This window comes from Lactuca serriola, chromosome 8 (genome assembly GCF_051521515.1).
Source record: "Lactuca serriola cultivar US96UC23 chromosome 8, Lser_US96UC23_V15, whole genome shotgun sequence".
In the NCBI taxonomy this organism is placed as follows: domain Eukaryota; kingdom Viridiplantae; phylum Streptophyta; class Magnoliopsida; order Asterales; family Asteraceae; genus Lactuca; species Lactuca serriola.
Window position 1 is genome coordinate 218,448,121 of NC_136415.1, and position 288,358 is coordinate 218,736,478.

The 288,358-nt window shown below is 37.5% G+C and overlaps 2 protein-coding genes across 2 annotated transcripts; both read left to right on the forward strand.

Annotated features, from left to right (window-relative positions):
• The first annotated feature begins 153,537 nt into the window (after positions 1–153,537).
• LOC145067874 (uncharacterized) lies at positions 153,538–156,107 on the forward strand. Its single transcript, XM_079014911.1, has 2 exons — positions 153,538–154,696; positions 154,831–156,107. The coding sequence occupies exons 1-2, from the start codon at positions 153,538–153,540 to the stop codon at positions 156,105–156,107; spliced, it is 2,436 nt and encodes an 811-aa protein (XP_078871037.1).
• A 13,730-nt stretch (positions 156,108–169,837) lies between these two features.
• On the forward strand, positions 169,838–174,801 carry LOC145067875 (glutathione S-transferase T2-like). The gene is made up of 2 exons (XM_079014912.1): positions 169,838–169,981; positions 174,031–174,801. The coding sequence occupies exons 1-2, from the start codon at positions 169,838–169,840 to the stop codon at positions 174,799–174,801; spliced, it is 915 nt and encodes a 304-aa protein (XP_078871038.1).
• The last annotated feature ends 113,557 nt before the right edge of the window (positions 174,802–288,358 follow it).

A 288,358-nucleotide genomic window follows, 5' to 3' on the forward strand; every position in this document is an offset into this window, starting at 1 on the left:
TAGTCTGGAGCTCCACAAGATTGGAAATCGCTAAATGTCAACGTGCGTGCCCCCATCATGGCCGCCATCTAGGAACGGAATACACCCAGCCTCTTGTCAAGAATCTCCAAAATGCCCTTGTTGATCGTACCAAATAATACAGGAGTCTGGTCCATAATAGTGCGCATAATCTTAGATGAAATAAACTCTCTGAGCTGTTCATCGAGTTGCCCCAGCTACAGAGCCCGATCCTGATCCCTCGCCAGCGCCAGAACTACCAACTGGTCTAGTGCGTAGCGTCACTATACTAAAAATACATCATAACAAACATCAATCTACTCATCATAACTCGAGGGATCACACACAGTACAAGTTCCCTAGATTCATCTCAGTTTTCCATGAATCAAGCAAGGATCCACTAATTTCAGTAGTACAGGCCCATACTACCTCCAATATCTACTCGTACTTTCCTCAAGAATTTCCTTGACTCCACCAAGTCCCTTCTACTACTACTACTCTTCGCTCTAATCTCTTCCTAGGCTTTCCCTAGGGTAATCTCCGGTCACTCTCTGTAACGCCTGTAGATCCGGGCTAGTCAATTTAGAGACAATAAGCATCAAAAATGACTTTTTGAAGGAAGATTATTTAGAAGGATTAATCTTAACCAAGTTGTAGTATATTTCAAAAGGTTTCCGTGCATATAGAGAAAGCCAAAATCCGAGTTATAACGAACAAGTAATGACCTGTCAAAGTTTCGCAACAGAACCGGCACGACCCAGCGCGATGTAAATAGTAAATTTAAGGTAGATAGATATCTATCCTTAGTGATCTAAACGAGATTTGAAGATGTCTTCGATACTAGTCCAACGATAAAAAGAGAGACGAAAACGGAGTTCAGATGAAGGAGTTATGAATTTCGAACGGAGTTTTCCTGTCTCGGCCTACTAAAGATAATATATAAGTAATATATGTATAATATATTAAAAATAAATTCAAAACTAGCCAATGGAGTCTAAACGAGAGTTGTAGGGCATAATCTCACCTATGCGTTGATATATAGAACGTCGAAAACGGAGTTCGTATGCGAAAGTTATGAATTTCTGAAGTTCAAGATGCGAAACCCCAAAACTGTCAGATACCACGACGTGGCAAGCAGTGCCACAACGTGGCAAGTCTTCTGACACCTCCGGGAGTCCCCCAGATGCAACTTGCGATGACGCATGCAGTGACGACAAGCCCACAACGTGGAAAAAGGGCAGATTTTTCCCTATAAATATATTTGAAGGGCTAGCCAAGTTTGGTTGCTCATTCTCTCATCTGTCACCCATATTACCTCGATTTACGTGCAAAGAAGTACCCCGGAAGCCCTGTCATCATTCCCGATCCCCGAAGAAAGCCCCGAAGATCCCAAGAAGTGTGATTCCCGAGCCGAAGCTCTGCCCGCGAGAAGCCAATTTTTGTGAAGATCTTCCAGATCCACCGAAGAATACTACTTCTACAAGTCGTAGTGTTGTCCGATCATCTTCTGATCAAGTGAGTGTGTGGTCACTTTCTTCTAACACGTAAATATTAAGTATTTGCTATGAAATACGTTCTATGTGTTTATATATTGTTGTTTATTTGAGATGTTGGTGGAATACATGAACTATATAGGTTTTAATGAGTTAAACTGTATATGTATTTTGTAACTACAAATATGTTGGGTAGGACATGGGTAGATGAGATCCGTGAGTATGGATCAGATCAAGAGATTAGTTTAGATCTTTGAGTAGGGATCAGATCAAGAGGCTAGTTTTAGATCCGTGAGTATGGATTAGACCAAGAGGTTAGTTTTAGATCCGGGAGTATGGATCAGGTAAAGAGATAAAGTTTCTATTAGTCCGGGAGTATGGATTAAGACTAAGTTAATTGTCCCTAGTTCGGAGTATGGATTGGGCATAGTTATAGATCCGGGAGTATGGATCAGATATGGATTAGGACTAAGTTAATTGCCCCTAGTCTGGAAGTATGGATTGGGCACACTTATAGATCCGGGAGTATGGATCAGATCAGGATTAGGCTATAGTTAATTGTCCCTATTCTGGGAGTATGGAATGGGTACAATTATTATTCTGGAAGTATGGATCAGATCAGGAGGTTAGTTTTAGATCCGTGAGTATGGATCAGGTAGTTTTAGATCTGTGAGTATGGATCAGGTGAAAAGGTAGTTTTAGATCCGTGAGTATGGATCAGGGGAAAAGGTTAGTTTTAGATCCGTGAGTATGGATCGGGTGAAAAGGATAGTTTTAGATCTGTGAGTAGGGATCAGGTAAAGAGGAAAATTTTAGATACGAGAGTTTAGATCGTGTCGTTGTGAGGATCGATGGGGTGGGATAAGAGTTGCCTTTATATGGTGAAAATTTACAAGTTTGAATGTTCTATATTTATAAATATATAATATAACATTGTGGGATGAAAACCCTATATGCTCACCAGGCTCCCAAGACTGACCCACTCAGTTTTCTTTGTATCACAGGTATCGATACAAAGACATATTTCACAGAGAGATTTAAAGGAGATATAAATCATTAGTGTAATTAAATGTAAGTTTTGTTTATGTTTATATGTTTGTATCGGAACATGACATCCCGATGCTTTATTATTAAATGAAAATACATTCTCTTTGAGAAATGTTTTGATAAGTTATTATCATATCTTGTTTTTGGGAACAAATTCCGCAACCGTTTTCTTTAAAAGATTACTCTGATTTTAAAAAGGAAGCATAAACAAATTGGTCTTTTCTGGCCGTGAAATTGGGGATGTCACACTCTCCCCCATCAACTGCATAAGAAGTCCCTACTATCTCCCCTAACTAGCTCATAAACACCATTACATATTACTAAGAACAGATAATTCTTCGAATGATAGGTTTCTCCCTACAACGGCTAGACTCAAACGAAAGCTACGAAATACGGCTAAACCTAACCTTTTGAAATTATTTAGTCCTCGTAATATGTAACTTATAGTATTCATTTACTAGTTAGCTAAAGATAACTAGAACTCCTAAAAGCACAAAGCGTTGGGTTTTGAGCACTATAACACTCCTATGGTGCACATGCAACCCTAAATGCTTTGTATCTATGTTTTCTCTAATTATACATGCATTTTGTTTTCCAAAGCATTCTCCCTATCTATCATACAATTGAAGCTATATAATATAAAACTTTGGTTTAGATGCTTACCTCTTGAGTAGGGTAGAGTTCTTAACCTTTTAAAGCTTGAGCACCTCAAGTGTGATGCCTCTAATGGTTCACAAACATCAATATGCAAGAGGAGGCTTAGATAGAATAAGTTACTTGACTCGAAAGAGTGTGTAGCTGATTTTGGCTTATGGAGTCTCTATTTATAATGTGGCAAATGTTATGGTTACACTTTCTAAACCCTAATGCTCCATGACTTTTCACATTCTTATGCTCCATGGGTTAACCTCCATGGACTATACATGGATTATCTTATTGGTTTAGCCCAAGTATATAGTCATGGATCATTAGCCCACATTACAAGAATCATTGATTTACATAATCAATCCCCATATATTTAATTAGTCTCTTTTGATCACAAAAGTAATTCCAAATTAATTTTTGATCAATACTAATTAAATAATATTAATATCTTATACGTTTAATATATTAATAAATCACATATAACCTTATTCTCAAAAATACATCCTATCAAATTGCATAGGTGAAGGCAACCCAAAAGGACCATGCTACAATCGGGTCAAGTATATCCCAGTTATAGTTATGGGCTTAGACACCAAATCGAACAGTCTCCCACTTGGATAAGTCTAATAACTATAGCTGCTAGTGTGACTTCAAGATCCGACTTAGCAATTGTAAGCTTGCAAAATCCGTTGTCAACTTTGACCCAGTACGTGACGCATCCTTTAGATAAGGGATCATATAATCCTCTGTTCTCAAGATATCAGCTTGACAAATACATGGAACAATGTCATACTTATTGTCCAATAGTTTGTTTCCTGATTTCCGATTCGTCGGAAAGAGAACATAACTGAACACATCAATTTAGTTCTGACCGGGCCAAACACATAAGTCAAAACACAATCATCGAGGGGCCCAAAATATCGCGTTTAATCCTCTTAGGATAAAAGGGAAAAATATACTTCGACATTATATGCTTGTACTAACTACTCATCAAATCATGCACAACGACACGTTTTATAACATCAAGTTACTGATGCGTTTTTGTACCATCAATGCATTAACTAGCAGTCAAAAACTCATATATATTCGTTTGAAGACTTATATGATATTATCATCTCACGATCACTCGAGATAAATTCCATGAAGTGATTTGAGTGAGCGCGGGTTGATCCAATACTCCAAATCTTATTTCATAAGTACTCATGAATAGTGCAACAAACATGTTGCTATGCCTAACTCCTTAGACAAATCTGCAAGCCAACTCATGACAGTCTTCTTTCATACCTACTTCCAAAGTATGATCCACTATGGATAGTTTGAATAAACCTTATTATTCTGGAAGTCAAAACATGCAAAGTGAAACAATAGTAAATGATTCACACAAGACAATAACTTTAGTTATAAATAAAACCCCTTTTATTCATAATCAAATGTCAATTAAAATTTAGCTATTACACGATTCGGTTTATCTAATCAATAAAACTAATATCGTCCTTTAGCCCAATGCCCCTTGCATGCTACAAGTGCTTAACCCTAGTCAGTCCCTTTGTAAGGGGATCTGTTGGGTTGTCCTCGGACGATATCCTCTTCACCACGGGGTTCCCTTCTTCTACTTGGTGTCTTATGAAGTGGTACTTTCTGTCGATATGTCTGGATCTTCCATGATCTCTCGGTTCCTTGGTTAAGGCAACCGCCCCTTCATTATCATAGAAAATCTCCACCAGGCTCCTTTATGGAAGGAATAACTCCAAGGTCTCCCATGAAGTTTTCAACCATATCATCTCCTTCAATGTTTCGCTTGCTGCTATGTACTCTGATTCGCACATTGAATCAACTACAGTCTCCTGCTTGGAACTTTTCCATGTCACTGCTCCTCCATTAAAGGTAAATATCCAAGCCGAATGATATTGGAAATTATCTTTGTCGGTCTGAAAGCTAGTGTCACTATACCCTGTCACTCTCAATTCATCACTCCCATCGAGGATAAGGACCTAGTCCCTAGTCCTCCGCAGGTACTTAAGAATGTTCTTAACCATAGTCCAATGAGCTTTATCGGGGTTCCCTTAATATCTGTTGACCATGCTCAAAGAAAAGGCCACATCAGGGCGAGTACAATTCATAGCATACATGATTGAACCAACTGCAGAAGCATATGGTATATGACTCATTTCTGCTATCTCAACCTCTGTACTCGGACTATGAGTCTTACTCAGTTATGTATTGCCTTGGATAGGTGAGTCACCTTTCTTGGAGTTCTCCATGCTGAAATGTTTTAACAACTTGTCCAATTTGGTACTTTGAGTAAGTCCTATTAGTCTTTTACTTCTATTTCTCAATATCCTTATCCCTAGGATATAGGTAGCTTCTCCGAGGTCCTTCATAGAGAAACACTTCCCAAGCCAAGAATTAACCTCATGCAAGGTTGGGATTTCATTTCCTATGAGCAGTATGTCATCTACATACAATACCAGAAAGCTGACTATACTCCCACTAGCTTTGACATATACACAAGACTCATCCTCGCTTCTCGAAAATCCGAACTCTTTGACTTTCTCATCAAAACAAAGATTCCATCTGCGAGATGCTTCATTTTAATCCATAAATAGATTTCTCAAGCTTACACACTCTATTAGGGTACTTTGCATTGACAAAACCCTCTGGCTGACTCATGTAAACATCTTCAGTCAACTTTCCATTAAGGAAAGCAGTTTTGACATCCATTTGTCATATTTCATAGTCATGAAATGCGTCAATGGCCAACATAACCCTTATAGATTTGATATGCGCTACTTGCAAGAAGGTCTTATCATAGTCAACTCCTGGAGTTTGAGTAAAGCCCTTCGCAACCAGTCACACTTTATATGTGTGTCCATTCCCATCCATGTCAGTCTTCTTCTTGAAGATTCATTTGCACCTAACTGTCTTTCGACCCGGTACATTGTCAACCAAGTTCCAAACTTGATTGTCATACATGGATTGAATCTCGCATAGCCTCTTTAAATTTAGCAGACTCGGGGCCTGCCATGGCTTCCCTGTAGTTGTTAGGTTCATCTAGATTTACCAGTGTGTTATCACTGATAAATGTGTCACCTTTTGTAGTAATATGGAAACCATAAAACTCAGGTTGAACTCTAACTCAGAGGTATGGACTCATCAATTGGCTCAATCGGAGTTGCCTCCTCGGGTTGAGTGCTTGTGTTTGAGGTTCCTTCACCGCTTGACTCTTGAAGCTCTCAAGGTTAATTTGCCTCCCACTATCACCTTAGCATATGAGTTCTCTCTCATGAAAGACTCCTTTCCTCGCGGCGAAAACAACATTGTCACTCGGTCTGTAGAAGAGATATAAAGGAATTTTGTGGGTAGCTGATGAAAATACATCACTCACTTCGAGGTTCGATCTTGTCATGAGTCTCGCATCTCACGAAAGCCTCTCAACCCTACACCTTGATGTGGTCTAATGTGGGAACCTTCCCAGTCCACGTCTCGTGAGGTGTTTTGGAAACCTTTTTGATAGGGACTAGATTAAGGATATAGGAGGCAGTCTTTAAGGCATACCCCTAAAATGAGATTGGTAACGAAGCTCGACTCAGCATGGAACGAACCATGTCTAGCAAGGTTCTATTCCTCCTCTCAGCCACACCATTAAGCTGTTGTGTCCTAGGTGGCGTCAATTGTGAAACAGTTCCACATTCCTTAAAATAGTCAAGGAACTAGATACTAAGATACTCTCCTCCTCGATCGGATCGCATCATCTTTATCTTCCTGCCCAATTGATTCTCCACTTCTTGCTTAAACTCTTTGAACTTTTAAAAGGTTTCTAACTTATGCTTGATTAAGTAGACATAGCCATATCTACTGTAATCATCAGTGAAAATCACATAGAAGCGATTAGCATCCCTTGTGGCGGTGTTGAATGGTCCACACACATCAGTGTGTATGAGGTCCAATAGACCTTCCCCCCTTTCACAAGAACCAATGAAGGGTGACTTGGTCATCTTTCCAAGTAAACAAGATTCTCAAGTTTCATCCTACTTTAAGTAAAATGACTCCAAAACTCCATCCATTTGGAGTTGGGCTATGTGCTTCTTGTTGACATGTCCATGACGACAATGCCACAAGCATGTTTTATCCAAATCATTGGAAGAATCAATGTGTAACACATTATTTCCTAGGTTATCTACAACATTCACAGTTTCATACACACCATTGCAAGGTAATGCTTCAAAATAAAATACATATTTGTAATAAGCATTAATAGTACCAACTTCAGTATTAAACGAAAAGGTAAAACCTTGTTTATACAAATTATGAAAGGAAATAATATTTCTTGCCATATCGGACCAGTAACAACAATTATTCAAATCTAAATTTAAACTGTTACTATGAAATAAAAAATAAACTCCAATCTTGGTTACAAGCGACATTTTCCTATTTCCCATGATTAAGTTTATCTTCTCGTGCTCCACATCCCTACTTCTTTTCAGTCCTTGCAAATTACAACAAATGTGAAACTGAACATAACAAGGAGGTAAAGAGTGTAGAATAATATTTATGGAAAACTATTCATCAAAATTGACATTCAATTTAAGCAAGCGGTCAACGAATCTCTGCATCTTTTGCAAGTGGGTCGTGATGGGTTCAGGATCCTTCAAATCATGATACATTTCATAGGGATAGTAGTCCTCATAGGACTTATGTAGCTCTGTAGGCATGATTGCAATCATAAGACATTACTCCTTTATCGCATCCCTCTCATGAGTAGTGTGTTCAGCGATTTGTTCAGGAGTAGCAGTGGTTACATCAATCTCCTTAAGCTCCTTATCCAGGACATATTCTTTGTCCTCATAGCGAATAACCATTATGATGTTTTGAATCTAGTCATTAAAGTTTGAGCCATCGAAAATGACCCTCCCACATAGGTTCGTGAGAGAGAAAGAGCTTGAAGGAATTAGTATGGAAGCATTGTTTGGGATAGACATCTGAAAAGGAAGAAGAAAAAAGTTTAGATTAGATGATAATCCTTAATATTACACCCAATATGAAATATTAAGGCTAGGACCCAACACAATATTCTACAATTGCGAAGAGGGATGCCTTAATAAAATTTTAAAATATTTGAAGCTAGGTAAATGACGCTTTACCAATTTCCACAATGAAAAACGAAATAGATTATGAAGTTTTACTTGGTTTGAAATTCCTAGATCTTTGAGATTCATTAAACTTTTCAACGGCATGTTTAAATCTCGGTGTGCCCTTCAAGTTTGTGACTCGGATGCCGAGGATCACAAACAAGGTGTGAATAACCATGCAAATTAGCTTGGTACACCCAATGTTACAGATCACCTAATCAATGTGTCGGTTAACCATACATGCTCCATTGATCTATAATTAACACCAAGTTACCCTTTGCCACACATTGTCAGTTCCGGATTAATGTTACGGTTAACCACACACGCTCCATTAACGACTTAACAAAGGTGCAAAGTGTAATTTCATGGATTAGCACCATTTTCACATTTTTCCTAAAGTAACTAAGAGTAGGAATTTAATAAAAGTGTAGTTACTTTATATTTATCATTATAATTTTAAAGAAGGGAGAATTAATGTCATATCCTACCCCTTCGGCTAACGACCCTCCAACAGTCAAGGAAGCGGTAGGTGAGAGTAGACACCCGTTGAACCACCATTTTATAGGCAGTAACCTTATACACCCCCTTATAGACCGGCTTCGTGAATGAGGCCTACTAACGGTACAACTGACTTGTTCTTATACATACATACATACATACATACATACACACACACATATATATATATATATATATATATATATATAATATTTACCTTATAATACTATAAAGTATAAGGGTTGAATTTTGACTTTTAAAACTCTAGGGTTTGGAATTAAAGTTTCATTTAATGAGACTTTGCAAATTCCAAAACTTGAGGGCAAGTTTTGAAACTTGTCAAAACTCTTCACATTCATAAACTATGAGTTTAATTTGATTTTAATGAAGAGACCTTTCATTTTCGATAACTTGAGGACAAGTTATGGAGGTCATTAAACATCATTTAGATCATTTTTTCTAACAAATAAATTATCAAATATTTCATGATCTAACTAAACTCATAATCAAGACAATTTCAAGTCAACAATTCAAAAGGCAACTTTTTTTATCATATAAAACAACAATTATTTTAAAAACTTTGACAATTATCTTGTGGTTGGAAGAGTACAAGCACTACCATATCATAAAAAACTTTTCTAATGATCCCAAACAGTTTGTGGTAGTGTTCACAATCCAAAGCCGACCAAGAAACTCGAAATTCTGCAAACAGGGCCTTAAACTCGTTGAGTGCATGAACTGACTCGCCGAGTTGCCCTGTTTACTGAGTGGACTCATCGAGTTTGTTCATGTACCGGGCGAGTTCACCATTCAGAGGCAAAATTTTCGACTTTTTTAGCTTTGAAAAACTAGTAAGCATCAAATATAATAGAAAACAATCCTAGACTCTGATACAATTATTGGGTTTTGAGCACTATAACACTCGTATGGTGCACATACAACCCTAAATGCTTTGGATCTATGTTTTCTCTAATTATACATGCATTTTTTTCCAAAGCATTCTCCCTATATAGCATACAATTGAAGCTATATAATATAAAACTTTTGTTTAGATGCTTACCTCTTGAGTAGGGTAGAGTTCTTGAACTTTGAAAGAATGTGTAGCCGATTTTGGCTTATGGGGTCTCTATTTATAATGTGGAAAATGCTAGGGTTACACTTTGTAAACCCTAATGCTCCATGACTTTTCACATTCTTATGCTCCATGAGTTAACCTCCATGGACTATCCATGGATTATCTTATTGGTTTTGCCCAACTATATAGTCATGGATCATTAGACCACATTACAAGAAACATTGATTTATATAATCAATCCACATATATTTAATTAGTCTCTTTGGATCACAAAACTAATTCCATATTAATTATTGATCAATAATAATTAAATAATAATGATATATTATACTTGTAATATATTAATAAATCACAAATAACCTTATTGTCAAAAATCCATCCTATCAAATTGCACTGGTGACCCAAAAGGACCACGCTACTATCGGTTCAAGTACATCCCAGTTATAATTATGGGCTTAGACACCAAATCCAACACAAAGAAAGCAACATTCATGCAGTGAGTAATCAAAACCAAGCATATCCTAATCAGGCCATCGTATTACTAACTAATCAGTACTAGCATGCAGTTCAATAAGCACATACAGTAGGCATACAAGGCATCCTTCCTAGATCCTTAGCCCTAATCTGACATGCAGTTCTCATACACATACATCATGCATACATGGCATCCTTCCTAGATCTTTAGCCCTAATCTAGCATACAATTCTCATAATCATATCATATCATAAAAAACATGTATGGGTAATTTGGGAGAACTTACTTGAGCTCAGATGATTGCATGCACCACACCCTTTTCACTTTTTGGAAATCCCTTTTATAAAAATGATTTTCTTTTGAAAATTTCCATACCAGGTATTAGTTTGAGTCCAGAGAAACCTGAGAGTGTGCCGAAATCCCTCAAACCAAGATGCTGATAGCAACTTATAATATCCTAAAAATCATGACCAAAAATTACTTTTTAATTATTAAATAAAACCATAGTTATCAAAATCATCTCATCAAAACATAAGTAATAGTATCTCATATCAAAACGTCTTTCAAATATATCAGAGTAAACATCCCAGGCTAAAACATCATAGTGTGTGCAATGCAGTCATCCCGAGCTCTTTCCTTTGCTACTGAAGGTACCTGAAATCAAAACTGAAAACTATAAGCACGAAGTTTAGTTAGCTCCCCAAACTACCACATACCATACAAATAATCACATATAAACATATCACGGGCCCCGCCCGACATCGGACAATGTCTGGCATCGGGCCCCGCTCGACATTGAGAAAAAATCGGCGTACATATAAGCATATCCACAAATACACATAACATAAATATATAAACATTCCTCGGGCCCTGCCCGACATCGGATCGAATCCGGAAACATACAATACAGACACGTGCAACAATCACGAAAACATCAAGCATACAAACATTCCTCGGGCATCGGATCGAAATCCGGAAACATATAAACCTACATCGTGCACTACCCGACATCGAATCGTAATCTGGAACATACTAACATACATATATAGTCCGGCATTGGTGCCTTCGACCCGTTCATATAGGTGGAAACTCACCTCGAACGTTGGATGATAGCAGAAATGTCTTTGTCTCGAAATCGGCTCTACTCACTCCCTGAACCTAGTAATCAATCCATTAAAATCTCAAAATACCCAAAATACCCTCAGAAGTGAAACTTGGTCAACCATGGTCACAATCAAGGTCAACAACCCATGTTGACCCAACTCGTTGAGTGCATCTATCAACTCGTCGAGTTCCTTCAGTCTTTAGAAAATTGAGAAAACCTTAGCCAACTCGTCGAGTCATCTCAACAATTTGTCGAGTTTGCTCAGAATCAGAAAGGTCGGGGGACCACAATCCAACTCGCTGATTTGGATAAGCAAATCGTCGAGTTTTCCTCGTCTTAATTCATACAATCATTTCCAAGAGAGTCTAATGCCTCTAAACGATAGATCTGGTCCCCAAGGGTTGAGATACTACATAAAGTCGCTAACTTTACGTCCATGCATGGTATCAAGAGGCTAAAAACACTAAAACTAAGCTTCATAAGAGTCCTAGGGCATGGTGGAGGGCCAATACTTGATAAAGCTGGCATCTTTAAGTCTCAAAAGGCCATGAAATGTCTAGATCTGAAGTCATAACTTCAAGAGATGCGCAAATCCAAGAATGAATCCAAAATAAGCTACTAAAAGCCATAAACTTCTCAATGAAGAGATCTATCAAATATTTATCCATACACTTGTTCAACGACTAAGGCCCATACTCACAATCTAAAAGGCCCAAAAGCCAAATATTTATCCAAGGCCTAATTATGGGCCAATTTTCCAAATTGCGCCCAAATCCCTTACATGGGCCTTATTCTAAAGCCCAACCATCATTCCTAGTCTAGAACACTTATACTCAGATGGCCCATAAATAAATGAAACACCCAAGCCCAAAAGAAAGCTCAAACTTGAAGCCCAAAATGCAAATTCTCCTCTGAGCGAGAATGCCCTGCGTACTTAGTGGATACGCTAAGCGTACGCACAAGAAACTCAATACGCCCTGCGTACGAGGAAGTACGCTCCGCGTACTGACCCAACCCATAACCAACCTAGAAAATGTCTTAATCCCTTAAGCCAATACGTACAATGCTTAGATCTAGACCCAAAACAAGCCTTAATCCATAAAGTTGTTAACTTTGAGCTTTTGCATGGCTCAGTGGGTCCGAAATCTATGTTCTTACTTTCCAACTTTATCAAAAAGGCTAAATCACATGCATGAGTTGATATAAACTATCAATATCACATTTTCATGAATTTCGGAAACCTAAAACATCCAGATCTAGTGTCCAACTCTTGAGGTAAGCTGAAACTCATAAATACAAACCAAAGGGACGAAAAACCACCCCAAACAAGATCTAACCAAAGAGATGCCAACATTAAATCTTTTTACCTTCAATAGATGGCAAAGGATGAGAAACTTTTGGATCTACAAGCCCCACTCCAAAAGATGGTCCTTCAACAACCTTCATCCTCCTCCAATTCTCAAGGATACTCCAAAATCACACACAAAAGCTTGATAACTACAAAATGATGGCTAAAGGTCGAATATTAGGGTTTAGAGGCTTAGAGGTTGATAAGGGTTAAGACTCACAATGATAAGATGCTAAAATAGGGGTAAAACCCTAAAAATGATGGTTTTTAGATGAGCCTGCGTAGTATTAGGTAGTTGGTCAGGTAAAGGCTGACCAAGCCAATGATGCTTAACTGGTCTTTTCGGATGATCAGCCACGCTGGGACTGAAGAAAACACACAGTCATTTATCCCATTACGTTTCGCGTACTTGGTGAGTACGCCCTGCATACTCGACCAAGCTCTAATTCTTGTGACCTTCAAATGGCCATAACTCCTTCATCTTAAGTCTGTTTCCAACGAAATTTATATCCATGAAAAGGTGACGAGAATCCCTACACTTCTATTAACTCACCTTCTTCGAAGAACTTTCCGAACAAAAACCCAAAATTCATAAAGGCACAAATTATCAAATTACTATTATACCTATGGCTCCGAAACTCAAACAAACACTCGGATCACTTAGACTATAATACCCACATCCAAATAAGGCCAAATCCTTTCTTCCACAAGGTCCTAAGCCTTATGATAACTAATGATCGAGCCATGGCCCCGAATAATGAAGCAATTCGAAACTGATTGTTACACTCCCCCAGAAGTAGCACGTGATAGGTTGAGGAGTTAGAGTTCACCGTGGAGAGGAGTAAAAGTTAAATTCGGGACGAAATCCCTTCAATGGGTAGAATGTGACAATCACCAAAATTCACCATCAATCGTTGATCACAAATGTGACACATACAAAATGTAATAGACTGGATTTATGGGTTATATGTGCAACAATCATCCAACTAAGTACCCATTAATTAGAAAGATCCCTAGATTATAACCGTTAATCATGGAAAACAAGAGCATTAGGTATAGATCTATAAGGGTTCACACCCCCACCCACGGTTTCTAGGTACAACCTAGATTGTCGAGTTTAAGCCTGATGATAATTTATACACAACTACGGTGTATGATGAAGCATCAGGAAAATCACATGTACGTCGATATACTGAAAAATGTACTTTTACATCAAACTATGTTTGTTATGAATTCAATATGTACTTTTTGAGACGGAAAGAGTTTGTTTTGTATGTATATAGGTAGTTTCCTAGCCTATATATATAATGTATTTTACGTTTACTATGAGGTCCTATAACCGAGTTATTGAATTCATAACAAACATAAAATAAATGTTGAATTCATAACAAACATACACTAGGGGATATTGAAAAATACATATTGAATTCATAACAAACATAGTTTTTATGTAAAAGTATATTTTGATTTATACATTACAAACTTGTGAACTCACCCACTTTAAAGTTGACACTCTTACAAAATTACATGTATTATCAGGGAACTAAGGAAAGGGAAGAAATAATTTCAGAACAATCATGGGATCACATACTATCTTTCATGTTCTAGTACTTTCTAAGTGGCCTAATGTTAGGGCTTATTTTTGTACTTTCATTGTTTTTGTACCCTAGACTAAGGGATATTTAAATCTACACTTGCAATTAAATAAAAATATCTATTTCCTTTCATATTGTTGTATTGTTCAATGTATGCTTAATACTATGATCCATGATGTTTTCTCACCGTCATCGGTTAGGGGTATGATAGTAGATAAAATCTAATATCGATTGCACTTTATATATATATTAACCATAATTTAAGAGTGTAACCGATTTTAAGTGAAAATACCTTTATTATTCGTTGTTTCCAAATCCAATTTTCCATCTTTATTTTGTTTTAGATTGTTTCTTGTTCTTTGGTCTAGTAATCATATTGTTTTCATTATTTAAAGTTAAACATAAATTCCCCAATTTTAATTAATACTTTTAGTTTAATTAGGAATAGATTTTTTCTAAACTGAATCATAGTTGTTCCCAAAGTTGGACATTCGGTCTTCCCAAAAACTATAGTATAACTGATTATGTACATTTGATTAGTTGTGTAATAATCCCTAACCTTGGTAAAATCCTATTAAAAAAGAAGACTAGATTTTAGCCTTTTACAAGTCACTAGTCCTGATAAAAAGTTTCTAGAAATTGAACAGATTCCAATAATCATTCAAATTATATCTCCAAATAGATGCAATAAAATATCTATTTCATGGTTTAATCAGAAATCACAAACTTGAGTACCAATTAGTTTTCTCTTGCACCTCTAAGCATCTACTACACAAATTCATCATGTTAGTCGTGAGTGACTGTGGATGATGTTAAAATGTCGTTCTTAGATATACATAAGATCTATTAAGCTCACACTTGTCTTTTGTAATAAGATAATTCAATTATTTTCATTGAGTTTGATATCGAAGGTTTATTAAACTCCTACTTGTATCTTATAGAAAGAAAACACAAAACAATTGTTTTTAGGAACTTTGATAAAATAGTCTTTCGACCATGGGCTTTATATTTATAAATTCTCAATCAAGAGATTTTTTAGGTGCAAATCAAAATCCAATCAATTATGGTGTCATTATCATCTTCTTTAGTTAAAATCATTTGATAATATATAATGTAAACTTAAAGGTACTAACCCTAAATGATAACACAAGAGTGGTCAGATTTATCATCAATCTAAAAACATTGAATATATACCAAATCTCTATGTTCAAAAACATTAAAGTTCTAGGTAAAGTGTTAGACACACTGATAACTTGACGTATAATCTAAAAAGCTCTCATCCTTACCACTATGATCAAATCAAAGGGTTTTACAGTCCTATCGAATTAATCATCTACTACCTTTTAAGAATACTTTGAACTATTTAAATGTTCATGTGCATGTCTAAACTAGTTTTATAAACACAAGTGATGAAGTAGTTCTACGTTTCCTTAGACATGGTTCTACATGACTTACATGCATCATATGTATCAATCCTAGAAGAGTGTAGGTAGTCTTCACTAAATAAGTAATATATATACACACAGAGAGACAAAATTATCGTCTTAATTAAATCTTAAAAACCACCATGGGTTATTCCAATTCATAAAATTTGAGCCTCGACATTGCCAATACGTCATGTCCACGTGATTATAAAAATATTTTACTAAATAAAAAAATTCATTTTCTCTTTGCTATAGACGAATGGTGTCCCACCATCTTATTTTAGGGGGTTATTAGTGCATATCATCATTTTGCTGATATTATAATAACACCAAATTTATTAGAGAAATTATTCTTATATTTATTTTTCTTATCCATCTTCCTACACATTTAAAATATATTCCTTCATATTTAATATTGTAATATTGGTCATATTTAATAAAATTAACAAATTTATATTACAATTGTCATCGTATCAAAGTGTAGGAGGATAGATATGAAAAATAAGTGTAAATAAATTTAATATCACAAGTCATTATTATAATATTTCGGTTGGAATAGCTTTTTTACCAATATAATTATTATCATCATTATTAAGGACAATTGGGTTTGTGCTGGTATTGTTGTCAACTATATCCCACGAAAAACCAGTCAATATGCTATCAATCAAATTAAAAAAATTGACCACCAATATATTTGGTAGACAACATTTTTGGTTCGTAATACCGTGTCAATTGAATAATCTTGGTACCTTATCGGTATTTAAATATCATATTATTATATTATCAACCAATTCATTTCTTATATATATATATATATATATATATATATATATATATATATATATACCCTTAAGGGTATAGAAGCTTAGATACCCAAACTCACCGTAATACGTCGTTTTGTTTGATATATTCATTATAATGTCTTAAACTTCAACCCCTAAATTTATTTACTTTCAAGAATTTCAATTTTTCACTTTTATTTTTCTCTTATATCATATGTTTTTGACGAACACCTACTACGCTATATATATTATAGTTGAAAATGAAAATTATGTTAGAGGAAGATAAATGTTAAATTTATAAAAAATTTGGAAGTAAATCAAGTTAAGAGTTGAATTATAAGAACATTTGTCAATTACAATTTATATACGATACAAAACGACGTACTATGATGTGTTTGGGTACCTAAGCTTATATACTCTTAAAGGTATACTCACTTTTCCTATATATATATATATATATATATATATATATATATATATATATATATTGTAAGCCCCAAATCTATTTGTGCATCAATCAGATCCGTTTGATGGTGCAAAATCCCAATCAAACAGATGATGCCAGATCAAAATAGAAGAGAAGGAGAAGAAGAATAAGATGAATCTAATGTATTGATGATATGAATGAAGATCCTTACAAGAGATTCACACACACTATTCTTCTCTCTAGTTTCTCTCTCTACAATGTGCTCTCCTTCTTTAGCCTCTTTCTCTCAAGCACTCCTCACCATATATATATATATATATATATATATATATATATATATATATATATATAGTCGTAAGGTCATACACACACACACAGATATATATATATATATATATATATATATATATATATATATGAGATAGTAAGGTCGTACACACAACCGTAAACACATATATAGCCATAAACACTGAGCTGTTTACGGTCCTAGACATAAAAATACATTTTCCTAGAAAAGCAAAGTATAACTCATAATTTTAGACCCAACAATCACCCCCTTGGTTTATAGCTTTCTTTTCTAATTGAACCAACAAGCTCCCTAAAAACTAGCTGACTTTTCTTTTCATTCTACATTTAATGTTTGGCTTCAGCTTTAATCTTCGATTTCTTCACAGCTTCAAGATGAACTTGATGAATCTTCAATGAATGACTTCATCTTGAGAAGTTGGGCTTTTCTTCAAAATTTGGCTTTGAACGCACATTGGGTGAGGAGGCTTCTTGAAAAGATTCGTGAAAGATGGCGCTTTCAGCTTTAGAATCTTCAGATACAATAATAGAGACAACTAATCTTCTGGATCACTTCAGCAGGTACAAAAATAGCAGCAAATTGATTGAGGAGACTTCAATGCAATCTGTCACATAATCATCAAATTAGCTTTGCCTTGCTTCTGGGTTGAAGGATTGAATGTTGAAAGAATAGTCTTCATTTCTTGCTCATTCGAATGAAAATTCTTCGATGATCACAGACGAAGCCTTGGCTCATAAAATCTAGATACAGTCTCCATGAGTCTCGTCTACATCTGAATTCACTTTTTAAGACAAAGCAAAAACTAAAAGAAAACTTAGCACACAATATATATATATATATATATATATATATATATACATTTCGGATTTTTCATATTTTCTGGAAAAAATAAAAACATAAACAAAAATATTTTTGAATTTTCTGATTTTTCTAAACAAGAAATAACACTATTTTTTGATTTTTTTAATTTTCTGATTTTTGTTTGATTTTTGAATTTTTTTTTAATTCTCCCCCTAAATTCTTGCATAGAGGAAAACTATGAACAAATTTAACAAAAATATTTGGGATCAAAGTTATGAGACAGTCTTAACTTTGTTTATTAGTACCTTCACCGTCATGAATAGATCTGGTCAATTTTCGGTATTGTGGTCCACTTAAACAGGAAGGATATCGACAAACTTTTCTAAATAAACCATTTAGTTGAAGACGACCATGGGTATTGTTGTCCACTTAAATTAAGCACCAAGATCTACAGACAACCTCTAAATGGTTCAAATTTAGTTGCACTAGAACATGTTCCCCACTTCCTGATATACCTTAGTTATCAAGAACTTCCTAAGGACTCCTTATTTTAGGTTAGTAAACATTTATTAAGGAGGAAGTCAGATTTAGAGAAGGATGCATATGTTGTGTCCCAAGTCGGATCTCTTTCAATCATGCAGAGGGGACAACATATGACTAACTAGGATAGAGGGATTAAGAGGTAGAATTTTGCATATGTTGTGTTCTATTTCGGATCATTTTAATCACGCAGAGGAGACAACATATGGCTAACAGATATAAAGAATTGCATAGATAAAGAGGTGCATAGAAATAGAGTTGCATATGTGGCATTCCAAGTCGGATCTCTCCCAATCACGCAGAGGAAGCAACATATGACTGACAGATAGAAAGCAACAAAATAATTTCCTACAGGCCTACTTTATCAGAACCCCCCAGTCGCCCTATCAGAACCAGAACTAAGGACATAAGTCCGTACATCAAGGAAAAGTTAAGCCGTAGTTCTTGATGCGTATTAATTTAGTGTATCTCGTGGGTTCCCATGTTAATCTCAATGCTCAATCTACCCGAGCGTCGTATGGTCAGTCCAAAAAATCCTATCTAAATCCACATTGTCAAATCCTTCGTGCCTACTAGCACATTGAACACAAAGTCTAGACAATTCAGATTCAATCCCTTACACATGTTTAGACTTCCTGTTATTACTTTCTTGATATCACTTCCCAAACAATACCTACTAACGAAAAAATATAAGAAAATAAAATATTGTCTTAAAACGAATCAGTTTAAGATAAACTCTAGAGCATAGAGAAGAAAACTCAAATTATAAGTCACCGATTGAATTTGCATCCAGAAGGTTTGAGAACAGAACACATAATCTTAGAACAGATCCGAAAATTCTGCACATCGTTAATCACAAACCCAATGAGTGACCCCTTCTTTTCCCGCAAAGGACACATTCTCTCAAACAAAGTTCGGAGTGTTGTACAGTTGAGAGATGCCTCCTATCATGTGTCAGGAATAGCCACTACCAACAAACCGAAATATGATGATATGCCTCCATAGCTGTTCCGACACAAAGCAAGATTTGTTGGTTTTTGGAACCCAATCCATTTTGAAATTGGGTTGACCTTTGTCATCCTTACACGATACTCTCTCCCATGACATATCATGTTTATCACAAACAGGAGATGAAGAAATATTATAGTCATTGGGTGATTTGGGAGATTGAACCTTTGGTACCCATCAGTAGTTGGGTTTAACCCATTTCTTGTTCGATCCAATGGGTGCCTTGTCTCTTGCTTTTGAACTTGAAGCTGGCCGTTGAGATGACTTTGATTTTGGCTTCACGGGAGCATCTGTTGGATTTGGCTTCTTGGTCAGCATTCCCTTCTTGCTGTTATGAGTTGATTTCTTGTCCTTGGGAGTTGAACTCTTGCCCTTCATGGCATTCCAGTCACCATTGTCTGAACGTGGGCTTGAGGGGTTTCTTTTGGAAAATCTCCCTCTTGGCGCGTTCTGCCACCCTTGTGCATAGTAGGGAACGTATGCGCGATTTGGACAGTTTCGGGCAATGTGACCAGGTGTTCCACATTGAAAAAAGTCTTTTTCTTCACAGGGGAAATTGTTTCTTCCTGCCTGTAACGCCCGTAGATCCGGGCTAGTCAATTTAGAGGCAATAGGGGTCGAAAACGACTTTTCGACAAAATATTATTTAGAATAAATAATTTGAACCAAGTTTTAGTATATGTCACAAGGTTTCTGTACATATAAAGAATGCCGAAATCCGAGTTATAACGAAGAAGTTATGACCCGTTGAAGTTTCGCGACGGAACCGACACGATACCGGGAAGCGTAAATAGTGAATTTATGATAGAGCGAGATTTAGCCTTAGTGCTCTAAACCAAAGTCGTAGAATATGTTAAACTAAGAGTGTCGATAAAAAGAACGCCCAAATCTGACTTCATATGAAGAAGTTATGATTTTTTGAAGTTTCGAGTTACCAGTGTACAGCCCGAAATTCGAATATTATACCGAGCGGTTTTTAGCTGACACGACCTGAACGAGAATCGAAGATCTCATTAAGAGTAGCATAACGAGAAAAAGATGGGCAAAAACGGACGTCGGATGAAGAAGTTATGAGGATTTAACGGACCAATCATGTCCCAACCTGTTAATAATATAAAATTTAAAATTGAGTCAAAATTAGCCGACATAGTCTAAACAAAAGTTGTAGAGTACGTTCCCACCTTCACGTGGATATAAAGAACGTCGATAACGGAGCTCGTATGTGAAAGTTATGATTTTTAGAAGTTAAGAGTGCAATTTCTGAAATCTGATGCTAGAACGATGACGTGGCAAGACCCAAGCCATCGCTTGCTGATCACGGCTCGCTTCGGATGAAGGACATGTCGCCTCTTGGACGCCTAGCGTTCGCATAGGACGCCCAACGTTCTCCTTACATGCCGCGTGCGAGGTAGGAACGCCTCGCATACTTCAGCCTCCTGCGGTCCAAGATTGAGCCACGTCGCACCATCCGGAGTCTGCCACCTCGCATCTTATCCGACCAACTATGCCTAGCGTAGGTCCGAGGTACGCCCAGCGTACCGAGGCCTCGCAGCCTATAAAAGGGAACCGAGGGAAGCCTCATTTCTTGCACCTTTCCACCTTCTTTCTCTCATTAGTTTCTCTCTCTAGCTCCTCTAAACCCCCCTAAGTCCTAGATAAAACCCCTAGCTCCCGAGGGAAGCCCCGAGGCTCCCAGAGTACCGATAAAAAGAGTCTTTCAGTTTCGAAACGCTGCTCCAAATAAAGTTCTGGTTTTCATTAAAATCCGCTGTAAGTGAGCTACGCTTACGCAATTTTTAATACAGCTTTCAAATAATAATAGGAATGTTATTAGGTCCTTAAAATAATTATTTGGGCTATTATTATGAGTTATATTGAGTGTTATTTAACGCTTATATAATAGTAATAATAGTCAGGCTATTAATTTGTCACGGTTATCGTTAGACTAAACTCTAGGTACTATGTTTTATCGAAGGAAATTGTTTTGAGAGTATCGAAGAGCTGTCCGAGTGCTGAATCACCACCTTTCAGGTGAGTGCATAGTTAATTTCAGCTTACACATAGATATGAAGTATTTTATATAAATTACGTGTTATGTGTGCATATTATCTGAATACTTGCTATCTTTGCTGGATGAACGTTTTATACATGTTTTCAATGATTTAAACTGTATATGTATTTTATATCTACAAAATGTGTTGGGTAAAACATGGGTAGATGTAATAGTTGTTGTGTGACAAAATAAAATAATGAGAGGCCTCGTTATAGATATTATTGATGATCCAGTCATCTAGCGGAGTATAGATGACGACCACGGACTATTCTAGACAGTCCAGTGGAACACTAGCAGGCTCGCAACTTGTAGGTGTTTATTTGAACTGTGTGCTCACCAGATGTACTCCATCCCCCACATGGTTGCCCTAAGGACATTTATTGTTGAGGAATCACCTTAGCAGTAGTGTCCATCCCGATGATAGTCCTTAGACTAGGTCCCTTGTGTTAGATGTTTGATAAAGTTAATAATTATATTATTGTGGGTTGAAAACCCTATGTACTCACCAGGTTTCCCAACTTGACCCACTCAGTTTATTTATATCACAGGTGTCGATATGAAGTGACATTACACTGAGAGATTAAAGAGATGTAGATCACTAGTGTAAATAAATTTAAATTCCGTTTATGCTTATGCTTCTGTATTGACGATGACATCCCAAACGTTTTAAAATGAATAAAATACGTTTCTTCGAAAATGTTTTGATAACGTATTTATCGAGTTTTTCTGGGAACAAATTCCGCAACATTTTTATTAAAAGAAGTACTCTGATTTTTATAAAGCATAAACAAAAATCGGTCTTTTCTGGCCGTGAAAATGGGGATGTCACAGTTGGTATCAGAGCATTAGTTTAAGCGAACTAGGAATAAGGATTTATTTCTAGACTTAAACTTAGAATGTTAAGCAATGATCGTGAGGATTGTGTCTAATTTATTTTAGGAAGTACACCTGAATAGACACAAGCACTAGCTTAATTAGGGAAGATGCCTAAAATGCTTTTATGTGCTAAATGCTTTATGCCTTATATGTTGTTATTTATTCGGATCTATGGTCTATTGCCGACCGAATCTGGAAACTTTATGTGTTCAGGTTTCTAAACGTTTAATTACAGTATTAGAACTGGCATGTAACTTTTCGGAGTAATGGGGAGATTTATACGTCTATCGTAAATAAAACTTTCATATCTTAAATTCTCGCCTCAGTACACCGAACGTCTGATTTGGTGCATAGATCAACATGGTGAGCACTAGAAGCGGATTTGGAAGTAGTAACCCGCGACTCGAACCACCAGTGCTTGAGCATGTTCCAGAGGTAGCAGTTGTACCTGGGCCAATGACGATGGCCGGAGTACAAGCAATGGTGCGGATAATGCTAGATCAACAGATGGAAGAAAAAAGGCGTTTACTTCAACAAAGTAAGGATGAACTTACTGTGCCAGTACGCCAGACACCTACTCTTGGGCGACCATCTGGGTTGCTAAGTCTGTTGATGAAGTGATCAATGGTAGTATCGCCAGCAAGGGTGATGTTGGCAAGAAAAGGAAATTTGAAGGGTCTTCAAGGTCTGACAAGAACAACATGTCCTCAAAGTCTGGAGGAGTAGGTGAAGCAAAATGGTGTGACAAGTATGGAAGGAAACACAACGGTAGATGCCCTAAGGAAGTAACCTGCTTCAAATGCGGGAAGATTGGTCACTATGCCCACGAATGCCCAACCGAGGAAGAAGTTTGCTTTAAGTGTAGTACAGAGGGACACTTCAAGCAAGAATGTCCAATGAGAGCTACAAAGCCAAGTGTACCGTCGAAGCACCATGGGAGAGTAACTTGTTTTAAGTGTGGAAAGCATGGGCATTACGTTGATGAGTGTATATTCAACACCAGGGTGTGTTACGAATGTAATGAGGAAGGGAACCTCAAGTAAGAATGACCAAAAAGAAAACGAGTTAGAAAGCCAAAGGCACCACTGAAGAACTATGGAAGCTGCTACGAATAAGTGACTTGTTTTAAGTGTGGGAAGAACGAGCATTACGCCAATGTCTGTACACCCAGCAAGAGGTTCTGTTACAGATGCAGGAACAAGAGACATATATCAAAGGATTGCCGAAAGAAAAGTGAAGCAGCAAGAGCGAATGAACCTCCAAAGCCAAGAAGCATCCCTAACAAAGCAGCTGACAACGCAATGAAGAGTAAGGATTGATATCCGAAGGTCGAGTTATGAAGTAGCCATAAAATCATATGATGCAGCCTATTAGAGGCATAGTCCATGGTGAACTTGAACACCTATGTAATCGTTTCAAGGAATAATAAAAACCTTTGTTTTGATATTTTATGTGTTAAGTTGTTATGTGATTTTCTTGTATGGTGACTTGGAAAAACTGTGGGACAATACTTGGGACGAGTATGAGTAGGTGTGAAAGGTAGTAGAGGCCTATACTATCGGAAGCACAAGACTCACGCTTGGATCAGGGAAAGTCACAAGGTTACCAAGAAGCTAGTAATTGATTTCGTTTTATTCAAGTATGTCTTTACCATTGTTTCGGTAATGACTAAGAAGATTGTTGTTATCCCGACCGTAGTGGTCATATCACATTGAGTCCGACTACGATGAGTAGGTTACGTGGTTTAGAGAACCAAGTTTGATGTAGCGTCCGACTTAAACCAAACAATTGAAATCAAAGCGATCAATAGAAGTATCGCGCTCGTTGTTAAAGAAGTTGGTAGCTAGAAATGCTACATGTTAAAGTGTGATTATATCACATTAGAACATGAAGGAAGGTATAGTCTATTTTAGAATTTAACTCTAAGAGACCTGAGTCTAAACGTGCATCACATGATGATAGGTCATAATTTGGAGTCTAACCTGAGGTAGAGTGTAGGTGCGCGATCGAGTACTACTTACAGTCAATGAGTCTAAGAGATAGACTTGAAGGAATATAGAAGTTATATTATTACCTAGGATGAAGAGATGACGAGCCCTGTTTCGTTGATGATTCCGGGACGTAATCATCCTATGGGAGAGATAATTGTAACGCCCGTAGATCCGGGCTAGTCAATTTAGAGGGAATAGGGGTTGAAAATGACTTTTCGACAAAAGCTTATTTAGAATAAATAATTTGAACCAAGTTGTAGTATATGTCACAAGGTTTCCATACATATAAAGAATGCCGAAATCCGAGTTATAACGAAGAAGTTATGACCTGTCGAAGTTTCGCGACGGAACCGACACGATACCTGGAAGCGTAAATAGTGAATTTATGATAGAGCGAGATTTAGCCTTAGTGCTCTAAACGAAAGTCATAGAATATGTTAAACTAAGAGCTTCGGCAAAAAGAACGCCCAAATCTGACTGCGTATGAAGATGTTATGATTTTTCGAAGTTTCGAGTTAGCAGTGTACAGCCCGAAATTCGAATATTAGACCAAGCAGTTTTTAGCTGACACGACCTAAATGAGAATCGGAGATCTCGTTAAGAGTAGCATAACGAGAAAAAGATGGGCGAAAACAGACGTCGGATGAAGAAGTTATGAGGATTTAATGGACCAATCCTGTCCCGGCCTGTTAATAATATAAAATTTAAAATCGAGTCAAAATTAGCCGACGGAGTATAAACGAAAGTTATGATTTTTAGAAGTTATGAGTGCAATTTGCGAAATCTGATGCTCAAACGATGACATGGCAAGACCCCAGTCGTCGCTTGCTGATCACGGCTTGCTTCGGATGAAGGACACGTCGCCTCTCGGACGCCCAGCGTTCGCATCGGACGCCCAACGTTCTCCTTATGCGCCGCGTGCGAGGTCGGAACGCCTCGCGTACTTCAGCCACCTGCGGTCCAAGATTGAGCCACGTCGCACCATCCGGAGTCTGCCACCTCGCATCTTATCCGACCAACTACGCCCATCGTTGGTCCGAGGTACGCCCAGCGTACCGAGGCCTCGCAGCCTATAAAAGGGAACCGAGGGAAGCCTCATTTCTTGCACCTTTCCACCTTCTTTCTCTCATTAGTTTCTCTCTCTAGCTCCTCTAAACCCCCAAGTCCTAGATAAAACCCCTAGCTCCCGAGGGAAGCCCCGAGGCTCCCAGAGTACCAATAAAAAGAGTCTTTCAGTTTCGAAACGCTGCTCCAAATAAAGTTCTGGTTTTCATTAAAATCCGCTGTAAGTGAGCTACGCTTACGCAATTTTTAATATAGCTTTCAAATAATAATAGGAATGTTATTAGGTCCTTAAAATAATTATTTGGGCTATTATTATGAGTTATATTGAGTGTTATTTAACGCTTATATAATAGTAATAATAGTCAGGCTATTAATTTGTCACGGTTATCGTTAGACTAAACTCTAGGTACTATGTTTTATCGAAGGAAATTGTTTTGAGAGTATTGAAGAGCTGTCCGAGTGCTGAATCACCACCTTTCAGGTGAGTGCATAGTTAATTTCAGCTTACACATAGATATGAAGTATTTTATATAAATTACGTGTTATGTGTGCATATTATCTGAATACTTGCTATCTTTGCTGGATGAACGTTTTATACATGTTTTCAATGATTTAAACTGTATATGTATTTTATATCTACAAAATGTGTTGGGTAAAACATGGGTAGATGTAATAGTTGTTGTGTGACAAAATAAAATAATGAGAGGCCTCGTTATAGATATTATTGATGATCCAGTCATCTAGCGGAGTATAGATGACGACCACGGACTATTCTAGACAGTCCAGTGGAACACTAGCAAGCTCGCAACTTGTAGGTGTTTATTTGAACTGTGTACTCACCAGATGTACTCCATCCCCCACATGGTTGCCCTAAGGACATTTATTGTTGAGGAATCACCTTAGCAGTAGTGTCCATCCCGATGATAGTCCTTAGACTAGGTCCCTTGTGTTAGATGTTTTAGGGACGTAAAGTGAGGATAACGGGGCAGGTAATCGGGTTGATTAGTTTGATAAAGTTAATAATTATATTATTGTGGGTTGAAAACCCTATGTACTCACCGAGTTTCCCAACCTGACCCACTCAGTTTATTTATATCACAGGTGTCGATATGAAGTGAGATTACACTGAGAGATTAAAGAGATGTAGATCACTAGTGTAAATAAATGTAAGTTCCATTTATGCTTATGCTTCTGTATTGACGATGACATCCCAAACGTTTTAAAATGAATAAAATACGTTTCTTCGAAAATGTTTTGATAACGTATTTATCGAGTTTTTCTGGGAACAAATTCCACAACATTTTTATTAAAATAAGTACTCTGATTTTTATAAAGCATAAAAAAAAATCGGTCTTTTCTGGCCGTGAAAATGTGGATGTCACACTGCCCCTGGTGGCGCGCCCTTTCCTTGTCTTTGGTTGTTCCCACAAGCACACTTGCAGCAAGTCAGCTGTTTCACTTGATTTGGTGGCCTGTACTTCTCAACAACAGGTTTGTTAAGAGTAACTGAGTTAGAAGCAACAAAGTCAGAGGTCAAGGAGTCATTGGATTGTTTAATAGTTTTCTCCTTATTCTCATCTTCTGCTACTTTACATGTACATGAAGTAGAAGTGTTAGAATCGTTCGGCTCAACACTTTCTGGCACAACCACGACATAATTATCAAAGATATCATCAAATATATCAACAAAATTTGAGTCATCAGACTTTGACACATAATTATTATCAGACTCAATCTTTCCTTCCTCATGCTTTCCTTGGCTTACTAACGAATCTGCAATGGAAGTAGAAACGTTAGTATCTTCAATCTGAGGACCACTTGCCGGCACAAATACAGCAGGTTTACCATATTTGAGATGTGCCTCTCTATCCATTTCTTCTTTGGTCAAAGGGTTATACTGATAGGTGTGATTAAATGGAGGATGCACTTTATCATACCTTAGACCCTTTTGATGGTTATCTTTGAATTTTAAACTACGTTCTATCATGGATGCAACTACTTCACTTGACACATCAAATTTTTTGAAATTAAAATCTGCATTTTCAAACTTATTTTTCAGTGTGTCAAGTTCAACAGTTAACTCAACAAGTTGTTCTGTCACAAATCTATAGTTTACACATTTATTTCTATACTTTTCTTGTGGTTTTCGGAAGTCCTTGGTTTTGGTCTCTAATTGTTCTTTTAGGGGTTTTTGTGCCTTCCTAAGTTGATATCCATTGTACTTTAGGTCCTCATTCTCTCTACGTAATAATTCGATATGCATAAGTAAAATTTTAAAATTATCAATGCATGTTTGAGAACAAGAAATTTCATTGACTTTAGTGTTTGAAGATCTCATTGTTTATCAAAAATTCCCTTTAACTAAAGACTCAAAAGTCAACCTTAAAAGCCAAATTTAAAAAGTCAAACTTAAAAAGTCAAACCGAAAAGCTAAATTTGAAAATTTGAAGGTTAAACGAGAAAGTCAAAGGTCAAACTTGAAAGGCAAAGTCAAAATTTTATGTAAAAAGTTAAAAATAAATGTCAAAAAATAAAAGTTAAAAAAACTTTGGGTAGAAAATGAAAATTAAAAATAAAAGAAATTGATTTTTAGGTTAAATGTGTTGAAAATGCGAAATTATGAACCGAAAATATAATATTTGAATTGAAAAGGGAAGGAAAGAAGCATCTAGGAAGCTAGATCAAGTGGAAAAAGCGTTTGGGTGTTGAAGCGAAGCACACGGGTTCGAATCCTGGCAGCCCCAAAATCGCTTCCTTTTTAATGTACGTTGCTGCAGAGGAAATCTGCGCACACGAGGCTACTTGCGAGGAGTATCAGAAGCCGGACACATGAGTCTAGCCGTGAACCGCTGGCCGTAAACGTGACCGAACACGCCTGACCGTAGACGTGCGAGGCTGTTGAGCCGTACACCGAGGACCGTATACTCCGAGGCCGCACACGGGTCTACGGATGTACACCTTAAGCTGACCGTACACCGTTCAACAGATGCGAAGTAAAACGACGTTTCTCACCCTTTTTGCTCTAAAACTTGTTTTTATGAAAAACGCAAAGAACAAACCCCCTATTTTGCTAAGATCTATCCAAAAACACAAAAATCCTTCAAAAATAAGTTCAAACACGCTCCAAATCTGCAAAAATTGATTGATACAATCTAAGCTCTGATACCACTTGTGAGTCCCAAATCTGCTTGTGTATCAATCTGATTCGTTTGATGGTACATAATCCCAATCAAACGGATGATGTTAGATCAAAATAGAAGAGAAGGAGAAGAAGAATAAGATGAATCTAATGTATTGATGATACGAATGAAGATCTTTACAAGAGATTTACACACACACTATTCTCCTTCTTTAGCCTCTTTCTCTCAAGCACTCCTCACCCTATATATATATATATATATATATATATATATATATATATATATATATATATATATATATATATATATATATATGAGCCAGTTGGTCATACACACAACTGTAAACACATATACAGCCGTAAACACTGAGCTGTTTACGGTCCTAGACATAAAAATACATTTTCCTATAAAAGCAAATTATAGACCATAATTTTAGACCCTATATATATATATATATATATATATATATATATATATATAAAGAGAGAGAGAGAGAGAGAGAGAGATTAAAGTTGTTGGTTTTTAAGCGTTTTCATTTTATTTTTTTTTTACGTAAAATGATATTTTTTTCAATATATATATAAATTTAACAATTGAAATATAAGATTTCGTGTGTATTATATATATATATATATATATATATATATATATATATATATATATATATATATATATATATATATATATATATATATATATATATATATATATATATATATATATATATATATATATATATATACACGAAATCTTATATTTCAATTGTTAAGTGTGTTTAGTGGTAACAAGGTATTTTATCTCATCAAATAGCTAGCGACGGACCCAAAACAAAATTTCAAAAGTAGCATACATGATTTTGAGAGTTATCATGCGGAAAATTTTGTCAAATATTTTCATTATACTAAAAAAGTTTGAGGATAGGTCGGGCCGCTTGAAGGTAGATTGTTTTCTTCTATATCCAAAGCTCATTGAGACTTGATAATTCTTGAAAGATAATAAAATGATGATCATTTGAAGTTAGACCGTTTTTCTCTATGGTTTTTGCATTATATATTTGAAAACACGCTTAAATACACATGACCTATATTTTTCACATATGATGTAGCAATAAGTTACGATTGAAAATTTTACTCTTCATATATAAACACAAATATGTTAATTTCATAATATGAGAAAGGGAGAGGGAAATATGTGCTTGTAGTGCATGCCATACTAATTAGGGAAACGCCAAAGAATGGGCACCACAAAATTTGGCACCATGAGTCTTTATCACCACCAACGCATGGCATTAAAAAAAATAGGCGTTCAAACGGTTTCTTTTCACCCAACCTGGGGCCTACCTCATTATAAGTTTTAACCTATCACGTCTAAATTTAAAGAGTTAAAGATGCAAAATTAGTGACTTATGACTTTGTTAATACATATATGGGTTGGGTGAGTACGAAACTATTCATCCAAATATTGAAAGTATATTTATAAATTATCAAACGTATAAAGTGTCATTATAAAAACTTTATAAAAATAAGAGTTAATTTAAATTATGGGACCAGAGCAAGACCCGAAGAATCGTAAAACTGATAGCCGATTTATTTGGAAAGAAGCACTGAAATCCGGACCAAATGACTTAGTTCCAGTTCGGAATGGATCTACAAGTAAGTGTGTTTTTTAAAGATGTGTTCGACTTCAGATCTGGCTCGAAGCTGACAGAGAACACTGATAACTGACTTAATGGGAAAATGAGAGCCAGGAACCAGACTGAACATCCCGATTCCGGTTCAGTTTTTTTACGGTCGGTTCTGTCCGGTCCGTTCTAATAAGCTTAGGTATCCAAACCAACCATAATTAGTCGTTTTGTTTGATATATTCATTATAATGATATTAAATTTCAACCATAAATTGATTATTTTGAATATTTTCGAAATTACACTATTATCTTCCTCTTATATCAAATCTTTTAGCCGAACACCTACTAGACTATATATATTATAGTTGGAAATGAAAATTAGGTAAGAGGAAGTTAAATGTGAAATTTATAAAAATCTTAGAAGTAAATAAAGTTAAAAGTTGAATTATAAGAACATTGGACTATTACAATGTGTATATATATATATATATATATATATATATATATATATATATACATGTCATTAAGGGTATATAAGCTTAGGTACCCAAACTCACAAAATTACGTTGTTTTTTTATCATATATATATATATATATATATATATATATATATATATATATATATATATATATATATAATCCCACCTATGGAAACAATTTCATATCACCATTTTGAGTATCACTTTTGAACAAGAGTTGCCTCTTTTTAGAATATGTCAATATGGTCATTTCCAAAGTTTACACTATACTTCCAATTGTCCATGAACAACCAATCTTTGGTAAACCTCAAATTGTCCTCAACAATTGTTTAATTATTTTAGTCATATTCAGTTCTATTCCTTTTTCCCTCTTAATGCCCTAGGCATTTGGAAAATTTAGAATGGATGAATATTAGAGCACATGTAATCGATCCTATACATGAAGCATATGAGACATGATTCATGATGTCTCACATAAAGACGTGGTACTTGACCATTCTTTTGCTAAAATATTTTTTATTTGCCATGTTCTCACAATTCGAACTATGAATAGGGATGTCATAATCATAATCGAATTTTGAAAACGCAACATATATAAAATTTCCTTATGTTGAACTATTCCAACATTACATTCATATATATCTTTGACTAAAGTTGATTAAAATCTCAATCTAAGCTTGTAGAATTGGAATGTAGTATAAAATCCTCTCCCTTAATTATAGCAAAACAACTTTTCAAAGCGAGTTGAAACTTTTCTTTTTCTATAATTAACATTGCTAACTTGCAACACGTAACATAATAATCATGCTCCCACTAATCATGATAATTATAATTTAACTAGCATAACACTTTATGCTCCCACTAGCTTTGACATGTACCCAGAAATCAGCTGGCCTTCTAGAAATCAGTACTTTATTCACTTTCTTACCAAAGTTCAGTTTTCTGATACGAGATGCTTTGATAAGACTTTATCAAAATCATACACCTTTCCTTAGATAGCTCACATGTGTGTCTAAATAATTATGAAGAGGGGTTTCGTAATCATAATATTTAGACCTTTTTTCATACTCAGAAGTCCATGTTAGTGTGTCGGTTAACCACATCCGCTCCACTAATGACTTTGAGAATGCAAATATCACAATTGCTATCTACTTAAAATCTACTTAGTGAAAGAGTTTCCTCACCATCATTTTCATGAATCGGAGAGAAACCTTATGACACTTAGATTTTATGGTGTATGTGTTTCTATCCATGTGAATTTGTCATAACCATAATCACAAGACAAGGTTAGTGACAAATCCAAACTCGTATGGACTGAACTTGCCCAATCTCATTTTCTTGCCACCCGGCAGCACAACGGCCTACCATTGCTTCCAGGTTGTTATGCAAACAATTAAGAAGTTATAGAACTCACAAGCATAGTCAACTTAAACTGGAATGGGCACAGAAACAGAAATATGTCAACACAATGGGTTACAAACCTCAAGTTGTGTGTTAGCGATTAAACAATAGCTTTTATTCTTGATTAATTCTTGAAACTTTTCCAATATCTTTAAGACTCTCACTGTCCTCTTGACATATGAGATTCTCTTGTCAAGAACCATTCCTTGAGAAAACAAATATTCAAGAGTTAGTGTGGATTCTTATCAAGATAAACACTTCTCACAAGTGGTCTTAGTTGGTCTCAGTTTTATCCAAAACATCACAACTTGCCGATTTCAAATATACAAGAGTAAGAAATATGTTACTCTACATTTGATAAGTGTTATAAACCCTTTTTTTTTTTAAAATTATGCCACTCAAGTTACAATCTTAGATTATGACTCTAAGACTTGATTTTGGAATATGATTTATCTTTTGATTTAACCATTTCAACAATTTGTGATTCCTTTCCTTAGCCAAACAAATGCATTAAGGTGTCTTTAGAGGATCAGTTGTGATATGGTTTTATAACTGTCACACCCCGGCCGTCAGCGGAAACACCGGGCGGTGTAACATCATTTCTCGTATCATAGTTATCAACTTCCTGAAAACACATGCATTTTAAAATACGTCAACATAAAGTTGGTGAGTTCACAGGTTTTGACTCCATATTAAAATAATACATTTTCCAAGTTTAAAAAGTATAGTTTTGAATGTATCATTTTGACTCTCCAACGTTTAGTATATATATCCTAGGTATAAAATTTTACTTACCAAATAAGTATATACCTATAAGTCTCATATATTATAAATATAAATGTTTGTAACTCCATACGATCTAAATTGCTACGTATAAATCTTATTTCAATTCTATATGAGTAAAACTGCTACGTATAAATCTATTTTAATTCTATACGAGTAAATAGGATAGATATAGTGGTCTACTTAATATATAAGTAATATACCTACTAGATTGTTATACTTAGAGTATAAGTCTTTGGGAAACTTATACTTAACATTCATACTTATATATCGACAAAGTATAATACTTCTACAGTTGTTCTGCCATGAATCTGTAGCTGCGACTGTATGACTTAGTTTTATACCTCTTATTATTATTACAAGGATCACACATTGCGGTAGTACAAGGATTACACATTGAGGTAGTACAAGGATTACACCTTGCGGTAGTACAAGGATTACACCTTGAGGTAGTACAAGGATCACACCTTGCGGTAGTACAAGGATCACACCTTGCGGTAGTACAAGGACCACACCTTGCAGTAGTTTCCACACGTTTCATCGACGCCGGAACAATAACAAATAAAAGGATAGTTCATTACTCGGTTTTGGTTGACTGTAGCTAACATTTACAAGTGGGGTGGTCAACCCGTATACTAATTATACACGACTTCCTCGCTTACACGGGATTAACAAATACAGGTCAGAGGACTTTCACTAAGATCCCCAATCTTAAATGATGAATACAGTAGCTCAGGTAGACTTTGGCGACGTTCTATAGTTCTAACAACAAAAGCATTTTAATGTCTAAAACCCTAAGTTACTAGACTATGCTCTTAAACAGTACCCCTAACTTCATAACATTTAGGCAGTATAACAGTTATAACTTGAAGTAAAACCAGGTTTTATCTTGACATAAAACCAACAATAATAACATATAACACACGAAGTTTTATCTTGACATAAAACCAACAATAATAACATACTTAGAAATCAATATATATAACTCTCGAGTATAGCATCGAGGCTATATCACACATAGTATATATAGAACTCCCGAGTATAACTCAAGGTCTACATTAGTATAATAACATGCTAACAAGTTTACCATAGTTGTATGTTTTAAAAATATCATATATACTTTAGGTATATATGAGGCGAAACAACTATATCACAGTTAATATAACTATATATGTTGATACGAACATACTATCATATAAACATAATATTAACTTTTATACAATATTTAGCATGCGTTTTCCCCCGAAAATATTAGAAAGTGGGGCCGTGAAACTCACCTTAGTAGCGTGATCTATAGAATCTAAACGGTCAGAGGCTCGTTGTAGTCAAGCTCGGGAAGGGAAAACGGCCTTCAAAAATGAGAGAGAGAATGAAAGAAGAAGGTGTAAGGATTAAATGAGCTTTGATCGCTATTTATAGGGTGTTATGGGGCCATTCACATCGTGAACATGATCGGTTCACGTCGTGAACTTCCATGAGTTATCCCATAGCCTTAACGCGTGTTTTCTAGCTCCGATTAGTGTCTGTTGACTCCTCATGTCGTGAATTTTTGATGCTCACGTCGTTAGTCAAATTACGGTTCTGACAGCTGCATCTTCGGAAGGCCATAACTTTTGCATACGAACTCCATTTTTGACGTTATTTATATCCACGCGTAGGTATTTACGAGCACTAAAACTTTATTTTAGAATCAAATAGCTAATTCTAAGTCTATTTTAAATCCCTCTTGTTATAAGGCATTAGATCGTTAGAATTTATCATAAATTCTTCACGCAAAGTCAGATTTAGATGTTCTCTATATTTTTGTAATCGTATAAACATATAATTTGATTTATACCATAAAGTATGTATGAAACTTCATATTTGTATTAGAATTATCATGAAATACATAGTGCGTTTACTACATTACTAGTTTAGCAAAATCACATTACATGATTGGTATAATCACATGTGATTGTTATTGACCTATTTTGACTAGTGTTACATTCTCACCCCGTTGATAAAATTTCGTCCCGAAATTTGTTTTTAACTAGATACCACCGAAGGGTACTAGATAGCTTTCCTGCTTCCTATTACAATTGACCTACCACGACCTAACTTCCTTGACTCCTTAACTTTGGACATTCCTTCGTGATATGTCAAATTTCACCATACATAAAACACGCTCTTCCTCCATCATAGCCGGTTCCAATGTTTGTTCCTTGATTTCCTGTTGTAGTTGTTGTGCTCCTACAGTAACTAGTAGTGTGTCCCTTCTTTTTGCACTTCATGCAAATATAACAGTCACCTGCATGCTGATGGTTGCATTGACTGCACCATGAATAGTTACCTAGGTGATGACGATTACACTGAGTGCACCATGGGAGTTTCCAGCATACTTCCTTGGTTGCATGGGTATTGTTGTTGTGGCTGCATAATTAGTTGCCACATCTTGTCTTTCCTCAGATGATTGTATGAGATTCTTCGCATTAAATTTGCGCTTTTTCGTTCCAGATTCGGGAGACTCAGCTATAAATCCCACTTGGATTTCTGTGCTGGTTAGCTGATGAGCTATATGCTTTGCACTGTCATATGTTGTAGGCTTCGATGCGACCACCATTCCTTTGATTAGACCCCAGATATATCGCTCAATCTTCTTGTATTCTGGGGTTACAAGTGTCGGACACATCACCGCAAGATCATTGAATCTAGCGGTATAAGCATTTATCTCTAAACCCTTCATGGTTAGGGTCCACAATTCTTGTTCCAGCTTATGTATTTCCTCTTTGGGACAATACTCCTTTACTAGCATCCTCTTCAGCTCTTCCCATTGCATGGAATTGGCGGCATCAATACCCATTGTATTCACATGGCTATTCTACCATGTAAGTGTTGCATTAGCGAAGGTACACACAGCAAATCGTACCTTACATTCGTTAGGACAGAAGCTTATTTGAAATACTGATTCTGTCTTTTCAATCCACCGGGTCAAGCTAACCACCCCTTCCGTTCCATGGAAGCTCTTAGGTTTGCAATTCATAAAATCCTTGTAGATACACATTCTGGCGGTCCTTACATTGCCTTCATTTCTAACTCCTCCTCCTGTGACATTAGCAAGAGCTGCAACGATTCTCTGAGCTATGATTTCTTCAAGTTCTGCTGAACTTATTGGAGGGTTTGTTTCTGGTGGTAGTGGTTGTGGTTGTTGTTGTCCTGGTTCTGGTCGTTGGTTCAGGTTTAGACGAGCGCTACTTCTTCTAGGCATTTTGTTTAGTTTCTATACATTTTAGATCACCAAGTGTTTAGTCTATCAAATATTACTCCCAATTTAAATAGTTCATATGATCTGATCATAATAAAATAGAGTTGTACACCTACACCTAGTTGTGATAAGATCTATGCACATATAAACTTTAGTTGGAATATCTGATCTAAATCCTTGATATCAAAAGCATTCCGGGTATTTAGGTGTATTATCATCGCGAGTCTGAGTCTTCATATATGACTCCATATTTATTATTTGTTGTATTCATGCTTTATTAGTTACTGTTTGTTACATGAGGTCTAGCTAGGCACCGGCCAGTGAGGACAGTCGAAGGGCAGGATCATTTTAGCATATAGCTGTTCTGAAATCCAGCAACCCAAATCGACATGTATATCCTGTCACCGCTCCCATAAGTAGTCCTTCAGTAGAATAATTAATAATACTTTTTATTGTTGGCTAAGGGATATACGTAAACCTAACAGAGTAAGCCCTAAACTATAGTCGTGCTTCCCTAAGAAAGTACTAATTCACTATAGTTAATAGCTCTGATACCAATCTGTCACACCCCGACCGTCGGCGGAAACACCGGGTGGTGTAATGTCATTTCTCGTATCATAGTTATCAACTTCCTGAAAACACATGCATTTTAAAATATGTCAACATAAAGTTGGTGAGTTCACAGGTTTTGACTCCATATAAAAATAATATAGTTTCCAAGTTCAAAAAGTATAGTTTTGAAAGTATCATTTTGACTCTCCAACGTTTAGCTTATATATCCTAGGTATAAAAGTTTACTTACCAAATAAGTATATACCTATAAGTCTCATATATTATAAATATAAATGTTTGTAATTCCATACGATCTAAATTGCTACGTATAAATCTTATTTCAATTCTATACGAGTAAAACCGCTACGTATAAATCTATTTCAATTCTATATGAGTAAATAGGATAGATATAGTGGTCTACTTAATATATAAGTAATATACCTACTAGATTCTTATACTTAGAGTATAAGTCTTTGGGAAAATTATACTTAACATTCATACTTATATATCGACAAAGTATAATACTTCTACAGTTGTTCTACCATGAGTCTGTAGCTGCGACTGTATGACTTAGTTTTATACCTCTTATTATTATTACAAGGATCACACATTGCGGTACTACAAGGATTACACCTTGTGGTAGTACAAGGATTGCACCTTGCGGTAGTACCAAGATCACACCTTGCGGTAGTACAAGGACCACACCTTGCGGTAGTTTCCGCACGTTTCATCGACACCGGAACAATAACAAATAAAAGGATAGTTCATCACTCGGTTTTGGTTGACTGTAGCTAACAGTCACAAGTGGGGTGGTCAACCCATATACTAATTATACACGACTTCCTCGCTTACACGGGATTAACGAATACAGGTCACAGGACTTTCACTAAGATCCCCAATCTTAAATGATGAATACAGTAGCTCAGGTAGACTTTGACGACGTTCTATAGTTCTAACAACAAAATCATTTTAATGTCTAAAACCCTAAGTTACTAGACTATGCTCTTAAACAGTACCCCTAACTTCATAACATTTAGGCAGTATAACAGTTATAACTTGAAGTAAAACCAGGTTTTATCTTGACATAAAACCAACAATAATAACATATAACACACCAGGTTTTATCTTGACATAAAACCAACAATAATAACATACTTAGAAATTAATATATATAATTCTCGACTATAGCATCGAGGCTATATCACACATAGTATATATAGAACTCCCGAGTATAACTCAAGGTCTACATTAGTATAATAACATGCTAACAAGTTTATGATAGTTGTATGTTTTAAAAATATCATATATACTTTAGGTATATATGAGGCAAAACAACTATATCACAGTTAGTATATCTATATATGTTGATACAAACATACTTTCATATAAACATAATATTAACTTTTATTCAATATTTAGCATGCGTTTTCCCCCGAAAATATTAGAAAGTGGGGCTGTAAAACTCACCTTAGTAGCGTGATCTATAGAATCTAAATGGTCAGAGGCTCGTCGTAGTCAAGCTCAGAAAGGGAAAACGGCCTTCGGAAATGAGAGAGAATGAAAGAAGAAGTTATAAGGTTTAAATGAGCTTTGATCGCTATTTATAGGGTGTTTTGGGGCCATTCACGTCATGAACATGATAGGGTCACATCGTGAACTTCCATGAGTCATCCCATAGCCTTAATGCGTGTTTTCTAGCTCCGATTAGTGTCTTTTGACTCCTCACATCGTGAGTCAAATTAGGGTTCTGACAACTGCATCTTCGGAAGGCCATAACTTTTGCATACGAACTCCGTTTTTGACATTCTTTATATCCACGCGTAGGTATTTATGAGAACTACGACTTTCTTTTAGACTCAAATAGCTAATTCTAAGTCTATTTTAAATTTCTTCCTTTTATAAGGCATTAGAGCGTTAGAATTTATCATAACTTCTTCACGCAAAGTCAGATTTAGATGTTCTCTATATTTTTGTAATCGTATGAATGTATACTTTGATTTATAGCATAAAGTATGTATGAAAGTTCATATTTGTATTCGAATTATCATGAAATACATAGTGAGTTTACTACATTACTAGTTTAACAAAATCACATTACATGATTGATATAATCACATGTGATTGTTATTGACATATTTTGACTAGTGTTACAATAATCACTAAGATAATCATAAAACAAAATACTCATGTACTCTCCCATCTATTCAGATTGGAGAAACTTTTATCTTTCTGCCTAATTTGATTCGTCTTATTCATTCTGCCAATCATTGAAACCTTTCCAATGTTTCAGAATTACACTTAAACTGGTAAGCATAACCATATTTACTAAACTTTAGTAAATCATAATGAATAACCTTTTTAGCCTTTGTGGTGGACCTGACCAGCGCACAACCTAATGTACCCGATCCTTTAGTCCTTCACTTGACTCACATGTACATGTGAACAAGGAATTAGTCTTAATTTTCAAAAGATGATAATTCTCATTCATCATACAATACAAGTTGCATGATTCCAAGTGTCTATCCAACTGAAACTTGAGTGATGATAATCTTTCCTTATTTGGTAAATTATGACACTACCACAAATGAAAGAATTAAAACCATTTTCCAATATTGCTATCAACGAAATCATATAAACGATGCTTTTTCACAAATGTCATTGTAAGGATGCTTAAAATAAATAAAATCAAAACTTTTCTTTTATTTTAAAACATGCGGAAAAAACTTATCCTTACAATGCAAATACATATGAAAAACATGTTGTTATCTATTCCTAAGCAATCTATCATAACTCTTTAAGCAACAGCTCAAAATTCTGATCACCGAACCATGCGATTGAAATCCATCTCTTCACGATCAGAATCAGCATACTCTTCTTTTAAGCTTCCTTTGATTCTCCAAAACATCAAAATGCAATTACATTACAACACATATTAGGAATCTCTAAATATGAACTTAATAGAGTTAGATAATGGACTTTACCTAAAGCAAAGTCAAACCTTTTGACTTTTACCATCCTTATAAACTTTCAGGTATATTTGGCAGCTTCACAACCAATGCCCCTTGTTTTGGCAGAATAAACATAAGGACTCTTTGGAAATGGTACACTTGATTGTCCAGACTTAGCCTTTCTCTTTACCATTGATTCAAATGACTTGACGATGGTCGATCCCTTTCCATTGGGAAGAGAAAGTTTTTCTAGACTTGCAATGTCACCATTGTCAATGTCCAAATAGGTTTGGGAAGCAGTTCTTTCAATCAGATTTGCTTTAACAGTGCTCCAAATCATTGCTGATTTTAGCAGCAACAAGAAAATAGGTAAGATCATTAAGGGTGAAGTCATGGTCTGTCACATAGTAGTCCTTAAAGAACTCACTATATGACTTGGGAAGTGACTGAAGAACCCAGTCAACAGTCAATTTCCTTAAGGCTTTAACACCCAACTCTCCCGGCTTGCCAATATGTGACTCAGTCTCCAAGATGTAAGCACATATAGACTTTGCTTGCCAAATAAGGATTGAGTGACCTTGAACTCATGGGTCAGGGAGAATTATTGGAGGAGGTGGAGGAAGTGAAGTATGATGTCTTGTCCTATTAATGCACAACAAAGGGATTGATCTATCAGCTTGATTGCCATTTGGGATATCATATTCTTTAGGAAAGCTCTATCCAAAAAGACGAGAAAGACCATAGTTGTATGAACTTGGACATCTATGAGGGAGAAGTTCAAGTTTCAGTTGATTTAAGTCCTTATATAACACCCAATATGAAATATTAAGGCTAGGACCCAACAAACTATTTTATAACTTGGAAGAGGGATGCCGTAATCCAAGCTACAAAATATTTGAAGGTAGGTAAACAACGATTTACCAATTTCCACAATGAAAAACAAAATAAATTATTAAGTTTTAATTGGATTTGAAACTCCTAGATCTTTTAAGATTCATTGAACTTTCAATGACATGTTTAAATATCGATTGTGCCCTCTCAAGTTTGTGACTGGGATGCCGAGGATCACAAACAAGGTGTGAATAACCATTCAAATTGAATTGGTACCCTTAATTTTATCACCCAATCGATGTACCGGTTAACTACACGCACTCCATCGATCTATGATAAAAATTAAGTCACCCTTTGCCACACATTGTCAGTCCCATGTTAGTGTGTAGGTTAACCACACACGCTCCACTAACGACTTAACAAGGGTGCAAAGTGTAATTTTATTGGTTAGCACCAAATTCACATTTTCCTAAGTAACTAAGATTGGGAATTTATAAGTGTTTAGTTACTTAGGGTTTATCATTATACTTTTAATGAAAGGAGAATTAGAGTCCTATCCTACTCGTTCGGCTAACGACCCTCCATCAGTCAAGGAAGCGGCGGGTGAGACTGAACGCCTATTAAAATACCATTTTATGGGCAATAACCTTATACCCCCCTTAGAGACTGGCTTCGTGAATGAGGCCTACTAACGGTAAGATTGACTTTACTCTTATTCACACACACACACACACACACACACACACACATATATATATATATATATATATATATATATATATATATATATATATATAATCGTTAACTTTTAATATTGTAATAGTATAAGGGTTGAATTTTAAACTATTAAAATTCTAGGGTTTGATTTGGAATTAAAGTATACTTGAGGGCGAGTTTTGAAACTTTTCAAAACTCTTAGATTTTCATAACTTATGAGTTTAATTAAGGTTTTTAAAACTCTTTAATGAAGAGATCCTTGAACATCCATAACTTGAGGACAAGTTATGGAGTTCATAAAACTATTTATGACAAAAAGACTCATCGTTTTGTAACCTATGGCAATTTTAAGAGTTTGAAGTGTCATAAATGTGACTTTTCATATAATCTTGAGGACAAGTTACAAAACACATTTTATGAACTACTTTTAGATCAATTTAGATTGAAAACAACTAACACATGATTTTTTTTCATTAATCAATATTAACTCATAAAACAAGGTAACATGAAAACTTTTGGTGTTCCATAACTTGAGGACAAGTTATGGAGTCCATCCAATGTCATTGAGATCAAAATTACACTGACAAATAATTGGCACAAATTCCTATGATCTACCAAAACTCATAAGCATGAACAATCCATATCAACAATTTTCAAGAATCATATAAACATAAATAAAACATGAAACTTTGATAATAACTTTGAAATTGGTTTACCATAATCATTACCACATCAAAAACTGGTTTTATAAGTCCAAAACAGTTTAAGGTAATGATTCTAGACCAATTCCAGTCTTAAAACTCGAAGATATGCTGTCTGGGGTTCCAACTCATCGAGTGCTTGAACCAACTCGACGAGTCCATCAGTGGACTCGACGAGTCCTCTGTCCAAAACAGCAGAAAATCAATTTTTTCAGCATTTTTCAGCAAATTACATCAAGTATAATTGAAAACAAGCCTAGGCTTTGATACCACTATTGCGTTTTGAGCATTCTAACACTCCTAAGGTGTTAATGCAACCCTAAATACCTTGGATCTATGTTTTCACTAATTATACTTGCATTGGTGTTCCCAAGGTATTAAACCTATAACTAACATACAATTGTCATATACCACACAAGAGTCTAGTTAGGATAACATACCTTAAGGGGGAGATTAAAGTATTGATGTATCTAGCCTTAAGAGCTTAGCCCCAATAGTGTGGAAGCCTCAATTGGAATCACAACACATCATGGACAAAGGAGGAAGTTGAGAGAGAATCTCCATGCACCCATAAACCACCATGAACTTCAAGAATACAATAGTCCTGATTTTGGACAATGAAGTATGTATTTATATGTGAGATTTCTAGGGTCATGGATATAACCCAAATTCATACCCATGGGTCTTATGATCCATGGTTCATGTATCCCAAATCCTTATGTATCCATACATAAACTTGGTCCAACATGGATCATATGCCCAACAAACATAAATATAACTAATTAACATAATTAGTCCCCATCGATTTAATTAGTCTCTTTTTGATCACTAAATAAATTCTAAATTAATTATTGGTTAATAATAATTAAAACCATATGATTTCATATTAATATATTAGTACTTAAAATATATTAATAAATCATATATAACCTTCTCTCAAGAGTCCATCCTAACAAATTTTGCTGATGATATGCAACCCAAATGGACCATGCTACTCTCGGGTCAAGTACATACCAGTAATAGTTATGGGCTTAGACATCTAATCCAACATTGTTTACCCAGGAAAGTGAGGCACAACAGTTGGTGCAAGAGTTGTTATATCTCTACCAGACAACTGAGACAGTGGCAGGGATCACTACCAAGTCTTGGGAGTGAGATTACTTGGTACTGCAGTATCCAATAGATGAGGAAACGAAAAAGGTAAGGTATCAGGACATACTCAGAATGATATCAGGGAGATCATGAGTATCTTGGGGTCCTAACCCTTAATGATATGACTTCTAGAGAACGAGCACGATATATTAACTTGGACCACATTGGGAAAAGAGAACCATATCGTTACTTATATTGAAGGGTCTCAGGAGAAGACCCATGATTTCAGATCATCTTTTGAGAGGCCAACATGGCTAGATTCGGTGCAACACTTGCGGGAAACTACACGGTGGAGCTTTTCGTTCCAAGGGTTGAGTAAGTGTAACTCTGGTCTATCCTCTGTTGTGTTTGAATTATATTTTCAAGATATATCATATGCCAATTGCATACCAAGAATTATTAGCAGATAGAGAAAGATCATTTCCCTAATCGTGGGATTGGGAGAGTACATCGTCATCTTGGTTTATTCCAAGACTGAGGAGCAGCACGAGGTGCACCTGAGGGAGGTACTAGAGACTCTGGGGAGGGAGAGGCTTTTTGCAAGGTTCTCTAAATGTGAGTTCTGGTTGCGCGAGGTGCAATTTCATGGGCACCTTGTCAACCAAAAGGGTATACTAATCGATTCAGCCAAGATAGAGGTTGTGATGCAGTGGGAGATTCCAAGGTCTCCATCTGAGATTCAGATTTTCCTAGGTCTAGCGGGTTATCACCAAAGATTTATTCGGAACTTCTCCAAGATTGCAGTTCCTTTGACCCGACTGACCAAGAAGTCGGTGGCCTTTCGTTGGGGGCCTGAGAAGCAGGAAGCCTTCGAGACCCTCAGAAAGCAGTTGTGCAAGGTGCCGATTCTCACCCTGCCAGAGGGTGTAGATGATTTCGTGGTTTATTGTGACGCTTCAATCACGAGCATGGGTGCTGTACTGATGCAGCGGGGTCACATGATAGAAGGCCTTAGGGAATCAGGTTGGGGATTCCAGTCAGGACATGAGTTCAGTTGAGTGTTAGGTCAAGCGCGTGTTCGACCTAGTATGGAAAGTGTTGTAAGACTGTAGGATAGCCGTGCCATTTCCTAGCAGCCAGACAGTGCTAGAGTGTTGTAAGTCTGCGGGTGTAGCCGTAGCATTCATAAGGTTGGCAGATAGTGCTAGAGTGTTCTGAGACTGCGGGTGTAGCCGTAGCATTCACTAGGTTGGTAGATAGCATAGAGTGTTATGAGACTGTTGTTAGATCGCAGAAGGAACAGTGGTACCCACTAGTTCGGGTGCAGCAGTGAGGGCATGGCAAAAGAACAGATTGGTTTACGGTTTTCCCCAGATGAATTATACATGTTTGAGCCAGTGATAAGTGTTGGATTTAGTGTCTAACCTCATAACTATAAATGGTATGTACTTGACCCGAGAGTAGCATGGTCCATTTGGGTTGCATGGCACAAGAACAATTTGTAAGGATGGACTTTTGAGAAAAGGATATTTATGATTTATTAGTATATTATAAGTTCTAATATATTAATATGAAATCATATTATTTAATTAGTATTGATCAAGAATTAATTTGGAATTAATTTTGTTATCAAAAGAGACTAATTAAATATATGGGGATTGATTGTGTAAATCATTCATACTTATAAAGTGGGCTTATGATTCATAGTTCTTTATGTTGGGCTAAACCCATGTGGTGACCCATGGATACTCCATGGAGGTTAAAACCCATGGAGTCTAAGGAATGTGGAAAGTCATGCACATTAGGGTTTTCATGGTGTAACCCTAGTTATGTCACACTATATAAGAAACCTCATGGCTACCAAAATCGGGACATAAGTAAGATACTAGAGGGCTAGCCGATTTTTGTGTGTGCAAGACAATATCTTCTCAGGTCCTCCATTGTTGGTGGTGTTGTGTGTAGCATTTGAGGCATCACACTTGGGGTGCTAGGCTCTTAAAGGCTTAAGGTTTCAAAGCTACAACAAAGGTAAGTCATTTAACTAGATTTTTGTAGTATACATATTCCATAGTGTGCTACTTAGGATGATGCCTTCGAAAATTGAAAGTTTGCATGTATAATAGAGAAACCATAGATCCAAGGCATCTAGGGTTGCATTTACACCATAGGTGTGTTAGAATGCTCATAACCCTTCAGTGGTATCAGAGCCTAGGCTTGTTTTCCATTATACTTGATTCTTCTTGATTTCAAAGCTTGGAAAAATCGATTTTTTGCTTTCTAGACAGTGAACTCACCGAGTCGATTGATAGACTCGCCATGTCCATCCTAAAAACTGACCAACTCGCCAAGTCAGTTCATGCACTCGATGAGTTGGTGCTCCAGAATGTATAATTTCGAGTTTTAAAGCCAGAATTGGACTATAATCATTACCATAAACTGTTTTTGAACAAATAAACTTGTTTTTGATTTGGTAATGTGCAACATCCCAAAAATTTGAGGCAAGAAATTTCGTTTTAATTAAGTTATTACATAAAATGGTTCATGAAAACATTGCCAAAATCATGTAAATACAAAAACCATAATATCATGTCTTAAATCCAAATCATCTAAAATAGCAAAAAATCAGAGTGCAATCCCAAAAAACTCTAAGCAGAAATCATAAGTGTGCGTGTGTGATTCGCGGCTACACCGCCGACTCCTTCCCCTTGCACGAAGAGGTACCTGAAACCAAAAATGAAACTGTAAGCACAAAGCTTACTGAGTTCCCCCATCATACCACATACCATACAATCACATATCATACATAGTACCGGGCAATTCTGGGGCGCCCGTCCTACCTATGTCAAGCCATTCTGGGGTGCTAACCTACCCAAGTCAAGCCATTATGGGGTGCCGACCTACCTATGTCAAGCCATTTCGGGGTGCTGACCTACCCATGACAAGCTATTCTGGGGTGCTGACCTACCCTTCGGTCTATCTCAACCAAACACGTGGACTATTTCACCCCTACTATTATAACATAACATCATATCATAATTATGCTGTCAGACATATCTGGGGTGTCCGACCTACCCATTGGTCCTAACGACCGAATCGGGGACTAGTCTCCTTCCACTAATAGTATCTCATATAACATGGCAATTAGCAAACTAGCATACTCACATATCTAGCAGTCTAGCATACTCACATATCCAATAATCAGGCCAAACAGTTATCACAAAGACAACCATCCCAACTATCAATTACTAGTGGGTCGTCCTTGGTGCTTTAGACCCACTCATACTGGAAGGTAACTCAACTCGATGTCGTATAGTGTCTAAACTGTCCTCGGCGTGAAGGTTGGCTCTCCTCGACTCCTCAATCCCTACACGACAACCCTCAAGTCATCAAACAGAACATACAACCCTAACCAGGGTCAATACCAAAGCCAGGCAAAGTCAACATTGGTCAAAGTCAACACCTAGTTGACCTGACTCGCCGAGTTGGTCTACCAACTCGTCGAGTACATACTCCACTAACCCGATCCAACCCCGACTCCACTCGTCAAGTCTAGCAAGAACTCGTCGAGTTCTCCTTCATTCAAACCATCGAGACCATCTTCATCCAACTCGCCGAGTTCTTCCTTCAACTCGGCGAGTTCATCTCCCTCATAAGAATGTGTCCAGTCTATGACTCGTAGAGTTGTATGAACAACTCGTCGAGTCCATCTTCAAATATTGGGAGACTGCTATGGACTCGTCGAGTCTATTCATACACTCGTCGAGTCTGATGATTCCCATGTCCCTTTTCGCGTCTAAACATCTACGGGACATTCCTCCCAAACAACTGGTCCATCCACAAAAAGGATTTGGTGGTCATTACACCGCGACTCGCCGAGTCCCAAGAACAACTTGGCAAGTCCATCCTTGACCAACACTATACAGTCGATTTAGATGAGCCTTAACATTTCAAAACCATATCTCTAGCCCCCTAGTGTCCATTTCATTCGTAAAGACTCCAAACTTGGTGCACATGCGTGGGGGATTTCTCTCAAAATTCCATACAAGGTGCTCTACTAGTTGCATGGGGTTCTCATGGCCATAAAGTTGGCACCTTTATGCCATGAGACCCTTCCAACGACTTAAAGTCTAAATATGAATAAACACACATAAGACCAAAACAGGGGCATTTTACCTTGATTGTGCTGAAAATGGAACTAGAACTTTGAATCTCTAAGCCCCAACTCGAACTCTCAAGCCTCTTTCTTCTTCTTCAAGCTTCACAAACCACCAAATGCACCAAAATGGTCTTAGAACACTCAAAAATGGCTAGGGTTACGATACACAGCTTTTTGGGAGTGATGAGGGCAATGGAGGCTGAGATAAGGTGTTTAAATAGGGTTCAAACCCTCATATTTAGGGTTTCACTCACCCAACACCTACTCGTCGAGTCAATCCCCTAACTCGTTGACTAGGTCATTTAAACTGTCCGCGGGTCACGCCTCTACTCGACGAGTTGGGCCTCCAACTCGTCGAGTCCCAGAAAAAAACACAAGATACATGAATAATTGGCATACCAGGAATCAGGTGTTACAAATCTCTCCCACTTATCTTAGACTTCATCCTCAAAGTCACTACTCGATCCTGATAAAGCTTGGGGTAATGCTCCCTCATCTCGTCCTCCGACTCCCTGGTCCATTATGAGCCCTTGCAGTGTTGCCACTGCACCTTTACCAGCTCCACCCTCTTGTTCCTCAGATCCCTTGACTTCTTGTCAAAGATTGCCACTGGCCGCTCGATGTAGTTCAGGCTGTCATCCACCTGAATATCCTCTAGAGGCACCACTGTCGAACCGTCCACCAGACATTTCCGCAACTGGGAGACGTGAAAAGTGATATGAATCTGACTGAGTTCTGCTGGCAGATCCAACCTATATGCCACCCTGACCACCCGGGCTATAACCCTGAAGGGTCCAATATACCTGCGGCCCAGCTTGCCCCGTTTTCTGAATCGAATGACGCCCTTCTATGGTGACACCTTCAGGAGTACCATATCCTCGACCTGGAACTTCAAGTCCGACCATTGCTTGTTGGCATAGCTTTTCTGCCGACTCTGAGTAGTCTGAAGCCTGCTCCGAACCTGCTGGATCTTCTCTGTAGTCTTGAGTACCACTTCGGTATTTCGCATGACTCTCTGCCCAATCTCTCCCCAGCATACCGGGGTCCTGCACTTCCTCACATACAACATCTCGAAGGGAGGACAGTCGATACTCGCAGGATAGCTATTATTATAGGAGAACTCAGCCAACGGAAGGTTAGTATCCCAACCACCTATGAAGTCTAAAACACACGCTTGCAGCATATCCTCCAGAGTCTGGATGGTCCACTCGCTCTGACCATCCATCTTCGGGTGAAAGGTTGTGCTAAAATGCAGTCGAGTACCCAGCTTGTCATGAAACTTCTTCCAAAACCTGGAAGTGAACCGCACGTCCCTGTCTGAAATCACTGAAACTGGCACCCCATGTCACGCCACTACCTCTCGGATGTAGATGCCGGCCAACTTTTCGGCCGAAATACTCTCCTGAATCTGAATAAAATGGGGGCTCTTGGTCAATCGATCAACGATGACCCAAATTGAATCCACCCCTCGCACGGTCCTAGGAAGCTTCATAATGAAGTCCATACTAATATCCTACCACTTCCACAATGAGATATCCAATGGCTGGACCTTGCCGTGAGGTCTCTGGTTCTCAGCCTTGACCTTCATGCAGGTCAGGCACCTTTCCATAAACCAAACTAGGTCCCTCTTCATAAAGGGCCAACAATAATCGAGACAAAGATCCTTGTACATCTTCGCCCCGGGATGGATAGAGAACTTGGATTTGTGTGCCTCTGCCATCAATACTTGACGCACACCCCCATGATAAGGGACCCACACCTTACGGTGAAGTGTCAACAATCCCTGACTATCGTAGTCAAAGGAGGAAACCTGACCCACAATTCGATCACTCTTCCGATGTTCCTCCTTTATGGCCTCCTGCTGGGCCTCCCGACTCTGCTCCAACAGCGGAGTCACAACTGTCATCCACAGACAGATGTCCCTGACCTGCACTGCCTTGTGGCTTAGCGCATCGGCCACAACATTAGCCTTCCCCGGGTGGTAGAGGATCTCGCAATCATCATCCTTCAGCATGTCAAGCCATCGACGTTGCCTCATATTCAGATTCGGCTGGTCAATGAGATACCTCAGGCTCTTTTGGTCCGTGTAAATGGTACAACGAACCCCATAGAGGTAATGGCGCCAAATCTCGAGGGCGAAAACAATAGCCCCCAGCTCCAAATCATGCGTCAGATAATTCTCCTCGTGAGGCTTCAACTGTGTAAGCTATAACATGCCCCCTCTACATCAATTTCATGCCCAAAACCGAGATGGATGCATCGTAGTATACCACAAAGTCCTCCATGCCCTTCGGCAGGGCTAAGATTGGTGCCTCGCACAATATCTGTCTCAACGTCTCAAATGCGGCCTGCTACTCAGGCCCCCAGCGAAATACCACGACTTTCCTCGTTAGCCAAGTCAAGGGCACGACTATCTTGGAGATGTCATGAATGAATCTCTGATAGTAGCTTGCCAGTCCCAGGAAGCTCCGAATCTCAGATGGAGACCTCGGAACCTCCCACCTCATAACAACCACCACCTTGGCCGGATCAACCGAAATCCCGTACTGGTTGACAAGGTGCCCAAGAAACTGCACCTCGTGCAACCAGAACTTGCACTTGGAAAACTTAGCATACAAGCTCTCCCTCTTCAAAGTACCCAAAGCCCCTCTCAAGTTCTCCTCATGCTGCTCTCGTGTCTTGGAATAAACCAAGATGTCATCAATGAAAACTATCACAGACCGATCCAACATCGATCTGCACAGTGGTTCATGAGATCCATGAACGCGGCAGGAGCATCGGTGAGCCCGAAAGGCATCACAATGAACACATAATGGCCATAGCGTGTCCGGAACGCGGTCTTCTACACATCCTCCTCTCTGGACCTCATCTAATGATATCCTAAATGCAGATCAATCTTGGAGAACCAAGATGCTCCCTGCAGCTGGTCAAAGATGTCATCAATCCTCAGGAGTGGGTAACAGTTCTTCACCGTTACCTTATTCAACTCCCGATAGTGTATACACATCCGATGCGACCCGTCTGTCTTCTTCACAAACAGAATCGGGGATCCCCAAGGTGAACTGCACGGTCTAATGAATCCCTTGTCTAACGGCTCCTGCAACTGCGTAGACAACTCCTGCATCTCAGGAGGAGCCAGCCGATACGGTGCCTTGGCTATCGGAGTCGCAACAAGGACTAGGTCGATCCTGAACTCTACCTGCCTCTTCGAAGCTATCCCAGGTAACTCCTCAGGGAATACATCTACAAACTCTCGTACCACGGGCATATCACCCACCATCACCTTACCCTCCTCCAGGGTATCCATAACATAGGCGACAAATCCTGCACAAACCTGCTGAAGGTAGCGCCTAGCTCTCACTGCTGAACATAGAGCTGGTCCTCGTTGTGGCCTCTCACCCTGAACCACTAGCTCTCCCCCACTTGGGGTCCTGATCCACACCAACTATTGCGTGCAGTAAATCACTGCCCCATTGGGGCTTAGCTAATCCATACCAATAATAACCTTGTTCCCCCGCAAAGGTATGGGAACCAGATCTACCAGGTTACGCTCCTCGAACAGCCTCAAAACACAATCTCGGTAGACCTCTGATGCTTGCACTAACCGGTCGTCTGCAATCTCGACTTCTAGAGGGCAATCCAGCATGCCCGAAGACTCAGGAAACTTCTTGCTAAGCGCAAGAGAGACTAACGATCGGGTAGCACCCGAATCAAATAATACCTGAACTGGGATACTGTTCGCATGGAACGATCCTAAACAAAGCACATACACAACATATCAAAATCACAACGACATATCATAAAATCGTAAGAAAGAAATCGTACCTGTCACCACATTGGGGGTAGCACGTGCCTCCTCAGCTGTCAACTGAAATGCTCGGCTCTGCACAACTGGATCCTCTACCTTGGCCTTCCGTCCATCCGTAACCCATGCTGACACTAGGGTCGGCACCGCCGCAAGTGCTTTTGTCAATATAGGGCAGTTGGCCTTCTTATGGCCCCTCTGATTGCAATGGAAGCAAATCAGGTCTGACATCTGCACTGAGGGGGTGGAGGCAGTACAATCCCTGCCAAAGTGCCCCGTCTTGCCACACTTGTAGCACCTCCGACTATCCCGCTCTACAAACTCCCTCATGAAGCCTACTGCATTTCCTGTAGCAGCTCGGGCCCGGCTGGCCCTTCGAACTAACGTCGGATCCGTTGGGTTTCTTCCCTAAAACCCCTGTCACCTGCTCAGTCTCTGCTTTCCTCTTTCTAACATGCTCCAAATCAAGTTACCTCTCCCGCGCCCTGGCAATCATGGACTCCAAGGTCGGGCAGGCTGAATAGTTGACGTGCTCCCAAATATTAGCCCTCAACATATCATAGCAGCGAGACTTCCGCATCCCCTCATCCCCCACATATTGGGGTACCAACAGGGCCCTCTCCTTGAACTTGGCGGTGATCTCCGCCATTGTCTCATTTGTCTGCCTCATGTCCAAAAACTCCCTGGCCAGCTGCTGAAGCTCTACAGCCGGCGCAAACTCAGCCTTGAATATGGTCACGAAATCAGACAACGGCATAGCCTCGACGGCTGGGGCTCCCAACGAGTCACCAACCGACTCCCACCAGTCTATAGATCTATCCCTCAGACACCCCGCAGCAAAGCGGACCTTCGACGCTTCCGGGCAGAAGCTTGTCAACTGCGCAGACTCAATGTCTGCGATACATCTCCTGGCACCAATGGGGTCCTTCACCCCATGAAAATCCGGCGCCCCAGTCCCTCTGAAGTCCTTAAAGGACAATGTGCGCGTACCCGACTGGATGGACGCCAAGTCACTCATGAATGCTCGGAGGCGATCCTCCATCAGCTTAACAATCCCTTCCTCGATCGACCCGAAAATAACCGGGGTCGACTCAAGGATACCTCTCTGGATCTCAGATGCGATGAACTCACGTAGCCCGTCATCAACCTGCTCAAATCCTGCTCCCGAGCGTGATCCTAATCCTAAACCTCTCGCTCCATGTCGTGTGATCACCATACTGCGAATAAACACATAAATGTCAGGATCATACATGCTCTCGAGAGGTCTCACACACACTCTCCAAGTTCCCTGGTTCCATCTCGGCCCTCCTTGACTCGAGTACGGATCCTCTGCTTGTAGTAGTATGGGCACATACTACCTTCCACATCTATTCGTACTTTCCTCAAGGATTGCTTCAACTTCACCAAGTCCCTTTATTGATACCCCTTCCCACTAATCTCGTCCTAGGCTTTCCTAGGGCACTCTCCGACCTACTCTCCGCCATCAGCTGCACTAGGAGTCCCTACTTCCTTTCCATAACTAGCTTGTGAATATTGTTACATATCCGCTCACTAGTTATTTAATGTTAGCCATGACGCCCTAAGCACAAAGCAAGCAGCATTCGGGCATTGAGTAGCCACATCAGGCATAACCTAATCAGGATATCCTACTGTTGGCTAAACGGCCCTAGCATACATCTCATACAACATGCGTTCAAAGTATCCTCCTAGATCCTTAGCCCTAATCTAGGATGCAGTTGTCATAATCATATCATATAACATAACAAGTATGGGTATCTTGGGGAAAACTTACTTGAGCTCGGTCGGTCACATGCATCATACAACTCGTTCATTCACAAAACTATTTAATTTAGATTTTATAAAAACTATTTCCTTGTAAAAATCTTTCAAGCCCTCATTTTGAGTTCAAACACCCCCGAGGGTGTGTCCGAATCCCTCAAACCAAGGCTCTGATACCAAATTGTAACATCCCAAAATTCGAGGCCAAAAATTTTGTTTTAATTAAGTTATTACATAAAATGGTTCATCAAACCGTTGCCAAAATTATGTCAATACAAAAACCATAATATCATGTCTTAAAACCAAATCATCTGAAATAACAAAAGATCATAGTACAATCCCATAAAACTCTAAGCGGAAATCATAAGTGTGCGTGTGTAATGCGCTGCTACACCGCTGGCTCCTTCCCCTTGGGCGAAGAGGTACCTGAAACCAGAACTGAAACTGTAAGCACAAAGCTTAGTGAGTTCCTCCATCATACCACATACCATACAATCACATTGCATACATACTACCGGGCAATTCTGGGGCGCTCGTCCTACCCATGTCAAGCCATTCTGGGGTGCTAACCTACCCAAGTCAAGCCATTCTGGGGTGCCGACCTACCTATGTCAAGCAATTCTGGGGTGCTGAGCTACCCATGTCAAGCTATTCTAGGGTGCTGACCCACCCTTCCGTCTATCTCAACCAAACACGTGGACTATTTCACCCCCTACTACTAACACATAACATCATATTATAATCATGCTATCAGACATATATGGGGTGTCCGACCTACGCATTGGTCCTAACGACCGAATCGGGGACTAGTCCCCTGCTACTAATACTATCTCATATAACATGGCAATTAGCAAACTAGCATACTCACATATCTAGCAGTCTAGCATACTCATATATCCAACAATTAGACCAAGCAGTTATCACAAAGACAACCATCCCAACTAACAATTACTAGTGGGTCGGCCATGGTGCCTTAGACCCACTCCTACTGGAAGGTAAGTCACCTCGATGTCGTGTAGTGCCTGAACTATCCTCGGCGTGAAGGTCGGCTCTCCTCGACTTGTAACATCCCAGAATTCAGGTTCAACCATCTAACCCTTCTTCTTTTCCAGGTTTTCATATTAGGTCCCTTTGTGATAAGTGCTAAGCTTGTGAGTACGCTGGGCGTACTAAGGAGTACGTTGCGCGTACTCGTGTGCTTATTTTGTACGCAGATTCATCCGGGTGCGCTGGGCATACCTAAGGTTACGCCGGGCGTAACCGGACCAGATTCAAAACCCTAAATTGAATTGAGGGCTATAAAAGGAATGAGATGGTCTTGTCCCTCAGCCACCATCTTACAGAAAGAAACCCTAAGAGAGTATTCCCTTCATTTTTCGCTTGGGTGTGAGTGTTCTAAGCTTCAAGTGCCATTCCATGGTGGTGAAAGAGAAGAGGAGGCCATTGCGGAAGCTAGAAGTTGGTGGACAAGTGTAGATCTGAGGACTATAAAGGTTGGAGCTTCTTCCTGAGGTAAAAAGTTCTGATCTTGCCTTGTTGTTTGTGTGGTGTGCTTCTTGGACCAATTTCTTGGGTTTTTGGTCCCAAGATGGAGACTTTATGAGCAAATAGTCTCCATTGGCCTAGATCTATCATATTCAAGGACTATATGAGTTGCATGTTAAAAAAAATCCAATCTTGGAAGTGAATGTTGAGCTATGCATGAGATCTAGACTTTTGGAGGAGAAAGGAAAGGTGTTAGAAGCTGTGGGGAACCTTTATAGCCATGCAAAGGCTTAAAGGTTTCGACTTTATGGATTAAGAGGTATTAGAATGGCCAGATCTAGAATGTGGGATTATGTCTTAACTGTTTAAGACATTAAAATGAGGAAGTAAGAAACTGGGATTTACGATGGGTGTAATCCTAGTACGCGTCGCGTAGAGGGTCGCGTTCCCCGTTTCTGGAGTGCAAGGGTACGCCCCGCATACAGGAGCTGGTACGCCTGGCGTACTGCTTGCTGTTGACTTTTGTTGACTTTTAGGGTTTTGGTCAACATATGCACTTTTGAGTCAGGGAGGGGTAAAATGGTCTTTTACCCTTCTGTGGGATTGTAGAAAGGGGTGTAGCATAGACTTGAGAGCCGTTAATGATTTGGAATGGTTATTTGTTGTGATTAGGCAAGGCTAGATCGTCATTTCGAGATTTAGAGATATCGAGCACGAGAGATTCTAGACATCATACGAGGTGAGTCTTCTCACTATACTGTACCTAGAAGGGTACCTATGTGCGACCGAAAGGTCTGGTATGCTATGAGATATATGCATTGTATGCTATGAGTTGCCTGTTTTGTATGCGATATGTATGCGATGCTTGATATGGGACCGAAGGCATTATGATATGGGCAGGAAGGCATTATGATGTGGACCGGATGGTCAGGGAGTTATGGACCGGAAGGTCAACACGGGTAGGACCGAAAAGTTTACCGGGTTAGGACAGAAGTCCCCTGAGACACGTGGACCGGAAGGTCGTGTGGAGTATGGCCTGGAAAGGCGTATGTGTGTAAATGGTATATTGGGGAACTGACTAAGCTTTTTGCTTACAGTGTTTATGTGTAATGTGTTTCAGGTACTAGTGAGGACCGTGGGAAGGCGCCAGCATGACTCGTGCACACACAGGCGGATTTGGATATGTTTGATCTTGGGATTTGATATGTTTTGTATTATGACTATGTTACATTGGATTTTATGGTTGTCTTGAACGAAATTATGTTTTAAAGGAATGAAAATTTGCTTTGAAAATTTACGTTGTTACAAGTTGGTATCAGAGCCTTGGTTTGAGGGATTCGGATGCACCTTCAGGCGTAACTGAACTCAAACTGAGGATTTGACGAGAATTTTCAAACGATAAAACCTAATTTTTCTAAAAACCAAGAGATTTAGAGACAACTAGAGCGGAGTAGTGTGTACAGCCAGGCAGCGCTCGAATGGTGAACCCCCAAACATGCCCTTACTTTATGTGTTATGAGATATGATATATTATATTATACATGCTAGAGCTGGCTAGGTATTCATATTAGGACTAGAGTGGCCTGATTTTGTGATGCCTTAGCCTAGGAAGGATTGTGCTGCTATATGATGCTTGAGAGCGAGTAGGTAGCAATGAGGGGCTGATAAGAGGTCTACCGAAGGGTAGCCTATGCTAGTGAGATATAGAGTACTTGTGATCTGGGATCCAAGGAGGAGGACTTAGGGTGAATACTGATGCGATGTAGGGGGTAGTATAAGGGCCTGTACTACCAAAGACACCGGAGCAGTGCGCACTCTAAGTAAGAATCCTTTGGGTACTAAGGAACAAGTAGGGTCGAGTTATCGAGTGCGAGCATGCTCGAATGAGTCTTTAATATTATTATGTTATATTTCAGAGACATCATGGTTGGGACACGCCACATACCTGAGGCGAGCGGTGTGAGTGACGAGGAGCTTTGTCAGATGATCCACGATGAGGTGGCTGCGGCGATCAGGGCCGAGATTCCAGATATGTTTGGGTCTATCAAGACCACACTGATTAAGAATTTCGATGAGCAGTATGCCGCGGTGACTAAGGCTGTAGCCGCTGTAGCTACAGCAGCTGCTAGGCCTCAGGGAGGTGACTCGTAGTTGTGCCTGGAGTTCAGCAACACGAAGCCACCCAAGTTTGATGGGACGCAGGATCCGATCATTGCGATGAGATGGATTGCTGATATTGAGGGATGCTTCTATACGTTTTCATGTCCGGAGCATCTGAGCGTACGGTTCGCTTTGAACCAACATCGCTTGGGAGCGAAGGATTGGTGGAAGTTCGTGATAGCGAGCTTCACTCTTGCAGAGATTTCAGCGGTGACCTGGGAGAGGTTCACCACCATGTTTAGAGATGAGTATGTTCCCCCGGTGGAGAGGGAACGGTTGGTTCAGGAGTTCTTGACCCTCAAGCAGGGTAATGATTCGGTTACTGTGGTCACCCGGAAGTTTCATGAGAGGGCGATGTTCTGCCCTGAGCAGGTGTCTTCTGAGCAGGCACAGATGAGCCGGTATTTGGGCATTCTGAGGTGGGACATTCGGGAGTTAGTGTTGAACTCGAAGTACCGGACATTTTCTGAGCTCCAGGAAAATGCCCAGAAGAGGGAGATTGAGTTGGAGACTTAGGCCAGGGAGGAGGCCGAGTCTTAGAGGATGGATCGGCGGCCGACTCAGTCTCAGCCGACAGCCAAGCGGACCAAGACCGCTGATTTAAGGACTAGAGGCCAGAAGGGCCGCACTTGCGGGAAATGCGGCAAGGGTCATGAGGGGGCTTGTCGATCGGGTGCTTGCTAGAAATGTGGCAAGGAGGGGCATATCGCCACGGATTGCCCCAAGGGATTTATGGTTTGCTTTCATTGCAACCAGACTCGCCATCGGAAGGTCAAGTGTCCACAGTTGCATCAGGGGTCAGCACAGGGATCTGCACCTGCTGCTAGGGTTACCAAGGTTCGTCCGGTGAAGGCCGAGGCTCCGAAGGCTCGTGGGAGAGCTTTCCAGTTGACTACGGAGGAGGTCCGTGCAGCGCCCGATGTTGTGGCGGTATGTATTCTGTATTTATCTTTTTTTTTGAGATATTGTGCTTATATGATGATATGTGTAGGTACTTTTCTTATGAGTTATGTACCTACTTTGGTGTTATTTGAGTCGGGTGTGAGTTGGTCATTTGTTTCCTTGGCATTTAGTCAGCACATTAGTATCCGTCGAGAGGCGTTGAGTCGACCTCTGCAAGTTTCCATAGCTGATGAGCAAGTAGTGTATGCTACGGATGTGATTCGAGGATGTATCCTTGAGATCTTCGGTGTGGAGTTCCCGATAGATCTGGTCCCGATTACGATGGGGGACGTGTGTGTTATAGTGGGCATGGATTGGTTGAGCCGATTTGGACCTGTTATAGACTGCGAGCGTCAGATGGTGACGATACGAGACCCCAATGGGGGAGTGCTTACGGTGTATGGTGAGGGAACCCGATGTGCGCCAGCGTTTTGCTCGGCTTCCAGGGCGAGACAGAGTTTGCAGCAGGGCTGCAGTGGATTTGTAGCATATGTGATGGACACGCGAATGGCCGCTGGGAGGCCAGGTTCGATTGATGAGGTTCCGATAGTGTGCGAGTTCCCGGATGTCTTTCCCGAGGAGTTGTCGGGTGTGCCTCCCAAGAGGCAAGTGGAGTTCCGTATCGATTTGGTTCAGGGGGCAGCACCTATCTCCAAGGCACCTTATCGTCTCGCGCCACCAGAGATGCAGGAGTTATCCTCGCAGCTTCAGGAACTGCTAGGGAAGGGGTTTATTCGACCGAGTAGCTTGCCTTGGGGAGAACCGATCCTTTTTGTCAAGAAAAAGGACGAGTCACACCGGATGTGCATTGATTACCGGGAGTTGAACAAGTTGATGGTCAAGAACCGTTATCCGTTGCCGAGGATCGATGATCCGTTCGATCAGTTGCACAGGGCGTCTTGGTTCTCCAAGATAGACTTGAGGTCGGGTTATCATCAGATGAGGGTTCGGGATGAAGATATCTAGAAGACAGCGTTCAGAACTTGTTATGGGCATTACGAGTTCGTGGTGATGCCTTTTGGGCTCACCAATGCACCAGCTGCGTTCATGGATCTCATGAACAGGGTGTGCAGGCCGATGCTGGATCGGTCGGTGATCGTATTCATTGATGGTATTTTGGTGTATTCGAGGTCTAGAGAACAACATGAGGAGCATTTGAGGGAGATCCTTGGAGTTCTGAGATCAGAGAGGCTTTATGCCAAATTCTCCAAGTGTGACTTCTGGTTACGAGAGGTTCAGTTCTTGGGACATCTCGTCAACCAGAATGGGATATTGGTCGATCCGGCCAAGATTGAGGCAGTCATGAGGTGGGAGGTGCCGAGATCGCCCACCGAGCTCAGGAGATTTCTAGGATTGGCCAGCTATTATCGGAGATTTATTAAGGATTTCTCCAAGATCGCCGTGCCACTTACCAAGATGACCCGGAACGGTGTCGCTTTTTCCTGGGGTCTGGAGCAGCAGACCTCATTTGAGACACTTCTCCAGAAGTTGTGCGAAGCCCCGGTGCTCGCACTCCCGGAAGGGATGGAGGATTTTGTGGTATACTGTGATGCATCGATATCCGGTTTGGGAGCAGTGCTTATGCAGAGGGGGCATGTGATAGCATATGCATCGAGGCAGCTAAAACCTCATGAGTCGAGGTATCCCACCCACGACGTGGAGCTGGGGGCTGTGGTGTTCGCCCTCACGATCTGGCATCACTATCTGTATAGGGTTCGGTGTACCATATACACGGACCAAAAGAGTCTGAAGTACTTGATGGATCAGCCCAACCTAGATATGCGCCAGAGGAGATGGTTGGATGTGGTAAAGGATTATGATTGTGAGATCCTGTACCACCCGGGCAAGGCTAATGTTGTAGCCGATGCTTTGAGCCGTAGGGCGGAGAGCGCCCTGATACGAGACGTTTGTATGAGGTTGACAGTGATGACTCCGGTGTTGGACACCATTCGAGGGGCCCAGGCGGAGGCCGTGATTCCGGAGAAACGCAAAAGGGAGCGGGCGATCGGGCAGGTATCGGAGTGCGTTACTGATAGTCGAGGACTTATGACTTTTCAGGGCCAGATTTGGGTACCGTTTGTGGGTGGAGCGTGTACCATCTTGATGGAGGAGGCCCAAAGGTCGAGGTTCTCGATCAATCCCGGGGCCACTAAGATGTTTTTGGACCTAAAAAGGGATTATTGGTGGCCGTGTATGAAAAGAGATGTCGCATGGTTTGTGGAGAGGTGCTTGACCTGTCGTAGGGTTAAGGCCGAGCACCAGCATCCACATGGTAAGTTGCAGCCATTGGAGATTCCCGAGTGGAAGTGGGAGTAGTTTACCATGTATTTTATCACCAAATTGCCAAGGACTGCTAGAGGTGTCGATGCAATTTGGGTGATTATGGACAGGTTGACGAAGAGCACCCACTTTCTTGCTATCAGTGAGAGCTCTTCTGCTGAGAGGCTGGCAGAGTTCTATGTGAGGGAGGTGGTATCGCGGCATGGAGTTCCGATCTCGATTGTTTCGGATCGAGATGTGCGATTTACTTCCAGATTTTGGAAGAAGTTTCACGAGGAGTTAGGTACGAGGCTGCATTTCAGTACCGCATACCACCCACAGACGGACGGACAGAGTGAGTGGACGATTCAGACGCTCAAGGATATGCTTCGGGCATGTGTATTGGATTTCGGAGGGAGTTGGGACACGTATTTGCCCTTGGCTGAGTTTTCCTATAACAATAGCCATCACTCGAGCATTAGTATGCCACCCTTTGAGCTGTTGTATGAGAGGAGGTGTCGGACACCCATTTTCTGGGGTGAAGTAGGGCAACGTGTGATGGGTAGTACGGAGATAGTGCTTCGGATGACGGAGCAGATACAGCAGGTCAGACAGAGGTTGTTGACCGCTTAGAGTCGCCAGAAAGGTTATGCAGACAGGCGACGATCCGATCTCGAGTTTCAGATTGGGGATTTTGTACTCCTTAAGGTGTCTCCTTGGAAAGGAGTGATTCGATTTAGGAAAAGGGGCAAGCTAGGGCCCCGGTATATTGGGCCGTTTAGAGTGATTGCGAGGGTAGGCAGAGTAACATATCGATTGGAGCTACCTGCGGAGTTGAGCCAAATTCATAATACCTTCCACATGTCTCAGTTGAGGAAGTGTATAGCCGACGAGTCGGCGGTAGTGCCACTGGAGGATATTCAGGTGGATGCGGGCCTGAATTATGCTGAGAGACCAATTGTGATTCGGGATCGGAAGATCAAGGTTCTGAAGAACAAGGAGGTGCCATTGGTGCAGGTTCAGCGACAGCATTGGAAGGGGTCTGAGCTGACGTGGGAGTCAGTCAGAGATGTGGGAGCAGCATCCGGAGTTGTTCTCGGTATAAGACTTCGAGGACGAAGTCATGTTCTAGTGGGGGAGAATTGTAACATCCCGGAATTCAGGTTCAACCATCTAACCCTTCTTCTTTTCCAATTTGTCATATTAGGTCCCTTTGTGATAAGTGCTAAGCTTGTGAGTACGCTGGGCGTACTAAGGAGTACGCTGCGCGTACTCGCGCGCTTATTTTGTACGTGGATTCATCCGGGTACGCTGGGCGTACCTAAGGTTACGCCGGGCGTAACCGGCCCAGATTCAAAACCCTAATACGACTTGAGGGTTATAAAAAGGAATGAGATGGTCTTGTCCCTCAGCCACCATCTTATAGAAAGAAACCCTAAGAGAGTATTCCCTTCGTTTTTAGCTTAGGTGTGAGTGTTCTAAGCTTCAAGTGCCATTTCAAGGTGGTGAAAGAGAAGAGGAGGGCATTGTGGAAGCTAGAATTTGGTGGACAAGTGGTGATCTAAGGACTATAAAGGTTGGAGCTTCTTCATGAGGTAAAAAGTTCAGATCTTGCCTTTTTGTCTGTGTGGTGTGCTTCTTGGACCAATTTCTAGGGTTTTTGGTCCCAAGATGGAGACTTTAAGAGCAAATAGTCTCCATTGGCCTAGATCTATCATATTCCAGGACTATATGAGTTGTATGTTCATAAAAATGCAATCTTGGACGTGAATGTTGAGCCATGCATGAGATCTAGACTTTTGGAGGAGAAAGGAAAGGTGTTAGAAGGTGTGGCGAACCTTTATAGCCATGCAAAGGCTTAAAGGTTTCGACTTTATGGATTAAGAGGTATTAGAATGGCCAGATCTGGAATGTGGGATTATGTCTTAACTGTTTAAGACATTAAAATGAGGAAGTAAGAAACTGGGATTTACGCTGGGCGTAATCCTAGTACACGTTGCGTAGAGGGTCGCGTTCCCCGTTTCTGGAGTGCAAGGGTATGCCCTGCGTACAAGAGCTGTTACGCCCCGCGTACTGCTTGCTGTTGACTTTTGTTGACTTTTAGGGTTTTGGTCAGCATATGGACTTTTGAGTCAGGGAGGGGTAAAATGGTCTTTTACCCTTCTATGGGATTGTAGAAAGGGGTGTAGCATAGCCTTGAGAGTCGTTAATGATTTGGGATGATTATTTGTTGTGATTAGGCAAAGCTAGGTCATCGTTTCGAGATTCAGAGATATCGAGCACGAGAGATTCTAGACATCATACGAGGTGAGTCTTCTCACTATACTATACCTGGAAGGGTACCTATGTGCGACCGAAAGGTCTGGTATGCGATGAGATATATGCATTGTATGCTATAAGTTTCCTGTTTTGTATGCGATATGTATGCGATGCTTGATATGGGCCGGAAGGCATTATGATATGGGTTGGAAGACATTATGTTGTGGACCGGATGGTCAGGGAGTTTTGGACCGGAAGGTCCACACGGGTAGGACTGGAAGGTTTACCGGGTTGGGACGGAAGTCCCCTGAGACACATGGATCGGAAGGTCGTGTGGAGTATGGCCTGGAAAAGCATATGTGTGTAAGTGGTATATTGGGGAACTCACTAAGCTTCTTTCATATAGTGTTTATGTGTAATGTGTTTCAGGTATTAGTGAGGACCGTGGGAAGGCGCCGACATGACTCGTACACACACAGGCGGATTTGGATATGTTTGATCTTGGGATTTGATATGTTTTGTATTGTGACTATGTTACATTTGATTTTATGGTTGTCTTGAATGAAATTATGTTTTAAAGAAATGAAAAATTGCTTTGATAATTTATGTTGTTACACGACTCCTCAATCCCTACACGACAACCCTCAAGTCATCAAACAGAACACACAACCCTAACCAGGGTCAATACCAAAACCAGTCAAAGTCAAAATTGGTCAAAGTCAACATCGAGTTGACCTGACTCGTAGAGTTGGTCTACCAACTCGTTGAGTCCATACTCCACTAACCCGATCCAACCCCGACTCCACTCGTCGAGTCTTGCAAGAACTCGTCGAGTTCTCCTTCATTCAAACCATCGGGACCATCTTCATCCGACTCGTCGAGTTCTTCCTTCAAATCGGCGAGTTCATCTCCCTCATAAGAACGTGTCCAATCTATAACTCGCGGAGTTGTATCAACAATTCGTCGAGTCCATCTTCAAAGATTGGGAGATTGCCTTGGACTCGCCGTGTCTGTTCATACACTCGTCAAGTCCCATGATTCCCAGGTCCCTTTTGGCATCTAAACATCTACGGGACTTTCCTCCCAAACAACTGGTCCATCCACAGAAAGGATTTTGTGGTCATTACGCTGCGACTCGCAGAGTCCCAAGAACAACTCGGAGAGTCCATCCTTGACCAACACTATACAGTCGATTTAGATGAGACTTAACATTTCAAAACCATATCTTTGGCCCCCTAATGTCCATTTCATACGTAAAAACTCCAAACTGGGTGCACATGCATGGGGTTCTCATGGCCATAAAGTTAGCACCTTTATGCCATGAGACCCTTCCAACGACTCAAATTTAAAGTCAAGACCCCAAATAACACTCCACACATCCGAACATGGCTTAGAAAGCCCAAAATGTGACAAAAAGAACCCAAGTCTAAAGATGAATAAACGCATAGAAGACCAAAACAGGGGCATTTTACCTTGATTGTGCTGAAAATGGAACTAGATCTTTGAATCTCTAAGCCCCAACTCGAACTCTCAAGCCTCTTTCTTCTTCTTCAAGCTTCACAAACCACCAAATGCACGAAAATGGTCTTAGAACACTCAAAAATGGCTAGCGTGACGATACACAACTTTCTGGGAGTGATAAGGGCAATGGAGGCTAAGATATGGTGTTGAAATACGGTGTTAACCCTCAGATTTAGGGTTTCACTCACCCAGCACCTACTCACCGAGTAAGTCCCCCGACTCGTCGAGTAGGTCATTTAAATTGTCCGTGGGTCACGACTTTACTCGATGAGTTGGGCCTCCAACTTGTCGAGTCCCATGAATCAGGTGTTACATAATGATTGTGCTTATCCAATCTCAAAGATAATTTTCAAAGTTTCATGTTTTGTATTATTTTAGATGATTAGGCTAATTTCATGAAATTTGTTTGATATGAATTATCTTGTTTATATGAGTTTAATTGAATCATGTATGAATTATTTGATTACTGTGTGAACTAAAATAATTGGTTAAATGCTTTTAATGGACTCCGTAACTTGTCCTCAAGTTATGAAAAATGAAAGGTTTTTTTAAGAGATCATTAAACTCATATGTTATGTAAATGAAACATTTTGACATGTTTCAAAACTTGCCCTCAAGTTTTGAAATTTGTAAAGTCACTTTAGAATACTTTAATTCGAAACTCTAGAATTTTAAAAGTTTAAAATTCAACCCTTATACTTTATAGTATTATAAGTTATATATATATATATATATATATATATATATATGTATGTATAAGCTCTAGTCAGTCTTACCATTATTAGGCCTCATTCATGAAGCTGGTCTATAAAGGGGTATAAGGTTACTACCTATAAAATGGCAGTTTAATGGCTGTCCACTCTCACCCCTGCTTTCTTGACTGGTGGAGGGTCGTTAGCCGAACAGGTAAGATAGGACTATAATTCTCATTAAAAGTATAATGATAATAATAAATTAACTAAATGTTTTTATTAAATTCCCAATCTTAGTTACTTTAGGAAAATGTGAAATTGATGCTAATCCATGAAAATTGCACTTTTCACCTTACCATGTCGTTGATGGAGCGTGTGTGGTTAATCGGCACATTAACTTGGATTAGTAAGGGTGGCAAAGAGTGGATCGACGTTTATCATAAGATCAATGGAACGTGTGTGGTTAACCGACACATTGATTGGGTGATAAATGACATCGGGAGTACCAAGCACATTTTGCATGGTTATTCACACCTTGTTTGTGATCCTCGATATCCCAGTCAAAAACCTGAAGGGCATAATGGAGATTTAAACATGCCATTCAATTGTTTAATGAATCTCAAAGGATCTAGGAGTTTCAATCCAATTAAAACTTAATAATCAATTTCATTTTTCATGGTGGAAATTGGTAAATCATCATTTACCTACCTTCAAATATTTTTCAAGTTGGATTACGGCATCCTTCTTCCAATTTGTAAAATATTGTGTTGGGTCCTAGCCTTAATATTTCATTTAGGTGTTATATTAAGGACTCTTTGTCTAATCTAAACTTGTATTTCTTTCTTTTCAGATGTCTTCCAACACTGCTTCTGGCTCCACCCCTACTAGCTCCTTCTCTCTCATAAACCTTTGTGGGAGAGTCATCTTTGATGGTTCCAACTTCAATGATTGGATTAGGAACATCAGTATGGTCACTCACTATGAGGACAAGGAATATGTCCTAGACAAGGAGCTAAAGGAAATCGATGAATCTTCTGCTACTCCTGAGGAGATCGTTGAGTTTAAGGCATATGAGAACGATGCCACCAAGGTAGCTTGTATCATGCTTGCCACCATGACAGCTGAACTCCAAAAGTCCTATGAGGACTTCTACCCTTTTGAGATGCACCAGGACCTAATGGAAAGATACCATCAGAGTGCTCGTCAAGAGAGGTATGAAATCATCTCTTTCATAATAACAACTAAGATGAAGGATGGTGAACCCATCACAGGCCACTTGTAGAAAATGCAAAGGTTGTCGACCGGTTGCTAAAGTTGAATGTGAACTTCCCTGAGGAGATGGCTATAGATATCATTCTACATTCCTAACCTCCATGTTATTATCAGTTCCAAATGACCTATCATATGAACAAGGAGGAGGTCACACTTACCAAACCTTAAGGGCTTTTGAGAACTGCTGAAAGTGGTCTCAAAGGTAAATCAGTTGTTACTACTCCTACCACCGCCCCTATTCTGGAAATTGGACAAGGGAAAGGGAAGAAGAGGAAGGCTCCCTCAAAGAGCCACAAAGTAAAGTCTCTTGATGGATCCTCTTGAAGTAGGACCAAGGTTGGTTCTGCTGCTCGCTCTTCCATTCCTAAGGAAGTAGAGTGTTTCTACTGTCACGAGAAAGGGCACTGGAAGTGAAGCTACCCCAAATACTTGCAGGATGTCAAGCATGGGAAGGTTAAACCCACCCATGCAGGTATTTATAATATTCTATCTAAAAGCTCATCACATTCTAACTCTTGGGCTCTTGACACAGGTTGTGGATTTCACATTTGTTCTGATGTGCAGGGCCTAAAAAGAAGTAAGGATGTGGAGCACGGGAAGATAAACTTGATCATGGGGAATATAAAGTTTCACCTGTCTCCAAGATTGGAGTCTACTATTTATTTCTTAGTAGTGGGCTAGAAATAGATTTGAATAATTGTTGCTAATCGTTTGATATGGCGAGAAATATTATTTTCTTTCATGTTTTGTACAAACAAGGATATAGTTTTTCATTTGATAATGAAATTGGTGCTAGAAATACGTATTATAATGGTATTTCTATTTTAAAGAATTAACTTGTAATGGTGTATATGAAATTGTGAATGTTGTAGACAACTTAGGAAATAATGTGTTGCGTATCGATTCCTCTAATGAATTAGATAAAGCATGCTTGTGGAATTGTCCTCTTAGACATGTCAGCAAGAAGTGCATAGGCCAACTCCAAAAGGCTGGAGTTTTGGAGTGTTTCGACTTAAGGTCGGATGACACTTGAGAATCTTGCTTACTTGGAAAGATGACCAAGTCTCCCTTCACTGGTACTTGTGAAATGGGTGAAGGTTTGATGGATCTCGTACACACCGATGTATGTGGGCCCTTCAAAACCACCACAAGGGATGCTAACCACTTCTATGTGACTTTTACTAATGATTACAGTAGATATGGCTATGTCTACTTAATCAAGCATAAGTCAGAAACCTTTGAGAAATTCAAAGAGTTTAAACAAGAAGTAGAGAATTAACTAGGCAGGAAGATAAAGATCCTCCAATCCAATTAGGGTGATGAGTATCTTAGTATCGAGTTCTTTGACTATCTTAAGGAATGTGGAATTGTTTCACAGTTGACGCCACCTAGGACACCACAATTAATGGTGTGGCTGAGGGGTGCGATCAAAAATTATTGGACATGGTTGTTCCATGATGAGTCGAGCTTCATTACCAATCTCATTCTAGGGATATGCCTTAGAGACTACCACCCATATCCTCAATCTATTTCCAACTAAGAAGGTTGCCAAAATACCTCACGAGATGTGCACTTGGAAGGTTCCCACATTAGATCACTTCAAATTTTGGGGTTGTGAGGCTTTCGTGAGATGCAAGACTCATAAGAAGCTCGAACCTCGGAGCGAGCGATGTATTTTCATCAGCTACCCACATAAATCCTTTGGTTATCTCTTACACAGACCGAGTGACAATTTTGTCTTCGTTGCGAGGATAGGAGTCTTTCGTGAGAGAGAGGTCATAGGCCAAGGAGACAGTGGGAGGCAAATTGAACTTGAAGAACTTCAAGATTCAAGCGGTTACACTAGCGATCAACCTGAGGAGGAAACTCCTATTGAGCCGATTGACAAGTCTGTACCTCTAAGGCGTTTCGCTAGAGTTAGTGTTCCACTTGAGTTTTAAGGTTTCCATATTACTGCAGAAGGTGATACATTTGTCAGTGATAGCACACAGTGATGAACCTAACAACTACAAGGAAGCCATGACAGGCCCTAAGTCTGCTAAATGGAATGAGGCTATGAACAGCGAGATTCAGTCCATGTATGACAATCAAGTTTGGAACTTGGTTGACAATGTACCGAGTCGTAAGACATTCGGGTGCAAATGGATCTTCAAGAAGTAGACTGACATGGATGGGAAGATACACACTTATAAGGTGTGACTGGTTACGAAGGGCTTCACTCAAACTCCGAGAGTTGATTATGATGAGACCTTCTCACCAGTAGTGAAGATTAAGTCTATTAGGGTTATGGTAGCTATTGCTGCATTTCATGATTATGAAATATGGAAAATGGATGTCAAAACCACTTTCCTTAATGGAAAGTTAGCTGAGGATGTTTACATGAGTCAGCCAGATGGTTTTGTCAATGCAAAGTACCCTAATAGAGTGTGTAAGCTTGAGAAATCCATTTATGGATTGAAACAAGCATCTCACAAATGGAATCTTTGTTTCGATGAGAAAGTCAAAGAGTTTGGCTTTTTGAGGAGCAAGGATGAGTCATGTGTATATGTCAAAGCTAGTCAGAGCATAGTTCGAATTTGGTATTGTATATGGATGCATACTACTCATAGGAAATGACATCCCAACCTTGCAGGAGGTTTAGTCCTGACTTGGGAAGTGTTTCACTATGAAGGACCTCGGAGAAGCTGTCGATATTCTTGGGATAAGGATATTGAGAGACAGGAGTAAGAGACTAATTGGACTTAGTCAAAGTACCTACTTGGATAACGTGTTGAAAAGATTCAGCATGCAGGATTCCAATAAAGGTGAATTACCGATGCAGAGCAATTTCAAACTGAGTAAAGCTCAGAGTCCAAGTACAGAGGCTGAGATAGCTGAGATGAGTCGACTACCATATGCTTCTGCTGTTGGCTCGATCATGTATGATATGACTTGTACTCGCCCTAATGTGGCCTTTGCTTTGAGCATGGTCAGCAGATATCAAGGGAATCCTAGCAAGGCTCACTGGACTGCAGTAAAGAACATTCTCAAATACTTGCGGATGACTTAGGGCTGGGTCCTTACCATTGGTGGGAGTGATGACTTGAGAGTGGTGGGGTATAGTGACGCTAACTTTTAGACCGACAAGGATAATTTCATCTCTCAGTCGGGTTGCGTGTTTACCCTGAATGGCTGAAGAACTTCATCGAAGACTGTAGCCGATTCAACTTGCAAATCAGAGTAAATATCAGCAAGTGAGGCGGCGAAGGAGGCAATATGGCTGAAGAACTTCATTAGAGACCTTGGATTTGTCCCAGCTATGAAGGAGCCTTTGGAGATTTTCTGTTACATCAAGATTGTAGTTTCCTTAGCCAATGAACCAAGGGATCATGGCAGATCCAGGCACATCGACAGAAAATACCACTTTATAAGACATTTAATAGAAGAAGGACACCTCGTGGCAAAGAGGGTATCGTCTGATGAGAGCCCAGCATATCCCCTCACGAAGGGATTGAGTAGGGTTAAGCATCTATAGCATATGAGGTGCATCGGGCTGAAGGACGATATTAGTTTTAATGATTAGATAGCTTTCGAAACTTGTAATAGTTGATATGTAATTGACATTTGATGCTTAAATAAAAGGTACTTTTTATTTACTAGTATGGTACTGTCTTGTGTCAATCATTTACTATTGTTTCATTTTGCATGTTTTGACTTCTAGAAAAATTATATTATTCAAACTATCCACAGTCGATCATACGTTGGAAGTAGGTACTGAATAAGGACTGTCATGAAGTGGGCTTGTAGAATTATCTGAATTGTGTTATACATAACAAAGTTTACTGCAACATTCATGAGTACTCATAAGATTTGAGTATTGGATTAACCCTACGCTCACTTGTATCACTTCATGGAATTTATCTTGAGTGATCGTGAGATGATAATATCATATAAGTCTTCAAACCAAGAGATACAAGTTGTTGACTATGAGTTGGTTGTGAATTGATAGTACAAAACCGCTTCAGTAACTTGATGCTATAAAACATGTTGTTGTGTACAATTTGATGAGTAGTTAGTACAAGAATATGAGTTGAAGTTTATTTGTTCCATTTAGTACTTGGAGGATTACAAGCGATATCTTAGGCCCCTTGATGATTTTGTTTTGACCTATGTGTCGGACCCGATTAGAACTAAATTGATGTGTTCGATTAAGTTCTATGTCAAAAAAATTGGAAACCGGGAAACAAATTGATGAAAAATAAGTATGATGTTGTTATGTGTATTTGTCCAGCTGATATCTTGAGAACAGAGGATTATACGATCACTTATCTAAAATGAGCGTCTCAGTTCAACAGAGGCTTTTAAGAGCTACGATTTCTAGTCGTTGTTTCAAGTCGTACTTGTAGTTATAGTTATTAGACATATCCAATTGGCAGACTCTTGGATTTAGTGTCTAAGCCCATAACTATAATTGGTATGTACTTGACCCGAGAGTAGCATGGTCCATTTGGGTTGCATGGAACCAAAACAATTTGTAAGGATGGACTTTTGAGAAGAGGATATTTATGATTTATTAATATATTATAAGTTCTAATATATTAATATGATATCATATTATTTAATTAGTATTGATCAAGAATTAATTTGGAATTAATTTTGTGATCAAAAGTGACCAATTAAATATATGGGGATTGATTGTGCAAATCATTCATACTTATATAGTGGGCTTATGATCTATAGTTCTTTATGTTGGGCTAAACCCATGTGGTGACCCACAGATACTCCATGGAGGTTAAAACCCATGGAAACTAAGGAATATGGAAGGTCATGCACATTAGGGTTTGCATGGTGTAACCCTAGTTATGTCACACAATGTAAGAAACCTTATGGCTACCAAAATCGGGACTTAAGTAAGATACTAGAGGGCTAGCCGATTTTTGTGTGTGCAATACAATCTCTTCTCAAGTCCTCCATTGTTGGTGGTGTTGTGTGAAGAATTTGAGGCATCACACTTGGGGTGCTAGGCTCTTAAAGGCTTAAGGTTTCAAAGCTAGAACAAAGGTAAGTCATCTAACTAGATTTTTGTAGTATATATACTCCATAGTATGCTAGTTTGGTTGATGCCTTGGTAAACTGAAAGTTCGCATGTATAATAGAGAAAACATAGAGCCAAGGCATCTACGCTTGCATGTACACCATAAGTGTGTTATAATGATCAAAACCCTTCAATAAGACCGTAGGAACATTATTGCAATCAGGGGATCAAGGAAGCGAAGGAACGTTTAAGGTCGTTTATGATATAAAGCTACCCTTGGCCATGTAGCAATCACTTTTAGCCTTAGATTTTGTAATGTCAGGACTCGGCGTATGGACTCAATTAGTTAGATCAGAAGGTCGTTGGAGCCACAATGGCAAGATAACTAGTGGCAACTATTAATAGACAATGATTTCGTTTGGAAGTCACGTCGAGCGACTGTGAGATTGCTCTTGGCTCAACAAACGGACATGACGTCAGTAATCCAGATAAGCTGGAACCAGGGAGGTCCTGGTGGACTTTGGGGAAGCAACCATGTGGCAGCAAGCCGTTTTAAGCAGTTTAGTGTTTCAATTAGTTTAGTGTTTCAGACAGTTTTAGTGTCTCAAGCAGTAATGGTATTTTACGATTTCATGTACATACGGAGTAACTGATTGATTGGGAAGTGATAAGTCATACACAGCAGGATTATCTAAGCCTTGGCCAAGTATTAGTGATATGCAAGCATAATTAGTTCTGTAACTCTGTTTTCTGGTGGAAACCTCGAGTTATCAGATGTTGAGTAGTTAGTAAGAGACAAGTGGACTGGATTCAGCGATAATGATATAGGATGGGCGGTTTGTCAGGGAGTCAACCCATCTTGAGGCTACAGATCTCCAACGGAGTAAACGGGATCATGTTGCAAGGATTTAGTTCATCTGCGGATTTTAGGGCCATGCGAAGGTTGGTCACTGTTACCCTAGGAAGGCTAGGGTGTGCCCAAGATTGTGGTCATGTTACTTGTGTGGTTTGGCGCATAACGAATGGTAAGCAATGATTTTGAGGACAAAATCTAATTTAAGTGGGGGAGAGTTGTAACACCCCGTTCATTAAATAAATAAATGGATAAAAAATAATATAAATAGTAGCCCTAAAATCCCTTATATTTAGTGGGGTGTTGGTTTTGGGGAGCCAAATGTTATAATCTGGATTATTCTGGGATCAAAGTGTAGATTCAAGATTTATTTTGTAAAGATTTTAAGAAGACAGGGTGTTTGGTAAGTATGAGACTTGATATGAACGGATATATGGAAGCAGGGGCTAAAGAGTAAATTATAGACGTCATTTGAAAATAATTGTAGAGGGAGGGGCTACTTAGTAAAATGTTGGACCTAATTTGAAAGGATTTTAGATGGTTGGGGTTAAAAGGGTAACTTATGGACTCATTTTGAAAGAAAAGGGGGAAGGAGGGACCGAATATGTTATTATGGGATACACTCATATGGGGCTCGGGGTATATAAGACCCATCACCACGGTAACCCTAACCCTAACTCAAGAGTGCAGCCGCCATCATCGGAAGTCCTCCAGCCGCTACTTTCTTGTAACCGACTAGTACTCGACCCCCGATAGTCTAGCCGTCAGATACAACCACAGTGTTGCTGCTGGATATTTTGGGAACGAACCACCGAGACAATCGCTGGTACTTCCCCATATGTCTTCGCCTCTGACTTCATCCCACAACGGCTAGTCCTAGCCCTTGTTGCCGTGTTGTTTCAAGCTACCAGCGAAACTGCGAAACGCATGGACCGACCGTCGACTGCTTCCTTTCCTTTGAAGCGCCTTTCGTTTTAGTTCGCGGGTTGCCATTCCATCGCCCTTATCTCTTACTATCATGCGCCACCGCAAAGGTGGCAGTGGTTATATGCATTTCCGTCGTGAACTTGCGTGCATTGGCGTGTTGCCGGGTAGAAGATCAAGAAAAACCGTCGCCACCACCGTGAGGTGGTGGCTGTCATCATAAAATTACTGCCGTTGCCGCCTCTTCGTGATTCTGGTGTCGCCAAACGCTACCAGGTGGGTGGTTGTGTTACTATTTCGCGCAAAGAGTGATGTGTGTGTTTATTTCAGTAAAGTGGGGTGCTTTGTTAGCCGGAATTCTCGGGAAAAGCCACCACCACCATCTTGAGGTGGTGGTTGCCGCCATGTGCCACCGTCGGCCACTACAAGGGTAGCTATGCATGTGTCTAGCTATTAGTGTGTGTTTATTTTTGGGTTAAAGCATTGTAAATTGTAATTAGTGGTTAGTGTAATCGAAGAAAACTAATAACCACCACTGTAAGGTGGTGGCTGCCGCCACCAGCTGCCGTGATGGGTGGCGGTGTGCTTTAGCTTGTGTTAGTTTGCTTTTGTGATGGTTTGAAATTATGGTACTAGAACCATAACCACCATCAAGAGGTGGTGGCCGCCACCGTGAGCCGTCGTTGACCACCACTACCCGAGGTGGTAGTGGGTGGTGCCTGACTTAGGAAAACCCTAATTGACCTAATGAAACAATAATGGGCCTAACAACTTATTTTTTGGGCCTAATTGGGTTGTGATGGGGTGGAAACCCTACTTAGGGTTTAGAAAACCCTAAATTTTGATATAGGGGCTTTGGATTGTCGGGACCCGCATTTTCGGGACCCACATTTTGGGCCATTGGAACTGGATTATGTATTAAGCCCAACCAAACCATATGATTTATCTAGTAGAGTGATGGAATTAATGCATTATGTCCTTAATGGGTTAAGCAGTAACACTTAACCCTAAATTTTGATATATGGGCTTTGGATTGTCGGGACCCGCATTTTCGGGACCCACATTTTGGGCCATTGGAACTGGATTATGTATTATGCCCAACCACACCATATGATTTATCTAGTATAGTGATGGAATTAATGCATTAAGTCTTTAATGGGTTAAGTAGTAACACTAGTATAGTGGGCTAATGTTCCATGGATTATCAAGTTGGGCTAAAACCCTTAGGATGCTCCACGGATGCCTCATGGTGTTTTTGTACCAATAGATCATGGAAATAAAAGGCCATGACAATTAGGGTTTACATGGTGTAACCCTAATTGTGACACACTATATAGGCATCTTATTCTTCCTAAAATTGGGCACTGTGAAGGAATGGTGAGGGCTAGCCGATTTCATGAAGTGTCTCATTTTCTCTCAAGTTATTCCAAGTCTATTTGATGTTGTGTGAACCATTTGAGTTGTCACACTTGGGGCACTAGGCTGTTGAGCTCCATGGATTCAAGCTACATCAAAAAGGTATGTATTATATCTAGTCTTTGTTATATAAGTACTTATGATTGTATGTTAGTTAAGGTAATACCTTGGAATATTCTTATTTGCATGTATAAGAGAGAAAACATAGATCCAATGTATTTAGGGTTGCATGTACACTTAGGAGTATTAGAATGCATGAAACCGAACAGTGGTATCAGATCCTAGGCTTGTTTTCTTGTTATATTTGCAGAATTGGCTGAAAAATCGAAGTTTGTTGCTGTCTGCTCAGCAGAATTGCCGATTCCATGAAGGGATTCGACGAGTCCAAGGCTAAATTCATCCAACTCGCCAAGTTGGTTCATGCACTCGACGAGTTGGACCCCCAAACAGCATATCTTCGATTGTTTTGGCTGGAATTAGATTAGGAACATTACCCTAAGCTGTTTTTCAACTTATAAACCAATTTTTGGTGTGGTAATGTTCATGCTAATCCAATTTCAAAGATAATTGTCAATAGATTCATGTTTTGTATTAGTTAAATGGTTAGGCTAATTACATGAAAAACTTTGATTGAATTATCTTGTTCTTATGAGTTGCTTAGATTAATTGAAAAGTTATGTGAAATTGTTGTTTTCAATCCAAATTAATCTAATAGTTGGTTCTAAAATGTGTTTTTGTAACTTGTCCTCAAGTTATCTGAAAATTCACATTTAAGATTCATAAAACTCATAAATATTTCCGTAGGTTATGAATAAAGAAAAGTCATATTCTTTTAATAGTTTAAAGTCTTCCATAACTTGTCCTCAAGTTATGGAACTTGAAGAGCTTTTTGAATTAAAAACTACTTTAAACACATAAGTTATGGAATTTAATAGTTTTGAATAGTTTCAAAACTTTCCCTCATGTTTTGGAATTTGAAAAGTTTTCCCTTATGAATACTTTAATTCCAACTTTAGCCCTTAGATTTTTAAAAGTTTAAATTCAACCCTTATACTTTATAGTATTATAAGTTAATAACATATATGTATAAGAGCAAGTCAGTCTTACCGTTAGTAGGCCTCATTCATGAAGTCGGTCTATAAGGGGGTATAAGGTTACTGCCTATAAAATGACAGTTTAATGGGTGTCCACTCTCACCAACCGCTTCCTTGACTGTTGGAGGGTCGTTAGACGAACAGGTAGGACAAGGACTATATTCTCCCTTCACTAAAATTATCAATGATAAATACTAAGAAACTAAAATTTTATAAATTCCCAATCTTAGTTACTTAGGTAAAATGTCAATTTGGTGCTAATCCATGAAATTACACTTTGCACTTTTCTTAAGTCGGTTAGTGGAGCGTGTGTGGTTAACCGACACACTAGCTGGATTTAACAAAATACGCAAAGGGTAACTTAATGTTTATCATAGTATCGATGGAGCGCATGTAGTTAATCAGCACATCGATTGAGGGGTAAATATTAAGGGTACCAAGTATATTTGCATGGTTATTCACACCTTGTTTTGTGATCCTCGGCATCCCAGTCACAAAATTTGAGAGGGCACAATCGAGATTGAAACATGCCATTGAACAGTTCAATGAATCTCAAAAGATGTAGGAGTTTCAAATCCAAGTAAAACCTAATTAAATTTTTTCGTTTTGATGGTGGAAATTGGTGAATCGTCATTCGACTACCTTCAAATATTTTATAACTTGGATTACGGCATCCCTCTTCCAAGTTATAAAAGTATTGTGTTGGGTCGTAGGCTTAATATTTCATATTAGGTGTTATATTAAGGACTTTAGATCAACTATCTTGAATATCTCCCAAAAGATGTCTGGTTCAGACATCTATGATCTTCCCAAATATCTTGGAACTTCACTTCCTCCACTTTCTCCAATTATTCTCCCTAACCCACAAGTTCAAGGTCACTCTTGGAGATGAAGTCACATAATGGCAAACCGGGAGAGTTGGGGGTCAAAGTCTTAAGAAAGTTGGATGTTCAATCACTTTCTAAGTCACACAGTGAGTTACCTCTGGGACTACTATGAAATAGACTATGACATGACCCTTAATGATCTTATCTATTTGCTTGGTGTTGCTGAATCAGAAATGATTTGGAGCTTTGGTAAAGCAAATTTGATTAGTAGATCAACTTGCCAAACTACCATGGACATTGACAATGGTAACATTGGATATCTAGAAAAGCCTTCTTTTCCCAAGGAAAGGGGTTGACCATAGTCTACTCGGTTGACCAAATGGTAAAGAGAAAGGTAAGCTACAATAGTCCCATGTACTATTCCCAAAGAGTCCACATGTTTCTCTTGCCAAAGGAAGGGACATTTATTGCGAAGCTGCCTATTTACCTGAAAGATCATAAGGTTGATCAAGTCAAGAAGTTTGACTCTACTTCAGGCAAAGTCCACTATCTAACTCTGTTAAGTTTCTATTCTAAGATTCTTATTACATGATGTGACTGGGTCACATGTTTATGGTTTAAGAATCAAAGAAAAGTAAAGAAACTTAAAGGAAGTATATGTTGGTTCTGATCGCGAAGATGGATTTCGATCGCATGGTTCGGTGATCAGAATTTTGAGTTGTTGCTTAGGAGTTATGATATATTGCTTAGGAATAGATAACAACAAGTTTTTCATATGCTTTTTCACTGTAAGGATAAGTTTTTCCGCAAAGTTATAAAATAAAAAAGAAACTTTTTGATTCTATTTATTCTAAGTATCCTTACAATAGCATTTGTGAAAAATTGTTGCTTATATGATTCCATTGATAGCAATATTGGAAAATGGAGTTGTTTCTTTCATTTGTGGTAATGTCTAATTTACCAAATAAGGAAAAATTCTCATCACCCAAGTTATTAGTTAGATAGAAACTTGGAATCATAAAAGTTGTATAGTATGATGAATGAGGGTTTTCATCTTTGGAAAACTAAGACTAATTTCTTGTTCACATGTATATGTGAGTCAAGTGAAAGTCTAAGGGATCGATTACACATTCTTGTGCACTGGTCAAGTCCACCACAAAAGTTCGATATGACTATTCGTCATGATATACTAAAGTTTAGTAAATATGGTTATACTTACAAGTTTAAGTATAATTCTGAAACATTGGAAAAGTTTTGATGTATGGCAGAATGAATGAGAAGAATCAAATTAGGCAGAAGGATAAAAGTTTCTCAAATCTGAAAAGATGGGAGAGTACTTTAGTGTCAAGTTTTGTGATCATCTCAATGATTAAGAAACCATATCACAATTGGTCCTCTAAGGACATCTTAGTGCATTCTTATGACTAAGAAGAGGAATCTTGAATTGTTGAAATGGTTAAATCAAGATGAGTAATACTTCGTTCCAAAACAAGTCTTAGAGTCATACTCCATGACTGTAAGTTGAGTGACATATCTTAAAGAATGGTTTATAACACTTGTCAAATGTAAGAGTAAAATGGTTTCTACTCTTGTACATTTGAAGTTGGTAAGTTGTGATGTTTTGGATAAAACAAAGACCAACTCAGGCCAATTGTGTGAAATGTTTATCTTGATAAAGAATCTGCACTATCTCTTCAATATTTGGCAACATAGTCTTATATGTCAAGGGGACAGTGGGAGTCTGAAAGATCCTAAAAGAATTTCAAGATCTAATCAAGAATAAAACTTGTAGTTTCTCACTAGCTCACGACTTGAGGTTTATAACCTATCATGTTGACATATTCCTATTTCTGTGCTCAATCCAGTTAAAGTTGGCTTTGCATGTGAGTTCTGAGAGTTCTCAATTGGTTGCATAACAACTTGGAAGCAATGGCAGGCCCATGTGCTGCCAGGTGACAAGAAGTTAAGGTTGCACAAGTTCAATCCATATGAGTTTGGATTTTCCATTAACCATGTCTTGTGATTATGGTTTTGAGAAATTCACATGGATAGGAACACATACAACATAAAATGTAAGTGTCATAAGGTTTTTCTCCGATTCATGAAAATGATGGTGAGGAAACACTTTCACTAAGTAGATTTTAAGTAGATAATTGTTGTGATATTTGCATTCTCAAAGTCATTAGTGGAGCGTGTGTGGTTAACCGTCAGACTAACATGGACTTGTGAGAAATGGAAAAGGTCTAAACAATTGAGACTATGATTACGGCATCCCTTTTCATAGTTCTAAAAATTGTTTAGACACACATTGAGCTATCTAAGGAAAGGTGTGTGATTTTGATAAAGTCTTATCAAAACATCTCGTATCAGAAATCTAAACTTTGGTAAGAAAGTCAATAAAGTATTGATTTCATGAAGTTTAGCTGATTTCTAAGTATATCTCAAAGCAAGTGGGAGCATAAGTGTTATGCGAATAATCATCATGTTAGTGGGAGCAGGATAATTATTATTAGTATTTCAAGATAGCAATGTTAATTATAGAAAACAAAAGTTTCAATTCGTGAAGTTGTAGGTGTTGAAAAAGTTGTTTTGCTATAATTAAGGGAGAGGAAATTATACTTCATCTCAATTCTAAAAGCTTAGATTGAGGTTTTTATCATCTTTAGTCAAGGATATATATATATATATATATATATATATATATATATATATATGAATTTTGTGTTGGAATGGCTCAACCTAAGGAAATTCTATATATGGGAACATTATTTGCGTTCTAAATTCGATTATGATTACGACGTCCCTTTTCATAATCCGAATTATGAGAACTTGGAAAATAGAAATATTGTAGCAAAAGGACTGGTGTATTATCATATCTCTATGTGAGACATCATGAATCGTGTCCCATATGCTTCGGATATAGGATCGATTGCATGTGCTATAATATTCACCCTTTCTAAAATTTTCCAAATGCCTGGGGCATTAAGAAGGGAAAAGATATAGAATTTGATATGACTAAAATGATTAAGAAATTGTCAAGGACAATCTAAGGTTTACCAAAGATTGGTTTTTTAGGGACAGTTGGAAGTTTAGTGTTAATTTTTGAAAGACCATATTGACATATTTTGAAAAGAGACAACTCGTGTTCGGAGTGATAGTCAAAATGGGAATATGGAAATATTCCCATAGGTGTAAGTTATTCATTAAATCTATGTAAGATTAGGAAAATTAATGTATGAAGGATGTTCAAAGCAATGTACTTTGAATTTGAGACTTCGTTTCCATGGATTGATCTCTATTGGAATACTCTATAATGTACTTTGCTAAAAGTCTCGACGTGGAAAGGACTTATAAGATTTGGTAAAAGGGGAAAGTTAAGTCCAAGGTTTATTGGACCTTTTAAAGTTCTTCAGATGATTGGGAACCAAGCTTACAAGCTAGAACTACCAAAAGAACTGAATGGAATTCATAACACTTTCCATGTGTGTTATTTGAGGAAGTTCATGGGAAAAGTTCCCGACATAATTCCAATTGCTGAGTTATGAATTGATGAGAACAAGAGGTTGATTGAAGAACCTGAAGAAATCGTTGACCGAAAGACTAAGAAGTTGCGATGCAAGATGGTCGAGTTAGTGCTTGTCCGATGGAAACACACGAATGCGCCGAATCTCACCTGGGAAACACAGAGTGACATGATGACTCGCTACCCGCAGTTGTTTGTTGATGTGAGATTTCGGGGACGGAATCATCCTAAGGTGGAGAGAATTGTAACGCCTGTGTTTCTGGGCTTGTCATTAATGATAATGTAATGGTCTAGGTTAACCTTTGTAACCCGTTTTGAAATAATAGAAATATATTATTTGAGTATTATGTGTTTTGTGCTTATTTGTGTGTCTTAATTGAATAAAGGTTAAGAATAAGCGTAAAAATGAAATGTTAGATAAGCCCGATATCTTTACGTAAAGTTGTAGTGGTCGAAACAAGGATTCCGGAGATATAAAGAATCCCGAAATCCGAGTTATAACGAAAAAGTTATGATCTGTCGAAGTTTTGCGACAAAACCGGCACGACGCCAAATGACGTAAAATACGAATTTAAGATAGAGCGATATCTAGCCTTGGTAATATAAACGAAAGTTGAAGAGTTCGTTAAACCGAGAGCGTGCATAAAAAGAACGCCCAAATATGACTTCGTATGAGGAAGTTATAATTTTCCGAAGTTTCGACTTAGTGGTGTGCAGCCCACATACTCGAATATAATATCGAATGATTGTTAACCGACACAATCTAAACGAGAATCCAAGATCTCATTAATATTAGAGAAACGACAAAAAGATAGGCGAAAATGCAGTTCGGATGAAGGACTTATGAATTTCGAATAGAGTTTTCTTGTCCCGACCTACTAAAAATAACATATAAGTAATATAATTATAATATATTAAAAATAAAATCAAAATTAGCCAACGGTTTCTAAACGAGAGTTGTAGAGCATAATCTCACCTACCCGTCGATATAAAGAACGTCGAAAAGGGAGTTCGTATGCGAAAGTTATGAATTTCTGAAGTTCGGGGCGCAAACCCCAAAGCTATGTCGGAGACCACGACGTGGCAACAGCGGCCACGACGTGGCATGACTTCTGACGCATTCTGGAGCCTGACAGAGCAAGTGGACGATGACGCATGCAGTGACGACCAAGCCCACGATGTGGCAAGGGCAAATTTTTCCCTATAAATAGATTTGAAGGGCCAACCGATTATGGTTGCTCCATATCTTCTCTCTCACTCCCGATACTCTCTCTAAGACCTCTTTTAACCCCCCGAATCCCCGATATCAATCCGAGACCCAAAGCGAGTCCCGAAGCCCGAAGATCCCGAGAAGAAAAGAGTTTCCGAGCCGAAGCTCTGCCCACGAGGAGCCCGATTTTTGTGAAGATCTTCCAGATCTCCCGAAGAATACTGCGTCTATAAGTCGTAGTGATGTCCGATCATCTTCTGATCAAGTGAGTGTGTAGTTACTTACTTCTAACACATAATTATGAAGTATTTGGTACGAAATATGTGTTATGTGTATATTTTGTTGATTATATGTGTGAATGTATATTCACTTTCTTCTAACTCATATATATGATTTATTCTCTATGAAATATGTGTTATGTGTGTGTGCCTCATCTATTATGTGGAATATGTATTGATTGAACATGTTATACTGGTTTTAAACTATGTATAAAGTTATATATTTTTATCTACTAATATGTCGGGTAGAACATGGGTAGATAGTTGATGTGTGATAAACAGATGAGAGGCCTCGTTGTTGTTGTTGTTGATCTAGTTATTCAGCGGAGTATGGATAACGACCATGGACTCTTTCTAGACAGTCCTGTGGAACGCTATCAGCCTCATAACCTGTAGGTGTTGTGAACGATGTGTTCACCGGTGTACTCTATCCCCTTTATGGTTGCCTTTAGGACATCTATTGCTAAGGAAGCCCCTTTGCAATAATGTCCGTCCCGATGAAAATCCTAGATTAGGTCCCTTGTAATAGATATTGTTTTAGGGACGTAAAGTGAGGATAACGGGAATGGTAATTGGGTTATTGTTGGTTGGTGAATTAAATATAATTATTTATTGTGGTTTGAAAACCCTATATGCTCACCAGGCTCCCAAGCCTGACCCACTCAGTTTATTTGTATTACAGGAAGTGGCGCAAGGGCATAAGATGGATGACTCATCATGTTGTTTTGTTTACAAGTATGTATATGTATATATTTGTTGAATGACTTGTAATGTTATCGTTTATGCTTTATGGTCTGTATCGGAACATGAAATCCCGATATTTGATTATGAAATGAAATTATATTTCTTTCTGAAATGTTTTTGATAAAAATCTATTTTATCATGTTTTGTTTTTGGGAACAAATTCCGCAACTCTTTTAAATCAAAAGGATTTACTCTGAAAATTATTTTAAAAGAATAAATGAAACTGGTCTTTTATGGCCCTGATTTTGGGGTTGTCACAGTTGGTATCAGAGCATTAGTTTAAGCAAATTAGGAATTTGTAGGATTTCTAGACTTAAACTTCGAATGCTAAGTGAAGGTTGTTAGATGTGTGTCTATTATATTTCAGACACGAGCACTAGTTTATTTTAGGAGATTTGCCTAAAATGCTTTTATGTGCTAAATGATATATGTTGTCATATATGATATTATTTGTTCGGATCTACGGTCTGTTACCGACCGGATCTAGAAACCTTATGTGTTTAGGATTCTAAGCGTATGACGACGGTATTAGAACTGGCATGTAAACGTTTCGGAGTGATATGGAAGATCATAATATCTATCATGAATGAAGATCTAAATTTCACCTTATTCGGTGTATAGATCAAGCATGGCAATAACAAGAAGCGGTGTTGGAAACTCAAACGAGAACAAGAATCAACCACCTATAATTGAACAAGTAGCTGTTGAAGCTGCTGCACAAGAACAGATCACCATGGGTGGAGTGCAAGCCATGATTCGGGCTATGTTAGCCAAACAAAGGGAAGAAATGTGACAGATGTTGCATGGAAATAGGTACGAACCTATCATACCCATTATGGAACCTGAATTGATTCCCGAACAATCGGAGGAAGGGAACAATAGTCGCATTGTGAGTCAAATTGGGACTCAAGAAGAACGAAGGAATGATCCTGAAAGGAGAAACAACCGGGATGGAGGAAATAATGGGCATGGGTGTAAGTACAAGGATTTCATGGCATCCAAACCACCATGTCTATCCGGAAGCCCGACGCCTGTGCAAGTTATGGACTGGATCTCCGAAATGGAGACAATGTTTGAAAGTTGTGAATGCAGCAACAGGCAGAAGACCGCTCTTTCGATCCCTCTGCTAAAATCTGGTGTGTTGAGTTGGTGGAATCTGTTAGCTAACTCTATTCCCAAGGGAGAAGCGAGAAAAATATCTTGGGAAGACTTTGTGGAACAACTGAAACTGCAATACTGCTCCGAGCAGGACCTTCTGGAAATCAGTAATGAGTTTCAGAATTAGAAGAAAGGGAAATTGAGCGTTACTGAATACGCTGCTAGTTTCACAGAAAAGATGAAGCTTATCCCATATTTAGTACCAACTGAACTCTCTAAAGTCAACAAGTTTTCCCTCGGACTACCAGCGGACTATGGTCCAATGGTTAAGCAAGCAACCACATTGAAAGCCGCCATTTGGGCTGCTAGAAATGTTGAGACCCAGATCAGGGAGAAAGATCTGGAGAGGTCAGAGGTTGGTAAAAAGAGGAAAATCGATGGACCCTCGGGGTCCAGCAAAAAGGGTAAATTCTCGAAGTCTAGTTCGAGAGGAGGTGGAGGAGGCGAAGCGAAATGGTGCGACAAATGAAAGATGAAGCATCAGGAAAATGTGAAGTGGTGGCCACATGTTTTAAATGCGGAAAGCCAGGGCCTTATTCCAATGAATGCACACTTCCCAAGAAAGTTTGCTATGGTTGCGGTGAGGAGGTTCACATGTCGAGGGACAGCCCGAAAAAGAAGGATGCATCCAAACCCAATATTCCACCAAAGCCGAAAGCAAGAGCCTTCCAGATGACACTGGAAGCTGCCAAAGATGAAGCTGATGTCGCTTTAGGTACCTTTCTTGTTAAGTAATTGTCTGCCCAAATTTTATTTGATTCTGGAGCCAACTACTCCTTTATTTCGCATGAATTTGGTAGAAAACTAGCCTTGCCTGTTGATAGACTAGATAATGCTTTGTTAGTCGAAGTTGCTAGTGGCAAGCTTGTACATGTTAGCTATCGCATGAAGAACATATTAATTGATTTGAATGGGAATAAGATCCACGAGGAATTATTGCATATTGAAGTTAATGGTTTCGACATCGTTTTGGGAATGGACTGGCTTAGCGCCAATGATGCCAAGATTTTGTGCAGAAAGAAGATTGTGAAAGTAAACCCACCAAGGAAAGAGTCATTTATGGTGTATGGGGAGAAACGTAGAGTGAACTCTGGAATCATTTCTCTAATGAAATCCAGAAAGTGTTTGGCCAAAGGATGTACATCATATTTGGCATTTGTGATAGATGATAAGAAGGAGAAAAAGGCGATGCAGAGCATTCCTGTCGTGTGTGATTATCCGGAAGTATTTCCCGAAGATCTTTTCGGATTACCGCCTGATAGACAAGTCGAGTTTAGAATAGACATGTTACTAGGGACGACGCCAATAGCAAAAGCACCTTACCGATTAGCACCGACATATATGAAGGAGCTGATGATGCAACTTCAGGAGTTATTGGACAAAGGTTTCGTTAGACCTAGTTCATCACCCTGGGGAGCTCCGGTGCTATTTGTAAAGAAGAAGGACGGAAGTATGAGAATGTGTATCGATTACAGAGAGCTGAATAAAGCAATGATAAAGAATAGATATCTGTTGCCGAGGATTGATGACCTGTTCGATCAACTTCAAGGTTCGAGCTATTTCTCGAAGATCGATATTAGGTCAGGATATCATCAGCTGAAAGTAAGAGAGCAGGATATAGAGAAGACTGCACTTAGAACACGATATGGACACTACGAGTTTTTTGTTATGTTGGTTGGACTAACCAATGCTCCAGCAATATTCATGGATTTAATGAACATGGTTTGTAATCCGTTCCTTGATAAATTTGTGATAGTGTTCATAGATGACATTCTGATTTACTCAAAAAGTCGAGAGGAGCATGGCAGACACTTGCGAGAAGTGTTAGAAGTATTGAAGAAGGAGAAGTTGTATGAAAAGTTCTCCAAATGTGATTTTTGGATTCGAGAAGTCCAATTCTTGGGTCACGTGGTCAACCAAGAAGGGATAATGGTTGATCCAGCAAAGATTGAAGCTGTCATGAAGTGGGAACAACCAAAAAGTCCCACGGAGATCTGAAGCTTTATAGGATTAGCCGGATATTACCGAAGGTTTATCCAAGGCTTTTCTTCGATCGCTAGTCCATTAACAGCTTTGACCCACAAAGGAGCTACTTATGCTTAGAGTGATAAGAATAAAGAAGCATTCGAGAAGCTAAAGAAAAAGCTATGTGAGGCACCGATACTTTCTCTACCCGATGGAGTTGAAGACTTCACTGTTTATAGCGATGCGTCTGGGGTTGGATTGGTTTGTGTTTTGACCCAAAGAGATAGGGTGATCGTGTATGCATCTCGACAGCTGAAAGAGCATGAAAAGAACTACCCGACTCATGATTTGGAGTTGGCAGCGATAGTTTTCGCTCTAAAAATATGGAGGCATTACCTCTATGGCACGAAGTGAAAACTTTTCACTGATCATAAGAGTCTCCAATATCTCTTTAGTCAGAAAGAATTGAATATGAGACAACGACGCTGGCTAGAATTACTTAAAGACTACGACTGTGAGATACTTTACCACCCCGGTAAAGCAAATGTTGTAGCTAATGCTCTCAGTCGGAAACTCAATCTTGAAAGGAAAAGGCCAAGAGCATTGAGAATAGAAGTTGTCTCGACAATTGTGGAGAGTATAATGAAATCTCAAAAGGAAGCTTCTGAGAAGAATGACCGAAAGGAGGAACATTTGGACAAAACGTTGGTGTTCGGTATAAACATTCATGAAGTGAAGTTGTTCCAAGATCGGATTTGGATACCTAAGACAGGAGGAGTCATAGATCTTCTGATGAGAGAAGCTCACAAGACCATGTACTCGATTCATCCTGGTAGCACTAAAATGTAAAGGGACCTAAAACCCTATTACTGGTGGCCGACGATGAAGCTTGATGTTACAAAGTATGTGACCGAGTGTGTGACTTATGCTAGAGTCAAGACACAACATCAGAAACCGTATGGGAGTTTAGAACCTTTGCATGTGCCTATGGGCAAGTGGGAAGACGTTGCTATGGATTTTTTCACTAAACTGCCCAGAACAAAAAGTGGTCACGACATGATTTGGGTGGTCGTTGATCGATTCACTAAGAGTGCGCATTTCATAGCAGCCAATGAGAAATGGTCTAAGGAAAAGCTTGCGAATTCTTGCGTGAAGGAAATTGTGAGGCTTCACGGTGTTCCGTTAACGATTGTATCGGATCGTGATAGCCGTTTCACCTTGAGGTTTTGGAAAAGTCTACAAGAGGAAATGGGTACCAAGTTGTGTTTAAGTACAGCTTACCATCCGCAGACTAATGGTCAGAGCGAAAGAATGATACAAACACTTGAATATATGTCGAGAGAATGTACCCTGGAATTCCTATGTAACTGGGATGAACGTTTACCTTTGGTAGAATTTTCCTATAATAATAGTTTTCACTCGAGCATAAAGATGGCACCTTATCAAGCTTTGTACGGACATAAGTTTCGTACGACGTCTTGCTGGCTTGAGGCTGGGGAAAAGCAGTTTATAGGACCCGAGATGGTTCATCAAACCGATGAAGAGTTGAAAATAATTAAGGAAAGAATTTTAGCCGCTCAGGATCGTCAAAAGAGCTATGCTGACAAAAAGCAAAGACCGATGACTTTTGAAGTTGGATATTCGGTTTTGCTTAAAGTCTCGCCGTGGAAACGACTTATAAGATTTGGTAAAAGGGGAAAGTTGAGTCCAAGGTTTATTGGATCTTGTAAAGTTCTTCAGAGGATTGGGAACCAAGCTTACAAGCTAGAACTACCAGAAGAACTGAATGGAATTCATAACACTTTCCATGTGTGTTATTTGAGGAAGTTCACGGGAGAAGTTCCCGACATAATTCCAATTTCTGAGTTAAGAATTTATGATAACAAGAGGTTGATTGAAGAACCTAAAGCAATCGTTGACCGAAAGACTAAGAAGTTGTGGCGTAAGATGGTCGAGTTAGTGCTTGTCCGATGGAAACACATGAATGGGCCAAATCTCACCTGGGAAACACAGAGTGACATGATGACTCGCTACCCGCAGTTGTTTGTTGATGTGAGATTTCGGGGACGGAATCATCCTCAGGTGGAGAGAATTGTAACGCCTATGTTTCTAGGCTTGTCATTAATGATAATGTAATGGTCTAGGTTAACCTTTGTAACCTGTTTTGAAATAATAGAAATGTATTATTTGAGTATTATGTGTTTTGTGCTTATTTGTGTGTCTTAATTGAATAAAGGTTAAGAATAAGTGTCAAAATGAAATGTTAGATAAGCCCGATATCTTTACGTAAAGTTGTAGTGGTCGAAACAAGGATTCCGGAGATATAAAGAATGCCAAAATCCGAGTTATAACGAAGAAGTTATGATCTGTCGAAGTTTCGCGACAGAACCGGCACGACGCCGAATGATGTAAAATACGAATTTAAGATAGAGCGATATCTAGCCTTGGTAATCTAAACAAAATTTGAAGAGTTCGTTAAACCGAGAACGTGCATAAAAAGAACGCCCAAATCTGACTTCGTATGAGGAAGTTATGATTTTCCGAAGTTTCGATTTAGCGGTGTGCAACCCGAATACTCGAATATGAGATCGAGTGATTGTTAACCAAAAAATCTAAACGAGAATTGAAGATCTCGTTAATAGTAGCGAAACGATAAAAAGATAGGCGAAAACGGAGTTCAGATGAAGGAGTTATGAATTTTGAATAGAGTTTTCCTGTCCCGACCTACTAAAAATAACATATAAGTAATATAATTATAATATATTAAAAATAAAGTCAAAATTATCCAACGGAGTCTAAACGAGAGTTGTAGAGCATAATTTCACCTACGTGTCGATATAAAGAACGTCGAAAATGGAGTTCGTATGCGAAAGTTATGAATTTCTGAAGTTCGGGGCGCGAACCCCAAAGCAGTGTCAGAGACCACGACGTGGCAACAGTGGCCACGATGTGGCATGACTTCTGATGCGTTCTGGAGCCTGACAAAGCAGGTGGACGATGACGCATGCAGTGACGACCAAGCCCACGACGTGGAAAAGGTGCCACGACGTGGCAAGGGCAAATTTTGCCCTATAAATAGATTTGAAGGGTCAGCCGATTATGGTTGCTCCATATCTTCTCTCTCACTCCCGATACTCTCTCTAAGCCCTATTTTAACCCCCCGAAGCCCCGGTATCATCCCGAGACCCGAAGCGAGTCCCAAAGCCCAAAGATCCCGAGAAGAAAAGAGTTTCCGAGCCGAAGCTCTGTCCGCGAGGAGCCTAGTTTTTTGTGAAGATCTTCCAGATCTACCAAAGAATACTACTTCTACAAGTTGTAGTGCTATCCGATCATCTTCTGATCAAGTGAGTGTGTAGTTACTTTCTTCTAACACATAATTATGAAGTATTTGGTAAGAAATACGTGTTCTATGTATATTTTGTTGATTATATGTGTGAATGTATATTCACTTTCCTCTAACTCATAAATATGATTTATTCTCTATGAAATATGTGTTATGTGTGTGTGCCTCATCTATTATGTGGAATATGTATTGATTGAACATGCTATACAGGTTTTAAACTATGTATAAAGTTATATATTTTTATCTACTAATATGTTGGGTAGAACATGGGTAGATAGTTGATGTCTGATAAACAGATGAGAGGCCTCATTGTTGTTGTTGTTGATCTAGTTATTCAGCGGAGTATGGATAACGACCACGGACTCTTTCTAGACAGTCCTGTGGAACACTATCAGGCTCATAACCTGTAGGTGTTGAGAACGATGTGTTCACCGGTGTACTCTATCCCCCTCATGGTTGCCTTTAGGACATTTATTGCTAAGGAAGCCCCTTTGCAATAATGTCTGTCCCGATGAAAATCCTAGATTAGGTCCCTTGTAATAGATGTTGTTTTAGGGACGTAAAGTGAGGATAACGGGAATGGGTAATCGGGTTATTTTTGGTTGGTGAATTAAATATAATTATTTATTGTGGGTTGAAAACCCTAGATGCTCACCAGGCTCCCAAGCCTGACCCACTCAGTTTATTTGTATTACAGGAAGTCGCGCAAGGGAATAAGATGGATGAATCATCATGTTGTTTTGCTTACAAGTATGTATATGTATATATTTGTTGAATGACTTGTAATGTTATCGTTTATGCTTTATGGTCTGTATCGGAACATGACATCCCGATTTTTGATTGTGAAATGAAATTATATTTCTTTCTGAAATGTTTTGATAAAAATCTATTTTATCATAATTTGTTTTTGGGAACAAAATCCGCAACTCTTTTAAATCAAAAAGATTTACTCTGAAAATTATTTTAAAAGCATAAATGAAACCGGTTTTTTCTGGCCGTGATTTTGGGGATGTCACAGTTGACCAAGTCTTTGTGGCTTTGTGCATAATCATTACAAGAGGATCAATGCATATAAGTTTAGAATCTAACAGATTTAGGTAAATGGAAGGAATTTGGATGTCTTGCATTTGCGGTAAGGAATTGGGATTGTGAAATGAGAATCATTGGAATTATGTACAATCGATCTATTTCACATAGTAAAGATCATAGACAAACTTAGTGTACATACTTGGTGTATGGTATAACTAATTTTTAGACAAACATAGTGTGCATAATTGGTGTATGGCATGACTAGTGTTTAGAAAACATAGTGTACATGCTTGGAGCATGGGCCAACTATTATTTTAATTCAAGTATAAAGTTGATAGTTTGAAACAGTATGTAATGAATGATGGGTAATCAATATGGTGATAAATAAAAGGTTTTTGTTTATATTCATAAGTTCTGAGACCATATTGGATTCGATTATTCTTGTGTTTCACTTTGCATGTTTTGACTTCCAGAATAACTAGGTCGTTCTTCCTGAATGACTAAGTTATTCAAACTATCCACAGTCAGTCATATGTTGGAAGTAGATATGAATTAAGACTGTCATGAAGCTGGATTGTAGATGTCCAAGGTATGGGACATAGCAAGTGGTGCTACAACATTCATGAGTACTCATAAGTTTTGAGTATTGGATTTAACCCACGTTCATTGAAATCACTTCATGGATTTTCACGAGTGATCATGAGATATTAATATCTTATATTCTTCGAACCTAGAGATATGAGTTGTTACTATGAGTTGGTTATACATTGATTGCACAAAAACGCATTGGTAACTCGATGTTATATAACACGCCTCTGTGTATGATTCAACAAGTAGTAGAACAAGCCATATGATTCGAAGTTTATCCATTCCTTTTACCTCCATGATAAAAGCGATATATGTGGGCCCCTCGATGATTTAGTGATGACACCCTGAAGTGCTTGGCCAAGCCAGGACTAATGTGATTTGTTCAATTAGTCGGTCATCATAAATCGGAAATCAGGAAACAACAAATGGATTGAGAGAATGATTTTAATCCATGTCTCAGTCCATATGATATCTAGAATGGAGGAATATATGATCCCTTATTTGATGGACGTGACATTGATTTGTTCAGAGTTCGACGACATCAGCTTTTAAGAGCTACGATTGCTAGTCAGGATTTTGAAGTCATACGCAATAATAGTTTTAGACATATCCAAGTGGGAGACTATTAGATTAGTGTCTGCGTCCATAACTATATTTGGTATGTACATGACCCGATTGGCATGGTCCATTTGGGTTGCATGGCATCATGCATTTGGATAGATTAAAATGAGAGAAATAACACTTAAGGTTTATTAATATATTATAAGTTCTAATGTATTAATAAGATTATTTAATTAGTATTGATCAAGAATTTATTTGGAATTAATTAAGTGATCAAAAGGAGACTAATTAAATATATGGGTTGATTGTGTAAGTCATCCATACTTGTATATTGGGCTAATGCTCCATGGATTATCAAGTTGGGCTAAAACTCATAGGATGCTCCATGGATGCTCCATGGTGTTTTTGTACCAATGGATCATGGAAATGAAAGGACATGACAATTAGGGTTTACATGGTGTAACCCTAATTGTGACACACTATAAATGTAACAGCCCGGAATTCAGGTACAACCTTTTAGCCCTTCATCTTTTCATAAATGTCATGTTGGCCCTTTTGTGTTGGGGCGAGTACGCTGGGCGTAAAAAGAGTACGATGCGCATACTCGTGCGCTTAAATTGAATGTGTTGCCACCTGGGTACGCTGGGCGTAACCGGTCCAGACCCAAAACCCTAATTTGAGTTGTTGTCTATAAAAGGAATGAGATGGCTTGGTTCCTCAACCACCATCCTTCAGAAAGAAACCCTAAGAGAGTGTCCCTTCGTTCCTAGCCCTTTTGTGAGTGTTCTAAGCTTGGTGGTGTCATTTCAAGGTAGCAAAAGAGAAGAAGAGTCCATTGTGAAGGCTAGAAGCTGGTGTTCAAGTGTAGATACGGGCTTAGCAAAGGTTGGAGCTTCTTTCTAAGCTAAAAAGTTCGGATCTTGACTTGTAGATCTTGTGGTATGCTTTATGGACCATTTTCTAGGGTTTTGGTCCCAAAGGTGGAGACTTTATGAGCAAGTTGTCTCCATTAGCTTAGATCTGTCATATTTCTGGTCCATTTGAGTTGTAGATCCATAAAAATGTAATCTTGGATGTGAATGATTAGCCATGCACGAGATCTAGATCCTTCGGTTGAAATGGAAAGGTGTTAAGAAGTATAAGAGCCTTTACAGCCATGCCAAGGCTTAAAGGTTCCGCCTTTATGAGTAAGGATGCTTAAATAAGGCCGGATCTAGAAGTTGAAGTAGTGGCTTAACCGATTAAGACCAGAACTGAAGTGTGTATAGATCTGAGTATTACGCTGGGCGTAACCCCCAGTACGCGCAGCGTACTGGGTAGAGACCCCGACTATTGATTTGTCGAGTACATGTGATCATATTGCAAGGGATTCGTTTATTTTCGGTTTGTAAAACCCTGCGAGGGTTGGTTACGGTTGCCTTGGAAAGGCTGGGATATGCTTGTAGTTGCGGCCATGTAGTTCAAGTTGTCTGGCGTGTAAGGAATGATAATAAATGCTTTCAAGGATGAAATCAAATTTAAGTGGGGGAGAGTTGTAACATCCCATTTAAAATAGAATAATTAAATAATAATTAGTAGGGTGTTGGTTTCGAGATGCCAAATAAGAAGATTTCAATCTCTAGGGGTTAAAGTGTACTTTTGGGACTTAATTTGTAAAGATTTTCATAAGTCAAGGGGTATTGGTATTATGTGGACTTAATACGTAAGGATTTATGGATGCAGGGACTAAAGAGTAAGTTTTAGACCGAAGATGAGAAGATTTTGTAGAGGAAGGGCTGATTGGTAACATTTTGGACTTGAATTGTAAGGATTTTCAGATTGAGGGGTTAAATGGTAAATTACTTATTTATTTTGAAAGAAATGGGGGAAAGAGGGACTATTTATGTTATTATGGAATTGAGTTGAGACCCGGGTATATAACTGTGTTATTCCCGTCAGCTTGCAACCCTAACCCTAAATCTATTTTCAGCCACCACCCTCTCCATGCTCCTTCTCCAGCCGCCACCATCTGAAGCATCGTCGGACGTCAGGTTCGCCGAAAGAAACCACCAAGACCGTTGTTGTATCGGGAAGGACTGATCGAGGGTGCTAGTCGAGCCTCGTCATCGCCGCCTGCCACCACAAGGTGGTTGTGCGTGTGTATTTTATTTAGTGTATGTGTTTTTTTGGGTTAAACATTGTAAATTGTAATTAGCAAAAGAATAAAGGAAAGAAACTCAAGGACCACCACTGTGAGGTGGTGGCTGTCGCCTCCTACCGCCACCAATCGCCGTGTTAGGTAGCGGTGTGCCTCGTTTGCATGTTGACTTGTTTGGGAATTCTTGGACAAAATGGGCCCAAAGAAACCCTAGTGGGACCAATGAGACCCTAGTGGGCCCAATGAAACCCTAATGGGCCTAATGAAGCCCAATTGACCAAAAAGCCCAACCATTTGATTAATGGGATAGTACTGGGTTCGAAACCCAAATTAGGGTTTGGAAAACCCTAATGCCATGAAACCCTAATTTGGGATTTATGGGGGCCGCATCAGAATTAATTAATAAACTTACAATATTAAATTAAAATCATTGTTAAATTTACCTAAGGCAATAATGGACTTAATGGATTAAGTCCTTAATGGATTAGGTCCTTAATAAGTTAAGTAGGAACACTTAACCATAATTGTCATTTCATGTGAAAACCCTAATTTCACTTGTGCCTTGAGTTGGGCCTTTCTTTTCGACTTTGGTGATTGGTTTATTGATGGTGTTTCCAAGAACAAGTAAATGGACTAAAATATTTGTATGCGTTTTAGGATAAGGCCCATGTGAGAGACTTGGGCCCAATTTGGAAAATTTGGCCAAAGATGAGCCATAATTAGGCCTTTATGATTAAGTGATATTGGGCCATGAGAATACCAAGAGATTGGACTAGAATAATTGAATGGGCCTTAAGGAAAGACCATGTAGTGGTCTGGGCCCAATTGGGAAAATTGGGCAATATGTTGGGCTTTGACCCATTACTTGACTTTTGGGCTTTTGGTGTGTGAGTTAGACCTTAGGTTCGGAACCCAATTATTAACTGGGTATTGTTTGATGTTGGTAGTTCGGGAACCTGTCAACCAGCAGCTGGCGTTTCATCCATGGGACTTCAGCAGTGCCAGGTGAGTTATCTTCACTATATTAATAGGTTCTAAGGCACCAAGGTCGGCCCTATACGGATTGTATCCAGTTATGGCATGATATGTTTATTGGTTTGCATCCTGGTAGTTAGGATGAGGTTATGTTTATGCTTAGTGACCTGATTAGGTCGTTGTCCTAGTTATAGGATGTTGCTATGCTATATGATCTGTTAGATCGGTTTGATTGTTATATATGTATGCCAGCGTATGATAGTTATGTGCACATGTTTGTTTTCATTTACGATGGGTTGAGGCGGGCTTGCTTTGTGCTGAAGGCCAACATACCGAAGCGGACCAGATAGACTATAAACCCAAAAGGGTTTGGTAGTCAGAGCGGTCCATATAGGCTGAAGGCCCTGAGAGGCGGTCTAGAAGTGCAGAAGGCTCGGAGAGCGGTCCAGAAAAAATGAATGCCTACGAGGCAGTCCAGTCAGTCTGAAGGCTCATTATGCATGTTGTTCTATATTTGTTATACGATATGGTTATATTTGTATGGCGTTGGTATTTTGGGGAAACTCGCTAAGCTACGTGTTTACAGTTGTTGATTATGTTTCAGGTACTTCTGATGATCGCGGGAAGGCGAAGGCGTAATCGTGCACCTCCTCATATTTTCATGATTTGATTATGGGGATACTCTGATGCTTAAACTATTTTGAAAAGAAATTATACTAACTTAATGGTTTAAAATGTTTTAAAAAGTTTTAAATTGGCTTGAATATTATGGGTGTTACACCTAATCATCACTTCATGTAAGAAACCCTAATTTTTAATTAGGCCTTGAGTTGGGACTTTCTATTGGGTATTGGTGATTGGGCTATTTATGGGCCATCTAAGAGCAAGTATATGGACTAGAATATTGAATTGGGCTTTAGGATAAGGCCCATTGGATAGGCTTGGGCTCAATTAGGAAAATTGGACCATAGATGGGCCATAACATGGGCCTTGATGATTATGAGACATTGGACCATTGGAATGCCACATGTTTGGACTGGGATAAATGGTTGGGCCTTAAGGTATGACCATGTAGGGGTTTGCGCCCAATTTGGAAAATTGGGCCATAGTTGGGCCTTGGTTCATTATCAGACTTTTGTGCCTTTGGATTGGGCCTTGGGCTTGATTCAACCTAAGTTAGGGGTAAAGTAGTATTTTACCCCAAACATTGACTTATGGATATTGGTTGGGACCCAATTATTAATTGGGTGTTATTTTGATTTTGATAGATTCGGGAATCTGTCATCCAGCAGCTAGGGTTTTGTCCGTGGGACTTCAGCAATGCGAGGTGAGTCCTCTTCCAGTAGGAATGTGTCTAAAGCACAAAGGTCATCCCGTTTATGTGTGATAGCTTATGCTTGGGTTAGCTCGATGTAGATTATATGTTTTCGGACTCCGGTCCGATGTCGGGCAAGCCTGAGGAAATGTTTGTATGCTTGATGTCTTCGTGATTCTTGCATGTGTTTGTTTATGTGTTCTGGACTTCGGTCCGATGTCGGGGCAAGCCCGAGGAAGGTCTAGCTTATATGTTATGTGTTATGTGTTATGTGTTCCGAACTCTGGTCCGATGTCAGGGCAAGCCCGAGGAATGTTTATCTGTTTATGTTATATGTTTATGTGTTATATGATTGTTTCTATGTTATATGTATACCGGACTTCGTCCGATGTCGGGCGGGGCCCAATGCCGGATGCGGTCCGATGTCGGGTAAGTCGATGCCGGGCGGGCCCCGATGTAGTGAGCTAGGCTCTAGTTATGTTTATGTTATGTGTTTATGATATACACATTTTTGATATGTTTATATGTATATCGGATTTTGGTCCGATGTTGGGTGGGGCCCGATATAGTGGGCACGGCCCAAGTTATGTGATTATGTGTATGGTATGTGGTAAGTTGGGGAGACTAACTAAGCTTCATGCTTACAATTTTCAATTTTGGTTTCAGGTACTTCGGTTTTCAAAAGAGGAGCTTGGGATGATTGCAGTGCACCCACCAATTGTTTATCCTGGGATGTTTATACTCTGATATATTTTGACAGTTGTTATGATTCTTTGGGATACACTATTTATGCTTTTTATATGATGATAATATTTATTATTTCATTAATGATTTAAAATGAAATTTTTGGCAAGTATTTTTGGGATGTTTCAATATATATATATATATATATATATATATATATATATATATTAGTTTTTTTAAGAACTAAAAGATTTGCAAAAACCCCGGAACTCCTAATCAGTGCATCTTTTTTTCAAAATCTAGTCCACCAGCAGACTCCTAGAGCTACGTCTAAGAGAGATCCATTATAAAGATCCATATTTTTTAACGTCTATTCTATGCGTGAATTATCTTAGTTTTTATCTAAAAATATATAATTCTACTGAAATTAAAACTATTTAAATCCCAAGATAAATCAAGGGTTTATAATAAAATTTTACATAAAGATTGGAACAAGGAAAATACATTAAATAGCAACCAACTATCTAAATGTTGATCTTGTGCTCCTTTCTTTTCCTTTGATACCACGACTGCTGGTACCTAAACCTACAAAACATAAACATATCTACAACATCTAACGCTATGTGTCTGGTGAGTCATTCTGCTATCTTTCCTGTTCTTTCTTTCTTGCTTCTTTTTCTCATACTCTATCATCTAATTCTTTTTCTAATAGCATATAGTGCTATTCTTCACATTCATCTAACTCTTCTATCTTTTTCCAATAATATTTCCTTATGCTCGTTCTCATCTTATCTACCTATTTTTATGTCATATATACTCTACTACATGTATTTAACATATACCCCATCCATACTCTTAATATACGTACATGCTCTTATACATGTTCTTACACATATATTCTTAATCCATCTTCATCTCATTACTTGGAGATAGTCACTTACTGCCCGAACATTCAACATACATACATACACACACACACACACACACATATATATATATATATATATATATATATGTATATTTGTATGTATATATATATATATATATATATATATATATATATATATATATATATATAAACATAATCTAAATAGAGTGAGTGAGAGTAATACCTTACCTTATAAGTTATTGAAGACTAACTGTTCCACTTTCCTTTAATCTGCCATTGATGCATCTTGATCTGTCTTATTTGCTCTTAGGCCTATTCATAGACATATGTAAGCATCTTAATACTTGTCATATCCATTAAGAGCTTAATGACTCTTAAGGTCAAAATGACCACTTAATAGATCAAAACTCTATATTTTCGTTTTCCCTCTTAATCTATTCCAACAAATAAATTAACAACCCCATAATACCTAATTCATGAGAATCTACTCCGATGAATCAATTACACATAATCACTAGTTAGGGTTTCAAACCCTAGCTCTCATTGGATTGATCCCACTCATGGGGATTACATACAAAGCTTGTTTAAGGCATCTAAAGAGCTTCATTAACACTACTAACAAGCTTTATAAACATAATCCTACTATATTAGCTCAGATCATAACCAACACTGTTCAATCCCTACTAGCTTAAAATTGGAGAAGATGATTACCTATTGATCATTCCACCTTCAATCCAAGTCGTAAAAACCCTAGACTTCATGTTTCCCATACTTCCTTCTCTAAATCGTTAGAGCTTCGCTTGGGAGAGTTTGGGGTGTTAAAGGACGAGGATAAAGTCTTAAAATCCGTTACTTCTGTTCGATTACCATGTTTTAGTGAGGGGTTCACCACACCGTGGTGGCTGAAGTGACCCGCAATCTTTTCTCTTTCCACTTCATGGAAACTTTTCTCATAGCACCCTATTTTCCTTTACCATGTCGCGGTGCCCATGCACCAAATTCTAGTGCAAAGTACATTCCCCTTTCTCTTAAGACGAAGAAATTCGTCTAATCACGTCTAATCCTCACCACGTCGTGGTGAGCATATGGACACGCCATGGTGGCTATAGATCATTAGTCTCATTGTTGATTCCATTTTAGTTTTTTTGGATAACTTCTTTGTTTCTAACCCCTATTTTATGATCTTTATATCCACACAATATAAAGATGAATTTCTTACACTTCCTATATATATATATATATATATATATATATATATATATATATATATATATATATATATATATATATATATATATATATATATATATATAAGTTTATTTGAAACGAACCTCACTTCTTGAGACTGTAAAATCATTTTTTGTAAAGAAATATTCTAATATTCTTGTGTTCGTAAAAATATAATATGTATAATATTCTAACATTATATGTTTTAGAATATTTCAATGTAAAATAGGTTAACAATTTTGTTTTAGAATATTAGATTAGTGTAAGTATTATATTTTTATGGACGTTAAAATATTATAATATTTCACTTAAAAAAATGGTCTCAGTTTCAAAAAAATAATTCATTTAATTTGAACCTAATATAAATTTTTATATCATAGAAAAAGCTTGGCCAACTTTAAGTTTTATCAAATTTTTAGCTAAATTTCATAATTTTGTCCATTGGATTTGTTAGTGGTGAAACATAACCTAATTCTCTCATTTCATAAATCTATGATTATAGACTTACATTAGTGTGTTCCTCTAACGTGTATTTTTCGATTGTAATGATAAAAATTTAATAAACATTATTTCCTTTGAAAACTAAAATATTTTGAAAGCACCATGCCTCCTCTCCGCCTCTTTAAATTTCATACTAGTGTTGTTTGTTTACCATCATCGACAGAACATTATTATAATTAACGTTGTATTGGTTCTGGTCCATAAAATGTAATTATATTTTTTCATTATGGATTGATACATTAAAATCTGGTTTGGTTATCAAATATTCTTTGTAGATCATGTGTCATTTGTGGATGAGATAGATGGTTGTGCCTCTATGTTTAATCAAGTGATCGTGTTATAAATGATTATCCTCCTCTTGGATGTATTCTAGAGTTGGTTTGTTGTGGTCCATGACTTTATTATTGGTCTATATGTTTTACCGAAAATCACAAGTTCAGTCTCAATTTTTAAATTGTCCCGGTGTTGTTCTAAGGTTAGCATATACTCTCTCTCCATATAAAATGAATTTAAATTTTAGATTAAACTTTCAATTTTGAGTATACTCTCTCTCCATATAAAATGAATTTAAATTTTAGATTAAACTTTCAATTTTGAGTATACTTTCTCTCCATATAAAATGAATTTAAATTTTAGATTAAACTTTCAGTTTTGACTTAATTTAAATTCATTTTATATGGGAATAGACCATAGCTGTAACAATATCTTAACCTTAGAAATAATTGGGATGATTTAAAAACTAGGATTGAACTTGAAACGGATGAACAACATTTTATTTGATCAATTTTAAATTTCAATACAATTTTTTAAAATGGGAGCAAATTACAATTTAATTTAATTTTTTATTAATAGAACACAAATATATTTTGTTGAATAAAAAAATTTAGAAGATTGTATATGTTAATATAACACATGGGCAATTATAAGTTTGACCAATATTATATATTTTTAGCAAAATTATTCATTTTTGTCTATTTGATTTGTTAATGGTGAAACATAGCATAATTCTACGATTTTATAAAATGATAAACGGTTAGGATGGAGGGTATGTGTAACTTGTTTATATTTGATGATCCAAAATTTGTACATAGTTTTATAGTTACACTCCTCATTGTTGACAATTAGTCTTGGGTAAGTATATGTGAAAAATATAGCTTACACAAGCTAACTTGTCGGGAGCTTATCTATTTATTCTGAAGACCTACGCTAAAGACTAAAGATGAAGATATATGTACTGCTATGTCAAATACTAAAGACTAGATAATGAGCTGATTTTTGAACCTGTTGAAGAAATATGAAGTTTCTGAAATAACATAAAGGTGAAATTGTTAATATGTAGAGTTGATTATTTCATTTGAAGCTGAATGATTTATCAGCTTATTGGAGCTTCTTGAGTTGAATATCAAATATTGTCAACTTGATATGATACTCGTCAACCAACTGCCTCAAATAAGCTAGAGGTGAAAGAATATTAAGCTAACACTATTAATATTTGGAGTTGGTATTTCACCTGAAGCTGAATAAGTTAAAAACTTCCTGGAGCTTCCCAAGTTGAAGTTGAAGATCAGACACTATAAGCTGTAGCATATACTAATCAACCAACTGCCTCAAACGAGCTTGTGTCTTGATCGAGGTGATAATATTTGCCATTATCCTGGTGAATTATTTTGAAAATCAAATATAATATGCCATATATATCATAAATAAGGAGCTTATTTTTAAAGAATCAGTTCTTACAATTTAGGGATTTTATTATTTGAAGATCAGAAGAATTTACATAAGTTTTATCTCAGAATTTTGATGTAATCGTTTTTTTTAGATTAGTATATCTATTATATGGTTTCTTATGTAGAAATTTAGATGATTTGTATAAAAATTAGAGTGAGACAAATAAGAGTTTCTGTGTGAGGTTTCAAGGAGAATTTAGAAACACTTTGTATCATCCCTAAAAATGTGAAGGATTAGAGTATATGCGAATAGTTAATCAAAATGGTAATTTGGTCATTTTTGTTGAAGCCGTGAAATTATATGTGACATACCCTGTTTTCTAAAACCTTAAAAAACTTTTATTTATGCCTTCAAAACGATGTTATCTTTGTTGTCGAAAATTAAAGTTTATTAAAACTTTTTGAGTACAAATGTTGTTGCTAAATAACAAAACCCTAAGGATATCATAATCAATACACAACATGAGTTACAGCGTAAAGACCTATCGGTTCTGAATACAATTGGAATTTGTCTCTTATTTACTCGAATCCTAATCAAGTTCCAACAAACTTAGCCCCATTGGGTTTTAAATTCCGCAATCTTATTATGATAACAACTTATAAATAATAATCCTACAAAACCAATTGTTACCGAATAACATATCCCACAACCTAAATATCTATCAGACACTACACCTTTTAACCTTAGTTACCTAGCCCGTCGATTCTCACACACTGATCCTATAACAATAATCCCTTGAGATCTAACCTGATGGAGCTCTCCAACGTCCGCCTAACTCGGGATGGCATGGAAACACCACAGGCTGCCACGTGGCAACTGCAAAAACCATTTCCCATACCAAACTTGAGATAACGTGTCACCAGCTGGAGGCTTCCATGTAGGGCGCGATGTGCTTCCCGGAGTAGTATATATATATATATATATATATATATATATATATATATATATATATATATATATATATATATATATATATATATATATGGCTTCATTTTCCTTCATTTTCTCCAAACCTTTCTCTCTAGAAGTCTTTCCCACACCTTTAGGATTCGACTTTCTGAGTTTTTGAGCATTTTAGTGAGGCTCTGTGACGTTGGAAAGCGCAAAAGAAATAAGTATTATGTCGAAGTTTTGCCCACAAAGTTTCTGAGATTACACTAGAAAACCTATAAATAGAGTTGCACTTGCTACGCTTGTGAAGTGTAACTTATATTTATGTTCATTGTCGTTATTATGAACCAATAAATAAGGTTTTTCGATAATTCCAATTATAATACTCAACTAGGTGTGAAACCCCGCTCCATGGGGTTCGGTTAAGACCAGGGTTTTACTCTTTTGTTTATCGGTTATGTATGTGGTATATTGATAGGTAGTGTGTGGTTGGTCATTGTGTTTGTTAGTATGTAGTTGCAAATAATATTTGTGTTTTAGTGAAACACGCAACAATACATTTAACTGCTAAAAATATAACAATATTAAAGGAAAACAAACAATTTCTTTTTCATTCCAATGGAATGAAGCATTCTATTTCTTCCTCTTATTCTATCACGCACCAAACACTACCCAAGTAATTACAACATAAGATGTCATTTAACCAGAAATGACAACCTCCCGTGTTGGCATTTGGCAATCGAAACTCGCCAGGTTGTTATTTGATGTTACACTATACTTCATATTCTCCCTCTTCTTGCACTCTCGCATTTGCTTCATCTATAGCTATAGATTCTGTATGAGGATCATGGTTATCGGAATTGGAATCGGAACCCAATTCCAAATCTGAACCTGACCCCTTAACTGTAAACAAACAAAACCAACTGAAAAAACTAAGAACAATGGGATGGATATATAACTATATGATTTGAACAGTGGAACATAACATATTAAAGTGGAAGATTGTTTTTTTTAGAAAATTAAAGAGGTTCCATAATGCTCATATTATCAGTAAGATTAATACACACACTACACCCATACAAATTACGTTGATTGATAATGATAGCTTCTTGAAAACAATACTTGTCCCAGATCCTTCCAACCCAAAAAGAATAAGCTTTTGCATTCTTCTTGAAAACAATACTTGTCCCAGATGCTTCCACCTTTTGGTAGCCTATCTATTAGCAAACAATTTGACAACTAAAAATGAAATTACAATGATCAAAAACATGAAACAAATTGCTGGATTACGAATTATAGGTTAGTAGAACATAATTCGAAAAATTATAAAATAACCAATTTTTGAGGGAATAAAATAGAAAAAAAGGTATCAAGTCAAGAAACTGAAATTTAAACCTGTAAGAACCACTTGCCACCCGTTGTCCATCTCCACTAAGATAACACCCAAACTTGTCAAATATCGAATCGTTTTCATATAAATCACACAACTGAAGAAAATATAAAGAATGAGCTGACCTTATTTGATGATATGAAATTATCTTTTTAAAGTTGTTAAAAGGTTTATAATTAATTACCTTGGGTCTCAAATGTTCATGCACTTGGAAAGTTGGGCCAGGACCCATATTTATATCCCACGGCTAACCACCCATAATTAAAAACAAAATAGTTATGAAAAAATATATATACAACTAAAATATTTTTATAAAAAAGTACCATATGTATCATGTAGTTGCGACTTAGTATATACCTAACCCCCTTTGCAAACTTTATATCATAAATTAAGGAAATAATGTCTGTGAAAGAAGATCTTGAACCTTGAGGTTCATGTTCTTCAAATCTATAATAGTAAATGAATAATAAGAAATATAAATGAAGCAAAATAGGTTAGTAGAAAATTCAAAAATTATATTTACTTACAAGTTGCTATGATTGTCACATAAACCTGATTGCCTCAAATCAAGAAGCCTTCCCTTTTGAGCTGCTATATGCCAACATATTACAATGTGAAGGATGAAACTCTGTTGAACTTATAACCTCTGAAACAAACAGATTTAAACAATTGTTAGCAATTTTGAAAATATTATAATTTACTTTTTAATTTGAAGAAAAAATACTATTACCATATGAAAATATAATCTGAAAACCTTGAAGAGATAAATGTGATATCTAACCTCGGTTGCTTATAAAAATTGAGGATAAGACGTTAACGGAAGGAAAATACCGTGAAATCCGAGTGGTCGACATAATCAACTCCATTTTCGGAATGGTTTTTGATTCAAATACAAATCTTCATCCACCAACCTAGAAATTCAATCAGAAATCCAGTTCTATGGTCAAAATTACTCTACACCACAAAGAAAGTCAATGACTTTAGTTAAAATATGAAAGACAAAACTAAATTGAACATGAACCTGATCAAAATAAATTAACGAAAGTTAAGCAATATATGATCTTCTTTTCTTTTTATAATTTCATGCAACCATAGATTAATCTTAGAGAATAAAAATTCCAAAGGAAAACTGTTTGGTGGGTTGCAAATATATGGATGACATTGTTATAAGTTGGTGGATAGTCGAAAGTATAATGTTGTAATGGGAAGAATGAAAGTTAGATGCTATAATTAATATATACATGAAGACATGTTGATATTTTTGTGGCTAAACTGATAACAGTTAATTCACTACATAATATAATTAATTGGCCAAATTAATAAAATGGTAATGTATAAATGTTTTCAAATCTGCAAAAAAAAGGCCTAAACATTATCCAATAATCTTTCTACATTTTTGTTGATATATTTGCTTAAGGACCAATGAAAAAGTTATTAAACAAACTTATAGTTATATGGAGGCGGTTAATTGTTAAAAAATCTAAGAACCAGAAGTGATTTTGTTTGGCTCCTAATTGTCAGTCCCAATTCCAGCATTGCAGGTTGCAAAGATTGGTATCCAGTTTTCATGTTCACCTTGTTTTCTCTGTTTCAGAAACGGATTTGCTAAGTTTTTATTGTACCTCCATAACAAAAAGGTATCAGGAGCTGCAAAATATCATCACATTAAAAGAAATTATGAGAATAGATCTAAGCAAACACTAAATAAGTAACTAATTTATTTAATTAGCAAAAGTCCTTTGGTAATAAGAAAAGGGAAGGAACTTGCACAACATAAACAATGGTAAGATATGGAGAAAACGTGATGATAGAAACACAAAAAGTTAGCCTAAATAGACAAAATAGTGGAGAATATATCCAAAGAATCATATGTATTTTGCAATTTTCATAAAATTGATGTTGGTATTATTCATCATCAAATTGATTTACCGTATTTTTCCTTTAAATCAAAGTTGTACGTCACATTCCAAGAATTGCAAAGAACAATGCTATCTTCCAATTCATTAAAATTCTCCTTAAGTCTTACAATATGTTTTTTTGCATCCAAACAAAAGGTGGAGGTGTCGATGTGTAATGGGTGAAAGTGTTACCCAACACCTGCATCGACACTTGACTGATATTGTTAATAATGCCGAAATTGCCCTTATCATTAAAAAAAGTACCAAGAAGTTTCTATTGAGACTGCAGATAACATCACAAGTGGACACTTTTGAACCTGAAAGAGAAGAAAACTATGAAAAGCAACTTGACTCCATTGAATACAGTCAACAAAACAAAGTAGAGTTGAACCATTTATTTGTACAAACGTTAGAAAACTAACCGACTAAACCTTGGGAGTTGACTAATGAAGTCAGCAAAAGTGACAAATCTAAAGAAAGAGGCGGTTTTTATGATCGCAACAAGGAAAACAGATACGAAAAGCTCCAAAAGGAAACAACTGGAAAAGAGTTGAAAAATAACCTCCATTAAAGCTAATGTAATAGTTTCTTTATGAGAAGAAACTCAAGAAAACTCAAAAGAATCCAATTCCAATAACAAATTGAAAATCCATATATGAATTAAGAGTGTTAGACATTCCAAGGTAACTAAACTCAAACATTGAGTCAGAAAAGTAATGTTCACTTTTTCCTAACATTGAGTGTTTGTTAGGTTGTGTCAGTCCAAGCGTGGCAAGCTGGGCCACCTTACTTTGGAGTATTTTACTGTTTATAACGTACTAGGTTCTTCTATAAATATATGATAATGTTGATTGATCTAAAAGCACAACTTCCAGATTTGCATTTTATTACACATTATTGATAGAAGTCTTCATTAGCTTCATATCTTGCTTAAGTTTCTCATCACTTACTAACTTTTTTTTGAATGCTAACCTTGTTACGATTCAACTAAGTGTTATTTTTTCATATGTTTATTGATTAATCTTGCTGCTATATTTATATCTCGTTATCATTCTGCATATTTCTTTATTTTTGAGCTTATCAAAGACCCATTGAGATTAACTTACATTTCCGCAAATCAATCCTCAACTTCTTCTCTTAATACATGGATATGAATTCCCCAAGTGACAACATGTCACACCCTGAAACCCAGGGCGGAAACGTTCCGGGGCGGAGGTGACTTCATGTATGTATCACAACCAATGTACATAGTAAGCGAAGTAAACAAACATTACATTACATATTAGAATTTTACATTTGTTTGAAAACCAAGTATTACAGTTGTTATACATATGTATATATGAACAAAAGTAAAGACGCTTCTACGCACTCCGTCTTCGCCAAAAAGAATCGCTGGGTACCTGTCTAGTGTGGACCTAAGAATACAAGCAGTTTGAAAATCAGCATAAAGCTGGTGAGTTCATAAGCGGTTTTGTTTTCTGAAAAGTGAACAAGTTTCCATTTGATTTCTGAAAAAGTTACGAATCCAAGAAAATCCCATATTTTCTTATATGTAAAGTTTGGTTATCTGTTTTGTTACACAAATCTGGTTATGAACAATTTTTATCCCAGGAAAATCCCATATTTTCCTAAAAGTTGGTTACTAAGCTGAAATGCAATGTAAAAGATGTATTCTGAAAATCTGGTTATCCTTGTGAAGTGTATTAGTTTTAACATGTACATAAAACTAATAAGTATAAAATAAACTAATTACTAACCCATTATTACAAACAAGTAAATCTCTGTTATCCAAATTACGAGTTCCATAACCATACGATAGACTAGATATGTCAATATGTAGTCCACATCACTTTATGACTTTCGTCACCCTTGAACCTTTCGGTTCGGCTGTAGCTACCAGCCAGGTGTGGGGTAGTCAGCCCCGTATAGATTTATACACTCAAGTCACGCTCCCTATCTAAGAGATTCTGGTTACGGGGGCGGTCCTCCACTCGCGTATCTCTGTGGAGTGTTTCCGAGGACGTGTCTCCAATTTATAGGAATAACAAATTTACTAGTAATAGTACAGAAAATCTATTACAAACAATGAATCCTCCACTCGCGTATCTCTGTGGAGTGTTACCGAGGACAAATCAAATGTACCAATATGTTGCTTTTAACAATAATGATATGAAACTATTCATTTGTGGAAAATAAAACATAACAGTTTATAAAGAGTTTCACAAATAGTTTGAAAACTGACTATATAGGTTTAATGTTTAGTTAATACTGTTTTCCATTGTTAAAAGCATGTGAATATCAAACAATTTAAATGTAATAAATACTTTAAGTACAAGATATTCTTGTACTTTTGCTTGTATTCTCCCCCTGAAAACATTGAAAACACTGAAAAAGGGTAGGGGTATGAACTCACTAGTCGAGAAAACGAGTCGATTTGGATGCTAAGTGTCAGTTCGGGGCTTGATAACGCGCGAGGTTCCTATGTAATATGGAATGATACACAAATGTATCTAATTACACTTCAAACCACTAATTAGATAAGAGTAAACACTTCTAGACATGAAAACACTTCAATCTAAGTGTTTGGAGTGACCCGGGTAGCATCTATGGACGAGTATGGTTTGGATATGGAGTTTACTCCCGAAGAGTAAACTCCTTTGGGAGTTTACGGTCCAAATGACCCATTCCCCATGATTTTATGGCCGTAAACTCATAGTGGGGTGTTCTTGGTTGCTAAATGGTCTTATAACACTTTTGGATTGATGCTAGACTTGGTTTCAAGGCTTTTGAATGAGAATTGAACAACCTAAGGACCATTTGAGGAGTTTACGGTAGTAAACTATGAGTTTACGGCCGTAAACTCTTGTGTGACATGTTTCAATGTGTTTTGTTGGTCTTAGGTCAATTACAATGCACAAAGGAGGGTTCTAGGGTTGATTTTATGGCTTAGGAAGTGTTTGGGACTTGAATTGACCTTGGAAAAGTAATTTATGGTCTATGAAGATGTTCTTGGGAGTTTACTACCTTAAACACATGAGTTTACAACCGTAAACTCATGTTTGTCCAAGATTCATGGGTTTTAGTGGTTGAAGGTTAAGCATACAAGGTTCTAGGTTAAATTCCAAGCCATACAAGGTGTTAAAGGCACTTTAACACCCATTTGAAGAGTTTATGGTCTACGGAGATGAGTTTATGGTCTAAGAATGTTCTTGGACCATAAACTCAAGTTTTTCCCATTTATGTATGTTTTGGTGCATTTCTTGAAGGGTTATAAGGTTCTATGCACTCATGGAAGTTCATTGGAGGTGTTTAGGGGCAAACTAACACCCAACAAGGTGTTTAAGGTCTATGAATGAGGGTTTACGGTCCAAGCATGTTCTTGGACTGTAAACTCATGTCCATTCCTCATTTGTTGCGATTTTGGGGTCCTAAGCTCATGCATGCAAGTTTCTAAGCCATATTTAAGCACTAGAAGAGGTTTGGAGGGGTTTTGGGGCTTCGAAACCCTCTTTAGATGAGTTCAAGGTTTTGGGAGGGTCCCCAAACTGTGAACACATGTTCATGATGTTTTTGAGTGATTTAAACACAAATTTGAAAGATAAACAAGCTTAGAAACATGCTAGGATAGATTCCTTACCAAAATGAAGCTTGAAATGAGGATTTTTGGACCAATTTCGAGTTCTAGAGAGAGAGTAGTGAGAGAAAGTTATGAGATGGGAAAAAGTCTTCAAAAGTTGTCCACTCAACCTTTATATAAGGGTTGGGTTTGAGACCCGGTGGAATTCTACCCGATACTGACGTTATACGATGCTTTTGGTCGCACCCGATATAGTTGCCGTAACTCGATATGGTCGAAACTAAAATTTTTCTAATTGTTAATTTGGAATATTATCTTACGTTATTAACATGTTTGAGCACCCATTAAGCCATAATAGACGGTTCAAAATTAATGACTTAATTTAATAACGTAAACGGAAACGAATTTGAAAACGACGAATTTATTAACGGAAAGGGTTACAAATGACGGAACAAACTTCGGGTTGTCACAAAACAAAGGGATGATTTGTTCAAATTTGGTTACTAAGGAGCTAGTTGTTTATTGATAAGGGGTATCGACTCCCCATATGTGTGTATAATATCCACAAATTTTATATTTTAGGGTTATAGGTTCCCCGTATGTACAAGTTATTTGTAAAGTTTGTGTTTTAGGGGTATAAGTTCCGTGTATTTGCAACTTATGTGAAAAGTTTATGTTTTAAGGTTATAATTACCAACAGTATTCGGTATGATTCCGTTAGTTATGTTTTAAAAGCTGTTGTATGAATTATGAACTTTTACAAAGTTTGAAAGTATATTTCGTACTGATAAAATTTTAAAAGTATGTTTCAAGTTCAATTTTAAAAGCATGTTTAACTCTATTTTGTCAAGTTTAAACGCATGTATTTCACAAGTCTTTTGACTTACGTATTTGTTTAAATACATTATGTACTCAGGCTTGGAAGCCAAGGGAGAGAAAAGAATTAATAGTAAAGGCTTATGGAAGATTTAGCAAAGTCGTCGCGTTGTATAATCTTTTCCCTTTTACTATGGTCGTGATATTATTGTTGCGACACCAAACATTTGTTTACTCTTATACCTTTTGAAAATGTTTCTTTAAAGCATTATTTTTATCATGATTATATGCCGTAATATTTCTACAACCATGATATTTATTGGTTTTAAAAAGCATGGGCGTTTCAGAATTTATGAGTTATTTTTTCTAATGTTGTGTGCTTTAAACCATGAAAAATAAAATAACTTTTATATATCGAATTGTATCTGCTCTTAATATTCAAGAATTTATCTATATTTAGGGTTGTAAATGAACCAAACATTCAACGAACTGTTCGTGAACCGTTTAGCGGGAAGTTTGTTTATTTAATAAATAAATGAACATGAACACAAATTCCTATTCATTTAATTAAATGAACGAACATGAAAAATGTTATTGTTCATTCAATTATGTTTGTGAATGTTCGTCTATGTTGTTCTATAACACCTATTTCCTGGTATGGTTCTTAATTTAATTTCATTTATTAAATTTTTTGATTTTTTGCCTAGGCTGCGACGTGGTGATGGAATGACCACGACGTGGAAGCTTGATTCTGAAAACACACATTCGTGACCCACGATGACGAGGCAAGGTCTTGGTTACGACGTGGTGGCGACTAGGGTTCAAAACCCTAGATCTTGGGATTAATGCCCTATTTAAAGACACTAACTCCTAAGGTTGCCTCATTTGGCACCCTCTATCATATGAGAACGACCCCCCACTAAAACCGTAGCTTCTTTGTGTGTGTTTTGAGAGTTTTAAGCCAATTCAACCAATTCATAGGGTGCACTCTAACACTAAATCAACCAATTCATTCAAATCATCCTAAAACCAGTCACAATAAAAATTTACGACAATTTCATTTTAACAACGTATTAGTTAGTTTCCTCACCATACCGATATCATATATTACGAAAAGTCCATTCGCCTAAACCCATCGAGTAATAGAACCCTCGTTGTCTATGGCGACAAACCGGACACAATCCCCCGACTTACCTTTTACAACAAGACTCAGAAGTACTTACACAGGAGGTACCACGCCGTCCTAGCCCGTGCTGTGGATAAGAAACAAGAAGAGAAAGACATTATGGATGTTGAAAAAGCCCGTAACCTTCTCGATATATTCCGAGAAGATCTCCTGGGAATACCATCCGTACGGCAACCCGAGTTCAAAAATCAACCTAAGTGCAGTAGTTGTGGAAAAGGGTTGTTGTAAATGTCATCTCACCCAAGTTAATCACCCCACTCAAGTAGAGACTATGGACCCATACTAGTGAATCTATGATTACTAAGTGTATATATTAGAGCCCTATATAATTAAGATTCTACGGACTTAGGGTTGGTAATTCCGCTTTAAATCCTTTTCCTTGTTTGGATGTGGGCTTAGAATAGAATCACCGATTCGACTGTCTTTTCAATCTTAATTATATACGACTTATAAACACAAAGAGATGATAGATGAATCAGTTATGAGTCATACCATGAACTCCATGACAAGTTACCCAGGACAGTGGATGGACATGCAACCACTTGAGCAATCGTAGACAAATCAACCAAACCCACACACTTTGTACCGACCAAGGCTACAAAGAAAAATAGAAAAGCTGACACGAGCATATCACAAGAAGATTGCGAGACTGCAGAGTATACTACTATCTATCATTTTGGATAAGGGACAGGTGATTCGCCTCGTGTTTTCGATATTCGTTAAAGAAGTCCTTAATATCACCCTCAAACTGACAGACAAAGCGGAAGAACCATTCATCGAATCCTTATACAACAACAACCATTACATTAACATCAAAGTCGCGTCATTCGAAGCTCTCTACAAAAGCAAGTGTAGATCACCTCTGTGTTGGGCTGAGGTAGGTGACACGCAACTAGCTAAGGGACAAGTTCCTAACAACACTCTCACCAGCCCCCAGATCATACGAGAAACTATAGAGAAGATTGTTCAAACCCGTGAACAATTGAAGGCATCCTAGGATCCGAAGAAGAGCTTGTCTGATGAGACTCTTGTTATTCCACTTAACGAAATTGAAGACAACGAGAGTCTAAACTTCATCAAAGAACCGGTGGAAATCTTGGATCAGGAGGTCAAAAGGATGAAACAAAGTCGCATACCCATAGTGAAGGCCCGTTGGAACGCCAAGCGAGGACCTGAATTCACTAGGGAACACGAGAATCAAATGGAAAAAAAAACACCCCCAATTGTTTAGTGATATCCCGTCTACAAGTTGAATTTCGGGGCGAAATTCTTTTAACGGGGGGAGAATGTAACAATTGGTAAAAATAGGAACGATCGTGCGATGCTATGTTTTGATTATTAAGCAATATGAGTATTTTATTAAGAATGGTTAAAGAAATTTAACCTCTTTTATTTAAATAAGTTATTGTGAAATATAAAAACAAGTAACTATTGATAAATTTCGTTATGATGTATGACTACGAACCATCACCGGTTTGTGAAATTAGCATATAACATCATTTAAACGCAACAAACTTAATTTTTGTATCAACATGTCTCTAGTTGATAAGTAAGTTAGGTTCTATGTAAAACGTTTGCTTAATAGATGTGAAGGATCTAAATTTGACAAATATACGAACCAAAGTGACAAAACGTGTTTAACGATATGGTTAACCGGTTAAATGTCACGAAATTATACATTGCTCAATAAATTTTATATTTAAATAAATTAAAATATAAAATGAATTATTATAAGGTATAATTAAAATGTATTTAAGTGTTTTTGAATAAAAAGAATAAAACATAAACATTAAAGTTCAAATACACAAAAACTACATTGTTATTTTATACTAAGTATACATGTATGTATTTGTATATATGTATTATTATCTAGTGAATGACTAGTTATGGGTCATGACTTAAAGTGATTTCATGTAAGTTTTATGATGTCTAAATCAATTAAGATAAGACAATTGGTGGAGATAAGTGCCAACTTAACTAATAAGTGCTTAATCACTTAAGACATTTTACTAAGAATGCTTATTAATCCCTCTTCTAATTTTCGAGATTAAGACCTTCCCTCTCCCTAACTAGAACTCCTAACTAACTAAATAACTAGTAGTTAGTTAGTTAACTAACTCTATCTCTAAGCAACCAACCAAGCAAGTGGCTAGACAAGATCACATCACTTAAACTCACATCCCATCACAAGCTAGTCTAGGTTTTGTCCCCTTATCCTCTTCCACTCTTTCCTCCTTCATAATCACGAAATTTCATCTTCATTTTACCCTCATTTGACCAGCCAATACTCCAGGGAATTACTCTCAACCTTCATCTCATTTTCAAGCACAAAAACTTCCTTCCAAAGCCATCAAAACCATGAACTAAAGGGTTGCTGTCCCTTTTGTGTTTCAGCCACCATTTCACCCATATACACCTTCCTTTTGCTTGATATTTTTACCATCAAATACCCCTGGAAGTTACTTGTTATGATACTCAAAATTATTGATTCAAAACAGTGAGTAAACTACCCTTTTTCTTGCTCTTTTGCTGTGAAATTTCGTGACAGCAACATAGCCAAAAGAGTGGCTGTTTTGGAGCATCAAACCAACAACCAAAAGTTCATCTTCAACCTTCCATTCTTCAAGTATTCACATAAGGTGAGTTCATACCCCTACATTTTCATGTTTTCTTCAAGTTTTATGGGGGGGGGGGGGGGGGGAATACAAGTTAGAACACTAAACATAACTTAAATTTAAATGACAGCTTTCTATAGAAAAGTTGAGTCCTATTCACGGACTGTTTTGACCATCCTAAACTTAATATCTTTCAAAACTGTACAATATGAAAATAGTTCAAGTTTATACCTTTCTAAGGACTACTTGCACGCGTTCATACGATTTTACTACAATTTATGGCGATTTTTATAAAACTGCCTGTCATTTCAGAAGTGATTTCGGACCAGTCTGTGAAGATGTTCATTTTCACACTAGTTTGAGACCACTAAAAATCATAATAAAAATTAGGAACAAAGTAGACTCATTTTATAAACTCTCAGAGGTGACGGATTCAGTTTTTGACTTACGATGATTTTTCTATGAGTTTTCTAAAAACAGGGACAGTAAAGGGTAAAACTGTCAAAAGTGGTTTATAGATTTATTAACACCTTCTAACATTTTTGAGCAATGTTTATACATTAAGGAAGTTAAAACACAATCATTTAAATATGTTTAATTACCATTTTTACAAAAGTGATAAGTACAAAAAGGTCTTTAGTATCAAACTTAAGGATTATTTCATGCAAAGTTTCTAATAAAAACGTAAGAATATGAACAACAATTACGAAGCATACCAAATCATCTTTTAAAATTGATACATATATATAACCATCTACATATATATGTTTTGTTTACAAACTTGTCTTCTACATCGAAAATATACATACATATATATATATATATATATATATATATATATATATATATATATATATATATATGTTTTGCTTACAAACTTGTCTTCTACATCAAAAATATACATATATAGTTTACGAAACTCTACTCCATTTGTATCCTGTTGAGCGAAGGGTAAAATATTGTCAAATGCATATCTAAAGATTTCACGTCGTTTTTCATAGCTATCCCAGTCTTAGGGGATGATCATTTAAACGAACATTTTCACATGTAAATCTGTTTTATACTATGTTTTGTGAGACATCAACTTCACGTACGTTCGAGTACGCATTTCAAGTCCTGTATTATATACCAGAATCCCTTGGAGGGGGTGCATGGTGCTTGTGTATAGATCTATATGGGCTTGACAACCCGCACCCTGACTGTTAGCTACAGTCCACCATTTGGGGTGACAAACATCAGAACATTCCAACGCCTGAAGAACGTTGTGTGTAGGCATTTCTAGTCAATAGCATGGTTATAAAACTCACATGGAGTATTAAAAACAGATTGATTTACGGGGTTTTTCAGACGTATTGGAAATTTTATACGTACATACATTTTCTAGAAACAAACATTGGTCTTGAAAGAAGGCTACATTTATGCTAGTAGAAAATATAGGATTTTCTAGGAACAAACAAACAAGTACAAAACATTTCATTTCATACAAACATTTTCATTTAATACTTATGAAACTCACCAGTTTAAATGTTGATCTACTCTTTCAAAACTACTTGTATGTCCCAGGGATTCAGTAATTACAGGTAACAAACAGCTTTTGAAGAAGGGACGCTGCGGTGCCAGTTTAAATTCATATTTTGGCATCATATTGTAATTGGTTTTGAACATGTACCTTTTAACAATGTAAACTTTCAATTATATATATGATGGTTGTATTGCTTTCTTTACTATGTATTCATTTGTTACGTTACCACATGAAGTCATCCACCCCCGAACGTTTCCGCCGTTCCGGCTTGGGGGTGTGACAGATTGGTATCAGAGCATTGTTTATAGTGAGTTAAGTATATCAAACCACATAAGATATACAAACTATAAATACATAGGGACTAAAACTCTCTGACTTAACAATTTCAAAACAGGAAAATTAGGGGTCCTTTGTTGTTAAGTCTATGTTTGCTAAGTGTATACTTTAAGGTGGTATATACTAAGAGTTTTATAGACTTAGAATTTGTGATTTTCACTTTACTTTCTTTTCCTTGTTTGGATCTGGATATAAGGTAAGATCACTTATTCGACTGACTATTTAATCTTGACTGTATATGACCTGTATACATAAGGCAACCATAGAAGGACCAGGAATGGACGAAGATTTCTCGAAAAATGTAAGTGCATACAAACATACTAGTAAGGAGTCATATTGGCAACAAAACAAAAAGTATTAAGATAAGTTAAACACTGCGAGTAAGCCTCGGCATATGTAATCATGTCTGGGATGAATATAGCCTGATCAACTATATTTATCCAAGAGGTGACCAACGTATGCCGATGAATGGTCGTAGTGGATGACGAGTCTAAAACTTACCAACAAACCATACAAAGAAAACTTTTAACATACAAATTTAAAATACTATAGGAGTATTTTGCGTTACAATAGAACCACACACTTAGATTCTTCATATGCTTCTTACCCCTATTCTCGCATAGGCATATCAGCTAGACTTCATCTCCACATAGACCCCTACTATCCTGCCACCGAAGCCAATAGATGGATCAAGAAGGATCCAGAAGAAGATTTCGAAGAGTACCAATAGATGAAATACGAGGAAGAAGATTTCCGAGAAGGGACCAGATGGAGAAAGAAGTTCGGGAGATACCTTCAATAAACCTTACCCTATCAAGAGGAGTGTGAGAACCTCCACCTCTCATTTCAGGAAGCAACCCGTAATTAACTACCTAGCCACACATATAGACTGGAGAGGACAACCGATGATCCACAACCGACATAAACTCACTACACCGTACTTAGGGCCATAGCACCCATAGACCGGCAAGCAGATCAAGAGAACAATACAGATCACCTACACTCCTTAGAAAAAGAGATAGTCGTTATAGGACAAAGAACCCTTACAGCTACAACCTGGACAGTCATCACAGAACTGAGAACAGAGGAGGCCACTCGCGAAATAGAATCATGCCGACACATGAAGGTAATCAGCATACTGGTGCAACACTAGTTCTATAAATAGACCCTACAACATTTCAAATTGCGGTAACAGCCGCCGTGACAGCAGTCATGGCACAACTCGGCGCTAACAACAAAAACAAAAGCGGGAACGGCGCCGAAAGTTCCAATTGTAATAACAACCAGGGACACCCCGAGTATGTTCCTGCAACGTCGCCCCAAATCAAGGACCTACCAAAAAGACAACAAACAGTGACATTCCATACCACCACCATCCCTACTACCTCAGTGCCGACAAGACCATATGTTGGAAACCTACCAAAATGCACCAAGTGTAGCTTTCATCACAAAGGAAAGCGCAGGGAAATGCACTGCAAGGACTATAATGAAAAGGGCATACCATAGATTTCTGTAGGGTTCCGGCTCAACAGACCGCCCAGAACACAAAAGTTGGGATGAGTCGGACTTGCTACAGATGTGGAGAAGTAGGGCATTTCATAAAGGAGTTCCCGGAGACTAAAAACAAAGATGTCAGGAGCGTCGGAAGTGTTTTAGCAACAGAGCGTGGGAAAGCAATAATAGACCCCGCTGAGATTCCGGTACGTTCATTCCCGATAGCACATATGCATGGATACTATATAATAGCAACGCGGAGAGGAGTATTGTGAGTCGTAGATTTAATCAATTTCTCAACCAAAAACCTCAAAAAAATTAAACGAAATATTTACAGTAGAATTGGAATAATCAAAAGCACTAGAGACATGTACATAGGGTGCACTCTAACACTAAATCAACCAATTCATTCAAATCATCCTAAAACCGGTCACAATAAAAATTTACGACATTTTCATTTTAACAACGTATTAGTTAGTTTCCTCACCATACCGATATCATATATTACGAAAAGTCCATTCGCATAAACCCATCGAGTAATAGAACCCTCGTTGTCTATGGCGACAAACCGGACACAATCCCCCGACTCACCTTTTACAACAAGACTCAGAAGTACTTACACAGGAGGTACCACGCCGTCCTAGCCCGTGTTGTGGATAAGAAACAAGAAGAGAAAGACATTATGAATGTTGAAAAAGCCCGTAACCTTCTCGATATATTCCGAGAAGATCTCCTGGGAATACCATCCGTACGGCAACCCGAGTTCAAAAATCAACCTAAGTGCAGTAGTTGTGGAAAAGGGTTGTTGTAAATGCCATCTCACCCAAGTTAATCACCCCACTCAAGTAGAGACTATGGACCCATACTAGTGAATCTATGATTACTAAGTGTATATATTAGAGCCCTATATAATTAAGATTCTACGGACTTAGGGTTGGTAATTCCGCTTTAATTCCTTTTCCTTGTTTGGATGTGGGCTTAGAATAGAATCACCGATTCGACTGTCTTTTCAATCTTAATTATATACGACTTATAAACACAAAGAGATGATAGATGAATCAGTTATGAGTCATACCATGAACTCCATGACAAGTTACCCAAGACAGTGGATGGACATGCAACCACTTGAGCAATCGTAGACAAATCAACCAAACCCACACACTTTCTACCGACCAAGGCTACAAAGAAAAATAGAAAAGCTGACACGAGCATATCACAAGAAGATTGCAAGACTACAGAGTATACTACTATCTATCATTTTGGATAAGGGACAGGTGATTCGCCTCGTGTTTTCGATATTCGTTAAAGACGTCCTTAATATCACCCTCAAACTGAAAGACAAAGCGGAAGAACCATTCATCGAATCCTTATACAACAACAACCATTACATTAACATCAAAGTCGCGTCATTCGAAGCTCTCTACAGAAGCAAGTGTAGATCACCTCTGTGTTGGGCTAAGGTAGGTGACATGCAACTAGCTAAGGGACAAGTTCCTAACAACACTCTCACCAGCCCCCAGATCATACGAGAAACTATAGAGAAGATTGTTCAAACCCGTGAACAATTGAAGGCATCCTAGGATCCGAAGAAGAGCTTGTCTGATGAGACTCTTGTTATTCCACTTAACGAAATTGAAGACAACGAGAGTCTAAACTTCATCAAAGAACCGGTGGAAATCTTGGATCAGGAGGTCAAAAGGATGAAACAAAGTCGCATACCCATAGTGAAGGCCCGTTGGAACGCCAAGCGAGGACCTGAATTCACTAGGGAACACGAGAATCAAATGGAAAAAAAAACACCCCCAATTGTTTAGTGATATCCCGTCTACAAGTTGAATTTCGGGGCGAAATTCTTTTAACGGGGGGAGAATGTAACAATTGGTAAAAATAGGAACGATCGTGCGATGCTATGTTTTGATTATTAAGCAATATGAGTATTTTATTAAGAATGGTTGAAGAAATTTAACCTCTTTTATTTAAATAAGTTATTGTGAAATATAAAACAAGTAACTATTGATAAATTTCGTTATGATGTATGACTACGAACCATCACCGGTTTGTGAAATTAGCATATAACATCATTTAAACGCAACAAACTTAATTTTTGTATCAACATGTCTCTAGTTGATAAGTAAGTTAGGTTCTATGTAAAACGTTTGCTTAATAGATGTGAAGGATCTAAATTTGACAAATATACGAACCAAAGTGACAAAACGTGTTTAACGATATGGTTAACCGGTTAAATGTCACGAAATTATACATTGCTCAATAAATTTTATATTTAAATAAATTAAAATATAAAATGAATTATTATAAGGTATAATTAAAATGTATTTAAGTGTTTTTGAATAAAAAGAATAAAACATAAACATTAAAGTTCAAATACACAAAAACTACATTGTTATTTTATACTAAGTATACATGTATGTATTTGTATATATGTATTATTATCTAGTGAATGACTAGTTATGGGTCATGACTTAAAGTGATTTCATGTAAGTTTTATGATGTCTAAATCAATTAAGATAAGACAATTGGTGGAGATAAGTGCCAACTTAACTAATAAGTGCTTAATCACTTAAGACATTTTACTAAGAATGCTTATTAATCCCTCTTCTAATTTTCGAGATTAAGACCTTCCCTCTCCCTAACTAGAACTCCTAACTAACTAAATAACTAGTAGTTAGTTAGTTAACTAACTCTATCTCTAAGCAACCAACCAAGCAAGTGGCTAGACAAGATCACATCACTTAAACTCACATCCCATCACAAGCTAGTCTAGGTTTTGTCCCCTTATCCTCTTCCACTCTTTCCTCCTTCATAATCACGAAATTTCATCTTCATTTTACCCTCATTTGACCAGCCAATACTCCAGGGAATTACTCTCAACCTTCATCTCATTTTCAAGCACAAAAACTTCCTTCCAAAGCCATCAAAACCATGAACTAAAGGGTTGCTGTCCCTTTTGTGTTTCAGCCACCATTTCACCCATATACACCTTCCTTTTGCTTGATATTTTTACCATCAAATACCCCTGGAAGTTACTTGTTATGATACTCAAAATTATTGATTCAAAACAGTGAGTAAACTACCCTTTTTCTTGCTCTTTTGCTGTGAAATTTCGTGACAGCAACATAGCCAAAAGAGTGGTTGTTTTGGAGCATCAAACCAACAACCAAAAGTTCATCTTCAACCTTCCATTCTTCAAGTATTCACATAAGTTGAGTTCATACCCCTACATTTTCATGTTTTCTTCAAGTTTTATGGGGGGGGGGGGGAATACAAGTTAGAACACTAAACATAACTTAAATTTAAATGACAGCTTTCTATAGAAAAGTTGAGTCCTATTCACGGACTGTTTTGACCATCCTAAACTTAATATCTTTCAAAACTGTACAATATGAAAATAGTTCAAGTTTATACCTTTCTAAGGACTACTTGCACGCGTTCATACGATTTTACTACAATTTATGGCGATTTTTATAAAACTGCCTGTCATTTCAGAAGTGATTTCGGACCAGTCTGTGAAGATGTTCATTTTCACACTAGTTTGAGACCACTAAAAATCATAATAAAAATTAGGAACAAAGTAGACTCATTTTATAAACTCTCAGAGGTGACGGATTCAGTTTTTGACTTACGATGATTTTTCTATGAGTTTTCTAAAAACAGGGACAGTAAAGGGTAAAACTGTCAAAAGTGGTTTATAGATTTATTAACACCTTCTAACATTTTTGAGCAATGTTTATACATTAAGGAAGTTAAAACACAATCATTTAAATATGTTTAATTACCATTTTTACAAAAGTGATAAGTACAAAAAGGTCTTTAGTATCAAACTTAAGGATTATTTCATGCAAAGTTTCTAATAAAAACGTAAGAATATGAACAACAATTACGAAGCATACCAAATCATCTTTTAAAATTGATACATATATATAACCATCTACATATATATGTTTTGTTTACAAACTTGTCTTCTACATCGAAAATATACATATATATATATATATATATATATATATATATATATATATATATATATATATGTTTTGCTTACAAACTTGTCTTCTACATCAAAAATATACATATATAGTTTACGAAACTCTACTCCATTTGTATCCTGTTGAGCAAAGGGTAAAATATTGTCAAATGCATATCTAAAGATTTCACGTCGTTTTTCATAGCTATCCCAGTCTTAGGGGATGATCATTTAAACGAACATTTTCACACGTAAATCTGTTTTATACTATGTTTTGTGAGACATCAACTTCACGTACGTTCGAGTACGCATTTCAAGTCCTGTATTATATACCAGAATCCCTTGGAGGGGGTGCATGGTGCTTGTGTATAGATCTATATGGGCTTGACAACCCGCACCCTGACTGTTAGCTACAGTCCACCATTTGGGGTGACAAACGTCAGAACATTCCAACGCCTGAAGAACGTTGTGTGTAGGCATTTCTAGTCAATAGCATGGTTATAAAACTCACATGGAGTATTAAAAACAGATTGATTTACGGGGTTTTTCAGACGTATTGGAAATTTTATACGTACATACATTTTCTAGAAACAAACATTGGTCTTGAAAGAAGGCTACATTTATGCTAGTAGAAAATATAGGATTTTCTAGGAACAAACAAATAAGTACAAAACATTTCATTTCATACAAACATTTTCATTTAATACTTATGAAACTCACCAGCTTAAATGCTGATCTACTCTTGCAAAACTACTTGTATGTCCCAGGGATTCAGTAATTACAGGTAACAAACAGCTTTTGAAGAAGGGACGCTACGGTGCCAGTTTAAATTTATATTTTGGCATCATATTGTAATTCGTTTTGAACATATACCTTTTAACAATGTAAACTTTCAATTATATTTATGATGGTTGTATTGCTTTCTTTACTATGTATTCATTTGTTACGTTAACACATGAAGTCATCCACCCCCGAACATTTCCGTCGTTCCGGTTTGGGGGTGTGACATTATGTAACTCGCCTCGGCAAGGAGGGGAGTAGCGAGTACTCGAAGGAGTAATCGGCCAACTCGGCGAGTTTTGCAACACTGTATATATATATATATATATATATATATATATATATATATATATATATATATATATGTATATATATATATATATATATATACATATATATCATATCTGACCTTGAGGAGGTATAAAGTCTCAACATTGTTTGTTATATCGTTGAATCTCATGTTAGGTTATTTTATGAGCTTTTTAGTTCCAATCTTCTTGTCTTTGGAGTTTACGTGAACTCAAAGGAATTTGAGTGCATTATCTAACTTCTAGACCATAGTTTTGGTTTGAAAATGGTCTTGCATGACTTTTTGTGATGTTCATGCATTTGGTGGAACCATTAAGAGCTTAGTATTAGAGAATTGGATTTATTAGATGGTATTAATGGATAAAGTTGGAAACTTCATCCATCTAGACCTTGTGGGGGATCAAATCAGAGATTTAGTGCTCTTGGATTAGCTGGACGAGAGCTTAATCCATTAAGTTGTTTTTGTCCAGTTTCCATGATATGGTGGCTAGCCCGGCCGCGAAAGTTTTGTCGAGAAGGTCCCACGAAATGGCCAAAGGATGACCACGACGTGAAGGTCAACTGAAGTTGACTTTGTCTATTGACTTTTGACGAGTTTTGAATTTTGGTAAAAATGCTAGTTTTCGAAGTTAGACTAAGGGTTTACCTTGTATGATTCATGTTGGTGGTGTGTAGTACCCATTCTTGGCTTTATGAGCTAGTTAGTTGTTGACTACGTTGCGAGGTGTGTTTTCTCTATATATACTATATAGGATGCTAGATGTCTTTGTGATACTTTCATGGAAGATCAGGGTTTGCCCCCTGACATTTATATGAAATACTAGGGTTTGGGCACTAATATTTGCATGTAAGACCGGGTTTGACCCCTGGAAATTGTATGGAAGACTAAGATCTGACCCATGTCCCTTGTACAAATAAAGAGCATGATTTGGCTCATGGAAGGGAGTAAGACTATGATTTGGCCAATAACATTCTCATAGGGATGAAATAGACCCGTCATGTTATGTATGGTATGTGGCACTTTAGGAAACTCACTTAGCTTTATGCATATAATTTTTATGGTTTAAGTATTTCAGGTATTTCTGGTTCCAATGGGTAGAGTTCGGCATGATTGCATGTGACAACCCGATATTTCGAGTCAATGTAATGTAAAACCGATCAAATTTAGGTCAAAATGTAACCTTCCTAAAATCTTGTTCGGATTAAATAAAGTAGTAGGAATCATATCAAGGTTTGCGTACATAAAAAGAACATCCAAATCTGACTTCGGATGAGGAAGTTATGAATTTTTGAAGAAATTCCTTAATCACGTCATTTTAATAAATAAATAATAAAAATAATTTCGGAATTTGCCAACGGAATCTAAACGAAAGTTGTAGATCATGGTCTCACCTTCGCGTGGATATAAAGAACGTCAAAAACGGAGTTCGTATGAGGGAGATATGAATTTTTGAAGTTTATTTATAATAAATATAAATTTAATTATAAATTCCCGGTAATATCCGAAGGGGAGTCATCGGATTGGACCGAAGTACGCCCTGCGTACCTTCGTACGCCCCACGTACTAAGATCGAGGGTCTCGGATCGTCCACGTCGCACTATCCGAAGAATTCTAAACTGTCCGACCCGTCCGAAGCTCTTACCCGTCCGACCCGCTGTCCCGTCCGACCCGCCGTCCCATCCGACCCGCGTACCCAGCAACCCGTCCCATCCGAACCGAGGCAGTCGAGGCTTCGGTCATGCATGACGTACGCGTACGCGCTGCGTACGAGCGTACGCCCCGCGTACGGAGGCGGTTCAGCCTTCCTATAAATAGGATGCGAGGCTTTCCAAAAATGTTGCTCATTTCTCTTCTCTCTCTCACAACCTTGCCTCGTTTTCCGTGCCCGTTATAACCCGAAGCTTTGGTCTTTTTGCTCAAGTCCCGAGGGTCGATTTTACTCCCGAGATTCCCGAGAATCCCGAGAAAAATCCGTTTTCTGAGACGAAACTCTGCCCGGTTTTCCATCTCGCTTTCTTCAATCAATCAAGTACTTATGAACGTTTTTGACAACGAACATTGACACTAAAATACTTATGAACTCACCAGCTTAATGCTGATAAACTCTTTCAAAATAACTTGTATTCTCAGGTCATCAGTAGACAGGTACCGATGCCAGCTTTTGAGATGATGGAGCGTACTCAAGACTCATCATTTTATTATTTTGATTTACGTTATATTTTTGGTGTCTAAAACTGTACAGAACACGCATGTATTAAATTTATATATTTAATGCAATGGATGATGTTGTTTGCCTATTTACATTTACTGTGTTGTGATTACCTTACATGACGTCCTCCGCCCCAGAACGTTTCCGCCGTTCTTGGTTTTGGGGTGTGACATTGCAGCGCATCCATAGGAGATTTCATACTTATTATTTTTTGTTACCACACCGATGTTATTGGAAATATTTTGATACTAACACTATTTTTGAAAGTAATTGATGAATTTTTTGGTTGATTTAGAAACAAAATTTTATTTAGTATTTTTGGGACGTTACATGTTCATTTACGTGCGTTCATTTAAGTTCATTTTTTTCATATATGTTCAATAGTGTTTATTAAATATTATATTATATGTTTGTTTATGTTCATATATGTTCAATTATGTGTGTTTATCTGTATTTGCTTGTGTTAGTTTGTATATGTTTGTTTATCATGTTCATGAACATAAACGGACGAACATAAACAATATAATTTGTTAAGGGAACAAACATGAACAAAAAAAACTCGTTCGTTTATCTGTTTGTGTTCATTCATTTGCTCGAATAACTTAAATGAACGACCATGAACAACCTCATTCACATTCGTTCAGTTAATTTACATTACAGCTCGTTCTATAATACACACATACAAGTATTCTAGATTTAGGGACCAAAAATAAATACATAAACAAGTTTTATAGGTAGTGCAAAGCAGAGAGTTGAAGGAATAGTGTTGAAGGAAGGAAATGATGGCCATCCCCTTTATGATGAAAAGTTCTTATTGTCCTCCATACTCCTTCCCATCACATGGTCGTACCCAAGGTCAGAGCCACCCTAGGACAAGGGTAGGCTCAGGCCCACCCTCAAATATATATATATATATATATATATATATATATATATATATATATATATATATATTTGCATTTCAAAATTAGATAATATTTGGGTGTAAGTTATTCCAAAAACATATGTAGTTCAGTTGGCAAGACACTTAAACCTTATGAGATCGATTCAATGGCCTTACATTTTTGGCATGTTTTTTTTTAAATAATTCATTTTTAAAGTTACATTTTGGCCCCTCATATTTAGAAGTTAAATTTCTAGTAAGTTAGTTTTAAAAATTTACATATTTCACATGTACATATTTCTAGTAAGTTAGTTTTAAAATTTATAAATTTCTAGTAAGTTAAAATTTACATATTATATATATATATATATATATATATATATATATATATATATATATATATATATATCCCTTATTTTAATAAATAGGTAGAAATTGTCCATGTGGCAGTCAAATAGCCATCCACCTCCCCCCCTCATTCGATTTTTCCCACTCTTTGTCATAATGTTAATTTCCGATATTGCCCTTCAAGTAACCAATCGATGCCTATAAATTTGGACATGAAATTGACTTCTTTCTGCAACATTAAAAAAAATGGAAAGTAAATAATCAATATTTAATTTCAAAAGATAAATGTATCTTTTGAATATATGATGCTTATCAATTACTATAAACCCGTAATTTACCTAATCGATTAATCTTAAATACATGCTCACGGTTATTTTCATTTACAGAGATTCCAAAATTCAAAGAAGAAGAAAAATTTCTTGAATATCTTCAAGTCGCCTATTGTTTTTGCTTTAAGGTATGCTTTTAAAATTGATGTGTTGTTATTATTATTCATTGTTTTTTTCTTTAAGTCGACTTTTATCTTCTTCTTTCTTAATCGATTTGTCATTTTTATCAACCCGTTCGTTTATCTGTCACGTTGTGTGTGTATGATCTATGTATCTGCTTCGTTATTATCGATATATACTTTTGTATCTGCATCATTACTATTAATCTATTGAATTCTATTTGTCACTGTTATCAATCCTTTTTTGTATCTCTTACTGTAAGTTGTATCTATCATCAGCAGCAACAATGAACAGGAGCATCATTTGTGTGATAAAAAGTTATAACTTAGGGATTTTTTTTTTAAATTTACATGGACAATTTCTGTATGTTAGTGTATTGAGGACCTCTTTTGTAAATGTACATAAAATGATGCTATAATTGTCAAAACTGAAAATATAAAATGAAAGTTTGCTGCTATAAATAATACACATAAATAAAAACTATAAATGATATATATATATATATATATATATATATATATATATATATATATATATATTATGAATAGCATCCTACTTTCATAGATATATAGTATATATGTTGTTTTATAAATCAAGTAGGATCACACTTTCAAAGGGTAAAACTGTAATTTTACCCTTCATATATATATCTACCAACTTTATAAAAAATAATAATATACTACTATCTTTGTACAAATATACCGAATTATAATTGTTTAAATTACTTCAAGTTTTATTGGTTTCCTGACCTAAAGTTTCATACAGGAGCTATTATACTTTCAAAGGGTAAAAACTGTAAGAATAAACCAAGTATAACATTGTACTTTTGAATAACTATACCAATATGGCTTTAATTTGTTTCTGTTGTAGCAACTTGCTTAAAAAATATACCAACTATAGCATTATACTTTTGAAATATTATATTTATTGTAATACGATAATATACCAACTATAACATTGTACTTTTGAAAACATAATCTGTGTATGAAAAAGTTATAACTTAGGGAACTTTTTCTGATATTTATTTTAATTTACAGGGACACTTTTCTGTCAATTCGTGTGTTAAGAACCTTTTTTTTTGTAAATTTATAAAAAATGATGCTATAATAAACAAAATTGCACATATAAAATGAAAGTATGTGTGTTCTGTTTTTTGTTTCTGTGTGTATTGTGTGCTCTCTTAAAAAATATTTTGCCATTTTATTATCTAACCAAATAGCATTCCTTTTTAGGAACTCAAATACTTTCTTGAAAATTATGTTTTGGATTTTAAATTAGTATTACATAGTTATCAACTAAAAAAAATTATTTTATGGATGTTTGTATGTGTGTTTTGATGAATCATGAAATGCACTTTTGTTTATGTGTCTTTGTTTACTTTGACTGCATTATTTTAACTAAAATTCAATAGTTTTTGTACATTGTACAAACAAATGGACGGTAGTAACATTACTTTCATAAGATGACATGACCCTGCTCATATATGTATCACCTTATAAATAACATAAATGACCGTTTTGCCCATGTTCATACAAAACTGATATTAATTTAAATATGTTAGCTTTCTTCACTACGACTGCCTAATTGTTTTCATACAAAATTGATATTAATATAAATATGTATGCTTTGTTAACAGTCACTCCTTAATTGTTTATTTTCTTCACTGCTCAACCGTTTTGCCCATGGTCATACTAAATTGTTTTTAATTTAAATATGCTATGAATAATTTGCAGGAAATGAATATCAGCAGTAAAATATACCTAAAAGACATTGAACATATCACTGATGATTCACATCTCAAAGTACAGGTGGTAAAGATTTGGAATTTTATAAAAAATAACCAAGTTTTATGAATTGAAATGATCATCATGGACGAGGAGGTTAGCTAAAAATTTTTAAAACCATTAAATATTTCATATGTTTCAATGAATAATTTTTTTTTATTTCTTTTATCAGGCTACCAAATACCAATCACGTGTGTTCAACCAAAATTTTTCTAGATTTCGTGACCTTATAAAGGAAGGTGAAAGTTATATCATTTTAAAACCAAACATGGCGGCTGTTAAAAATGGTTTTAGTGTTACCGGTCAAAGACAGACAATAACTTTGGATTGTAAAAGTATTGTAAAAAAATGTGATGATTTTTCGGGTCCGGTTAATGGTTTTGTGTTTGCTGATTTTAACTCTGTCATCGAATAGAAATGCACAAGAGACTCATTCTTTGGTTAGTTGTTTTATTTTATTCCATTGACTTTTATAACTTGTGTAATTTATTATAAATTAAAGTATGCTATTATTTACCTTAATCTTATATACTACTTTTTATAAAAATTATTATGTAGATGTTATTGGGCAAATTGTCTCATTTAAGCCTCTTGAGACAACCAATCCATACCCATCAAGACATTACATAAAGATGACTATTACCAACTTACAGTGAGCTGATATTTATTTCATTTATTTATTATTTTGAATCCTGTTTTTTCATACTAATTAAATTAATTTTATATTTAGGTCTATACACCTCAATATCATTATATTTGGAAGTCAGGCACACCAAATGTCACAGTACCTGAAAAGCATCACCACGAATTGGTCAAGCTCAAAGTCTGTTTTTGATACAGTTTGTCAAACTTAACATTTGGAATGGTTTGTAGAGATGTGAGCTAATCTGTTTTTGATATTTCTTTTATTCACTTATTTGTTTTTACAAGAATTGGTCAAGCTCAAAGTCACTTTGATGTAACGAAGATGTTCATTAATTATGACATCGTGGAAATTAATCACTTTAAGAAAGAGTTAGTTTTTTTCATTTTCAGTTAAACATATTTATCTTATTATTATTATTTAAATGAATACAATATCTTATATTTACTAATATTTAATAATATAATTTTTAACATTACAGGTTGAAAGCAGATAACAATGGTGGTATGTTAGAAAAAAGCATAACTACACTTCCAAGCTACTCTTCTTCTTATATGGATGATTTCAAAGGGAATTTCCCTTTAAAAACGGTTTGTGAAATAACAGAATCACTAAAGGTATATTTTATTGACTTTATATCTTTAAACTTTATTTAAACATTTTTTTATTTAATTTAACAGAGGTTTTTTGAAATAGGAAATGAAATTTCTATTAGTTGGTTCAATTGTGAATATAAGACAAAATCTACCTTGGTATTACGAAGTGTGTTACAAATGTGGAAGCAGGGTAAACAATGTGCCCAAAACCAATCTTTCCTATACCGCCCCCGACAAGATGGAAGATAGTGTTGTTATTAAGTGTAAAAATGCAGCTTGCAACGATTCCAATTTTCATACCGTTATCAAGTACACACATATCTATTTATATTAATTAATCATTTCAATTTTTCATCAAAATAACTATTAATCTAATTTTTTTAGGTATATAATTCCAATCAATGTACAATATCATACCGGCACCATTGGACTAACTCTTTTTGATAGAGAAACAAAAAGGTTGTTGGATATAAGTGCATTCGAGTTGAAAAAATACCTGAAGCGGTATAATATTTTTTTTCATATTTTTTTATCATATACAAAATTTTATTAGAATTAATATATTCAACAATCTTCTAACAGGCCGGTGACAGTTTGCACCTATTTCCAAATCAAATGAACGTTTTTGAAAAACAGGAAGTTTGCCTTTCTTGTGGATATTACATCATACAATGTGATCAACTATAACAATATCTACACCGTTATCAAACTTACAGAAGATGTCTCCATTGTTTCGAACTTGGAAAGTAAACTAGAAGTTATGGTACATAATGTTTAAATGTTCAACATTTATATATTTTTTTTATTTATATAAAAAACACTTTACATATTAACATTTTATTTTGTAGAGTGTTCAATCAGTCTCTTTAAATGAAGTACCATTGCAATCAGATGATGTTGTTCAAACTGTTGAAAATGTATTTTATATTAAAGTAATGACTTTTATATTTAATGATTCCAATTGTCAACTTATGTATTTTTAATTCAGGATGTCATATCACAAACAGATGAGAGTTTTACTCCTGCAACAGTTGATAAATCATCGGCAACAAGTCTAATGAAAATATCATCTGATTTGAAGCGCAACCTGTATGACATTGATGATGTTGATAGTGGAATTGATTTCAGTTCAACTAAATCCAAAAGAAAATCAATGGGAGATGGAAATCCACTTTTAGTTCCAAAAGTGGAAAAGTGATTTTATTTTGGTTTAACAAACAAAATAATTTGGTTCGTGTTGGTTAAGTTTTAAATAATGTTTGGTGATTTGGTACAATGGTTGTTAAAATTTAGGAACTTAGGTAACAAATTTTAAGGCTATGGTTCATTTTAATTTTTTGGATTTTGGTTGATTTACATTAATATCCTGCTTTTAACATTAAGATTTTTTTATCTAGATGTTATATTTAATAACTTAGTACATCATTTTTTCATTAGGTAGACCATTCATTTTTTCAGTCATTCGTTATCACATAAATGATTCATTTAGGTCAAATAGCCATATATTCATTATAACATTATGCACATTCGGTTAAAAATATTAATTTCCCTAAACAACTTGTGATATATAACCAATTAATGCTAAATAGATAAGAGGGGAAAAGGGTACCTCTAAATGGTTTGGGATATATAACCAATTCTGTGAAAGTAGATGATTTGGGGTCGCATTAATGGTTTTTTAGTACATTCTCCTTGGGGCAAACATGTAATGCATAAAAGAGATAATAAGCTCTAACTTACAATTTAGACATTTAAAATAAATGAAAATATTTTGACAATATATACCTGGGGCTTGACTTCAACAATAAATTAACCACTTTTGACAGCAACAGGCAATTTGCCAAGACACTTTAGTTTATAGGCTGCAGATTGTGGTATACAATTGTAAGAGCTAAAGGATGCTTTGAACCATCCACTTTTTCTCTTAGATCATAAGATTGTCTCCATTTTCTTCCATCAACAAGGATAAAAGGAACCTATATAACAAAATTATCAGATTGTACCAACATATTGAGAAATTCACAGGATAAAATAAGATTTAACAGCATGTAACACATTCGTTAAATAGTCATGTAATCTTATGTTAGACCATGAACATACTGATGGATGGATTATGGATATAGTAGTCACCAATTGTATATACATACAAACTAAAGTGGCTTTTAGATTTAACAGAATTGTGCTATACATATAAACCTAACCAAACATACAATAATGGATTACTACATCATAAGGAGTTCTATGTCTTTTAATTGCATAAGTTTATTAATCAAATCCATAATCCCAAAAAGCATGCAATTACATCCATTAAAGTCACTGGTTGATTTTGAATCACGGACAAAGAAATTTTCCATTTTAAAATAAATCTCTGCATTGAAAAATTAATAAATCAGGAATATTCATATATTGATTTCTAAGTCAAAGATATCAATATATGATACCTTTCGTTTATGTCACTGATTGTTTCCTAATTTTTTGTAATCAATTATTAAATCCAGATCCTATATTAAAATTAAATTCATTTCTAATGTAGTAAATCCAATAAAATCGGTAACACAAAATTATCCAATATAATATCAACAACAATAATTCCATAAAATCTAGATTATATTTTGAAAAATATTACAAAAATTATTTTATATCTATAAATATACCTCAGAATGTTAAAATATAATTTTAAATTCCTGATTCGTCTTCTTTTTCATTCAATTGCATCTAAGACTCTTCTTTCGGGAAATTTACATCAAGATTTGGAATACAAGTTCTATTCCACATTTTGAAGAAGACGTAAACTGCTTTTGATTTAAAAGTCTCTTAATTCCTGGAAGATTTTCTTATTCACATCAGGTTAGTGTTTTGAAATTATCTTAAAATGGTATATGTATGTATGTTTAAATTACATTACAACGTTTTTGTATCTCTTCATCTCTAACAATATATACAAATCCTGAACCAAAATGTTTTGCCTGTTGTTAAACTCAATAAAATAAACCATAAATTATTCAAAATATCAATTAGATTTCAACAGACATTGATTCCTGTAACAAAATTTCTTGATCAAATACACCTTAGCTGCTTCAAACATGAAACTGACGGGTTTGAGCCATAAGAACTTTCCTATGTGCACATGCAAACCCTAATGCTTGGATCTAGGTTTCTCTAATTGAACATGCAATGTATCCAAGACTTTGATTGATAGATCTAGTGTAAACATTCAATTCATAACATATGAAATCAGATCTAAAGGAATACCTTGAGTTGCTTGCTTGAATTTTCTTGTCTTTGGAGCTTAGAGTCACAATTGTCACTCCTCTAATGGCTTACAAACACCAAGTAGCAAGAGGATGATAAGAGAGAGGGAAGAGGGTGAGAAAATCGGCCTAGGGTTTCTTGCCTTGCATGAGACCGATTTCCTCCAACCAATGGGTCTATATATACTATGAGCTACTAGGGTTACACCTTAAACCCTAATTGAATAACTTAGGCCCTAAGCAATCCAATGATCCCTATAGATTAGGCCTTGGACGATTTCTAGGATTCTCTAAACCCAAAAATCGTCCACCCTCACATCCATAAAGATTCATAGCCCAAAATACAACTATCACACATTTGACAGTTTATGCCCCTTTATTCAGTTAACCTCTTTAAGTCACCAAATTAATTCCTAATTAACTTATGACTTATATTAATCAAATAACAATATTATTATTCCTTATATTATTCTCATAATATATTAATAATATTTATTCTCTCATTACAAATCATCCTGTCAAGTTGCTATGGTGAAGGCAACCCAAAAGGACCGTGCACAACCGGGTCAAATACTTGCCAAATATAGTTACAGCCTTAGACACTATTCCAACAGTCTCCCACTTGGATAAGTCCAGTAACTATATACACAAGCATAATCCGATTAGCAATCGTAGCTCTCAAAGACGTTGTCAAACTTTGATCTTATCAGTCATGTCCTTTAGATAAGGGATCGTACAGTCCTATGTTTAGATATCATGCAGACACAATCATAGTCGAGCGTTTAGTTTCTCGATCTCAGATTTATTCGACATAGAACTTAATCGAACACATCAATTTATTTCTGACCGGGCCCGACACATAAGTCAAATCAAATGATCGAGCGGCCGAGATATCGCTTTTACCTTCTTAGGATAAAAGTAACAGATAAACTTCGACTTATATGAATTTACTTATTCACCAATCAATTATACACAACAATGCATTTTATAACATCAATTTACTGATGCGGTTTTGCATCATCAATGTACAAACAATTAACAAATAACAAACCATATATCTAGGTTTTAAGACCATATGATATTATCATCTTGCGATCACTTACAATATATATATATATATATATATATATATATATATATATATATATATATATACCTTAAAGTGATTCCAACAAGCGCGGGTTTGTTCCAATGCTCAAAACTAGTTCATAAGCACTCATGAACGTTGCAGCAAACCTTTGCTATGTCTAATACCATTTAGACAATCTGCATACCAATTCATGACAATCTTCTTTCATATCTACTTCCAACATATGAACGATTGTGGACTATTCGAATAATTCGATTATTCTTAATAACTCAATTATTCAGGAAGTCAAAACATGCAAAGTGAAACAATAGTTAAACAATTAACATAAGACAGTAACTTTACTTATAAATAATAATCCTTTATTTAATCATCAAATGTCAATTACATTTATCTATTACAAGTTTCTAAAACTATCTAATCTAAACTAATATCATCCTTCAGCCAAATACTTCTAGTATGTTGCAAATGCTTAACCCTACTCAGTCCCTTCGTAAGCGGATCTGCTGAGTTATCTTCTGATGATATACTCTTAACCACGAGGTGTCCTTCTTCTACTCGATGTCTAATAAAGTGATATTTTCTGTCGATATGTCAAGATCTACCATGATCCCTCGGTTCCTTATTCAAGGAAACCGCTCCTTCATTATCACAGAAAATTTCTATAGGCTCCTTTATGGCAGGTACAACTCCAAGATCACCAATGAAGTTCTTCAACCATATTGCCTCCTTCGACGCTTTTCTCGCTGCAATGTACTCTGATTCGCACGTTGAATCAGCTACGGTTTCCTGCTTGGAACTTTTCCAAGTTGCTGCTCCTCCATTAAGGGTAAAGACCCAACCCGGCTGTGAACGGTAGTTGTCCCTGTCGGTTTGGAAGTTGGCGTCACTATACCCTTGCACCTTTAGGTCATCACTCCCCCCCCCCCCCCCCCCGAGGACTAAAAACCATTCCTTGGTCCTCCGAAGGTACTTAAGGATATTCTTGGCCGCAATCCAATGGGCTCTGCCAGGGTTCCCTTGATATCTACTGACCATGCTCAAAGCAAAGGATACATCAGGGCGAGTACAAGTCATAGCATACATGATTGAGTCAACTGCGGAAGCGTAAGGTACTCGGCTCATCTCTGCTATCTCGGCTTCGGTATTAGGACTTTGAGTCTTACTCAATTTGGCATTACTTTGTATCGGTAATTCTCCCTTCTTTGAATTTTCCATACTAAAACGTTTTAGTACTTTATCTAAGTAAGTGTTCTGACTAAGTCCTATTAGTCTCTTACTTCGTTCTCTCACTATCCTTATTCCCAAAATATAGGAAGCCTCTCCGAGGTCCTTCATAGCGAAGCACTTCCCGAGCCAGGACTTAACCTCCTGCAGTGACGGGACGCCATTTCCTATGAGTAGTATGTCATCGACATACAAAACGAGGAAGCTAACTATACTCCCACTGGCTTTGACATATACACATGATTCATCTTCGCTTCGTACAAATCCTAACTCTTTGACTTTCTCATCGAAGCAAAGATTCCATCTGCGAGACGCTTGCTTAAGCCCATAAATGGACTTCTCAAGCTTGCACACTCTATTTGGATGCTTCGTATCGACAAAACCCTCTGGCTGAGCCATGTAAACATCCTCAGCCAACTTCCCATTAAGGAAAGCGGTCTTGATATCCATTTGTCATATCTCATAATCATGAAATGCAACAATGGCTAGCATCACCCTAATAGATTTTATCTTAGCAACTGGTGAGAAGGTCTCATCATAGTCAACTCCGGGAGTTTGAGTAAAGCCCTTTGCCACCAGTCATGCCTTATACGTGTGCACATTCCCATCCATGTCGGTCTTCTTCTTGAAGATCCATTTACACCCAACCGTCTTACGTCCGGGCACATTGTCAACCAAATTCCAAACATGGTTGTCATACATGGACTGAATCTCGCTGTCCATCGCCTCCTTCCATCTTACAGACTCTGGGCCTACCATGCCTTCCTTATAGCTGTTAGGTTCATCTAGATTTACTAGTGTACTATCACTAATATACATGTTCCCTTCAGTAGTAATATGAAAACAATATAATTGGGGTTGAACTCTAACTCTTTCGGAACGTCTAAAAGGTAAGGACTGGTCAATTGGTTCAACCGGAGTTTCCTCCTCCATTTGAGCGACAGCGGTAGAGGTTCCTTCATCGCTCGATTCTTGAATCTCTTCAAGATCGATGTGCCTCCCACTGTCTCCTTGGCTTATGAGTTATCGATCTCGGAAAACCCCTTTCCTCGCAACGAAGACAACATTGTTACTCGGTCTATAGAAGAGATATCCAAAGGATCTCAACGGGTAGCCGATGAAAATACATCGCTCACTACGGGGTTCGATCTTGTAGTGAGTTTCTCGTCTTACGAAGACCTCACAGCCCCAAACCTTGATATGTGCCAACGAGGGAGCCTTCCCTGTCCACATCTCGTGAGGTGTTTTGGCAACCTTCTTTGTAGGGACTCGGTTAAGGATATGGGCGACAGTCTCTAAGGCATACCCCCAAAATGAGATAGGTAGTGAAGCACGACTCATCATATAACGGACCATGTCTAAAAAGGTTCGATTACGCCTTTCTGCCACACCATTCAACTGCGGTGTCCTAGGTGGCGTCAATTGTGAAACTATTCCACATTCCTTGAGATAGTCATGGAATTCAAGACTTAGGTACTCTCCTCCTCGATCGGATCGAAGCATCTTGATTTTCCTGCCTAATTTATTCTCCACTTCATGTTTGAATTCTTTGAACTTTTCAAACGTTTCTGACTTGTGCTTGATTAAGTAAATATACCCATATCTACTATAATCATCGGTGAAAGTCACATAGAAGCGGTTTGCATCCTTTGTGGTGGATCTAAAGGGTCCACATACATCGGTACGTATGAGATCCAACAAACCCTCACCCCTTTGGCAAGTGCCAGTGAAGGGTGACTTGGTTATCTTTCCAAGCAAACAAGACTCACATGTGTCATCATCCCTAAGGTCGAATGACTCCAACACTCCATCCTTTTGGAGTTGGGCTATGCGCTTCTTGTTGACATGTCTAAGACGACAATGCCACAAACATGCTTTATCCATACTATTGGAAGAATCCATGCATAAAACATCATTTTCTAGGTTATCTACAATCATAACAGTCTCATAAATTCCATTACAAGGCATTGCTTCAAAATATAAAACACCATTTAGATAAGCATAAATTGAACCATTCTCATTATTAAACGAATATTTAAATCCTTGTCTAAACAAACCATGAAATGAAATGATGTTTCTTGCCATATCTGGCGAGTAGCAACAATTATTCAAATCTAAACTTAATCCATTACTAAGCACTAAAGAATACACTCCAATCTTGGTGACAGGCGACGATCTTCTGTTTCCCATGATTAGATTTATTCTTCCATGCTCCACATCCCTATTTCTTCTTAGTCCCTGTAATTCAGAACAAATGTGGTAACCACACCCGGTATCAAGAACCCAAGAAAAAGCATGAGATGAATCATTAGATTTAATTGTGTAAATACCTGCGAAAGACGGCTTGATCTTTCCATCCTCGCTGGCTTGCAGATATTCCGGGCAACTTCTCTTCCAATGCCCTATTTTGTGGCAATGATGGCACTCTGCCTCCTTCGGGTTAGGGTTGGGTTTAGCAGGATCAACCTTGGTTCCACTAGGAGAGGAACCATCTCAGGACTTTCCCTTGCGGTGGCTCTTTGACGGAGCCTTCCTCTTCTTGCCCCTTCCCTGCCCTATAGCCAAAACAGGAGCAGCGGGTGGATTGGGAGTTGGTGCAACAGACTTGTTCTTAAGGTTGCTCTCAGAAACCCTTAGGAGCCCTTGGAGTTTTCTTAGGGTGACATCTTCCTTGTTCATGTGGTAGGTCATCCTAAATTGGTTGTAACATGGAGGCAAGGAGTGAAGAACCACGTCGATAGCCAAATCGTCCCCAAAGTCGACATTCAATTTGCAAAGACGATCGACATACCTTTGCATCTTTTGCAAGTGTACGGTTAGAGATTCTCCATTTCCCATTTTAGTAGTGATCATGTTAGTCAAGATCTCGTAACGTTCTTGCCTCGCGTTTTGATGGTATCTCTCCAATAAGTCTTGATGTTGTTGGGTTTTGAGCATTCTAACACTCCTAAGTGTGCATGCAACCCTAAATACCTTGGATCTATGTTTTCTCTATTATACATGCAAATATGAACATCCAAGGTATTATCCTAATCTAGCATACAAAACAATGAATATAACAAGATAGAATACATACCTCTTTGATGTAGAAAGTCTTCATGAAGCTTGAGTGCCTAGTGACCTAAGTGTGACACCTCAAATGGTTCACACAACACCAAATACACTTGGAATAACTTGAGAGAATTCTACACTTCATGAAAATCGGCTAGCCCTTTCTTACTCTCTCCAGTGGCCGATTTTGGTGAATAATATGATGCTTATATAGTTAGGGTTACACCATGTAAACCCTAATTGACATGGCCTTTCATTTCCATGATCCATGGGTACAAAACACCATGGAGCATCCATGGAGAATCATATGGGTTTTAGCCCAACTAGATAATCCATGGAGCATTAGCCCACTATATAAGTATGGATGATTTACACAATCAACCCATATATTTAATTAGTCTTCTTTTGATCACTTAATTAATCCTAGATTAATTCTTGATCAATACTAATTAAATAATCTTATTATTCTTATTATTAATATACTAGAACTTATAATATATTAATAACCATAAGTGTTTTATTTCTCTCATTTTAGTCTATCCAAGTGCATGATGCCATGCAACCCAAATGGACCATGCCGGGTCGGGTCAAGTCTTACCAATTATAGTTATGGACTTAGACATTAATCCAATAGTCTCCCACTTGGATAAGTCTAAAACTATTATTGCGTATGACTTCAGGAACTGATCAGCAATCGTAGCTCTCAAAAGCTTATGTCGAACTTTGACCTTGTAGATGAACTCTGACCTTGATCAGTGACTTGTCCATTAGATAAGGGATCATATATTCCTCCATTCTAGATATCATATGGACTGAGACATGGATTATAATCATTCTCTCTGTCCATTTGTTGTTTCCCAATTTCCGATTTATGACGACTGACTAATTGAACAAATCAAATCAGTCCTGGCCCGGCCGAGCACTTCTATTTGTCATCATCAAATCATCAAGGGGCCCACATATATCGCTTTTATCCCGAAGGAAAAAGGAATGGATAAACTTCGACTCATATGGCTTGTTCTACTACTTGTTGAATCATACACAAAGACACGTTTTATAGCACCGAGTTACCAAATGCGTTTTCGTGCAATCAATGTACTATCAACTCATAGTAACAACTCATATCTCTAGGTTTGAAGAATATAAGATATTATCGTCTCATGATCACTCGTGATAAAATCCATGAAGTGATTCCAATGAGCGCGGGTTGAATCCAATACTCAGAACTTATGAGCACTCATGAGTGTTCTAGCCCTTTGTCCAGTACCTTAGACCTCTACAAGCCAACCCATGACAGTCTTAATTCATATCTACTTCCAACATATGACCGACTGTGGATGGTTTCAATAACTTAGTCATTCCGGAAGAATAACCTAGTTTATTCTGGAAGTCAAAACATGCAAAATGAAACACAATAATAATTGAATCCAATATGGTATCAAAACCTATGAACATAAATAAAACACCTTTTATTTATCACCATATGATTACACATTATTCATTGTATACTGTTTCAGCTATCAACTTTATTCTTGAATTTAAAACAATAGTTGTCCCATGCTCCAAGCATGTACACTATGTTTTCTAAACACTAGTCATGCCATACACCAAGTATGCATACTATGTTTGTCTATGATCTTTACTTTGTGAACTAGATCCATTGAACATAACTTCAATGATTCTCCTTTCACACTCCCAAATCCTTACTACAAGCACAAGAATTCCAAATTCATGTCATTTCTGAAATCTGTTAGATTCTAAAATATGCATTGATCCTCTTGTAATGATTATGCACGAAGTCAGAAAGACTTGAAAACAACCGTTACAGAGCATTCCAAAGGAGATCAACTCCTTGGAAACATCCTTCTTGCATTAAGTTTCCTAATCTTAAACAGATTGAAAATTCTAACTTTGAAACATTTCCATATTCCATTTTGACTATCACTTATGAACAAGAGTTGCCTCCTTACAGATTATGTCAATATGGTCCTTCCAGAATTATCACTATACTTCCAACTGTCCTTGAGCAACCAATCTTTGGTAAACCTTAGATTGTCCTCGACAATTGTTTAATCATTTTAGTCATATCCAGTTCTAAACCTTTTTCCTTCATAATGCCCCAGGCATTTCGAAAATTTTAGAAAGGATGAATATAGCACATGTAATCGATCCTATATCCGAAGCATATGGGACATGATTCATGATGTCTCACATAAAGACTAAACCAGTCTTTTGCTATATTATTACCATTTCAATTTGCCAAGTTCTCATAATTCAGATTATGAAAAGGGATGTCATAATCATAATCGAATTTTAGAACGCAAATAACGGACCCATATATAGAATTTCCTTATGTTGAGCCAATCCAACATGAAATTCATATATATATTCTTGACTAAATGATTAAAACCTCACGATCTAAGCTTATAGATTTGAGATAAAGTATAATTTCCTCTCCCTTAATTATAGCAAAACAACTTTTTCCGAATTGAAACCTTTTGTTTTCTATAATTAACATTGCTAACTTGCAACCTTTATCATAATTATCATACTCCCACTAACATGATGATTATTAGCATAACACCTATGCTCCCACTAGCTTTAACATGTACTCAGAAATCAGTTGACTTTCTTACCAAAGTTCAGATTTCTGATACTAGATTGTTTTGATAAAACTTTATCAAAATCATACACCTTCCCTTAGATAGCACACTTGTGTGTCTAGACAATTATGAAGAGGGATGTCGTAATCATAATGGTTAGACCTTTTTGCCACTTCTCACAAGTCCAGGTTAGTGTGCCGGTAAACCACACACGCTCCACTAACGACTTTGAGAATGCAAATATTACAATTGCTATCTAGCTAAAATCTACTTAGTGAAAGTGTTTCCTCACCATCATTTTCATGAATCAGAGAGAAACCTTATGACACTTAGATTTACTGGTGTATGTGTTTTTATCCATGTGAATTGTCAAAACCATAGTCACAAGACAAGGATAATGACAAATCCAAACTCATATGGACTGAACTCAATCTTAATTTCTTGCCACCTGATAGCTCAAGGGCCTGCCATTGCTTCCAAGTTGCTGTGCAACAAATTGAGAACTCTAAGAACTCATATGCAAAGCCAACTTTAACTGGAATGGGCACAAAATACGTCAACACGATAGGTTATAAACCTCAAGTCGTGTGCTAGTGAAGAACTTCAAGTTTTATTGTTGATCAGTTCTTGAGACTTTCAAGACCTTTAAGACTCCCACTGTCCTCTTGACATATAAGACTTTCTTGTCAGATATTCAAGAGATAGTGTGGATTCTAATCAAGACAAACACTTCACACAATTGGCCTAAGTTGGTCTTTGTTTTATCCAAAACATCACAACTTACCAATTTCAAATGTACAAGAGTAGAAAACTTTTACTCTTACATTTGACAAGTGTTTTAAACCTTCTTTAAGACATGTCACTCAAGTTACAATCTTGGAGTATGACTCTAAGACTTGTATTGGAACGAAGTATGACTCATCTTCTTGATTTAACCATTTCAACAATTCAAGATCCCTCTTCTTAGTCATAAGAATGCACTAAGATTTCCTTAGAGAACTAATTGTGCTATAGTTTCTTAATCATTAAGATGATCACAAAACTGATACTAAAGTACTCTCCCATCTTTTCAGATTTGAGAAACTTTTATCCTTCTGCCTAATTTGTTTCTTCTTATTCACTCTATCATACATTGGAACCTTTTTCCAATGTCTCAGAGATACACTTAAGCTTGTAAGTATAATCATATTTACTGAGCTTTTGTAAACTATGACGAATAGTTTTATCAATCTTTTGTGGTGGACTTGACCAGTGCACAAGAATGTGTACTCGATCCCTTAGTCCTTCACGTGACTCACACATCCATGTGAACAAGTAATTAGTCTTAATTTTCCAATACTTGAAAGTTCTCATTCATCATGTTGTACAACTTGCATGATTCCAAGTTCTGGTCCAATTGAAACTTGGGTGATGAGAATCTTTCCTTATTTGGTAAATTTAGACATTACCACAAATGAAAGAATCAATTTCATATTTCCACTCTTGCTATTAATGGAATCATATAAGCAACAATTTTTCCTCAAATGCCATTGTAAGGATATTTTAAAATAAATAAAATCTAAAATTTTCTTTTATTTTAAAACTTTGCAGAAAAACATATCCTTACAATCCATATGAAAACTTGTTTTTATCTATTCCTAAGCAATATCTCATAACTCCTAAGAAGTAGCTCAAGAATCCGATCTTCAAGCTACGCGATAGAGATCCATCTACGCGATCAGATTCAGCATATTCTTTCTTTAAGTTTCTTTACTTTTCTTTGATTCTTAAAACATCAACATGTGACCCAGTCACAGCATGTATCAAGAATCTCATATTAGAAACTTAGCAGAGTTAGATAGTGGACTTTACCTGAAGTAGAGTCAAACTTATTGACTTCAACATCCTTAGGTAAATTTGGCAGATTCGTAACCAATGTCCCTTCCTTTGGCAATATAAACATATGAACCCTTTGATAATGGTACACGGGACTATCACAGACTTAGCTTTTCTCTTTACCATTTGGTCAACCGAGTTGACTATGGCCGATCCCTTTCCATTGGGAAGAGAATGCTTTTCTGGATTTCCTGTGTCACTATTGTCAATGTCCATCAAGTTTTAAGGAAGTTGATCTTAACAAATAGATAAGACCATTAAGGGTCTTGTCATAGTCTGTTTCATAGGTGTCCCAAAGGAACTCACTATGTGACTTAGAAAGTGATTGAACCACCAACTTTCTCAAGACTTTGACACCCAACTCTCCCGGCTTGTCAATATGTGACTACATCTCCAAGATGTGAACACACCTAGACCTTGCCTTGCCAATAGGGCCTGAGTGACCTTAAACTTTCCAAGAACTTGTGGGTTATGGAGAATAATTTGAAGAGGTGAAGAAGTATGATATCCATGGGACATCATCTTCATTAGGAAATCTTGTTTCAAGAGATTTGGGAAGATCATAAATGTCTAACCAGACATCTTTTGGGAGATATTCAAGATAGTTGATCTTAAGTCCTTAATATGACACCCAATATGAAATATTAAGGCTAGGACCCAAAAAACTATTTTATAACTTAGAAGAGGTATGCCGTAATCCAAGCTAAAAAATATTTGAAGGTAGGTGAATGACGATTCACCAATTTCCACCAAGATAAACGAAATGTATTATTAGGTTTTAATTGGATTTGAAACTCCTAGATCTTTGAGATTCATTGAACTGTTCAATGGCATGTTTCAATCTCGAGTGTGCCCTTCAGGTTTTGTGACTGGGATGCCGAGGATCACAAAACAAGGTGTGAAGTAACCATGCAAATTACTTGGTACCCTTAAGTGTTTACCCCTCAATTGATGTGCCGGTTAACCACACACGCTCCATCGATACTATGATAAACATTAAGTTACCCTTTACCTACCTTGTTAAATATGAGTTAGTGTGTCGGTTAACCACACATGCTCCACTAACCGACTTAAACAAAGTGCAAAGTGTAATTTCATGGATTAGCACCTTATTCACATTTTCCTAAGTAACTAAGATTGGGTATTATTAAGAGTTTAGTTACTTAGTATTTATCATTAATACTTTCAATGAAGGGAGAATTCAAGTCCTGTCAAACCCGTTTGGCTAACGACCCTCCACCAATCAAGCAAGCGGTGGGTGAGAGTGGACACCCATTAAGTTGCCATTTTATAGGCAACAACCTTATACCCACCTTATAGACCGGCTTCGTGAATGAGGCGTACTAGCGGTAAGACTGACTTTACTCTTATACATGTATATATTATTAACTTATAATATTATAAAGTATAAGGGTTGAATTTTAAATTTTAAATTTCTAAGGGCTAACTTGGAATTAAAGTATTCATAAGAGAAAACTTTACAAATTCCAAAACTTGAGGGCAAGTTTTGAAACTATTCAAAACTAATTAATTCCATAACTTATGTGTTTAAAGTAGTTTTAATCCAAAAAACTCTTCAAGTTCCATAACTTGAGGACAAGTTATGGAAGACTTTAAACTAATAAAAGAATTAACTTTTCTTTATTTTATAACTTATGGAATTAATTAAGGTTACACCTTTTTTTTAATTTATTATTTAATGAAGAGACTCTTGGTCCTCCATAACTTGAGGACAAGTTATGGAGTCATAAAACCATTTAATTAGAACTAGACTCTTCATTTTTGTAACCTTTGCCAACTATTATGAGTTTTATGAAACTTAAATGTGACTTTTCATATAACTTGAGGACAAGTTACAAAAACACATTTTAAAATCAACTCTTAGATTAATTTGGATTGAAAACAACTATTTCACTCAACTTTCTATTAATCTAAGAAACTCATAAGAACAAGATAATTCAAATCAAACTTTTTCATGTAATTAGTCTAAACCTTAAACTAATACAAAACATGAATCTATTGACAATTATCTTTGAAATTAGATTAGCATGAACATTACCACATCAAAAACAAGTTTATAAGTTCAAAAACATCTTAGGGTAATGTTCCTAGTCCAATTCCAGCCAAAAAAGTCGAATTTATGCTGTCTGGGGGTCCAACTCGTCGAGTGCACGAACCAACTCGGCGAGTTGGATGCTTTTTGCCTTGGACTCGGGGAGTCCATTCATGGACTCGGCGAGTCTGCTGGGCAGACAACATCAAAACTCGATTTTCCAACTTTTTTTGCAAGTATAACAAGAAAACAAGCCTAGGCTCTGATACCACTGTTGGATTCTGAGCATTCTAACACTCCTAAGTGTGCATGCAACCCTAAATAACTTGGATCTATGTTTTCTCTATTATACATGCAAATATGAACATCCATGGTATTATCCTAATCTAGCATACAAAACAATGAATATAACAAGATAGAATACATACCTCTTTGATGTAGAAAGTCTTCATGAAGCTTGAGTGCCTAGTGCCCCAAGTGTGACACCTCAAATGGTTCACACAACACCAAATACACTTGGAATAACTTGAGAGAATTCTACACTTCTTGAAAATCGGCTAGCCCTTTCTTACTCTCTCCAGTGGCCGATTTTGGTGAATAATATGATGCTTATATAGTTAGGGTTACACCATGTAAACCCTAATTGACATGGCCTTTCATTTCCATGATCCATGGGTACAAAACACCATGGAGGATCCATGGAGAATCATATGGGTTGTAGCCCAACTAGATAATCCATGGAGCATTAGCCCACTATATAAGTATGGATGATTTACATAATCAACCCATATATTTAATTAGTCTTCTTTTGATCACTTAATTAATCCTAGATTAATTCTTGATCAATACTAATTAAATAATCTTATTATTCTTATTATTAATATACTAGAACTTATAATATATTAATAACCATAAGTGTCTTATTTCTCTCATTTTAGTCTATCCAAGTGCATGATGCCATGCAACCCAAATGGACCATGTCGGGTCGGGTCAAGTCTTACAAATTATAGTTATGGACTTAAACATTAATCCAACAGATGCATCTCGTACGGATACATGTCCTCATAGGACTTTTGGAATTCGGCGTTCATTGTGGCTATCATGATGCAATGAACCTTCGTTGCATCACGCTCATGAGTCTCAAATACAGTCATTTCAGTCGGAGTAGCGATTTGTGGATTGATCTTTTTGAGCTTCTCGTCAAGGACATACTCCTTTTCCTCGTAGCGAGCAATTGTGCGAATGTATCTTATCCATTCGCTAAAGTTTGTTCCGTTGAAAGTCACTTTTTGGCAAAGGCTCATTAACGTGAATGAGCTAGCAGCAGCGTTGTTCACGTTCAACATCTACAAATAGAAAGGACAAAGTTTCATTAGAATTGAATCCCTAATTATCACCCAATATGAAAATTAGGGCTAGGATCCAACAACATTATTTACACATTAGAAAAGGGATGCTGTAATCCAACATGCAAACAATTTGAAGGTAAGTGAATGACGATTCACTAATTCTCCACCATGAAAACATTGCCTTAAGTTTTAAATGTATTGAGAATTCCTAGATTTCGATGAGATTCATTGAACTTTTCAATGGCATGTTTAAATCTCGATATGTCCCTCTCGATTGTGACTGGTATGCCGAAGATCACAAAGTGGGTGTGAATAACCATGCAAATCTACACGGTACCTTCATTGTTACAATCACCTATTCGATGTGTCGGTAAACCACACACGCTCCACCGAAATATGATAAACAACGAATCACCCTTTGCCACCTTTGCTTAGAACCAATTAGTGTGCTGGTTAACCACACACGCTCTAATAACTTCTTAGCAAGGGTGCAAAGTGTAATTTCATGGGATTGCAGCAATTCACTTTTCCTAAACTAACTAGGATTGGGAGTTTGAAAAATGTGTAGTTACTTTGTATTTTAACAATATACTTTTAATGAGGAGATAGAGTTGTCCTATCCTACCCGTTCGGCTAACGACCCTACACCAGTCAAGCAAGCGGTGGGTGTGAGTGTACACCCATTAAGCGTCCTTTTATAGGCAGCAACCTTATACCCACCTTATAGACCGGCTTCGTGAATGAGGCCTACTAACGGTAAGAGTAGCATTTTAATTATACATATATATATATATATATATATATATATATATATATATATATATATATATATATACATTAGTCTTATAATATTATATTAGTATATGGTTGAATTTTAAACTTTGTAAAATTCTAGGGTTTGAAATTTTAAATTGTCCAAATTAAACTTTTAATCACAAAACTAAATTTCAAAACTTGAGGATTAGTTTTAAAGTTTTCAAAACATAAGGGATCAAATAACAAATAATTTAAATTAACCATTTAATCTCATAATTATCCATATTTGATTTATTTAAATGTTTCTTGCAAAACAATTCACCAATTCATTAAAATAATCAATTAATATCATATAAGGAAATTATTATTCAACTAATTGGTAAATATATTTTGTTAGGTCAAGAATATATTCACATATATGTTAAAATTCAGATTTTATTGACCCATAAAGATTAAGGCAAGTTTTGCATAAGAAAAACAGCAAGAAATCCCGAAACTAGCTCCATCTGACGCTCGAACTCGCCGAGTACCACAATGGACTCGCCGAGTTGAGGCCTACTCGCTGAGTCCACTATGGAACTCGCCGAGTTCATCAGGCAGATGGACAAAAAACGAATTTTTCAATCAACTAATGCATCAATTCAATAGAAACCAATCAAGGCTTTGATACCACTGATGGGTTTGAGCCATAAGAACTTTCCTATGTGCACATGCAAACCCTAATGCTTGGATCTAGGTTTCTCTAATTGAACATGCAATGTATCCAAGACTTTGATTGATAGATCTAGTGTAAACATTCAATTCATAACATATGAAATCAGATCTAAAGGAATACCTTGAGTTGCTTGCTTGAATTTTCTTGTCTTTGGAGCTTAGAGTCACAATTGTCACTCCTCTAATGGCTTACAAACACCAACTAGCAAGAGGATGATAAGAGAGCGGGAAGAGGGTGAGAAAATCGGCCCTACGGTTTCTTGCCTTGCATGAGACCGATTTCCTCCAACCAATGGGTCTATATATACTATGAGCTACTAGGGTTACACCTTAAACCCTAATTGAATAACTTAGGCCCTAAGCAATCCAATGATCCCTATATATTAGGCCTTGGACGATTTCTAGGATTATCCAAACCCTAAAATCATCCGCCCTCACATCCATAAAGATTCATAGCCCAAAATACAACTATCACACATTTGACAGTTTATGCCCCTTTATTCAATTAACCTCTTTAAGTCACCAAATTAATTCCTAATTAACTTATGACTTATATTAATCAAATAACAATATTATTATTCCTTATATTATTCTCATAATATATTAATAATATTTCTTCTCTCATTACAAATCATCCTGTCAAGTTGTTATGGTGAAGGCAACCCAAAAGGACCATGCACAACCGGGTCAAATACTTGACAAATATAGTTACAACCTTAGACACTATTCCAACAGAAACAATTAACTTAAAACCTCTGTTGTAAAACATTAATATGGAAAACATGAACCTACATCGGGTTATAAGTTATATATAACCTGGATTACTTGAAACTAGATCTTATTCGATCAATTATTCAAGGAACGAAAAGGGAATTTTGGGGGTTAATCTTAGATTAACAAACCTGATAATCCAGTATTTGACAGACTATATGCAAACTCCTCTTTCGCCTTGAAGCAGCCTTCACATGTCGGAAACTAAATGCAACCCGTAGTTGTTATCGATTCCACACTGAGACAATGTTATCAGGTTTCCATCGAGAACTAGGTTTTTACCCTCTGGGATCATCTGAATGAACAAGTGTGTGAGATTGGGGAAAGAACAAATAGAACTTGAAGAAGCGCTAATTTTGAAATGAGGATGATGAGTGGTAATTTCCATTCGCAAGGAATTGATGTCGGCAGTGAAAGAAGGAGACTCGGTGTGAGGATTGATTTTCTTTTCTCAACTGATAGAGACTATGTCGCACAAGCCGCGTTCATCGTCGATGAAATCTTCCCATTCCATTTGATGTGTTGTTGAACCCAATCGATTAATCCGGAATCGAGGACAGTGATCGATGGTTAACCGATGACGAAGTGGGTTTTAGTTTTTTTGGTAGCAACACACACAGATAGAGAATGATAGAGAGACGGAGTAATGAAGAAGATGGCAACATATAGAGTTGGTTGTAAAAAGTATTGCCATTTCATGAAATCTGGAAGAGAGATCAAGGCTCTTGGAACTCAGTTGGAGAAGACGAATATTGCTGCCTGGGATAGCAAGGTAGAAGATAAAGATGCATCTTCTTCTTTGAAATCTGAAAAATCGGGTAAAACTGCCATTGAGATGCGTACAACTGCTTGGGAGGATGCTGAGAAAACGTAGTAATGAAGAAGACGTTGTCAGATAGAGTTGGTGAGGACAGTATTGCCATCTCTTGACCTAAGTAATTAACTAATTAATCAACAACATTGTTATGAACCTTTTAAAGTGGTACATTTTGGTTGTTACTAGGTTCGAATATGAACTTTTATTTTAACTGTAATGCAGAATAAACTGCCTCCCAATTACATCCAGTAATGTGTAAAATGTTAGAAATTGAATCAGAACATATGTATTTATAAGGCCTTAAATAATCCCATATCCTAATACTAATAAATAAAAAAATAAATTTTATAAATAAATAAAGAAATAAGTATAAAATTGCAACCGGACATTTGCTTAGACCCTATACAATCTTTAAATGTCTAACTGAAAAATCAGAATTGCCCTTTTTTTTCGACTCTATAGTTTTGAAACACAACCTATTCAATTGACATACTTTTTATAAACAAATAATACATTAATAAACTAATTTATAATTTATATGTACATTTTAATAAACAATTTCAAAAAAACGACACAATTAAATTGTATTGTTTTTCCAGCTACTTACCAAGAATACTTAAAAATGACAAAACATTGGCTTTATACCCATTTCTTCGCTAGATAATTATTATATGAACTACTTAATTCTTATTTGTTAAGCATGTTAATTTATAACTAATTTTATTTATCTTAACTATGAATGTTGCAGACATATAATGCATTCACTTTCTTCTAAAAAGTCTATAAAGTTAAATAGTTTCTATTTAGATGATACAAAAAATAAAAATTTGGATACTACATCAACAAATCTAGCCTCAACAACTACTACTGTTAAAACTTCGATTTACAAAGGTAAGCTTTTTCATATACAAATTCTATTATTGTTATTTATTATTTTTTAATTCACATAATATTTATTTGAATAACATAAATATTTATTAACATAAAAAAATAGATAATTTGTCAAAATCTTCGTCCTCTGCAACTCCATATTCTTCGAAATTGGTAACCGATGCTTACAAAGATACGTTTATTTATTCAACATTATTTTATAAACATATTATTTACGTAATTATACATTTCATATCCTGTCAAATTATATGTTATGCAGAAAACAGCAATAACATATGCCACTTGCAAGCCAGAGAGAAAAGAAGACAAAGAAAAATATATTTGCAAAATAAAAGATCGAAGAGAATGAATACAACATCCAACGTTCCAAGTACATCAATACCTCATCTCTTAAAAAATATAATTAATTATAATCCTATTATTTTTTTACTCAAAGTTTTATGCTTATTTTACATTTATTTACAATAAATGATTTCTCATATTTTTTTAATTATCTTGTAATATTATATGATTGCAGGTTATTATTATGTTGTATACATATCTCTTTAGTTTTCATAAATTTTTGTTATTTGTAGATCAATCAACCAACATTGTTGATCAAACTCAAAATGTCAGTTCATTTAATTCATCAGGAATCCAAAATACAACCATAAAATACTGTCCTTCCTTTACAAATGTTATAACTCCGTTATCTAACATTACAAATGGTAATAATTTATTGTTTTTAAAATATACAATTATTAATTTTCTTTATAATCTGGATATAAGTATATGTATACTTATTTCATTTTTTTTTTGTTCAGATAACATCAGTTTTGGTAAATATGTTACTTCCAACTTACCAGATAAGAGACAGTACTATGTACTTTCAAATGATATGACATCGAAAAATGCATCTACAATAACTGCTTCTTCATCTTCAATGAAGTTGAATCCAGGATGTCATAAATTAAAAAGGAAGACGACACATTTATCCCCTATCCCTTTGATTGATTTGACAGATAATGTAGAAAATATACATCAAGTCATAAATGAAAACGTTATAATTGGTATCTCAAATGGTAATAAAAAAAATAATATTCATTTTCATTTTTTTTACATTTCAAATACTACGTTGTATATACTTATAAATTTCACTGATATTTTTTTCATCGACTTTTAATTTACAGAATATTTGGATCATGGTGATCAAAATGTTGTATGTCAAACATGTCATGCAAAGTTATGGAGAAATGAATCCATTAGAGGTAAAGAAAAAGGGAACACAAATTATTCTTTATGTTGTTGTGACAACCCGAAATTTCTATTCTGTACAACCCTTCAATACAATAGAAGTCAGAAAAGTTGTTGCTAAGTTTCAAACTTTTTGGAACGAGTTTGAATATTTTAGGATTTACACTTCGGGTGATAGCAGGAGAGAAGATGCCCTAGAGTATTTTTTGCATCTTAAAAGTTTCAAAACTCGACGAGTTTGGAGTTTACGGCTCAAATGATATTTTTGGACCAAAAACTCAACGGACTATATAAAGGGCACTTAGCCATTTTTAGTTCATTTTTTCCATTTCATCTAGAGAAAAGCTCGAATTCTCTCCCAAGGATCTTCAATCTTTTGCTCCGGATTGTAAGTACTTCTACCCTAGAGTGTTTTAAAGCTTACTACATGATTAGATATGATAGAAATCACTCAATAATCATAAGAAGAAGGAGTTTACGGACCAAGATCTTCTTGGACCGTAAACTCTATTTTGGGTGCGAAGGTGCTCCCAACGCTTCCCTTATGCTTAGAAACTAGTATGAACCCTTCCCTGATGGTTTTAGCACATGAAAAACACCTTAAAACCCCCTTGAATATGGGTTTACAGTTTGGGGATCTCCCAAAACCGTAAACACCCCAAAGTGATTATAAATGGCCCATATTCCTTCCTTATGCCTTGAATCAAGCCTAGACTTTTACCTTGAAGTGTTTAGGACTTGAAAACACCATAAAACCATGTTCCATAGGATTTTATGGCAGAAAACGGATGGAGAAATGGTCCATGGGCCGTAAACTCCATTTAGGAGTGTATTGATGCCACAAACACTTCCATAGGCTTATACTTCAATGTAGGAATACATGGAATGACTTAGAAGAATTCAAATCACAAAATGGTCAAAAAAGTATGAGTTTACAGCCGTAAACTCAAGATTTTACGACCGTAAACCCAATGAGTTATGGTCTCCAAACCGTAAACTCACAAAGAGGGTTCCCTTGAACCCTAAGCTCAATAGCTTTGTCCTACAACACTTAGATGCACTCCTTAGCACTTATAACACTTATATAAAGTGTTTAACATGTCTTAGGATGTCTTAACTTTGTTATTTAGTTGTTTAAAGGCTAATTGGTTATATATATGTGATATTATATGTTAAATAGGATCATAGAGTGTGTACAAGTCTTCACTTGACACCTAGCATCCTATACAGTCCGTTCATCGCAACCACTTGCTACAGGTGAGTTCATACCCCTTAATCAATGATTTAAATGTTTTTTTAGTGCTTTTATGGGGGGGATACAAGTTGAATCATGCTAGTTATTATATTAATCACATGTGATTAATAAGTAGCATACAAAAGGATTTACTACTCTTTTAGCTGTTTTACCAAACAGTTTACTTCAAATGGCTTTCCAAAACATTTTTACTCAGTTAAAACTCTTTGTTAAATTGTCTTGCATATTGAGTGTATCTTTTCAAACCCTGTTACATTTGTGATTCAAAACAAATGTTTTCCTTATACTTTACACTGTTCTTATCAAACAAACTGCTTTCAAATTGTTTTACAATTTGACATCAAGTCATCCTTTCTTAGATACTAAACTTTTCAATGGTTTTACAAAACTTCTTTTATGCTTTTATATTGTCAATTTCATGCCTATATATGTATAGTTACATAAGTAATGTTTAAAGGACTTAGGAAGGTTAGCCCGCGTTATTTCCTTTTCCCCGTTGGGATGTGGTCTGGTAATGTATCGGGTATCCGTCCGAAGGTTGTTTAAATATTAGTTATATATCATGTGTACATATATAGTCATCAAGTTTCTTCCTGTCAGCTCAATACCCTTGGGTAGCAAGGGTATACGTCCATGTTCATATGTACCAGTTACATTACTAGTAAGCTACCATAGGGGTACTTCAGGAAGATACTAGAACTATTACTAGAATGTGAAATCATACGATGAGTCAGTTCATTCATGAGTCAATACTTGCTAGATATATATATATATATATATATATATATATATATATATATATAGAGAGAGAGAGAGAGAGAGAGATAAGACATATTGCAGCTAGTACACACAATACATTACTATACATGCTAGACAGAGAGAGAACACACATTACAGCTAGCACACGCAGAACATTTCAGTACATACAGGCTAGACAGAGAAAGAGTACACTTTACAATAGCACATTCATTACATGTACATTCATGCAGTTATGTGAATCATTAAACGGGTCATGGCACTTCCTCCCATGACCGTTTTTGTATCCCAAATCTCCTTAATTGGGGAGCATATGAGTTTGCGTATAGATCTATACTGGATTGACAATCCTACACCTTGCTGCTCGCTACAGTGGGACTTTCAAGTCTACGGGTGCCAAATGTCATTTCTTACGGCGTCTTACATCGTCGTTTTACTAGAGTCGGTAGCAGGATACAATTCGATCACATGTTACTTTAAATTACAATAGATTTAAGGTAGTTAGTACTGTTGTAGTTATTTGATACTACACCATAGTACTATTTCATTTTCCCATTACATTCACTTCGTGAACATTCACACGATGCACGGTAATGTAGAAACTATATTTTTGGTTAATGATAGTCAGATTTGGGAAAATACACACTCTTACAAGAGACACACACAGATACTAGATGCCTTGGTAGAAGGCTACTCCCAGTAGGAAGCATAGGGCTTTCTAGGATGTTCAAGACGTTTTAATACTTACATTTCATATATGTACAAATACATTCTTACAAATTAAGACACTAAAATACTTATGATCTCACCAGCTTTAAGCTGATACTCTCTTTCAAAATAACTTGTATCCTCAGGTCAATAGTAGACAGGTACCGATGCAAGGTTTGGAGAAGATGGAGCTCGTTCAAGACGCATCTTTCATTTTTTTTATACTTTAGTGTCTATTAGACATATCAGAACACTTGTAATAAAATTATATTATTAATGCAATGGATGATGTTGTTGCTTGTTTACTACTATTCATTGTTGTGATACTGTACATAACGTCCTCCGCCCCAGAACGTTTCCGTCGTTCATGGTTTTGGGGTGTAACAGTTGTGGTTACGGCAAAGTTCAAATTCCATATTTAAAGAAAGCATCGCCAAGTTACGAAAGAATGTTTCGAAATGGGGATTCTAAAAGCAAACACTTCATGAAAAACATTAGACGTTACAATTCAATGTTTTCTTTTACGTCGATGGGTGGTAAAATTGATACTTCAATCAATAGAGGAAACGCTCCATACATTTTCAGACTGGGTGGTCAAAATGATCATAATATTGGAAGCCTTTTACTAGCAAAAGGATCGAAACCAAAATTCTCTCAATTATACATTTATGATACTGAGAACGAAATTTCAAATAGACAAAGATGCATTGGGTTTTTTTTTTCATCTTTCTTATTCATAATTATTCATTATACACACACACACACACACACATATATATATATATATATATATTACTAATATTATGTATAATTTCATTTATTTTAGTGGGGTAAAAGATCAATCAAAGTCAATTGATAGTGATATTATTAAAGATATAAAGGTGATGTTGGATTCAAATAATGTGTTTGTTAGATCTTATAGGATGGCAAGAGATACTTTTCTGAAAAAACCCTCAAGTTGATATGAAACTACGACTTATCGGGAGAAGGCAGCGAGATGGAAGAACATATAACCTACCGACTGCTTCAGAGGTTGCCGCTTTAATTGTCGAGGACATTTGTGATTCAATTGAAAAAAGGGATATTGTTGTTGAAACAAAAACTGGATTTCTACAACATATCAGTGAATTGCATCCTTCATACCTTCCTCTTCAATATCCACTGCTATTTCCATATGGAGATGATGGTTACAGTGTTGACATTCTTCATAGAGGTGTTTCATTTACAACCAACAGCAAGCGGGCGAAATGTACAATGAGAGAATATTTCGCTTTTAGAATTCAAGATAGGGACCATTCGTTATCCCTCGTTCTTAATTCAAAAAGGTTGTTTCAGCAGTTTCTGGTAGATGCCTATACTATGATGGAAACAAAGAGATTGCATTACATACGTAGGCAACAACATGTTCTTCAATGTGAGTCTTATGAAAATTTACGTAACCAAAAAGCTCAAGGAACAACGAATATCTCCAATGTCGGACAACGTGTCATATTACCTTCATCCTTTACTGGTGGCGCACGATATGTGCTGCAAAACTATTTGGATGCCATGTCACTATGTAAATGGTTTGAATATCCAGATTTTTTCATAACCTTTACTTGTAATCCAAAATGGCCAGAGATTAAAAGATTTCTTAAGGATACTTCACTTCAACCAGAAGACAGATCTGATATATTATGTAGGTTAATCAAGATCAAGCTCGATGCATTTATTAAAGACTTAAGGGAGAATAAAATTTTCGGCACAGTTCAAGCATGTAACTAAAATTATATTTTTTCATTATTGATAAAACATTACTCTTATTATAGTATATTTTTTATATATTTTTATTGTCTAATTATATTTTGTTTTTTTGCCAAATATTTTGCAAATGTTTATACCATTGAATTTCAAAAGAGAGGTTTGCCGCATAGTCATATATGTTTATTTATGCATTCTAACAACAAGTTACCCACTGTTGAATTTATCGATCCGATAACTTCTGCCGAGATACCAGACAAAATTGAAGATCCGGAATTGTATTCACTTGTCAATGAGTTCATGATTCATGGTCCATGTGGAGCTGAAAATATCAATTGTCCATGCATGGTGGATAAAAAGTGCTCAAAAAACTTTCCAAAACAATTTTGTGATCATTCTTCTGTTGATGGAAATGGTTTTCCGTTATATAGGAGAAGAAATGATGGCCATTTTGTAGAAAAATCGGGTGTGAAGTTGGATAATAGAAATGTTGTTCCATACAACAGATATCTATTAAAAAGATATCAGGCACATATTAATGTTGAATGGTGCAATCAAGGATCTTCTATAAAGTATCTGTTCAAATACATAAACAAGGGTCCTGATAGAGCTACGGTTGTTGTTGTACCAACAAACAATGAATGTGAAAATAATGATGTGGTCAATGAAATAGATGAATATTACGATTGTAGATATTTATCTACATGTGAAGCATCATGGAGAATTTTTAAATACGATGTTCATTGCAGGTATCCTTCTGTGGTTAGACTACCTTTTCATCTTCCTAATCAACAACAGATTGTATATGGCGAAGACGATGATATTGGCGAGGTTCTGGACAAACCTTCTGTTGTTGCTTTAAAGTTCACATCTTGGATGGAGTGTAATGCAATTAATAGTGAAGCACGATATCTTACATATGTTGAGTTTCCAACAAAGTTTGTTTGGGTATTAAATTGTAGGTTTTGGAAGCGAAGGAAAACAGGAAAAGCCATTGGTAGAATTCATTCCGTTTCACCTAATCTTGGCGAAGCCTATTTTTTAAGGATTCTTTTAAATAAAGTTCAAGGTCCGACGTCATTTGATGAAATTCGCACGGTAAAAGGTGAAACTTATTCTTCTTTTAGAGATGCTTGTTATGCACTCGGGCTATTAGGTGATGACAAGAAATACATCGATGCAATTAAAGAAGTAAGTCATTCTGGATCTGGTTTTTATCTACGCTTCTTATTTGCCACATTGTTGATGTGTAATAGTATGTCTAAACCGGAGATTGTTTGGGAAGATACATGGGAATATTTGGCGGATGGAATTCTATATAACCAACAACAAAGGTTCAAGTCTGCAGGTATTTAAATTATTTTCTTCATTTCTATTTAAAATAATATTTTTTTTCTTATCAACAACCATTAAATAAGTATTATAAATATTATTAAATATTGTATTTTATATTTTGTAATTAATTTAAAATTTATGGTGCAGACTTATCACTCAGTGAAGATGAAGTTAAGAACTTAACTTTGTTTGAAATAGAACAAATTTTACTTCAAAACAACTCCACTCTCAAAAATTTCAAAAACATGTCATACCCAGATGTTGAATCAGTTTCTTCTTTGAACAATCGACTTATCGTTGAGGAGCAAGATTATGACATTCCCGTTCTAAAGAATGAGTTTGATCGTATGTTTGTTGCATTAACAAATGAGCAACATAACATTTTCCTTAACATCATGACTGCTGTTAAAGAAAATAAAGGAGGTGTTTTCTTTGTTTATGGTTATGGTGGAATGGGTAAAACTTTTCTCTGGAAGACAATTTCTGCAGCAATTAGATCTCACAGTAATATTGTTTTAAATGTTGCTTCAAGCGGTATTGTTTCGTTATTATTACCCGGTGGTAGAATTGCACACTCTATATTTATACTTCCATTTGAACTTATAGAGGATTCTTTTTGTAAAATAAATCCACATGGTGAGTTGGCTAGCTTAATAAGAAAAACCTCTTTGATAATTTGGGATGATGCACCGATGATCCATAAGCATGCTTTTGAAGCTTTAGATACTTTGAAAGATGTATTAAGGAGTGGAAATTCTGACATCTCAAATATACCTTTTGGAGGCAAAGTTATTGTCTTTGGAGGAGATTTCAGTCAGATTCTACCACTTGTTCCTAGTGGTAGCAGACAAAACATTGTTAATGTGTTTATGAGTTCTTCATATTTATGGCAACATTGCAAAGTGTATAGATTAACAAAAAACATGAGGCTAACTGTTGGAAGGGATCAAGCTGATGTAGAAAAAATAAGAGATTTTGCAAATTGGTTATTGGATATAGGAGAAGGCAAACTCGGTGGTCCGAACGACGGCGAAACGATTATCGATATTCCAAATGATATTCTCATTAATGATCTAGATGATCATATAGGTTCATTAATTGAGTTTGTATATCCTTCAATTTTGGAGCAGTATAACAATACAAATTATTTCCAAGAAAGGGCTATACTTGCCCCGAAGAATGAAGTTGTTAAGGAAATAAACGATCGTTTGCTGAACAAGTTTCCTGGAGATGAGGTTGAATATTTATGTTCAGATAGCCTATGTCAGTCTGAATTTGTGCATGATCGGTTTGATGCAAATTTATACTCGCCTGGTGTGTTAAATGGTCTTAAAGTATCCGGTCTACCAAATCATAAGTTAGTTTTAAAAATTGGTGTTCCAGTAATGTTACTGAGAAACATTGATAAAAAACGGCTTATGTAATGGCACAAGACTGCAGGTGATATCATTAGGCAAACGTGTTATTGAGGCACATATAATGTCTGGAACTAATATTGGAAATCAGACTTTTATTCCAAGAATGTCTTTAACTCCATCAGAAAAAAAATTCCCTTCAAATTCACAAGAAGACAGTTTCCTTTGGCGGTATGTTTTGCAATGACTGTTAATAAGAGTCAAGGACAATCGCTATCGAAGGTTGGTTTGTTCCTCAAAGATCCGATATTTTCACATGGCTAATTGTATGTTGCGTTATCTAGAGTTCAAAGCAGAGATGGATTGAAAATATTAATTTTAGATAAAGATGGAAGACTCACAAATAAAACTTCAAATGTTGTTTATAAGGAAGTTTTTTGCAATTTATAAATAACTTTTTTGTAGCATAATTTACTCATTTTTTATGTTAATTTCATTACATACATTTTTTGTTTGTATTGTATCAAATCAATTTGGAAGTTGTTTGGTTATTTTTGTCGTTATTTAAATGTAGGGAAAACTACAATAAAGTCCCTACATATTGACCTCGTGATCAATTTAGTCCTTATATACTTTTTTTATTCAATTAAGTCCTAAATACCAGTAATCGTATTCAATTTAACCCTTTGACACGGTCAACAGGTCATCCAACTTTCAAAAATTACATTTTTCGCCCAGATTTCAAAATTTATTACAAATTTGGTCCAAAATTTACACTTTTGGCCCAGATTTTAAATTTTTTTACAAATTTGGTCCAAAATTTACCCTTTTTGCCCAAATTTTAGAACTTTATTATGAATTCATCCTAAATTTAGTTTTTTACAACTTTTTTTCTCAAAATTTTGTTTCTAATATGTTTTTTCTTTTTAAAATCATATTTACAAAAAAAAACATATTTTCACATAAAAATCTTATTTTTTCTATATAAAAAGTTTTTTGTATATAAAATATCTAGTTATAAAAATAGGTTTGGATTATTTGTGTGATATCTCTTAAAAAATCAATTAACAAATTAAAAGTAAGCCTAAATTATAAAAACAAGTTTGGATTATTTGTTCTTTAATCACATTTATATGAAAGTTTAAACTAGTTACATTATATATGAAAGTTTAAAATATATATAATATAATAATATTATATTTTATTCGTAAGAATTTTTTAAAGAAAAAAGTTAAAATGATAACTTTGATATATTTGTTTATAACTTTTTAATAAATATATTATCTAAATAAAACATATCCATTCATGACACGTGTCCGATCTAGGTTTTGATTTTTTTATTGCCAATCAACCTCTTCTTACCTGGATTATTTATAATCTTGTATTTCCTATATTTTTTAATGTTTGTTATACGGAATACCGGTTGCAATTTATTATCGATAAACATGTTTTTAGGGGAGTGAGAAATGAGCAAAAATACAATAGCAACATAAATATATAAAATATTATAACTATCAATAACACAATAGAATACTTCAACTAAAGTTCTAAAGAATTTACACATGAGTTTGGTTAAAAAAAATTACTCAAACACCTGAAACATGCTTGAGTTGAGCTTCACAAGGAAAGTATCACAACTTGCTCAAAAACATGATGTCGAAATTTTTTAATAAAATGGTTTTTTTTTCTATGAACTACAATTAAGAACTGACATTATTTTTCCTATAAATGTGATTAAAGAACAAATAAATAATATTAAAATGAGTGTAACTAGTTTTTGACAAACTATAATTTTATAGTATAATTTAGGGTTACTTTTAATTTCTTAATTGATTTATTAAGAGAAATCATACAAATAATCCAAACCTAAAGTTAGGATGAATTCGTAATAAAATTCTAAAATTTGGGCAAAAATGGTAAATTTTGGTGCAAATTTGTAAAAAAATTATAATCTGGGCCAAAAGTGTAAATTTTGGACCAAATTTGTAATAAATTTTAAAATCTGGGTAAAAAATGTAATTTTTGAAAGTTGGATGACCTGTTGACCGGGTCAAAAGATTAAATTGAATACGATTACCGATATTTGGGACTTAATTGAATAAAAAAAATATATAAGGACTAAATCGATTATGAGACCAATATGTAGGGACTTTATTGCAGTTTTCCCTTAAATGTGTGTTGCATTATATAAAGTAATGACTTTTAAAAAATATATGAATTTATATTTGTAATCAAATACTTAAAGTTTACAAATTTACTAAAAATAGACAACATATCCTAAGTAAAACACCAACATTGAATGGATTTGAACTCTTATAGAAAGTAAGCCTAAAAAAGAAACACACAACTCAATAAATCAAGGTGAAGTTTTAAAAAAAACATATGAAAAAAACAACAAATTTTATTAATCTAACGTGCAATTACCATGAACGATTAAGAAACAGTAAAAAGTAAGGGTTTTAAAAAACTCCATTTGCTTTTGAATAAATACAATTTACTGTATAATTTAATATTTACAAATAAAAAATTTATTTATAAATAATATATAACTTTTCTAACTTAATGATACATTATTTATTACATAATTATATTTAAAATTATATTTAACATTAACACTCGTGGGTCCACGGGTATTCACCTGGCGCATATATATATATATATATATATATATATATATATATATATATATATATATATATATATATATATATATATATATATATATATATATATATATATATAAAAGAAAGTAACACCCAAATTTTTTTTTTTTACTCCGCCCTTGCCATGTCAATCGCATTCCTTCCCAAGCCCATCTTGTGGGCATACCATGCATCCTTATAGGTCTTACATAATTGTGTACCCCTCACGTGCATTTTCGAGCATAAGTATAAGATTCTAGTGAATATAATTTTTTTTTCTCAAAAAACTGAAATGTTCCCGAAAGCATCATGTCCTTTTCCTCCTTAAAGTTCCGATTAATGTCGCTTGTTTACCATCATCAACTCGTCGTTGTTACAAATTAATGAGTGTATTGGTTTTTGCCTTTTGGTCCATACGATATATTTGGTTTGTCATTTTTGATTGATACATTAGGTTTTTTTTTATCGATTATGAGATATTTTTTTGGACCATATGCTAATGAGAGAGATGGGTGAGTATTTATGTTAATTGACTCGTTACAATGGATTAGAAAAAATGGCATTCTCCTTCCACATGTATGAGAGAGATAGATTGTTGTGGTCCATGTTTTATTTTTTGGTGTGTAACAAAACTGATAGGTTATATATTATAACAATTTATTTTATTCAAATATTAATTGGAACAATTACTTTATTACGGAAAACCACCATTTTTATATAACTGTAATGGAAAATTATTAATCAATATTTACAACGTTGTCAACCTAGAATGAGATTCGTGGGAGGAGGAAAAAGGAACAAACCGGGCATGCATGTCACAACCATTTGTGTGGCTTCTTAATAAATTTTTAGAATTACTTTAAACAAAAAGCTTAAAATATAAAAACTATTTTCCGTAGCATTTAAAATAAGTTATTAGGATTTTTAATAAATTTTCAGCATTATCTTTAATAATATTAACATCAATCTTTTTTAATTGTCTCTTTATGTAATTTTACGTATTTCAAAATTTTCCGGCTATTTTTGTCGGATACTCGTATACCAAATTATAAGTTATAACTACCAGCTTTTAGTTTTCTGTTACAATTATGTAATTTTACGTATTTCAAAATTTTCCGGCTATTTTTGTCGGATACTCGTATACCAAATTATAAGTTATAACTACCAACTTTCAGTTTTCTATTACAATTATGTAATTTTACGTATTTCAAAATTTTCCGTCTCAATGGCTATTGATATAAATTTTGAAGTTATTTATCATGAATATGTTGATATTGGTTATATATTATCTTTAATGGTCAAATGAATAAAATATAAATAATTAAATAAAAATAAATCAGGCTATAAGTCATCTGAATGTGTTTGTGATCCATGAAATCTCCTAAATCATTTTATCCAACAAATTAGATAATTGAAGTAAATACTATTAGTTTATATATTACAGATTAACATAAGTAAATTAATTCATGTCGAAATAACATCACTTCTTTCAAACCCTACACAAACTTGTCTATTATGACTCGTTGCTAACTACCAATAATGTGGATTAAATAAATTAGTTTAACATCGAACAATGTTATGCTTATTGATATAATTATGGATATATATTGTTACTTATTAATTACTACAACAAAAGACAAAGTTAGAATAAAACCTCTGACAAGTCTATTCAGGTCTCTGGGACCAGAACATGTCTTCGGTTTCTCCATGAAAATATCCATTCGTTTTCTCATTTTCATGTATTTATATATGTTCATATAAATAATTCGCATTCTAGGTTGTGATCTTGAAAAAAAGAAAAAGAAAAAAGAGGTCAGAAGCCTTGGTGTACCTTGACAACAATTGATTTGATCTCCGGAAAATTTCAACTCAAGTTTCTATCAACTACAAAATATTCAATTCAAAAGTTTCTATCAAGTGCAAAATATTGAATATACTCTTGTTCATAGCTAATGCTGTAAAAAGTTGGACATACTTTAGAAGAAAAACTAAAGAAAATTGTCAAATAATGATGAATCCTTTTCAATCAAAATTTGACTTTTTGTTATGGATTAAAGAATGATGATCAAGGTGAGTAATCAAGATTTAACAAACTATTAATCATGTTGTTGAAGGAAGAAATTTTTTTAACATAATTTTAAGTACGAATAAGAACCCATTTCTAGAAGTTATCAACGAACAAGGGAACAAATTTAATAATCTTTTAAAAAATTAAATAATTATGTTGAATATTATGGAAAACTCTTAATTAGGGTTGCCTATATTGCATTCAATATATATAGATACAAGTTTCACAAAGGATCCCTATACTAAACAAGATTGACATAAATGAACAAAAGATATAACTATTTAAAACACCCCCGTAGTTTGATTTGGGGAGACTGAATGTTCAAACTATTTCTAAAATCACGAAACAGTTGTGTAGGTAGGCCATTTGTTAAAATATTTGCATAATGATAAGATGATGCACATGCAAAACACACATATGATCAATAACAACACGCTCCTGACAAAAAGTAAATCAATTTCCACATGCTTGTTTTTTGGGGCTAAACCGAGTTGGATGCTGAATACATGGAACTAACATAATCACAAAAGACAACAATAGCACGATATATCAGACATGATAAGTTGATAACTCGAGAAGAAGGTTCTGAAGCCATGCAGTTGCAACAATCACATTGGCTACACCCGGATACTCAGCTTCGACACTCGAACGAGACACTACGTGTTGACTTTAGGAGGACCATGAGACGAGATTATTACCAAGATTGACAAAAAACCCAGATGTGAACCAAAAAGTAGTAGGACGACCCACCCAATCAACATAAGAATAGCAACCAAGCAATCAACGATTGACGCACAAATATGAAGACCATGCATAAGAGTACCCTCAAGATACCTCAAGACGCATTTAAGAGCATGGAAATGTGGAGCACGCGGGTCATGCACGAAAAGGCATACCTACTGGACGACATAGACAATATCGGGATGAGTGAATGTCAGGTATTATAAAGCTCCAATAAGGCTTCGATATAGAGTGGGATTAGAAGCCGACTCACCATTTGCAGCGAGCTTGGTTTAGTGTGGCTAGAGTGCCACAAGGATTACACGTGGACCTATTGGCACTTGAGAAAATCTCCTGAGCAAAAGCGGTTTGAGATAGAGAGACCAAAAGAGCTGTGAGAAATTGTGATGGCTATCGACACCACCAAATAAAAACATAAATACGTCGACATACAAAACGTATTGTAGTAGCGGTAATAGGGTTCGAATCTACAAAGATTGGCTCAAATTAAATTTTATGCATACAGTTTCTGTAAAATAAAAGTATATAATGATATGGGGTTTTCTTGAAATGTTAAATGCGATAAAAACTAATTTATAAAAAAATAAGAAAATATAAAATATTTAAAACAAAACGTTCCAATAAATCACAAGTTCAACTAGTTGGCTAATCATTATAATTTTGTGGTGCAATGAGTTTGACGGGTCCTAATTTGGTTATAACAATCTAATAAGCTTGAGATCACCTAAATTTTTTTTAGTTAATACAATGGTTAGAGAAACTCATAACATATTTTATTAGCTAAAGTGAGAATTTCCATGAATCATGTAATTAATGAAATAGCATTAAGATTTAAAAGTCATCAAATCTAAGAGGAATCAAAATGTTTTCACTACCATATTTGAGAAAATACTTTTATGAATGTGTGAAAGAAAAACAATCACAAGAACCATTTATTGTTTGTTAATTTGAAAATCAATTACGTAATCAAGAAATTAACCAAATAGTTAAACATGCACATATCTAAACTCATGATTAAAGACATATGAACATAAATATAAATAGATGTTTTATTGAAAAGTGTTTTCATAAAACATCATAAAACTCATACCAAATTACTCCTAATCATTTTAATTGTTCTTTAGATTCGCCAAATATTTGAAATGAAAACTTACTACCCATACTAATAATAACAATAAAAATGATAGAAAATTATATCAATATTGATTGTTAAATGGAGATAACCAAAGCTTTTTGAAATTGTCATTTTTACTCCAAAAACTACATCCATAATCAAAATAATAATATATAAGTTAACTTATTTTAATCTAAATAAAATGACTAATTACATGAAAATCAAATCATGATATAAATATAAATATCAATGATAAAATTCCCTTGTTTAATGTTCGAAAAATAAAAAAGAAAAGAAAAAAAGGAGACTCCAGGAGGCGCTGTCTATATACTGTGCAATGAGAATGTGAATGTGATACACCTTTCTTTCTTCTACTTGAATGTGATACACCTTTCTTTCTTCTACTTGATGTAAGCCACTCAATGCCCTACTCTTATATTGACTTAATTGTAATGGGCTGCTGAGTTCTTTATATTGGGCAGCTGAATTCTGTAAACGGGCTGCAAATTGGACTCTTATATTGGGCTGCCAAATATAATGCTGGCAGCTTTCTATCCATCTGTTCGTGGCGCAAAAAGGTGCATCAAAACTTGTCCGAATTAGTTCATTTTTCATGAGATTGAACACTACAGAGTTCTGAAGACACCCCTAAATTTTCAGCCAAATCGGATAAGGTTTTCCCCACCGTCTAGTCACTTGAAAAAAGTCGTGTAATGCTGTCAAAATCCGAAAATTAATTTATATCATTTCGGTTTTCTTTTCGCTCATGAATTTTTTTACAGGACTTCAATCGTGGTTGCAAGGCATTTGATGCGGTGTTAACAATGCTCTGAAATACCATGTTACTAGAACAAATCTACACGAAATTACCGTAAACGAGTAAATATAGTCAATATATATATATATATATATATATATATATATATATATATATATATATATATATATATATATATATATATATATATATATATATATATATAGGATTAGGTTATTTTGTTTTCACTATCTATTGTGTGCCCGTATGACTGATTCTGGACCAATCATTTTAGTTATTTTAAGAAAGTAATTAATGCATATTACATGTTGAAGATATAATAGGTATTAATTACTTTCTTAAAATAACTAAAATGATTGGTCCAGAATCAATCATACGGGCACACAATAGATAATGAAAACATTTGAACCTAACTCAATATATATATATATATATATATATATATATATATATATATATATATATATATGAAAGCCCATTTTTTTTCTTCTGCATAGATTTCTTTTCTCGCCACGTAACATACCTTTGAACAACACTTATGTCATCAAAGTCCATTCACACCGCCTCCTGTAAAATGTCGTATTGATTTCTCCTCTACTCTAACGCATTGTTCCCGAGTTTTATTTATGGAGGGAAATGGGAGGATACGGAGGGAAAGTAAGGGGTGTCGAAGGAAAATCGTGTTCCTGAGTTTCATTAATGGAAGGAATGTGAGGGTAAGAAAAAAAATTTAGAGTCATATTTTCCTTCCTAAATTGAGCAGATTTAGGAAGAAAACGACGGAAAAGAAAATTTTAAGTTTTATTTTCTTTTTCCTCCTAACTCGGAAAAATGCCTAAAAGAGCGTATTGGTTCCTCCCCAAAAAGAACCCAAACATAGATGGCAAGAAATTTCTCTTTCTCCTCGGAATTCTTCAAAACAGTTAACACTTCATTAAATTCTCAATTCTCATTTTCTCTATTTCTCTCTAAAAAAATCAAATTTCAAAACATAGGCTTTCACTTTTGGATTGAAAACAAAAAACGATTGAATCTTTCAGTCTTTTTTTTTTTTAAATCAATTTTACACAATTGATGGATAGTGACATTTAATCTCATGGCCATAAAATGGAGGTTTTAGGGTTGAGAAAACTGGTAATTTCCTTACCTATCGATTAAAATTTTCTCTGTCAGTTTTTATTATTATCGATTTTACACAATTGATGGATGGGGACATTCATCTGACGGTAATAAAATGTAGGCTTCAGGAAGAGAGTAGAGACTTCTACCATTCCCTAAAAACAATGCAATTTAATCCATTAGAGAGCACAATATAGCTATCATTATAGAATTAGGGTTGATTGAAAGTGTTCTCTAATAGAGATTGGTATTTGATGCGACATCGACCTACAGCGAGTCTTCTGGTCTTCTGCTGCGGCGGAGATCTGCTAGTCACAATCAGAGAGATGCGTTAGAGCCACCCCAGTGACTGTGCCTCGGGAGCGGACTCCGACGATCAGGTTAGATCGATTGATAGATCTGAGATGGTCCTCTAAAGCTGGAGAGAACCATCTTGGTACTGGTGGTAGTGTATGGTGGCTGACGGCGGGGGGTGGCGGCTGAGCCACCAGGCCGGAGTATAGTGTGGCGGCTGAGCCAAAGGGAAGATCCCCCTCCATGGAGGAGGTATTGTTCATTATATAGGGGACAATTAGGTCAAGGGGAATTAGGGCAGGCCTTGGGCCAGCCCAATTCAAGCCCAACTAGCAAGGAGCTGGGTGAGGCCGCCCAGAGACGCTGAACGGGGCTGACGGGAGAGTCCCCAGCAAGGCTGACAAGGGAGCGCCAAACAAGGCTGGCAAGGGAACGTCATGCAGGGTTGACAGGAGCGCGTAGGCCAGGCTGGCGCGCTAGAGCAGTCTGGGTCATGGTAATGGATCATATATCATCAAGTCCCCCAGTCTGGTGTTATTGGTATGCGGCCAATGACATCGGACTGGACTTAGTCATATAAACTGTGCGTCGTCAGTATTGTGGTTATATTTGAGTCATCCAAAAGACATTTTTTGCAGATATTTATTGATATTGCTTTCCTATTAATATTTCGACATATATCTACATTGGTTTCCCTAGAGTGAGATAGGCAAACATTCTTGATGCTTACTCGACATAGTTCTTTCATTGGTATTTGTTATTTTAAATCGAAATGTGGTTTTGTGAATTTGATGTTAATGTTGTTTCTATATATGTAATGTGACTTAAATGGTTTGAGACTCCGAGTTTCAAATGGTTAAAGTTTGAGTTTCTATGTATTGGTGACTTTTTTTCTTTCAACTGATGATATTATATTTGACATGGAGAGTAGGTTATTTGATTAGGTAATTAATCCAACCTCAATTATTCACTATTATATTTCTCATTGCTTCTATATTAACTAATATCCCAATGAGGTTTATGTAACTATATACTTTTGAAATACATTTCTTAGTTTTTAATTGTTAACTATTAGTTCTCTTATTGATGAATAATATCATTCGTTGATAAATGGAATGCAGAAATAGCTTTAATTCCATTAGCATTTATTCAATCTTTTTTTTCTTTTACATCCCTTACCTTTTAAAAATGAATTTAAATCATAGAAAAGCGTTGCCATTCACTAGTGCCACCAATGGTTTATTGAAAAGGAAAATTAATAAAAGTGTTTGAACTTCAACATCGATCAAAATATAATGGTATATTTTTATAATATTCTTATATTTTAGTTGATCTGTTATGTGTTCTAATTTTATTAGAGTCGTTGTCTTCAATTTAAGTTTTTTGGAAAATATATGGAGGAGTTGACTTTGATTGACTATAACTTGCTATATTTGCTCCTTCAAATGTTACTGCTTCCACAGATAGATGCTAAATCAATCGTGCCACCCTGGTTTTGATACTGTGTCAATGTATCTTTTTCTTTAACTTAATAAAGGTCATAAATGGAATTTAACAGGTTCTTTTTTAATTTCGTATTAAATGCTACAAGATTAAAGTACAACCAAGATAAGGTTGCTAATGACAAACCCTTTTTGGGCCTCTTTGTTTGTATCTTAATACCTCTTAATAAGGGGTAGGATTCAGACCGTTTGTTTACCTCTTAAATTTTCGTCTGAATCTGAATTTTATCACTTATCGAATCAGATTTGAAACTCCATCTGAAAAAATAAAAGACCCGCTATGCCCTTACCCCAAAACACATACTCTCTTTCTTGCCCCCTTCTCCTCCTTCTCAACCGCTTCTTCTCCCTCACCGATCTCCAATAATCGATCGCCTGTGACGACGCCGCCGTACCCCAACACCACCGCCTCCGCCGCCGCCGCCTTCTCCTCCGACGCCTGCAACAGCACCTTCTTCAACTCCGACAATCCAAGTTCCTTTTCAAAGATTACCCAGGTTTGAGCTTATCAGACTTTATCACCATGAGTAATATTTGAAAAGGAATTCTTTTATGAGTTATGCTTATGAATTATGAAAATTGGCAAATGTTTCCAAAAAATCCAAAAGTGGCATAACATTGTATAATATTGAATGTAAATTGGTTAACTCTCAAATGATATTTTGTATTGTCAACATGTATCCCAGATTAATATCCCTATAATAGTTTTTTCATTTATTAATGATGAAGGTATTGAGCGTGTGCTCGGTGATGGTGTATGATAATGATTGTGTGAGGCAGGGATGATGGTTGTGTGTGTGATGAAGAGGGTAATGGGATGTCGGGTGTTAATGGTGAAGATGTGGCTGTAATAACTCAATTTGTATTACTTGGGAATTAATTTTAATAATATGAATTTGCTTTTTTGTTTCTTGTTGTAATATGATGTTTTTATTGTTGACATGTTTGTTGAATTTGTATTTTAAAGTTGTGATAATATAGAGTGGTTTAAATGTTGGTAAAATGATTACATGTAAATGTGGATTTCTCAAAATTTGGATAGTTTTATATGGTATTTATTATTATTTTTAAATAGAAGGGTAAAATAGTCATTTTTATCATTCAACATAGCAATTCCAAGGTTCCAACCAAACAACATATTAACAGTTCAGATCTTAAACATTCAGACCCTCTTAGAAATTCAGACCTCTTAAAAGTTCAGATCTTAAAAATTCAGATCCTGCCAAACAGCCCCATTTGTCCTTTTTTTTTTTTAAACTTGTTACCCATTAATTTGAAAAAAAGTTGTCAATTTTATTTTCTTATTGTGTTACAGTTCCAACGTGTTGCAAATATGACTTCTCACTAACTACGTAAACTGTTATTTTAATAGATAAAAAAACGTGTATTGTCCGCAAATTATGCCTATTTACCATGTATGTTTCTTCGCACACTATTCACATAACTATTCTTGAATTGACCTTTATAAAAACATCTGAAGGCCAACTAAATTTACCTTTACCAATACTCTTAGCCTTACATCCTGATTAGTTAATTAGATGAATAAAATATACTTATAGATTTTCTATATTTTCTAACAATAAAAAGTAATTAGTTAAAAGTAGAGTTTAAAGATCATCGTATCATAAGGGGGGCCATGTTAGCAATGTTTCTGAACACAGAGCCTCACTTGGTTGGCAGTCCAAGATAAGATGCCTATATTGTTGTTAAGTAGGTGCCTTTCTAAGGGTTGCAACACCAATTTGAGTGTGTCTGATTAAACAATACATGCCATTTATTTTAGTCACATCCCTTGTTCTTTCTTTTTCATCACCAAACCTAACAAATCCATACGATTTTGAATACGGTTACTTTTAAAATATAACATTGTAATTCAAATTATATATAATCATGAAAAGGTTCGTTTCATTAAGAACTAGAAGATCAAAAATCAGATATATTGTAATTTCCATTCCTTTCGGTGATGGAATGAAAACAAACACCCTTGATCAACATAGAAACTGATGAATTTGAGTGGTGGTGATGGTTTGAAAGGTGGAGGAGCATGTAAATGAAAGTAAACACATGTGCTATAGAAGGCATATATAATCACAAATCAGTATCATGGAAGATGTACATTGCAAGAAGTATATTGTCTGGAAATAGTTGAGAGACCCTAAAAAGGTTAGGGATTAATTAATGATTTTGATATGGTTTTTAAACTAAAATTCATTACCATTTGAGTTCTGGTCCTGGAATTATGCAATTAAGGGAGAAAAGGCATGTTGAAACCATGAATTTTATTGGGGAGAATTTTAATTGTTGTCTGAAATAGCACCAGATTTTACTATTTTTTTTTTACCAATATAGGGAACCTACTTTAGTTTTTATATTACAATGTAATTTCATCTTTTTACCCACAATAGCTTTGTACTTTTAATTCCTCACCAATAATAGAACATCCCTAGTTCTAAACTGAGAATAGCAACGTACTTAAAATTCCTTACACATAATAGAAATCCATTCGGTTATAATATTCTTTCTTATTGATTTAAAATACCTAAATTACGCATGAGGGTCTTGCTTAAGTCCCTAGAGAGCATTGTGCAAACCGAAGACATGATCATGAAAATTATTATTAACATAGCTAAGGGTTGACGAATATAAACAATTTTAGTAAGATCACCATGTAGGAAGCCGTTCTTGAGATCGAGTTGATGGATGAGCCAATGGCAAGAAATGTATGTAGATACTAGGAATAATGCAAATGGTGTTTAGATTGACAACATGAGTGGACGTGTCATCGAAATCCAAAATAGGTTGCTAAGAGAATCCTTGAGCAATAAGACAACCTTTGTAACGATCAAGGCGCCCTTTAATGTCGAATTTGTGTATGTATAGCCAATGACAGCAAACTATGATGACATTAGAGGGCTTAAGGATGAGATCCCACAAGCAATTGGAGTTGAGGGAATACATTTCAGAGTCAATGGTAGAGCGCTAATAGGGTCAAACATGGCTTGAGCAGTGAACTATAGAATGGAAGAGATGTCATCGATGGAAGACAGATTAAAAATTTGTTTCAGTCGAAAGGAGTCGGTGTGAGATTGACTGCCATTTTCGGAATAATGGTAAGAGGAGGAGGAGGTAGGTTAGTGGATGCAGGAGGTTCAATGTAAGTAGCACTAGATGCATCCATCAACTGTAATTTATTGTAAGACTCCTGAAGAGGTATGGTCTGGGAAACCCTCTAAGAACACTTTTTACGAATGTTTGGATGCTCTGCTTATGCTCATGTGAATGATTGTAAACTGGAGCACAGGGAAATGAAGTGTATATTTCTAGAATACGCATCTGGTGGGAAAGGTCACTCTTTGTGTTGTACCGAAGAACAAACTCCAAAATTTGGTATTAGCAGAGATGTGACCTTTGAATCTGCTATATGTAACCAGAAAGGAGGTGGTACAAGTGATGCAGGGAACGATCAGGATGCTAGCCAAAATGTGGAGTTTGAAATAGAAACCCCACACAGTTTATGATAAATGAGGGATAGTAGGGTGGCATGGAACAACATAGACGTGAGGAATCCCTTGTTCAAAGTAGGGAAGAAGTGTCTAGTGATGTTGATGCTGGGAAATTTAACTTGAAGAAGCTTCTGGAGAATGAGTTTATGATGAACGATTTAGGAGCTGAAAAAAAAAAGATAGTATTGGATTAGGTGTCTAAGCCTATAACTATAGTTGGTATGTACTTGAATTGATAATGGCATGGTCTTTTGGGTTGCCTTCACACTTGCAACTGGACATGGGTGATTAATAGAGGAAGAGGAAAATTTTATTGATTTGGTTAATGAATTTAAATAAATGATTTAATAATATGTTATGGAAATAATATATTAATTAGAAATCGTATTATTAATTAATATTTAATCTGAGCGGTAGAGGATGGGGTTTCAGTTTGTCGTCAACGCGTTCTTAGTCATTGATGATTCCTCCGTGTCTCAAATTGTGAGTTGGAGTATTTTGAGGTTACAAGTTGTGCAAGTGGAATATCAGTGGTTGAGGAAAGACATTGTGAGATCCTGAGAGAGTGTATTGCAGTATCCGAGTATGATGCCATGAGTGGAAGATCATTGTTTAAGGTAAGACATTGTGAGATTATGAGAGGGTGTACTACGGTTTCTGAGTATAACACCGTGAGTGGAAGATTAGTGGTTGAGGCAAGACATCGTGAGATTCTATGATGGTGTACCGAGGTATCCGAGTATGATGCCCAAAAATTTTGTATTATTTTGAGACTTGAGTTTATGAGGGGGAAAGTGGAGTACCAAGTGACTATTGTTCCAATGGGAGCCCTTCAGTTAATTTTCATCGAGAGATTATCTAAAAATGTGAATTGAAGCGAGAGAAAGTGTTTTGTTGTGACGATTGTCGTTAAGAGTAGTGATGCTTAATCTGGGTCGGTGTGTGTACCTATCTATGATTGGACCGTGGAGCATGAGTTAGTGAACTCAGTGGGATGATGACTCGAGGATGTGATTGTGGAGTGATAATAGAGCGAGTGGATCCGAGTGGGAGTAATCACTTGGGACTGTCAGGGAAAAACCTTGGGGTAAGCCCATGGTGAGTGAGAGAGTATTTTGAAACTGCGGGGAGTCGTAGCTTTCACGAGTCAGTGAGAGAGTGTCATAAGCCTGCGAGAAGTCGTACCATTCACGAGTCAGTGAGAGAGCGTCATAAGCCTACGAGGAGCCGTACCATTCACGAGTCAGTGAAAGAGTGTCATAAGCTTGCGGGGAGCTGTAGCATTCACGAGTCAGTAAGAGAATGTCATAAGCCTGTAGGAAGCCGTAGCATTCACGATTCAGAGAGAGTATCGTAAGACTGCGGGGAGCCGTAGCATTCGTGGGTCAGCGAGAGAGAAAGAGAGTATATTAAGACTGCGGGGAGCCGTAGCACTTGTTAATCAGTGAGAGGGTGTTGTATAATATTGGGGAGCCGTAGTATTGACCAATTAAGCATAACGCAGAGGAGTTCTTAAGCTTAGGTAGTCTTACCAATTAAGTCTTTGGAAATTGGAGGTTGGACTAGGGGCGAGACTAGGGTCTCCGTGATGGTCGGGAATCGTCACATCCCGATTGGAGAAGTGGTGTACGTATAGATTTATGGATAATGGGGCATGAGTTGAGTATCAGATTGGAGATGAGTGATTCCAATTCTTCTGTTAAATCAGACTCCCGAACTTGAGTTTGGTTCTATTTGTGAAATGAATAGGAAGGACGAGATTCCGGATTTTCGGATGGGTTTCATTTGAAAGGTAATGGGTTCCATCTGATGTCTTAGACCTGAGTGGGTCAGTTCATTGGTTTGGGAAGGACCACGAGACGCATGGAACTAGTGAGTGGTAGATGACAGAGTTCGGAGGTGAAGCGACTTCAAATGGGGTCGTCGTATTCACTTGAGATAAAGCGAACTTCGTGACTGGTGTGTCACATGATGGGAAAAGATAGCTATTGTGAGAAGGAAGTCTATAAAGATAGATTATTTGGTGTGCAATGGATAGCCGTTGGGGGTTCCAATGTTAGGTTGGGAGCTGACCTTGTGCTCTGTGTTCGAAGGGTATTCGAGAGGAAGCTAGGGCTTACGAGTATAGATGTCAGAGGATAGTTTCGGGCGGGCGTGATCATTTTATTGTGTCTGAGGACCGAGCATTGAGGTTCATTTTCCATATGGGTTCTGAAAGCAGTACTAGTGGTGGTTCCCTGGTGAGATGTGACTTTTCTGTTCCTTTTGAGCTAGGATCTGGATCGACTGGTATATCTGACATGAGTGATTGATAGCCAAATATTGGTCAACGATTTGTTCCATCAGTAGCAACAAGGAAAATCAGAGTTGGCAGTGTGTTACCGGGGCCTATTATTCAATGAGCGTGTAACATGATGATATATTGTATGGACGGTCTAGCAGGGAGACAGCCCGCTAAAGTTTCCAGGTTCAGGAGAGACAGAACTGGTACGCAGCGGTAGAGGGGTCCGTCTTGCTTTGGGATTAGGAGTTCCTAATTAGGTTCGAGTGTCTTGGAAGGGAGATTGTTATATAATATGAGAATTTTTGGTGGTGCTTCTCGGGTTATTGGGTTTGATCTATGTGTTGTCCCAGCTTTACTCAGCTATAGAAGAACTGTTATAGTTAAAACCCTAAATGGGATTTGTTTTGGCATTTCAATCCCTAAGTGTCATGCATGGACGTAAACATTATAGCTTTACATGGTATCTCAGCCTCATCTAGAGTTCGGGGTTGTAGATCTGCCTTAAAACATCTGAATGAGAACATAGACTGAATGGACTCGCCGAGTTGATGAGCTGACTCGACGAGTCGGCTAGGGTTTTCCCCGAGGAGTTTGGACATGAGTAACTCGGCAAGTTGATGAGACAACACGACGAGTTAAGTTGGATTTTCGCTACATTTCTAAGGAAACAAGGGGACTTGACGAGTCACATAGATGCATACGACGAGTCGGGTCAACATGGACTGTTGACTCGAGTGTTGACTTCTGTTGACTTTAGGGTTTGGTCAAGACAGGGATTATGGGGACCATGGAGGGTAAAATGGTCTTTAACCCATCCTAAGAGTTAAAAAGAGAAAATAACATTTTGGTTTATTTAGAGTTGTGATCTGAGTGTTAATTAGAGATAATTATCATATGTGTTAGGCGGAGGCTAGATCAGTGACTCGTGTACGAGGTTTATTTGCTTACTTGCTTATGAGGTGAGTCATCTCACTGTACTTACCTAGAGTGGTAATCTTTGTGTGACTAGAGGGTCTTATGTGCTTACATTGAGTATTGAGATATCTTGCATTATGTCTTTGTGATTTATGTTGTGTGTTATTCTAAGCTTACTGAGTTAGGCCATACGGAGCGGGCGCGGGGTACGACATCGGGAAGCTTCCCGCCCGGCGGAACACCGCACCGTCGGTGCGAGGAAGCGTTGTGCGGGAAATGGAGAAGGGATCCTCTCCCGCTCTCTCTCTCTCTCTCTTGTTGCGATTGGCTGGGAATTTTTTTTTTGAAAAAGAACCGTTAATCAACGGTAAAAATGTAATTTTTTTTGGTTGTAACGGCTAATTGTGGTTTTTTTGTCTTTTTATCCTTTTTCCACTCCTATAAATACATACATATAACATCAAACATCACACTACCCTCTATTCTCTCTACTTTATATCAACAAAAAAAAATGAATCCCAACAATCAAACCCAACTTCCGATCGAAGGAAAAAAAGCCATGGTTCGAGGATAAACATCCCTCCTCAAAACATTTTTGTTTTCGATTCATCCCCGCAAGGAGTTTACCGCCTCCAACTCGATGCTCCCATTCAATCTTCACTACAATTCCAATACCAAAATGTTGGCCAATATTACTAGATGCAAGTTCCAAATGTTCCGTCGCAAATGTTTTCAAACTTTGTTGTGTTTCCGGATCAATAATTGCCAAATCAACCTCAACCCCAAACTCAAACTGAAACTCAAACCCAAACACAACAACAACACCAACTTGTCGATGAATTAGATGACACGGAAGAAGAAGACATGGTTCCCGAAACTCAACCAACACCAACACCACAAAGACGTAAAGGGAAAAAACAAGCGCACGAGGGTGTCGCACAGCCGGGAAGACAAAAGCCGACACACATGGGTTCCACACGAAGAGCTAGTTTTGGTCAAAGCTGGGGTTGATATTCTAAAGATTTGATTCAGGGAAACCCACAATCGGGAGACCATTTTTGGTTTCGCATTTTAGAACGATTTCGAGAGGAGCTAGGAAAATGTGACAACTACCGTACGAAACATCAACTTAATTCGAAGTTTCGAGAAATAGCAAAGGGGGTTTCAAAAATAAACGAGTTTTACAACAACCTAAAAACCCAACGAAAAAGTGGCCAAGGTGACGAAGAAATACTTCAAGAAGCGTTGCAGTTTTACCTTGAGGAAGTCGGAAAACCATTCAAGTGGCACTATTGTTGGAAATTATTGGTCCGAAGTCCTAGGTGGAAAAAATATGAGCCAGATTTTATTTTTGGAGTCCAGGAATCAAAGCGAAAGAAAACAGGTTCTAGTGGTTACACAACCTCCTCCGATGCTTGGGTCGGTCTAGATTTAAATCAGGACGACGAACACGAGCTAGAAGAAATTGTCCGCCCAATAGGTAGGGACAAAACGAAGAGAAAGGAAAAAGGGACTTCTTCGAGTGCATCTAATTTCAGTGTGGACATTGACGAAATGCGAAAGATAACATCGTCGTTTGATCGATATAATCTAAATTTCTCCGAACGTTTGACTTTCAACAAAGAAAAAGAAGAAACAAGGAAAAAGGAGCGGGCGGAGAGACAAGAAATGGAGGACATGAAATTTTTAATGGAAAACGTCGATCATTTCTCGGGATCGTCTCTCAAGCTCGTGATGAAGAAGAGGGAAAAAATTATGAAAAAATATTTTCCGTATGTCGTTGTTGGTTTGTTTGATTTTTAGTTTGTGTGTGTGTGTGTTTTTTTTTGTTTTTTTTTTTTTTAATTTTCTACTTTTTTAAATTTTAGGTTTAATGTAAGTTTTATTTTAATTAATGAAATTCTTTTTATTTTTAATTAAAATTTATGTTTAGTATTAATTTAAAAATTATAATTCATAACAAAAAAATTATTTTATTTAATAGAAAAAGTGAGGGAAGGGCTTTCCACCCATTCCTTGGGTTTTAGGTGAGGGAAATGAGGGTATGACCCACAAAAAGTAAGAGAATCTTCCCTCCCACTCCTTCCGATCTTATGACCGGAGAGTTCATCCGAGTTGTGGGACCGGAGGATCCCACTGAGACACTTTGACCGGAGGGTCCTATATAAGTATATCCATGAGAGGCTAATGAGATGTTTGTGATACTTTAGAGAACTCAGTAAGCTTCGTGCTTACTGTGTTATGTGTTATCTGTTTCAGCTACTTCTCAGGATCACGGGAAGGTGCCAGCTAGATTGTACACACGAGACGAAGTTTGTTTTGAGGATCCTGAATTGTGTTTACACAATTTATGAACATGTGTTTTTGATAAATTTTCATTTTGGAGAGTTGTGAATTGTGTTTTACGAGAATTATGTGATTTACAAAAATAAAAAATTTGTTTGAAAATTTACATATTATAATAAGGTATATTGGTCATTAAATCGATATATAAATAAACCAATGAGACTATCCGAGTGAAAAAGAAATGGATAGGTATGAGAAGCATAATCTTGACCAAATCACTAGTAGTTATTTGTTTTTATATATTTTTAACAAAAAAAAAGAAAAAAAGAAAAAGAAAAACTAGAATTGAGAGATGGAATGATAAAATTCATAGTAAATTTAAAAAGCAAAAGACAAAATTACAAAAATGGTCCTTGCGGTATGCATTTTTTGGGGGTTTTAGTCAAAATCACGACTTTTTTGGATTGGTGGTCATTTTGAGCCAGTTTCCTTTCATTTTTGGTCGCTGTCCAAACTAAAAAGACTATTATACCCTTAATGAATTTAATTTTTATTTTTCTTTCACTTTTTAAAAATATTATTATTATTAAATATAAAATTGGGCCCACATGTCCTCTCTTTCTCTCTCTCTCTCTCTCTCTCTCTCTCTCTCTCTCTCTCTCTTTCTCTCTCTTTCTCTCTCTCTGAAAATCAATTACTCCTCCATTGTCATTGTTGTACGGTGGTCACCAAACACCGCTAAGGAGCACCGCACAACCGCTATTTCATCAACCAAACACACCCAAACCTACTTCCTTCTCCGTCCGTTACTACCTTTTCCCCTCTTCTTCACCAGCAGATCACCGTCACCACTAGGTTGTTGTTGTTTTTTATCACCACCGACCCACTCCCTCCTATCCCTCTCATTCGTTACCAGCAGAAGAGAAACCAGGCAGCAAGGTCGCCACCCACTACTGCCGTCGGGGCTCTTTCCTCCACAAAAAAATCTCGTCGCCACCGCTACTTTTTCCCTCCGCCGTACCCATCTTTGTTCCCCTCCATCCTCATCAGACTCGTCGGAACAAGAAATAGAAGCAACGAAGCTCACATCATCGCCCACTGTCGCTGCTACTGTGGAGCTCCGACACCACGACTGCTGTTGTGAATTCAGAACTCCACAACCACCACTCTTGTCGGTACTCTGCCTTCCTTGCTTTTGATCGTTTGTAGCTGCCAAAAACCACCACCACCATGAGGGTGGTGTTGCTATCGTGACCACCGAGAAACCCTTACTACCATTTGGAACACCCCCAGTCACCCTTAATGCAGGAGGTATTGATCAACCACCACTTTTTTTTTTGTTGATTGCTTCCCTTATTCTTATGTCAGTCGAGATCGAAGGAAATGGGTCTTGTATCCCATAATCGTGACTTGTAAAACTGGTAGATACATTGAGGAACACAAGAGAGAGAGAGAGAAAGAGGCGGGCCCCATATTTTTTATTAAATAAACTTTAAATTAAATAGCAAAAACCATAAAAATGTATCAGAAGGGCATTTTAGTCTTTTCAGTTTTATACGGGACCAAAAATGCAAGGAAACTAGGTCAAAAGGACCACCAATCCAAAAAAGTCATGATTTAGACTAAAACCCCAAAAAAAATGCATACCACATGGACTATTTTTGCAATTTTGTCAAAGCAAAATGGAAAGAATTAGAGTTAGGGAGTCAATGGATAGATTGTGAAGAATAAAATTAAGTCACTTTGAAAATTTTAATTTTAATTTTAATTTTTGAGTTTGGCTCACTACAAGTCTATAAGATATAATATGTTTCTAAAAGTATGAAATTTATAAAAATTATATATAATTAAACGGGTCATATTTGAATCATCTTCAAGTTAAAAGTTTTGACTCTAACGCAACTCATTTAATTTTCGTATTGCATCGTGTCAATCCATCTATTTAAATGTATCAAAATATTCTACTGAAACCCGTTAATCTCATGTTAGGTTTTGTCAGACAAAAGTCACAAAGCATAATATAATAAACACATGTCTTCATTTGTCGTTAAGATATAAACACATAGTTTTTTTTAGGTGAGGAGGTTGGGTTGGGGTGTGTTTATTTAAATATTTTAAAAAATCAAGGGTAAAATAGTTTTTTTAGGTAAGACAGGGACCAAGCGTGTAACAAAAACAAACAGTAAGGACCTTCTGAGTTAAAAAAATAAGTTAGAGGCCAAACGTATAAATTACCCTAAACCATAGGGACCATTCGTGTAATTTACTCAAACACATGAAACAAGTTATCTGTTAATTAAAGTGCATATGAATAAAGTGTAAAACAAAAAAAAAAGCATGACTAGGTAATTATTTAACGAAATTATAATCAAACATGCATAATATATATAAAAATTTAAAAGCTTAACACCACAAGGAAAAAAGCCATTACCGGCGACAAAAGTCGCCGGTAATGATAATAGCGGCGACGCGTCACCGGTAATAAGTCGCCGCTACTGCCTCGTCGCTATTGATCAGTTTGTCGCCGCTAATGATAATAGTCGCCGCTATTAGTATGTCGCCGCTAATGAGAAGTGTCGCCGCTAATAATGTTGTCGCCGGGAATGACAATTGTCGCCGGTAAAAGGGTCGCCGGCAAAATGGTCGCCGGTAATGAGCTATGTCGCCGGTAAAAGTGTCACCGGTAATTTGTTTTCAATTTTTTTTTTAAATAATGATTTTCGTTGCCGGTGATAATATCGCAGGTAAAAGTGTTGCCGGTGATAATATCGCAGGTAAAAGTGTCGCCGGTAATAACAATATTCGATTAAATATCAAAACCAATAGTGTCGACGCTAATTACAAAACAAACATCCTATTAAATATCAAACATAATAGTGTCAAACAAACATCATATTACAAACAAACATCCAAAATACAATTAAATATCAAAAGTCATACTATCCGAGTAGCAAAACAACAAAATTTTTACAATCTACTAAGTAGCAAAACGAGACAACATATGCAAATAAAACCCATTCTTACATACCCTCATCGCCGTTCCCATCGTTTCCTTGATTATTTTGGGATTGAAAAAACGAATAAAGTTCATCCCTACATGCCGGGTCGGCGAGCATTGCACGAAGATTTTCCAACTACATAATTAATAACAATATATATAAACTTATAAGTTAGATCGTCAAACATAAACAAAAACTATCAAAATACATTGTTATTTTTAAAGTAAGATAGAAAACCAAAGTACATTGCTATATTTTGCACTTGGGACAAAAACCAAATTACCAAACTTTTTAGCAAATAACCACCACAAAACCAAAACTACCAAATCAACATGCATTTTACGATGCTAAAGTAGATTGCTATTTTACCTGTGATGGTTGTGATGGTGGTTGTGATGGTTGCGAAGGCTGTGGAATCGGCGGGAGACCAGAAGGTTTGCGGCCAATGCCTCTAATGTGGCCACGTCGCTCTCCTAATACTTTCTCGAACGTAGCTCTTTCTTGAGTTGGCGTAATTTTGGGTTTAGAGTTTAGTATACAGAATTAGCATTGTTTTTTTTCAATCCACATTTTTTTTACATCTAAAATAATACAAAAATTAAGTAATAAAGAAATGAAAAAAATAAATTAAAAATTTTTATTTATGCATTTTTTAATTAATTTTAATTAAAATTACTTGTAAGTTAGCTTGGGTAAAAACTAGAAGCTTTCTAGTTTTTGTATATAAGTTTTTAAACAATTTTATAGTTTTTTTTTGTGTTTTTTTTTCAATTTATAAAAATAATGTATTTTTATTTTTTTTTCATTTATAGCATCCTACTTATAAGAAAACCACATACTTTTACATACGTATTATGTTGTTGTGTTGTTTTTTTTACCGTCGAGATTAAAATGTATATAAGTTTTTAAAGAGTTTTATAATTTTTTTTGTGTTTTTTTTTTCCAATTATAAGTTAACTATATAACTTATTGGTTAATTAATTTGGAGCTAGCTTGGGTAAAAACTAGAAGCTTTCTAGTTTTTGTATATAAGTTTTTAAACAATTTTATAGTTTTTTTTTGTGTTTTTTTTTTCAATTTATAAAAATAATGTATTTTTATTTTTTTTTTCATTTATAGCATCCTACTTATAAGAAAACCACATACTTTTACATACGTATTATGTTGTTGTGTTGTTTTTTTTACCGTCGAGATTAAAATGTATATAAGTTTTTAAAGAATTTTATAATTTTTTTTGTGTTTTTTTTTCCAATTATAAGTTAACTATATAACTTATTGGTTAATTAATTTGGAGTTAGCTTAGGTAAAAACTAGAAGCTTTCTAGTTTTTGTATATAAGTTTTTAAACAATTTTATAGTTTTTTTTGTGTTTTTTTTTTCAATTTATAAAAATAATGTATTTTTATTTTTTTTTTCATTTATAGCATCCTACTTATAAGAAAACCACATACTTTTACATACGTATTATGTTGTTGTGTTGTTTTTTTTACCGTCGAGATTAAAATGTATATAAGTTTTTAACGAATTTTATAATTTTTTTTGTGTTTTTTTTTTCCAATTATAAGTTAACTATATAACTTATTGGTTAATTAATTTGGAGTTAGCTTAGGTAAAAACTAGAAGCTTTCTAGTTTTTGTATATAAGTTTTTAAACAATTTTATAGTTTTTTTTTTGTGTTTTTTTTTCCATTTATAAAAATAATGTATTTTTTTTTCAATTATAGCATCCTACTTATAAGAAAACCACATACTTTTACATAATACATAAGAAGGTGAAATTCACATACTTTTACATACATATACCACATATACACCAAATACAAATACACACAAAATAACATCCTATTTAAACCAAATACACATAATTTCACATATATACATAATAACATCCTATTTATACAAAATACAAAAGTTTCACAATCATATATCACATTTACAACCAACATACATACATTCACATACACACAATAACATTCTACTTATAACAAATACATATAATTTCTACTAATATACCACATATACATCAAACACACATACATTGGAATATATATACCAAATTCACATATATTCAAACAAATACAAAATATACAATCCAATTTTCACGTATGACAATTATCACATAATTTCACATATAAATACAACTTGAAGCTATACAACTAATTGCAATTAAATAACCACAAACAAAAAATTGAATAACTTGCTTCTAATCCAAAACAATACCACCAAAAACAAGAAATTCATACAAAATAAAAATGAAATCATCAAAAAAAACTTACCTTTCTTCAAGAAATTGAGCTACCTAGAAATTGATCCCAAAGCTTTAACCACTTGCTTGGAACAATGCTTCTAATCCAAAACAACACCACCAAAAACAAAGAATATGAGCAATTTATTATCATTCAATCACTACATAAAGCTACAAATCGAAATTCATACAACATAAAAATGAAATCATCAAAATAAAACTTACCTTTCTTCAACAATGGAGGTAGAAATTGATCCCAAAGCTTTAACCACATCTAGAGACACTTGCTTGGAACAATGAGGGGAGAAATTTGCTTGAAAGAAGGAGATTGAAGAAGAAATCGACGATACTGTGAAGGAAATTGGAAGCAAACAGAAAGGAATATGAAGAAGGGAGAAATCTGCGTGCGTTTTTTTTTTATCTGCGATGACCAATAGCGGCGACACCTTTAGCGGCGACGCTAGGGTCAATACCGGCGACAATTAGTAATAGCGGCGACAAACTGGAGGGAAGGGTACCGTGTCATTTTTATTAGACTATTAGCGGCGACTTTTTTGGAGTTTTAGCGGCGACATTTGTGTCGCCGGTATTAGGTTAGACCGGATAACGCACCCCACCCGTTGGATTGTATATCTCATCGAACGGTTCAGATGCAATAGAGGGGGAAAATGCGGATTCGGGTGACAACCCTTTAGCGGCGACACTATTAGCGGCGACAAGGGGCTTTACCGGCGACTCTAGGTTGAGTCGCCGGTAAAACCCCTAGTCGCCGCTAATAGTGTCGCCGCTAAAGGTTATATTTCTTGTAGTGAAATACGAACATCATAAATTAAAATGGATCAAATTCCCAACCAAACTCACGCCAACCAAACTCAGGAACATCCATATGATAACAGAAGTCCAAAAAGATAGCACGACTCTTATAGAAAAATGATCTAATCATCCCGTCGAAGTAGAGTTGTGAGCACTTGATCGGTCATCAAAGATGCCTTCAACAACTTCAATGCCTATCAAAGCTCAAACAAAAAAAATCACATTAAAATATGAATAATATTGGAAAAGTATTTGAAAATTAATATATATCACCTCATCTTTTCCGAAAGTCAATGTTTTCTCCTCAAGCTGACTCAAATCGTTCACAACAAAGTTATTGATGAGAGTAATGGTTGAAATGGTGGACATGGGCTTCACCACCAAGTTATCCATAACCATATAAGTCACCACATCTTTTACATACCCTCCTGTGATCAGTTTCCTCTTTCCCCCTACGGCTTCCTTCACCAAATGACGACAACTTGGACACTTAACATCCGGATGCTCAGTCACGTGTTTAAAATGGCAAGTATTAATTGTAACCATCAAGAGCATAATACCCTGAACGAGAAGTAAAACCACATCTGTAAAGTGTTTTTGATGTAGCAGGTTTATCATCCGCAAAAGCATCATTCAACAATAGAAACATGTTTCCATTGAATGCAATTTCAGGATTAAAGATAACATATCTTTGTCGATGCCTGGTTGAAGATACGTTTGATTAAAGTTGTCGACGCTTTCTTTGAGTTCACCTAAGCAACCCACCATTTGTTTGGAGCCCAGGATCTGGATGAGGCTGCCAAGAGGTAAAGAGAATATGTGGAAAAGGAAATCCAAACACTCTTTGGTTGCTTCGGCAAACAAAACTTTCTGGGTTTTCTTGTCTATCAGAAGCTTCAATGTCGTGTTTGGAGAAGCCATTGATGGAGTATATGGAATCATGGTTTGGTGAACTCGACTCCCCATTGCTGAGTTGATCTTCCTCCCTCTCTGTATCTTTCTCTTCTTTCTCTTCCCTCTCTCCATCTCTCTCTTCGTGGCAAAAATGGTATACCAGCGCATTGTATTTTTTGGTGGAGCTCGGCTAGAGCTTCCCCAAAAATGGTATACTAAGAGTCTAAGAGTGGGAGATGAGCCATGCATCCACTTAGTCTTGTAGTTTTCTTTCCCAATGACTGTAGAAGTATCTTTCTTGAGGTTTAAACAAGGCATGCAGCATGCTAGTTTCCAATCACTTTTAGGTTTGCATGGCGTTTTTAAAGGCTTGGAAATGATGACTACTATAGTATACAAAACGGAATTAATATAGTAGTCAATGAGTATGTATGTTACCGAGATTATTTGCATGCCAAAATTATTACCAAGCAGCGCCTTGAAGATAATGAAGTTTTTTCAAACTCTTTGTTTTCTTTTAAATAGTTACAAATTACTCATTTTTAAATACAAGCATTTAAAACTCCTTCAAAATCTTTATCTCCACAGCTCCCGTGTTCTAAAATCTCATATCAAGATTTGATAAAGACAAAACTTCATAAATGGTTCCTGTGGTTTTCGAAAATATCAAGTTTAATCCCTAAGTTCAAAAAACCTCACAGATGGTCCCTGTGGTTTCAAAACTTTTAACAAACAGTCCCTTAACCACATAAAAAGACTAATATGCCCTTTCTATTTCTTTTTAGAATTAATTTTACCTAATCCTATTTTAAAAAATAGAAAAACAAAATAAATAATTCATTAGGCCCACCTCTCTCTCTCTCTCTCTCTCTCTCTCTCTCTCTCTCTCTCTCTCTCTCTTGAAAGTCTTTGTCATCTTCTTCTACTCAATCCCCAACACACTTAATTTGACTGATAAAAAAACGGGCACTTCATTTACATCAGTTCTTAGCCCCAACAGCTTGATTTTTAAACATCGCCACTGCTCTACCCCTACTCCGCCATAGAACCACCTATATCAAATGTGAATCACCAACGTTGGCCACCATTTGTCAACCAACAACCCCCCTTTTCCCTATCTTGCTCTGACAATCAATCCTAAAAGCAATAACACCAGCAGAAATCGAGCGGAGGTAGAAATCGAGGGAGGCTCTTCGATCCTCGTCTGATCGAGAAGGGAGAAGAAAGAATGGAAGACAACAGCAGGTGGGGGTGTTCGTGAGGAAAGAATCCGACGAACCAAGGCTGCCGACCCTATTTCAGTTTCTCTCCTTCCTCCATCATTCTTCCCTATCGATCAACAACTCAAAACATCTCCTCGTTTGTAGTGGTCCTCAATTTTGGCTTCGATAAAGTGAGAGGAAGAAGAACCGATAAACTAGCGAGCTATTACAACTCCTCAGCCATCCTTACTTGGTTCTCCATCACCTCCAATACCTCCTCTCTCCGTCTACTGTTGGTAGTTTGAAGCCACAGCTCCGATGAGTGAGCTATCAGCCGAGAAGGAGCTCATCGGAAAAACCGACTGCTCTTCCCTCTTCAACCATTATAGCCGCCTCCGCCTTTTCCCCCCTTGTGACTGCTTAACTACCATAGAACCACACTCCACCATCGGAGCTTCCTGATCGCAACCTTCCATTCGTGATTTCAGCTTCTCCAAACAGACGAAGACGAAGACCTGTTCCCTTAGCTCTCAACCGGAGATGATGCATGTTAAAGCCTTAAAGGGTCGCCGGAGATCGACGACTCTGTCTCTCCTCGCGATTTGAATGACCACCATCGGAACTTCTCATCGCTTCCGATTTGTTCATTCCTCCAAATCCCCAAAACATATGAAGAAGACGATGAGTGTTTTTTTTATGTTTAGAGAGAGAGAGAGAGAGAGAGAGAGAGAGCATGTAGGCCCAATGAATTATTTATTTTGTCTTTTTATTTTTTTAAAATAGGATTAGGTAAAATTAATTCTAAAAAGAAATAGAAAGGGCATATTAGTCTTTTTATGTGGCTAAGGGACTGTTTGTTAAAAGTTTTGAAACCACAGGGACCATCTGTGAGGTTTTTTGAACTTAGGGATTAAACTTGATATTTTCAAAAACCATAGGGACCATTTTTGAAATCTAAGACTCAGGACTTTGTTCAAGAGGTAATCACCCGCACTATGACAACTTTATGTCACTATTTACAAAGTACCTAGTCAAATCCATATCTTTCTTCCAACACTCCACCAGATCCTCTTAAACAAATCTACTCGTTAGATTTTCAACCTTCACCTATAAAACCTCACCCATATCCTCCAAAAGAACGCTTTTTCCTCCTTCCACTTTTCTCTCTAGAATTCGAGATTATTCCCAGGAAGCAATTGTTCCTACTTCACTCTTGGTAAGTTCGTCCTCATTACTCTTAAATATTCTTCACTTCTACATTCAAATCTTGGATTTCTTATTCAAATGTCATCCTAATGGTTCTTAGGATCTTCAAGTCCTCAAGCTTTCTCCAAGTGTTCTTGACTTGGAAACCTCATTCCTCCAACATCCATCTCAGGGAACCACTCAAGGTGAGTTCATACCCCCACATTTTCATGTTTTCTTCAAGTTTTAGTGGGAGAATACAATTTAAAGCAAAAAAAACATAACTAAACTCAAACATCAACTTTTAACAGGAAAGTTTAGTTCCATTAACAGACTGTTTTGAATGTCTTAGATTTAATATCTTCCAAAACTGTTTAATATTCAAATAGATTAAGCTTATACCTTTCTAATGACTACTTTCACATCTCCATACGATTTTTCTAAAATTATGGTAATTTTTACCAAACTTCCTATCATTTTAGAAACGAATTCGGACCAGTTTGTGAATATGAACATTTCACACCAGTTAAAGACTTCTGAAAATCATAATAAAAATTATGAATAAACTACATACATTTTCTAAACTCTCAGAGTTTACGGATTCAGTTTTCGACTTCGTATGAGTTTTCTATGATTTTTATAAAACAGTGCCCAAAAGTTAAAAGCTAGTTATATAGCTTACAACATTAACAACACTTTGTAGCATGTTGAGCAAAGTGTATAACAATAAGTTTATAAATTTGGAATGTATTTCTTGTTAGTCTAACATCAGAAATATAAATTAGTCATTCATGACAAGGATTTCAAACACTTCTAATAAGTACAATAAACTATAATAAGTATACTTTAAGGATTTCACAATACAAGCATCCTACATGAATACGGTTTTACTCTCAATACAAATGGGTTTTCATTTACTACACAATAAACTGTAAAGGGTATAGTTTAGGGATTTCAAATTTTAAACATATCGCACGAAAAGGGGTTTCACTTTCACCATAGAAAAGGTTTTACTTGCATACTACACGTAAACAAGTTATCGTAAATTATGAGACTCGTCTTCATTGTACTCTTAGAGTACAGGTTAAAATTCCTGATTAGTTATAACTAGGTTCTCTTGTAGTCAGAGCGTGATAATTGTGTATAGATCTATATTGGGATTGACAACCCACACCCATGCTACTTGCATAAGCCCGATCGGCCAATCGGGCGTGACAAATGTCATTTCAATCCCGACGCCTGAAGAACGTCGCAGCAAGCGTCTCTGTTATAGTATGGTTATAGCGACTCACATACGGAGATAACAACACATATAGTTTACGAGAATTTCTACTTTAAAAAGGGGTTTTATCTATTTTAAAACTGCATACAAACACGTTACAAGTACAAAACACACTCTTACACTTAGTCTTGGGATTTAAGACTACATAGCATTTTATAAGGAAAATATTGGATTTTTTTGGGTATTCATTAAAATTACAAACGCGTTACAAGTACAAAACACACTCTTACACTCAGTCTTGGGATTTAAGACTACATAACATTTTATAAGGAAAATATTGGATTTTCTTGGGTATTCATTAAAATTAAAAACACGTTACAAGTACAAAACACACTCTAACAAGAAGCACAGGGTGCTCTATCTCCCTAACAAATATTTCGTACGAATACAACTTAACACATGTCTTACTAAAAAGATTTTATGTCGTCATTCGATTTGGATTGTTTTAGTCCTCACCTTCCCAATTGAATGGCTACGAAAAAACCCTTCACCTATCCCGCTGAATATAGAAACCCCCGTCTCTCGTAAACACAAATCCGACACGGACCTCCGAGTCATCCCTCGTTGCGAAACCTCGAAGTACTCATGGGAGGAGTATTATGTCCTCCGAAACCTTTCCGAAGTATTTCCAGCAGACCCTTCGAGAATATCACGCATGCAGCAAATAAAGTTCAAGTACAGAGGCTTGGGACGAATGCAGTCAACCTATCACTACTAAGTGTATACGTGAGGACAATATATAATTAAAATTCTGCGGACATTGGATGTGTGTTTCCGCCCTATTTCGTGTTCCTTTTCTGGTTGTGGACTTGGGGCAGAGTCACCCATCCAACTGTCTTACCAACCTTAATTACATACGACCTATATGCGCGAGTAATGATAGATGGACCAGGTACGAGTCCTACCATGAACTTTGGGACAAGGCTACCCAGGAGTGCGAGTGGACGTTTTACCATTCGAATGAGTCTTGTCGCGTAAACCAAACCCATATGCTCCCTAACGATCTAAATGGCAAATGAGAATAAAAAACCACTTAGATAGGGAAGCATGCCCTATGCAACGCTCCGACGAGAAGTCATTACCTATGCCTCAAGACAACTAAAGACGTACAGGGTCGGCTAGATCGCGCATGACTTCGAACTAGGAGCAGTAGTATTTGCCCTAGAGATCTGGAGGCACTATCTCTACGACACGAAATGTACAATCATTACCGATCATAAGAACCTAGAAGACAAGAGCAGCAGGACACGTTACCCTATGAACCGAATCTGGACGCCAAAGTTGGTGGATTCAGAGACATCGTCAAGAACGAAGCACACAACACTCGCTACTTCGTTCATCCCGGCTCAATCATAATGAATAGGGACCTCAAAAAGCGATATCGGCAGCCGAATAGGAAAGCTAACCTCGCTACATATGTGGTCGAGTATCTGACTTGTGCTAAGGTTAGGGTAGAATCACAGAACCTTTGAGTTTCCTACAACAACCAGTGATACCCAAAAGGAAGTGGAAGTGGATAAACATGGAGTTCATAATCAAGTTACCACACACTTCCTACCAATCAAAAAAACCGACATGATGGAGAAATTGACTAGAGTGTACATCAAAGAGATTATACGACTACATGATATGTCAATCTCCATCACTTCCGATAGAGACAGTAGATTCATTTCGCAAATTTGGCAATCACTCCAAAAGTCTCTGGGAACTAGGCCGAATATGAGTACGACCTACGAACTACAAACTGATAGGCAGAGCAAAAAGGAACTGTTCAAACGTTGGGAGAAATGCTAAGAGCTTGTGTAATTGACTTTGGTGAAGCTTGGGATACCCATCCACCCCTTGTTGAATTCTCGTATAATAACATTTACCACACTAGCCCCAAGGTTGCACCATCTAAAGCTCTCTATAAGCCGCAACTGCAGATCACCGCTTCACTGGGCTGAAAGGGGAGGTGCACAACTAGCAAAGGGGCGAGTCCTTAACAACACCCTCATTGGTCCTGAAATCATAAGAAGGACTACAGAAAAGATTGTACAAATCCAAGAAAGGCTGAAAACATCTCTAGAGTGACAAAAGAGCCGCACGGATAAGCGATGCAAACCCTCGAAATTTCGGCCTGGTAACCGATTTCTACTAAAGGTCTAACCATTGAAAGGAATGATACGTTCGGTAAAACATGGGAAACTAAATCCAAGGTACATCGGGCCATTCGAAATCCTTGTCAGGATTGGCCCAGTGGCATACAAACTTCGACTACCCCAAGAACTTAATAGTGTACTTCCTACCTTCCATATGTCCAACATGAAGAAGTGCTTGTCCGATGAGACTCTCGTTGTTCCTCTTGACAAGATTGAAATCAACAACATTCTCCACTTCGTGGAAGGACCGGTAGAAAACGTGGATCGAGAGATCAAAAGAACAAAACAAAGTAGCGTCCCTAGTGTGATGGTCTGTTGGAACGTTAAACAAGGACTCAAGTTCACCCGAAAACGAGAAAACCAAATGAAACAAAAATACCCACACCTCTTCCCCAACTCTTGAAGACCCGGTCAAAGTGCTAATTTCGGGATGAAATTCCTTCTAACGAGGGGATAATGTGACAACCATTACTTTCTGGCCAAGTCAAAGTCAAAGAAAGTCAACAAATCAAACGTGTCAACTCAACTTGGGCTAATATGTTAGGGATTACTTTATGTTTACTAATCTATGACTCTAAACCTTAAATTCAAAGTAACACTTGAAAGTTTCAAATGTTCAAAATTCTAAACCCTAATAAGATTGAGGGAAGTAACACCTCTATAAAACACTATTACGTGCCCTTCGGGGGTGCATAACACTCAAAATAGGATGTAACTAAGTCCACAATCTTTGAACTACGAAGAAAAACAATAATAAAGACCCCCGACAAAGTCTCTCTCAATCTCTCCCATTGTATCTATCTCTCTCCCCAAATCTCTCCAAGAATATGAAATCTCTCCCAAATCTCTCCAAGAATATGAAATCTCTCCCAAATCTCTCCAAGAATATGAAATCTTTCCCAAATCTCTCCAAGAATATGAAATCCCTCCCAAATCTCTCCAAGAATATGAAATCCCTCCCAAATCTCTCAAAGAATATGAAATCTCTCTCAAATCTCTACAAGAATATGAAATCTCTCCCAAATCTCTCCATGTATGTGAAACCTTTACCAAATCTCTCTATGTACCTTCCTCAGTCGAAAACAGCCCAAAAACCGAAGGAGAAAACCCAAAAGGAACCCTTTTAGTCCGGAACCGTCTTAAGAAAACGGACAATTTCGCACCTCCCTCAGCTTCGAAACTTCTTGTTGGGTTGAAGATTCGTTTAAGTATTGCGTCATTGGGCTCGGCTATTTGTCCAATTGTTTTGTACTCCGGTTTGGGCCTGTCCAACCGTGAGCCTGTTAGGTTTACTATATAAGAATATGCTTGCATGCATATTAGGTTAATGATTTAGAGATAACGATCTAGAATACAATAGAGAGAATTACGATAGCTTTGTTTTTCTTCATCGTTCCTGTAAGCCTTCTAACCCTCTACAGTTGATGTTCTTGATCGAGCTCTTCTGAGGGTTGTTTTATAATCATTCGACACGTTTGATTCATTCTTGAGTTGTTCATTATTTTCGTGTTCTTGCTGTTTAATCTTTATTTACCTGTTTAAGATCTAATCGATCTTCAAGATTAAGTTTTAATCCTAACAATTGGTATCAGAGCAGGAGGCTGTGTAATCGATACACTTCTTTTCTGTGAAAAGGTTTCAATTAGGGTTTTTTCCGCAATTACTGATATTTATTGAGCCGTCATCTCATTATTGACGTATCTTGATATTTATTGTTTTGCCCTAATCTGATTTATTACACGTCTGATCTTTGAACAGGTTATTCGATCATTATGGATGAGTCGCAATCGAATCCCATCAATATTTCCAACAGCATTGGATCAACCACGAAGATTCCCATCCTATACACCCATGATTATGAAGTCTGGGCGCATCACTTTGAAGACTATGTTATAGGATCTGAGGATAATGGATACCTCATCTGGGAAGCAATTATTAATGGACCGTTTTCTCACTCTGCAACGTCAAGGACTATTAAAACTCAAAAGGAGTATAATGATCTACTGAAGGATGTTAAAGATATTGCGCAAGATGAAAAGGATAAATTCCAGTGCAATGTCAATGCGTTAAGATTGATCAGATTCGCCCTTCAGTCCGACACTTTCAGGTTAGTAAGTTCATGCACGACGGCAAAGGAAGTTTGGGATAGACTTCGTGAACTGTACTCTACAGACGAGGATCTTGAACACTTTATCCAAACCTTACTCTTATCTGAGTTTGGAGAATTCAAGCAAGGAGCCGAAGAAACTGTGACCCAAACGTTCGATCGCTTCAATCATCTTCTCAGCAAGATGATCAAACATGACATCGAAAGGAAGCTTATCGAGCAGAAGGTTATGTTTTTAAATGGTCTAAGATCAGAGTGGAGAGCAGTGGTGTCTACAGTTAAAGCCCATGAGCAGTTTAAATCATATTCTTTGGCGAAACTGGTGGGTATTCTCAAGTCTCAGGAGAAAATTGTGCTGCAGGAAAAGAATGTTGTCTCAAGCCTAGGTTCGCTGACCCTCCTGTCAAAAAGTAAAGCTGTGATGGAGGACGAAGACCTCAACTTGGAGGAGTATGACCTCACGGCTGAGGATTATGCTATGATGGTGTCTAACTCCAAAAGGTTCATTAAGAAGAGATTCCCCAGCAACAAAAACTGAAACTGGCAGGGGAGTTATAGTTCAGAAAAGGTTAACAATGAACCGAAGGTTGAAGAGTCTAAGAAGGAACCGAAGGCAGAAGGTGATTCTGGAGTAAGCTGTTACTACTGTGGAGGGAAAAACCACTATGCTAAGGATTGTGTCCTCAAAAAGATGGCTGAAAAGGATGAGGAAGCTTTGCTGCAGAAAAAGCTTGATGAGTTGAGGAAGAAGAAATCTACCTCTAACCCTTCCATGAATGCTCTAATTGTGCAGGGTTCGGTTGCTGATGATGAGTTCGGTGGCGTGGAAGTTTGGTCAACCGACTCTGAAGACGATGAAGTGAGGAAGCCTTCTCATGGAAAGGCTTGTGTGGCAAAAGAGGAGAGTAGTGGAGGAAGGTGCTTGATGGTGTCTGAAGTATCTCAGATGAGGGGATACAACACTGATGGTGGAAGCAATGAACCGAAGGAGCAGCAGGATATGTGCTTTATGGCCAAACCGCTCAGCGTGCAGTTCAACGAGCTCGATGAACTGATCAAGAAGGTACAATCGGTTTTTGTTTCATTTAAAGTACCACAATGCTCATATGAAAAAGAGCTAAAAAGTGTTAATTCTCGAATCTCTCATCTAGATAGTAGTTTAACTCAAACTCGAGTCACCAATTCTAACCTAACTGATCAATTAAGCAGGGTGTCTTCAAAGAGTGAGGAACGGCGCATGTGGATCGAGTTGAAGGAGTCAGAATTAGTTAAAATAAAAGATGAAAACATTTATTTACAAAGAGACAATTTAAAGCTGTTAAAACAGCGAAATGTTTTTTGTTTGATTGCAAAACGTCTTTACACTAATATTACTCAGATTCACTTGGACTGTGAAATAGGACAAAAGATTCATCGCATGATTTTGCCCTTCCTTGAGTTTAAGGAGGATGAAATTGATGCTGAAGCTTATAATTGTGAGAGTGTGATATCATCTGATGACGTCAATCCGACCTATATGTATGGACTGGACAAAATAGAATCTTTCATTAAATCCAAGGACCATAAGGACATGCTTAATAACCTTTTGGATGAAAATGATAGACTTAAACTGAGAACCGAAACCATACAAAAATTTGACTCTTTAAACGCCAACTTGAGCTCAGAAAACAAAATTGATGTTGAAAATGCATCTGAGCTTAATGAGGATGACAATATGAGTGAAATTTCTATAGAGGACACGGTTAACTGCTCAGAATTTGTGAAAAGCGAACCTGAAAACCACAAGAATCTAATTTCAGAAAATTCAGTGGAGTTCGCTCGATTGTCCCAACAAAAGTCCCCGATCTTAGCAGAGAAAGCCGTTGTATATCAAAAGGTTAGGACCACTCCAAATCAAGTGTACAAGGTCACAGGAGTAACCGAACATCAGACTGCTGAACTCACAGCTATTGTAAACGAAGACAATGCTGATGGCTGCGATGAGTTTTTCTGGTCAGCTCCAATCGATAATGCAGATGAAACGGTAGGCTTATCAGAAAGGACCTCATGGATAAGTAAAGGTAGATACATACCAGAACCCTTGAACAAGCCAGATCATTTCAATGTGCCAAGTACCAGTGGTACGAAAGACATTCCTCAAGAAAATGGAAGTTCGGCAAAAGAAGACATTCCCTCTAGTTCCTCAGTTCAAAGTGAAACTTCCACAGTTCAAAGTGAACCAGCCAAAGAGAAACTGAAAATGAAAGCCAATATCCATCATCAACCGAAGCAGATGAGGAATCAGAAACGTCAAAGGAACCAGAGATACAGGAAGAATCTATCTGAAAGGAAACAATTCTGGCAATCCCAGAATGCATATTTCTCACATCAAGACAAGAATCTGAAGTTTGAGAATAATCCTGTTAAAAAACACGAGAGCCACAACAACCGAAAGCCAAGGTTCGGTTCGGAAAAGAATACCAACCGAAAGCAAAGGTTCGGTTCAGAGGATGACTCCAACCGAAAGCAAAGGTTCGGTTCAGAGAACGACTCCAACCGAAAGCAAAGGTTCGGTTCCGAAATCAAAAGTGATCAAAACTCTAAGGTCAATCCCACCAATGATAAAAAGCAAAAGGGTCACCTAGAGTCTCCAGACAAGAAGTCATCTAAGCCCTCTCCTTCTCACTCATCTAATTCATCTAATTCTTCTAATTCTTCCAATTCATCTCCATCTCACTCTAAAGTTCACTCAGTTCATTCTCAAAAATCTCATTCGTCAGCTGAACAAAAGGGCAAACAGAAGGTTTCTGCATCCAAACCAGAGTCTAAACCGAAAGCACCTAATCCTAATAAAATCAAAGTTTTTACCATCAAAAGGAAAGATGAAACAACACTAATAAAACGAACATATCTTGTTGACATCTCTCTTACTATTCCTGTACCTGTGAAAGGCTCACGAGGACCCAAGAAACTTTAGGTTCCTAAATCTGCTTAATTTTTGCAGGTTATAAGTGACGAGCAGTTTGACGAAGAATGGTACATCGATAGTGGCTGCTCGCGTCACATGACAGGGAGGAAAGAAGAGCTCAGGGAATACAGGTCTCTTTCAAATGGTGGCAACGTCAAGTTTGGAAATAACTCCTTCGGCACCATAAAGGGATACGGAATGATTACCAATGGTGATTTCACTATAAGGAAGGTGGCATACGTGGAAGGACTACAACACAACCTCATCAGTGTATCTCAGCTTGTTGGAGGTACAGGTCTCAAAGTCTCATTCGACGATGAAGGTTCTGAAATTATTGAGAAGAAGACGAAGAAAGTAATTCTCAAATCAGAGCGTAAGGGTGAAATGTTTCCTCTAAACCTCAAACCAATCAAAGGAAACCCAGCTATATGCCTGTTATCAAAAGCACAATCTGACGAAAGCTGGTTGTGGCACCGAAGACTCTCTCATCTCAACTTTAAAGATATCAACAAACTTGTCACTGGAGGTCATGTTCGAGGTCTTCCATTGCTCAAGTTCGATAGAGATCATCTGTGTGCTGCATGCGAAATGGGGAAGCAGAGTCGTCAAAGTCATCCATCTATAATTAACACTAAAGTTGTTGAACCACTCGAATTACTTCATATTGATTTGTGTGGTCCATCATCTATCGAAAGCATCGGTGGTAGCAAGTATATTCTTGTTATTGTTGATGACTTTTCGCGATTTACATGGGTGTTCTTTCTAAAGCTCAAATCTGAAGCGACTCATAAGCTGAAAGTGTTCATCAAGCAGATTGAAGTACAACTCAAGAAGGTCGTTCGCAACATCAGGAGCGACAATGGTTTGGAATTCAAAAACAGAGAATTCGAAGAATTCCTGGTAGAAAAGGGAATAAGTCACAACTTCTCAGCTCCCTACACACCTCAACAGAACAGAATAGTCGAAAGATGAAACCGATCTTTGTGTCAAGCTGCCCGAACCATGCTAAGTTTCGCTTCCTTACCTCTTTATTTTTGGGCTGATGCTATTTCTGCTGCTTGTTTTACACAGAATAGGTCATATCTCAACAAGCGATTCACGTTCACACCTTATGAGATTCTCAACAACAGGAAGCCCAATGTGAAATTTTTCCACGTGTTCGGCTCACGGTGTTTCGTCTTTAACTCTAAAGAACACCGCAACAAGTTCGATGTCAAAGCCGACGAGGGAATCTGTATGGGCTACTCTCTCACTTCCAAAGCATACAGAGTTCTAAACAAGCGTTCGAGGAAAATCGAAGAGACTTATTACGTGACTTTTGATGACAGCTATGTCAAAAAGCTTCAGGCCAAAGAAGACACAGCTGGAGAAATTTTTCCTCAAACTGGCCAAGTCACAGTCTCGATCGCCAATCTATTCGAGAAGTTTATGGAGCTATTTGACGAACCAGAGAAAGCTACTCTCTCAGAAGCAGGCGCAACAGACAACAAGGTAGACCACATGAAGCAAATTGTCGAAGAAGCTGCCAGGAGAATGAATGAAGGGGGATCGAATTCTGACGAATCTCCATCAAACGATGCTTCAGTCGAGGGGGAGGATCAACCGTCATCAACTCAGCCGACCTCACATGTGGAGGGGGAGCCAAGCTCTCCAACTGCTCCTGAAAGTACTTCTTCAACTGAAAGTGCTTCACCATCCGAAGATGCATCAACGCCTGAATACCCAGCACCACAAGAAACCTCTAAATCTCAAGTTTCTCAAAGCATTCCAGAAAGCTCATCTATCGAGGGGGAGCAAGCTGATATGTCATTCGACTACAAAAGCCAATCCGAGCCAGAAGAAATGATCAATGCTGAACTGGACCCAACCTTTGATCCAAACTACCCTCCTCTTACCAAATGGACCAGAGATCATCCTATTTCTCAAGTTGTTGGTGATGTTTCTGAAAAGGTTCTAACCCGATCACAACTCAAGGAAAAACAGACGTCCTTATTTTCCAAAGTTGAATTTTGCATGTTTAACTCATTCGTATCAAAAGTTGAACCGAAGACAGTTAACACCGCTCTCGATCACTCCGATTGGGTTCAAGCGATGCAAGACGAACTGAACGAATTTGAAAGGAACAATGTCTGGCGCCTCATTCCAACTCCTCCAGATGCCTCGGTTGTTGGTCTCAAATGGGTCTTTAGGAATAAAATGGACAAGGAAGGGAACGTTATAAGGAACAAAGCTCGTCTGGTTGTAAAAGGATATTGTCAGGAGGAAGGGATTGATTATGAAGAGACTTTCGCTCCTGTAGCTAGGCTAGAATCTGTAAGAATATTTCTTGCTTATGCTGCCCACAAAAACTTTGAAGTTTTCCAAATGGACGTCAAGTGTGCATTTCTTAATGGAGAACTCGAAGAAACAGTGTACGCGGAGCAACCTCTTGGTTTCGTGAACAAAAAGTATCCCAATCATTGCTATATTCTGGATAAAGCCGTGTATGGACTCAAACAAGCTCCGAGAGCCTGTGTCACACCCCAAAACCAAGAACGGCGGAAACGTTCCGGGGCGGAGGACGTCATGTACAGTATCGCAACACAGTAAATGTAAATAAGCAAACAACATCATCCATTGCATTAAATATATAATTTTAATACAAGTGTGTTCTGTACAGTTATAGACACCAAAAATAATGAAACACAAAATAAAATGAGATGAGTCTTGAATGCACTCCATCTTCTCAAAAGCTGGCCTCGGTACCTGTCTACTGATGACCTGAGAATACAAGTTATTTTGAAAGAGTTTATCAGCATTAAGCTGGTGAGTTCATAAGTATTTTAGTGTCCATGTTTCTTGTAAAAATGTTTGAACCTGTCTCAATGTATAAGTTGTAAAATTGTAAGTAAATGCTTGAAAGTGTTTGTAAAAGTTTGAATCACTCAGAAAATCCTATATTTTCTATAAAAGTAACCTTCTACCAAGGCTAGGCTGTTTTGTAAACTTTTCTGTTGTAAAAGTGTGTGATTTCCCAAATATAACTATCATTTGTTAAAAATATAGTTTGTACATTAATGCTTAAGTGAGGTTATCACTAAAATATGTAATGGGCAAATCATTGTAGTGCTTTAGTTTTGTATAATAAGACTACTGCTGTACTAAATACTACTACCTTAAACCGGATTTATATTAAGGTATATTGTGATTAATTGCACCATGCTATCGACTGATAATCAACGACATAATGAACGGTCGTAATAAGAAATGACGTTTGGCACCCGCAGACCTGCAGGTCCGGCTGTAGCTAGCAGCAAGGTGTAGGATAGTCAATCCAGTATAGATCTATACGCAAACTCACGCTCTCCCTCCAAGAGAATTCTGGCTACAACTCGGGCCATGACATTTAAGGCATGCCCGATACAGTGGATCACAATTATTACGTATTTATGTATATGTATTGTTTCTCGTATATCTGTATATGTATTGTTTCTCGTATATCTGTATATGTATTGTTTCTAGTATATCTGTATATGTATTGTTTCTAGTATATCTGTATATGTATTGTTTCTAGTATATCTGTATATTTATTGTTTCTAGTATATCTGTATATGTATTGTTTCTCGTATATCTGTATATGTATTGTTTCTAGTATATCTGTATATGTATGATCCTGCGTTACCCCGATGGTAACCAGCTAATGATGTACCGATGAGTATGAATATGGAAGTACTTTTATGTCTATACATGTATATATGATATATAAGTAATATGGAAACGACCTTCGGATGGTCACCCGAAATCCCACCAGACCACATCTCAAGGCGTGAAAAGGAAATAGGGCGGATGGCCTTCCTAAGTCCTTTAAACATTATTTATATATCTATACATATATGGGCATGCAATTGGATATATAAAAGCATAAATAAGTTTTCATAAAACATTTGAAGCATAAATATAATTTCAAGAGAAGATCGACTTGATGTCGATCTATAAAACATTTTGAAGGCATAAGTTGATAAAATAGTTTTAAGTATAAGAAGCATTTGTTGAATCACAGTCTATAAATAAGTTTGGATAGTAAAACAGTTTGTAAAACATTTCAATAGTAAAGCAGTTTGAAAAACAGTTTGAACAGTGGTAAAAATCGTTGTTTTCCTAGTTATTAATCACATGTGATTAAATGCAATCACATGTGATTGAAGCAATAACTATAAGTATTTGACTTGTATCCCCCCCATAAAGTATTTAAAACACTTAAAATGATTTCAAAGGTTGATTCAAGGGGTATGAACTCACTTGCGGTGAGTCGTTTGAATTGCAGGGTCGGCTACCGTGCTAGGTGGCAAACGAAGACTGGTTTACACGCACGAGCCTAGTTATCATATAATAAACATATATATAACTAATTAGACATATAATAACTTAAATAAATAAGTTAAGACACTTAGAAAACATTTAAACACTTTTATGAGTGTTTAGGGTTCAAATGGTTGCATCTAAGTTGCTACGGGACAAGGCAAAAGGGTTTGAAACATCAAAGGGCCTTGTGTAGGAGTTCACCACCCAACAAACCCCACACCTTGGAGTTTACGGCCGTAAACTCATAGGTTTATGGCCGTGAACTCCTCAAAGGGTTGTTTTGGGTGTTTTGTGGTGTTATCTTGCATCTAGAACACTCCTAGCTTTGTTGGAATAATACATGAAGTAGTTTTAAGGCTCTAGAACACTCCATAAGGGAGTTTACGGCCTAAGGTCCTTCATCCTAGAGTTTACGGCCGTAAACTCTTGGAATTTAATTGTTTTGAGGCTCTTAAACATCAAGGATGGCTTCCATGAATTTATCTAAGGCTAATGGGGGCAAGAGGCACACTTTGGTGCCTTCACTTGGAGTTTACGGCCCAAGTCATGTTCCTTGGCCGTAAACGCCTTCCAAGGAGTGATTTCTATGTGTTCTACTTTCCATTCTAGTCCCAAAGGTGCAAGGTAAATTGTCTAAAGGCTTAAGGGTTGCTTGGAATGATTTTTGTCCCACAAAAAAGGGGTTTACGGCCCAAGAGAAGTTCTTGGCCATAAACTCCTACTAACTTGTGATTTTAATGAGCTTTTGGTGTTCTAAACAAGCACAAGTACTAGTAGTTAAAGTCCTTAAGCATTTAGGGAAAGTTTTAGGGCATTTAAGCCCTTGAAAAGGGGTTTACGGCCCAAGGGAGTTCCTTGGCCGTAAACTCCTAGAAATTATGTTTCTTGGATGATTTCTAGGCTATAAAGATCATACACAATGTCCTTGATAAGTCCTCTAACATGTGGATGGGTCTAGAAAGCATTAAAGTTCCATTTTGGAGTTTACTCCCCAAGAACGTTCTTGGGCGGTAAACTCCCGGATCTTGATATCTAGACATGTAATCTGTGTTAATGAGCATCTAACAAGTATTGAAACACACTTAGAAAAGTAAACTCACAATATGGGATGAAAACCCGAAGATCCGTCAGAGAGAATATGGCTTTTCTCTATTTGGAATTGTGAATAATGAATTAATTTAATTCAGAAAACTATTTATAGTCCTGGAATATTTTGGCAGAAAATATTTTTATTCCTGATGTTGGACTGTAACATTATGAAACTTGAAATGCCCAAGTTTCACAAAACCAGGAGTATCCACTCTCCTGATATCACCTAAAACATAAACCCTAATGTACACAAACTTGTTCGGAAAAAAACTTGAAAATCACTGAAACTGAACTAGCTTCTATTGAATAGATGAGGTTTATACAATTGGAAATTTCAGGTTGTCACATCATCCCCCTGTTAGAGGGAATTTCGTCCCGAAATTAGAATTTAAGCAAATAAAAGTTACAACCAATTAAGCGAAAAGATGAGGGTATTTCAACTTCATCTGATCCTCGCGTTCCCAAGTGAATTCCGGTCCTCGCTTGGCGTTCCAGCGAACCTTCACGATAGGGATACGGCTTTGTTTCGTCTGTTTGAACTCACGGTCCATGATCTCTACAGGTTCTTCCACGAAGTTGAGGCTCTCGTTGATCTCGATCTCGTCGAGTGGGATTACGAGAGTCTCGTCGGACAAACACTTTTTCAAGTTAGATACGTGGAATGTAGAATGTACGTTACGCAGTGTGTCGGGTAGATCAAGTTTGTAAGCTACGGGGCCGACTCTGGCAAGAATCTCGAAAGGCCCTATGTACCTCGGATTAAGCTTCCCACGCTTGCCGAAGCGTATCAAGCCTTTCCAGGGTGAGACTTTGAGAAGGACTCGGTCTCCCACCTGAAATTCCAAAGGTTTTCTTCGTTTATCGGCGTAGCTCTTCTGTCGGTCTCTAGAGGCTTTCAATCGTTCACGGATTTGAACGATTTTCTCTGTCGTTTCCCGAATGATTTCTGGACCAGTGAGAGTACTGTCGGAAGCTTGCCCTCTCGCTAATTGGGTATCACCGACCTCAGCCCAGCACAGAGGGGATCTGCACTTGCGGCCGTAGAGAGCTTCGAATGGAGCAGCCTTGATGCTGGTGTGATAACTGTTATTATAGGAAAATTCGACAAGGGGTAAATGAGTATCCCATGCCTTCCCAAAATCAATCACACAGGCTCGCAACATATCTTCCAATGTTTGGATGGTCCTCTCACTCTGTCCGTCGGTCTGTGGATGGTAGGCTGTGCTCATGTCCAGCCTTGTTCCTAGGGAATGTTGTAGGGATTGCCAAAATCTGGAAGTGAACCTACTATCTCTATCGGAGATAATGGAAATAGGTACACCATGCAACCGTATAATTTCCCTAATGTATGTTCTCGTAAGTTTCTCCATCTTGTCGGTTTCTTTGATAGGCAGGAAGTGTGCAGACTTGGTCAATCTATCAACGATGACCCATATGGTGTCAAGTCCACCCGTTGTCTTGGGTAACTTGGTTATGAAATCCATAGTGATCCGCTCCCACTTCCATTCTGGAATCTCTGGTTGTTGCAGTAAACCAGAGGGCTTCTGGTACTCGACCTTAACCTTTGCGCAAGTAAGGCATTTACTCACGAAGGTAGCAATCTCTGCTTTCATATTAGGCCACCAGTATAGCTTTTTAAGATCCAAATAGATCTTATCTGAACCTGGGTGGACGGAATACCGAGTGTTGTGCGCCTCGGTCATGACCAAGTCTCGGAAACCACCGTGTTTCGGTGTCCAGATCCGGTTCATGAAATATAAAGCTCCGTCACCCTTGGCTTCGAAGTTCTTGTCCATTCCCCTAAGGGATTCACTCGACACATTTTCAGGTTTCATGGCCTCAAGTTGAGCCGCTTGAATTTGCTTAGTCAGGTGTGAATGGATTGTTATCGATAATGACTTGACTTTGCGACCAGAATATTCCTTCCGACTTAGGGCGTCAGCTACTACGTTGGCTTTACCCGGATGATAACGAATATCACATTCGTAATCACTGAGTAGCTCGACCCACCGTCGTTGTCTCATGTTGAGTTCCTTCTGATCGAAAATGTGCTGTAAACTCTTGTGGTCGGTAAAGATAGTGCTCTTCGTTCCATACAACTAATGTCTCCAGATCTTCAGAGCAAACACTACTGCTCCTAGTTCAAGATCGTGGGTCGTGTAGTTAACCTCATGTGTCTTCAACTGTCTCGAGGCGTAGGCGATGACCTTACCTCGCTGCATCAGAACACATCCGAGTCCTTGATTGGATGCATCGCAATAGACTACGAAGTCTTCTATTCCTTCTGGAAGGGATAGTATTGGTGCGGTGCACAAGGCTCGTTTGAGCATTTGGAACGCTCCTTCTTGTTTCTCTTCCCAGTCAAAGGCCACGCCTTTCTGGGTCAGGGTCGTAAGAGGTTTCGCTATTCGGGAGAAGTTCTGAATGAACCTGCGATAGTAGCCAGCGAGACCTAGAAATTGACGAATTTCTGTAGGCGTCTTTGGTGCTGACCAGTTCTCAATGGCTTTTATTTTGGATGGGTCCACGTGGATTCCCTCTTCGCTTACCACGTGTCCTAAGAATTCGACTCTTCGGATCCAAAATTCACATTTCGAGAACTTCGCATATAGTTTCTCCTTTCGTAATGTCTCTAGAACTTGTCGCAGATGATCACTATGCTCCTTCTTACTTCTGGAGTAGATCAGAATGTCGTCAATGAAAACGATGACGAACTGATCTAAGTAAGGTCAGCATACTCTATTCATCAGATCCATGAAGACTGCGGGCGCATTGGTCAATCCGAACGGCATCACCACGAACTCGTAGTGTCCGTAACGAGTTCGGAAGGCTGTCTTTGGGACATCCTCTTCTAGCACTCGTAACTGGTGATATCCGGATCTCAGATCAATCTTGGAAAAATAGCTCGCCCCTTGCAGTTGGTCGAATAGATCATCTATGCGCGGCAGAGGGTAACGATTCTTGATCGTCAATTTGTTGAGTTATCTATAGTCAATACACATACGGAATGATCCGTCTTTCTTCTTAACGAACAAGACCGGTGCTCCCCAAGGTGAGAAACTTGGTCTTATAAAGCCCTTGCTGAGCAGTTCGTTAAGTTGACCAGAGAGTTCTTGCATCTCGGTTGGTGCTAAACGGTAGGGCGACTTGGCTACTGGGGTAGCTCCTGGGACCAAGTCGATTCTGAACTCGACTTGTCGTTGCAGAGGTAATCCGGGTAACTCTTCTGGGAAAATGTCGGGGAAGTCGCTCACTACTGGGAGGTTCTTTAGTTCTTTCGTTTCTAGGTTCGTGTCGACGACGTGAGCAAGAAATGCGTGGTATTCTTTGCGCAGATATTTCTGTGCTTGAATACTAGATATAATGCGAAGACTCGCACCTGGTTTGTCGCCGTAGACTATAAGAGTTTCGTTAGATGGGAGGTTTAAACGGACTGCTTTCTCGTAGCACATGATGTCGGCGCGATGAAGACTTAACCAATCCATGCCGATAATAACGTTGAAACTTTTTATTGAGACCGACATAAGGTCGATTGGGAATGAATGGTTATCTAAGGTTAGAAGACAACCTAAGTATATGCTATTAGTACTTTCAGTTTTCCCATTGGCCATTTCTACTGTGAATTGTTCATTAAGTGCATGTGGTTGTTGCTTAAGCATGCGAGCAAATTTGTGGTTTACAAAGCTTCGCTCCGCTCCACTATCGAACAGAATGCATGCATAGGAGTTATCAAGGAGGAACGTACCAGTCACCACTGTCGGGTCAGCGACTGCTTCCCCTTGGCCTGTTGCTAGTACCCTCCCTGCTCCTCCAGTATTCCTCGCCTTAGGGCAGTCCCTTTTAAAGTGGCCTGTTTCGCCACATCCATAGCAAGTTGGGCTCGCGCCTGAGCCAGGAACTTGGGAGATCGGTTGCGCCGGGAACTTACAGAATTGGACAGTGTGTCCTTTCCTGTGGCAGTTAGTACACTGCATTTCACGGCAGGCGCCGTTATGGTGGAAGTTGCATTTATTGCACTTCGGCAAACTTCCAGAATACTGCTTCCCCGGAGCAGTAACAGCAGTAGGGGCTACCGCAGCATGTACTGCTACGATTTGCTGTTTCTTTGAAGCACGCTGCTTCTTCTTCTCGTCCCAGAACTTCCGCTTGTTGCCAGCGGGTTTAGAGGGTTCTGGGATGGCTAGGGTGGTTGTAGTTGCAGGGGTCTTGACTCCATGGTCAATAAGTCTTTGTACCAATCGCTTGGCACTGTCGAAAGTAGCAGGGTTGGATGCTAAGACATTCCCCTGGTACGGAGGCACTAGCCCCCATACATACCGCTCAATCTTTTTCCCTTCAGTGGGAACCATGTTGGGGCATAGGGCCACCAGTTCGCTAAAGCGGGCAGTGTAAGCGATCACGTTGGTGCCCTTCATGGTCAGATTCCAGAGTTCATGCTCTAACTTCTGGACTTCGCCCCTCGGGCAATACTCCTCAGTCATGAGGTCCTTCATCGTTTCCCAGCCCATGCTGTTAGCCACAACAAGAGTTAGGGATTTGACGTGGCCGTTCCACCACGTTAGGGCTTTATCCTCGAAGGTGCATGCGGCATATTTCACTTTGAATGCTGCAGGGCACGAACAGATTTCGAAGACTGATTCAGTCTTCTCGAACCATTGCAAGAGAGCAATGACTCCGCCGGTGCCATAGAAAGGCTTCGGCTTGCAGTTTGTGAAATCCTTGTAAGAGCACTCCCTGGAGCGCACCGGGATTTCAACTGGGATAGATTCAACAGGGGTTCCACCTCTGCTAGCATCCGATAAGTGATACTGAGCCATGGCAGTTGCCACTGCTGCAGCTACGGCAGCATTCAGGGCTGCAGTATCGATGACTGCAGGTGGTGGAGGCGGTGGAGGTACAGGATTATTCCTATTCCTGGGAGTCTTGCGAGGAGGCATCCTTCAGCTATAAGTTTATAAAAACAAGAAGGATGATAAGAATCAATTTGGTAAGCAACGTGAGAGTGACCCATGGACTAACTAACCATAGCCCAACAGTTTGAATGAGTGTTTGAAATCACAATAAGAAATATTAGTAGGAATACACAAGTGTACAAATTTTTCCACAGATTATATAGATTTCAATAGCACGGGTATTACTGATGTAACAAGTTCAAGGAAAAAAAATCGACCTAACAGTAGGTCTTACATCATACCATAAGGACAATACTGACAGTCCTAGATTCCTAATTAGAGTACCGAAAGTTAGGAATATTTTACAGACAAGTGCCACTTAGAGCACATAAGTTCAAGGCTATCCCTAAATCAAAAGACAGAGATGCACTAGACATCATCTAATGGCGATGGGAATTCCTCGGGCGATCCCTGAGGTCGGACATTTGACGAAACACCTCTTGAAGGTGTCGGTCCTGAGTTCTCTGACGAGCTCGAAGTTCTAAGACTTCAACACGTGAGGCAGCCAACTGTTGCTGCAGAGTTTCGTTGGTTCTCCGGGTCCGTTCCATGTCTTCTTCAAGACGGAGGATGCGGACTGTATTGACGCCTGAATTGGCATCAATCTCCATGACCCGGTCGATGGCTGCTCGACCTTGCTCGACATTACGAGCTATTCTGCGGATGATCACCGGCAGAGCTCTGTCAGCAGAGCCACCATCGCTGATGTTGTAGAAGGTTCGGTCCCCAAAGTATGGCAAGGGCTGACCCTGCTCATCACTCCAGCGATTCAGATTGTTTGCCCACATGGGTGTAGGACCTGGAAACGCTGGTCGGGGGTTGTTGTTTGGGGCTTGACCTACAAGCGGTAGGTTGTTGACGGAGTCGGATCCATCCGAAAAGCCTTCTGCGAGGTGATCATCCAAAGGGATTCGATGGTCATCTTCGGGCTCTTCATCGATCCACCCGGCATTGCCTTCATTGGGAAAGTACGGGTCACCATGATGAAATCCAACCATTTAGATCTACGCGAGAAGAGAGGTATAAGAATATAGTATACGTGTAACTAATAGCACAAAATACTCCTATAGTATTTTAAGTTCTAAGTTCTACTGATCTTCTTGTGGTAATGTTGGTAAGTTTTTAGACTTGCTAACATATCACAACCATTCTAGGGCATATGCTAATCACTCCTAGGACCAGCATAGTTGATCAGGCTATGCCATTCCCAGGACTGACCATACATCCCCTAGTTCACTTGTGATATTCAACAATCGTAATACTTTTGTTCTTGTCATTGTGACACTGATTTTAGCATGAATGCAGACTAGCATACTTATTTAAATATTTTATTATTTAAAGTATAGACTCTTGGTCAGAGTGTATTAGTCCCTTTTGGGTTTATAGTTTAGTATATCTTTTATGGGTTGATATACTTGATTCACTATAAACAATGCTCTGATACCAATCTGTCACACCCCAAAACCAAGAACGGCGGAAACGTTCCGGGGCGGAGGACGTCATGTACAGTATCACAACACAGTAAATGTAAATAAGCAAACAACATCATCCATTGCATTAAATATATAATTTTAATACAAGTGTGTTCTGTACAATTATAGAAACCAAAAATAATGAAACACAAAATAAAATGAGATGAGTCTTGAATGCACTCCATCTTCTCAAAAGCTGGCCTCAGTACCTGTCTACTGATGACCTGAGAATACAAGTTATTTTGAAAGAGTTTATCAGCATTAAGCTGGTGAGTTCATAAGTATTTTAGTGTCAATGTTTCTTGTAAAAACGTTTGAACCTGTCTCAATGTATAAGTTGTAAAATTGTAAGTAAATGCTTGAAAGTGTTTGTAAAAGTTTGAATCACTCAGAAAATTCTATATTTTCTATAAAAGTAACCTTGTACCAAGGCTAGGCTGTTTTGTAAACTTTTCTGTTGTAAAAGTGTGTGATTTCCCAAATATAACTATCATTTGTTAAAAATATAGTTTGTACATTAATGCTTAAGTGAGGTTATCACTAAAATATGTAATGGGTAAATCATTGTAGTGCTGTAGTTTTGTATAATAAGACTACTGCTGTACTAAATACTACTACCTTAAACCGGATTTATATTAAGGTATATTGTGATTAATTGCACCATGCTATCGACTGATAATCAACGACATAATGAACGGTCGTAATAAGAAATGACGTTTGGCACCCGCAGACCTACAGGTCCGGCTGTAGCTAGCAGCAAGGTGTAGGATAGTCAATCCAGTATAGATCTATACGCAAACTCACGCTCTCCCTCCAAGATAATTCTGGCTACAACTCGGGCCATGACATTTAAGGCATGCCCGATACAGTGGATCACAATTATTACGTATTTATGTATATGTATTGTTTCTCGTATATCTGTATATGTATTGTTTCTCGTATATCTGTATATGTATTGTTTCTAGTATATCTGTATATGTATTGTTTCTAGTATATCTGTATATGTATTGTTTCTACTATATCTGTATATTTATTGTTTCTAGTATATCTGTATATGTATTGTTTCTCGTATATCTGTATATGTATTGTTTCTAGTATATCTGTATATGTATGATCCTGCGTTACCCCGATGGTAACCAGCTAATGATGTACCGATGAGTATGAATATGGAAGTACTTTTATGTCTATACATGTATATATGATATATAAGTAATATGGAAACAACCTTCGGATGGTCACCCGAAATCCCACCAGACCACATCTCAAGGCGCGAAAAGGAAATAGGGCGGATGGCCTTCCTAAGTCCTTTAAACATTATTTATATATCTATACATATATGGGCATGCAATTGGATATATAAAAGCATAAATAAGTTTTCATAAAACATTTGAAGCATAAATATAATTTCAAGAGAAGATCGACTTGATGTCGATCTATAAAACATTTTGAAGGCATAAGTTGATAAAATAGTTTTAAGTATAAGAAGCATTTGTTGAATCACAGTCTATAAATAAGTTTGGATAGTAAAACATTTCAATAGTAAAGCAGTTTGAAAAACAGTTTGAACAGTGGTAAAAATCGTTGTTTTCCTAGTTATTAATCACATGTGATTAAATGCAATCACATGTGATTGAAGCAATAACTATAAGTATTTGACTTGTATCCCCCCCCCATAAAGTATTTAAAACACTTAAAATCATTTCAAAGGTTGATTCAAGGGGTATGAACTCACTTGCGGTGAGTCGTTTGAATTGCAGGGTCGGCTACCGTGCTAGGTGGCAAACGGAGACTGGTTTACACGCACGAGCCTAGTTATCATATAATAAACATATATATAACTAATTAGACATATAATAACTTAAATAAATAAGTTAAGACACTTAGAAAACATTTAAACACTTTTATGAGTGTTTAGGGTTCAAATGGTTGCATCTAAGTTGCTACGGGACAAGGCAAAAGGGTTTGAAACATCAAAGGGCCTTGTGTAGGAGTTCACCACCCAACAAACCCCACACCTTGGAGTTTACGGCCGTAAACTCATAGGTTTATGGCCGTGAACTCCTCAAAGGGTTGTTTTGGGTGTTTTGTGGTGTTATCTTGCATCTAGAACACTCCTAGCTTTGTTGGAATAATACATGAAGTAGTTTTAAGGATCTAGAACACTCCATAAGGGAGTTTACGGCCTAAGGTCCTTCATCCTAGAGTTTACGGCCGTAAACTCTTGGAATTTAATTGTTTTGAGGCTCTTAAACATCAAGGATGGCTTCCATGAATTTATCTAAGGCTAATGGGGGCAAGAGGCACACTTTGGTGCCTTCACTTGGAGTTTACGGCCCAAGTCATGTTCCTTGGCCGTAAACTCCTTCCAAGGAGTGATTTCTATGTGTTCTACTCTCCATTCTAGTCCAAAGGTGCAAGGTAAATTGTCTAAAGGCTTAAGGGTTGCTTGGAATGATTTTTGTCCCACAAAAAAGGGGTTTACGGCCCAAGAGAAGTTCTTGGCCGTAAACTCCTACTAACTTGTGATTTTAATGAGCTTTTGGTGTTCTAAACAAGCACAAGTACTAGTAGTTAAAGTCCTTAAGCATTTGGGGAAAGTTTTAGGGCATTTAAGCCCTTGAAAAGGGGTTTACGGCCCAAGGGAGTTCCTTGGCCGTAAACTCCTAGAACTTATGTTTCTTGGATGATTTCTAGGCTATAAAGATCATACACAATGTCCTTGATAAGTCCTCTAACATGTGGATGGGTCTAGAAAGCATTAAAGTTCCATTTTGGAGTTTACTCCCCAAGAACGTTCTTGGGCGGTAAACTCCCAGATCTTGATATCTAGACATGTAATCTGTGTTAATGAGCATCTAACAAGTATTGAAACACACTTAGAAAAGTAAACTCACAATATGGGATGAAAACCCGAAGATCCGTCAGAGAGAATATGGCTTTTCTCTATTTGGAATTGTGAATAATGAATTAATTTAATTCAGAAAACTATTTATAGTCCTGAAATATTTTGGCAGAAAATATTTTTATTCCTGATGTTGGACTGTAACATTATGAAACTTGAAATGCCCAAGTTTCACAAAACCAGGAGTATCCACTCTCCTGATATCACCTAAAACATAAACCCTAATGTACACAAACTTGTTCGGAAAAAAACTTGAAAATCACTGAAACTGAACTAGCTTCTATTGAATAGATGAGGTTTATACAATTGGAAATTTCAGGTTGTCACAGCCTGGTATGAAACGCTAACTAAATTCTTAAAGATGTCCAAATTCAAACAAGGTTCGGTTGACCCAACCTTCTTTCGCAAAAAGGAAGGTAACCACCTTATGATCGTTCAAATTTACGTCGATGATATCATCTTTGGCTCAACGAATCCCAGCCTAACAGCTGAATTCAGAAAGCTGATGGAGACTAAATTTGAAATGAGCTCAATGGGTCCTATTAACTTTTTCCTTGGTTTAAATATTAGACAGGGACCCGAAGGCATCTTTATCAATCAGGAAGCTTACACGAAGACTCTCCTAGCAAAGTTTGGTATGATGGGAGATTCCAAAGTCAAAGTCCCAATGGCATTCGACACCAAGCTAACTCCATCCCTAGACAAACCGGCTGTTGATATCACGCTCTATCGTCAAATGATAGGTTCACTGATGTATCTTACTGCTAGCAGGCCTGACATCATGTTTTCTGTGTGTTACTGTGCTAGATTTCAGGCAAACCCACGCGAACCTCACATGCTTGCAGTGAAGAACATTTTACGATATCTCAAGCGAACTGCCTCCTTAGGTCTATGGTATCCTTCCAACTCAGGCTTCTTCGTTCAAGCCTACTCAGATGCAGACCTTGGAGGATGTGGACTCGATAGAAAAAGCACCACTGGCGGGTGTCAATTCCTTGATGGGAAGTTGGTTAGCTGGCAATCAAAGAAACAAACGTGCGTGTCGTTGTCTACTGCCGAAGCTGAATACATAGCCGCTGCATCCTGCACCTCCCAAGTGATTTGGATCCAGAGTCAACTTCGAGACTATGGACTCAATATGAAGAAGATCCCACTATATTGTGACTCTGAAAGTGCAATTAGGATCTGTCATAACCCAGTGCAACACTCTAAAACCAAACACATAGCACTGAGGTATCACTTCATCAAAGATCATGTGGAAGATGGAAACGTTGAAGTACACTTTGTTCGAACCACTGATCAACTGGCTGACGTCTTTACCAAAGCTCTTCCTGAAACGTCATTCAATAGAATTTTACAAGGGCTAGGTATGATGGAATAAGAGTCAGTGCCTCAAACTACCTCTCAACCTCAAGCGTAAGAAGCGAAATTGACCGAACGTTCAGGTTCGGTTAAATCATCTGACTCGCTCATCACTACAAAGGTAGATTTCTTGGTTGTAAATTTCTTGTACAAAGTTGTTTATCTTATTGTCAAAAGTATTTTCTGATTGCATGCCTCAATTCCTTGGTTTTCTAAAATTTTCCAAAACCGAAACCTACCGAAGGTTCGGGTTCGGTTTCTCAAAATTTTCCAAAACCGAAACCAACCGAACGCTCGGGTTCAGTTTTCCAAAATTTTCTTTAACCGAAACCAACCGAACGCTCGGGTTCGGTTTTCCAAAATTTTCTTAAACCGAAACCAACCGAACGCTCGGGTTCGGTTTTTCAAAATTTTCTTAAACCGAAACCAACCGAACGCTCGGGTTCGGTTTTTCAAATTTCTCTAAACCGAAACCAACCGAATGTTCGGGTTCGGTTTTCCAAATTTTTTCAAAGTTTTTTTCTCTTTCTAAGTTTTTTTTTTCTTGCTTAATTTTCTTTCTTATTTATTTTTTTATATATCAAAAACTCTAAAAATATTTTCTTATTTAATTTATGTGTTCGTTCGTTTATGGGGATATAATTGTTGGATTACTTAAGTGTCCCTAGAAGCATGCTGCTGTATGTGTCCCATGCCTCATAAGATTCTGAATAATCGCCTTAATGACTTGGTATAAACAAACCTTGTCTTCCCAATTAGGCTTTCCCATTTATTCTAATCATGAGCTACCTCACTCTCTTCTCACATGAGATAAGAGTTTTCTGCTTGGTCCTTATTTTCGCAGCAGAGGTACTTTAATTTCTTACACCATCTCCATTACATTTCTCCATTACATTAGTTTCATCAACGTAACCCTTGAGACTCTCAGAAATTACCACTGAGGTTTATGGTTACACAACAACTGTGTTTATGATCTCAGTTTCGTGCCACTACGAGCTGAGTGAAACCCAAAATTCAACACCAAATCTGAATTGACGGTGAACAATAAATTTGCTCAAGTTTTCACCAAAGAATTGACGGATGTATCTTGATGAAATCTCAAATTTTTATTTTGTGTGGTTCCTATGAAATTGTTAAACCCATAACATTTCTTCCCTTGGGATCCAGTTTTTCTTTTTTTGTTGAGATTTTCTATTTTCCAAGCCAATTTAAAATTAATTCCTACCTACTTGTTCAACAGACTACACCGGTCTCACAAGTACTTTGTTCACTTTCTTTCTTATTTCAAGATTAGAATTGTTGCATCAAAGCGAAAGCCATCCTCACGTAGCCTAATTAAAAGAAGCCTTTCAACATTTATTAATAAGTGTTTGATCGTCATTCAACGGGAAACCACATAAACACTTTAAGGTCTCTCTTGATCTTGAAGGAAGAGATTCGTGCCCGTAATCATTTGTTTGGTGTCATTATTGACATCACATTTATTCCTAAAAAGAGTTGCTTTATTTCTTTTCTTTTCTACACTCTTAGCACGAAAATCTCTGATTTTCCACAATTCTGGTACTAATAATTACAGGCTGTATTATTGCTTTGGTGGTTAATTATCGAGTTATGGTCAAACAACATCCACGTGGGAAATTAACTCAAAAGATACCATTTAAAAGATAAGATTAAGGGTTGCTGACTCAGGCGGGAGATCAAAGGATTAAATTTCAAACGACGGTTAAAAAGGGACGCGTGCGAATTTGAAACGCCCATTCTTTTACTGACATAATGGACGCGTGTGCGAATTTCAAGCGGTTCCTCTCTGGCACTTAAAGGCGCGTGTGGATTTGAAACGGTTTGTTCTGAAACGGCGCTTGTTGGGCGACGTGTTCCTAGGAATCGGACACTCTCTCTCCTACGTGATCATCGCATGCCTTAACTGTCACGCATCTGTCATTCCGGAAAGCCTTTTCGTATTTCCATAGAAGATTTGAACCGATTTTTCTCTCTCCTTTCACCCACTATAAAAGGCAGTCTACACTCCCATTTACCTCTTTACTGCATCCAAATTTCCAAGAGAGCAAAAATTCCCTAAAGCTTTCCTGTTCATCTTCTTCTTCCTACCTTCAACAATGGCAAAATCATCCTCAGTCCATGCCACTTCCCACATCCTTCCCATTCTCCCTCAACAGTGTTTGGTGATTGACCTAACCCTTCTGGCGTACGATTCTTATATGTCTCCGATCATCGAGTGCCTGAAGTACTCACAAATCGCTCCTGCACTTTCTAGGGTTGAGTCTGTGCCCATAGAGCTCCTATCGCAGGTGTATGCGACTGCACATTACGATAAAGCAGTCGATAGGGTGTTCTTCGAGGTTTCTGATCACAAGACCTCCATTTCTAGACAACGATTTGGCACACTGCTAGGGTTGGCTACTGACCCTTCAAGAATTAATCCGGAGACGATTCCGATTGGGCATCTTTACAACATGTTTTATAATATGGGGTACACGGAGGCGCTCACCTCCGTCGCGAAGTTTAAAAAATCCTGCTTGCCGCCACAATGGAACAACATGTTTACAGTCCTCTTCAAGGGCTTATCTGAACGGAGCTCAGGATCCGATGGTTCTAGTCGACTGTTCTTGTCGATTATGTATGGCGTCTACAACGGTGTCAATCTTGACTATGGGTTTGTTCTCTAGCAACAAATCATCCAGAGCCTCTCTTCTTCTTCACGACATTCTGAGGTGTCGTATGCCCGGTTCTGGACTCTCATCACAAAATGGGCGATGGATAAATTTGATGTTCCCACTGCTGCCGGTGCATCGATGTCTTCGATCGGTACTTTTCATACCACGAAGATCATCATCTCTGATGCATCCAAATTTTCTTTCATTGGCTCCATTCCGGAGATAATGTACGGCGATGTTCCATCTGACAGCAGGCTCATCCGGACGATTAAGGAGTTCAAGACGTCTGGACCGAGGGAACTCACACAGGAAATGCTCAAGTCCATCCATGATGCTGACAAGCCTGTTAATAGGGGCAAAAAGGCGGATAAAGGGAAGCAAGTGACCAAAGCTGCTAAAGGTCCTTCTCCCAGGAAGAGGAAACCAACCAAAGTTGCACAGTCCCCGCAGCCGAAGAGACGGAAGACTCAACCGAAGCGAAAGCTTGTAATCGCTTGCTCTTCGAGTGACTCAGAAGGCGAGAGTTCGGGTTCGGACAGCTCTCAAAGAGGCGAAACCCCTCCCAGAGGCAACACCCCACCCCGATCTCCTACCCCATACATGGAAATCCATGTCTCACCAATTCCCTCACCTACTCAAACAATCCCTACTTCCATTCCCACCATAAACCCCACTACCACCATTCCTAAAACCTCTATCCCTATACCACCACCCATTTTCACAGATACAATTGCAAAGGTTACAACCAACGTATCTGATACGGGGGTTCATACCGATGAAACCGAAACACCACCTGTAACCGAACCTCCTCATACAACCGACACCCAGCATACAACCGAACCTACCAACACTCAACCTCAACCTACACATCCCACAACACCCCCAGCTTCCCCACCCCCAACATCTCCAGATCATGCCTCTGATGGAGATAACCCTTTCCTTGGAGGGGAAAATATGACCTTCGATTCGGTCTACTTTAGTCCGTTTCAGGTTCAAAGCGACGACGAGGACGATGCTCCAGTAACAAAGAAACATTTTAAGGAGCTAAAAGAGAAGGTTGACTTGCTTCTTGCTTCATCCTCCAACACTCAGTCCTCTCTCTCTCTGAAGCCGCTCTTCAGAAGATTGTTGATGCCTTCTCCAGGGCTCAGCATGATTCCGTCGCTTCAGCCACTGCCGCAATAGACGCCTCCACAAAAGCTTGTGAGGTAGCGAACGCAAAAGTTGATAAACTATTCTCTGAAGCGTCTTCCCTGTTGAAGTCCTTACAGGAGAGTGCTGATGCTACAAAGACAACATTGGAACCAATCGTTCACCAATTGGCCACGTTCGTCTCAACGGAGTTGCAGTCGTTCGCTACCTTCGCCAATCCATCAGCGACGACAACTCGGCCCTTCGTGCCTCCATTGACGAGCGCCTCGCTAAACTTCAAGAGGATCTCGCTGCCGAAAACTCGTTAATCGACGTTCTGGAAAGTAAAACCACCACCCTCAAGGTCAAGAGCACTCAGCTTTCAAACTATCAGCAACAGATTGAAGCTCTTCGATCCGAACGGGAGGTTATCAAAACATGTGTTTCGGATGTACACTCTGCCCTATCCAACATCCTGGAAGCACACGATCTGATTCTCAATCATTCGGTGAGGCGAACCCTTGCTGAAAAACTTGCTCTTGCCCTGGACCTTCTCAGCAAAATTGAAGGGCTACCTAGTTTCGTGTCCGATCCGAAACAAGGGGGAGAAGTGAAGTCCGGATCGAAACCACCTCCTTCCTCAATAACTACTCACACAACCGAACCACCTCCGACTGGTCAAACTTCGGTTTCGGGTGTGAAGGATAAAGGAAACAAAATAGCTGAGGAAGAAGATGAAGATGATAAAGAAACCATTGCTGACTTGCTTAAACGCAAAAACAGTCGCAATGTTGAAAATGATAATGTTCGTGTGGCGCGAGAAGCTGAAGAAGCCGAACGCAGGAAGAAAGAAGCCCACGATCTCCTTCAGAGCAGGAAGACTCTTTTCCCTGCTTGGACTCGGGAGAGAATGATTAAGGAGGCCATAGATACTCCTAGCATCCTATGGCTCGAACCGGTGATCTCCTTCGACTGCAACAATTCTGTCGATTCGCAGTTCGATATGCCCTTGACCCGAAAGGCGTTTATCTTCCACGCCTTCTCCAACATTTTTGAAGTCCCTCATCCTAATCCTGTGGTTGATAGAGAGTTAATCGAATTCTATTTGAAGGCCGCTCAACCACAGTACCAAACATGGAGCACTTAGAAGATCGTTAATGTTCGGGTTTTAAAGCCGTATACCGAAGGGAGATTCATCAACGTTCGGTTCAGGGTGATCAGAGGGTCTGCAAGAACCGAACATCTTATATCCTTAGCAGATCTACCGAACCTCAACCCTCATGATTGGATCGTTTTGCATAACATCCTTTTGACGAATGAAGCTGAATATGGTCCAATTATAGACCATCTCAAAAGGATGATAGTTTGTTACATAATGGAGGTCGCCTTGATGGATCAGGAGATAGCCACAGTCTTCAAGAAGAAACCGAAGATATCTCCTGTTGGATCGGCCAGTGATCTCAATCAAATGAAGATGGGCAAGATTGACCCGAAGCGTAATTCGGTCATGTTCACTAGAGTAGAAGGACATAAATGTCTCTTTGCTTTAGCGGATAAACATCTTTATACCAATGCTTGTCTTGAGCATGTGTTGTCGATCATCCGTCGGTGTAAAGAGAATGCAGCGGACGATGTCAAATACTTCAACGATATGATCAAATGGTACATCAGATTCAGACAGACGATACTTGCTCTTATCTCTCGTCTGTTTCAGACTGTAAAGAAGAAGGTACCTGCCGCTGCTGCTGGCCCAAGTAACAAGTGAAGATCTCGCTCCAATTGACGCAAAGGGGGAGATTGTTGGGTTGAAGATTCGTTTAAGTATTGCGTCATTGGGCTCGGCTATTTGTCCAATTGTTTTGTACTCCAGTTTGGGCCTGTCTAACCGTGAGCCTGTTAGGTTTACTATATAAGAATATGCTTGCATGCATATTAAGTTAATGATTTAGAGATAATGATCTAGAATACAATAGAGAGAATTACGATAGCTTTGTTTTTCTTCATCGTTCCTGTAAACCTTCTAACCCTCTACAGTTGATGTTCTTGATCGAGCTATTCTGAGGGTTGTTTTATAATCATTCGACACGTTTGATTCATTCTTGAGTTGTTCATTATTTTCGTGTTCTTGCTATTTAATCTTTATTTACCTGTTTAAGATCTAATCGATCTCCAAGATTAAGTTTTAATCGTAACACTTCTTCACTCTGGAAAGTTGCTCCGGAATGCCTTGCTTCGGACTATGTCGCATGCGATAGGAGGACTTCACCCGGACTGCCTCGCATCTCGGAAGCCACGAATCCACTCCGAAAGCTACAAACCCACTTCAGAATGTATGTGCTCCGGAACCTTCCTTTTGTTTCGGAAATCCTCGTGCCACCCCGGAAGACTTCGCAATTTCATCCAGACATGTTGTCTTCACCTTGACTACGGAAATTACCAAACAACTCCGGAAATGAGACTATCTTCGGAACTTGGAGGCTGACTCCGGAATCCCACTCCGGAACACTGAGTAGAGTTTCAGAATTATTGAGTTGGTTCCGAAACTTAAGTATTTCCTTCGGAACGCACCTAAAGGCTTCGGAACTCATACTTTGGCTTTGAATTTCTCTATTTGACTCCGGAATTTGCCATTGGGCTACAGATTTTCAACCATTTCGGACTTTTTAGTGATTTTAAGTGGTTTTGACTTCGAAATTTTCCTTAGACTTGATTATTTTCTTGACTTCAACTCTCCAAATCCCTATTTTATGTCAACCTTGAAGAGTTAGGACACCTTTCATTACAAAATGTCTAAGACTCAGGACTTTGTTCAAGAGGTAATCACCCGCACTATGACAACTTTATGTCACTATTTACAAAGTACCTAGTCAAATCCATATCTTTCTTCCAACACTCCACCAGATCCTCTTAAACAAATCTACTCGTTAGATTTTCAACCTTCACCTATAAAACCTCACCCATATCCTCCAAAAGAACGCTTTTTCCTCCTTCCACTTTTCTCTCTAGAATTCGAGATTATTCCCAGGAAGCAATTGTTCCTACTTCACTCTTGGTAAGTTCTTCCTCATTACTCTTAAATATTCTTCACTTCTACATTCAAATCTTGGATTTCTTATTCAAATGTCATCCTAATGGTTCTTAGGATCTTCAAGTCCTCAAGCTTTCTCCAAGTGTTCTTGACTTGGAAACCTCATTCCTCCAACATCCATCTCAGGGAACCACTCAAGGTGAGTTCATACCCCCACATTTTCATGTTTTCTTCAAGTTTTAGTGGGAGAATACAATTTAAAACAAAAAAAACATAACTAAACTCAAACATCAACTTTTAACAGGAAAGTTTAGTTCCATTAACAGACTGTTTTGAATGTCTTAGACTTAATATCTTCCAAAACTGTTTAATATTCAAATAGATCAAGCCTGTACCTTTCTAATGACTACTTTCACATCTCCATACAATTTTTCTACAATTTATGGTAATTTTTACCAAACTTCCTATCATTTCAGAAATGAATTCGGACCAGTTTGTAAATATGAACATTTTTCACACCAGTTAAAGACTTCTGAAAATCATAATAAAAATTATGAATAAACTACATACATTTTCTAAACTCTCAGAGTTTACGGATTCAGTTTTCGACTTCGTATGAGTTTTCTATGATTTTTATAAAACAGTGCCCTAAAGTTAAAAGCTAGTTATATAGCTTACAACATTAACAACACTTTGTAGCATGTGGAGCAAAGTGTATAAAAATAAGTTTATAAATTTGGAATGTATTTCTTGTTAGTCTAACATCAGAAATAGAAATTAGTCATTCATGACAAGGATTTCAAACACTTCTAATAAGTAGAATAAACTATAATAAGTATAGTTTAAGGATTTCACAATACAATCATCCTACATGAATAGGCTTTTACTCTCAATACAAATGGGTTTTCATTTACTACACAATAAACTGTAAAGGGTATAGTTTAGGGATTTCAAATTTTAAACATGTCGCACGAAAAGGGGTTTCACTTTCACCTTAGAAAAGGTTTTACTCGCATACTACACATAAACAAGTTATCATAAATTATGAGACTCGTCTTCATTGTACTCTTAGAGTACAGGTTAAAATTCCTGATTAGTTATAACCAGGTTCTCTTGTAGTGAGAGCGTGATAATTGTGTATAGATCTATACTGGGATTGACAACCCACACCCATGCTACTTGCATAAGCCCGATCGGCCAATCGGGCGTGACAAATGTCATTTCAATCCCGACGCCTGAAGAACGTCGCAACAGGCATCTCTGTTATAGTATAGTTGTAGCGACTCACATACGGAGATAACAACACATATAGTAGAATTTCTACTTTAAAAAGGGGTTTTATCTATTTTAAAACTGCATACAAACACGTTACAAGTACAAAACACACTCTTACACTTAGTCTTGGGATTTAAGACTACATAGCATTTTATAAGGAAAATATTGGATTTTTTTGGGTATTCATTACGATTACAAACGCGTTACAAGTACAAAACAGACTCTTACACTCAGTCTTGGGATTTAAGACTACATAACATTTTATAAGGAAAATATTGGATTTTCTTGGGTATTCATTAAAATTACAAACACATTACAAGTACAAAACACACTCTTACACTCAGTATTGGGATTTAAGACTACATAACACTTTATAAGGAAAATATTGGATCTTCTTGGGTATTAATACAAATTACAAACACGTTACAAGTACAAAACACACTCTTACACTCAGTCTTGGGATTTAAGACCACATAACATTTTATAAGGAAAATATTGGATTTTCTTGAAGTATACATTACATTTACAAACAGAAGTTTTCAAACTCGGAATACAATACTCGGTTTCATTTCAAACAGAAACTACTATACATACTGGTAGTAACCAGGGTTTTCAAAATCTACATCCAAAAGCTTATGAACTCACCAACTTGATTGTTGACACTTTTTCAAAACAACTTGTATTCTCAGGAAATCAGTCAAACAGGTAAACCGCAGCCTTTGAGGATGGGGTGCTAAGGCGTCAAATTATTTTGTCATCATAGTGTAATTGATTTTCAAATATGTAAACTCATACTATGGTGTAAACTTGTCAATTATATTATGATGGTTGTATTTGCTTTGGTCACTATTATACTCGTTGTTATGTTACTATACATGAAGTCTGCCACCCTCGAACGTTTCCGCCATCCTTGGTTTGGGGGTGTGACAGTTTTGCTCAGACAATTTGGGTGATCAGCTTGTGTTGTCATTAGGCAAGTTTTTGCAACCCCCCCCCTTTTGTTCTTTGTGTTTCTATTTGTGCTTTACATACGCGTTTGTGTATATTGACTAGTAAGGTTAGTCTACTATCTCGCGAAACTTTATTAATTGGAAGGTTCTAAGGACAACTTAAATATCTTCATGAAAACTGTTTCACCAAAGTGTGGCTTTTAGGCCAGAGGTCCGAGTGTCATTATCCCCCTCCATTGGTTATGCCCTTTGCCAGTTGTTTCTACGAGTAAAAGTGGCACAGGTTGTGTGTGATCCATGTTCGGGGTATCAGTCTCCCGTCTTATGCTTCCATCATGAATGCTCTATCCCGATGCGCCCCTACTATTTTGTTGGGTCCTTTTCTGTCACACCCCGCTAAAGCGGAAACACAAGACGTGACAGTACAACGGGTCTCATAGCAAAAGTTAAAAGACAACACCAACCATAGTATTAAAAAGTATTACAATTTATAATGAATTTGAACAAAATTTTAAAATAAATTACAATGTATTTGAAATACAACACATGAAAATGCTCCTACAAGTGTTTTGTCTCTACGTGCCTCTTAGTAGGTGATATTTGAAAAAGCATGTAAAACGAGCTTCAACTATAAAAATAATTGGTTAGTTCACAAGTTAAAACTAATATTGGTTTCATGAATCGTAATCAAAGTGTTGATAGAAGTTTCCTTAAATAGAAATATATTGCAAAAATAAGTAAATAAGTTTGTATAAACAAAGTTCGTTGTCATCATGAGAGATAAAGTATGTTGCCCAAATGAGATGCAACGTTCATATTCTCATGGGAAATAAAGTTTTTTTTACTAAAACGAGTAAACAAGTTTCATTGCTATAATGAGAAATCAAGGTCGATGCTACAAGGAGCAAACAAGTTCATTGCTACAAGGAGCAAACAAGCTCGTTGCTAAGACAAGAAATATGTTTCTATTATTAAAAGTTTTTTGTTATAAGGAGAAAGAAAGTTCGTTGTTACAAGGAGCAAACAATTTCAATGCTAAAACAAGTATATAAGTTTCCAGTAATAAAAGATTGTTGCTATAATGAGAAACAAAGTTTGTTGCTATAATCAGGAAGCTACTTTGTATGTATATGAGCAAACAATAAGTTCACAACCAAGCCTATGATTAATTCCCTATCAAGATATATGCTTATTTTTCCATAGATGAATATGGTATCATGCACTCAAGCAATCGGGCGAGTGAGGAGTTGTCTATTCCTAATAGGGATATCCATAATGACCATTGGCTCAAAGAGTTAATGGTTGGAGTAAAGTGTAAGGGAAGGGACTTAAGATGATAAGGCTTCATGTTTCAAGTTGCATAGACATACATAGAAAAATATAGCAATCATGTTTGATACAAATTAATTTAAATACAACGAATAATAAATAGTTTTTCGGACATGCTTTTCCACCCCAAAATATAAAAATCGAAAATAGGGGGAGGCTTGAATACTCACAATGCATTGAGATGATGCAAATGATGCCTTAAACTACGTTCCACGTGTACCACTATCGATTCCTACAATGATGTTACACACTAATGAGTCTTTAATTGAAATCTAATGTATACTTACTACTACAATAGAATTATGCCAATATTGTGTCAAAGTTAGGTTTTGTATAAAAAATTCAAGCGAAAAATCCCATTTTTGGAAATGTCAATTGAAGTGTAACTATAACATTTTGGAAAGTATTTCAAATGGTTAAATATTAAAAACTAAATCAAATAAGTTATAAAATTTCCCAAACTTTGTATTTCAGTTTTAACTGAAGTCAAAGACATTAAAATAAACTTTCTTGACTTTTTGATTTGTCTAACTATTTTTCACCAATTTAATTCCTTGAAAACATCATAAAATTTGGGGAAAATAGTAAATAATCATGGAAAATTATTATATTTGTTGTGTTACTGCTTCACAATGTCCTTAAACTGGGAAAATTATTAAATGCCATATTTGATCAATAAAAACTGGTTTTATAATTTAATAATCTTTTGCACCAAGAAATTTTAATTAGATACAAAACAGTAGTGAAAAATCGCCAAACTTTTTATTTGTGTTCCAACTAAATTTAAGGACTTCCATCAAAATTTTCATGAATTTTATATATGTTTAGATATTTTTCTTTTATTTAATTTCTCAAATCAACACAAATTTAAATATAATAGAAAATAGTTTATAAAATTCTCCAAACATTTTGTGCCATTGTTACTCAATATATCTAAGCTGGGAAAATATCAAAGTTGCTTTTCAAATAATTTAAATATTTTTCTTTGTTTTATTCATTTAAATAAGCATTAGTTCGTGAAAAATTACTAAATAGTAGGTAAATTTTGCTAAACTTTTTATTTACAATTTATATGTAATATAAGATATTCTGATGAAGTTTCATAATTTTTGGATAAGTGTAGATATTTTTCATTAATTTAATCCTTTAAACATTCATTAAATCGGGTAAAATAATAAATTATCTTGGAAAAATCTAAAAATTTATGCATAGCATCTTTATGATTTCCAGACGATGTGAAAATTATCAAATATGGTTTTGGACATTCATAACTATATTTTAAAATTTATTTATATTCAAAAGTTAATTGAAATCAACAGAAAACAATCATAGAAATGCATGCACCTTCATGAAACGTCTTTAATCAGTGCATATGTAATATCAAAAATTTACCAGAATTTATTGACCATTCATTTTTTGTGAATTATTGCTCTATTTTTTTTTTCAAAAATTACAATAAATCGAGAAAAATGAGTTATTTTATGAAATTTACAGATCATCTTATTTTGTTGTTTCGATTCTGGAAAAAATCGGATTTGAGCAGAAAAGGAGTTTTAGATATTTATTTATGAATAAATCATTTATAAACATTCTTAACAGTGTACTTTGATAATCAAGCATTTAAGCTTGATGTTCATCACATGCATTATGATTTGAAGACCATCAATGAATATATTTTTGTTTAAAATGATGTTTCTAACTGAAAACCTTGAATGCATGTGGTTTTGAATCTTTAAAACTTGTAAAACTCATGTTGATGGATTTGATTTTGGTTTTGATCATTGGATTTCACCTTTTAACAACATGCATGTTGTTTTTGGGTGAAATCCTACCACCATCATCATCAAATTCCACACTCATGAGGACCCATCCACCTGAGGTCAGATCTGTAACTGTAGATCATAGATCTAACCTCCTAATACTCAAAAGTCACGTAAAGGTTTGATTTTGATGTCTATGCATGGTATATTTTGCTGTATATGCCATTAAGACTCCAATAAAGGAGAATGAAGGGAATTTGTGTTTACCTTGAAGAACAACTTCATATGATGAATATTCTTGAGTAAAATTAGGGATATTTGTTGGAAATTTCGTGGGTTTTGGAGCTATTTCATAAAGGGAAAGAATGGGGGTTTTAGATAGAAGAAAAGAGAGAAAATAGAGATTCTATCTCTCTGGATAGCTCGTCTCTCTCGTCATCTATTTAGGGTTATACTCCACCAAATTACTGAGATGCTTATGAACTCATGAGGAATTGTGTAACACACTAAATTTTCGAGCAAAATTTTCATTATAAAATCATATAATTCTCATAATACCTTTCACAAAAGTCTCATTTAATTAATTTATAAAACATAACTTCATTATTGTTTGTTTAATAATCCAGGATCCTCAAAACATAACTCTTTCTCTATTGTGTACAATCAATTCGGTTGCTTCCCGCGATCTTGAGAAAAACCTGAAACACATATCACATAACACGTTAAGCACGAAGCTTAGTGAGTTCCTCAAAATACCACGTACATAAAATTAGCCACTTGAGGCTATAGCTATACGAGACCTACCAGTCAATGTGTCTCAGTGGAGCCTTCCGGTCCCAGAACTCTGGTAGACCTTCCGGTCCTACCCATGATGGCCTTCCGATCCTAAATTTGTAGACCTTTCGGTCCTACTCTGTTGACCTTCCAGTCCAAACCCTATCGACCTTCCCGTCCAAACCATGCAAACTCAGGACATAACATATACATACCACATAAACCATATATTACATAACCTTTATAGGTCATAAAACCTTCCGGTCGCACATAATTACCACTCCAGGTAAGGTATAGTGAGAAGACTCACCTCGTGGCTAGTAGGTAACAGACAAGCACTCGGAAATCTTGAACTAGCCTCCGCCTAACACATTAGACAAGCATCTCAATCATTATCCGTCTTATTACTTATTTACACCTTAAGTCCTCTTTTTCTCTTTTTCACCCTCGGAATGGGTAAAAGACCATTTTACCCCTCCTTGGCCACACCTGCCCCTTATTGACCCACCCATGAAGTCAACAGAAGCCAACCTGGGTCAACAGTCAAGGTTGACCTGACTCGCCGAGTGCACTTCTGTGACTCCCCGAGTCAAATCGTATTCTGGACGTTCTTCCTAGGGTTCACTCAGCTCGTCGAGTTGACTCCTAACTCAACGAGTTAACACTGGGTCAATGCTACTAGGTCACACCCGCTACGAATCATCGAGTCATCCCATGGAATCGGCGAGTTGGCTCCATCGATTTCTCATTCAGCCACCTGAGGTCAGATCTGTAACTCTAGATCATAGATCTTACCTCCTAATACTCAAAAGTCACGTAAAGGTTCGATTTTGATGTCTATGCATGGTATATTTTGCTTTATATGCCATTAAGACTCCAATAAAGCTTCCTAACTTTAAAGCTCCATGGTTGCTTAACCATGGCCTCCTACTTTATGACTCTCTGGACCTTACAAGGTCCAGATATATAAAGTGACTCATAAAAAGGGGGTTTGATGCACCCAAAACCCCATCAATAAGTGATACGAGCCGTAAGTTCACAACCAAGGGTTCTAATAAATCAACAAAGAAGGTAAGAGCTTATACCTAGATCTGAAGCTTGAAATGGAGATGAAGCAGATCCACAAGCTCTCATCATTGATCCTTGAAGCTCCTTGCTCTTCTTCTTAAGAAAGTGACTTCAATGAGTCTTCCTCCCTCTCTTGCTCACAATAAACGCTAGGGTTTCTCTCAGGGGGCGAATGGACACCGATGGAGGTGATATGGAAGCTATAAGTGCCTTTAAATAGGCCCATGCCCGAGAGAATTAGGGTTTCTATCAACAACGCTGACTCGGCGAGTCATCTCTCCGACTCGTCGAGTCCATTTATTATCCACGTCACCAAGTCGCGACCCTACTCGACTCGACTCGACGATTTTGACCCTCAACTTTTCGAGTCTCTCCTTCAACCTTAAGATTAACATACACAGTAATATCACTGAAAAGCCGGATGTTACAATTCTCCCCTACTTGAATTATATTTCGCCCTCGAAATCGCTCCTCAACAACATATAGATCTATTCCAATAACCGAATAGCACCATTGAAAGGATCTCGTACCACCCAACTATCTTCATCTCTGGACACCTGAATCCCAAACAGGAACTCCTCCCTGAAAAAGGACAGACCCATCTGCCACTACGCTACCCCTTCTGACCCTCCAGAATCTGGAAACTCTAGTGGCCTGTCACACAGCCAGGCCGCCCTCTCAAGATGCTCCTCGAATAATAAATCCCAATAACTCACTGCCCCTCTGATTCTCTAGTTGGGACCGATAAAACAAGTCCATGCCCAAAACTGTCTACCAATCACTCATCCCAGACATGATAACCAATTCAGATCATATACCAAGGAATGAATGGATCACATCACACCAGGGACCCATCCACTATACTACAATCAAAACCCATCCGAATAACGGATCCTCAACACCCTTACCTCAGACAGAGAAAAATGATCATGCTTGTTCAGAAGCATCCTCCGACATCTAACAAACATAAAACTCAGCTCCTTTCTCAAAACTGAGCACCAGGTTATATGCCGAACCAGCAGTTGAACCTCCAAAGTTTACCCATTGCATATACGAAACGTCTCGCTGAATTCCTTTCATAACAACTATCTCGGTCCAGTGTGACACACACAAGTCAAGGAGTTTGCTTTAACCCAAGCGAATACTATAGTCCCATCTGAAATCGTCTCACCCTCGACCTCTGTCGTCTACTACTTGTTAGTTCCATGCATCTTGCGGTCCTTCCCATACACCCGAACTGACTCACTCAGTTCTAAGGCATAATAAGACACACAATACCCTGAAAAATGAAACCGTTCTTTAAGTCTGGAATCTCATTCGCCTAATCAATACACCACCAAAGCCAAACTCATACTCGAGAGTCTGGTCCGACACAGAATTTGAACCACTCGTCCCAATGGAGCACTCAACGCACGACCCATGACCTACAACTTATGCGTACATCATTTCTCCAAGTCCTTTCGATTGCGATAAGCCCAACTTAACTCAGAATATAACGAGCCCGACACATATGGAGATCTCCGTCTCCTTCCCGATCTGACCATCGGGTTCCCGAAGATTCAATCCAGTAAGGCTACTCAAGCCTAAGAATTCACCTACGTCATGCTCTGACTAACGAATAACACCGCTCCCCGCAGCACCACGACACTCTCTCACTGGCTGGCGAGTACTACGGTTCCCCGTAGTATCACAACACCCTCTCGCTGACTAGTGACTATTACGGCTCTCCGCATTATTACCACACCCCACCATCTCATTCTCAGGTCATTACTTCACTGCGTTCACTAACTCACGCTTCGCGGCCCAACATAGATAGGTACACACACCCACCCAGGCTAAGCATCACTACTCCTGATAATCACAGTCAAGACAAAACACTTTTTCTCGCTACATATCACATTCTCAGATAATCCCGCTTGATGTCAATTAGCTGAAAGGGCTCCCACTGGAACCGTAGACAACTGATACGCCACTCGCCATCTCATAACTCAAGTCTTAAAATAATCCAAAATTTAGGGCATTCTACTCGGATACCTTGGTACACCATCACAATCTCACGATGTCTTGTCTTAACCACTGATCCGCCACCCATGGCATCATACTCAGATACCGCAATGTATCCATCCAGAATCTGACAATATCTCGACTCCACCACCGATCTTCCTCTTGCACAACTCGTAACTTCTCATTATTCCAACTCTCAATTGAAACACGGAGGAATAGTCAATGACTTAGAACACGTTGACGACAATCCGAAACGCCCTCCTCTACTGCCCAAAACCCATATAAGAATACACATACTGACCCTGAAGTTGGCTGCCCACTCACAACCCATACTTTGAACCAGAAATTCTCCACCGCTGAAACTATTCTTACGAGCCTACCACCTCAAATTTACCATTATAGCCTTCAAGAATCCCTAACCACCACAAGGTCTCTGACCAACGGCCGCCTGCCGTGGAGACACTCATCCTTTCCTGAAGACGTATAACATGCATTATCTCGCTCTGCACCTTGCCTCGACCACCAATAACCCTGGTCTCATGTGTCCATACCGCAAGTCTCCATATCCAACTCTCTAACCACACTAGAACAATTATCTGATTCTCTAAGTAAATAATCCAGTCCTCGCCCACTCAAAGTTCGAACCATCACCATTTGGTATACCGCAGTCTACTCCACAGACTGGCTCGCCAGATGCACCAATTCCGCCTCATGGGATATACTACACCGCGCTCGATGATCTTCCGGATAATAACCACATAATCTCCAATTATCCGGAAATCCACCAATCTCATAAACGTCCTCACGTGACTGCCTTCGGCCATCTCGAATCACAGACCAACACACCGTCGGATATCCCATCTGTCCCTAATTAGTCTCGTCTCTCAATCTGGAAATAATCCACTATCACACCTCTCATCTCCAATCCTTCCTCTAACGTCCCATTGTGTGGATTTTCATAGAAACAGGAGACTCCACTCTCACAACCGATACCCAACGTAAGCAACGAGGGTCACCGCCCCGGTATACTCCTCAAAATCTCCTGGAACTGCTGCTAAAAAGTATGCCTTACCCAGGAAGGTGCTTCCTTGTTCTCTTGCATCTCAGTCCCTACTAATAACTCTCTCATGGAATGGGGCATACTTCGCAATAGACATGCTATCCGATAGGGTTTACCTCCAACACATAAACCGGAAGCTCAATATCTCTTCTGCCCCTCACAGGAAACCGAAATAGCACAACTCTTGGTCACAGAATGTGACATCTCAACTATTCTCCGATTGCTCAACTCAGACCGAAATCCCTCATAAAGCCTCATCCCTACTCACCCCTGAGTCTTGCGACTCCAACTGGCGCCTCACCAGTAAAATCTCTCGAAACTAACTCAAGTTCCTTCTCAAGGTAGGTCCCACTAAAACTCGTTCAACATGGCCCTCTAACCCCACACTCTATAACATTTTAGATCAGTCTAACCCACTACAATAGAATAACTGGTAAACCAGAAGCACTAACCACCATGAGTCATGGTACTCAAACCATGTGGCCACATCTCGAACTGCTATGAATCATGATACCCGAACCATGTTACCTCTTCTCAATCCGCTACGAATCATGGTACTCGAACCGTGTTCTCTCTTCTCAATCCACTACGAATCATGGTACTCGAACCATGTTCTCTCTTCTCAATCCACTATGAATCATGGTACTCGAACCATGTTCTCTCTTCTCAATCCGCTACTTAGAACTTCTAGAATTCTCCCTGTTTCGAGTATGGGTCCTCTACTTTTAGTAGTACGGGCCCATAATGCCTGCCACATCTACCCATACTTTTCTCCCAGATTGTCCCAGATTTCCCAAGTAGTTGTTCAACCTCCTCGATCACCAATCCCGATATGCAAGTTCGCCCTCCAGAAAATACTCTTCTCTATTAGCATACTCATCTGACTAAGTTCACTTTATAGGCTCTTCCTAGGTTCTCTCTCTTCTCTGCCATTAGCAGCTGAAGAACACCCTTATGATGTCAGCGATCTACCTCCTAAATATCGTCAGATTCACTTAGTAGCTGACTCCCATCATGAAGAGTTCCACAAAGCACGAAGCAAATAGCATTCAGGCATCGAATGATCTCTACCAACATGTATAACCACTCTAGGTTACAACTCCACTTGCTATGCTCATACTAAAAAAGATATCACCGAAATCAAGCAACTTTACCCAACGTGGGCATCTTCCTACTCTCTCAGTAGACTCCTCAAATTCTCATCTAGGTATCTCTCCTAGATTACTCCTCTACTACAATCCCTCTCTAGAAAGGATTCCTGCTGGATACTCTTACTCCACACATACTCAAAAGCAAATCACAGATAACACAATTCCTAGGCTAAGGCATCACAAATCAGGCCACCCTAATCCTAAATTATGAATACCTAGCCTACTCTCTAGCATGCATAACACATCTCATAACAACTCATAACAAATAAGGTAAGGCTATTTTGGGAAATCATCATTCGGGCGCTGGTTGATTGTACACACTGCTCGTTTCCTCTTTCTCTTAAAATCTCTTACTCATTTTAGAAAATCGTTTCTTTTGAAAACTTTTTCCAAATCCTCAGTTTGAGTCTAGACATACCCGAAGGCATATCCGAATCCCTCAAACCAAGGCTCTGATACCAATTTGTAACACATTAAATTTTCGAGCAAATTTTTCATGTTAAAATCATATAATTGTCATAATACCATTCACAAAAGTCTCATTTGTTTAATTTATAAAACAACTTCATTATTGTTTGTTTAATAATCTAGGATCCTCAAAACATAACTCTTTCTCTATTGTGTACAATCAATCCGGTGTCTTCCTGCGATCCTGAGAAAAAACTGAAACACATATCACATAACACAGTAAGCACGAAGCGTAGTGAGTTCCCCAAAATACCACATATATAAAATTAGCCACTTGAGGCTATAACTATACGAGACCTTCTCTTCAATGTGTCTCAGTGGAGCCTTCTGGTCCCATAACTCTGGTAGACCTTCTGGTCAATGTATCTCAGTAGAGCCTTCCGGTCCCATAACTCTGGTAGACCTTCCGGTCCTACCCATGATGACCTTCCAGTCCTAAATCTGTAGACCTTCCGATCCTACTCTGTTGACCTTCCGGTCCAAACCCTGTCGACCTTCCGGTCGAAACCATGCCAACTCAGGACATAACATATACATACCACATAAAAAATATATCACATAACCCTTATAGAACATAAGACCTTCCGGTTACACATAATTACTACTCCAGCTAAGGTATAGTGAGAAGACTTACCTCGTGGCTAATAGGTAACAGACAAGCACTCAGAAATCTTGGACTAGCCTCCGCCTAACACATTAGACAAGCATCTCAATCATTATCCGTCTTATTACTTATTTACACCTTAAGTCCTCTTTTTCTCCTTTCACCCTCGGAATGGGTAAAAGACCATTTTACCTCTCCTTGGCCACACCTGCCCCTTATTGACCCACCCATGAAGTCAACAGAAGCCAACCTGGGTCAACATTCAAGGTTGAACTGACTCGTCGAGTGAACTTCTATGACTCTCCGAGTCCAATCATATTCTCCACATTCTTCCTAGGGTTCACTCAGCTCGTCGAGTTGACTCCCAACTCGATGAGTTAACACTAGGTCAAGGCTCCTAGGTCACACCCGCTATGACTCATCGAGTCATCCAATGGACTCGGCGAGTTGGCTCCATCGATTTCTCATTCAGCCATCTGAGGTCAAATCTGTAACTCTAGCTCATAGATCTAACCTCCTAATACTCAAAAGTCACGTTAATGTTCGATTTTGTTGTCCATGTATGGTATATTTTGCTCTATATGCCATTAAGACTTTGCTAAAGCTTCTTAACTTCAAAGATCCATGGTTGCTCAACCATGGCCTCTTACTTTATGACTTTCTGGACCTTACAAGGTCCAGATCTATAGAGTGACTTGTAAAAAGGGGGTTTGATGCACCCAAAACCCGATGAATAAGTGATACAAGCCCTAAGTTCACAAGCATGGGTTCTAATAAATCAACAAAGAAGGTAAGAGCTTATACCTAGATATAAAGCTTGAAATGGAGATGAAATAGATCCACAAGCTCTCCTCCTTGATCCTTGAGGCACCTTGCTCATCTTCTTAAGAAAGTGACTTCAATGAGTCTGCCTCCCGCTCTTGCTCACAATAAACGCTCGGGTTTCTCTCAGGTGGCGAATGGACACTGATGGAGGTGATATGGAGGCTATAAGTGCCTTTAAATAGGCCAAGGACTGAGAGAATTAGGGTTTCCATCAACAGTGCTGACTCGACGAGTCATCTCTCCAACTCGTCGAGTCCATTCATTATCCATGTCACCAAGTCGCGACCTTACTCGACTTGACTCGGCGAGTTGGACCCTCAACTCGTCGAGTCTCTCCTTGAACCTCAATATTAACATACAAAGTCATATTCCTGAAAAATCCGGATTTTAGAAATTTACAGTATAAATCTCTCCCAGTGATATTGCTTATAGGTTCATCATTTGCAGAGGAAATGAAGAGTGAAGTTTTTAGAGAGAGAAAGTGATAGGTGGAGTGAATGGGTGATCAAAATGATTAGTATTGGGAAGGAGAAATGAGGGGAGAGAGGGGGATTCCGAATTTGATGGAGTGAGAGGAGATTTCATCTTGTTTTATTTATTTATTTTGTATAAATCCTTAAATGTTTATACAATTTCTTTCAATATATATAAAATGTGAATTTTATATAAATTTTGTTTCTAATTGTTGAATTTTTAGCTTATAAATGTAAAGTTGATGTTAATGAATTAAATTAAGTTCCTTGATTATATTTCCACATCTTAAATATATTATTTTTATATTATAGTTTTTATAAAAAAAATTTATGGGATTTTAATATAAAACTTCATAAATTTAAGTTTTTAGGACTTTTAGGGTTTTGAGGAATTTGGTAAATCTTTGGATGTGAAAATAAATTGAATCTTTGTGATTTTAAATTATTTTTGTGTTACCTAACTCTTATTCAAGTTAGAAATAATATTTGTAATTTTTTTTTCAGTTTATTGGCATTCTATGTAGTGATTCCGAGATTCAAGCGAAATTGAAGAATCAAGTATACTAGTCCCAGTTTTCAACTTTGACTTAAGTTTCTATGATACTTTGACCTAATTTATACTTCTTGGTCAAGTGCATGATGTGTCTACATGATTCATGCAAATAGGTTCAATTCAAGGAATTACCCGAATATGGATAGTCATTACAGTTAAGTAGTTGTAGAATTCACATACCAATGTGAATCTAAGTACACTATTCTTCAATTTTACATGTTCCTAAGTTTCTAGTAGGTGGTAACTTAGCTTCTAGTTACCAAGTCTAGTATGTGTCATGCCTATACGTGAAACTAAGTTTATTCAAATCTCGAGGTGTCTCGAATTTTGACGGTTGTCACAGTGTCCCCCGGTTGAAAGAATTTCGTCCCGAAATTCAATTTGTGACGTATTCTGATAGAACTCAACCGAATACAATTATATAGTTGGACAGTTGTGACTTGGAGAACCTTGGATTAACTCCTCAAGGGATAGTCAAATCCTTTAGTTATAATCAGGTTAGTGTTTCCTTAATTCGAGTTCTACCGTCTAGATTGTGGGGAATTAGAATCATGGAAATTATTATCTAACCATGGCAACGTAGTTAAAAAGGATTATCCAGTTAGATATTATCTAACTTAAAAGAGCATTCTAATTTTTTCTGAAGCATCAACTGTATTGAGTGCTAAGTACGCATTGATCCTTAAGTCTCATTCTAAATCAACACTAAGTATAAATTTGCCATCTAATGAAGAAGAGATTAGGAACAATTTGTTCACTTCCAGGTTGGCTACTAAATATGGAAAAGATATATTCTGAAATAAGAAGGGGTAGCCTGAATGAAAGAAAATAAATCGAGGGTAAGTTCCTAAAGATACGTACTAAGGATAGGAAACGATGTTTTGGTACATCTCGAATGTAAAGACTATTTAACTCACGTCTACAAAAGAAATTACAAAACTATCGAGGATTTCCGAAGCTATAATTTCTACTACAGGTACTCTTACCATAATAGAATCATAATTGAAGAATATAGTTAGAGAGTCGTTGTTTCTAATGAAGGCGGTGAAATTTTATGATATTTAAATCACATTATCTAGATAGCGTTTCGAGTGTTTAGAAACGATAAGTAATCTAACAATTATCAAAATGTGTAATAATTCCAAGAAAATGAAGATATATGAGTGACGATCAAACAAAGTACTAAAATAATATTAAGATTAATTAATGTTAAAGGTTTAAGTCGTAATTAAGGGAATTTGTATTGAAATATTGGTATTACACTTTTTGAAAAACTGGCCAATTGTTTAGGTCAGGACAAATTCAAGATTACTAGGAGTCTAAATATTTTTGAAACAAGTTTGAGACTTTAGGAACTCACTGAAAATTGCAAAGGAGAATGCAATTTTAAGAAATGTGTAAAAATATCGATCTTTGAAAATAGTGCATTCTTAGTTCAGTGATTCTACCAAAAACAATCGTTTGAAGGATAGATAATCATAATATTTAAAACTTTTTATGTTTTTAAGAAGAAGAAACATAATAAAATATATCCTTTACATATACTTTCTGGTCTTGGGAAAATTATAAGCACAAGGGTATTCATCTTGTGTATTAATTGTAAGGAAAATACCATCAAAATTACATTTTAAATCAAGTTTCCGAATTTAGAACGAATAAGAAAATGTAAATAACAATAACTTGTTTCCAGTAGATTTCAAAATGAAAACAAAATGTATATGATAAAACTAACTGAATATATCAAAGTTGACTAATTCAAAATTATGCCTCACGACTATACACGTATTAATCGCTCAAAACGAAAGGATAGATTTCTAGTCTGTATGTGTATGATCATGGTACCAAGAGAAGCAAAATAGACAAAAACAAAGTTACAGAATGTATTATGTTATTATTATGGTGTGCGAGATCTAAAATCAGAAGGAGAGCAAGAAATCAAGTACGGGGGAAAGAAAAGGAAGGTACTAGCATGATTGTTGTTGTTAAAATTTTAAGAACAATACATATAGTTAGATTTAAAACTAGGTTAAGATATACTTCAAACTTCAATCCTTGATGTATTTCGATGGTTACATAGAAATGCAGAAGTTTTAATGTGTTTGCTAAGGTTTTCTAAAAATTCATGAGTTATCTATTAAGTTAAACTCCATTTGTGAAAAAGAAGAAACACTACAAATGGTAATTGAAAATCGGACAATTTTGAATTTTTAAACTGAAGTCCAATAATGGTTAAAATGGATAAGGTAAAGACTCAATATATTGTGAAGATTAATTACACCATGTTGAGAGTGTATCATGGGAAATTTAAAAGTGAACACTATGTTTTGCAATGCGATAAAATCTAGAAACTTTATAGATTATATAAAAAATCTGTAATAAAATATATAAATAAGGTGTGTTTTAAAATGTAGGCATTAGTGATGTCTTGTAAACATGTTTGGAGTAGAAAATTGTAAAAATATCATATTGGGTTTCAAGAAAAACATTTAAGTAAAGTACAATGACTAAATAATAAAGTGGTTAAAACAGTCAAAAGAAAAGTGGTTTGAAAGATCCGATGAAGCTTTTACACATAATATGAACTTCAAGGTCATATGTTTAAGTTTTATAGTATAGATTTTAAACACTTTTATAAAAGAAAATGTTTCATGTTTTTCGAAAATGTGTCAAAATAGTAACAAGGTCAAAAATGGTGTATCTTCCCTTAAAAGCACATATATCCATTGAAATGGATTTGAAATGAAATTTAAATAGCAAGGTTAAAAGCAATATTGGTTAAATTGAGTTTTGAAGAAAAGTTTTAAGTTAAAGCAACTTGTCAGAAGTAAAGTTGGTTGTTTTTAGCGAGAAATATGGCTTACATTGTTAGGAAAGGTCTAGTAAGTTGTATGAAGTGGTTATAAAGTATTTTATCGATGATAAATAAAACCGATGAAGCGAAATAACTTTTCAATGGAAGATTAAGAAGTAAGGAATAAGTAGATTAGTGTAGTTGATCGTACCTAAATACTAAGAAAAGTGTAAGGCGAGTACCAATGTCTTTTCCCCAAGCTAAAGGACAAGAAAAATTGTTTGTAAAACGTTTTATGGTGCCAATGTAGTCTTGCGGCCTTTTATAGAAGTCAAAGGTTAAGTTATAGATTTGGCGTCAGGCTCACGACGTAAGAGGATGTAATCCTTTATAACGATAAAAATGTTAGTAATGTCGCTAAGGCTCAAAAAAATATATGAAAATAATAAGGTTCGAAGGAATATTTTAAATTTGTAGGAAGGATTCGTACAACGAAGTAGTGCGATGTTTGATTGGGCATGAAAATTTAACGTTAAAGGTTGGGCATGAAACATGTTAGTAATTTGGAAAGTGTAAGATGGTTGTATACTCGAGATAATCACTACTTTATCTAGGGGGTCTTGAACTAAGACTTGTAAATTTTTACGTAAAGGGGATGGTCTTTGCATTAATACAACGTATAAATGGTAGGGCAAAAATCACCAAATATAAGGTTTTGGGTCAAAGATATATCTTATGTTAAATTTTAAGCTCAAGATGGAAACAACCTAAAGCTAGATTCGTAACATAGCAGAGAAGTGTCATGTATTGGTAGCAATGGGATGAACTTTTGTGCCTCCTCGTGAGTCGTATCAGGGTTGCCCACCAATGGTATCCAATTGACTACTTGTGGCAACTCATCTACCTTCTAACGCGATGCTCCAATTCTCATATGTGTCGGTATCAGAATGTTTTTCCTAGTTGTGACTCTAGTACAATGAAGAGGTAATAATGTATAATTGGTATTGGTTTCGACATAGGATTATTATTAGTGGCTATCTAGTTGTCAACCTTACGTCTAAAGTCAATAGCTACCGAGGAATACTCATTCTCAATACTAAGTAGATTGCTCCTAGAGTGGCTAGTGATATAACCTAACTGGTTAGCCTAGCACTTGACAAGTATAAGGATATTTCTAAATAAAGACATTGTGATAAAAGTAAACTTTGTTTTTAAGTGTACCTAGATGAATGCCTATAATATGCAAAGCCCATACGCATACCGAAAAATTTTGTTTTTCAAATGTTTAGTTGAAAATCGTTTTGAACATAATTCTACTATAACTGTTTCCATCCTTGCATTAATTTTCCTTAATTAAGCATAGTTGGCCAAACTATACTTAATTAAATTCTAATAATTTGTACTCGAATTGGTTATACCAGTAGTATGTTCAATATATTAAAACATTTTGAATTTTTTTGTTATAGTTGTGGTTCTCCAAAGGAAAACTGGCATTCTCCATAACCTTCGACTCTGATACCATTTCTGTCACACCCCGCTATAGCTCTGATGTCTACCACATCCTTGATTTTCTCATGTAGGAGTTGTATGCCCGGTTGGGTGACATAGTATCCTAGGAACTTACCTTCCTCGGCTTCGAAGGTTCACTTCATTAGAATCAACTTCATTTTTGTTGTTTATAGAGTCTTGAATGTCTCCTATACGTCTTTGAGTAGTGATTCATCATGTGTGCTTTCAATGACTATGTTGTTGACGTAGACCTCTATGTTTCTTCCTATCTGGTTCCGGAAGATTTTGTCAACGAGTCTCTAGTGTGTGGTTCATGTGTTATTGAGCTCGAAAGGAATCTTTGTGTAGCAGAAAATGTCGTGGTCTGTGTAAAATGTTGTCTTTTCTTCGTCTTCCCTTTTCATCAGGATTTGATGGTAGCCTTTGTATGCGTCTAGGAAGCATTTCCACTTAAATCCTTCTAGGGATTCCACTTTCTGGTCTATCTCTGGTAAAGGATAGCAGTTGTTCGAAAATGCCTTGTTGAGGTCGGTAGACTCGGTGCACATTCGCTAAGATCTGTAGTGCTTTTCACCATGAAAGTGTCGGTTATCAAGGAGGGGAACACTACTTCACAGAGGATACCGCCCTTGGTGAGTTTTTCCACTCCATGGTTGATTGCTTTTTTATGTTCTCCTACTTGTCCCCTCCTTTTTTGTTTGATCATTGTGCTTCCTGTTGTAATGTTGAGGTTGTGTTCGACAATGTCTCTATCAACGCCTACCATATCATTTGGTTCCTAAGGGAATACATGCTTATACTTTTTTAACAAGGATATGAGTTTAATTCTTCATAGCAACCCGTACGTGAAAGCTCCTGCTACCAGCTTGTCGTCTTGGTCGGGTATGTTTAGCTTCACATTGTTGAACCATTTGTAGTAGTATCTGATGCTTTCTCCCTCCCTTTGTTTGCATCCTAGAATTTATTGTACATCCCCTTGGTGCTTCTAAAGTTGTATGAAGTTGGTGAGAAACAATTCTTTTAATTGGGCAAAGTTGTGATAATTTTTTGGTGCGAGCCTTTTGAACCACTCTCCCGTGTTCCTATCCTGCATGGTGGGAAATGAGCACTAGAATAATTCTTTGAGTTTGAGTGATTTCATGTGCCACTTATAGGTGTCGATGTTGCTATCAGTGCAGGAGGTACCGTGATATACTTTCAGGTAAGGTAATCATCTTTTCTCGGGATGTCGTAGTTAAGTAGTTCTAGGACAATATGGGAGGTGTTTGTGTTTGAAAATTGGGTTTGTGTGCATGCTTATGTTATATTGTACATGGGTTGTTGGGGGAAAATGTGTTTTGTGGAAAGGTAGTAAATGTTCTTGCGGGAAAAGTATTTTGGTAAAGAGGAATATTATTATGTCACACGGGGAAGGTTGTTGTTTGTGTTGGTGTGTATGAGGGTGTTTGCTTGTTGATATTCTTTTGTGAGAATATGCTACCGAATATTGGGATGGATACTGGTGATTGAGCTACTGTGAATGACGTTGGTTGAATCACTAATTGTCTTGAAGCTGGGTTGAGGGTTATTGAAAGGTTGTAGGGGTGAAATGAAGGAAGCTGATAGAAGTTGTTTGTTCCAGGTTGGGTGATTGTTGTGAAAATTGTTTGCATTTGTGTTCCACTCAGTGGACTTGCAAGTTGAAAAGGTTGGGTTTTCACGAGTGGTATGGGTGGCGGCAGCCATTGCATGGTGGTTGGCGTAAATGGGTGTGGAGGCACCGTTGTAGGTTGTGTAGTTGGATGTGTATTGGCGGTGATTTGTATTGTTAATGATGCTATGGGTTGGATCGGACTTTGGGGATTAGAAGGACCTGGTGTAATTTATTATGTCGTCATTGTTACCAATGACCATGTTGGTTTGTTTTTCGGTTGTCACAACACAGGATGGTGCCAATGATATGAACTGAAGGTCTTCTTCTCCGGTGGATCTCCACTAGGCAATCGAGTCCTGGAACACAAGAGAAAGAACGTCAGTCGTACTCCGGGAGGAGATCCTGGGAGGACGCTCCGACAGTCAGTTTAGTGTGGTTATTGTGAAGAAGGCTCTCTTGAGAGTAGGAGATTATAACTTACCGTTAAGAAGGCGATCGATGAGCTAATATAGTTTGTGATGAGAATACTTTCCTCTCTCAAGGGACAAGGGTATCACCCCTGATTTGTGGCAGGGTTGATCATTGGAAAGGATATCCTTTGTTCTGTACTTTGGAACGTGATTGGTCCAGACAAGGTATTGGTGGTGCGTGCACTACTAAGGTTGTCAGCTGATACTGTTCTGTCACGAAGGAAATTTTCCTGCTGGATACCAGGACGAGGACTTTTCAGGAAGACTACTCTGGCTGACGTAGTTTGACGGCTAGCGTGGGAATGCTCTTGTCCAGTCTCATGTTCTGGATGCGAGGCGTTTCCGCCTAGCATGGACCTATGGTCCGCTATCAAGTCTCCATAGTCTTATCCATCATGAGGTAGGCTCGCTTAGTCATGATAGGGGGACTATTTTGTATATTTGTCACTTAGTCATGATGAGAGTATATGATCAGAATCAATTTTTTGGGAAAGAAGAGCTCGTTCTGAAATTCATGCTCGACTTGGAGAGAACCAATGCCTATGACCTTAACAAAAACATCTTGGACCAAGTTATTAATTAGGGTTCCACGATAAACATAACCGAACCCAACTTGACCTAGGTAGTTTGAGGGGGGGGGGAGGGATAGCACGACTGAGTACCATATAGGAAAACTTGTGATGAGGCAGTGTTGATTGGTGGTTGGATAGATTTAGCAGTGAACTTTGCAGGATGGGTGGACGTAGGTATAGGACATTTTGATAAAATTAACAAATATACGAAAAATAAAAAGTAAGGGTAAAAGGCTAATTATTGTATTTAACGAGTTTTGTAGTTAGATTTAACAACTTAGGGACGATCCGTGTAATACAGAGATAACATAAGGACCGAGTTTTTCCGTTTTATTGACGTTGAACTATACGTGCCTATTATGTAGTACCATGCAGACTATTTTGTAATTTTCTCTAAAAATTAGTTCTACACGTGGCTTTTAAAAATTCAAAACTATCAGACTAACCTAAGTGAACGAATCAAAGTAAGAATTAGAAACTATGAAATAATGAATTGGAAATTCTAATTGGAACAAACCTACCTTGTGCCCTTATTTGATACCTCTTCCCTTGAATAAATGAATAAAAAAAAATTTGTGAAACCCCTTCAAAAACAAAATCAAAACAAACTCTTCACCAATTGATTTTGGATATGCATCGTTCTAGTCCACATGATGCAAAATACTCTAAAAATGAACAATCATAATTCGAAAAATCATAAATTAGAAGTTAGAAATTCATACTTTAAGAACTATTGGAAATTTAGATTTTCACCGAGTCAAAAATTACATCGCACCTCAATATTGTTCCACAATCATGATGCAAACTATCAGGAATCAGAAGTTATGAAATTTATAATTTCAAAAAATATGTAATAATGGAAATTCATAAATTTTTCATCGCTGATTTTAACATCATTCTGAAATCAGTAATCAGAGCTACAGAAGACAAGGATATATGTCAATAAAGTCATAGAAATTGGGAAAGGAGAGGGTATCTAGAAAAGTTCTTCTTATGGTGTCGATACAATAGAGAGACGAGGGAGGAGAGCTTAGAAAAACAATGGTTCTTTCTTCTATAATTGATTTGATAGAAATTGGGAGAGTATCGGTGTAAGAGTCTCTTGACCAATTGATGATTGAAAAAACTAATAGACCCATCATCTTCTACATCCTGAACTTTTGACTTTCTAAGCGACAATTGAGAAGCCGAGAACCATACTTAGAGGTCATAGGGAAGAAGCAACACAATTGATTGGTAGATGCTGAAATCATTTGGGCCAATAGAATACTTATAGCATTAACATTTTTGGGCTAAACTTATGCCCCTCATCTTTGATGCCCTAGGCCTCCGCCCAACTCGTCCATGTATTGATTCGGCCTTGCCATTTGATATAAGTTAAGAATATTCATAAGTATTTGCGGAGAACCAAAGAATTGGTTTTAGTTCTTGGTGGAAAAGATGAGTTAAGAGTGAGCGAAAATAGTGATGCCAACTTTCAAATAGATAGAGATAACTTTTGCTAACAATCTGACTATGTATTCCTTTTGAATGGTGTAGTGGTAACTTGGAAGAGTCAGAAAATGATGGTTGATTCTACTTGTGAGTCAGAGTAAATTACAACAAGCGAGGCGGCGGCTAAGGAAGCAACATGGCTGAAGAATTTCATTGGTGATCTCAAAGTTGTTCCATCAATCCAAGAACCTGTGGAAATTTTCTGCGACAACGAAGGTGTGGATGCTTTAATAAAAGAACAAAACGATCATGGGATGTCAAGTCATATTTGAAGAAAATTCCATTATGTACAGCATAGAGTAGAATATGAAGACCTCGTGGTGATTCGAGTATCATCAGAATTAATTGGAAACTAATCTTGGGTTAACTAGAATTAATTAAAGGTACAAGGGTTGGATTGTAATTATTCAACAGTTAAGCAACGGAGAGATTCCAGAACCTTCTTATGATGGATAGTTTTGAGGCCCCTCCAAAAGTGTCCTAGAAGCCTCCTTTAGTTAATAGAGATATGTAATTAAATCTGAATATTTTAATATTCAAATTAGGATTTATCCCAGATATATTGCAACCATAAATAGAGGCCTATACCGAGGATTTTCGACCACTTGTTCCGTTATGAAACTAGAGGCAAAATTCCCCCTTCCCTCATCTCTCCTCAAGTTCATTATAGGATTTCTAGGGTTTAGGTGTGAGCCATTAGAGACAGTCATACTTTTGGTACTAGCTTTCTTAAGCAAATATGAGGATTCAAGAGTACTACATACAATTATAACACCATAGGTATTTGACACTATCTATGAATTTTGATTAGAGCTAGGGTTTATGATTGTTTCAATGGTATTTTTCTATAATGAGAAAAGACACATATTCCTAGGTTACATGTTCCCATAATTAGATTTTATGTTGTTTATGGTGTCTAATTAAGTTTTGTGTAACCTAAAACACCCATTGAGTTTAACATGTTATAAGTTAGTAATTGAATTTGACTACTATTGATGAGTTTTCATTGCTTCTGTTCCTATGTGATTTATTTTACAGGGCATTACTAGTAGTTTCTAATGAAAGTATTAGCATGCCATATATTTATTGGTTGAGCGTCGATTACTGTTAATGAGTTATCACTTGAGGGTTTGTATCAATTGGATACACTTCAAGTAAAAAGTACAAAAGCAAGGTAATCTAATCAAACAAAGAACAAAAAGAAAATAACAGAAGGAGTTCTCCAAATTGTCTTTCACCGAGAAAGGGTTTGTCTTCACCAAGAAGACGGTTTGTCACAAAGATGGTCACCAAGATTAACTCTAAATTAGGGTTAACCCTAATGTTGATTATATACTAATCTATAAAATAATATCCCTTGATTGAAGGGATTGCATCTAATCTATACTAAGAATCGATCCTTATCACAAGAATATCAAATCTGCTATCTATTCTATACTTATCTTTATCATTATCTAATATACAAAATATTGCATATAATAACTATACTACTTGCTGATGCTGATGCTGACAGATAGCATGTAGAGTGTTTGACTTATCAGATCATCAGGTGTGACCTTACAATCTCCCCTATCTAATGATGTCAAAACTAATCTTTAATGAATTCTTTAGCTCATGCTCCCCTTGAGAGTAAGAATTAAAATTTTTAATTTTTTAGCGTTAACAAATGCTCCCCCCTTAGAAGATAAATGACTTTCCATTTATGATTGTCAAGCAGAGGAGGCAGTATGTATGAGTCACAGCGGATGAATAAAGAGATGATCATGACAGCAAGTCAGCTTGACATCAGATCATAAGATAAATTTTTATTTTCGTTAGATCAATAGCAAGATTCTCCCTCTTTTTACATTGGCAGCTTCTAGTCTAGTAAGATTGAGATGTCTCCTGATAGTATGGGCTTAAACTATCATTCACTGACATAGTATTGCGAGATTTCATCAGCGTGTGGTTTCATATGCTGACTCATTAATCATTTTTATTAGAAGAAGAAAGGCAAGAGTGGTATGATGCGTGTGATAAGCTGTGGTGTTTTAGCTTAACCATCGGCATAGATTTTGCAAGCTCTCATCAGTGTATGGTACATTACGTTGAATCATAAGGCTTTAAAGAAGAATATAAGGGCAAGAATGGGTTGGTGCATGTGATATCCTACAGTAACTAAACTAACCATCGGCACACAATTTCAAAGTTTATTCAGTGTGTGGTATATCACAGTGAATCGGTAAGTTTTATTAAGGAGATAAAGGAAATAATGGATTGTTTTAGTCACGTTGAGGTGGAATCAGCGTGAATCATTAACAAGTATAACTCATCAACAAGAAATGTTTTTGATCCTTGCATCACAAAGTTTAGTTGTAGTCTAGAATCAAAGATTCACCGTCAATTCATAATAGTACCATGTCATACCTCAGTCTAGGAAGTCTGTGACATGAACAACCCTGTATCATTTAAGGACCAGACAGGTATCTCTTACGTTGATCACTAGGCAGTCAGGATAAGCCATTGGGTTATGCTCAATGTTGCAGTAAAACATGAGACTTGATACATACGACAAGCATGCTTCCAGGGACAGAGTCATTTGGAATAGTTAACTAAGAATAAACACCCAAGCCTTTATATCAAATTTTTTATATTTGAACAATCAAATCTCACTTAGTAAGTTTAGACAGTGTAACACCGTGAAATTTTAAAACAATTTTTCATTTTAAAATAATAAAAATACTCTAATCACAATTCTAAAAAAACGTGTATACATTGTTTTCACATAATGTAAGTGCAAATCACAATCCCCAGAATCTCAAAACATGTCCACTACAAGTGTGTACTGATCATGCCAGCGCCTTCCCGCGATCATCACTGGCACCTGAAACACATAACACGCAAACGGTAAGCAATAATGCTTAGTTAGTTCCCCAAAATACCACATACAACACCTACGCCTTTCTAGGCCATAACTCTATGAGAACTTCCGATCCAAGTGTCTCAAGGGATTTCCATCCCGTAACTCTGTTGACCTTCCGGTCCATATCATCCTGACCTTCCGGTCCACACCATCATACTAATATCATAACATATTACATATCCAACATACATCACATATTCATCGTACACATAAGTCCTTTCGGTCACACATAATCACCCCATCGGGTAAGACATAATGAGAAAACTCACCTCGAAGATGTCGGAGGATCACTCGCGCTCAATCTTCCGACCTAGCATTCTCCTATAGCACAAATACATCTCTAGTTAATACCTCCCCGACATAGTTTGAATAATGCCCTTAAGTCAACACAAGTCAACTCTAGTCAATGGTCACCCTTTGACCCAACTCCTCGAGTCAGGCACTGACTCGGCGAGTTCAGATGTGAACTCAAGTCTCCTATATCCTAACTGACTCACCGAGTCATTCCCCCAACTCGGCGAGTCACCAGCTGCGTGAGTCACGGGACCACCCGATCCGACTCGTCGAGTCTACTCATGGACTCGGCGAGTTCATTCCATGTTCGAACTCAAATGGCCTTTTGAGATCAGTTCTGTTCCTCTAATCCATAGATCTAACCTTCCCAAGCTCAGTAAACACGTAAAGGTTCAAACTTGATACTCATGCAACGTCCAAATAACTCTACTTGAAGAATTGGCCCCAAATACAACATCCTAAGTCCAATTCTTCCATAACTCATCGTAAAGCAAGATGGATAAAGCTCTCTGGACCACTATGGGTCCAGATCCGAAGTTTAAACGCGATAAGGGATCATATATCCAACAAATCATCCCAATAAAGGGTATAGAAAACCCTAGATCCATGGATTCTTCAACAAAACAGAAAAAGGATCGATATGCTACCTCAAGGATGATGCTCTTTGCTTGAGATCCACAGATATGCAACCTCCTTGGCCTCCTCTAAGCTGGAACCACCTTCTTCTTGCAAAATCAACCCACAAAGATCAAATAATGGCTTCTTTCCTCTCACAAACGCTCAAGACCTCTTAGGGTTTCTCTCAAGGGTCTGGTAGCCGCAAATGGTGGCTATAAGGGTCCTTAAATAGGTCCCAAACCCGAGAAATTAGGGTTTCTTTTTTAGCTCTGAGTCGGCGAGTGCACCCCCTGACTCATCGAGTCTAATCATTTTCCATGTCACCCATTCGTGACCTGACTCGACGAGTCTAAGCACCAACTCGTCGAGTCACCTCAACACAATTCACATTATAATATTAATTAATGTACATGGGAAACCGGGCATTACATACAGTGCTAAACAATTAGCATGAGGGGGTGACTCAATGTTCTCAACAAATGGTCTCACTAATGACAGACTTAGAGAGATTTAGTCACTTACAGTAGCATGCTTCTAGGGATGATGATTTGTCAAAAGTTGCATACTTTTCTTGGGATTGCCACCATCAGATCCATTAAAAAAATGTACAAAATAATAAATAATATAAGAATACAAACAAGAGAGTTAGTCAAAACAAGGAAATATTGAAAACGCAATATTTTTGCAGCTTTTTCAGAAGGATGATAAAGACTTGATTCATCAAATCTTTTGAATTGAATGGCCATAAATGTACTTCCTTGTCCCAAAATACCTACCCTTCAAGTCTGGCTATAAAAGAAAGCATAATCAACGATAAACACATATACAAGTCATTAGAAACTAAGAATGATGAATCCATTTATCATTGAGATGTTGAAGATAGATTCCAAGCTTCATGTTCATCAGGATCGAAAGAGGAGAAGAAGACAGTCTTTGTAACCAACTAGTTAACTAGCTCAAATCCATGAAACCATCGTGCCCTCAAGATTAACACAAGCACATTCGAGGCTTTATCGAATTATGAGTGAGTAGATGAAAACAAGACTTACAACATTGATGGTTGCTCTTTGCATCCATAACAATTAGTGGATGAGAAAGAGGGTATTCAGAAGAATAAGAGAACATTATGCCACTCTTTTTCTCAATACCAAGAGAATTAAGATCTTTATGGATGGCTCTAGTTCTTACAAATTCTAAAGGAAGGAGATGCAGATAAATCTTAGATAGGCTTGAAAGATGAATAAGAGTGAAAAGAAAATGATTGTAAATACTATAAGCTAAGTTATGTAAAAATCTGTAAACATAATAAAAGCAGTACTTGTTTTTGTGTTTTTCATAAAGCAAGCAGAAGCAATGTTATATCAAAACAGCGAGAAAACAATTAAGTCATTAAAACAATCCAATATCTACAATCAATTTGTTTAAAGTCTTCTCGTCCAATGCCTTTGTGAAAATGTCAGCCAGTGGATCAGTGGATGAAATGAAGAACAACTTCACTTTTCCCTTATGAACTATATCCATGATGAAATGATGTCGGATGTCAATGTGCTTGGTCTTGGAATGTTGCACTAGATTTTGTATCATCTGAATGGCACTGGTGTTGTCATAGCATATGGGAGTCTTCGAGAAGTTTAGACCATAATCTAAGAGCTAATTTTGAATCCATGGGATCTGAGCACAACACCTTCAAATGGCTACATATTCAGCTTTAGGGGTAGACTAGACCACTGATGTCTGCTTTTTGCTGGACCAACTTACAGGTCTATCTCCTTGTATTTGAGCTCCTCTTGAAGTACTTTTACGATCAACGCCACAACTACCATGATCGGAGTTAGTGTATCCCAACATCTTGAAATCAAAATCACGAGGATACCATAACCTAAGATTGGGTATATGATTTAAATATCAAAAAATCCTTTTTACAGCAAGAAGAGGAGATTCCTTGGGACTGGCTTGATAACGAGCACATAGTATAGTAGCAAACATAATGTCAGGGTGACTGGCAGTAAGATAGATAAAAGAGCTTAACATTCCCCCATACAGATTTGCATTGACATCAACGCCATTTGGATCAACACCAATAGACGTTGATGAGGACATCAGGGTCTTTGCCGGCTTACAATCAGAGAAACCATACTTCTTCAGCATATCTGTAATATATTTATCTTGACAAAAAAAAATTCCATCAATCAGTTGTTTAACCTACAAACCCAAAAAGAAGGCTAGTTCACCCATCATGCTCATCTTGAACTTCTTGGCCATGATCTCCGCGAATTCTAAACTTAGCTTTTCATCACTGGATCCAAAAATAATATAATCATCATATACTTGAGGAAGAATGATGTGAGATCCTGAATGCTTGATGAAAAAAGTGTTGTCAGTATTTCCTTCTTTGTATCCACTTGCAATAAGGTAGCTTGCCAATGTGTCATACCATGCTCTAGGTGCATGCTTTAAACCATAGATAGCTTTATGAAGACGATACACATGATTTGGAAACTCTTCATTTTCAAAATCTGGCACTTGTTTTAAAAAAAACTTATTCTTGAAGATCTGCATCTAAGAAGGCAGTGTTGACGTCCATTTGATAGACTTTAAATTTCTTGAAAGAAGCAAAGGCAGGAAACAGGCAAAGTCTAGAAACATGAGAAAATGTTTCATTATAGTCTAACCGTTCCAACTGACAGAAACCTTAAGCCACAAGACTAGCTTTATTTCTTATTACAATCCCATATTCATCCATTTTGTTCTTGAATACCTAACGAGTGCCAATGATAGTCTTTCTTTGAGGCTTGGGAACAAGAATCCACACATGATGATGTTCAAATTCATTCATCTCATCTTGCATAGCCTTGATCCAATCATCTTCTTTCAAGGAATCAGCGACATTCTGTGGTTCAATCATTCAAAAAAAGTTTACAAACATGTAAAAGTTGCTGCTAACTCTGCTACAAGTGAAAATTCCATAATTTACATCTCTAATGATTTGAGATTAGGATGATCTCGAAGAATTCTTGAATTACAACTTTCATTCATATTACTTTGAGTGGAGTCTTCCTAATTGAATGGTTCAGCTTCTTCATGGATGATAGGCTGATCTTCAGAGATAGGTTGTGAGTTAATGATTTGATCAACATTGGGAACAATAAGCTCGAACAATAAGCTCGGTGTCATTTGGCAAGAAATCATGAACAGTGTATAAACGACTGTAAGTAAGTTCATTCATAATTGACGAGGAATGATCAACTGGATCATGAATGAATGAGTCTTCATCGAAAGTGAAATGAGTTGTTTCTTCAACGGTTTATGTAGAAAGATTGAATACCCTGAAAACCTTGGATATACCTAAACCTAGGAACACTCCTTCATCCGCTTTAGCTTCATACTTCGAGCGCTGATCTATTTGATTCAAGATGTAACAAACTTACCCAAACACATGAGAATAAGAGATGTCCAATTTTCTTCCCTTTAGTAGCTCATAAGCAGTTTCCCCATGGTGCTTAACAATGATGGATTGATTTTGGGTATAACACGTTTTATTGATAGCTTCAGCCCGAATGACAAAGGAAGACCAGCTTCAACAACCATAGTTCTTCCAATTTCAATGAGAGTTTTGTTTCTTCTCTCTGCCATACAATTTTGTTGGGGATTTCTAGAATCAGTGAAATTCTGAGAAATTTCTAAGATTGAACAAAATAATTCTAGGAAGAAGTTTTTAAATTCAGTTCCATGATCACTACGTAACTGTCTGACTTTGTGATCATAGAGAACTTCTCATTGCTTCATGAGAGAAATGATTTCATCTGGAGCATGACTCTTCTTTCTTAAGAAAGACTACCCACGTAAACCTTGAGAATTCATCCACAATGATGAGAGTGTATTTCTTCCCAACTCTTGACTTAACTGGAACAGGTCCAAAAAGATCTATGTGAAGAAAATGAAGAGGTTTGATAATGGTAGAGTGGGACCTTGGTTTGAAGCTGATCCCCTGAGATTAGGGGTGTCAAATCGGGCCATTGTGTCGTGTTTTTGTCTAACACGACACGACACAACAATGTTTTATGTAACACGAACACGACACGACATGATGTCGAGTTTTTTTAACTAACACGAAAACGAACCGATTAAAAAATGACAAACACAACATGACACGACAAATATAAAATAAAATAAAAATTAATTTATTTAATTAATACTTAATCATATATCACATGAAAAACATGAAAAAACACGACATAAAAATGCTAAAACATGTCAATTTCGTGTCAAATTGTGAACACAAACACGACACCACATCGTGTTTTTACACTTGACATGAACATGACACGAACACGAACACGAATTTGAATATTAGTTTCATCACATATTCTTTGTGTTTCATGTATTTTTGTTATGTCGTGTCATAAATTGCCATATCTACCTAATATCTTCGATATGCTCTTTAAATTCAAGTGTAATAGCCACTTGTGCCAAAGACAATTAAGATGAGACTAAGCACGAGAGAAAAAGCAATGAAAAAGAGAGTTCTTAGCAGAAAACATATCTAAAACACAAATGTCATTATGTCGGTTTGCATTCAGAACAATGACATTCTTTTGAGCAACAACCTTTCCTTCTCTCTTGTTGAAGAGGACTTCATAGCCAGCGTCATGATTTTTACTCTATTTATTTATTTATTTTTAAAATCTTTGAAAAGAAAATACATCAGAAGATTGTAAACATTGTTTATTTCAAAAGCATTTTAAACCACAACGTTAAGTTCAATTCAAAACCAAAATATCAAAAAATATTTAATTGTAGCGAAAGCATAAGTATCAAAAAGTAAATAACGTGTCCAAGTGGCATCTTTATTCTAGGGTTAAACTACCCAAAAGTGACCCCATCTCACCAAGCCAAGCTCCTAGGCTACCTATACCAATCATAAAGGCACATAGCAAAGAAACAAGTGTCAGCAAATGCTTCATGAGTCAATAGGAGTTTGTACACAATCAAAGGGAAAACTTACAATCCCCTAACGGGTCAATCATTAAAATTATAATCATATAAAAAATTAAACATATCAATCATTAATTAATCATATCTCACATATTATTCAATCTTTCAATATTGTATCATTCATTCACATTTCATTCATTTGTGTAACATCGATCATATTTCATGCACAATCATATCATAATCGTATATCGATCGTCATATTAAAGGAATGTATCATAATCATATAGGTGTAGGTAGTCTCGTAGTAATATTTATCCCCAAAGGAAAAACCTGTACGCTACTTGTGTAAATGGTCACCAAATGCTTTAGGTGGTTCGCGACTCCCACCCGTCACAGTGACCCCCCTAAGAATCCACTTTCACTACTCCGACTATGCAATGTACAAGTACATTGTGATGTCGTTTTGGTGTTGGTACAAGCGGTGGCATTCATCCGATACCTCCCAACACCTATGTGATGTCTATACAAGCCTTGTTCAAATGGCCAACACCACTCCAATCCGCACACTGTGTACCCGTACGATGTGTCGCACAGGCACCTAGAGAGACCGAGCAACCCATAAATGGCTTAACCTCTTTTCCTAGAAGGTATTTTTCAACCAACCATGCTCGAAGGTATCTGGATAGGTTTAAAGCTAAGTGTTGGGTTCTACCCTTGCCCTCTATGCGTAACCCCACATAATTGAAGGTAAAACAAGTACAAGAATGCAAGATTCGTATCATCATAATCAAGATTCATAACATGTATACCAAGAAATACTAAACAATATCATAATCAAGCATTTCATATGTATCATCATAATCAAGATTCATAACATGTATACCAAGAAATACTAAACAAGATCATAATCAAGCATTTCATATAGCAGATTATAGCTACAAATAATCGTATCAAGTACCAAGACCAACCAAATTTCAAAAGCATATAATTGTCACAAAAAGGGAAAAAGGTACAATATCTCATATTGAACATATTAGCATAGTCAACAATTAACAATATCCTAATTCGAATAATTGAATCGTTTCCGGAAATCAGTTTTCAACTATGTACAAAGTTTATGAAAAGTCTATCGACTCACCTTAATTTTTCAACATATAGGGTTGCCTTAGACGTCACCTCATAATCTTGTTATGTCGCTGAGAACCTAAACATAATACATGTAATTATACTCATGTTTGCATTTTATTAGTTTGTATAACTAATATTAATTAATAAAAAAACTTATAATAAAACGTGATAGCCAACTAATAACATTTTCATCTTGTTAATCTCCTTTATAACTTTACTACAAAATTTACAATCTAAGATTGTGTAAGTAAGAGTTATAAGATCGTAAATAAGAATTTCCTAATTGCTTACCACTTATGTTTTTTAAATAATTAACTTTCAACATATATACTTCCAAGTTTTCGCATGTGTTAATTGTGTCATCCCCATTTTTACGGCCATAAAAGACCGATTTTGTTTATGCTTTTTAATAAAAATCAAAGTAACTTCTTAAGAAAAGTATTGCGGAATTTGTTCCTAAAACAAAATATGATATAAACCAAAAAGAATTAAACATATTAGGCCATAAAACATAATGTCACACCCCAAAACCGAAACGGTGGAAACGTTCGGGGGCGGAGGACGTTATGTACAGTATCACAACAATTCATAATAGTAAACAAGCAACAACATCATCCATTGCATTAATAGTAATAATTTTAATACAAGTGTGTTCTGAAGTTTATAAGACACCAAAATGAATAATCAAAATAAAAGATGAGTCTTGAATGTGCTCCATGTTCTCAAAACCTGGCCATCGGTACCTGTCTATTGGCAACCTGAGAATACAAGTTATTTTGAAAGCGTAAATCATCATTAAAGTTGGTGAGTTCATAAGTATTTTAGTGTCTTTGTTTGTATAAGTTTGAAGAATGTAATTGTAAATTTTTGATGTAAAAGTTTGTAAGTATTCGATGTAAATGTTTGTAAACTTCATAGAAAATCCTATATTTTCTACTAGTGTAGCCTTCTACCAAGACTCAACTGTTCTCTATGTTTGTTCTTTTGTAAAAGTATGAGTTTTCCCAAAGTATGACTATCATTACCAAAATATAGTTTCTCATTACCGTTTATGTGAGAGGATCACAATGTGAATGAATTGGGAAAAATAATGATGTACTGTAGTTTTATCTAGGTAACTACTAATGTACTAACTACCTTTTAAACTTGTTAGTTAATTAAGGTAAAATGTGATATGATTGTACCATACTAACTGACCAAAACATGACGATGAAATACGTCGGAAGAAATGACATTTGGCACCCGTAGACTTGCAAGTCCCATTGTAGCGAGCAACAACGTGTAGGATAGTCAATCCAGTATAGATCTATACGCAAATTCACGCTATCCCTCTAGGAGATTCTTGTTACAAAACAAGCCATAGAAGTTATGCTATGCCCCGAAGTAGTATCTCACATTATGATATAGTATTCTTGTATATGTATTGTATGTAGTAGTGTAGTGTATGTTCTCTCTGTCTAGTATATAGTATGTTCTCTATTGTATAGTTTGTAGTATGTGTTGATTCTCATTATAGTATTCTCTATCTGTTTCTCTTTATATCTATATACATATACATAATATATAACTAAGATTCAAATGACCTTCAGACAGACAACCGATAACCTAAGTCCACAACCAAACAAGGAACAGGAAGTAAGGCGAGCTATCAGTCCTATGTCCTTTCAATCCTACTTATATAACTATATCTATATAGATATGCATTTGACAAAATATAAGTTGAAATGAGTTTAATAGAAAGTATTTAACATTTAAAAGAGTTTATAAAACAATTTGAAGAAGTTTGATTTATAAAACAGTTTGAAATGTAAGAAGATCCATATGTTTGATAGTTATTAATCACATATGATTGATATAATAACTATAATAATTCACCTTGTATTCCCCCCCATAAAATCATTTAAAATCATTTAAAAGATAAGTTAAGGGGTGTGAACTCACATGTAGTGAGTGGTTTGGATGAAAGTGTGGTATAGGAAGCTAGGTGTCAAGTGAAGACTTGAGCATACACACAGATCCTATTTATCATATAATGATACATATATGTTTACAATTAGTGTTTAAACAACAAATTATGCAAGTAAAGACACCCTAGGACATGGAAAACACTTTGATTCAAGTGTTATAAGTACAAAGGGTTGCATGTAAGTGGTGTAGGGCCTCACATAGGAGTTTACGACCCAAATGGTAATACCCCCATGAGTTTACAGCCCATGGGTTTACGGCCTAATGAGTTTACGACCGTAAACTCATGGTATCTTGTACCATTTTGTGTGTTAAGGCCCTATGGTCTTCCTTGAAGTGTTCTAGCTCAAGTCCAAGGCTTAGGAAGGAGTAGAGGCTCCATTGCACCACTAATTAGGGTTTACGGGCCAAGGAGATTGCCTTAGCCGTAAAAACCCTTTTGATCTTGAATTCTTGGTGTTTTCAAGGTGTTTAACATGTGATTCAAGTATATAACAAGCTCAGGGTAGTGTACTTACGTATCAGACGCTTGTAAGGGTGATTAAGTTCCAAAAACACTAGTGTGTTCTTGGTTTTCTTGGCAAAATGAAGAACACTTGAAGATCTATCCAAAAGAAGAGATTTCATGGATGAAATCATGTATATTGTTACAACCCGATATTTCAACTGTTTGTAATGGCCTAATAAGTCAAGTATTGTAACCACTTTTGAGTTAAAGAAATTAACTTTGATAATAAAATGTCCAAAAAGTTTCTATTTAACTACCTACTATGTTTAATATCATTAAACTGGGATCATACGTAAAAAGAATGCCCAAAGCCGGCTTCGTTTATTGAAGTTAAGATTTTTCCAAATTCGGCTTAGCAACAGACAACTAAAAACTCGAATCAGAGATCGAGCGACTTTTGGCCAGAATGACCTAAACAAGAATCGAAGGTCTCGACAATGGTATTTCAGCGGTAAAAAGTCTGGCGAAAACCGACGTCAGATAAAGAAGTTATGAATTTTAGAAGAAATTCCTTAATCACGTCATTTTATAAATAACTAATAAAAATAATTTCGGAATTTGCCAATGGAGTCTAAACGAAAGTTGTAGAGCGTAGTCTCACCTACGAGTGGATATAAAGACCATCGAAAACGGAATTCGTATGAAGAAGATATGAATTTTAGAAGTCTATTAAATAAATTATATATAAATTTAATTATAAACTCTTGGTATTATCCGAAGGAGTCAGCAGATAGGGCCGAAGTACGCCCTGCGTACCCTCGTACGCCCCGCGTACTCAAGGCCAAGGCCTCGGATCGTCCACGTCCCAGTCTATGCGAAGCTAGCCTGTCCCATCCGAAGTCCGAGGCTATTGAGGACTCGGTCATGCATGACGTACGCGTACGCCCCGCGTACGAGCGTACGCCCCGTGTACCGAGGCTTCTCAGACCCCTATAAATAGAGATGCGAGGGTTCCGGGAAAATCACCCCATTTCTCTCATTTCTCTCACGATATTGCCTCGATTTCCATGCCCGCACTACCCCGAAGCTCTGGTCATTTTACTCAAGTCCCGAAGGTCAATTTTACTCCCGAGATTCCCGAGGATCCCGAGAAAAATCCGTTTCCCGAGATGAAACTCTGCCAGTTTTCCATCTCGCTATCTTCAAACTTTCAAGTGAGTTCATACCCCTTAATTAACCCTTTTTAAATATTCTAAATGCTTTTATATGCTTTCTAAGGGGGGGAATACAAGTAAAACACACGACTACTATCGGGTGTTATATATAAAGATTATTATACACTTTTATTAACTAGAATCATATGTGATTTATAAACTTTATAGGGAACTACCGTATACAAAATATATTACAATAGCATTCTATCTTTAAAACTATAAATTGTTGTAATGCTTGTATAAACTAAACATTTTCCCAGATTTAATGTATATGTGTCTATCTTTCGCTCTACAAAAATCTATGCTTTTATAACAAGTGATTCCTTTTCTAGATATTCTAAAAAAAACGAGGCACACATTTAGAAAACTATAATAGGTATAGTTTTACGAGGATATTGCTAACTTTTACATACTAGAAACACGATTTTCAAGAAATCACTTTCATATATAAGAACAAACGAACATGTTAACACGTAAATCTGTTTTTACACCACAGTTTTGTGAGACATTAACTTCGCGTACGTTCGAGTACACATTTCAAGTCTTGTATTATATACCAGAATCCCTTGGAGGGGGAGCATGGTGTTTTTGTATAGATCAATACGGGCTTGACAACCCACGCCTTGATTGTTAGCTACAGTCCACCATTTGGGGTGACAAACGTCATAACATTCCAACGCCTGAAGAACGTTGTGTATAGTCATTCCGAGTCAATAGTATGGTTATAAAACTCACATGAGGTATTAAAAATACATTGATTTATGAGGTTTTCAAACATATTGGTTATTTTTACACTTACATACATTTTTGGAAACAAACTTTGGTCTTGAAGGAAGACTACTTTTATAGTAGTAGAAAATATAGGATTTTCTAAACACAAACAAACAAGGACAAAACGTTTCATTTCATACAAACATTGTCATTTAAATACTTATAAACTCACCAGCTTAAATGCTGATCTACTCTTTCAAAATTACTTGTATGTCCCAGGGATTCAGTAACTACAGGTCTCATTATGCTTTTGATGAAGGGATGTTGCGGCGCCAGTTTAATCTCATATTTTGACATCATATTGTAACTGGTTTTGAACATGTAACTTTTGACAAATGTAAACTTTCAATTATATATATGATGGTTGTATTGCTTTCTTTACTATGTATTCATTTTTTACGTTACCACATGAAGTCATCCGCCCCCGAGCGTTTCCGCCGTTCAGGTTTGGGGGTGTGACATATTGGTATCAGAGCAATGTTTATAGTGAACTAAATATATCGAACCACATAAGATATACAAACTATAAATGATTAAGGGACTAATACTCTCGTACAAAACAAATTTTCTTTTGTTTTTACGCTTGAGCAGCGTTACGTCTAACTTAAATTGTTAATTCATTTAAGTACAGATACATGCATACAACAAATTATTTTCATGATATCTAACTATACAACAAGTATTTAGACAAGTTGACACTACGATTAAGACTCGATATATGTAATCTGATTTGGGACAAATATAGCGTGATCAACTATATTTGCCCGAAATCAGACCAATGTATATCGAGGAATGCTCGTAGTAAGCAACAAGTCAAACTCACAAAAAACATCGCGAGAAACAAACACAAGAATTTAAATACTATAGGAGTATTTGCTACATAAACTAGTTTAACTTACATATTTAATTCTTACATGTGTCAACCTTATTCAATTCTTATAACCCTATTTCTCGTACAGTCAAATGGCTGGATTTCACAACCCCGACGATCCCTACTTTCCCAACCAAGGCAATGGAGGATGGGTCGAAGATGATCCCGAAGAGGACGAGGAACCCATAGAAGTGGATGATGACTCCGGTACCGACTCAGAGCCGGAAGTGATCAATCCACCACCCGTACAACCTCCCGTCTTCGTAAGGAACTTTCAAGGACCGACTCCCGTCTGGGGAAGTCACCTCCACCATTGGAGCCAACAACAAAACCTACGCCCTCCCTACGGCATGTGCCGGGACTTCTATGATGTCCGCGGCGGAGGTTCGGCTGATCGGGCACTCCCAGTAATGGTGGGCAAACTAGCCAACCAGTCTTACCAATCCAGAGTTCAAGCTAGTCGGCTCCGGATGTCAACGTGGAAGTACAGGTTCACACTTCCGACATCCGTAGGTTGGACAAAATGCAAGACAATGCGCAACTCCAAACCGAGGCATTCCAAGCACAAATGATAGCAGCCCTCGCTGAATTGAGGGAACAACAAGCCGCTTTTGATAGGCATCTAATGGAGTCAAAGCAATCAGATGCGGAGTCAAGCTCCAAGCGCAACCTACGTCGCAAGTAGTGCTTGTCAAAGACTCAAATTTTGTTATAACTTAGGACCTCGGCTAAAAGTCTTTAAATTTCTCGAACTTTGTAATCGGAGACCCTTATAGGGGTCAAATTTTCATGATCGTTGTATCAACTTTTATATTAATATAAGTGACACTATTATTACTACGTTGAGTATTTCATTCAAACCTTGAAAAGTCATCGAGAAACCAAATACTTGTTTCATACTTCCAGTCTTACAAATAACTTTCATTCTTCTATTTTAAGACTCATACTATCATCTGTTGTTGAACTATAGCAATTTAGTTCATGAGACACATACATTTTCTATTCTATGAAATTCTTATCTTTACCTTTTCAACCTATAGTTAAAGGATGCCTCCGCATAGGAATCCGAGACGAAACAACGGTGGGGAAGCACCTATACCACCACCACCTCCACCTCCTCAATTTGATGTTGTCATGTTCCAAGCAGCAGTCACCGCAGCGGTAGCAGCTGCCATGTCACAGCTCAATAACTCGAGTACTAATGGCTCGAGAACTGGCACACACCTATCCAACCATGGCGAGAGTCATGGGCAACCCAGAGAATGCACCTATAAGGACTTTACTAATTCCAAACCCCGAATGTTTTATGGAACTGGTGGTGTGATGGATCTGAGGCAGTGGAGTGAAAGGACAGAATCAGTCTTTGAAATCTGCTCCTGTCCCGAGCACAACAAAGTCAAGTTTGCAACCTTCACACTCATTGATAAAGCTTTAGCTTGGTGGAACGGCCACGTTAAAGTACTTACCCTAATAGTGGCAAACTCCATAAGCTGGGAGAGCCTCAAAGCCATGATGATGAGAGAATACTGCCCGCGGGGAGAGATTCAAAAGCTCGAACATGAACTCTGGACTCTCGGAATGGTTGGTACCAACATCGCAACTTATACCAACAGATTCTGCGATCTGGAAATCCTTTGCCCAGATATGATTGCTCCTGAGAGCAAGAAAATAGAGAGGTACATATGGGGACTGACGCCCCAAATACGGTTAAGCGTGTTAGCTTCCAAACCTGACACCTTTGAAAGTGCTAAGGAACTGGCACAATCTCTGATTGACTATGGAGGTCATCAGAACTCAACCGTTTCTGCACTAGAACCACAGAAAGGAAACAACAACAACAACAACAACAACAGGAAGAGAGTATGGAATGAAGGGAAGGGTGGGTCTTCCCAAGAATCCGCAAAGAAACAACTAGTTTCAGTGAATGCTGCCACTGTACCTACTACAGCTCCTACAAATACCTACGCAACAAAGCCTTATGTAGGTAACCTTCCAAAGTGCACCAAATGCACTTACCACCACCATGGACCTTGTCGGGAAATGCATTGCGCCAACTGCAACAAAAAGGGACATACAACCCATTTTTACAAGGATCCCGCAAAGCCGATCACTCAAGTTCCCAGTGCGGGTGTAGGCCAGACTTGCTACGGTTGTGGCGAGGTGGGCCACTACAAGAGGAACTACCCTAAGGCAGCAGGCACCGGCGGTGTGGGATGAGTTTTGGCTGTAGGCCACGACGAAGCTGTAGCTGACCCAACTGTAGTTGCTGGTACGTTCCTTCTCGATAATTCATATGCATGCATAATATTCGATAGTGGAGCGGAGAAAAGCTTCGTGAGTCAAAACTTTATTCACTTAATTAAACCTAAACCTAGCAAGTTAGAAAAATCATTCACTGTAGAGATGGCCAATGGAAAAACCGAAAACACTAACTGCATATTTAAAGGACTGTACGTTAACTTTAGACTGTCATTTTTTCCCAATCAATCTCATGCCGGTCCCAATTAAAAGTTTTGACGTCATAGTCGGCATGGATTGGTTAAGTCTTCTTCGCGCCGACATCATGTGTTTTGAAAAAGCAGTTCGTCTTAATCTCCCTAACAACGAAACATTAGTGATTTACGGCGACAAATCAAGTACAAACCTTCGTATCATTTCGTGCATCCAAGCTCGGAAGTGTTTACGGAAGGATTGTCGAGCATTCCTAGTGCACATCGTCGATACAAGTCAGGAACTGAAGGACATCAAGAACATTCCAGAAGTACGCGACTTTCCCGATATATTTCCAGAAGAACTACCAGGATTACCACCACAACGCCAAGTCAAATTCAGAATCGACTTAGTTCCAGGGGCTACCCCATTAGCGAAATCGCCTTATCGTCTAGCACCAGCAGAGATGCAAGAACTTTCCAGTCAACTTAATGAACTCCTTCAAAAAGGATTCATAAGACCAAGTTTCTCACCTTGGGGAGCACCGGTCTTGTTCGTAAAGAAGAAACACGGATCGTTCCGTATGTGCATCGACTACAGAGAGCTGAACAAACTTACTGTGAAGAACCGTTATCCTCTACCTCGTATTGACGACCTATTCGATCAACTACAAGGAGCAAACTACTTCTCAAAGATAGATCTACGATCCGGATATCACCAATTACGGCTACTTGAGGGGGATATTCCCAAGACAGCTTTCCGAATTCGTTATGGACACTACGAATTTGTAGTAATGCCATTTGTATTAACCAACGCACCAGCAATATTTATGGACCTAATGAATAGGGTATGTCGTCCCTACTTGGATTAGTTCGTCATCGTCTTTATCGATGATATACTTATCTACTCCCGAAGTAAGGATGAACATAGTCAGCACCTACGAAAAGTCTTAGAAACACTGCGATCGGAGAAACTCTATGCGAAGTTCTCTAAATGCGAATTTTGGATTCGAAGAGTCGAATTTTTGGGCCACGTTGTTAGCGAGAAAGGGATACACGTGGACCCCTCCAAAATCAAGGCCATCGAGAACTGGTCGGCACCAAAGACACCTACAGAAAGTTGTCAATTTCTAGGTCTCGCTGGCTACTAGCGCAGATTCATAAAGAACTTCTCTAGCATTGCGAAACCTCTTACTACCTTAACCCAGAAAGGCGTGGCCTTTGATTGGGAAGCGAAACAAGAAAAGGCATTCCAAACACTAAAACAGGCCTTGTGCACCGCACCGATACTATCCCTCCCCGAAGGGATAGAAGACTTCGTAGTGTATTGCGATGCGTCAAATCAAGGACTTGGTTGTGTTCTTATGCAGAGAGGGAAGGTTATTTCTTATGCCTCCCGGCAACTTAAGATACACGAAGTGAACTATGCGACACACGATCTTGAGTTAGGAGCAGTGGTATTTGCTCTGAAGATCTGGAGACACTACTTATACGGAACAAAGAGTACTATTTTCACCGATCACAAGAGCCTTCAACACATTTTCGATCAGAAGGAACTCAACATGCGACAACGACGATGGGTTGAGTTACTAAATGACTACGAATGCGTAATTCGTTATCATCCTGGCAAGGCCAACGTGGTAGCGGACGCCCTCAGTCGAAAGGAATACACTGGTCGGAGGGTTAGATCTCTGACTATGACTATCCATTCCCACTTATCCACACAAATTAAAGAGGCACAAATGGAAGCTTTGCGACCTGAAAATGTGGCGGGTGAATCCCTGCGAGGAATGGAAAAGAATCTAGAAGTCAAGGGTGGCGGAGCATATTATCTCAGGGACCGAATCTGGACGCCGAAACATGGCAGGTTCAGAGACGTAGTCATGATTGAAGCACACAACACGAGGTATTCCGTTCACCCGGGTTCAGATAAGATGTATCTGGATCTTAAGAAATTGTACTGGTGGCCTAACATGAAAGCAGAAATTGCTACCTTCGTAAGTAAATGCCTTACTTGCGCTAAGGTTAAGGTCGAGTATCAAAAACAGTCAGGATTACTACAACAACCAGAGATACCAGAATGGATTTGGGAATGGATTACTATGGACTTCATAATCAAGTTACCCAAGACGACGGGTGGACTCGATACCATATGGGTTATCGTCGACAGATTGACCAAATCCGCGCATTTCCTACCCATCAAGGAGACTGACAAAATGGAAAAGCTTACAAGAACTTACTTAAGGGAAGTAGTACGATTGCATGGTGTTCCGATATCCATTATCTCCGATCGAGATAGTAGATTCACTTCAAGATTCTGGCAGTCACTACAAAGTTCCCTGGGGACTAGGCTAGACATGAGTACAGCCTACCACCCACAAACAGATGGGCAAAGTGAGAGAACGATACAAACTTTAGAAGATATGCTAAGAGCCTGTGTGATTGACTTTGGAAAGGCATGGGATATCCATTTACCCCTTGTCGAATTTTCATACAACAATAGTTATCATACAAGAATAAAGGCTGCTCCGTTTGAAGCCCTCTATGGTCAGAAGTGCAGATCCCCTCTGTGCTAGACTGAAGTTGGCGATACCCAGTTAGCTAAAGGAAGAGTTCCTGAAAGCACTCTCACCGGTCCGGAAATCATACGAGAAACGACAGAGAAGATCGTTCAGATTCGTGAACGATTGAAAGCCTCTAGAGACCGACAGAAAAGCTACGCTGACCAAAGGAGGAAACCTTTGGAATTCCAGGTAGGAGACCATGTTTTATTAAAGGTCTCACCGTGGAAGGGTTTAATACGCTTTGGAGAGCGTGGGAAACTAAATCCAAGATACATAGGGCCTTTCGAGATTCTTGCCAGAATCGGCCCTGTGGCTTACAAGCTTAACCTACCGCGTGAACTTAGTAACATACATCCAACCTTCCACGTCTCAAACATGAAAAAGTGTCTGTCCGATAAGACTCTTGTTATTCCACTCGACGAGATTGAGATCAACGAGAGCCTCAGCTTTGTGGAAGAACCAGTAGAAATCATGGACCGAGAGGTCAAACAAACAAAACAAAGTCGCATACCCATCGTGAAGGTTCGCTGGAACGCCAAGCGGGGACTTGAATTCACATGGGAACGCGAAGATCAGATGAAACAAAAGTACCCTCATCTCTTTCATGTTCACTAGTATCTTTACTACTTTAAATTTCGGGACGAAATTCCCTCTAATGGGGGGATGATGTGACAACCCGATATTTCAACTCTTTGTAATGGCCTAATAGGTCAAGTATTGTAACCACTTTTGAGTGAAAGAAATTAACTTTGATAATAAAATGTCCAAAAAGTTTCTATTTAACTACCTACTATGTTTAATATCATTAAACCGGGATCGTACGTAAAAAGAATGCCCAAAGCTGGCTTCGTTTATTGAAGTTAAGATTTTTCCAAATTCGGCTTAGCAACAGACAACTAAAAACTCGAATCGAAGATCGAGCGACTTTTGGCCGGAATGACCTAAACGAGAATCGAAGGTCTCGACAATGGTATTTCAGCGGTAAAAAGTCTGGCAAAAACCGACATCAGATAAAGAAGTTATGAATTTTAGAAGAAATTCCTTAATCACGTCATTTTATAAATAAATAATAAAAATAATTTCGGAATTTGCCGACGGAGTCTAAACAAAAGTTGTAGAGCGTGGTCTCACTTACGCGTGGATATAAAGACCATCGAAAACGGAATTCGTATGAAGAAGATATGAATTTTAGAAGTTTATTAAATAAATTATATATAAATTTAATTATAAACTCTTGGTATTATCCGAAGGAGTCAGCAGATAGGGCCGAAGTACGCCCTGCGTACCCTCGTACGCCCCGTGTACTCAAGGCCAAGGCCTCGGATCGTCCACGTCCCGGTCTATGCGAAGCTAGCCTGTCCCATCCGAAGTCCGAGGCAGTCGAGGACTCGGTCATGCATGAAGTACACGTACGCCCCGCGTACGAGTGTACGCCCCGCGTACCGAGGCTTCTCAGAACCCTATAAATAGAAATGCAAGGGTTCCGGGAAAATCACCCCATTTCTCTCATTTCTCTCACGATATTGCCTCGATTTCCGTGCCCACACTACCCCGAAGCCCTGGTCATTTTGCTCAAGTCCCGAAGGTCAATTTTACTCCCGAGATTCCCGAGGATCCCGAGAAAAATCCGTTTCCCGAGACGAAACTCTGCCCAGTTTTCCATCTCACTATCTTTAAACTTTCAAGTGAGTTCATACCCCTTAATTAACCCTTTTTAAATATTCTAAATGCTTTTATATGCTTTCTAAGGGGGGGAAATACAAGTAAAACACACGACTACTATCGGGTGTTATATATAAAGATTATTATACACTTTTATTAACTAGAATCATATGTGATTTATAAACATTATAGGGAACTCCTGTATACAAAATATATTACAATAGAATTCTATCTTTAAAACTAAAAATTGTTGTAATGCATGTATAAACTAAACATTTTCCTAGATTTAATGTATATGTGTCTATCTTAGGCTCTACAAAAATCTATGCTCTCATAACAAGTGATTCCTTTTCTAGATATTCTCAAACAAACGAGGAACACATTTAGAAAACTATAATAGGTATAGTTTTACGAGGATATTACTAACTTTTACATACTAGAAACACGATTTTCAAGAAATCACTTTCATATACAAGAACAAACGAACATTTTAACACGTAAATCTGTTTTTATACCACAGTTTTGTGAGACATTAACTTCGCGTACGTTCGAGTACACATTTCAAGTCCTGTATTATATACCAGAATCCCTTGGAGGGGGAGCCTGGTGTTTGTGTATAGATTTATACGGGCTTGACAACCCGCGCCTTGACTGTTAGCTACAGTCCACCATTTGGGGTGACAAACGTCATAACATTCCAACGCCTGAAGAACGTTGTGTATAGGCATTCCGAGTCAATAGTATGGTTATAAAACTCAAATGAGGTATTAAAAATACATTTATTTACGAGGTTTTCAAACATATTGGTTATTTTTACACTTACATACATTTTTGGAAACAAACTTTGGTCTTGAAGGAAGACTACTTTTATACTAGTAGAAAATATAGGATTTTCTAAACACAAACAAACAAGGACAAAACATTTCACTTCATACAAACATTGTCATTTAAATACTTATGAAACTCACCAGCTTAAATGCTGATCTACTCTTTCAAAATTACTTGTATCTCCCAGGGATTCAGTAACTACAGGTATCATTATGCTTTTGATGAAGGGATGCTGCGGCACCAGTTTAATCTCATATTTTGACATCATATTGTAATTGGTTTTGAACATGTAACTTTTGACAAATGTAAACTTTCAATTATATATATGATGGTTGTATTGCTTTCTTTACTATGTATTCATTTGTTACGTTACCACATGAAGTCTATCAGGTTTGGGGGTGTGACATATATTCACTAGATATGGAACGATATGAAGTTGAAAATGGAAAGATTACTTACATTTTTGACGATTGGAAGCTAAAGTCTTATGATCCTTGGGAGAGAAATTGGATTTCTAGGCTTGAAATTGGTAAAAGTGAAGAAAAATGGCCAAGGTTCACACTTATGGGATGGAGTTTACGGCCACCATGAGTTCATGGCCATAAACTCATGGGTCTTGGCCGTAAACTCCTCACTTGAGGGTTTAAGGCTTGTTTGATGGCTTACAACTTCAATTGACACTTCCTTTAACTCATTCCTTTGGTGTACTTAGGCTCAAAAATACTCAAATAGACTCATAATAGTGCTAGAAGATAGCAGAAATAGGACAAAATTTGATTGAGTATAAGAGTTATACAAGACAGAAATTTAGGGTTGTCACATCATCCCCCCGTTAGAGAGAATTTCGTCCCGAAAATTAGAGTTTAACAAATAAGCTATTACAAATAACTAAAGGAAAAGATGAGGATATTTCAGTTTCATTTGATCCTCGCGCTCCCAAGTGAATTCGGGTCCTCGCTTGGCGTTCCAACGAACCTTCACTATCGGGATACGATTTTGCTTCATTTGCTTGACCTCTCGGTCCATGATCTCTACAGGTTCTTCCACGAAGTTGAGGCTCTCGTTGATCTCGATCTCGTCGAGTGGGATTACAAGAGTCTCGTCGGATAGACACTTTTTCAAGTTTGAGACGTGGAAAGTAGAATGTACGTTACTGAGTTCGCGAGGTAGTTTGAGTTTGTAAGCTACAGGGCCGATTCTAACGAGAATCTCGAAAGTGCCTACGTATCTTGGATTTAGCTTTCCATGCTTTCCGAAGCGTATCAATCCCTTCCAAGGTGAGACCTTCAATAGAACACGGTCGCCCACCTGGAATTCCAATGGTTTCCTTCGCTTGTCTGCGTAGTTTTTTTTGTCGGTCTCTAGATGCTTTCAATCGTTCACGAATCTGAATGATCTTCTCTGTCGTTTCCTGATTGATTTCCGGATCTGTGAGAGTGCTGTCAGGAACTCGTCCTGTAGCTAATTGCGTGTCGCCCACCTTAGCCCACCACAGAGAGGGTTTGCACTGACGGCCATAGAGGGATTCAAATTGAGCAGACTTTATGCTCGTGTGATAACTATTGTTGTAGGAAAACTCGACTAGGGGTAAGTGAATATCTCATGCCTTCCCAAAGTCTATCACGCAAGCTTGTAACATATCTTCCAAAGTCTGAATAGTCCTCTCACTTTGTCCGTCGCTTTGCGGATGGTAGGCTGTATTCATGTCTAGCCTAGTTCCTAGGGAACTTTGTAGCGACTGCCAGAACCTCGAAGTGAATCTACTATCTCTATCAGAGATAATGGATATGGGAACACCATGCAGTCATACGATCTCCCTGATGTATGTTCTTGTTAGCTTCTACATCTTGTCAGTCTCTTTGATAGGTAGGAAGTGTGCAAACTTGGTTAATCTGTCAACGATGACCCAAATGGTATCAAGTCCACCCGTTGTCTTGGATAACTTGGTTATGAAGTCCATTGTGATCCACTCCCACTTCCACTCCGGTATCTCTGGTTGCTGTAGTAGACCTGAGGGTTTCTGGTATTCGACCTTGACCTTGGCACAAGTAAGGCATTTACTCACGAAGGTAGCACTCTCTGCTTTCATGTTAGACCACCAGTATAACTTTTTAAGATCCATATACATCTTATCTGATCCTGGGTGGACAGAATATCGAGTGTTGTGCACTTCAGTCATGACCAAGTCTCTGAAGCCACTGTTCTTCGGGGTCCATATCTGATCCATGAAATATAATGTTTCGTCACCGTTGACTTCAAAGTTTTTATCCATCCCTCTCAGGGACTCACCCGCCACATTTTCAGGTTTCAAAGCTTTGAGCTGAGCTTCCTTAATTTGTGTGGAGAAGTGTGAATGGATAGTCATAGTCAGTGATTTGACTCTACGACCAGAGTATTCTTTCCGACTTAGGGCGTCAGCTACTACGTTGGCCTTGCCGGGATGATAACGAATTTCGCATTTGTAATCACTAAGTAGCTCGACCCACCGTCGTTGTCTCATGTTGAGCTCCTTCTGGTCAAATATGTGTTGCAGGATTTTGTGGTCTGTAAATATAGTGCTTTTTGTACCATACAGGTAGTGTCTCCAGATCCTCAAGGGAAACACCACTGCTCCTAACTCAATATCATGTGTGGTGTAGTTGGCCTCGTGTGTCTTCAGCTGCCTTGAGGCATAGGCGATGACCTTACCTAGGTGCATCAGAACAAAATTGAGCCCTTGATTTGATGGATCACAGTAAACCACGAAGTCTTTTGTGAAGGGTTTTGAGCATTCTAACACTTCCTAAGTGTACATGCAACCCTAATAACCTTGGATCTATGTTTGTCTAATTATCATGCAAAGTTGAATTCCAAGGTTATATTCCTATCTAGCATACATGGGGAACAATTTTAACTTGAATCATAGATAGAATAACTTACCTTGTTGTTGCTTGTGTTCCTTGAAACCTTGTGAGCCTAGCACCCCAAGTGTGATGCCTCAAATGCTTCACACAACACCAAATGCTCTTGGAAAGACTCTTGAGATAACACACACTTCTCAAAATCGGCCAAGCCCTCTAGTTTCTTAGTGTTCAACTTGTGTAGCCAATTTTGTGGAGAATGGGACTCTTATATAGTGTTGACACATCTAGGGTTACACCATGTAAACCCTAATGTGTCATGACTCTTCATTTCCATGACCCATGGGTTTGTAACTCCCATGGAGCATCCATGGAGCATCCTATGGGTAGAGCCCAACTTGATAATCCATGGAGCCTCTTAGCCCACTATACAAGATATGAATGATTTACATAATCAACCCATATATTTAATTAGTTATCCTTTGATCACTTAATTAATTCTAAATTAATTCTTTGATCAACTAATCAAATAATATTATTAATATATTAGAACTTATAATATATTAATAATCTCCAAGTGTTATTTCTCTCATTTAGTCTATCCAATTGCATGGTGCCATGCAACCCAAATGGACCATGCCGGGTCGGGTCAAGTACAAGCCCGAAATAGTTATGGACTTAGACACCTTATCCAACAGTCTCCCACTTGGATAAGTCTAATAACTATATCTCTAGTACTTCAGGAACCGACCGGCAATCGTAGCTCTTTCAAGGTCTCTCAGAACTGAGAAGATGATGATACGCCATTTAAGATAAGTGATCATATAATCCTCTGTTCTAGATATCAGCCGGACAAATACATGGAACACGTCTTGCTTATTGTCCAGCATTTGTTTCCTGATTTCCGATTTATTTGACATAGAACTTAATTGAACACATCAACTTAGTTCTGACCGGGCCCGGTACATGGGTCAAAACAAAATCATCGAGGGGCCCAGATATTAGCTTCTAATCCAAGAAGGAACAGATAAACTTCGACTCATATGTTTGTTCTACCACTCATTGAATTACACACAAAAGTACGTTTTATAACATCGAGTTACCAATGCGGTTTCGTACAGTCAATGCATAACCAACTTGTAAGTAACAAATCATATCTCTAGGTTTGAAGACTTATATGATATTACCGTCTCACGATCACTCGAGATAAAATTCCATGAAGTGATTCCAGTGAGCGTGGGTTGAATCCAATGCTCAGAACTTATGAGCACTCATGATTGTTGTAGCCTTGTCCAAGACCTCTACAACCAAACATGATAGTCTTGATTCATATCTACTTCCAACATATGACCGACTGTGGAGGTTTGAATAATATGTTATACCGAACAAAATTATTCTGGAAGTCAAAACATGCAAAAAGAAATATAGTAAACGATTGACAAGAGATAGCAACACTTTACTCATAAATAAAACATGTTTTATTCATCATCTAATGTCAATTACACTTTACAAAATTCGAGATTATCTAACTACTAAATCTAATATCATCCTTCAGCCCTATGCTCCGAGCATGTTGAAAATGCTTAACCCGAGTCAATCCCTTTGTGAGGGGATCTGCCGGATTCTCATCTGATGATACCCTCTTTGCCACGAGGTGTCCTTCTTCGATCCGATGTCTTATGAAATGGTATTTTCTGTCGATGTGTCTGGATCTCCCATGATCCCTTGGTTCCTTGGCTAAGGCAACAGCACTTTCACTATCATAGAAAATCTCCATTGGCTCTTTAATAGCTGGTACAACTCCAAGGTCTCCAATGAAGTTCTTCAGCCATATCGCCTCCTTTGCTGCTTCACTAGCTGCAATATACTCTGATTCACAAGTAGAATCTGCCACTGTCTCTTGCTTGGAACTCTTCCAAGAAATTGCTCCTCCGTTTAGGGTAAAGACCCAGCCCGACTGAGAGCGGAAATTATCCCTATCATTCTGGAAGCTAGCATCACTATACCCAACAACTCTCAAGTCATCACTCCCACCGAGGGTAAGGACCCAGTCCTTAGTCCTCCGCAGGTACTTGAGGATATTCTTTACCGCAGTCCAGTGTGCCTTACCAGGGTTCGCCTGATATCTGCTAACCATGCTCAAGGCAAAAGCTACATCGGGTCGAGTACACGTCATAGCATACATGATCGATCCTACAGCCGAAGCATGAGGTGTTCGACTCATTTCTGCTATCTCAGCCTCAGTACTAGGGCTTTGTGTCTTACTCAATCTGGTGTTACTCTGGATGGGTAACTCTCCTTTCTTGGAGTCCTGCATGCTGAATCTCTTCAGCACCTTATCCAAGTAGGTACTCTGACTAAGTCCAATTAGTCTTTTACTCCGATCTCTCAAGATTCTTATCCCTAGAATATAGGCAGCTTCACCAAGGTCCTTCATAGCGAAACACTTCCCAAGCCAGGACTTTACTTCCTGCAGGGTTGGAATGTCGTTTCCTACGAGTAGTATGTCATCCACATACAATACCAAAAAGCTAACTATACTCCCACTAGCCTTGACATACACACAAGATTCATCTTCACTCCTAGAAAAGCCAAATTCCTTGACCTTTTCATCAAAGCAAAGATTCCATCTGCGAGGTGCTTGCTTCAATCCATAAATGGATTTCTCAAGCTTACACACTCTATTAGGGTACTCGTTGCTGACAAAACCCTCTGGCTGACTCATGTAAACATCTTCAGCCAACTTTCCATTAAGGAAAGCGGTTTTGACATCCATCTGCCATATTTCATAGTCATGAAATGCAGCTATGGCTAACAGAACCCGAATAGACTTAATCTTGGCTACCGGAGAAAAGGTCTCATCATAATCCACTCCAGGAATTTGAGAGAAGCCCTTTGCAACCAGTCTAGCCTTATAGGTGTGTACTTTACCATCCATGTCGGTCTTCTTCTTGAAGACCCATTTGCACCCTACTGTCTTACGACCTGGTACATTTTCAACCAAGTTCCAAACTTGATTGTCATACATGGATTGTATCTCGCTATCCATAGCCTCTTTCCATTTAGCAGACTCGGGGCCTGCCATGGCTTCCTCGTAGCTGTTAGGGTCATCTTGACTTACTAGTGTCTCATCACTAATAAGTGTCTCACCTTCTGCAGTAATATGGAATCCATAGTAATGCTCAGGTGCACTCCTAACTCTCGCGGAACGTCTCAGAGGTACAGATTTGTCAATTGGCTCAACAGGAGTTTCCTCCTCAGGTTGAGGGCTAGAGTTTGAAGTTCCTTCACCGCTTGATTCTCGAATTTCTTCAAGATCAATTTGTCTCCCACTATCTCCTTGGCTTATAAATTCTCTCTCTCGAAAGACTCCTCTTCTTGCTACAAAGACCACATTGTCACTAGGTCTGTAGAAGAGGTAACCAAAGGATCGCTGTGGGTAACCGATGAAAATACACCTCTCGCTTCGAGGTTCGAGCTTATCATGAGTCTCGCGTCTCACGAAAGCCTCGCAACCCCAAATCTTGATGTGGTCTAGTTTAGGTACTTTACCAGTCCACATCTCGTGAGGAGTTTTGGCAACTTTCTTTGTAGCGACTAGATTAAGAATATGGGCGGCAGTCTCCAAGGCATACCCCCAGAATGAGATTGGTAGCGTAGCTCGACTCATCATGGAACGAACCATATCTAACAAGGTTCGATTACGCCTCTCAGCCACACCATTCAACTGTGGTGTCCTAGGAGGTGTCAATTGTGAGACTATCCCACATTCCCTTAGATAGTCGAGGAACTCTGAACTAAGATACTCACCACCACGATCGGATCGAAGCATCTTAATGTTCCTGCCCAATTGATTCTCGACTTCCTGTTTAAATTCCTTAAACCTCTCGAAAGTCTCTGACTTATGCTTGATCAAGTAGACATATCCATATCTACTATAATCATCAGTAAAAGTCAAATAATAACGATTAGCATCCCTTGTGGCATGTTTGAATGGTCCACACACATCCGTGTGTATAAGGTCCAACAAACCTTCACCCCTCTCACACGAACCTGTGAAGGGTGACTTTGTCATTTTTCCAAGTAAGCATGATTCGCAACTATCATCTGACTTTAGGTCAAACGACTCCAAGACTCCATCCTTTTGGAGTTGGCCTATGCGCTTCTTGCTTATATGTCCAAGACGACAATGCCATAAGGATGCTTTATCCAAGTTATTATTAGTAGAATCAATACACAAAACATTATTTCCTAAGTTATCAACAACAGATACAGCTTCATACACACCATCACAAGGTAATGCTTTAAAATAAAGAATATTATTAAAGAAAGCATCAATAGAACCAACTTCATTATTAAATGAAAAGGTAAACCCTTGTTTGTACAAAGCATGAAAGGAAATAATATTTCTTGCCATTCCTGGCGAATAACAACACTTATTCAGATCTAAACTAAACCCACTACTTAGCGATAAAGTATAAACTCCAATCTTGGTAACAGGTATAGCTTTCCTATTCCCCATGATCAAGTTTATCCTTCCTTGCTCCACATCCTCACTTCTTCTTAGTCCCTGCAAGTCACAACAAATGTGAATACCACAACCGGTATCAAGGACCCAAGAATTAGAATGGGGTGAGTTATTAGAAATGATAGTGTAAATACCTGCATGGTTGGGTTTAACTTTCCCATCCTTCACATCTTGCTGGTATTTTGGGCAGTTCCGCTTCCAATGAGCTTTTTCATGGCAATAGAAGCATTCAACCTCTTTTGGGTCAGAAGAAGGAGTAATGAAACCTTTCTTGGTTCCACTTAAAGAAGAGCCATCAAGGGTCCGAGCCTTGGTACCCTTAGAAGAGCTCTTTCTCTTCCTCCCTCGACTTTTCCCGATTGCCAAAACCGGAGTAGAGTTTTGAGTAGGAGTGATAGCAACCGACTTGCCCTTAAGACCTGTTTCTGCGGTCTTGAGAAGTCCCTGAAGTTTGCTGAGGGTGACTTCTTCCTTGTTCATGTGATATGTCATGCGGAATTGATCATAGCACGATGGTAAGGAATGCAAAATAATATCTATTGCAAGATCCTCCGGGAAGTTCACATTAAGCTTCAGCAAACGATCCACATACCTTTGCATTTTCTGCATGTGGCTCGTGACGGATTCCCCGTCCTTCATCATGGTTGTTATCATGGAGCAGATGATTTCATACCTCTCTTGTCTTGCACTTTGATGGTATCTTTCCATCAAATCTTGGTGCATGTCATAAGGGTAGAAATCCTCATAAGACTTTTGGAGTTCTGCTGTCATCGTGGCCATCATGATGCAAGCTACTTTCGTAGCATCCCTTTCATGTGCCCGAAATTCAGCGATCTCCTGAGGAGTTGCAGTGGACTCATCAATCTCCTTAAGCTCCTTGTCAAGGACATATTCTTTGTCCTCGTAGCGGGTAATCATCCTGATGTTTCTGATCCACTCATTGAAGTTGGATCCATCAAAGGTGACTTTCCCACACAAGTTCATAAGGGTAAAGGAGCCATTAGGATTAGAGCCATAAGCATTGTTGAAAGACATCTGAAGGAAAGAGGACAAGATTAGTTTAGATATAAGAGAGTCCTTAATAAAACACCCAAATGTAGTATTAAGGCTAGGATCCAATCACAATATAATATAACTTAGAAGAGGTATGCCGTAATCTAAGCTATATCATATTTGAAAGGTAGGTGAATGACGATTCACCAATTTCCACCACGAAAACCGCAATATTTTAGTATTAGGTTTTGAATGGTTCTTAGAAATTCCTAGATTCTTTGAGATTCAATGAACTTTTCAAAGGCATGTTCCAATCTCGAGTGTGCCCTCCAAGTTTTGTGACTGGGATACCGAGGATCACAAAACGAGGTGTGAAGTAACCATGCAAATCACTTGGTACCCTTAAAGTTTATCACTCAATCGATGTGCCGGTTAACCACACACGCTCCATCGATACTATAATAAACCCTAAGTCACCCTTTACCTACCTTGTTAAGTCCAAGTTAGTGTGCCGGTTAACCACACACGCTCCACCAACGACTTAATCAAAGTGTAAAGTGTAATTTCATGGAATAGCACCTTATTCACATTTTTCCTAAAGTAACTAAGATTGGGAATTTAATAAAACATTTAGTTACTTTATAATATTCATCATACTTTGAATGAGAATTAATAAGTCCTTGTCTTACCCGTTCGGCTAACGACCCTCCACCGATCAAGCAAGCGGTGGGTGAGAGTGGACACCCATTAAGTCACCATTTTATAGGCAACAACCTTATACCCACCTTATAGACCGGCTTCGTGAATGAGGCGTACTAGCGGTAAGACGACTTTGTTCTTATACATATATATATATAATTATTAAATCATAATAATATAAGTATAAGAGTTGAATTTTAACTTTTAAAATTCTAGGGGTTGGAACTAAAGTTTTAACTTAACTTTACTTGTTCCAAAACTTGAGGGCAAGTTTTGTAAACTTTCAAAACTTTTTCATTTCTTGTAACTTATGAGTTTAATAGAGTAATAAAATGAGGACTTTTCATTTTTCCTAACTCTTGTGTTCTTTTAATGGTTTTTAATCCAAGAGACTTTTGGTTTTCCATAACTTGAGGACAAGTTATGGACTCCATTAAAACACATTATGATCATGAATTAATCTACCACATAGGTTACAAATAATTCCTATGATCATCTAAACATCATAAGAACAAGAATATGAATATGAACACTTTCAAGAATCAAAATCACATTTAATCTTTGTAATTTTGATAACTTGTTGTTGTAAATGAGTTAGAAAAGACATTACACCTTCTAAAATAAGTTTTCAAGTACCAAAACATTTTAGGGTAATGATTCTAATCCATTTCCAGCAACTCAAGTCGAAATTCTGCACTCTGTCGACCCTACTCGCCGAGTGCATAAACCTACTCACCGAGTAGGTTGAAGATACACATGAACTCGACGAGTCCTCCCCATGGACTCGCCGAGTCCATCAGTCAGACAGCAGAATTTTCGACTTTCTTCAACTTTTAAACACAAATAACAAACAAACAAGCCTAGGCTCTGATACCACTGAAGGGTTTTGAGCATTCTAACACTTCCTAAGTGTACATGCAACCCTAATAACCTTGGATCTATGTGTGTCTAATTATCATGCAAAGTTGAATTCCAAGGTTATATTCCTATCTAGCATACATGGGGAACAATTTTAACTTGAATCATAGATAGAATAACTTACCTTGTTGTTGCTTGTGTTCCTTGAAACCTTGTGAGCCTAGCACCCCAAGTGTGATGCCTCAAATGCTTCACACAACACCAAATGCTCTTGGAAAGACTCTTGAGATAACACACACTTCTCAAAATCGGCCAAGCCCTCTAGTTTCTTAGTGTTCAACTTGTGTAGCCAATTTTGTGGAGAATGGGACTCTTATATAGTGTTGACACATCTAGGGTTACACCATGTAAACCCTAATGTGTCATGACTCTTCATTTCCATGACCCATGGGTTTGTAACTCCTATGGAGCATCCATGGAGCATCCTATGGGTAGAGCCCAACTTGATAATCCATGGAGCCTCTTAGCCCACTATACAAGATATGAATGATTTACATAATCAACCCATATATTTAATTATTTATCCTTTGATCACTTAATTAATTCTAAATTAATTCTTTGATCAACTAATCAAATAATATTATTAATATATTAGAACTTATAATATATTAATAATCTCCAAGTGTTATTTCTCTCATTTAGTCTATCCAATTGAATGGTGCCATGCAACCCAAATGGACCATGCCGGGTCGGGTCAAGTACAAGCCCGAAATAGTTATGGACTTAGACACCTTATCCAACATTTTGTCCCTTCGGGGAGGGACAATATCGGTGCGGTGCATAAGGCTCGTTTTAGCGCTTGGAATGCTTTCTCTTGCTTCTCTTCCCAGTCAAAGGCCACACCCTTATGGGTTAATTTCATAAGTGGTTTCGCAATCCTAGAGAAGTTCTGAATGAACCTGTGATAGTAGCCAGTGAGGCCTAGAAATTTGTTCGGTTTTGAGCATTCTAACACTCCTAAGTGTACATGCAACCCTAAATACCTTTGATCTATGTTTTCTCTATTATACATGCAAATATGAATATTCCAAGGTATTACCCTATCTAGCATACAATCCTTGATACTTGGATAATATAACAAGTTAGAATACATACCTTTTAATGAAGCTTGAAGTCTTGAACTTTAAGAGCTTAGCCCAATAGTGTGGAAGCCTCAAGTGGAATCAAAAATCACCAAAACACCTTGGAAAACATTTAGAGAATATAGATTCCTCGCTCACACTTATGAAATTGGTTATTCCCCTCTTTAGTGTATCCACACTAGCCACTAGCCCAATTTCATGAACCATAGGACCCTTTATATAGTGTGGAAGATTAGGGTTAAACCCTAATACCCATGACCTTTCATTTCCTAGGATCCATGGATTAAAGACTCCATGGACTATACATGAAAGCTTAGCCTAACCTAAATGAACTTGGCCCATTCCATATATATAAGAGTCCATATTTAATTAGTTCATTTTGATCACTTAATTAATTATAAATTAATTCTTGATCAATACTAATTAAATAATATGATTATATATTAAAATATTAGAACTTATAATATATTAATATAAATCATAAATATACTATTCTCAAAAGACTATCCATATAAATTGTGCTGGTTAAGTGCAACCCAAATGGACCATGCCGGGTCGGGTCAAGTACATACCAAATATAGTTATAGACTTAGACATTAATCCAACAGTCTCCCACTTAGATAAGTCTAAAACTATTATTGAGTATGTCTTCAAAACCTAATTGGCAATCGTAGCTCTTAAAGCCCCTGTCAAACTCTGAACTTTGTCAATGACTTGTCCATTAGATAAGGAATCATATATTCCTCCATTCTGGATATCATATGGACTGAGACATGGATTATAATCATTCTCTCATGTGACAACCCGGTATTTCAACTCTTTGTAATGACCTAAAAGGTCAAGTATTGTAACCACTTTTGAGTTAATAAAATTAACTTTGATAATAAAATGTCCAAAAAGTTTCTATTCAAATTCTTCTATGTTTAAATGTCATTAAACCATGATCGTACGTAAAAAGAACACCCAAATCCGACTTTGTATATTGAAGTTATGATTTTTCCAAGTTCGGCATAGCAACAGACAACTAAAAACTCGAATCGGAGATCGAGCGACTTTTGGCCGGAATGACCTAAACGAGAATCGAAGGTCTCGACAATGGTATTTCAGCGGTAAAAAGTCTGGAAAAAACCGACGTCAGATAAAGAAGTTATGAATTTTTAAAGAAATTCCTTAATCACGTCATTTTAATAAATAAATAATAAAAATAACTTTGGAATTTGCCAATGGAACCTAAACGAAAGTTGTAGAGCGTAGTCTCACCTATGCGTGGATATAAAGACCATTGAAAATGGAGTTTGTATGAAGGAGATATGAATTTTAGAAGTTTATTTAAAATAAATATAAATTTAAATATAAATTCTTGGTAATATCCGAAGGGGAGTCAGCAGATAGGACTGGAGTACGCCTTGCGTACCCTCGTACGCCCCGCGTACTCGAATCAAGGGTCTCGGATCGTCCACGTCGCCCCTATGCGAAGCTACCGACCCGCCCCATCCGACCCGCCCCATCCGAAATACGTAAGCGATGACGTCTCGTACGCGCTGCGTACCCTCGTACGCCCAGCGTACCGAGGCGGTTCAGCACCCCTATAAAAGGGATGCGAGGCTTTCTGAAAATTTTGCTCATTCTCTCTCTTTCTCTCACGATCTTGCCTCGATTTCCGTACCCGCTCAAACCCGAAGCTCTGGTCTTTTTGCTCAAGTCCTGAGGGTCGATTTTACTCCCGAGATTCCCGAGAATCTCGAGAAAAATCCGTTTCCCGAGACGAAACGCTGCCCGGTTTTCCATCTCGCTATCTTCAAACTTCCAAGTGAGTTCATACCCATTTAATGAACCTTTTAAATGCTTTTCAATGTTTTAAATACTCTAGGGGGGATACAAGTTAAATACTTATAGTTATTGCATCAATCACATGTGATTGCATTAATCACATGTGATTAATAACTAGGAAACCAATGATTTTATCACTGTTCAAACTATTTATCAAACTGTTTTACTTCAAAATGTTTTACAAACTCTTTTACTTATCAAATGCTTTTATTTAAACTTTGTTTTACTACTTATAAATTGCTTGCCCATATGTGTATAGATGTATAAATAATGTTTAAAGGGCTTAGGAAAGCCACCTGTCCTATTTCCTTTTCCTCGATTTGGATGTGGTCTGGTGGAATTTCGGGTGACCATCCAAAGGTCGTTTCCATATTAATTATATATCAAATATACATATATAGACATAAAAGTACTTCCATATTCATACGTACTAGACACACCATTAGTAAGTTACCATCGGGGTAACACAGGATCATACCATTACAACTGCTAGATAAATGAGTCAGTTCATTCATGAGTCTATACTAGGAAGAGAATATATACAACTATACTATGAGAACATATACAACTATACCAAAACGAGAAACATTTCATTACATATACAAGAATACGATAACAATTGTGATCCACTGTATCGGAGCATGCCTTAAATGTCATGGCCCGAGTTGTAGCCAGAATTCTCTTGGAGGGAGAGCGTGAGTTTGCATATAGATCTATACTGGATTGACTATCCTACACCTTGTTGCTAGGTACAGCCGGACCTGCAAGTCTGCGGGTGCCAAACGTCATTCCGTTATTACGACCGTTCTTTATGTCGTTGTTATCAGTCGATAGTATGGTGCAATTATCACATTATACCTTAATATAAATCCGGTTTAAGGTAGTTAGTACAACAGTAGTTCCTATAATACAAAACTACAGTACTACAATGATTTACCCATTACATATTTTTAGTGATAACCTCACTTAAACATTAATGTACAAACTATATTTTGCTAAATGATAGTTACACCTGGGAAATTATACACTTTTACAACAACGAGCATACAAAACATTTAAGCCCTGGTAAAAGGCTACTTTAATAGAAAATATAGGTTTTTCTGAGAGATTCAAACTTTTACAAATACTTACATACAATTTACAACTTATACTTACGACAGGTTCCAACATTTTGATAATAAACATCGACACTAAAATACTTATGAACTCACCAGCTTAATGCTGATAAACTCTTTCAAAATAACTTGTATTCTCAGGTCATCAGTAGACAGGTACCGATGACAGCTTTTGAGAAGATAGAGCGCATTCAAGACTCATCATATTATTTTGATTCACATTATATTTTTGGTGTCTAAAACTGTACAGAACACGCTTGTATTAAAACTATATATTTAATGCAATGGATGATGTTGTTTGCTTAATTACATTTACTGTGTTGTAATACTTTACATGACGTCCTCCGCCCCAGAACGTTTCCGCCGTTCTTGGTTTTGGGGTGTGACAGATTGGTATCAGAGCATTGTTTATAGTGAATCAAGTATATCAACCCATAAAAGATATACTAAACTATAAACCCATTAGGGATTAAACTCTGACCAAGAGTCTATACTTTAAATATTAAAATAATTAATTAGGTATACTAGTCTGCATTCATACTAAAATCAGTGTCACAATGACAAGAACAAAAGTATTACGATTGTTAAATATCACAAGTCAGCTCGGGGATGTATAGTCAATCCTGGGAATGGCATAGCCTGATCAACTATGCTGGTCTTAGGAGTGATTAGCATATGCCCTAGAATGGTTGTGATAGGATAACAAGTCTAAAAACTTACCAACAATACCACAAGAAGATCAGTAAAACTTAAAACTTTAAATACTATAGTTGTATTTTGTACTACTAGTTATGCGTATACTATATTCTTATACCTCTCTTCTCACGTAGATCTAAATGGCGGGATTCCATCACGGCGACCCGTACTTTCCAAATGAAGGCAATGCCGGGTGGATCGATGAAGAGCCCGAAGATGAGCATCCAATCCCTTTGGATGATCACCTCGCAGAAGGCTTTTCTAATGGATCCGACTCTAAGCCTGAGGTCAACAACCTACCGCTCGTAGGTCAAGCCCCGAACAACAACCCTCGGCCAGCTTTTCCAGGTCCTACTCCCTTGTGGGCAAACAACTTGAATCGCTGGAGTGATGAACAGGGTCAACCCTTACCAGACTTTGGGGACCGAAGCTTTTAGAACGTCAGCGATGGTGGCTCTGCTGACCGAGCTATGCCTGTCATTATCCGCAAAATAGCTCATAATGTCGAGCACGGTCGAGCAGCCATCGACCGGGTCATGGAGATTGATGCCAACTCAGGTGTCAACACAGTCCGCATCCGCCGTCTTGAAGAAGACATGGAACGGACCCGGAGAACCAATGAAACCCTGCAGCAGCAGCTGGCTGCCTCCCGAGCTGAAATCTTTGAACTTCGAGCTCGTCAGAGGGCTCAGGATCGACACCTTCAAGAGGTGTTTCGTCAAGTGTCCGGCCTCAGGGCTCGCCCGGGAAATTCCAATCACCGTTAGATGATGTCTAGTACATCTCTGTCTTTTGATTAAAGAATAGCCTTTAACATCTGTGCTCTAAGTAGCACTTGTCTGTAAAATATTCCCAACTTTTAGTACTCTAATTAGGAATCTAAGAACTGTCAAACTTTTCTATATGGTATGATGTAAGACCTACTTTTAGGTTGATTTTCCCTGAACTTATTACATCAGTAATACCAGTATTATTGAAATCTATCTAATCTGTGGGAAAAATCTATACACTTGTGCTTTCCTACTAATATTTCTTATTGTGATTTCAAACACTCATTGAACTGTTGGGCTATGGTTAGTTAGTCCATGTGTCACTCTCACGTTGCTTACAAATTGATTCTTACCATTTTTCTTATCTTTATAAACTTATAGCTGAAAGATGCCTCCTCGCAAATCTCCCAGGAATAATCCTGCACCACCACCTCCTCCGCCTCCGGTCATCGATACTGTAGCCCTGAATGCTGCCGTAGCTGCAGCAGTGGCAACTACCATGGCTCAGTATCACTCTTCTGGTGCCAGCAGAGGTGGAACCCCTGTGGAATCAACCCCGGTTGAAACCCATGTGCGCTCGAAAGAGTGCTCATACAAGGATTTCACAAATTGCAAACCGAAGCCTTTTTACGGCACCGGCAGAGTCATTGCCCTCTCGCAATGGCTCGAGAAGACTGAATCAGTCTTCGAAATCGGTTCATGCCCTGCTGCTAGTAAAGTCAAGTACGCCGCATGCACCTTTGAAGGAAAGGCCCTGACATGGTGGAACGACCATGTTAAGGCACTAACTCTCGTTGTAGCCAACGACATAGGCTGGGAAACAATGAAAGACCTCATGACTGAGGAATACTGCCCGAGGGGAGAGATCAAGAAACTGGAGCAGGAACTTTGGAACCTGACGATGAAGGGCACCAACGTGGTCGCTTATACTGCCCGATTCAGCGAGCTGGTGGCCTTCTGCCCCAATATGGTTCCCACCGAGGGGAAGAAGATCGAGAGGTACATATGGGGCCTAGTGCCTCCGTATCAGGGGAATGTTCTAGCATCAAACCCCGCTACCTTCGACAGTGCCAAATGATTGGCACAACGACTCATTGACCATGGAGTCAAAACCCCTGCAACCACAACCACCCTAGCCATCCCGGAACCATCCAAACCCGCTGATACTAAGCGGAAATTCTGGGATGAAAAGAAGAAGCAACAGGCTGCCAAAAAGCAGCAAATTGTGGCAATACATGCTGCAATAACCCCTGCTGCTGCTACTACTGCTCCGGTGGGTCGGTATGCTGGAAGTTCGCCCAAGTGCAACAAATGCAACTACCACCACAACGGCCCCTATCGTGAAATGCAGTGCTCTAACTGCAACAGGAAAGGACACACCGTCCGTTTCTGTAAGTTCCCAGCACAACCCATCAACCAAGTCCCTGGTTCTGGCGCGCGCCCAACCTGCTATGGGTGTGGCGAAGCAGGCCACTTTAAGAGGGACTGCCCCAAAGTGAGGAATGCTGGAGGAGCAGGGAGGGTACTAGCTATAGGCCACGGGGAAGCAGTTGCTGACCCAACCGTGGTGACTAGTACTTTCCTCCTTGATAACTCCTATGCATGCATTCTGTTCGATAGTGGAGCGGAGCGAAGCTTCGTAAACCATAAATTTGCTCGCATGCTTAATCAACCACCGCACGCACTCAAAGAACTATTCACAGTAGAAATGGCTAATGGAAAAACTGAAAGTACGAGTAGCATATACTTAGGTTGTACCCTAACTCTAGATAACCATTCATTTCCAATCGGCCTCATGCCAGTCTCAATAAAAAGTTTCGACGTTATCATTGGCATGGATTGGTTAAGCCTTCATCGCACCGACATCATGTGCTACGAGAAATCAGTCCGTCTAAACCTTCCGTCTAACGAAACTCTTATAGTCTACGGCGACAAACCCGGTGCAAGTCTTCGCATCATATCAAGTATTCAAGCACAGAAGTATCTGCGTAAGGAATACCATGCATTCCTTGCTCACGTCGTCGACACGAGCCTCGAAACGAAAGAACTAAAGAACATCCCTGTAGTGAGCGACTTCCCCGACATTTTCCCAGAAGAACTACCCGGGTTACCTCCGCAACGACAAGTCGAGTTCAGAATCGACTTAGTCCCAGGAGCTACCCCAGTAGCCAAGTCGCCCTACCGCTTAGCACCAGCTGAGATGCAGGAACTCTCTGGTCAACTTAACGAACTGCTCAGCAAGGGCTTTATAAGACCGAGTTTCTCACCTTGGGGAGCACCGGTCTTGTTCGTTAAGAAGAAAGACGGATCATTCCGTATGTGTATTGACTACAGAGAACTCAACAAACTGACGGTCAAGAATCGTTACCCTCTGCCTCGCATAGATGATCTATTCGACCAACTGCAAGGGGCGAACTATTTTTCTAAGATTGATCTGAGATCCGGATATCACCAGTTACGAGTGCTAGAGGAGGATGTGCCGAAGACAGCCTTCCAAACTCGTTACGGACATTACGAGTTCGTGGTGATGCCATTCAGATTGACCAATGCGCCCGCAGTCTTCATGGATCTAATGAATAGAGTATGCCGACCTTACTTGGATCAGTTCATCATCGTTTTCATTGACGACATCCTGATCTACTCCCGAAGTAAGAAAGAGCATGGCGATCACCTGCGACAAGTTCTAGAGACATTACGAAAAGAGAAGCTTTTTGCGAAGTTCTCGAAATGTGAATTTTGGATCCGGAGAGTCGAATTCTTAGGACACGTGGTAAGCGAAGAGGGAATCCACGTGGACCCATCCAAAATTAAAGCCATTAAGAACTGGTCAGCACCTAAGACGCCTACAGAAATTCGTCAATTTCTAGGTCTCGCTGGCTACTATCGCAGATTCATTCAGAACTTCTCTCGAATAGCGAAACCTCTTACAACCCTAACCCAGAAAGGCATGGCCTTTGACAGGGAAGAGAAACAAGAAAGAGCGTTCCAAACACTCAAACGAGCCTTGTGCACCGCACCAATACTATCCCTTCCCGAAGGAATAGAAGACTTCGTAGTTTATTGCGATGCATCGAATCAAGGGCTCGGATGTGTCCTGATGCAGCGAGGTAAGGTCATTGCCTACGCCTCGAGACAGTTGAAGACACACGAGGTTAACTACACGACCCACGATCTTGAACTAGGAGCAGTGGTGTTTGCTCTGAAGATCTGGAGACATTACTTGAATGGAACGAAGAGTACCATCTTTACCGACCACAAGAGTTTACAACATATTTACGATCAAAAGGAGCTCAACATGAGACAACGACGGTGGGTCGAGCTACTCAGTGATTACGAAAGCGATATTCGTTATCATCCGGGTAAAGCCAACGTAGTAGCAGACGCCCTAAGTCAGAAGGAATATTCTGGTCGCAAAGTCAAGTCATTGTCAATAACCATCCATTCACACTTATCTAAGCAAATTCATGAGGCTCAACTTGAAGCCATGAAACCTGAAAATGTGACGAATGAATCCCTTAGAGGAATGGACAAGAATTTAGAAGCCAAGGGTGACGGAGCCTTATATTTCATGAACCGGATCTGGACACCGAAACACGGTGGTTTCCGAGACTTGGTCATTACCGAGGCGCACAACACTCAGTATTCCGTCCACCCAGGTTCAGATAAGATGTATCTGGATCTTAAAAAGCTATATCGGTGGCCTAATATGAAAGCAGAGATTGCTACCTTCGTGAGTAAATGCCTTACTTGCGCAAAGGTTAAGGTCGAGTACCAGAAGCCCTCTGGTTTATTGCAACAACCAGAGATCCCGGAATGGAAGTGGGAGCGGATCACTATGGATTTCATAACCAAGTTGCCCAAGACAGCGGGTGGACTTGACACCATATGGGTCATCGTTGATAGATTGACCAAGTTTGCACACTTCTTGCCTATCAAAGAAACTGACAAGATGGAGAAACTTACGAGAACATACATTAGGGAAATCGTACGGCTACATGGTGTACCTATGTCCATTATCTCCGATAGAGATAGTAGGTTCACCTCAAGATTTTGGCAATCACTACAACATTCCCTAGGAACAAGGCTGGACATGAGCACAGCCTACCATCCTCAGACCGACGGACAGAGTGAGAGGACCATCCAAACTCTGGAAGATATGTTGCGAGCCTGCGTGATTGACTTTGGGAAGGCATGGGATACTCATTTACCCCTTGTCGAGTTTTCCTATAATAACAGTTATCACACGAGCATCAAGGCTGCTCCATTTGAAGCTCTCTACGGCCGAAAATGCAGATCCCCTCTGTGCTGGGCTGAGGTGGGTGAGACCCAATTAGCCAGGGGGTAAGCTTCCGACAGTACTCTCACCGGTCCGGAGATCATTCGGGAAACGACAGAGAAAATCGTTCAGATCCGTGAACGATTGAAAGCCTCTAGAGACTGACAGAAGAGCTACGCTGATAAACGAAGGAAACCTTTGGAATTTCAGGTGGGAGACCGAGTCCTTCTCAAAGTCTCACCCTGGAAGGGCCTGATACGCTTCGGCAAGCGTGAGAAGCTTAATCCGAGGTACATAGGACCTTTCGAGATTCTTGCAAGAGTCGGCCCCGTAGCTTACAAACTCGACCTACCAGGCGCACTTCGTAACGTACATTCTACATTCCACATATCTAACTTGAAAACGTGTCTGTCCGACGAGACTCTTGTAATCCCACTCGACGAGATCGAGATCAACGAGAGCCTCAACTTCGTGGAGAAACCAGTAGAAATCATGGACCGAGAGGTCAAGCAAACCAAGCAAAGTCGCATCCCCATCGTGAAGGTTCGTTGGAATGCCAAGCGGGGACCTGAATTCACATGGGAACGCGAACATCAGATGAAACAAAAGTACCCTCATCTCTTTCATGTTCACTAGTATCTTTACTACTTTAAATTTAGGGACGAAATTCCCTCTAACGGGGGGATGATGTGACAACCCGGTATTTCAACTCTTTGTAATGACCTAAAAGGTCAAGTATTGTAACCACTTTTGAGTTAATAAAATTAACTTTGATAATAAAATGTCCAAAAAGTTTCTATTCAAATTCTTCTATGTTTAAATGTCATTAAACCATGATCGTACGTAAAAAGAACGCCCAAATCCGACTTCGTATATTGAAGTTATGATTTTTCCAAGTTCGGCTTAGCAACAGACAACTAAAAACTCGAATCGGAGATCGAGCGACTTTTGGCCGGAATGACCTAAACGAGAATCGAAGGTCTCGTCAATGGTGTTTCAGCGGTAAAAAGTCTGGCAAAAACCGACGTCAGATAAAGAAGTTATGAATTTTTAAAGAAATTCCTTAATCACGTCATTTTAATAAATAAATAATAAAAATAACTTTGGAATTTGCCAACGGAACCTAAACGAAAGTTGTAGAGCGTAGTCTCACCTACGCGTGGATATAAAGACCATCGAAAACGGAGTTCGTATGAAAGAGATATGAATTTTAGAAGTTTATTTAAAATAAATATAAATTTAAATATAAATTCTTGGTAATATCCAAAGGGGAGTCAGCAGATAGGACCGGAGTACGCCTTGCGTACCCTCGTACGCCCCGCGTACTCGAATCAAGGGTCTCGGATCGTCCACGTCGCCCCTATGCGAAGCTACCGACCCGCCCCATCCGACCCGCCCCATCCGAAATACGTAAGCGATGACGTCTCGTACGCGCTGCGTACCCTCGTACGCCCAGCGTACCGAGGCGGTTCAGCACCCCTATAAAAGGGATGCGAGGCTTTCTGAAAATTTTGCTCATTCTCTCTCTTTCTCTCACGATCTTGCCTCGATTTCCGTACCCGCTCAAACCCGAAGCTCTGGTCTTTTTGATCAAGTCCCGAGGGTCGATTTTACTCCTGAGATTCCCGAGAATCTCGAGAAAAATCCGTTTCCCGAGACGAAACTCTGCCCGGTTTTCCATCTCGCTATCTTCAAACTTCCAAGTGAGTTCATACCCATTTAATCAACCTTTGAAATGCTTTTCAATGTTTTAAATACTTTAGGGGGGATACAAGTTAAATACTTATAGTTATTGCATCAATCACATGTGATTGCATTAATCACATGTGATTAATAACTAGGAAACCAATGATTTTATCACTGTTCAAACTGTTTATCAAACTGTTTTACTTCAAAATGTTTTACAAACTCTTTTACTTATCAAATGCTTTTATTTAAACTTTGTTTTACTACTTATAAATTGCATGCCCATATATGTATTGATGTATAAATAATGTTTAAAGGGCTTAGGAAAGCCACCTGTCCTATTTCCTTTTCCTCGATTTGGATGTGGTCTGGTGGAATTTCGGGTGACCATCCGAAGGTCGTTTCCATATTAATTATATATCAAATATACATATATAGACATAAAAGTACTTCCATATTCATACGTACTAGACACACCATTAGTAAGTTACCATCGGGGTAACACAGGATCATACCATTACAACTGCTAGATCAATGAGTCAGTTCATTCATGAGTCTATACTAGGAAGAGAATATATACAACTATACTATGAGAACATATACAACTATACCAAAACGAGAAACATTTCATTACATATACAAGAATACGATAACAATTGTGATCCACTGTATCGGAGCATGCCTTAAATGTCATGGCCCGAGTTGTAGCCAGAATTCTCTTGGAGGGAGAGCGTGAGTTTGCGTATAGATCTATACTAGATTGACTATCCTACACCTTGCTGCTAGCTACAGCCGGACCTGCAAGTCTGCGGGTGCCAAACGTCATTCCGTTATTACAACCGTTCTTTATGTCGTTGTTATCAGTCGATAGTATGGTGCAATAATCACATTATACCTTAATATAAATCTGGTTTAAGGTAGTTAGTACAACAATAGTTCCTATAATACAAAACTACAGTACTACAATGATTTACCCATTACATATTTTTAGTTATAACCTCACTTAAACATTAATGTACAAACTATATTTTGCTAAATGATAGTTACACTTGGGAAATTATACACTTTTACAACAACGAGCATACAAAACATTTAAGCCCTGGTAGAAGGCTACTTTAATAGAAAATATAGGTTTTTCTGAGAGATTCAAACTTTTACAAACACTTACATACAATTTACAACTTATACATACGACAGGTTCCAACGTTTTGATAACAAACATCGACACTAAAATACTTATGAGCTCACCAGCTTAATGCTGATAAACTCTTTCAAAATAACTTGTATTCTTAGGTCATCAGTAGACAGGTACCGATGCCAGCTTTTGAGAAGATAGAGCACATTCAAGACTCATCATATTATTTTGATTCACATTATATTTTTGGTGTCTAAAACTGTACAGAACACGCTTGTATTAAAACTATATATTTAATGCAATGGATGATGTTGTTTGCTTAATTACATTTACTGTGTTGTGATACTTTACATGACGTCCTCCGCCCCAGAACGTTTCCGCCGTTCTTGGTTTTAGGGTGTGACATCTCAGTCCATTTGTTGTTTCCCGATTTCCGATTCATGACGACTGACTAATTGAACAAATCAAATCAGTCCTGGCTTGGCCAAGCACTCACATGTGTCATCATTAAATCATTGAGGGGCCCACAGATATCGCTTTTATCCCGAAGGTAAAAGGAATGGATAAACTTCGACTCATATGGCTTGTTCTGCTACTTGTTGAATCATACACAAAGGCACGTTTTATAACATCGAGTTACCAATGCGTTTTCGTGCAATCAATGTACTATCAACTCATATCTCTAGGTTTGAAGAATATAAGATATTATCGTCTCATAATCACTCGTGATAAAATCCATGAAGTGATTCAAACGAGCGTGGGTTGAATCCAATACTCAGAACTTATGACCACTCATGAGTGTCGTAGCACAACTTTGTCCACCAACTTGGACCTCTACAATCCAACCCATGACAGTCTTGATTCATATCTACTTCCAACATATGACCGACTATGGATGGTTTGAATAACTTAGTCATTCCGGAAGAATAACCTAGTTATTATGGAAGTCAAAACAAGCAAAGTGAAACAAAAGAATAAATGAATCTAATATGGTATCAAAACCTATGAATATAAATAAAACACTTTCTATTTATCACCATACTGATTACTCATTATTCATTGTTTCGGTGTTATCAACTTTATACTTGAATTAAAACACTACGTGTCCCATGCTCCAAGCATGTACACTATGTTTTTCTAAACAATAGTTTTGCCATACACCAAGTATGAACTCTATGTTTGTCTATGATCCTTTTCTTTTTGAATTTAGATCAATTGAACATAATTTCAATGATTCTCATTTCACACTCCCAATTCCTTACTACAAATGCAAGAATTCCAAACTCATGCCAGTTACTGAAATTTGTTAGATTCTAAACTTATATATGCATTGATCCTCTTTTAATGATTATGTAAAAAGTCACAAATACTTGACAACAAACATTATAGAGCATTCTAAAGGAGATCAACTCCTTGGAAACATTCATCTTGCATTAAGTTTCCTAATCTTACACAGATTTATTGAACAACTTCCACCTTCCCATATTCCCATTTTGACTATCACTTCTGAACAAGAGTTGCCTCTTTTCAGAATATGTCAATATGGTCCATCCAAAAATTAACATTATACTTCCTCGACAATTTTTTAATCATTTTAGTCATATCCAATTCTAGACCTTTTCCCTTCTTAATGCCCCAGGCATTTAGAAAAATTTAGAAATGATGAATATTATAGCACATGCAATCGATCCTATATCCGAAGCAAAAGGGACACGATTCATGATGTCTCACATAAAGACATGATACTAGACCAGTCCTTTTGCTACAATATTTCTATTTGCCAACTTCTCATAATTCAGATTATGAAAAGGGATGTTGTAATCATAATCGAATTTTAGAATGCAAATAATAGACCCATGTATAGAATTTCCTTATGTTGAGCCATTCCAACACAAAATTCATATATATCCTTGACTAAAGATGATTAAAACCTCAATCTAAGCTTATAGATTTGAGATGAAGTATAATTTCCTCTCCCTTAATTATAGCAAAACAACTTTTCAACCCCTGCAACTCCATGAATTGAAACTTTTGTTTTCTATAATTAAAATTGCTAACTCGCAACCTTTATCATAATTATCATGCTCCCACTAACACGATGATTATTAGCAATAACACTTATGCTCCCACTAGCTTTGACATGTACTCAGAAATCAGCTGGACTTCTAGAAATCAATACTTTATTGACTTTCTTACCAAAGTTCAGATTTCTGAGACGAGATTGCCTTGATAAGACTTTATCAAAATCATACCCCTTATCTTAGATAACTCACATGTGTGTCTAAACAATTTGAAAACTATGAAAAGGGATGTCGTAATCATAGTATCGATTGCTTAGACCTTTTGCCATCTGCTTCAAATCTACTTGGTGGAAGTGTTTCCTCACCATCATTTTCATGAATCGGAGAGAAACCTTATGACCCTTAGATTTTATGGTGTATTTATTCTTATCCATGTGAATTGTCAAAACCATAGTCACAAGACAAGGATAATTACAAATCCAAACTCATATGGACTAAACTCAATCTTATTTTCTTGCCACCTAGCAGTTCAAGGGTTTGCCATTGCTTCCAAGTTGTTATGCAACCAATTAAGAACTCTAAGAACTCATATGTAAAGCCAACTTTAACTGGAATGTTCATAGAAATAGAAATATGTCAATACGATAGGTTATAAACCTCACATCGTGTGCTAATGTTAAACTACAGGTTTTTATTCTTGATTAGATCTTGATATTCTTCCAGGATCTTTAAGACTCCCACTATCCTCTTGACACATAAGACTCACTTGCCAAATATTCAAGAGATACTTTGGATTCTTTATCAAGAAAAAAGACTTCACACAATTGGTCTTAGTTGGTCTTTGTTTTATCCAAAACATCACAACTTACCAATTTCAAATGTACAAGAGTAGGATACGTTTACTCTTACATTTGACAAGTGTTATAAACCTATCTTTAAGATATGTCACTCAAGTTATAATCTTGGAGTATGACTCTAACAATTATTTTGGAACGAAGTATGACTCATCTTCTTGATTTAACCATTTCAACAATTCATGATTCCTCTTCTTAGTCATAAGAATGCACTGAGATTTCCTTAGATGACTAATTGTGATATGATTTCTAAATCATTAAGATGATGACAAAACTTGATACTAAAGTACTCTCCCATCTTTTCAGATTTGAGAAACATTTATCCGTCTGCCTAATCTGATTCTTCTCACTCGTTCCGCCATACATCAAAATTATTCCAATGTATCAGAATTACACTTAAACTTGTAAGTGTAACCATATTTACTAAACTTTAGTAAATCATGACGAATAGTCTTATAGATCTTTTGTGGTGGACTTGATCAGTGCACAAGAATGTGTACTCGATCCCTTAGTCCTTCACTTGACTCACATAAAAATGTGAACAAGGAACTAGTCTTAATTTTCCAAAGCTGAAAGTTCTCATTCATCATACTGTACAACTTGTATGATTCCAAGTTTCTATTCAACTGAAACTTGGATGATGAGAATCTTTCTTTGTTTGGTAAATTTAGACACTACCACAAATGAAAGAATCAAATCCACTTTCCAGTATTGCTATCAATGGAATCATATAAACAATAATTTTTCACAAATGCCATTGTAAGGATACTTAGAATAAATAAAACCAAAAAAATTTATTTTAATACTTTGCGGAAAACTTATCCTTACAATGCAAAAGCATATGAAAAACTTGTTGTTATCTATTCCTAAGCAATATTACATAACTCCTAAGTAACTGCTCAAAATTCTGATCACCGAACCATGCGATCGAAATCCATCTTCGCTATCAGAATCAGCATATACTTCCTTCTTCACTTTTTCTTTGATTCTTAAAACATCAATATGTGACCCAGTCACATAATAAGAATCTCATAATAGAAACTTAACAGAGTTATATAGTGGACTTTACTTGAAGATCTTTCAGGTAATTTTGGCAGCTTCGTAACCAATGCCCCTTACCATGTACCATTGTCAATGTCCATGGAAGTTTGGGAAGTTGATCTTCTAATCAAATTTGCTTTACTAGTCCTCCTAATCATTGCTGATTTAGAAGCACCAAGAAAATAGATAAGATCAATGAGGGTCATGTCATAGTCTGTTCCATAGTAGTCCCAAAGGAACTCACTATGTGACATAGAAAGAACATCCAACTTTCTCAAGACTTTGACACCCAACTCTCCCGGCTTGTCAATATCTGACTTTATCTCCAAGTTGTGAGCACACATTGACTTTGCTTGCCAATAGGGCTTGAGTGACCTTGAACTTGTGGGTTAGGGAGAATAATTGGAGGAGATGGAGGAAGTGAAGTTCCA

Bases quoted from the DNA above. Each gene is read 5' to 3' on its own strand.
- LOC145067875 (XM_079014912.1), top strand. From the start codon at position 169,838: ATGGAACAACATAGACGTGAGGAATCCCTTGTTCAAAGTAGGGAAGAA. The intron at 169,982-174,030 runs GTATTGGATTAG...GATTTGATTCAG, and splicing joins GAGCTGAAAAAAAAAAGATA to GGAAACCCACAATCGGGAGA.
- LOC145067874 (XM_079014911.1), top strand. From the start codon at position 153,538: ATGCATTCTAACAACAAGTTACCCACTGTTGAATTTATCGATCCGATA. The intron at 154,697-154,830 runs GTATTTAAATTA...TTTATGGTGCAG, and splicing joins ACAAAGGTTCAAGTCTGCAG to ACTTATCACTCAGTGAAGAT.